General features: G+C 41.8%; 6 protein-coding genes and 2 long non-coding RNA genes across 14 annotated transcripts; 4 read left to right on the top strand and 4 right to left on the bottom strand.

Moving 5' to 3' along the window:
• The first annotated feature begins 88498 nt into the window (after window positions 1-88498).
• On the top strand, window positions 88499-104575 carry BRD7 (bromodomain containing 7). Of its 2 annotated transcripts, none has more exons than XM_007423563.4 (17): window positions 88499-88635; window positions 90260-90433; window positions 91084-91213; window positions 92449-92506; window positions 93790-93934; window positions 95575-95685; window positions 96237-96418; window positions 96940-97063; window positions 97290-97365; window positions 98430-98537; window positions 99800-99932; window positions 100999-101110; window positions 101569-101631; window positions 102819-102930; window positions 103015-103158; window positions 103598-103741; window positions 104386-104575. In XM_007423563.4, exons 2-17 carry the CDS (start codon window positions 90305-90307, stop codon window positions 104448-104450), a joined length of 1836 nt encoding a protein of 611 aa, XP_007423625.1. In that variant the 5' UTR covers window positions 88499-88635; window positions 90260-90304; the 3' UTR covers window positions 104451-104575. The 2 variants fall into 2 exon arrangements, with proteins under 2 accessions (XP_007423625.1, XP_007423624.1); XM_007423562.4 differs by having other exon boundaries at window positions 90260-90468.
• Window positions 104576-106032: 1457 nt separating this feature from the next.
• ADCY7 (adenylate cyclase 7) lies at window positions 106033-170760 on the bottom strand. 3 transcript variants are annotated; one of them, XM_088136119.1, is made up of 28 exons: window positions 170484-170760; window positions 146168-146733; window positions 144882-145085; window positions 144168-144329; window positions 139274-139423; window positions 138449-138594; window positions 138178-138289; window positions 136855-136982; window positions 134991-135149; window positions 131100-131232; window positions 128801-128986; window positions 128288-128331; window positions 125419-125472; window positions 124728-124808; window positions 123769-123850; window positions 123250-123347; window positions 120808-120892; window positions 119530-119667; window positions 117703-117738; window positions 116773-116832; window positions 115388-115548; window positions 114779-114860; window positions 113422-113577; window positions 112486-112632; window positions 111057-111164; window positions 109725-109839; window positions 109449-109573; window positions 106033-108470 (listed from the first exon to the last, which is right to left on the bottom strand). In XM_088136119.1, the coding sequence occupies exons 2-28, from the start codon at window positions 146336-146338 to the stop codon at window positions 108333-108335; spliced, it is 3261 nt and encodes a 1086-aa protein (XP_087992245.1). In that variant the 5' UTR covers window positions 146339-146733; window positions 170484-170760; the 3' UTR covers window positions 106033-108332. The 3 variants fall into 3 exon arrangements, with proteins under 3 accessions (XP_087992245.1, XP_087992246.1, XP_087992247.1); XM_088136120.1 differs by lacking the exon at window positions 117703-117738; XM_088136121.1 differs by lacking the exon at window positions 125419-125472 and having other exon boundaries at window positions 170484-170759.
• Window positions 170761-175973: 5213 nt separating this feature from the next.
• TENT4B (terminal nucleotidyltransferase 4B) lies at window positions 175974-208974 on the bottom strand. Of its 2 annotated transcripts, XM_088136116.1 has the most exons (12): window positions 207905-208808; window positions 192484-192607; window positions 190632-190678; window positions 189850-189970; window positions 188373-188480; window positions 185179-185307; window positions 183921-184134; window positions 182576-182702; window positions 182372-182475; window positions 180565-180752; window positions 180042-180206; window positions 175974-179083 (listed from the first exon to the last, which is right to left on the bottom strand). In XM_088136116.1, the coding sequence occupies exons 1-12, from the start codon at window positions 208666-208668 to the stop codon at window positions 178904-178906; spliced, it is 2271 nt and encodes a 756-aa protein (XP_087992242.1). In that variant the 5' UTR covers window positions 208669-208808; the 3' UTR covers window positions 175974-178903. The 2 variants fall into 2 exon arrangements, with proteins under 2 accessions (XP_087992242.1, XP_087992243.1); XM_088136117.1 differs by lacking the exon at window positions 180042-180206 and having other exon boundaries at window positions 207905-208974.
• Window positions 208975-209161: 187 nt separating this feature from the next.
• Window positions 209162-213745, top strand: LOC112541848 (uncharacterized). 2 transcript variants are annotated; one of them, XR_003085777.2, is made up of 4 exons: window positions 209162-209928; window positions 210989-211071; window positions 212140-212210; window positions 213195-213745. It is a non-coding gene; the product is annotated as an uncharacterized LOC112541848 (long non-coding RNA). The 2 variants fall into 2 exon arrangements; XR_003085776.2 differs by having other exon boundaries at window positions 209162-211071.
• A 3034-nt stretch (window positions 213746-216779) lies between these two features.
• On the bottom strand, window positions 216780-230753 carry HEATR3 (HEAT repeat containing 3). Its single transcript, XM_088136118.1, has 15 exons — window positions 230212-230753; window positions 228552-228724; window positions 227602-227689; window positions 226369-226481; window positions 225557-225666; window positions 224892-225032; window positions 223767-224035; window positions 223221-223311; window positions 222492-222646; window positions 221411-221493; window positions 221107-221243; window positions 219701-219789; window positions 218696-218839; window positions 218409-218585; window positions 216780-217067 (listed from the first exon to the last, which is right to left on the bottom strand). The coding sequence occupies exons 1-15, from the start codon at window positions 230338-230340 to the stop codon at window positions 216942-216944; spliced, it is 2025 nt and encodes a 674-aa protein (XP_087992244.1). The 5' UTR covers window positions 230341-230753; the 3' UTR covers window positions 216780-216941.
• Window positions 230754-233975: 3222 nt separating this feature from the next.
• Window positions 233976-241108, bottom strand: CNEP1R1 (CTD nuclear envelope phosphatase 1 regulatory subunit 1). The gene is made up of 6 exons (XM_007437945.4): window positions 240983-241108; window positions 239695-239766; window positions 238310-238383; window positions 237697-237806; window positions 236981-237035; window positions 233976-236198 (listed from the first exon to the last, which is right to left on the bottom strand). Exons 1-6 carry the CDS (start codon window positions 241005-241007, stop codon window positions 236157-236159), a joined length of 378 nt encoding a protein of 125 aa, XP_007438007.1. The 5' UTR covers window positions 241008-241108; the 3' UTR covers window positions 233976-236156.
• Window positions 241109-242923: 1815 nt separating this feature from the next.
• On the top strand, window positions 242924-262665 carry LOC103066482 (uncharacterized). Its single transcript, XM_088136115.1, has 11 exons — window positions 242924-243077; window positions 245771-245837; window positions 250721-250753; window positions 251392-251472; window positions 252595-252677; window positions 253247-253373; window positions 256702-256901; window positions 257493-257768; window positions 258758-258976; window positions 260936-261076; window positions 262430-262665. Exons 2-11 carry the CDS (start codon window positions 245779-245781, stop codon window positions 262486-262488), a joined length of 1278 nt encoding a protein of 425 aa, XP_087992241.1. The 5' UTR covers window positions 242924-243077; window positions 245771-245778; the 3' UTR covers window positions 262489-262665.
• An 8089-nt stretch (window positions 262666-270754) lies between these two features.
• Window positions 270755-279014, top strand: LOC148216494 (uncharacterized). 2 transcript variants are annotated; one of them, XR_015795330.1, is made up of 3 exons: window positions 270755-271885; window positions 275457-275674; window positions 278484-279014. It is a non-coding gene; the product is annotated as an uncharacterized LOC148216494 (long non-coding RNA). The 2 variants fall into 2 exon arrangements; XR_015795331.1 differs by lacking the exon at window positions 278484-279014 and adding an exon at window positions 276670-278306.
• Window positions 279015-280357: the final 1343 nt, after the last annotated feature.

The raw sequence follows: 280357 nt of genomic DNA, 5'->3' as shown, positions 1-280357 counted from the left end.
GCAGGCAGCAGAACCCAGAGCCATGGAGGGAGGGAAGCAGGGAGGCGCGCCCGCCCGCCCGCCCGCGCTGGAGACGGCGGGGCTCCCTCCTCGCCGGCCCGCCCGGTCTGCTGCACGGACCCGGGGATCAGGCGGGAGCCCCCCGTGTGCTCTTTGGCCCAGCGCGCTGGCTTGAGACCCTGGAGCCGCGACTTGGCAAAGATGCCCTGCGCGTGGTCGTGCGAATGCGGCTTTGCCCGTGTCGCGCTTCTCTGGCAGGCTTGGGAGAAGGCTGTGCCCCGACGGGAAACTCCCGGGGCTTTTACCCGTGTGAAGCCATGGCTCCTTTAAGCACGCATAAAGCTTGTGACATAGCTTTATGCATGCTTTATGTGGTTATATGGTTTTTATATGGTTGTGTGTGTGTGTGGGGGGGGTATTTCTATAAGCTGCCCGAAGTCACCATGAGTAAGTTGGGCAGCCATATAAATTGCTTTAATATATATGTATTAAATCGCTTTATATGTGTGTGTGTATATGTATATAAATTGCTTTAATATGTGTGTGTGTGTACATTTATTTACAATTTATATACATACACACACACTCCTTATATCTGTCTATGGCTATATGGTTCCTTTAAGCATGCATAAAGCATTCTCTTCTAAGCATGCACAGCTTGTAGGGCAAAACCCCAGACTGGCTGGGTTCACAGAGGAGAGTTATAAATCATGACTTCTACCCTGTCCTGCACTTTATAAATCACAAGGGTTGGGTTTGCATGTAATGCTAAGGGATCAGTCCTAGCTTGTGAGTCACCTTGATTGGATTCAGACCTCATTGATGCCTAAACCATAGTTTACAACCTAGATTGGTTTCACACAACAAACTAAGCCATAATGAAACAAATTGTGTGGCAGCTTAATACAGCGTGCAAGACCACAAAACAGTAGGTCTAGCATCATGGTGGCCCATAATCCTAGATCAACTCAGTAATTAGATGGAATTACTTTGGAACAAATATGCCTTGAATTGTGAAGAGAGGTAGATATTCCTCTCTTCCATTTTCCTGACAGTTTGCTCAAGGCTGCTTAAAAAGCTTTGTCCCAGGACCACAAATACACAGATTTACACAAATGCAAATTACATCTTCCCTGATGTCACAAGCTCCAGTGGAATGACCTATTTATAATTATATCAATCCTTTGTCACAGTTTTGGTTCTCCTTTTCAGTACACAAATAATCTAGTAGAGTTGAAATAGAATTGTTCCCCAGAAAGCAGAATTCCTTGTTAAGGGGTGGACACATCCATCCATCCATCCATCCTGCTAAGCCTTAAGGTGGTTTGTAGAGGGTGGTGTGAATCTATTATGCTTGGCAAATCAAAGATTGTGACTCTCTCGCTGTCTCCAATTTTGACATCTTCCAGCCATGTGGACTTCCAAAGTCAGAAATTCCCAGCGTTGAATTCCTGGCTGGCTGATGTTTTTCTGTAAATCCTGCTAATCGAGGTTTATTCCATAAGTATGGTTCATCAGCTCGCCTGAATCCAGCCCATTTCGGTCCGTCTCTGGATGCCTGTGTGTGCGTACACAGGCACGTGCTTTTGTGACACCTTAAAGAGAATCAGTTTTATCACATTAGTTTTCATTGATCATGACGGGGACGTCATCCACTGAAGTTTGATGGTAATAAACTTTGCTAGTCTTTAAAGTGCCACAAAATTCTGCCCCCCCCCAAAACAATGACTAACATAGGTACCTTTTCCTGCAAATAGTGTATGCGTGTACAACCTGCAGGTTTATTAGAGATCAGTTTCAAAAACTGAGCCAGTCGCTCAGGACACAAGCGCGCGTGTGTGTAGATATATATCGCCCTCTCTTTCATCATCAGAGTGACTTGCCGAGTGATGCACAAAAATAACGGAGTTTAATCTGAGCACAAACTGGCAATTTTGGCTCACACCAACAGGAGCAAAATACTTGCTCTGTCAACATGCATTGAATAAATGCACAGTAGTGCTGCTGTGGGACATATATGGGAAGGAGGGAGCTATGCCCTGCCAAAACCTATCAGAAGAAACACAGTTCCCCAGACAGAATTAAGTCTTAGATCATCTTTTAACCTCAAAGCAGATGCTTTTAAACCCTTGAGTTGCTTTAACTCCCCTTTCAAATGCCGTGTTCACACAACACTGTTTCCCTTTCAGCCAGTGGCTATGTTCGCCTACCATGCTAACCACGATTTACTGAATGAATCCAGTTGCTTTGGTTCTTGCAGCTTGGGTCACCAACTAGCTACTCTCATTTTAACCTAGCATGCTGTGCAAACCTAGCCAAGGTCAGTACAAGCCATGATATGTCAAGGGATGGTACTTGTCCCTACCCTGTGGACACCTACAGCCAGAGTGCTAAAGTGGTTAGTATGGTGATGGGACAAGGGAAGTCCAGCTGCAAGTCCTCATTCACCCCTGGAGTTCAGTCAGTAATTCTGGTCTATCTTGGATTGGATTGACACAACACAGGACAACCACAAGCAAACTTATTTAGGGCAATGGGTGCAAGCCAGACACCATGGTTTGTAAATCCTGGCTTATAGTTTAGCACAGGGTTGGAATCCAGGCACAATCTGCCAGTCCATCTAACCTCACAAGGTCGTTGTTGTGAGGAAAACACAAGGGGAGATCTTGAGCAGCTATAGGAAAGACAGAACACACACGTAAGGATAAATATATACAAGAATTTATTCCTGTCCTACATAAATATAGAACAGCCCCACCATATATTTTCTCTCTTGTCATTTCATGGCTCTAAAATGTGTTGGCCTCCCACCCCATCGAGCATAGATTTCGTGAGCCAAACACATCTGTTGGGCACCCAGTACATGAGTGTACTTTAGGTTAAAAGAGTCATTTTGTCTCTTTGCACAAATACAGCGTGCTGAAGCAGAGTTTTCCATCTTTTTTATCTGTTAAACTAAAATGAAACATGGCCTTACAGATGGGCATTGCTTTCTTGTTGTATGAAAGTCATATTCTGGGAGGGGTGGGGAGCTAAAGGGGCAAAGGAGAGGGGCAAAGAGAGCTAAAGGAAAGGTGTGTGCGTGTGCACGCATGCGTGCTCAGTCTGTGTTGACTCCCGGCGACTGCCTGGACAAGTCCCTGCAGTTTTCTTGGCAAGATTTTTCAGAAGTGGTTGGCCCTTGCCTCCTTCCTAGGGCTGGGAGAGAGGGACTGGCCCAAGGTCACCCATCTGGCTTCGTGCCCAAGGCAGGACTAGAACTTCCCCACCTTCACCACTACCCCAGACTGGCTCTTTAAAGGGAAATTATAATGCAATATTTTTAATGTAAGAAGAGGAGTTTTGTATCTACCAAGCCTCCAAGTCACACATAGACACAGGCTCAGGCTGAACATTCCAAATTGTCCATTTCCCAATGCTATGGAAGTTGATCCAGAACACACCTGGAGCCAGAAAAGAGATCATGGGATCATTGACAACCAATTGCTCCCATTTTTAAGAGCCTCTTGCAGCCCGCAGTTCCTTCCAAGCCAAGAAATACAACAGAGGTTCTTTTCCATCACAAGAAATCCTACAACTCTTTCCTTGGGATCTGGGATATTTGGCCTCTGGTCAATCTACCTCTCTTCCTTTCCCATCACAGTGAACAAAGCTAGGCATCTTCTCCATTGGGGTATCAGGAGGGAGCAGCAAAAGAAATATTTAGGTGGGGGGGCAGTGGAAAACCTGCAGAGGTCACTGAACCTCAACAGCCCTAGTCAAAATAGCCAGTGGTGAGGAATGCTGGGAATCAGTTCAGAACTCTCCAGGTTATAGGTTAATCATCGCTGGAGTAGGCAGTATTGATATAGAGCAGTGTTTCTCATGCTGGCTGAGGAATTCTGGGAGCTGAAGCCCACACATCTTAAAGCTGCCAAGTTTGAGAAACACTGGTATAGGGCAACTGGCAGTCCCAGAATCCCTTATGGTTCTTGAGTCATCTTTCTTCTAGCCATGGAACAGATGAAAACTATAGTGATCATCAGAATTAAAAAAAAAATCCTGAACAAACCCATTTACCAACATGCATAATGTGGCCATCCCCAATAAATGTTCCCCATTAAATACATCTCTTAGCCACCCAAAAGTTGCCTATCACTGAGCTAGAAAGATCAATTATCTTGCTATAAAGACTCGTTTGAGTCCAGCTGCTCCTGATGACTTTGTGGACACACCCATGAAGTTTTCTTGAAGGGTATAGTTTGCCATTTGCTTTCTGCCAGGTGTGTTTTGCTTATAGTTCTGAGATTCCATGGGGGTCTTCCATCCAAGCACAACTAGACCCAGCCCTTCTTAGCTTCCAAGCCCAGTCAAAGTTGGCCAACTATTTTCTCCTGCTGAGAGAACCTATTACAAGACAGCTTGTATTCCAAGGAGATCAGAGGCTTTGCCTTTCTTGGATATTTAGTATTTCAAAAGTTTCCAAGGAATGTCATAGGACTCCAAGTTGGTTGGGTCCTCAGAGTATTTTTCAGAAACCTCTATGGCAGCCCAACCAGGGAGATGATGCAATTCCATAAATACATACAGACAGTCTATGGACAGAAACCAGCTATGGTCTGGGATTTCGATTTACATTGGGGAGAGGGTTAGAGTTGTCTTTCTACTTGCTGTGACCAAGTAGAAAGACTACTGTAGTTTCCTGGTTTCTATGGTGCCCAATTCAATCTTCCCAAGAAGCCCATTTCCAGTGGAGTTCCCCAGCAGGTAGAATTTAGCAAGATGTAGTATCAGTATAGCCCCACCCCAATCTAATCTAAAGGCATATTCACAGTCATTGACATCACATTCACACAGCCTCTGACCACACTTCCAAAAATCAGCCAGGTGACATTGTATGCCACAGCATCATCTCCTAGGAAGCATCTAAGACACCTTTGGTCAGCTGACAAAACAACGCCTGAGGTTCCCTCAAATCCAAAGACTTTTGCTCCATTTTACCAAGGTATTTTCACACACTGAGGAAATCTGGACCACAAGATGTTTTTAAAAAAGCAAGCGATTGTGAGGATTTGAGGAGGGGGTGGGAGAGGCGTGCATAGTATAATTACAATGAGGTTTTAACCACAGAGTCTTTCAGATACACAAAGTCTTTTGTCTCTCCCCCCACCCCCCTTTTCTTTCCTTCAATGGAGCATGTTAAGAAGTGAAATATTAGAGTAAGGGACACCATTCATAAAACTGTAATAATGATTAAGGGGGCCTCTCATTTAACCCTGTGACCGCAGTGGAATTTTTTGAAGGGTTTGAGATCTCTGATGCAGACGGTGGGGTAGCTGTTGAATTCTCCCCCGTTTGGCTTTCATTAGAACCAAGCAGGCTAAAACTTGTGCAGAGAACTGACACAGAAAGAAACTTTTGAACCTTAGATGTGATAGAAACCTGTTCTCAGCCCATGATCTGAAATTAAACATTAAACCAACATTAAAACAATGCATTCCCCCATTCCAAAATCACACTTCAAAGTTTTACACGCCCATTAAAATGGGAGCCATTACTTGTGGCTGAAAAAGCTTGCACAAAATTGAAAGAGGCAAGGAATGACTTCCTTCTTCCTGTAAAAGGGGAAGAGAAGGGGGGAGGCTATACCACACCAAATTAATAAAAATAGGCAGCGTGAGCTTGATTATCACCATGTTAAGGAAATGAGGATCCTGGATTTGTTTACTTGGAGCTGTCTCCTGGTTAAGAAAATCATCATAGATCAATTGTGTCAGTTATAGCTTGTTAATTGCTGAACCAGTCAAAGTTGCACAAGCTGGCACATAAGTAAAGCAATAATTCTGGAACAAACATTCAGATTTTCTTTCTTTTTTTTAAGTTGATACCCATGTCCTTTACAGCAGGTGTCTCAGAAAGATATTTCATTTTTGTCCAAGAGATAAATAGATGGGGAGATAGATAAAGTTTCACTCTAGACATAGACATAACACACAGCAGGAAGAAAACATCTGAGGTCCCATGTGTTAAGATGGGGAAACCTGTGGCTTTCCTGATGCTGCAGAATTAGACCACAAGTATTGAAGGATACTGAGAGTTGTAGGTTACCACATCTGGAAGACCACAGCTGCCACTCCATCATCTTACAAACTGATGAGTTGCAGTCCTCTCTTCTCTCCAGTATCTTGATGGTGTTGCAGGCTAGCAAGCTTCAGAGTAATGGTGTCCTGTAAGCCAGGGATGAGAAGCTTCTAGAATCCGAACCCAGAGCCTCCCAAAGTGGGAAGGGCCACTTTGGACCTTGGGGTTGGGGTTTGTCTTTTTAGTTTCTGAATTCTTTGGATTTTTGATGAGTATATGTACCTAGGCTGCCTTTTAGGGAACCTGTTGAAGGACAAGTAAGTGAGCAGACCTTCTCAGGCACTAAAACTCTTAGCATGAACTCACCCACCCAGAATGGCCAGTGGACCTCCTTGGACCAGTGTTTCTCAACCTTAGCAACTTAAAGATGTGTGGACTTCAACTCCCAGAATTCCTCAGCCAGCATGCATGTGCCCAAATCTTGCATGTGCCTTCTAAACCCCTTCCCAAACTATATTGGTTGCTATCAAAGTAAACCTTTATTGTGATAGATGGGGGGATTATAAAATAATAGTAAGTTTTATTCGTTTGATTTTAATTTTAATGAAATGAAGAGTAGTTTTCATTCTGGTTTCTCATAGTTCATTGTCCTCTCTCAACTTGTTGGAATGTAATCACCATCCTCTAAAATGTTCTACACCGTTGCTCTAACCCGTTCTACTGTGAACTCAAAAAAAGTTAATTGCATATCATAAGTTGGCTGGACCTTAATGGTGGCTGGCTTTCCATAGACCACATATATAGTAACCACTTCCCCCACATGGGACAAGTTAGAAAATTTGTTATTATCCCACTATCCAGCCATTATCAAACCAGATTTCAGTGCAACAAACACTGTTACTAGACTGTAAGCCCAACATTACAACCACACAAAGAAAATAAATCCCATTCCATGTTCAGCTGAACCCCGAGGAAAGAGCTGGGGAACATCAAAAGCTATCGAGTACATGCAGCCCACAGGCCACTGATTGTGGACAGTTGTTCTCCAACAATCTATTAACATTGTCAGCAAATACATGAGGAAGATGGTTGCCTACCTTCCTAATTCAGTCAAGATGCAGCAACATACTTTCATAGGTAAGGCTATCATATGATTAACAAACCTTTATTAGTTCCTTGAATAAGTTGAGGATGAATTTCAGTTTCAATTAAATTAACTCCCAGCATTTGATGTGATAACTTTTAAAGATGATAAACCTGTGGTTACTTAAGAACTTCCAAAAGGGTATACCATGAAAGATCCATTAGCGAGACAAGTATAAGAGCCAACATCCTGGCCACAAATCAATTTGGACATTGTTAACCTAATAAAAACTATCTGATGCTTTAATCCTCTGCTGTGGCCATCCCAGAAGTATCCATCAAACTATTACTGGAAACGGGTTATGGATTAGATGAACTCTCAATCTGATCTAACAGGGTTCTTCTTATGTGGTTTAATTCCAATTAAGTCAGCAACAGAGTCAATGAACCACCCTCTAGTGTCACAAAGTCCAACTGTAAGTGCTGGATTAGTTTCTTGGAACTCCAAGATCCATAACTCCTTGTCCAGAGCATTATATTGGTAACTGAGTTGACCCATCACAAAGCACAGGAGTTCAAATTAAGTTTTTCATAACAACAGATTCCACTTTGTCACAGATGAAATTAAACAATTTAATAATACCACACATAACAACGAACAACAGCCGCAATTAAACGTCATAGTGAAAAGGCCCAGCAAAGTAGGAAAACCTGACTGAAGCATCTGAGGGAGGGGTAATTTGATTAATTATAATCTAGAGCAGAGGTATGCAATATTTTGAGACATACTTGATCTTTGAGGGACGTCAACGTCAGTAAGGCAAAGACAAAAATTACAAGCCGTGCACATAAAAAACAGATAAAGCTTCAATCCACACCATCATGGCCACCATCTTGACATTTTTTATCATACCTTGTGGACATCCCAGGGATCACCAAACAGCCATTACATGTGGCCTCACACGAAGTACATCAGAACAGATTCTGTCCAGCTAAGACCTTACTTAAAAAGAAATTATGGAAATCTGTGGTAAATACACTCTGTATAGTGAAGGACCAGTTATCAGTCCTCTGTACAGACTTAATATTTTGCATAACATGTATAACTGAAGTATTTTTAGGGAGACCAAATGGCAGAGTTTAATCTGGTTTTTATTGTGATGAAAGCTATTTACACTCATTCATTTTTAATTGAAACCTACAATCAGGCCCATTCACCATTTTTCCCGGTTGCTGTTTCTTGGCGTTGTATTTCCCCTGCTGCTCTGTTTTCCTCTCTCCCTTATGGATAATCTCTTCCAATTGGGGCTAAGTATAGTTCTAAGTGATGATGTCATGATATTATGTGGTCACATTTGGCAACATGACACCATCACTTAAGGAGAAATAAGGGCAATTGAGAGTGATGTAAACATATGCTTGTAAATAGTCCAAAATAGCATTAGGGAGAAAAAGATGGGAGGAACAAAGCATTACTGAAAGTGTCTTAAAAAATGTAAGGTGGGGGGTAGGTTGTTCTTCGGTGATCATGTATAAGAAGGACAAAGGAGGTTCCCCTAAATCAGTGTTCCTTGGCCACTTGAAGATGGGTGGACTTCAACTCTTAGAATTCCCCAGCCAGCCATGGGAGTTGAAGTCCACCCATCTTCAGGCGGCCAAGATTGAGGAACACTGCCCTCAATCACACAAAGCATTGCATTGACCCTTCTAGGCCAGGGTGCCCCAAAGTTTGGAGCATTGTTTTTTTCTTTTCAAAAGTGTTCTCCTCCAAGCTTCACCTCTCTGTCTTCCAGCGAGCCTTTAGGTGAAATGAAGTTTCATCCCCTAAACTTACAGATATTTGCTGAGAAAGTAGAAAAACATTCACCGGTAATCATGCATGGTGTTTATTCCAATAACACAAGAAGGTAAGGGGGCGAGGGGTGGTGGTGGAAATCAGCAGTTTCTGGACTTCAATAGTCCTCTAGCATCTAGAGAAATGACAAGGGAGAAGTTTTAATATAGATGGGGGTGTTATTTGCATTTCTTAACAATAAGAGTGGTTTATACTTCACCTGGTGCCTTTTCTCACATCACCTTTTATGAGTTTCTCTTTGTGAGAAGTATCTTTGTACAAAGGGTTTCCTTCCCCCACCTCCTCCTCCCATTCTAACTTTCTACCAGGCTTCAATATACAAGCACAATGGAAGCATTGAACAGAGAACAGTGGGACACCACCTTTGATCTTATGTTCTAATAACTTGTGTATGTTTATGTCCAAAAACAATGCTCGGAGGGTGTTTTCTTCCTCTTCTCTCATGAACTGTTTCCTGTTGCCTTCACTCAGTGGAAAGCAGTTTTCATAACAGGGTTAGCATTAAACTTTATTTTATTGGATTTCAATGTTTTTATTTCATTCAGGGGTCAAGAAAAAAGGGTACACATATGTGCTTGTGCATAAGAGACAGGTAATCCAGATACCGTAATTGCTAGTAATTGCTTTGATGGCATTCAGCAGAGACAGGATCGGTCCATACGTGCATTTATAAAACCTTCAATAGGAGGACACAGAAAAACCAGTTCTCACCATCCTTGCGGCCAACCTAGATATCCAGTGACTTAATATAGCACAGATCTCTCTAGACCTAAGTGGTTCTGAATATTCCTAAAACACAAATAGGCAAATGAGGTGAGAATTAACCTCATTTAATTATTCAACATCTATTTTGAAGAGTTGTGTGAGAATTAGCATCCCTCAACTGGTATTTTGCATCATGTAGACAAGGTCCCATAACACCAGCCAGTAACCCTGACTCGGCTTGTTTCTTCTTATTTTGTAAGCACAAAACAATAAAAACCCCAAAAAACTCACATCACCCTCTTTCAAAAACGATGTTTTTATTCATCAAGGAATAACACAGGACAAAGGACAAACAAAAAGAACATTATTTTTGTCTGCTTTCTTTGGAAATAATAATAATTTCTCCTCCTCTCCACTATTACTAGAACCAACCACTCTGAATTCTGCATACTTTTCAAACCTAAGATAAATACATGGCTCCCCCCCGTCCCCATTAAAAAAAACATTAAAAAAAAAACCAGTGTGAAGTTTAGAATATACCAAAGAGATGGACTGTCCAGTTGTCTGGATTCTCAGGGATCCAGTGCGGTCAAAGATAAATGTATGATTTCTTTGCAGAAATAAATGGAATGTTCCTTTCCCCATCAGCCTCAACATAGACATGGATGCTCACAAATTAAGACTTTTCAGCCCTTTCTGCAGGAACACACTTGCAGGGTTTTAGAAAGCAGGAATGTTGTACTTTCAGAATTACGTAGGAAATTATAAAGGAATTATAAATTGGAGGGAGGGAGGGAGGAAGGAAGGAAGGAAGGAAGGAAGGAAGGAAGGAAGGAAGGAAGGAAGGAAGGAAGGAAGGAAGGAAGGAAGGAAGGAAGGAAGGAAGGAAGGAAGGAAGGAAGGAAGGAAGGAAGATCCAGAAAAGATTGCTACACAATGTCCTTAAATGGAATGTACATGGAATATTTTTCTTTTATTCTCAACACTGTGCAGAATACAAAATTCATTCCCAGGCTCTCAAAAGGACAACTAAAAGCTACGACAAAGAATGAAGGTTAGGAAAAGAGAAGCAGGGTGTGCCAAATAAAGGAGGCACCCTATCACATATCCAGGATGCTGGTTTTTGTTTGTTTTCCCCGAGGTCTGCAAGGGCTCGGGCTGTGTATCGAATCAGGGGACCTGTGACTTACACCACGTCTTGTCTCAGCACCAACCACACCAAGCACAAACACAATTAGAGCATTCAGGAGAAGCCACTAGGAGATTCCCTTTGATGTCGGGATAAATTGAGAACCGGCATGGTTTTGTCTGAGATGACAACCGTCCCAGGTTTTCTAATGGGTATCCAATGGTAAAATATAATTTTATGATGCTCATTAATTACCAAACTGTCATGTGCTCCTGGCAGAAAGAGTAATCCTCTTCCTCAGATTTAGACAGCCATCACAAAGGACTTCAAAGAACTTAGATTCCCCTCCCCTGAGAACTGCCTTGCGTAATGAAAAGCAGGGAAATGCTTGACAAACACTTCCTGCTACACGAGCAGCCTATTTCAACAGGCAGCTGAGATATTATTCCATAGCCAGTTAACAAATGTGTGGGTGCGTATGAGTGTATGTACACAAGGGAGAGGCATAAAACTTTTGAGAGGCATCCGGGATGTTCCAAAACACATCCTGGGTTTTACAAGCTGCTCTCACAGTGCATAGCTTCTCATGCTACGCAAGGGGATCGCTTGCATCTTCATCTTGCAGATTGGGATGGTCCCCGTGAAAGTGGGGTTGACTAGTGATCATACCCAGCCAGTTAACGTCCAGCATTTTGATGGTACAAGGCTGAAATTTCCATCCTTGCCATAGTTAACAGACTGTTGGGGCCTGTCCTGCTGAGTTTATGGGGTGCCTGGCGTAAGCCAGGAAAATAGGAATGCATAGATTCTAGCATGAAAAATCGATCACCTTTTTTGATGGGTAACTCACCCACAACTATGTCTATGTTGTGAAATGGAGTATGTCATTCATCCCAAACCTGACCTTCTCCAGAGATGCTGGATTATAATTCTCACAATTAACAACCAACCTGAACAGTGGATAGGAGTCTATCCTGGAAACGTAGAGCAGGAAACTATCTTAGAAGTCATTTCTCTACAACCCCTATAAGGGCAGGATTCACTAGAGCATTTGTGACAGATGACCGTCCACCCTCTAAATCAGTGTTTTTCAATCTTGGCACCTTCAAGATGTGTGGACTTCAACTCCCAGAATTCCTCAGCAAGTCCACTTCTGGGAGTTGGCCCACACATCTTAAAGTTGCCAAGAATGAGAAGCCCTGCTCTAAATGAAGATCTCAAGTGAAGGAAAACTCACCACTTTGTTGATAATGCATGCATGAAGAAGAAGTTATCTTTCTGCCTATGCATGTCCCCTCTGAAACAGTGTGATTCTGAGAACTAACATATATATACACATACTCACGTACACACCCCTGGGTAAAAACACCTAAACACATGTACAAAGCAAGATAGATTCGGACTGAGAGAAGCCTTCTCCTACAACATTGGCCAAAAGTGTTTTCAGGCTTGGCAGCTTTCAGGTTGCCCACAACATTGCAGAAATTTCCCCGTCTGGAAAAACTGCATGCCTGATCCAGGCTGAGCGTTTTGGAGTTGAAAAGATTGCATTGTACATTACAATCAACCCTTGTTTATAAAACATTATTTATTAATGAGCATTTTGCCTTCTTTTTAAAGTTACATTCCGAGAAGGCTACAACAGCTCCCTTCTTTTCCTAATTTTCTGAAGTCTAATTGTAAGATCGCTGAAGCAGTGGTGATAAAAATAAATGTTGTTACCTTTTACCATTTGAGATGTTCCTTGGGAAAGCTCATGTGAGCCTCTTCACATGACATTCGTTTTAAAAATCATTGCGATCTATTCACTGTTGGCAGCCATATTGCCAGGGCAAAACCCAACATTTTGATGCCCTATTACACTAAAAATTACAACACTCCGGAGAGTGATTATCTTTCACCAACTCTGAAATAGCTCAACCACTTCCCAGTTTATTACTGGCCCAACCCAGGAGGTCTCTCCCCGACCTTTAATTCAGGAAGCTTGAGAATTACGGTACTATATTGAAGAGGTCCTGAATGAAGTGATCCAGTCTGCAACTCTTGGGTTGGGGATCAGCTATCTGCTGAATTCCACGCTGCTCCAAACGTTGCAGCACAATTTTTTCATCTTCTAAGAAAAAATATGCATGCACACCACAAATGGTAAGAAATTAATTTTTAATAATTAAATGATTCTTTTGGGAATTAAATAGAATTAAAAATACATCCATATGACCAGTAAAAGGAAGACTAAAATGCCAAATGCTCAGATAAAGTACAATTAAATCTGTAGTTCTCTTCAAACTATCGATAATACTGATGATATCCTGTCCATAACTTCTGTTTTTTAATGAAGTGTTTAATAATCAAAGAACCACATATTTCCTATATTACCCAAAATAAATTTCAAAAGAATTTATAACCCAGAATAGGTTCTTGTTCAGCTGGTCCATCTCAAATGCAAGAGACATGGAGAAAGTGGGTCTTGATCTCAACCCGCTCAGTGGTGAAACAGAGCAGTGTTGTGCTGGACAGCTTGAATGCCCTTCTAACCACCTTTGCCTGGTTGGTTCAGAATCCTCTACAAGACCCTTTCAAACACAGTCATATCCTAATGTTGATGCCATGGCATATGATTCATATCAAACCTTTGGCACTGGAACTTCTAAGGAGATATCTAGGACAAATGGAGAGATGTGATAGCATAAGTGGATCCGTTGGGTGACTTGTGCATCAGACAAGGGGCCTGCAGAGAACAGAACCTGAAAACCCACCTTCTTCAACTGGAGGCATGAATTTGGCTTCAGCTTGCTGTAAAGACTGAATTAAAACCATGGCTCAACAGAAATGAATGGGCATCTTGATGAGAATGGTGATGAAAAGCTACCTACCCAAGCCAAGACTGACTTCATATTATAGTGTTTACCGAGAGCCAGTTTGGTGTAGTTGTGAAGGCATCAGGCTAAAAACTGGGAGATTGTGAGTTCTAGTCCCACCTAGGCACAAAGCCAACTGAGTGACCTTAGGCCCTAGGAAGGAGGCAATGGCAAACCACTTCTGAAAAACCTTGCCAAGAAAACTGCAGAGACTTGTCCAGGCAGTCTCCAAGAATCGGACACGATTGAATGGATTAAAAAAAAGAGAGAGACAAAGTTATATTTAGCTTAAGCAATATCTAACCCATTGGGTCTGACCACGTATTCCAATAAGCTGTGGATGACCAAATTATATGAAGATAACTATATGAGAAAACCAGAAGACAAGTATAAAGTTTAAAGCAACAAGAACACAGCCAAAATAAATGCTCTGTGCTCTATTGAGAATGTAATTGTCTACTCGATAAGGTACGAAGCTGAGTTCAAAATGAATAAAGGTGAGCAAAGAAATGACACAGTTAAATAAGCAAAGTATTAAGATAATTATATCTCATCAGCACTTGGAATGTTTTCCTATTATGAAAACTGTTGCAGGGTTTTGTTCTGATTTTTCCCCCCTTCTTCCACTCTTAAATACTGTACATTTTGAGACATCAAGGGTGTTTGTATACCAGAAATAATCCTAATATTAACATAAGATGCAAAGTAGAGTTCCTTCATCTTTTAAAAACAAATCAGCATAATAGCTGTTAAGAAGATCTATCATTCTAATGATTGGCTTGAGGGCCAAAACAGCTAATCTCTTCTTAGGACTATAAAGATAATATTAACACAGGGAGAAGAATCTACAGGCAGCAAACAAAATCTCTTAGGAAATCAAAAGATCCTCATATTAAATGATCTTCAGACTGTGTTTTATTCTGCCTGTATCACACGCTATGGGTCATCTGGATCCTGCTCCAGAATTTGGAGGACTTCAGAAACTTACAATGGCAGAAGGAACCTGGAAATGTGCTGTCAATGCCTACTGAAAGGCTCCAGTGTCAGTAGGAAGCTCCCAAGAATTCAGGGTTGCTCTTCTACTTGGGTTCTTCAGCATCTGATATCCAGAATCACATTGCCTCTGACAGGGGAGGTAATTTGTGGTTGTCACGGCAAGTAAACAGTCCCTTTTCTACAGTTCTCCTTTAAAGCCAGACAAAAAGTACAACCGTCACTACATCTTGGAGTACCAAATCCCACTATTTGAATATGCAATGTTGAATGGACTTCTTTTCTTCTATCCTGGGTTTCCCACCATTTCACTAAGTTGGACGATCACAGGCCATAACACTGTCTAAAAAATAGAAAAATCTCTCTCCACATTTTTCACACCTAGTGGAATGTTATGCAGCTCCATCAGACCTCTTCTGACCTCATTTGAGTTTCAATCTCAGTTAAATCCCAAATATAACCTACTTTATACACCTAACCTTCTGACCCCAGCCTTCTATTCATGTCTTGCCCTTTCACCTAAAAAGTATATTGGTCCTCTGCAATTGAAATATACCCGTAGTACAGCAGTTGCATATGGGAAATTCTCAACTGCAATTATTTTAATAAGAACTAGCTAAGAACTCTTGAGGTTATAATTCCAATACCCCTAAAATAAGCCAGGTTAATGAAAGTTGGTATATAATATGTGCGGCTTTACTGTGGAAGCTTTAGTCTTTCCTTGCTGGGTTCTTTTAAGGTAAGCCATTTTGCCCTTCCATTGTATATCTCTTCCTCTATCTGTATTTTAATAGTGGCATTACTTTACAACCAAGCCACAGAATGAAATAACAACAAACAAATAGCCCCGACTTGGGGTTCCAAATGTGTGCAGGGACCCGTTTCTTGGTTGTGCCAATGATTTGGATTTGATGTTTCTCGACTACTTTGCATTTTAATGTTTGTAATGCTTGTAATTGTTCTTATTTTATTTTAGTTCTGTTCACCGCCCAGAGTCGCTTGTTGAGAAGGGCGGCTATATAAATTGAATGAATGAATGAATGAATGAATGAATGAATGAATGAATGAATGAACACATACATACATACATACATACATACATACATACATACATACATACAATAGATAACATGGTTTTCAGAGAATATCTAACAGCTATTGGTTGATTCTTGGAAGTATGGCTGGTTGACACAACAGTTTAAACAAATCTCTCCAAAGGGAACTGTGAGAGTTTGGCGATACGTTCTGTAGTCACAAAATTAATAAAAGGGCACCATTGGTTATAAAAGTAATCTGCTGCATTTATTTTGTAATCTTTCTGCTCTTAACTACTTAGTCAATAAAGCTCAGTCAATAAAGCAATCGTCCAAATGTTCAGATATCCTATAGGTCCACTGTAAGATTTGATGCTGATTTCCAGATCTACATTTTCATTTGTCTTGCATGGCTACCAAGATACAAGAAGTGTACAATTCATTATGCATTTGACTTTCTGCAACAGCTGAAAAGGCAGATAATACAGGTAATCCTTGCTTAGCGACCACAATTGGGACCAGCAACACGCGGCTAAGCACCATGGTTGCTAAGTGGAAAATCACCTGACCACAATGGCTTACACCCTCACTTCTGTTTGGTCATTAAGCAAAGCACCATGGTCATTAAGCAAGACATCATATGACCACAACTTGCAATTTTACTTCTGCGTTGTCCATTAAATCTGCTTGTCGCATACTGGTTGGGAAGCACACGAATGGCAATCATGTGACCACGGGATGCTACAACGGTCGTAAATGCAAGGACTGGTCACAAAGCTTTCATTTTTTAACCATCATAACTAAGAATGGTCACTAAACAAGGCAGTCAGTAAGCAAGGACTACCTGCAGTGCTCTTTTATACCTGATAGGCTACTCATTGGATTTTAACTTTACTACACTTGGAAAATACATTTTCCCAGTCAGTTTGAACATAGCAGTTTTGACCAAACTATGAGGCAGGGGAGGTAAAAGGTAAACCTCTTTTTAAACCAAATCAAAGGAGCTACATTCGCCACAAATGGTTTCTGCAGACATTCATCTATCTCTGGCTTTGGAAACAAATGGAATTCTAGACCAGCTTTGGACCTGAATTGGTCATGTGGTCTTGCTATGCATGATAGAAAGTACGTACCCCCAAAGCATTTTATCACTGTAAGTATAGGTCTGAGAAACAGCCTTTAGGTTCTTACTAAGTGCTGACCATGGTGACCTGAACAAGATGGATATATATGATTACCCAGTGGCCAAACTCCAGTCCTTTCGTTAGCAAGCAAGACTGAATTCTGCTGCATCAGATTTCAAAAGGGGAGAAAATAGAAAGGGGGGAAAGGTAGAAATTCTAGAGTTCTCTGGCAACAAGATCAGAAAAAAGGAGGAGGAAAACTTACAGCTTGGTCTTTTTACCAATATTACGGTGGAGTGCTTAGAAAAGAGCTACATGCACAAAGGTTTATCAAAGGATGGAAATGCCAGACCTCCCTTAGCACCAGGAATGAACACTAGACAACCATGTCATCTCAAAGATTAGCCATTTGTTTAGGCCAAGGGCACCAAAGGCCAAACTCAGTCTTTGAGTGGTATGCCAGAACCACACTGCAGAAAGTGGGCAGGGCTAGCACAAAACCTAAGGTGATTTAAATTAATTTAAATGCAGTTTATATATTTAGGCAAAGCCTCCCTCCAGTTGACTTTAGCTCCTAGTTTTTGGGGCAACAGTACAACTGTTTGCCTCACCTATGGATTAATCCACCTTAGCTGTTTGAGATCAGCCAGATGTCTATTCTCCAAAACTGAATATATATTTTTTCCATTCTGTTACTATAACACATGGCAGCAGCTTTTGGAAAGGTTGAGGAGACCACCCCAAATTTTGGGGGACTATGTATGATCAGGCAAAATCAGGTAGAGAGACATTTTTATATCTCTATCCACGTCTAGGCTTTACCACGGAGGACTGAGAGACTTTGGATACTTCTGCCTGCTTCAACCAATCTCAGCCCCACCACTTTTTAGAACTATTCAACTTCCCAAATTCGAAAGCCATAGAAACAGAGGCCAACAGAGGATGAAGGAGTTAGGGTATGGGCTGACAGGGACTCAAAGAAGTAGTTTCTGACCGACGATCCTGGCAAAATGATGTCCATCATGACAAAAAGATTTGGAAGCCAATGAACGACTCAACAACAACAGCAACAACCTTCCCAGTCTCAAAGACAGGCAGCTTCTAAGGCTAAGGAGTAACCAGAAGAGTTATTCTAATATCCCTCTCCATGGTCAATATATTTTTCCCAACCCTGGGGAAGGAAATTCAACATCACTTGCAGCTTAAATGACATCAATGTTTAACTCAGGAGAATATTATGTACGTTGTTGTTTAATTTTTACAGCCAGACTTTGCATACATTCCCATTTACCCATATAAGGGAATGCCTCTAATATATTCCCATACTGCCTCTTTTTTAAGACCAACAGCCACAATGATTTGAAGGGATCTTTATATTGGGCGGTGTTATCTTCTCCACCCACTCCCCACTCTTTCTGCTTTACTGGCACTTGGCACAGCCCCAACCCCACATAAGCAATTTTTAACCCCCAAATTAAATCCCCATGATTCCGTTGGCAGAAGTAAGGCCAGACCATACAGAGAAGAAGCACATGAGCCCCACTGAGATATTTGACTCAGCTGGAAGATTAGGAGGGGTGGCAGAACTAGTGACCATCTCCCTGCATGAACTGCTACTGCCATATTGACTGAGGGAGCAGAAGAAGCACAAGTCCTGCCATCTGCTGCTCCTCCTGTGATTCATATTATTAATGGCACCAGGATATCATATTTTTTTCAATCAGAACCAATGTAGAAAATCTGCTTTCCCTTCTGCCGCAGAAAGTCCTTGGGATTTTCACTTAGATGAATCATGACAACATCTTTATTATGTGCTGTGGAAGGGTTTTCCAGTCGTGATGTGGTCCCCAAGAGAAGGCATGCATCAATTTGTTAGGAAGGATTCATGTACAACTAGCTTGGTTAGCGAGTTCTCAAGATATTTGTTCATCTTGTTTTCATATGCTTGGACTAGTTATGGGACCATTCAAGACCATCATCCTATTATCTGAAATCTGCCAGCTTGTCCATGGCCTCAAAAACATTTTTTCCATCCAAACAAATTCAACATAATTTATTAATGTTGTGGGAGAAACCACTAACCGAGCCCTATCAACACAATCTGAATGGCAACTCCTTAGCCACTCAGGGTTTCTAATTGCTACTTTATGAGACTAATTGTAAACTTAGCCCAGAAAATATAATGTCTCCTTTTTCCAACTCTCATTGATCAAATTCCATTCACAAACACTTTTCTTCTCTGTGTTTGGCATTTTCATCTTTCTTCTTCTCCCCCTTCTCTTTTTAAAGGCATCCTATCCTGTTCTCTTGACTCCCATTATGGCATATGATTCCGTTTCATTTTCCTTGTTTGCCTGGATATGATTTCTCTTTGGCTGAGATTCAGAACAGAACGAGAATGTTTTGCATTATTATTTGAGCATGAGCAATATTCTGTGTGCCAGGCAAAACACAAATGGAGACAGAAGGGTCTATTTGGAATGTGCTGTACCCTGATTTTACATTGGCACTTGACCTTTGTAAAGAGTTATACTGGCTTTCATTAGACACAAGTACTGGCCTGGAAAATAAGAAAGTGATAGCATGCAGATGGCGGAGATGTCCAAAAGGAGATGCTGATAAAGAAAACAAAAACACACACAGGGAATCCCAACCCATCTGATGCAGTGTGGGAAAATACCAAGTTTGAATGCCTCTTCTATTCTAAGTTAAGCAGGATCTTGAAGGTAACTTTGCTAAAGCCCCCCCCAAATCCTGGAGCAAATACTGTTCATGTGGCTTCTTTGGTATATCTCAGTCATTACTAATTCAATCAGGAGCTGCCAGACCAAGACTCATGAATGTACAATGGTCTACAAACAGGTGATAACTTACTACAGTAAGTGGAATGTAAAGGAATTTGCAAGTTGGACCACTGGTTGGCCTCACAAAGTTAGTGAGTTGCATTGGATTCATCTAGGCTGATACTGTGTACTCTGACTGGCAGCAGTTCTCCAGGAGATTTTGCCAACTTGAAGACAAACAGGATTGAACCTGAGACTTTCATCTCATTTCAAGATGGCCAGAATAGGCCATGCTCTTATCCACTGGTTCCTAGGCAAGAAAAAGTTGGAACATCTCCTAGGGTAATCAAACTTTCTTTGTATTGGATACCTCCACCACTTAAACTGACCATCAGCTATTTTCAAAAGGAAAACTTCCTGAGAAGACATTGTCTAGAACCCTTATTTCCCTTGCTTCTGTCTTTTTTAGCCTTCTGGCCCAATGTCTTAGGTTTGATTCCTAGTTTGATCTCTCAGAATGACCTGTTTGAGGCAGCTACTGAGCGAGACAACTTTTAGAGCTCATACAACATTCGGAAACCAGAGCTAGGCAGTTGGAAACAATTGTGCCAGTCTTTCTTGCCACCTGATCCATTGCCCTTGATCCAGGAAGAGTAACAGTGGGGTAGAGAATATCTGTGCTGCTACGTCGCTCTTTCTGCAGTAGAGCATGGTGAAAAACAACGATGGAGAAGTGGCCGTGGTGGTGATCCACGAAGGGGCCCTTCTTTGCAAGCTCAGAATACCAGTGTGCTTTTTAGTGTAGCTTTATATAGTCTGATCTCCGAGGTTGGGACTAATTCTGAAGTGTTTGTCTGGGCAGAACTTCCATCACTTGCTTTTGGAGTTATGCCTGAATCAGAAATACATAAAGATGCTAAGGTCTGGCATGCTGTCAAGTCCGCAAACAGCGAGCAATAGATGATGCCAAAAGCATGTTCTGGGAAGGAAATGGCTTGGCTGGATGTTCATAGAAAAATATTCTACATTGAGGATTAAACTCCTTATGAAGGGAAGAATACAAAGCACATTGGCCTTTGAACATGGAATACGGGAGGGAAAAGGTAAATGTTCCACACAGCTCTCATCCCATCTTGTTGTCTTCAACTGCATGTTTTCCTATGCATTTTCAGAAGGATGCAATCCAAAATAAAACCTGAACATTGGCTATGTTTTTTGTATCCTTGCAGCAAGAGAAACAAATTAATGTGGCTCCCATCCCACTGTTTTAGACCACACTTGATTATTCTAGAGGAACATTTATAGCATTTTTCTGGCTGTTCTTTAAATAAATTGCAGGGCAGGGGGAACAGGGTTGCACATCCCTGTGCAATATTTATTTCTTTGTTTGTTTTCATTGCTGCATCCATTCCTTGATATTCATTTATTTATCGTATTTTTATACCATCCATTACACCAGTGAGTACATTCTGAGTGTGCACAAAAACGTAACAATAGCCCTCCCCCAATAAAAATTAAACTAATCCCTCCAATATAAAAGTATATAAAAGAGGAAACAGAAGCAGCTTGGTCAAATGAAGCATACAAAGCCTGCCTACATAAAATCATTTTCCAAACCATTTTCCAGTATCGAGAGCACCTGGCACAGCTCTGAGATAAGGTGTTCCAAAATATTGGGGCTTCCACAGGCAAAGTAAATATTCAGAATATATACAAGGTATACAGATAAGATGAGAATAGCTTCAATTTATCTCATCAAGATCTCTCTCTGCATAGATGGAAGGAGCATATTTCTGTCCCACATGGATTCTGATGACCCTGGATGGGCAGGAAGATCCCAAGTAATGCTTGCGGATATGTGCACTCCTACATCTGCACTGGACTTGCGTTCCTGGAAATGATGAGTTTAGAAGGGCTTCAACCTTGCAAAGACATTTTTAATTCATCAATCCATTACTTAACTTGAAATAATCCATCTTGTATCGATGGAGCTAACGGTAGGATATATTGAAAAAAAGCAAACCAGTGACAGTAATAAAGCAATACCAATTACAACAATGCACACATGACTTTTGACCTTTCACAGGACCTTCATGTCCTATTCCAGCTCCAATCTCTGCTGCGAACAGCTCCTGAAAGTAAAATAGGTACCTCTGCCTTCATAGGTTCACAGAGTGTTAATTTTGGGCTTTGGCTTAGATGTTACATGATCTCCTGCAACTATGAGATAGCAAGATACTATAACTATGAAATGGGTTCCTAGACTTTGAGCCAGTTTGGTGTAGTAGTTAATGTGCAGCACTAGAAATTGGAAGACCGTGAGTTCTCATTCTCCCTTAGGCATGGAAGCCAGCTAGATAACATTGAGCCAGTCCCACTTTCTCAGACCAACTCACCCCACAGGGCTGTTGTCATGGGGAAAAACGGGAGAAGAGAGCTTTATGCACACTACATAAGTTGTAAAGAAATGAAGGTGGAATATAAATCAAATAATTAAGTCCATTGGTCTGCCATAACCTTTTGAGGGCATCTATAACTTATCAATCTCAGCCTGTTAAGTGAACATCTCAGTTCACATGTGTTGTCCTGTTTAACAGATGAAAATCAGTCTTTCAAAGACTACCTAGAGACAGATCAAGGCAAATTAAGTTAAATGAATTAAAAACTGTTTTCTTAACTGTAATCCATAAATAAGGGCAGGTATAATATCTCAATAATATAACCAAATAAACTGAACATGAATCTAACTTTCAACTGTACGCTTGGTTCCTTGTGGTGGGCTCCGGTGCCAATGTTAGACTTTGGTGAGGACTTAAGTCAAGATGGCCTCTATTTACAGCATCTTCCTCTCCACTGTTACTGCCATCCCTGTTGTTACACAGATCAACAATAAAATACCTTGCTCGTTCAGCATTTGACTTTCATCCTATTGAAAATTAAGTAGTTCGCACATCCCACAAAGCTACGCTCTGCTCAACCATGTTATTGAATGAGCCAGCTTCACACAATACATTACATTAACTTGCAACCACCGAAGCTGGTTCACATGACATGTTAAGCCAAAAGACATTAAGACTTAATGTTGCAAGAGTCAAGTTTTTGTCTCCTACCTCTGGTCCTTGCTGGGTCTTTTCTTGAGCAAGAATATGATCACCAGGGTATTCAGAAACACTTTCTAGTCTTTGAAACACATGCTCATCACTTCCACATGGATCAAGCCTAGAGATTTGAAGGCTCTGTAGAAAAAAATATGGAAAATAAGTTTCACAACAGGACAATGCCTGGTCCAGTTGACCACGGCATGTTTCTGTAATATCCCAAATCATTCTATTCATGTGCCCATCACCCTGGGCAATGGAAAAGCCACCACAATATCAGCTGGTTGCCAGCATTGGTGTTCTCCAGATGTTGGAGCACACTGGCTGGAAATGTTGTGAGCTCAAGCCCCAGTGTATCTCAACAGTACCAGACTGAGGAAGAATATAAGTAAATTGGGGGAATGGGGGAGATACACAGTATATTCTTTCAATAGTTTTTATGACACCCCACTGATGCTGATGAGGCATACTAGCATTGGATACAGCCTACTCTTGTCTTTCGTCTGGAATTGCTTTGATGCCATCTACAACTGTGTGAGCTGATCTACAGTATCATTCAGCCTTTGGTGTCTAAGCTAATCAAGGTTTTGAGGCTCCTGCAGTATCCAGATACACAGCAGGAAAGACAGGTTCATAGTTAAACTCAGAATTCACTTATTTTCATTCTTTGATGTTATTTTAATCTAGTTTTTATGGGACTTCTCTATCATGCACTGCCCAGCAACTATTTTATAAAATGAAGTGCTCCCTCCACCCCAGCCAATCTGGTGTTATGAGCAGGACAATCACTTGCTCAGAATGATATACACATTTCAGATCTTAAGGCTTCTCCCTACTTGTACCTAATCAGAATACAATCCCACCCTGGCACCATGTTCTGCCATGTTACTTTCATCTTATTTCCCAAACCATGAGTAAAATAGGCTTAAAGTACCCTGAGCCATAAGAATGTTGCAGTAATATTTTCTCCCACATTCCTATACCATCTGAAGGCAGTCTCAAGGTGTACAAAATGTGTTAGGCTTTGTCACACAATACCTTGGAGGAGAATCAGGGGACTGCCAGTGACTAGGAACAGAAGTAATAGAGGCAGAATAGGGAGCAGCAATAGGGGCGCCAAATGCCATGCTGATACAGATTTCAATAGACTCATGGATGATGGAAAGTACTTCATATTCACCATAGGAGAAGGCCACTCACATATCCAATTGAACAAACAATTGGTTTGGGGTGAGGGGTATTGGCTAAGGTTATTTTCTGCCTTAGCAAATTCCTGTTCTGCTAAAATGATGAACAACCTCCATCTGGTCTTATTATCCTGGTTAAACATATGTCTTCTGATCTGGACCATGCCTCCAGAGTTTAGACAGATGATGTACTGATGGAAGGACGGAATGCCTGGACTGAAAATCAGGTGTCAACAGATGTATTTGGGATTTGATTTAGATTTAGGTTTAGTATAATCATTAAGGGTAACTATTTAGTCTGTCTGTCTGTCTGTCTGTCTAGCTAGCTAACTATCTATCTATCATTTATCTATATACCTACTACAGTATTTAGTATTTAACATTTAGATTTAGTGTTTAGGTTTGGTATTAGTACCCACTTAATTATGATCTTTAATATTTAGATTTAGTGTTTAGCATTAGTATTTAGATGTCTTTAGATGTCATAAGGCAGGGCAAGGAGCAAGCCCAAAGCCAAAACTGAAGATCAGCCGAGCAAGCTGGAATAAACTAGTTTCAAAAACTTATAATTGCTCAAATAAGAACCAACTTAACCAGGATTTTTTTTTCTCCTTCTTATCCAGAAAGAACTGAGTGTCATAAGTCAAAGGTCAAAGGTTGCTTTCTGGGAAAATGCAACAACAAGAGTGCCTACCCTTTTGGGGAGACCACACATGAGTCTTGTGGAAAGCACTGGAATAAGCATGTGAGTGGGACAAGGAGGAAGTGGGCATATTCAGATCAAAAGCACATTTTTCTTAACCCCCACCCATCATTAAATTTTACCTTCTCCTCCCAACTTCCCTCTTCCCTCTTTTCCAGTCGTAGAATCACTCCCTTTAATTTTAACTGTCTGAAAATTCATGAAAGCTGGGAAAGGGGATGGGGGGGCCTCACAAAAGAGCCTTGGGGACAGCATATGGCCTCCACATGCATGCTGTGCTACAACATTGATGTGGAGGTTCCACCCACAAGTTCCAAGTCCCAAATGTTCCAAGTTGGAATCCCAGTGGCTCCCTCTCTGTAGTGAATGTCCACCTATAAAATACCTTTCATAAAGGTACTAATTTTTAGGTACCAGTTTGATTTTTAATTGTATTTTATTTTTCTGAACTTTTAAGAAATGATGTGTTCCACTAACCATAGGCACCTTCCAGAACTTCCTGTTCAACGCAGAATGGTTGAGGTGCGACTCAAAAATAATTCTCATCATCTTCTTTGCACAATTAGTCTAACGATGTTTGTACTGATGTACTTATTTCACACTTGTCTGTAGCCTGGTTGTATAGAAGTGGAACATTCAAATATCAAGAGTTCTCCCATCTCAGATAGTTATTAGGCAGATAACTAACAGATAAAGCTCCTTGACGGTTCTATAATCTTCTTTACTAATAAAGGGTTTTTTTCCCACTATGCAAATACAAATCCCAATTGTTTTAATGATCTCAAGATTGCCAAAAAGACACAAAACGTAATGTCCCAGCATTGAAATATGGGTACGTTTAGTCAAAAATAATTTTTTAAAAAAGGATAAGCAATGATTACTTGTTATTCAATAAATAAATAAGATCCAGAGAGAGGAACTCAAAAGATCAAGGCATGCCACAGGAATGCTTGGGCTCGTCAGAATAATACACTGACATTAATCACAGTCTGATAGGACTGCTGCTAGCAGTGCACACAAAGTTCTCATTATATGTTAACATAAAACAAAACAAAGAGAAAGAGATCTTCTCCTTCCAAGTCTTGAAATATATAGCATTCTGAGCTGAAAACAAAAATCTGATATAAATTGCTCTTCCTTGAAGAGGGCAGAATGAGCACCAGAAAACTGTCAGTTTGCGGGTTGGCTTCCCCACAAAGTTTAGCGCGAATGGAAGAAGCCTTCTACAGTAATGGGGGTAAAATCAGAGACAGAACGTTCATGTGGAAGGATGGATCGTAGAGTTGGAAGAGACCAAGAAGGCATCTAGTAAAATCCCCTACTTATTACAGGATCCACCAGAGCATCTCTGACAGATGACCATGTTTGAAGACCTTAGCAAAGGAGAAGTCACCATATCAAGTGTCTGTCTTTTTCACTGGCTGACAGTTTGTACACTCAACAGGTTCCTGCTGATATCTAGAGTGAACTTCCTCCTGTAAAGACTTAATCCATTAGTTCTGGTCCTGCCCTCTGCAGCGATACATCCACTCCCTCTTCAGCATGACAGTCCTTCAGGTATGTGAAGACGTTCATCACACCTCCCCTTAATTAGCTTTCTGATTCGTGATGCTGTAGAGGAAGAGGCAATAGCTGTGTTCACATAATACTCTTAACTTGGTTACTGACATGATCCATTTTCTGGATTGGCATAATACAGTGTATTATAAATTAACCAAAATCAGCCAGGTACACACAACAAACTAAGCCAGAAGAAAAATAGTCAAGGTTAAAATTAACTAAGATTTGCACATTGTGCAAATGCAGTGCAAAATCTTCCACTGATTAGGCCAAGCACAGCACGCAGATACAACATCTTGATTGAGTTGGTCATGCTAAGCCAATAATTAGCCTACCCCAAATTAGCTAAATTCACATTACATGCTAAACTGTAAACTATGACTAACAAAACACAATGCCTGGGTTCATGCAACATTCTAACGCAAACAACATTGTACGTATAAAAGCATCATGAAGGATATGACATTCATACTTCCTGATACCCAGATGTCACTCTCCATCTCTGATAATTTCTCCAAAATGTTCTTCTTCTTTGAAAGATTTCTTAAATGGCATTTCTAAAAATGGAATTCTTTTTTCATCAATCTGGATGAGGATGGGTAGGAAAAATGCAGGACATTTTCTTTGTCAGGCACTACTATACAACCACAAGAAGTACCAAACTCACACAAAAAGATGAGGACAGCTGAGACCTTTACAGCAATTGCTGAGTGCCCAGATTTATATTTATGAATAGGAAATTTGGGTACTTCCCCTGTTTTATTCCCCTTCAGCAGGCATTTTTCTCACCTTCCTTACATCATCTTACAAATCAACTGATTACCGAGCAAAAAGCCTACCAAGCTCTCGGAGGCAAGGAAAGGGCCTTGTAGAGACTCTTGTTTAAGGAAGGGGATGTTTATTCAACTCACAGAAAAAGAGATTGCAGCTATTAAGGGCTGCAGCTGTTCCGCATACTCTGCATCAGAAGCATTCCTGAGAGATTTAGGGGCTCTGGAAAGAACCTCTCAATATTTCTGTTACTCACAGGTGTGTGAGAAGAAAGTCATCTTCTTTTGGAGCTTAGGAACCTGGAGTTGGGCACCTTTCTTTCCCTCTTCTGCAAAAGCAAAACAAAAAGCAAATATGCCTTTGGTTGAAAGATTTCAGTTAGCGTGCTGATGAAAAGTTTGCCTGCTTTTTCCTTACCAATTCTCGTTTATTCTAAAAGAATTGACTCTGGACTTTTCTCTCCAAGGAGAAAAGAATTTGGGGGAAAGAGTGTCATGTAGGCCCTAGAAGCAGGAGATAAGACAGGGTAGGAGAGTGGCATTGTGCTGTGTAGCAGATCAGCCTTCTGTTTTAATTTTATATCATAAAAAATGTTTTACAAGGTGCCAAGGTAGATATCTGTAGGCATACTGGTGCTCATGGACATAATTTTCAGCTTCTGAGATCTAGAGGAAAAGGCTGTTCAGAAGAAGTGTCTAGTCATGAATAGAAGCCTTTGCATAACCCTATCTGAAATACAACCTCACACCATATGTTCAGATACAGCTTTTATCTTGCTGCTGTGCTAGATAAAATATCGCCTCTCCATTCCACAAGTGGGAACTCTTGAGAGTTTGTAGTACAATAAGCACAGTAAATGTTGCTTAAAACATCAACACCAAGACTCATAAACTTGCTTATAGATGTTCCTGGAATGGTTCTCCTACTTCCACATAAGTGGTGAGTCCCACCATAGATCTGAAAGATTATATCTGCAGCTTGTTGACAGCTGCTTAGTGACATGCATGCATTCCTCTGGGCATTGCAAGAGGCAGTTGATTATCAGGGTTATGGTTTTTTCACAACACTAGGGCTCCAGATTCTCTCAATATCTTGGACTGATTAATGGGTCAAAAGAATCCTAACCTGAAAAATCCATTGAAGGGACATCAAGTATGGTTGGTGCTGCAAAGCAGTTGATAAATGAGATGACATCATGTTTCTATGTATGTAGGATCCTATTTAACAAAAGCAGTGAGAAATATATCCCTTCGCTCATAAGTATTGCTGGAAAATAATGTAAGGCCTGTCTGAGGATCAGGTCAGCAAGTCATAGCCTTCTGGAAATTAATCACAAGAACTTTCAAAGAGATAAACAGGGAAAATTACATATCTGTGCACCATCCGTAAAATAAAACCATTAATTTGTAGCACTTCTTTTGATTTAGTTATATATTTGGTGGAAAAAAATGATTACCAGGAATTTATGAAGTGAGTATGAAGTGAGGAATTTATGAAGTGAGTATATTCCCCAAAGGGAAGTGGTGTGGTCTACTTCCTAGAAAAGGGCTGCTTTTTTTCCATCAAGGCGTTTTGAAGGAGTCTTTCAGCTGAAATCATGGAGCTCTGATTAGCACTAAAATCTATCAATGATAGTTATCTATGAAATACATTGAAAAACTTAGTCAAAATCACTTACTACTAAAAACTCTAAATAAATAGGCAATCTGTACCAGGGCCAAGCAGAAGTTCCTTTGTTCTGTATTGATAAAGCTGAATTAAACCATATGGACAACACCACCAAGAGGTACCAAGTATTGTATAAAAAGGCACAGAGTTTTGCTGGAGACCCTGCCAACTGCTGTGGACAATACTGGGGTAAAAAAACAAATCAATACTTTGTTTCTCTGGACCATCTTCAACTTTGTCAGAGTAAAGCAGCTGTGCTTTCCTGGATGTTCAGATCTGATGGGTGGGTTGGTGGGAGCAACCACCTTCATGGTCCATAAAGCCTTTAAAACGATGGGCCAATCTATCAATTTCAGTTTCTTAGATTTGTGAAAAATTCAAATTAAGTTTCTTCAATTTCTCATTTTTTCCTAATATGCCAAGTACAGTTCATTGAACTTTATTTTTTTTGGGGGGGGGGCATGAACAGATGTACTAAATGCATATTATTTTGGTGCACACTGCTCCAGATATATGCTGTTTGTTTCCATTTTGCCTTGGGAACTGGGCAGGCTGTACATTTCAATAAATACATGAATAATGTATGCAGGTTTTGCAAATGAATTTCCTCTATTTTAAAACTTGGTTTTCATGAATAGATGCTTTCCTGGGGAGACTTTCTCTTAATATCTTTCTCATGATAATGTAACAATAGTTGGTCAACTGCACAGTGACATTGGGAGAAGTGCCAATTTTGGACCATAACTAAATTTTGTGTGGTTTGAAAATGTGCAATTGGACAGATTTGCCTCCCCCATCCCTAGCCTCTGTCAGCCACAAGGAGTAAATTAAAACAATCACTCTGAGAATTCATATAACGAAGATAGGGAACCTGGTTTCAAGAACAGGCATTAGTAGTAAACTTAGAAGGCTGAGGCATCTGGTGAAACTCCAAGGATATCCCATGTTGATGGCAACTCTTATTTGACTCTTAACTATGTTTGTATAATGTACTTTATCTGTTCAAGGGGAGGTTGGTGTGTTATGTGAACAGGAGATCTAAGTCAACTGACCCAGTGAATCACTTTTTAGGGGATTAGATTTAGCCCCCCAAACTCCAGAGCTGTCTGGAGCTAAAGCAGCTTCCTTGCCCCCAGTCAGTCATATCACCCAAATGAGGAGTTAACTGACTCTTCTGCCCTCCGTGACCAAAAACCAGTTCTGCACAAATTGAGCCTATTTATATGTTTTGTGCTGTGGCCATTTTGATTCTCTGTCCCATGGCCATACAAGTGGGTGGAAAAAAGCAGAAAGGGATGAGGACCCCACTAATTCTGTCTTTAGAGACACTGATCCTGAAGGTTCCACCACAAACGGTCTCTCTCTTTTTTTCTTTATTCCAAAAGAAAGAGGGGAAATGGGAAAGGGAATAGAAGCCTACCAACCAATATTGTGAACTAAAAAAATGGTCAGACAACTGACCTGGTTATCTAGGCTCATGGTCTGGGGTAGCGGGATTTCTGAATCAGCCATGTCCCTCAAACTTAACGAAAAGCATTTTCATACATTCACAATGTGCAGCAGTTGAGGTTCAACCCACACACCACAATTACCACATCATTCCATTAGCCCCGAGTCGAGCTGATCGGCCTCTTTCCATTCATTGCTTTTTCATAACATGTGGAACCCAGTACATTTACTAGAAAGACAAAAATCAAACACTTTTTATTGTCTTAGAAGGCAATCAATAACCTCATGCCTTGGGAAACAGTTCCTTGGATCGCTGCTGCAAGAGAATATTTGTGGGAGGAGTGGAAAGCTCTACCTACACCAGAGTTTTAAAGAGTTTGAAAAGTATTTTCTTTTCCTCTGGGGTCCCAGGAAACTGTAGCTGTGTGGTGCGGAAGGCAGAAGGTAGAAGATTTTCCTCTAATTATTCTTAATATATCACCTAATTATCATTTCCAAGTCTCATTGGAGAGATGTGTGCAGGGGGAGCTAGGATTATGAAAATAATAGAAAACTGATACATGTTTGTCTCAAGCAACAAACAACTCCCCCACCTCTTTTTAAGAAGCAAAGCTTCTCTGATCCTTCTCTTCTTTCCAAAAGTCCCAGTTCTGCTGTTCCCTCTTCCCTTCACCAACTACAAAGGAAGAAAAAGCTGTTTTAAACAAGCAACAGATGTAAGCAAAGCACCCTAGATGCTAAGGGCATATTAAAGGCGGCTGTCTCCTACCTTCCCCTATAAACTTTCTTCTACTGGGGTGAGAATTTTGTCCATGAGACCTTTCCGCTAATACAGAAAAAGGGGGTTATATGCATTTTTGTAGCTTATACAGGCACAAAAGCACACCAGCATTTCTACCTTGCTTGCAGTGCCAACATGCTTTTTCTTACCCTCATATATTTACTAGGGAAAGGCAGATTTATAGCTTTTGCTTACGCCTGCCATTATCCCAAGTTTCTCATTTTTCCATTCATTAAGTTCAGCTTATTTCATTCTTGTCTCAGTTCTGAGTTTTGTTTTGTACAGTAAAATTTAAACCTCTTATTTTTGTCCACATTTCTCAAACTTGGCAACTTTAAGATGTGTGGACTTCAATTCCCAGAATTCCCCAGCCAGCATGTCTGCACATCTTAAAGTTGCATGGCTGGGGAATTCTGGGAGTTGAAGTCCACACAACTTAAAGTTGCCAAGGATGAGAAACACTGGTCTAAGATACGTAGTTTTTACAAGTGATTTTCCCTAGTATCCTGTTCCCCATATTATTTTCATCAATACACAGCCTTCAGTTACATGATCTTCATGAATAAGCTAAGTTTTTATTGTTGCTGGCAACAACACTGCAAAAATGGAGTGACATACATTTTACAATTCCGGTCGTGCATTGAACTGCAAATATAAGTTTCCGTCAAAGTGCTACATTACAAGGTTATAAAAGGGGTGACAAGTGGACTTAAGAGCCCAAACGAAATGGCAGATGGGCTTTGTAGGATAAATGTGGATTCCCTGGTGGAACCAACACTTCCCTTGCTTTCAAAGAATTTACCCTGGACTTAAATGTGCTGCTAATTTTCACTCAGCGAGGGAGGCTTTGTTGCTCTGAGAAAGTGGTGATGTCATCATCCTTTATAACTGCTTTTCTTTTTCCTACTCCTCGATGGGAACATTTTTCCCAGCTAAAAGTAGCACTTTGTTCATCAAAATTAAATAATTCCACATGAAGCATTCCTTCGGGCCATTGCTTACGCCTCTACAGAAGAATTAATGGTTAAAGGGAAGTGCGTAAAATATTGTGGGCCTCAGAACGGTTTTGCGCTCTTCAGAATAACATCTCTAGTTCCATTCTAAACAAATGCCCTTATTTGGGATGGAAAACAACCACAAAAATGTTGCAGATTGGATTTTTTAAGAACCGTGCCTATGAAATCTTGACGGTCCCATTTTGTTTGTACAGCCAATTTAGATCAAAATGCAATTTCAAGTCGGAGTAGACTTATTCACATCCAAAGAATAACAGGGTTAAGAAAGTTGGCAGAAAACACCATCACGACCTGGATTCTTGTTCTACTTTGACTGGAAAGCATTTTGCATAGAAATGCCTTTTTAAGATCAATCTTCTTCCTTGCGCTCCTGTGGGAGCTCAGCTGGAAGAAATCTGGTGCAAGGAGGAAGTGAAGGGGAAATAAGTCCGTGGGATAGCATCACCTTGTTTAAAAGCATGGGTTCACAATTTCCCCAGGCTGCAGGATTCGCTTGAGCTTTGAAGTTAGAAGCATGTTACAAAAATGTAGTGGGCAGAACCAAATCTAAATTCAATTTCATTTAAATTTAATTAACTTTAAACATAATCATTGTGAGTACTGCCCAATGATGAATTTAACAATTGTAATTTCCCCAGATCCATTCCCCGAATTCCTCAGTTTCAACACATGATTACAAAGCGGAATGTTATGAGTCTGCCATAGTGATGACATCTACATGTTTAGCTGAACCTGTAAGATCTTATTCATCTACTGTCTTTATGTGCTATAAAATTAACCATGTAGCTACCCTTCTTTCATAGAATGTCTCTTAGACAACATGGCCCCACAAACCTTCTCAAGATGTAATGATGGTGGCAAGTCCTTTGCTTGGAAATATGCTTGGCTACCTAAATAGGAAAAAAAAAACCCTAAAACGTCTCAGTGATAGCAGCAAAAATTCAAAGGTTGCTCGCTGTTTCTGATATTTTGTAATGTTCAACTATGATTTTTCTCCCACTCCTTAGCTGTAGATTGACACAGGAGCTGTCTTTCTTCCTTCTTCTGCTGTTAAATTTTTACACCCTTTCCTTAATCCAAGCCTGAAGTAAGAATCCTCACTTTACACGGAGAGAAAAATATGCCCTTTGAATACCTGATACAAATGTTTTGAAACTCGAAGCTCACAACATCATTAGCACATAAAGTGTGCTACTCAGTCAAGGATGGACGATTAGAGGTGAAGGTAAGCAGATGTATTCTCCTTCATGGACTCTTTCTCCCCAGTCCCAATTTGGTAAAAAGGGGAAGCCTTGGTTTCCCAAATAGCTGTAAACATCATTTATGGTTTATTTTTCCATGCTTTCTTTATCTATTTCCTTGAAAATTATCCTATCCAAAGTATTTATTATTATGTTCAAACATTTGTAGATCTCATCTCAAGCATATCATAACCTTGAGAGCTAAACAAACTCCAAGGCTACTTAGTGAAATCTGTCCCTTGTTATTTTTCTCACATTAGACTTTAACTAGGATTAACAAACTTAGTTCTGCTTTTAGTCATGGCTTTGGTTGCCATGAAGGAAGATGGGTACCAGGATGGTCTGAATGGACAACAGCTATTCCTCAACCGCTTCGACAGTCAAGAAATTGGCAATTTCATTTCAGCTACATTTTGGTGGGAAGGGAATCAGAATGGTAGCCATTTTGTTCTTTCCAAGAGGTTTGTTAAAAATTGAAAATAGGCAATACCCAATAATTATAATGGGAGAAATATGGTCATTTTTTGTGAAATGGCTATACAGAATAATCATTTGTCCAATTTCACTCCCATCCAGTATAATAAATCTGCAGATCACTTTCTCAATATATTTATCTGTTCAAAAAGGCAAGGTAGGAAGACTAGATACACCAGGAATTCAGATGTCCTATCTGAGGTTCCTACCCCCCACCCCAAAGACCCACAACACATAAGAAAGATGAGAAAAATGTGTTGACATTTCCCCAAACTTCCTTACTAGGACAATTTATTCTCCAATTCCTGAAAAATTCTATTATGGACTATGAGAAGGATCTTCTCCTTCCTACACTCTGTCCTCACATCAAGCCTACAAGGTGGATAGAGCTAAGCCCAAACCATCTACATCTCCTTGTTCTTTTTGCAACACCATGTCAATTGCACATGCTGGTTTTACTTGAAGGAAAACTCCTAATGAGCGTATTTGCATGTTTGGCCGTTTAAGTCTAGGGGTAGACCGAGGAGAAGAAGAAACTCTGCAACAGACAAGCTACCAGCTTAAGCATTCAAGCCAAACGAAAAACGTGTCCCTCTATTTGCCACAACAAGATTCATCCCAGATTCTAAGAATACCAAAGGGAGAAGTTGATCATACATTTTTCCCACTATGCCAAACAAGATTGTACGTGCAAATTTTGGCAAGAAATATCCGGGTATGCGGGATACATCCCATCATCCTAAGGGCTTGGAAACAGCAGTCTCAAAACTAGCATGTCATGGAAATCTAAGATGAGTTCACCTGTTCCAAAGACAGTATGCACCTATATATTCAGTAGCGCAATGCATGTTAATACAGGCTGCAGCATTTTCCAATCACCTTTAATACGATGCTTCCAGGCACAGTTTAAAGTGACACTTTTTAATCTCCAAAAGAGAGTACTCAATAAGCACTAAAAGTGGTCTTGATTAGTCTTTTAGGCAAATGCCAAATTGTCAGCCCATGTTCATCAAGCATTCTTATCAAATTCACATAAGAGAAATATAAATCCTTGTTACCTTAAACGGAGGGCCAGTTTCCATAATGCCTTCCAAAAGATTCACATACAGTGGTACCTCGGGTTATGAACGCCTCTACTAACGAACATTTCGGGTTATGACCTGCTTCGGCAGGAAAAATTTACCTTGGGTTACAAACTTGCCTCGACTTATGAACCGGATCCGCGGCCATTTTCCCTGCTGCCACGTGGTCGCGGCTTCCTGTGGGTGAGGTCACGGTAGCAAGGAGACGTTCGGTGAGGCTTGTGGTGTGTTTTGTGGTGTTTTGCAAAGGTTTTTGGTGTGCGTGTTAGCATGGCTCCAAAGAAAATGCAGAGCAGGCTTGGCAGGAGTAAGGCTCTGAAGAGAAAATTGCCTCGGGTTGCGACCAAATTCGGGCGGAGGGTGGAACGGATTAACCGGATTTACATTGAACCCTATGGGGAAATTTGCCTCGGGTTGCGACCAAATTCGGAGGGCGGAACGGATTAACCAGATTTACATTGAACCTTATGGGAAACTTTACCTCGACTTGAGACCAACTCGAGTTGCAACCAGAGTCACGGAACGGATTAAGTTTGTATCCCGAGGTACCACTGTACTTAGAAATGCATGTACTTTTTTAAAAAGATTTTTTATCCCTCCTTTATTATTTTTATAAATAACTCAAGGTGGCGAACATACCCAGTACTCCTTCCTCCTCCTATTTTCCCCACCACAACCGCCCTGTGAGGTGAGTTGGGCTGAGGGAGAGGGACTGGCCCAAGGTCACCCAGCCGGCTTTCATGCCTAAGGCGGGACTCGAACTCACCATCTCCTGCTTTCTAGCCCGGTGCCTTCACCACTAGACCAGTGTTTCTCAAAAAACTAAGAATTCTGGGAGCTGCAGTCCACCCATCATAAAGTTCCCAAGGTTGAGAAACGCTGCACTAGACCAAACTGGCTCTCTAACTTAATTAGTGAATAGGGTTGTCATACACCATTTAATTTCACTGCACGATTTCAGTAAACACAAAATTTTGCAAAATGTACACGGCACTACTCAGGGGAGGGAAGAAAAGGAACAGCTTGACAAGTTGTCAAATCAACATTAAAGCATGGAGGGGAACTAATTAACAAGCACGCTGTGCTTACACAAGTGTCGCAAAGATGCTGCATGGGGAATGCATTCAGCCAAGCCCCCCCAGAAGTGAGACTGCGAAAGCGCAGGGTTTGGGTCTTTGGTTGGTGTTTTCCACGAAGTGGACGAATAGGTCTTGTGTTCGTTTGGTTTCAGAAGGATACAGGGAGAGAAGAAGAGGCAAATATCCTTCTATGCACAAATATGCAGGTAGAGCAGCTTTTCCAACTGGAGTTCACTGGCTGAGAACTCTGGGAAATCTAGTCATGGTTGACCTGAAGACTGAGTTGAAAAAGGCCAAACTAGACATACCATTTGGGTGGAGGTCCAGCTGCATGCATCCTGCTGTTTTACTACCTGAGATAAAACACAGCCATGTTGTTTTCACGTGAGCTGGGCTGGCACTCTGAGGTAAACCACGTACAACTTATGTTTGCTCAATAAACTGCATTCAACCCTAGTTTATTGAATAAACCATCACGGGGTTTGCTTCAAGCTCAGGCTGTAAACATGCTTAACTAACAGCTGGGTTCAGAAAATATCCAGCTAAACCACATTCGGGCTTAGTCAACTATGGGAACCTAGATTTAGGAGATAGAAATGACGCAGGAGGAAAAGAGATGGCTCCCTTGTAGCCCCAGCCAGGGCCCAAAATCATCCCAGAATGCTTCCGAATGAATTCACCCATCTGACTAAGCCAAGTTATCGATTACATGCATTTCTTGCTAGCTCTCTGCAGTATCCAGGATACTGGGCAGAATTTTTAACAAGGGGAAGAAAAGCTCAGCAATTCAATGGCTTGCAGTTAGGGTTGTTGTCGCTTAAGGGAGAGCGAAGCCAGCAAGCATCTGAAAAAGCAAGGTGATTGTGATGACACCAAGACAATTAATCACTGCCAGAGCGTTGGGGTCACCCAACAAGGCATGCTGGGAAGAGCAGCAGGAATTCTCAGATGCTGAATGGCAGAGGAGAATAAACAAGCTGCTATGTCCACAAAGGAATAAGAGGGTTAGGGGTCTTGTCGTTTCAACTTGCAAGCATGCCAATAATAATCCAGTCTAAACATCTGGCTGACTGTGCAACCAATGATGATGATGTTGATGATGATGATGATGATGATAATTTGAACGTGCATTTGGGATATGGGAGGATTGGCTTGATGGCTTAATAATCCTTATCTGTCAAAAGCCCTGAACTGAACTTCCACATTCCAACTTCATTCTTGTTTTTCTGCCTGCTTCTTCTTTCCATAATGAACAACTCGGGAATCCAGCTGGACGAATAAATCACTTGCGGACTGATCAGAACAACTGGGAGAATGTGACGAGGGTTGGACTACACATAAATCCACACTCATCTTTTCCAGACTGGTGACATCAAGATGTATTGGGAGGGCAAGCCCCAAAGTTCCCAGTTACAGTGCTAGAATTTGGGATTCAAATATATTTGGAAGGCACCACCAACAGGGAGGCTGGGCTACATTATCTTAATTAATATCAATATATATGTAGATGTATTTTACATTGCTTACTGCAATGAAACCTTAATACTAATATACTAAGTTGAAATCTCTCATACTAATGTACCCTGAAGCCTTGTTTTGCAACGGGGCAGACAAGCCAGTGCATAGCAACCTTCTAATCAATTGTAAGTGTAGTCAGGAAGCCAAGATCAGACACTTTTAAAACATAGCAAGCCTACAAAGTCACAATGCAGGGACGATCCAGAGGTCAACTTTCCGAGATCTGGGATAAGTATTTCAGTTGTTCAAAAGCTAGTTCATATATTGTTCCAGTACCGGTTGATGGAACCTGTGAGTTTTTAAGAAAAAGGTTCTAAGAGTGTACTATTTGTAAGTAGTTTTCTACTAAAGATTTCTTCTTTTTTTTACTCATGAGGAGGCCTGCTTCTCCTCTGAACCTGACCCTTCTCAACTGCGTGTCAACCTTCAGCCACTTCCACTCTTTGGGATTAGATTTCTCCCCTCCAAAATAGCTGTGGGATTTGGAGTCAAGTGGGGACTTAGATCCAGATTAATATCTTTAGAGCCCCAGATTCCCTGGCTCCAGACTGGGGCTTCTTGAAGCAGTTGCTCTTCTGGGGCATCCATGTCTCTAAGGGTCTGATTCAGCTTCTAACTTTTCCAGCAGAAGAGACTGGTCAGTCCCTATGACTAGCCCTTATGGTTATTTTATGGTTCACTGTGTCATGGAACCCAGAACACTGGGTGAATTAAATAAATGATGGTTCAATGAACCATTGGGAAGCATGTGATACAAATGCAGTCAAAAGCTGTTATGGAATCTATGTATGTTTTTAAACAGAAACATGAGAAATACTCAAGAGGAGATGGGACAGAGCCTGGCAAAAGATCCTCTTCAGCTGTATACCTTTGGCCTCCCTGCGAGATGGAGGCAGAAGATAAAGAAAATGGCAGAATAGTCCCAGGGTAGGCAGTCAACATCAAGTTCTTCCTTGACTGAAGAAGGGATGAGTTTTGACTTGCCTCCTGTTTCCTTCCAAAGACATCAACTACAAATTTCCTCCCCGTTCCTTGATCTTCTCTCACCTCTTGTGTTTTGTGCATTGATAGCAGAAGGAGAAAGAGAATCACTGATTATGATGCTTTGTAATCATTGTTTCCAGGTGGACGGGTCCAGCTCATGTCACAGAACTTGGAGAAAGCTTGAAGGTGCTCTGAAGCAGGCTGTGCTTTGATGCAACACTCCCTCCCCAAAGACTGAAGCCAAGTGCCCTTTACAGAATAATTTAAAAAAAAACAACATACTAGAAGCACAAGACATCTTCTTTTTGTTGGCACAAGTCACAAGTAAAGACGCTGGGCAGTGAATTAAGGGCAATGTAGGTCAGCAAAGCATGTTTATGAAGAAGTCCTCCAAAACGTGGCTGAAACTAAGGTTCATCCAGTGCTGTAGGCCCAAGAAAATAGGCTAGGATTGGCAAAACATAAGACTGATAGAAAAAGGGACATCATTTCAATCTGGTTCCAGCAAAGATTTTAAGGATTTTACTGTCCTATTTCTTAAGTTTAAGCATTATGCAACAATTGAGAAAGAACTAGGAAGAATGCCATCTTCTTTTCAGATTAATCAAGAGTAATACCAATTTTTTAGGGTGAGTTCAAGCCTTACTCAAGTTCTTAGGATTTGACTTATAGCCGTGGCTGGACTCAGGCACTGTGGTTTAATCAGTAAGCCATGGGTTAAGGAAAACGTGGTTTTACATGGTTATACTCATAGATATTCTTGACTCTTGCTGAGCCATTCTTTTATTTTTTTTTCTCCTTCCACATTAGAGGTGCTGAAAGTACTATTCCCTTCTGAGACAATGACAGCATAAAAGCATCTAATCCCAGAAGTGGCAATGACAAATAATTGCACACATACCTCCCTGCAAATATACATGTCATTTTTTTCAATCCAGTTTTGCAAAAAGGGAGAAATGCATTCCGCCGCCCCCCTTTTTTAAAGGGCTTTGAATTTCCAATTTGGATGAGTATTTATGTGGTTTTTTTTTACAAGACCCGGACTTCCTTTTAAACCCATCCAGCTAAGTTTCTCACTCTCTGCCTGCCGCCAGCTTCAGCATTTCAAGAAAGCGAAACACATGTGGACAATTAAGTCTGTTTGAGAACGCATGAATCACTTTGGCCAGCCCTTCAGTGTTTCCCATTACACGAGCCCTTCTAAAGGGTCTGGTGGCAAAGTGAGTCAGGATGTTGGAGGGCTTTCAATTCTCAAGATAGCTCTGGGTGCCATCTGTCCAAGAACACAAACAAATGGGCAAGGAGGCGCACCTTTCTTCAAGCAGGCTGCTTTTTATGGTTGTTGGGTTCACACACCTCACAAAGCCATCAACCTGGAGAGGCCAACCTTGGGGGGATGTGGACATACTTCATTGGGGGGGTGGGGTTAAGGATTCCTAAGGGGGTATGGTAAAGATGCAAAATGCATGGATCACATACTTAGATGGGCAGAATTCCCCCTCCCCTCACACACACACATACAATTTTTTTGAGAGAATATTGAGCCTGTTCTAGGACTTTCATGGCAGCAGTTGTCTCAACATGATGGGTAACCACTTTTAACTATTTTCTGCACTCACTGGCAGGACCTCTAAGGGCTGCCTCCCCCCAAAAGCTAACCCCTGCCATAGACAATGCTTCACCAACCACAAAGGGTGGATTTACACAACATGTCAACAGCAGGGCTTTGAAAGGTATGGAAGCTATTAACAGGACTGTTTAAATATTCCCCTTTTTTCACCTGCAAAAAAATCCCCTTCCATGGCTAAAGCAACTGCCGGTTTAATAGTCAAGTGTTTTTTTCCCTGGGAGCATCCACCTGGGGGGAATTGGGGAGGGCATTTAAAAAGTCAAGAGGGTGGCAATAACCATGTGACCAAAGCCCTCCCCCTTTTTAATGAGTGGCAATCATGCAATGCATATTTAAAGGGTGGGGCTTTGATCAGTCATTGGCACCATCTTGACTTTCTTGACTTTACCCCCGTGGACACCACTGCTCTTTCCATCTAATATAATAAAATGGGTGCAATGTAATGGGCATGGTTTGGTCACAGCCAGGTTAGAGGAAAATTATACCTGTTGTTCTTTACCTTCCACCTCTGCCTTGCTCCATGATTTTATTTCTAGCATCTCCATGAATTTAGGCAGCTTCATACTTTTGAACTCTTCTGTTTTTCACAAAGCCATTTCACAAATTTAAGGTGGCTTCTGAGTTTTGAGTTTTTCTGTGGAAAGGATCTCTCCAGTGCAACTGAGTGGGACAGTCTTTTTGTTCTTAGCACTAAACTGAAATCCAGATCCAGCTTCCTTCTCAGGGACCAATCAGTGTAAAAAATGCCGTGTTATAATGTTGTTCCTCTCTGAGTTTGACCATCAAAAACCCATCAATTCAATGCAGTTGTTTCACTTTCTTTCCCAATGCCACCTGGTGGTGAAATTTCACAGCATTCCCCTTGGCTTTGACAAGAATTGTGTTAAAAGAACAGGGCGATAGGTCACAGTTGACTTTTTGTAACTTGACTGGAAAATACAAACCTTGGCCCAGTCTCAGCCTAGATTCGGCTCTCAAAATTGATACAGATAAACATCTATTCTTGCAACCAGATAGGGGTTTATTATATAAATAGGAATAATTCAGCAGGTGGCAGCACTGGTAGATCTAGAAAGCCAAGAGGGTCGGACCTGGTTAGTACTTGGATGGGAGATCACCTTGGAAAATCAGTACTATTGGCTACCCTGGAGGAAGAGGAAGAGAAAGAAGAGGAGGAGGAGGAGGAGGAGAAAAACCACCTTCATGTTGCCATCAGGAAAACTGCATGGATATGTCCAAGTAGTCACTAAGAGTTGAGCTTGACTCAAGGGAAACTTAGTTTTGTAGATGACGGAGTTCCAAAAGCAGGAGGGCCAGAAGTGAAATATTCAGGCTTCTGGGTAGACATCCCTTTGGAGAAGAAAGAGAGACGGGAAGGGAAGGGAAGGGAAGGGAAGGGAAGGGAAGGGAAGGGAAGGGAAGGGAAGGGAAGGGAAGGAAAGGAAAGGAAAGGAAAGGAAAGGAAAGGAAAGGAAAGGAAAGGAAAGGAAAGGAAAGGAAAGGAAAGGAAAGGAAAGGAAAGGAAAGGGCAGGGCAATATAGAGAAGAAAAAGAATGGTGGTTCACCCATTCTGGATCTGATTTAACCTATCCTCGTACTGCTAATGTACCCCATAACAGGCAAACAGTAATACTACCCCATTCAATGGTAACTGAATTGACAATATATGGACATCCTGAATCTACATCCATTTTGAAATGTCTGTCTTTCACTAAGAACACACCAGTGCCAGGTATAAGAAAAATTCAGCCAGCCAAGCCCCAAAACATTTCCCAATGTCTGTGGCCCCTCTTAACTTGATACTGCTCGGCTATTTCCTTCCCATGGCTAATCCCTGTGGCTCACTAACCACCACCATCTCCTTTTAGAAGCTCCTGGCCCATCAATTCCAGGTTTTGCCCTCCCACTAGATCACTTCCTTGGCAACGTCCTTGTGATTGTGCCACTCCTACGTCAGCATGTGCACCAGTCCTAGTGGTGGGACATCGGAGATCACCTAGCTGCCACATTCACCGAGAGGAGATATCCAGTACAACATGAACCTGGTTTGCGTGGCATTATCAAAGATGGATATTTCCTGCTCTTCATATGGGTGTGATTTGAGGTGTATGTCTTTTTTGTCCAGTTAGCAGAATTCATTCAACTTTCCAGCTGCCAGTAAAAATTGATGCACTATGTTCTGGGTGGTCCCAATATTGGGGAAACACACACCAAAGAAAATTGATGCCAAGATATATTCACTCTTGAAGCTGTTGATTACTTGCACAGAATTCCTTGGCTGGATATCCCGAATCTTGAGTCAGCATTTATTCTTACACACAAAACCCATTTTCATGTGAAATGATGAGTTATGCCAAGCGTTGCAAACTGCCACCTGCTCTTAACAGCCTTAGAAGGCCCCAAAGCACCACCCCTAGCTAGCATTTCTTCAATAATAGCCAACATGCTTCAGCCCCATAAAGCATCATAATGGGAAGCAAAAGGAAGAGGGCTGAATGCGGCCCTTTTTTAAAAAAAAAGATCTACTTAATGAGATTTCACTGACCATGTGAGCAGTGATACAGAGGGGCCTTGGGGCAGAATGGACATTTAACACTACCTCCCCACACACTTCTTCTTCCTGCACCCTATAGCAATGTCTTCCCCCACCCCTTGACGTTTTTCCACTAACTTCAGTAGACAGATCATTGGGACCGTGAGCCTAAAATCTGAAAGACTGAACTAACTCTGGTATCACGTTTTAAGCGATCGCTCTGTCGTCTTGAATGAAACATCTTGATCCACCCAATCGTTACAAATACTGGATTTATGGTGAATAGAGGCCACTGCCTGGGGGAGGGGGGGCCAGGACCATCACCCCCAATTCCCCCAAACCCTGGGTCCTGCTCTTGGTTTCTGAAATTCGTTCAAGGCTGGAACTCTTCGCTTGGGTAACTGTCTGGTTCTGTAAATTCAGCTGTATATTATCAGAAGAAATCACCGAGACGTTATAACATCTATAAGATGTTCGTAAGTGAAGTTTCTGGAATATAGACAAATGCAAATTAGGTACCAAAAAAAACCCCTGACAAGCTTCCATTTAGGGAGCACGCAATGTGACATGTTCTCCTTAGGAAACGAAAACACCAGTCTGTTTCTATTGCTTTTTTAGCCTGGCAATGGCAGGAAATGCTTTCTAGGAAATAGGAAGATTCATTTTGGGGGGTTCCACCGCACCCCAACCCCAGATCCTCTGGAGCTCCCCCGGTTGATTCCTTGGCTGGTGTCACAGGAGGGCCAGACTGAGAAACCTTCTGAATTTGCTTCCATCTTGTTCTCCTTCGCTTGGATGAAAGAGAAGGTGATTTAGAAATCCTGTCAAGGGAAGGGTCTGGCCATGGAGGGGTGGTCTTACAATGGCCGCGTTGAGCTGATGTCGGATGAATTCTGCCACCGATCATGATTTTCTGTTTTAAATGGATTAGGGAAGTTTTTCATTTGTCTGCATACCAGTTTTTAACTTTTTATTGGATCGTTTTTACCTGTTGGGAGCCGCGCAGCGTCGCTTAGATGAGATGGGCGGCCATAGAAATCGAATGATAAATAATAGTGGTGAAGGTCTTGGCCTAGAAAGTAGGGGGCGGTGAGTTCGAGTCCCACCTTAGGCATGAAAGCCGGCTGGGCGACCTTGGGCCAGTCCCTCTCTCTCAGCCCAGCCCACCTCACAGGGTGGTTGTGGTGGGGAAAATAGGAGGAGGAAGGAGTATTAGTATGTTCGCCACCTTGAGTTGTTTATGAAAAAAAGGCGGGATAAAAACCCAATAAATAACTGAGAGAACATCAGAGAAATTCTCAGGAGCGAAGCAGGTGCTGGCCACCTTTTCAGATGAATACATTCTATTACCGTATATACTCGTGGATAAGCCCATCCTTGAATTTTTAACCCAAATACCATGAAAAATCTCAAAATGTTTGTATGTTCTTTTCAATGTATTCTGAAGCACTTCATTTGTTTTCATATGTTGTATCAATGAACGTTGTATTCCAGAAGAGATTCCTTTTTAAATGTTCACAATTGGTTTATCTGAGGTAGTGCATTTTTCATGGTATTTGGGTTAAAAATTTGATGGTTAGCTTATCTGCGAATGGGCTTATCCACAAGTATATACGGGTACTTTAAAAAAGGACAGGTAGTCCTCACTTACCAACCGCAATGGGGATGAACAACTCCGTTGCTAAGCGGCACTGTCGTAAAGTGAAACATGTGACCACGCCTGACTTGCGATGTCAGTTCCAGATGTGGTCATTAAGCGTCACATCACGTGACTATGACTTGCAACTTCCTGCTGGCTTCCCCGCTGACTTTGCTTGTCAGAAGCCAGCAGAGAAGGTTGCAAATGGCAAGCACGTGACGCGGGACACTGCGACTGTTGTAAATGGAGGCAATTGCCAAGTGCCCAAATCTCAATCACACGACCATGGGGCACTGCGACGGCTGCAGCTTTGAGGACTGGTCGTCTCTTTTTTCAGCACCGTCATAACTTCAGTCGCTGAATGAGTGGTCGCTAAGTGAGGACTACCTGTATGACCATATATACTCAGGGATGAGCCTGTCGGTGGATAAGTTGAATCCAATTTTGGGGGTGCAGTTTGGAACCTAAAATTCCCAGCTTATCCATGAGTATATATGGTAAAAGGCATAAGCTTTTGCGGGTTACTGCTCACTTCATCTGAAGCGTGTATCTGAGGAAGTGAGCTGTAGCTCATGAAAGCTTATGCCTTTTAATAAAACATGTTTGTCCAAAAAGGTGCTATCGGACTCCTCCTGATTTTGGGGCCTGGCGCGTGTTTGATTCCACCAGGTGCGCCCAAACACGTAAAAGCAAAACCAGCATACCTGACTTGACCAGTTTCGTAAATCAATCCCTCCCTGACATCTGAACTTTGAAGCCAACAGATGGGGCCTAATAGAAACAATCTTCTTCTCTCTTGACTCCACACCTGGGCAAATCTCTCCTTTCCAGATGAATTTTGCAGAAGACAGATAAGCTGGAATTACCCGACAGTTAGCCGGCTCACTTCAAAGACTCGGTTTCAGAAGACGTAATCAGATTCTGATGCAAGAGCGGGCAGGAGGGTGAGGGGGGACAGTTGCCAACTGTTCATTTGATCAGAACTCAGGAACGATTTTAGCATGGAAAGATACCTAATCAATTACAGAACAGACATCTGCTCCAACTGACATTGCTAAAGACTCCGAGGAATGAATGCATATTACAAAATGTAGGTCCAGAGGGAAAACAGCAGGTAGCTGGGCTGGCAGAGAAAGTGGGAATTACCGTATGAGTGGAACTGAGAATCATTACTAAAAGGGGCTTGTTATTCCCTGTCCAACACAAGAAGTATGTCCTGATAGGTTCAGCTGGGCAGGGACTGAAATCTTCATCAGATCAAACATCTGATGATTTTACAGGTACGCTCCTGTACAAAAGGATGTGTGCGGGTAAAAGGGGGGACATCCCAGTAAGGCAGGGCTACTGTATATGGCTTGCAACCATCCAAATGACCTCTAGAGGACAAGAAAACAAATGCAGAAAACCTAAGCCCTTGTAGCGTCCATCTGAATTTTTGTAGCCCACATGTGGTACCCCTAAGCACAGCTCACTTTTGCACAGGTACTTGTGGTAGAAGGAGTATTCTCTCTCTCTCTCTCTCTCTCTCTCGTTTTAGACGTTCTCTCGTTGGAGAAGTTGAAAGGAAGAATCATACTGCTAATATGTCACTCCATGTCAGCAGCATGATCTCAGAAGACTCTTAGGTATGTAGAAATGAAGCTTAGACGGGGGCATACAGGGGTCTCTGTAGGGCATGGCCCCAAAAGTCAAAGTGACAGCCACAATTACTGCAGGGCACAAAAAACAGGCAGAGCTTCATTCACATCATTGCAGCCTCCATTTGATGTTTTGGATCATACCCTGCGGAGACCCCTGAGGACATCTCTGACCTAGAAGCTGTCAACTCCACTGTACGTAGACCAGTGCTTCTCAACCTTAGCAATTTTAAGATGTGTGGACTTCAACTCCAGAATTCACTGATGTTACCTGGTTGGGTAATGAAACATCTGCAAGCAAACCACCAAGCTCAGAGAGCACCAAGGACTCCACAGGTCAACCCTGAGCTAGAGAGATTCTCCTCTCTGATGTATTTTCTTCTATTGGAATTCTCTGGTTGTGTAGAAAGCAGTCAAGATTTCACTGGGAGTAGCCTCTTCATGTTTGCTCTACAACAGTAGCACTTTCCTTGCTCTTCTGGGTTGTGTTCTCCAAAGCAAAAGGTCTTCTCTGAGCAAGTTCCCTATATGTTTTTTGGTTTTGTTTTGGGTTTTTTTGCACTCACGGAAAAAAGCACAAACGTATAATCCAACCCTGGAATATCACACGTACGTGCCCACCCATCCACCCACACCGAGACCAAGTCATTTGCATTTACAGGGTGCCTTTGCCACACCAAAAGAGGGAGAAGTTAAAAGTGCTGCTTGTACGTGGAATGAATGGCGAAAGGCTTGTTTTCATCTCACCTTTATTGAGAAGATTCCTGCCGTTTACTCTCTCTCTCTCTTTCCTTTTTTTTTTAGTGTCCACTCGCATCTTTGGATCAGCTGACAAAGAAATTCTTTTTAGACACAGCATGTGGTCAAATGGAGATCCAGTTCAAAGCGACATGAAATCAGAAATATTGGCTATATAACAGGTATTGTCTTCTTCTTTTCCACCCCCCCTCCACGCCTCTGTTCCTCATTGTCAGTAGTCACCAGAACCAGAGAGGAATGCTTACAAAGAAGTAAAGAATGTTCAAAGTGGGCAACAGATGCTTTATTAGAAGGCAAACCTTGCTCTTTTTTTTCCTATTCATTTCATCCTAACACAGGCAGGTTTCCAAGGGGGAAGAAAGCAGCTTTGAAGTTCGGCTTCTCTCTCTTTTTCTCACTCTCTCTTTTGAAGGGGCTTTAAAAATGGAATCCTAATTTCAGATTGCCAGCAAAGCTTCCTTAATGATCTTAGCCTGCAAAATATTGTAATTCCCCCTTTTTATTTAGCACCTTGTCTAATTACTTAATTAGAAAGAGAGTTCTAGCCAGTTCTTCCCGCATTTGTTTCTCACGAAAGAGTTCCAACACTCCACGTGATCTTGGCACATATAGTTTGCAGCCTGACTTTTGACTCCAGTATTCTGACAATTGTTAATCAATTTAAAAAAAAAAAAATCCCATGAACATTAGCCCTCATAAATGTAGTGACTCCCATATTATTATGTCTCTAGTTGACCAACCCCTTTTTAGGTGGACTATTCGTGAATTGGAATACTTGAGAAGTCAGGGGTTTAGAAAAAAAAATAAAGTACCCACCTCAGAGCCATTAATTGTGCTTGTCAAATGCAGTTGGCCAAACCAGAATTTTTTTTTTTTTAATCCAACATTGTAAGCCACAAGGGGGCTTATTCGGTTTTGCCTTAACATAATGTTAGAATCCAGTCAAGGGTGGCTTATTCAGGAACCAAGTTATGATTTTGTGCATGTGTGAAACTGGTCACCCTCTTCTGCTGTATGAGCATCGGCTTAGGTTTTTGAACGAAAGACCTATTAGAGTGAGATAATACTGCCTCTCCAGCTAAGAAGAGACATTGCTAAAACACACAGACCAGTTTTGTAGTTGGGATAGACTAAGGAAGAGAGAAGAGACTTCAAGTTGGCTGGACTGGACTGGACTATAAGACTGTCTCTTATAGAAATCCCTGTTCACCTTCATTTCCCCCAAACTGGTATTCTCCAGATGTGTTCAAATGCTTGACCTTGAATGTATAAAGCAGGGTTGCTCAACCTTAGGAACTTGAAGACGTGTGGACTTCAACTCCCAGAATGCCCCAGCCAGTCCACACGTCTTGGACGAGTTGAAGTCCACACGTCTTCAAGTTCCTAAGGTTGAGAAATCCTGGTACAGAGTCCATAGTCCAATACATATGATGGATCCTGATAAATTTTATGCTTGTAGAACAAAGAATAACCCATCTCCATTTCTTCATTCTCATGCACGGCATTGGCGCCCATCCAAGACTCGCCACATACCGCTGGGCTCCCAGATTGTCATTCCCCTTGGTCAGGGCAGCCAATTTTCTTCCAACTTTTCACACTTGCTCTGGGTTTGACCGCAGACTGTTTTGCCATCGGCTGGAAGTCTTGCTTCATCTTGGCTCCTGCTCCCTGAACTAGGGCATTTACAGTTTATCAGCAAACTTGATCTTAATCCTTCTAGTCAGTTTCTCGCCCGTTTCACAATCCCTGCGAAAAGGTCCTGATTTGATTTCCTCTACTCACATAAGCAGCGTGCACTGAAGTCTTGCCTTGGAGCTCAAGTTAAGGTCCCCCTCCCCAAATAATTAACAAAGGTTAAAAACTAACTTAGCTTATTTCTGAAAATGCAACTGCTAGATTTGTAACTGACCTGGGTAAATCTGTTTTTTGGCACAGCCATAGGCTGCAACCTGTAATGATCACTTCAGCCATGGGGAACAACATCTCGCTGCAAATCTTAGCTTTCTGTTACTCCAGGTCCTGCTGTAGATCAGAAAGTAGAGCATGGACTGAATGACATTTTTGTGCTCTTCTTCAGTTCTTTGCTCCCGTTTCTTCTATTCTGGAGGCGGCAGGAATAGAGGTGATTTACACAGTTGCCCTCAAAATAGTTTGGAGAGATTGAGGCATGGAAACCATGCTGGACAGAAGTGCCCAAATGAAGTTGGAGCTGTTACCACTGTCGCCAGAACTCCTGCAATTGAGGGAAATGACAAGTACGTGAACATACGATGCAGAGATGGGGTTTTATGGATTCTGCAACTTATTTTAAGCATCTCTGTATCATTTTGTGTTTTTTTTTCAATTTGAGAAAAGGAACCTGTGGGAATGGAAAGAACATATCAACTTAAAGCCAAAATAAAGATATTTGCCCCCACTACATAATACATTCTTAGGCATTAATGATTTCCCATAGCTCAAGTGTATTGCTTTGCTTTCTTTTTGAAAAGTCACACCATTTGTATAATCTTATAGTAATTACATTTCAAAGCTGCACTTTGTTTATTCATTAATAATCCTAGTTCCGCGCACACTTATCTTATTACCAGCTATTCCGTGTATTTGCCTAGAAGAAAACAACCCCCAGTGAGGTGCTACCAAAGGAGGTGGGGGGAGAAATAAAGCTATACTTAAAACCTGGAGAACCCATTCAGTGTTACTTGTTAGTGTTGTTGTTGTTGTTGTTGTTTAGTCGTTAAGTCGTGTCCGACTCTTCGTGACCCCGTGAACCATATTGCGCCAGGCCTTCCTGTCCTTCACCGCCTCCCTGAGTTTGCTCAGTTTCATGTTCATTGTTTCAGTGATGCTCTCTAACCATCTCATCCTCTGCCGTCCTCCTCTTTTGCCTTCAATCTTTCCCAGCATCAGGGTCTTCTCCAAAGAGATCTCTCTTCGCATTAGGTGACCAAAGTATCTGAGCTTGAGCTTCATTATCGATCCTTCCAATGAGCAGTCAGGGTTGATTTCCTTTAAGATTGACTGGTTTGACCTCCTAGCAGTCCAGGGGACTCTCAAGAGTTAGTTACTTGTTAGTCACTTGTTAGTGACATTACCTCAAATACCAAACCACCCCTTTCAAAAAGATGCAAATCCTTTTTATTGTTATCAACAACAGCCACGTTCTATTGTTATCCCCCCTTTTGTGAAGAATTCAAATGTCAGAGTGCATTGTTACGTCTTCATATTTTATGGATTATGCCTTTCTCTGTGTGGGTGTGAAAAAATGTTTTGGAGGCCATACCACAAAAAGAACGCTTCACCGAGGGCGGAAAGAGGAAGTGAATTATTAAACGTGCCAAGGCGACCAACTTCATTATTGCAAACACAAATGCATTGAAAGATGCTTTTCAATAGAAAGGGATTCAATCATGCAGAATCCGAAAAGCAGAAAGCCTATAAAGAAACAAAGGGAAGGATCTTAGCAGGTACCAAATGTCTAATTGTATTTTATTTATTATTTATTTATTAAATTTCTCCCCCACCCATCTCCCCCCGATGGGGGGGAACTGGGCAACTCACATAGAACATTAAAACCATAAATACATAGAAATACGTAAAACATCCGTTTAAAAACATTACTCAAAATATTGTATAAAATATAAAAAATATGTATATCAAACTACACATTTCCTAGATGGAAGCGGACCCCTTATCACCTCATTTTTATAAGATAATTAGTAGTCACCCATTAGCGGGCATCTTTGATTTAAAAAAGTGATGATGTCCAATGACATTAATAACATAACATACTTATAAAAATGACAGGATGCTGTGGGGGCATCTCCGGGGAGGGGGGAAGATGTCATGTACATCATGGCATCATCGCACAGTTGACTTGAATTCATGTAAGTGACAAAATTCATCTGACTTGCACAATGATATTGCGATGGTATGCCATCACTGTGGCTTGCTATTTATGCTTATGGGTGGCTAGCAAAATCTTACACCACCTTTCCCCAACCATCTGCCCTCCAGATGTGCTGCGATGGCCATTCCCAAAAGGCTGAGATTTTCCTTCCCTTGTCTTTCTCTTTTGTTTCTCTCCACAAGGCAGTTGAAATTTGAGGTAGGAAAACCCCGGCCAAGCTGAAGAGGCCTGTAAAAGTAATGTTGTCCCAAAACTGACTTTGCAATTTCTCAAAGCTTTCTTCCCCTGCAAAGGGTTCCTTCTGCTTTTCTACCTGATTCTCAAGTTGCTTGAGAATTGCTTTTGAATTTCTGTTAGTTGTGGTTTGGATCATTCAAGGTGCTGAGCTGGGTTCACTCAACCCACTGAACTACAAGCTAGCCAAGCACATTTTAACCTAATGGCTCCATGAGATTGGAGCAGGATCTAAGTCCACTAAATAAATAAATATTTCTTTGAGATTTGCCGCTGAAAGAAATTCCAAATAGTACTTTCATTGGCCTTGTTCCCACGTCTAAAAGCCACAAGAACATCTGGAACAATTGTACTGTTCCATGTGGCATTCCTCAACTGAAAGATTTTACACTGTTATTTTCCTTGAGGCAGGAATGTTGCATTCATTCTGCTGCCTATTTATACTATTCTATAAATAATGATTTTTCCATTAATTATCCTGCCCCCCAATTCCTTAAGTGAACACAGTCACTTGCAAGAATTTAAATACAAAATTTTTGCCCCAAGTGGCTCATAAGGTATGGAGATTGCCAACATGCTAAGATCTGAGGAATGTGGGTTTCTTACAGGAGACACACAATAAAACTAAGATGTGAGCATTACTGAACATCTGGGCAAGAGATTAAAAAAATGAGGTTCCGTGGTCAAGTATTTCACCCAGCTTTGAGGAATAAATGTGGAGGTAGCTGTAACAATCTTCTCCAACTGGAAGGTATCCCAGAATGACAATAGGCCATTGCTCTGGAATTAATCTACTATACCACAGATTCAGGAGGTGTGGATCTTCTGCAGCAAAAACAACAATTGCACAATCCACTGAACCAGGTTGGTTACAAAGCTGAAGCTGCCTTTCTTTTATTGACTTATTTACTACATAGCCTTCTATGACACCCAGGTCACCCTAGATTCTGGGCAGCTTACCATCGACAGAATAAAATACCAATCAAAAACACCAGGAGCCAAGTCGGGTGAGTTGTAACCTTGGCTGTTTGGGTTTTTGTTCTTTTTGCGGTGAAGCATCTCACACAGATCCTGGGGTTGGCGGATGATTCGCTGCATTGAGTTAATTCAGTAACCGAGCTTTGAAGGCAATTTAAAAAAGAAACCTTTTGGAACATCACCAGCCTTGCCTGATCACCATCCACTTTGTCCGATTACGGAGATATAATTTCAGGATTGTGGAATGTGCCCAGTTAGTGGGAAGCGGGAAAGAGAGAGGAGAGGAGAGGTGTGAAGAAATGAAAGGTGAGAGAAAGAAGTGTGTGGCAAGGGGACTGACTCTCACACACCTGCACTGAGTAGCAAATTAAACTCAGCCTTTGTTTAATCGATGAGAAATTAGGTTAAATCCTTTAACTGATTCCAGATCTCTTGTTTCATGATGTGGTTGGCCTTTGTTATTCCTATTCTCAGAGCCTCTGAGAATAGAGACTGTGGTCCATGAAACCTTAGTCCTCAACATGAAGCCCACCAACATATTCTTGGTCCCCATCAAGCTCCCTACTGTAAGATTTTTAACTTAAAAAAGGGGGGGAGGGGATGGGATATTAGCATTTAGCAAAGCCACAAATGAAGCATCGCCTGTATTTCCAGCAGTGCCTTTGACCCAAAATGGAACCCAGAGGCATTGCTGGAAAATAAAATAGTGAATGGATGCAACCCAACGCGTTGCCTGTCTTCTAGTATGTGGGTGTATTCTGTTTACTCACACATTCAGTAGGAACCACCTTGTGTGCACGGCCATATGGGCCTGAAATTCCAAATAAGCCCAGTGCCCCAAGGAGAAGAGAACCATTGGTTAGTTCAGTGTTTCTCAACCTTGACCACTTGAAGATGTGTGGACTTCAACTCCCAGAATTCCCCAGCCAGCATGGCTGGCTGGGGAATTCTGGGAGTTGAAGTCCACACATCTTCAAGTGGCCAAGGTTGAGAAACACTGGGTTAGGTGATAGCAAATTTGTTGATTTTTAACATGCTATTAGACTCTGGATTGTAGCAGTCTGAAAAGGACATTTTATGCAAGCAGAAGGCATCTCCGAAAGACCGAGATGTGCTCCTCCAATATTTTCTTTGGCTCCAGCCCCCACGACAGTCCCTGAAGAAAGTAGCAGGGAAGGGGCTGCATCTGCTGGACTTACTTGCTTGAGTGCTGTGACCCTGCCTGAGTTTGGTTCCTAGACTGATGAAGGTTCTGGAGAACATTGTGTAAACCACCAGCTATCAGCTTCCCATCATCAGTGAAGAGATCCATCTCCTTGCTGGATCATAGGGAAGCTGTTAGAAAGAAAATCAGAAAGTCTCCACCCTACTGTGCATGGGGATATACTGGTTCTTAACAGGAAATAGTGCAGTTGCTGGGATCCTTGTAACCTCTCCCACTCTTCTCAGTAAGTCCTACTCAAGAGAATCCCATGGGAACCTCACTTGGAAAAGAATCAGTTTTGGTCTTGGGTGGCTGCTGAGGGCTTGATGTGTGTCTTCCTAGCATGTTCTCCTTTGATCTCCCCATGATCACACTATTATATGTGGCTAACACCTTGTGTCATGCCAGTTGCAGTCTCTAAAAGAGGAAGCTTGCAAGAACAACCAGTTATGACTTTGCTGGTTAGTTGGGCACATCGCCATCCTTGCAGGCAAGCCCAACGGTAGAGTTAATGCTTAAAAGCAGAGTTTCTCATGAGTAATTTTGCTAGATCAGATGGAATTGGGTAGTTCCACATCTTGAGAAGTGAATTTCCATGCTGCCCTCCAGAGCGTTGCATCCAGCACACTCCCAGTCAATCCTTCTATCCAGATCAGAGTGTGACACACACCACTCAGTTCAGCTAGCATATCTATATATGTAGATATTTATTAAACATCAGAAAGTATCAGAACATTCGCCACATGGGACAAAAGGCAGGCCAACACAGGGGAAAAGATAAACATGAACAAGAGGCAAGAGATAAAAGGACAGAAGGTTTAATATCAACAAATTATATTAGTGGTATCTATCTATATCAATAAGCGTAGAACTGTCCTAAACCACAGGAAACAATTCTGTGGTTAATTAGGATAGACAGTCCCAAAGAACATGGCCTTCAATTATTCCAGCTTTAACCCTCTGAAGCACCTAACAGCATCAGAATAGAGATGGAAAGTAGGCTACCAGGTGATCCCAGTTTTAATGGGGTAGTTCTATATCAAACTTTTAACTCCCCTTATAGAGACCTCGTACTAAAATAAGTTTTTGGTATCCATCAGTCCATATTTAAAAAGGGGGGGGGGATGAAAAAAGAGAGAAAGATTTGGCATATAAATCCACTCAGAAGAATGGACCTGTCAAGATTAAAGGCTATAAATAAAAATGAATAAAGTATACGTGTGTGGAGAGCAAAGCTGTACAAAAGTTTTATTCTTGGGGCATTTTCAACTGTAGAGTTTTCAGAATCCTCTTTCATCACTGTCCTCTGATTTAATTCCAAAACTCCACAAACAAAGGGAAATCTATAACTAAAACCTTCCACTCGTTCTTGAAGCACTGCTGTGTCTGGCCAACCATGTCAGAAGTGCCTTTTTAAAAAAAGAAATGATCTGAAACAGTTATTTTTTTATGATCCAACATTCCTCTACCAAAAAGAAAAAAAAAAACTCTTTATTTAGACTCTTCCAGTTCTTGCAGTTTAAGAAGTTGGGTACTATCATAACATTGGAAAAGTCACAAAGTTCCAATCTGACAGATGGGGGAGAAAATTCTCTAACCAAATGGTAGGTGAATAACCTCCCACATATTATTTCCTTTAAACTGGATCAGTTGCTTCTTTTTATTTTCGGAGCCTGGGCTTCTAGCTATGACCAGCAACTATTTCTTCCCACTTCTTCATGCCGTATTTAACAGTGGCCTCCTGCTCTCACTCACCTCAGTTGGGTGAAAGAACTAACTAACTAACTAACTAACTAACTAACTAACTAACGACCAGGGTGGACAATCTTTTGGACACACATTTGGATGCTGGGAGCAGATAGTAAGTGCTCTCACAAAGTGGCTGCCATGGAAAGGAGCATGTCCTTTTCTCCCAAGCGGTTAACTTGGCTAGTCACAGAGCACGCAGTCCATCAGAAAGATTTTGAAGGGTGGGCTAAGAATGTGAAAAATCAGCCTTCTGAAGTATTCAGAGCAGAAAGCAAGCCGCGTTCGAAAGCTATTCCCTTCTTAGAGAAGCAAATGTCTCTGGAGGCCCACCAAGAGAATTACATGGGGGGTGCCTGGTTCCCTGGTCTTACCTTTGACCGATATTACCTGGTCACAGGCTGAAATAATATCACCATCGCTTGGATTTTATTATATTTAATAATTGTATCTTATACTGTATTATTTATGTTTTTATTGATTTTAAATTGTTTGGTTGTGAACCGCCCAGAGTCCCTCCTTGTGGGGGAGTTGGGCAATGATATAAATTTGATAGATAGATAGATAGATAGATAGATAGATAGATAGATAGATAGACAGATAGACAGATAGACAGATAGACAGATAGACAGATAGACAGACAGATAGACAGATAGACAGATAGACAGATAGACAGATAGACAGATAAATAAAATAAAATAAAATAAAATAAAATAAATTACATTCCTGACCGTATATAGCTTTAAGGATAAAAATCGCTAGTACTCTTCCCATTTAGACCCACAGACTGTTCACTTGGGGGCATTCTTTGCTCACCCTAGGTGACACGTGTCCAAAACAAACTGTGCCCCCGTCCTCCAGCCGCTGGGCCTTACTTGGAATTGCTTCCCATTCTCCAAGTCAGGAAAAAAAAAACCATCTTAAGAAGTTCCTTTCAAAAACTCAGCTTTAAAGGAACGAAATCTTTGTCTCTGTCTCCCTCTTTTAATGAAGGCCCAAACAAGAGATCAGAATAAACACACTTATAATATAGTTTGTTTGGAGATGGGACTGCCTTTTAAATTAGCTTGCCTTTCAAACATTTCTTGTTTAAAAAAAAAATGTAGTCAAAATGCAAATAGGGCATAAATGGCACTTTAATAAATGCTCATTCAACACCCATTCTTTCTCAAATCATCGTTTTAAAGCGCTTTCATGGAAATGTTGAGAAGATGTGACATTAGAAAAATTGCTTTGACATGCTAAGGGCTTTTCAAGATTAACAAAAAGAGAATGAACAAGATAAAGCTTTCAAAAGACCTATTTCAGAGGAATTATTACTTCCTTTGAAAGTCTTCCAAGGTTGCAGTACATTTAAGCTTGTTGGCATACATGTAAATGAAGAACTACAAAAGTATTCTTCTGCCTTCAACTTGAATTAAACCTTCGGGGTAATGTTCAAGAATCACAATAACGGCTAAATCTTTGGCTGCAAAAAGGAATACCTAAAAATTTGCCCTTAGATATAATTTTCTTACTTAAAAAACAAAACTAAACAAAACACCAGAATATCTATAGTTAAAATTATTGTTTTAATTCCTTTTATGATACTGCTCAGATAGTTGGGCCAGATCTGATTTAATAAGAGAACATCTGAGGAATATTTTATCATACAAAAACATTAGCATGCAAGGAATGTTGTATGAGAAAATGGCTAGGGCTACTTGGTTATCTTTAAGTTGAACATAAGCATTGTGTAGGAACATGGAGAAGGAGGGAGGGAGGAAGGAAAGAAACATTGCCAGAGTTCATCTATAAGGTAACCAGCCAAGGGTGGTACCTACTGACAAATCCTCAATTTGTTGGTAGAAAAAGAACATTAATCATCTGGTTGCCATTCATCCAGGTTTTCCTGAACATGCCTTCATTTTTTGGCTCTTTAAATCTCCATCTGGCCAATTTTTAAAATTCTGTCCAGCAGCTTCACTCCACCTGGAGGGAAGGCAGGATGATGGACCAAACACTTTGGTGCAGGATGTGCTGTATCCTGGATGCGTATTGGGATCAGCTTACAGTATGTCCGAGGACATTAGAAGTGCGCTAAATCCTTGGCTAATGGTGAAGCGCCCAGGAAAATGGAGCTCATTTTCCTGGGCACTTCACCTAGGAAAGGAAGTGGAGCAGTAGCACCAAGCCACTTTACACACAAACGCACAGGCGGGATCCATGCCCACCCAGCTAAGGTGCTCAGGGCTTGCTGGCACACAAGGAAAGGACTGGAATGGAAGCCACCTGGACACAACCTTCATGTGCATACCAGCCTAGAAGAACTGGTCCAGAGTAAATAGAGAAGCTTATTTTGGTCTTTAAGTATGGTATTTGGTGTCATGCATTTAATCTGTCTCACTCTGGTTTGCAGGAACGACAATCATGCTATGAACAGAAGATCTTTTTCCCACACCACCTATACTCCCAGAGAAGGCAAACTTCTAGGGACATACACAGTATGTTTTGCTAAAAGGCAGCTTTATCAATGGAACAAGAGGACTGGACATGTTCATACCCAACATTTTCTCTTCTTTTTTACGGACTCTGAGTCACCTGCAATTCTGCCCCAGAAACTTGAGGACTTTTGGGAGCAGATATTGAGAAGGGAGTGTCAATGGAAGTTCTATTAGCAGAGGAATACAGGTTGGATACCAGTCAGTATTATAATTTAAACAACAGCCAAGTATTTCATTCATAGTGTTTTCATTATGCATAAATTATGGGTAAACATAAGACTATTAACTCACCAAAATTTCAGAAAATGCACTGCTTTTGCCCCAGTTTCTAGTATTCAGTAGCTCACAATAGATGATATACTAACATACATACATACATATATGTAATGGTGATATAGTTATTACTTATTAATAGAGATACCCTCCCATCTTAGTTGATTCAGAAGGAATTCCTTATTGTAAGTGGGGTTCTACTTCTGAATAAGTCCTTACCCAGGAAAAAAATAAGCCCTTAAACAGTAAAAACACTCTCATATGAGAAGCTTTTTGTTCTGCAGCAAATTGACCTGGACTTGGGTTCATATTCAGTTCACAGCTACCTCTTCTTCAGATGACAATTTTTTAGAGAAGATATGACCATTATGGATTAAGTAGCTAGCCCCATAACATAGCATTTCCCAACTTCTACAGTATTTTAACTAGGAGTCCTAACAGCTCCTGACACATTCTCCTATGTTCCTTTAAAGTTTGCTCCATATGGGGCTTCTGGTGTGAGTCATGGCTGACTGAAGACATCTCTGTGAAAAAGCAGAGACAACAACCACTGTGAAGAATGAAAGACCGGCAAATAAACCAGTCCTTCGAATCTCTCTGGAGAAGGAGAGATGAGGAGATCACCCACGAGTGCTCTGAATAGCAGCTCCTTGCAAGGAGACTGTAAAACAGCGGTCTCCTATGGGTTTGAGTGCCAGTTGCCAAGGGAAATGACATCTTTGTTGTCAGCAGCAGCAGCGCCTTAAAAAAGGACACTAAGCCAGTTGAACTCATTTTCTAATCACATTCAGAAATGTTTAATTTAACCACTTTTGGGATATTAGAGACTTTCAAAACAGTGAACTTAATTTGACCCCTGGTGAGTTTTACCTTCTTCAGATTTAAGAAATTTTAAACAGAAACTTAAAAATTTTAAATAATATACAATTGGCAAAAAGCAAAAAAAAATATATATAATATATTTTTTTTAATTTAAGAAAGTTTTAAACGGATTGGGAAACCGGAGAGATTTGGAATATTGGTTATTTTTGCTGTAAGATTTGAAAAACAAGTATATAATTAAATAATATACTCACAGGAAACAACTGAAACAGAACTAAACCCATATTAGGGACTGAGGCTTGATGAAGGTTGCAAATGGACACTAGAGGGAACCAAAGGACCAGGCAGAAAAAAGTTAAAATGATGAAGTTGGATATAACTTTTTCTTATCTTAAAGGGTTTTTTTTTAAAGAAACTTTATTAATTTGCAATAAAGAATAAAATATAAGGAAACAGAAAAAACAAAGAGAAAGTTCAGAAAAAAAGAAATAAAGTTAAAAGTGCAGAAAAAGAAAATAAAAAGGAGAGAGAGAAAGAATAGGTGACTTCCGACTTTCTCTGTTGCAGATACAAATATAGAATACATACATCTTTTACTCTAAAAATATAATACAAAATACTTCTCCAATCCTAAAATCTAATAATTATCAAAACCCCAAGTCAGCCCTAACTCTTAAAGGGTTTTTTGAAACATGGACTGAAATATTAATAACTAAGGTCTCAGAAAGGGATTTCAATGGATACACTTTTAGAAGATAAGAAAAACTTTAAAAAAACTTTTACCTGATATAGGCGTTATAGATTTTGAAGGCATGGAAGAAAACAAAATTGAGATGACAGAAACAGGAATACAAAAGACCAATCAAGAAAAGGATCTGGACATGGAACAGCTGTGACGAGAAATCCCAGATGATATCTCTTCATGGGATTTACAAAGTAGGCTGGTGAAAGCTTTGAAGACTCCTTTTAAATGCCAAAGAGTGATGAAAGATCAAAGCCCGTGATGCCATTGGAATGATTTAAAGGTCAAGATTGAGCAGAGCAAAAAGAAGGAACATAAAGTTGGACTATTTGACCAGGGATAAACTATTTGTTTGATATTTCTGGTAACTCCTAATGGACTCTTTGCTGAACTAGGATTGAAAAGATGACCATTTCTCGATTGCATATAAATAAAAGTTAGGCTATGGGGAGGGTTTTTTTATTTGTAACTTTAAAAGAGGGTGAAAAGTTTGTATATTAACTTATGCGTGGTGTAATGAAGATTGGAAGCTACTACTTTATTATTGTCTTCATTGCTTTTTTCTTTTTCTTTTCTCTTCTTTTTTCTTTTTTCTGCACCTTCTGTACTTGTCTTTTCTTTTTCTTTTTTCTTCTAGTTTAGTTTGTATTAGCTTTTACTATGTTTATTAAAAACTTTAATAAAACTATTAATGAAGTTTGCTCCACATGAGCTTCTTAATTATGCTCAGTTATGCGGTCTAATGATGAAGATCTCAATCTGTTTTGCGAGCAGTTCCCACTTTGGCTCCCACATAAGCTACTTTGGGCTCTGATTTTCCCCACTTTTGATGCTGATCAGGTGCTGATCTACAGATCCAGAAATATTTCAGATGAGACAATGTGGATCTGGGCAAAGGTCCTTGCTATATCATAGAGATGGGCAAGTGCTGGTCAAGAGGACTTCTGTTGTGGAACCCTACACATCTCGTAAGTTTGGTTTTCCATAATGCACCTGAGACCAGGTCTGTAACACATTTATGCATCTATGGCAGCAGAGTTCCAGGGTAGCAAAGTAGGAACTAAACTAAATGTGCTACACACTTGAAGAACATTTTCAGTTTGTCCCAGGAGTGAGAGAAAAAATATGTATTAGTAGTAAATCCAGCAAGGATGCTTTAAAGCAATGGTCCCACTTCTCTCCAACTTTAATATCTGTCCTCCTACAAAGGCAGTCCCATTACATGAGTTCCAACATTTGCAGAATAGGGAAGGCCACAGCGTCGCTTGTGCTTAGCTCTAGAATTGTCAGAAGGATGCTGAATGGTGGTTCTGAGCAGATCCTCAGGAAGAATAAGCTACTCACGTCAGCATGGAATTATACTTGCAGATAGCGTTTCAGTAGGGGAAAGTGTCTCCGATCTCCTTTGGCAGCAGCTGCTGATCTGTATCTCTTTTAGGCTAATTAAAATGCCAAACACATAATGACTCTGCACTGTAAATGGGAACCATCAAAAGCTACAATTCCTGTCCTCTTCTAGGCAGAATGTAGAAGGTATTTCTACTGACAAGGGACACATGTGTGAGCTGGTAGATGGGTAGGGCACTGATGTGGCTCCAGGTGCCACCATGATCTGATCATTGGAAAAATCACATTCAACCTAGAACCACCTATAAAATACAGTGGAAAAGACTCTCCCTCACTGCCTCAAGTCAAAGCAGGTTAATTTGATCCAGCTGGCTGCTTCATTCCACCAAAACTGGGCCTCTGCACATGAACAGAAGCTCCTTTTAGTACCTGAACTGAAGATCCCAGACAGGTGCTCTAATCTAGTTCTTTGGGGGGAAAGCACCATTTTGATTCTGTGCTTCCTTACAAACCAAGGCTTCCATCAAAGTTCTGTTGAATCAAAGGGTTCCTTCAAAGATTTGCACTGCCCATGTCTGTGTAGCTATAACAGGAACCAAGCACTTTCTTTCTTCTTTCAGCTCTCCTTCTACCTGATGAGAAGAAAGTGTCCTCTGATGCAAAGGAAACCAACTTCAGGAAGTGTTTCTGCTAGAAATAAGGAAGTCCCAACAATAGCATTCTTTGTTGTCAGATATTACTCTCTGCATCGTACCAGCCACATTATTTATGAGGCTAAACAAACATTGCAATCCAGCAAAGCTATCTGATTTGAGCTACACGAAACCAGTAGACCAAATCAAACTGATCATTTTCTAGCCTGGGTTCCTGTTATTACACAGGCTTTGACTAAAAGCTTCTCTAGCTCCTAATTGCTTAATTAGTACCCTAGCTGTGTGGGCTTCCTCATAAGAGGACTGTCATGCTCCGTTCCCATCAATGGCTGCTTTTTGAGCTGCGCATAATGTCGCATTTAGATACACCTCCTTTCAGTCACAAGGGTGCTGCCAGGCTTAATGATCAAAACTTGGCAAAGTCATCCAAAGCCTCAGATGTGGGAGAACCAAATGGACTTGCTATCCCTGCTCAAAACACTTCCAGCCAAGCCGACGGCAGACACCACACTGTGGCCTTCAGGATGATGCTACGAATCGTTCCTGATGGCATATGCATGTCAACCTCTTGAATATTTTTAGAGCAGAATTCAGAGGGGTTGTTTCAGCTCTCCCCTTTCTTCTAGTTCCAGCTGAGAGGAGGGAGAAAACATGGTTGAAAAAAAGGCAGAAGAGCAGAGATGTTTAAAGAAAAGAGATGTAGGAAGCTGGATTATTAATGCTAACAGAAAATCCAGAGGTTGTGATGGGACGGAGGGCTTCAACATGCTTGCAATTAGCAGCAATGAACATCTGAACCCTGGGCATGGAAGTGTCTATATTTCATGTATTTATTTGCACAGGTGTCAACGGATTCAGGGGACTCACATCTAGATATAAGAAAAACCATACAGTTGTTAAATAATTGTAGCTAGGCGACTGCTAATTCTTGCCAGCGACAAGCTCAACATTTAATGCACCACAAGGGTAGCAACTGGTCTGTTCCAAATGATTGTTGGGCATCCTCTATTCCATTTTTTTCTTGCTATCATCTTCCCTGAAACAACACACAGACTATGGTTGACACCAACAGGATGATCTGCGCAGATGTAGTTGGATTAACTTAATCTTAGGATTCCACCCCAAAACATTTCACTTAGCCTGAACAAGCCTTCAAGAAAATAAAATGGGCCAAAGCACTCTGAGCTTTTTGGGTTCCATGTGTTTTATTATCTAACTAGATATCATCAGTATGAGCAAATATGGGGTTTGATGATGTTCCCTAGTTGGATAATGAAACATCTGCAAGCAAACCACCAAGCTCAGAGAACACCAAGGACTCCACAGTTCAACCCTGAGCTATATATATTCTCTTCTATTGGCCCAAAGCAGCTGCTAAGTCTTTCTTGCAGTAAGAAATCCTTGGGAGAGATTAAGAACTTGAGATCATCCAGGGCAGATTTTTTAAAATGGGAGTTGCATTTTTATATGGTACTATGGAGATTCGGGAGGTCTTACTGATTGCAAGTCCTGCTGGTCTACTGTCATTGTCCCAATAGTGAGGAAGCTGGAGAAAATGGGCTACTGGCCACAAATATCTTCCAAAATTCTGTGTTGTTATCATTATTAGAGGAAATACTCTTGGGTTTTGCAAAAGCCTGGAAAACCAAGAAGGCTGCAGATGCTGAAGAGGGTACAGAGAAAAAGAAAATTCATGCACATTTCTTGCCTGTTTTGTCACCATCTAAATGCACCACACACCACACGGGAGATGTTCCCTGAAATTCTCTTCTCTTTCCTCAAATTTAGGAACCATTTTTAATCTAGGAGTATTGCTTTGCTCATATGTGTAGGTGGGTGGATATGTCTGTTGGGATGGGGACAGTGTATAATGTATGTGCCATATTCTTCCACCTGCCAAGATCTAATTGAGAACTATTCTTTTCTTTTTCTTTTTTCCAGACATTTATACCCTGCCGCTCAGCCTCAAGGGACCCACAAGGTTTTAGTGTTATTCAAGAGATAATTGTGATGATGTATATAGAGTTTAAGGACATTGTTTTGCAAAACCTGTGAAGGATACAACAGACCTCTAGCAAAAACAGAATTATCTTTGATGTAAACTGTGGAAATCAATTGTTGGGCATGAAGGAAACTGCTTTTCTTCTCTGGGAAGAGACGCCCATCCATCTGAACAGGGGCTTGGTTTAATAACACAGAAAATTGAATAGTAGGACAGACATTGTTAAAAGAACTACTTGATAAATCTAATCTTTTAATCCCGTCTTTTCCATGCCATTTGTGTATGGAATAAAAGAACGGAACAATAAGCCATTAAAAATGTATATGTTGCTCAGCAGGGCTTCCATTCTGGAACATCTAATATCCTGTGGAAATTTGATTTTTCTCCTTTTAATGGAATACTTCCCTTCTTTTGAACAAATACAAGAAATTATTCTTACACTGATTACTAAGCTGTTAAGAAATGGAGCAGTTGACTGTCAGAGAGAACAGGGTAAAAAAGAAAGTTAGTGAGCTGTTGGTTCTCTATTTCTCCACAGATTTAGAAGAACTGATTCCCATGGTCTCTCATCCCTCCAAACAATTAGACATATAGACTCTAAAGCAAGAGCAGTTTGATACCAGAAATACTGCTATGGCATCGTTCCAAGTAAGAGTGGACAAATTTCAAAAGTTTGAGGTTAATTTTCAAATGATAGGGAACAGAAAGTGTGTGTCTCTGTGTGTGTGTGTGTACAGAGAAAAAGAGAGAGTAAGAGGCATATTTTTATCTGTGCAAAATGATGGAAACTTGTCACCCAAATGGGCAGAGAAACTGGGTGGACAATTTTTCCAAATTTCTTCAGAGGTAGGAGAAACCCTCCAACTATTTCTCACTGCACTGGCATGCATCCTATCCCCCATGAAGAATTATAAATCTGCTCCCCGGCTGTGCCAGTTACTTGCAGGACTTTTTACCATCTCTCCTTCTATTTGCAAACTAATGTTTATTTACAGAGACAGCCTCCAATGAGTAGACAGATATTATTTCAGTTCAGCATTGGAGTGCCAGGGTGCAAGCATTTGACTAAGAGAGAAGTTATTCCCTGCTACTTGGTGTTGAAAGGAGAACCAATTAAACCTCAGACCATGTGAGAGAAGAGGAAGAGACCAGATTAATTTCCATAATGCAAGCAGGAATAGAAAAACGGCCTGCAGATGCAAAGAGAGAGAAAGAGATTCCTAGTAACCAAAGGACATCTTATGTTTTGGTGACAAACGTACTGTATCAAAACAGAAGTCCAATCTAGTGGTATGCAGGTAATTTTCCTCCATTCCCAATACAAACCTGCAACTGAAGATGGAAGAAGGATGTGGTACTTCAAAGGACCTATTTCTTTGGTAGAAACCATACTGTAGTCTTCAATTCAGCCCTAGACTCCCCTGCTAAAGTCATGGAGGTAGCAGACAATGGGAAGGAATTCTGGCTAGAAATTGGTGAACTGGGACCCTATAGAGTGGAGGCATCTTCGATGGTCAGGCCCACACTTCACAATAATAACAAAAAATTGGGTAGTAGGAAGAGCCATGACACAATGACTTCATACAAGGAGGTGAAGCCTGGATTTTAACTGAATGTTTATTATTTTGTTAAGGTGCATTAAGCCTACCCAGTATCTTACAAGCCCTTTTTCCTTACAAGCCCTTTTTCTCCTTGGGGTTTCTTCTGACAGTCTGGCCAAACAAGATGCTATATAAATGGAGCACCATGCGGCCTTCTTGGTTTATTTTCTTTGCTGGATGGATACCTTGTCTTGATCCACACTAAGACCACTTTATGAAGAAAGGGGAAACTGAATCCTTCCTTACATCCCACGCTCCTTTTCTTTTGAAAAAGTCAATTTCCCCTCTGGGGCCCTACTTAGCGGGCTGGGTTTTTTTAACCCTCCATTGGTATCCATGGAGATTTAAGGGTAAATGTTATTTGCCTGCAAATAAGAGATGTACCATTAAAAAAAAATGGAGCTAGGAAGAAGATTTAGCTCTTTCTTCTAACCCATCTGTGGTAGTCTTGACCCAGAACAGGCCAACATGCACTAAAGTCAGATAAATTAAACCAAGAAAGAAGAAAGTCTTATGCATATCATACATACTTCTGATAAAACATATTACATATGTATGTACTGCATATAAAGAACAATCTACAGACTACTGATCATGTAGCCAAGCTCTGAAGCCCTGAGCTATCTCATTCTGCATAGCAGCAGGATTGTTTCTTAATAAGCAGAAATGCTAATATGGGAAGAAGCTATCTCCTAGATCAGTATTTCTCAACCTTGGCAGCTTGAAGATGTGTGGACTTCAACTCCCAGAATTCCCCAGCCAGCATGGCTGGCTGGGGAATTCTGGGAGTTGAAGTCCTCACATCTTCAAGTTGCTAAGGTTGAGAAACACTGTCCTAAGTATTCTAATCCCAAACTTCTCCGAGTGTTAAAAGTCCACCATCTAGACCCTATCAGTGGAACAGGTGACATTTTTTGACGGGGAGATCTTTCGAAAAGGCCCTCTGCTTCCCAATACCAAGTTTTCCACAAAGAAGTCAATGACCTCTCTCATCCTCCTTTCAGCTTCAGCACACAGCTAGTCTGAATTTCGAGCCACCCCACCCGCCCTCATCTTCCGCACCCAGCACAAAGGCCTGTTTCTCAGAGGTTAAATTTAACTCGTAAGAAAATTTATTCCATACAGTGAGTATGCTGTTCTAAAACAGCTTTTCAAAAGCTTCACAGCCCAGGGTAAAGTGAAGAAATTTGACAATATTAGTGTCCTCTCTCACTCTATTCTCTCCCTCTCTTGTGGCCTGGTTGTTAACTGTGGCATTAACAGCAACCATGTATTTTCTATGGAATTAAAGACTGCCAAGAATAGATTTGCCTGATATGCAAAACCCAAACGAAAAAGCAGCCTGTTTTTTCTTGGGACCCCTTTTTTAACAAAGACTAGGTTCTCTTGTTACTTTGATCCAGAATCGATTTGAAGTTGGTTTCTACAGATAAAAATATTATTATTTTCTATTATGTTGATCCTACTATGATTGACCAACTGAATGCTTCATAAACCTGAATCTCATATAATTAAACATACATGCACACACACTGACCGACACATAGTCTACAACTCATGATACCCAATTTTCTCATGGACTTAAAAGTCCTACAAGAAAAGGTAGAACCTTCAGTTTTACATTTCAGAGTTCTACATATTTCCCTTCAGAGAAATGATAACATAATTTGTTACATAACTAGAAAGGGTAGAAATATAGTCTTGACTCAATTTTACTGAATTAATTTGTCACAGGGCAATGGAGTACCCATAAAGAAACCTGGACTTCAGGTTGTTGGGCCAATTATTGATCTTTTAACCTCCCTAAATTGCCACTCTGCCAGGTGGACTGATGGTACCCAATGGGGTAGCCATTTTGCAAAGAGAATCTCTTCCCAATTTTGCAATGGTGCCTATGATACTTTCTCAAATTCTAAGTGTGCCCTCCCGCAGCCCTCAGGATGACTTTGGTCTGTCTTGCTCTTGGGCTGAAGACAAGATGAAGGCAACATCATGGGGACGTTGCAGAAAAATGATATTTCTAGGACATATTTCTGCCATAGTTAGGGCCACATAGAAGAAGGCTCCATATATAGAAAAAACAGTGATGGGGAATTAAAAGCATGTTGTTAAATGGTAGACTTCCTGTCTCCTCCAATAAAGACTTTGTTTCCCTTCATGGTAATGCAAACCATTTTCCTAGAAGAGAAGGGTGATATTTCAATACATAAAGAAAACCATTTGGGTGACATTTAACAAGCCTCAAACCTGTGGCTTCCAAGTTAACCTAGTTCCGCCTTAAGGCTTTTGACAATAAAAGAAGCCTTCTCTTCCACCAAGCTTCAAAAAAAAATCCATGAACGTCCTTTCTCCCCCACCTCAACCTAAACCCAAAAAAAACTATGGGAGTCTGCTACTATGCCAGAAATGCAAAATCAAAATATTATGAATGCAAAAAAAAAAAAAAAGAAGTAGGAAAAGCAAAAAGAAACAAGGAACATTGCTAATGTGTAGACTTGGACATTAAAAATGTTTGTAATGTAGTCTTTGAACTGTTAGCAAAAAAAGGGGGGGTTAAACAGAGAGAGATAGCAAAGGACCTTGTGTTTGTCCTCCTTCATAGGCTATTAGGCAGAAAAAAGAAAAAGAAAAAGAAAAAGGAATTTGGTTATGCTTGCTTATCGCCTAACCTTATAAATTTGGGATTAAGAGATCAAAGGTGGATTTGGTTCAATTGATGGAAAATGCGAGTTCTTTTATAGCTCTTACAGCCTGCTTGTCTCTGCTAATCAAATGAGCTCAAACAAATAGAAACTGATATTTTTAAAAACAGACCTGTTTTGTTTCCATGCAGTTGACTGCTTCCCATTACACATTTGTGTGCAAAATTTAATCAGCCACATGCACAAAAGGGGATTTTTAACAACGGGAAAGCCGTGATGTTTGCGATCTGAAGAAAATTCAAGACTCCTAAGTGATAGGAATCTATTTCATTGCCATCGCGATCTTACAATCTTTGGTGCATTGCTACCAAACTCACAGCTCTTTCAGGCGTCCCAGAGGTATTGTCAACGCCTGACATACCAGAAACTTGCTTGTCACTAACAATTCCACATGTTTTGAAAGGGCTGCGTTTTGTGTGGCAAAAACAACAGGAATAGGAAATAGAGCAGTGTTTCTCAACCTTGGCAACTTGAAGATGTGTGGACTTCAACTCCCAGAAGTCCACGCAACTCCAAGTTGCCAAGGTTGAGAAACGCTGAACTAGAGGCTGGTTGGCTGGACTGCTCTAAATACACTAGGTCTGGGCAGATTTTGAAGAGTGCTTTACTTCAACGGAAGTCCAAGTAAGGCGCCTCTTCAGAGTGTCCCCACAAAGCAGAAGAGGTGATCGATGTGCACCTCTCATCATCTTGACACCCCTAAAACTAGAAAACATGGAGAAGTTCATAGTTGGCCTCCACTTGCAGTTACAGTACAAATATTCCAGAAAGCTCACGTATCTGTGACCGTGGCTGATCATTTTGGATAATAACAACTATTTAGATAAGTAGTTACTGATATACCTACAACTCACAAGTGTCTCTAATCCCTTTTCATAATGCTGACTTTAGTTGCTCTCGGGAGCTTCAGGTCTGTCCTGTTTAGTGGTCGGATGGGACCTACCTAGCAATTCCAAAGCTGTTGATTAGGCCAAGAGCTCAAGCTAGAAGAAGGCAGGGGTAAACCACGTCTGCAACACTGCCAAGAAAACCGCACGGGTGATCGATACCTGGAGTTGAGATGGGCCTGAAGACATTTTTTCTGCTGTTCTCTTTCTGCATTCATATTACCATAAAAGGAAGTCCGTATGACTCTTGCAGTTCTCAAATGAGACCAATACATAAATAAATGTGTCTCACCCACATAACCTCAAGACAATTTTCTACAGCTTCTGTGAACTCCCCTACGGCTGAGAAATTAAAGAATCCATCCTTAATCTGCATGCAAGCAGAGACTGGAACTACTAGAGCATCCCAACATCACATAACTTGCCCAGATCGTAGGAACGGAGTTTCTGGGAAGATCTTCCTATTCTAATACTCTGGTCTAGCAAGAAATGCTGCCTAAGGTATCCAGGTCCCAAAGTGGTCTATGATTTGAACACCATTACGAATAGCATAACTCGCATTTCTCATCATCCTGCTTTCTCCTTCAGTTGGGGAGTTAAGAATCAAGGATGGGACTATCCTTTCAGAGTCAAAGTGACTCTCTGTCCGGGGAAGGATGAAACATCTCATTTGGTTTTTTTTATTAAAAACACACATACACACACACACACAATTGTGCTGGATGATGGAAGACTGCAAATAATAAAAGGCAGCTCCCACGTTTTTGATAGCGACAGCCCTGGCAGGCAACTGAGCTTGGATAAACTACAGGAGGATTAAATTTCGTCCTCTGAATGGCATCATTCAAAGAAAAGGCACGAGGTGAAAGGTTTGAAATCAAAAGAATAGTCGGCTTTCATAAGCGGCTTGCGGCTTTGCTTAGCCCAACACAGGCTCATTTAGCCTCCCAGACGCTTCTGCAGCATCTCTGCGTTCAGATGGATTAGGAGGTTTCCATTGTGTCCCTAAAGCAAACAGTCGCATCGGGCGTTTCAAGCAATGCAGAGTGAGGTCCTTTCTTCTCAATGTAGCCCCAGAAGAAACCACGTAAAGGATGGATATATCTGACGCAAGGGGAATGCAGGGGTGTCCACAGGGTGGGCATCACGCATGAAAAAGAGGCAGAGTTTCGATCACATCGTTACAGCTGACGTTTTGACTTTTTGACCACACTCTGTGGCCCCTCCTGGACTTTGCAAAGAAAATCAGGATGGCTGTCTTTGGTCAGCCTAGAGAGTGTCTCGTTTAGCACGATGCGCAGACTCTTCTATATTGCAGAGCCCAGGAAATGGGGTGATTGAGTAACCCAGTAAAAGGTGTTGTGCAAACACCACCATTGCCATTATCTGGATGTGAGAAACCAACACACCCAAGCAAAGAGAAGACCTGGCAACATCTATAAAGATCAAGACAAGTTCAATGCGCCTCCTTGGCTTCCCATGGATCGCTATACCCCTACTCCAAATATTGTTCTTGGTTCAGGTTTTTAATGTTGGAGAAAACTTGACTTCCGTGTGGAACGATTCAAAAAATTCACTGAGAAAGATGACGTCTTTCATCTCCCCCCCCCCCACAAAAAAAGGGAATGAAGATTATGCTAGAGTGAGCTACTTAATGATGTGCTTTTCAACTTTCATCACAAGCAAAAAGCAACAATCAACGGTGGTAATCAACAGCACAAGCTCCTTGTATTTACTTTTACTTTTTTTTTGCTCGAATGCCATTGCCAAAAATAAGCAGAGACCAGTTTTCATTCGTGTGTGTGTGTGTGTGTGTGTATCCTTCGGTTAATTTTTCTTTAGAAGTATTAGAAGCTGTTTTCCTTGGCAAATGCAACAAGACGTCCCTCCAACACTCAGGTAACTGGAGATGGTATTAGTCAGCATAATTTGCTGAACACAAGGAACACTTCACGGTGCTTCTGGGTTCTGCTAATAAATAATGTAGCTTGAGACCTTCTGGACTTTTTCGCTGCGTGTTTGTGGACATATATGTGCAGGAGTTGCTGGTGTTGTATTTTAATACTTCACGTTCTGTAAAAAGCCTTCAGGTTAGAGCATTTGTTCCTCCACTCCCCCCAAGCCAAGAAAAACAGGTTACTGAGGACTATTTTTTTCTTCTTTGTATTTTTCTCCCTAGTCTTCTCTATGAAGTGATTTAAGAAGCATGAATGTTTCTGAAAAGTAATGACATTCCATTACTAGCAAACAAAAAAACAGAGAGAAAGGAAAGTTACAGCAGGCAGAAGCTTTCCTTGTCAGAGATGAGGACTTCACTGCTTAGGGAACACAAACCAGCTGGGGAAATGTTGTGGACTTGCATTCCAGGGCCCTTTTCTGCTGGAGGAGCCACCAGAAATGAGAACACGTAGACCGATATCCACAAACGCCATGTCAAACGAGTTGGTCTTTAAGCTAGCAGAAGATTTTGCTGCTTCTCTTACTGTGGCAAAATAAGATAGCTTCTAAAAGATGTCACGGGGTAGGCCAGAAAGCCAAATCTAGACCTGAAACAACCCATCATGTCTGTCAAGCCAACTCATTTAGCCAACAATCTCCCTTGGCTAAATGGCCTTGTTGGTTTATTCTGGGGTGTTTGTGGAAGGTTGCAGGGGAGCAGATCATTCAAACAATCCCCACTGTTGTAGATTTATAGGATCTTAGAGACAGATGGGGGGCATTTAGGTCATCAAGACCAGCCCTCTGCTCTTCGCAGGAATCCAGTTGATAGCATCATAGAAACCACTTTATTCTTCTTACAGTCCCAACCTGCTTAACTACAAAGATGCACCCCTAGTTTCATCCTTATATAAAATGGCAGTTCCCAAGAAGCACACATCCAGCTTCTCATATATAAAAGTGCTTTGAAAACAAAAAATCTCTGTCATTGCACTGATCCATTGGTCTACTCTGGACTGCAAAGTCCAAGATAAATATTAACAAGTCATAGGCTTTCCTACTGATGAAGTGGGTGAGGATGGGGTCAAGGGGATTACAACTAGGTGCCCATTTACAGTCCCTTCCACAGTCCCCACTTGTCTTCTATTTTTGGCAGTGGGTGGCTTACATTTCACAGCAAACTCTGCTCCTACAGAAACAACAACGACAACAACAAAATAACTCTATCGTTTACAAGATATTTTGGCCTAGACCAGTGTTTCTCAACCGTGGGAACTTGAAGAAGTGCTGGCTAGGGAATTCTGGGAGTTGAAGTCTATACATCTTTAAGTGGTCATGGTTGAGAAACATTGGTATGCACAGTTCTCGCTCTGAGATCCAATTCCAAATGCTAGGCTTAGGCTCAAGATAATCTCTTTTGGAGGGCCCTCATATGTTAGATATGTACTGTGCTCCATGACGGCTGGCAGAGCAATAGCAACATTCAACTGGCAGATTGAAGCCACTGCATCTTATCAAGATAGCATCACTCTGGGAAGTTTACACTGTTAAATTTCTAAGGCAGGTATCATAATTTCACCTAATGATTTGAAACCAAGCGAGCATTATGAGAGGAGCCCTGTAAAAAGTATAAGTAGGAGCTCCAAGTTGGCTGGAACTTACCAAAGAGCCAGGAAAGGCAGATGGACTGAGAGAACCACCACCATTAGAACCACTGGAATTTACAAACAAGAGACCCGCTTGTTGAGGCCGATCCTCACAATTGATGAAAACTCACTGGTCAGGACAGAGCTTAACATTATGGCCCGTCTGAATACATTCAACGCAAAGGAATTATTTGGAAAGAATAGCTACAAGTGACAATGCAGCTAGGGTTGGGTGTCAGGACTAGGAAGATTCCTCCCATAACCCAAAAGCTGCAGATAAAGCCACCACTCTCATTGGGCCACCATATTTCAATGGCTGAAACTCAGGAGTTCCTTCACTAAGACGTGGACTGAATATCCTAACATAGATTTAACATTCTTTTAAAAAAATCTTCCCAACCCAATGGGGGAAAAAAAACAAAACAAAACCAAAGAATCTTGGCCCCATCTACTGTGGTTCTTGGGCTTCCCCACTCCCAAAACAAAAAAAATGTGGTGCTCCAGATACCAATGCCCCTCCTTGTCTTGAAGAAACATCTCTTATCATATCAAAATCTAGCTTGGCCTTGACAACCAGCAATAATATGGGATCTTGCTGATAATAAGAGACTGACATTTGTAATGGTAACACCAACAATTTGATAAGCCATTAATAGAAGAGCAAATGAGTCAACTCTAGACTCGCATTCCTTCCCAAACCTCTCATCCTCCTATGTTCAGGAATAATTACCGAATTTTTAAGTAGACTTATTGGCAGACATAAACTTTACAACTGGTTCGGAGGGGAAAAAAACTGCCTTGGACATCTCTACGTTTCTCCAAGCAGCCTAATCCTTAGGCTGCAATCAAAGGAGGATAGAAATTTTGAAATGAGCAGGGAACTATAAAATGCCCAAGACCATTCTAATATAAAATAATATAATAGTAATTATAAGTAATTATCAAAAAGACCTCCCAGGTGAATTAATTCAAGCTTCATTCTATGTGAACAGTCTGTTATCTGAAAATCTGCAGTAGTTCCTCACTATTCCGTCCTTGCACATATGTACGCATGCACACATGTGCGCACACACACACACACAGAGCAGCTGACATCACGGGACCCCAAAAAAGTCTAAGATTCTAAAGACCATGAATGAATGGACGTGTTTGAAGAAATACAGTGTTTCCACAGATCTTGACGCTCTCTGACTTGTTGTTTCTTCTGTTGTTCTATTGTTCAGTTAGGCGTCGTTTGAGGGAGAAAAAGAGAAAAGGGGAAAAAATGTGTTGTGATGACAAAGACACAGAAAATAGCTCCTTCTCTGCTTTCAAAGGGGCAAGTTGTTTTCATTTCTTCTGATGAAGCTCATTACAACATGACGGGTGAAATGTCAGGAGTAATTAAGTGCAAAAAATAGTAGACGAAAAAAGATGGAGGGGAAAACTATTAGAAATCAGTGCTTCTTTTGTATATCCATCAACTGACAGAAGTGTATTAATTTTTTAGGAAAAGACAGGTAACTTAGGAAATATATTGTTACCATTTCCTTTCCTTCAACAGCTGTGACCATGAAGAAACTTAAAACCAACCAGATATTAGAAGAGACATTGCTTTAAATATATATATATATATATATATATATATATATATATATATATATATATATATATATATATATATAATTTATTTCTGGCACACGTATCAAATTGTTTGTGCCCCACAGGCAGAGAAAAGCTATCCATGATGCTCAAAAGTCATTGGACTTCCTTCTTTATAGACGTAGGGGGTCATGTCTCCTGCTGACCAACAGGTCAAAATGGCAAACATGAGCCCCTGATGATAAGAAGGCCCAAACAGATGATATTAATTACCTGTTCTTTCAAGTGATCCCTGTCTCACATCTGGTTTCCTTTTTGGAACATTATGCAGTCCAATTAAAATGAACAAGGGCATCAGCTGGGCTATTCTGGCATACAGAGATCACACACCTTTTCCATTGTGCATGACGAAAGAGAAGAATCTAATGAAGGGTTGGTCCTACTAGAATTGACCCTAAATGAGTCCTCATTGTGGTTTGGAAATGAGCTTTCTGGATTGAAATCTTCCACAGAAAAGGACTCAACCTGAGCCCTAATCTTCTGTCTATGACACACAGTTCTGGATCTGGACCTTTTTGCAGCTGAGGGTTGCATAATTCAAGAATTCCCAGAAACTGAAGCCGAATTCGGATCACTGTTCAGTCCCAAGAAACATGCATATTCAAGGATCAGGCCCAATGGAATCATCTACAGTAAGAAGCAAACCTCTTCATAAGTAAAATCTTGGGATTGTATTAATGAGGAGGGATTCCATCTAGATGGTCTGATCATTTAACCATGATTTGTTGAAAAACAACAATGGCTAGGTTCACACAAACTATTAAATGAGGGATGGATGACCTCTGGCATTCTAGAAATTGCAGAACTGTGACTCCCAGCAGCTCTATGGACCATGACATGCAGTACAGCAACATCTGAAGAGTTCCAGGTTATCTAACCATGTGCTAAACCATAAACCAAACAAACCATGATAGGTTGGCTTAGTATGAGGTCCCTGGACTTATAGGTAGTGAGTCTGGCTGAAGCTGACACATCAATTTCAAAGAATCAACCTTTGTCCACCAAGAATTTGATGACAAATGTCCAGCTAGATTAGACCAAAGCATTTCCCACCATCACCAATCTCCTCAAAGGTTTGTAGCAGGGGAATTCAATTTATGCCAGGCCCCGATTTCCTAAAAGAAAAAAGAAGTGCAAAAAGTTAAGCCAGTGGATTAACATTTAAAGGAATGTGTTTCTCTCCAGGACTTTGGCTCTCACAATCTGGTCTCTGTGTATTTATAATGACAGGTGCAGTTTAGCTCTTTATCTACAACAAATCAACCAAGGAAATAAATTACTGCCATCTATAGTACAACTTTTAAAGGCTAGATAGCAAATGTCAAAAACTGTTTGATCTGGTTTTAGAAATCAACTTTCAAGATTTCTGTAAGATTTCTTGTGTTACACACACACAAACTTTGAAAAGATTTTAAAGACTTTTTTTTCTTTTTTAAGAGCAAACTTTTATGTAGAATTGTGGAGTAGTGAAGAAGCACGCTCAGAGTCTTTGAGTGAAGAATAAGAAAAGGAAAACTCTGTGCATTGCATCATAAATCTATCCAATTGTCTGCTAGCAGCTGGATCTTTTATGTGTGACATCTGCTCTTGAGGCTTAAGACCAACTGATAGAAACAGATTTATTGAGCAACCTAATTCCCATTCTGCCTGGTCCAAAGTCCAGAAGTACTTGATAGCATACAAATCCTCTGAAACCAAGAGCTGTTTACTTGAAATATCAAAATATCAGATACCATGATGCCGACGGAGCTGACCAAATCAGGACTGCACAGGCCAAGTTCTTGGAAGGAGGACAACCATAAATTTGGCACGGGAAACCCTGGAAAACCAGTTAAGGAGTGCCATTCCTTCATCCCTCAATTCTTGCGTTTAAGAACTTGTAAACTTATTCCCCAAGGGGACAATGTGCTGCTAGGTTTCAGGAACCCTTGGGCGAGACGGTCTTTGGGGTTCACGTGAAGGATGAGAGATGATTTGTGGAAAGGCATGCATAGATGTAGAGGCCCAGGGCCCAAAAAGGCAACTCACTCATGATATCACGAGCCACTTATCTGCAGCAAATGTATCAAACAATAGGAAAGACTGAGAGATGCAAACATAGAAGGATAGAGACCATCACCTTTTATACCCGGTAAGCCTCCTTTCCTTTGTTCTACAAAACTTCTAGATGGCCAAGGTAGTTCTCTTTCAACAGTTCATTGACAACGAAGCATTGCCTTGTTGGATTTGGACAAGGCAAATGACAGCTCCACTGTCAGGATGGTGAGATCTCTCATCGATGGCAGCTTTTGACAGGAACGCTTTCATACAAAGCTGGAGATGCGCTATTATTTTGGAAGACGCAAGGGTGGCCTGATTATTTATTAAATAATGACCTAGTAAATGTGAAATACCTCTTTAAATATATATCGTAATTATTGAGTTTTGCTGTCTCAAATGAAAAGTATCAGATGATCTGGAATATTGAACCATCCTTTGGATGAGGCCCATTTTATGTCTAAAACCTAAGGCAACTGCCTGCATTGTTCCCCTAAATGGCCATTCTGAATATTTTAATTGAGTAAAATATGGTGCAATCACTGACTTATCTGAAGCCCCTCAACTGAATATCTGGGGCCAGGTTGTACTGTTATTCATCCATGTTTCCAGATGCAGTTTTAAGATGTTTCTCTGACCTGTGCAGGTGTCAATTTCTGGAATATTCCCCTCAAATAGTCAAGCTGGGGGATCAGGAAATGGAGACCAGGAGTGAAAAGGAATAGGAGGAACAAAGTCAGGATATGCCTGGTAACAGTGGCCAGGCCTAACAGAAGCTTCTAGATATGTCAGGTACTATAAAACAAACTCCATGTGGCAAGGTTTTTTTGCCAGTCTGAGTGATTTTCCTGTGGTTCAGGAATGCACTTTTTTTTTCCTGGCCATGAGCCACTTTTGGCTGCCTGAATGGCATGCAGGAGGCCACACTCTAAAAAATAACGATTAGGGCAAAACGCTACAGCTACGTCTAATTGCAGAACATTCTCTACAACGTGAGGGAAATGAAAAGTCATGAAAATGCATCAAACAATTTCCTCTTCTCCCCCATGAAAGGGTAAGCCGATAACAACTTCTGCAGGTCATCGAACACCATATCAACCACAGGAGCTCCAGCCTGGGGACCTCTGCGGTCGTTCTTCCTTCTGCTGAAGCTGAGCAATGAAACTCAAAGAAAAGTGATAGTGTCCATGAAGCCTGACACCTCCCAATCCTGTATTCCAGACCTATTGCCTGGTCCTTGTTCAAATCCGACGTGCTATTCTTTTGAAAGACTAAGTTTTACATTCTGCTTTCCTGTTGAGATTTCTAAAGTGGTTTTGGATGAAACAGATATGCAGTACGTACTGTTTGTAGAGCAACTGTAGAAGAGGACAACTGTGCAGATTGTGGTCAGTCCACCCAAACAAGATGCTTCACATCCTGGAGGCAGATCTGCCTTGACCACCCATATCACTAGCATTCCTAGTTTACAATAATACCAGATTCAAAGTTAAGGGGAATTTTCTTGTAGATACACAACATAAAATCAAACAATGAGGCCGTACAAAAATAAGATCCCATCGGATTTAGGAGACAGGAAGCCCGCTGGATCTCCACATTCCTTCCTTTTAGTCAGAGTAAAACTACTGAAAAAGCTCCAGATACTTTTGGTGGGATTTTGTTCTTTTGTTCTTTTGAACTCATGGGCAATGCTAAATAGTCCAAAAACAAACTTTTTTGCCTTATCATTCCTACTTATGCCCATTAATTTGTTTTGTTTTTTTTTCCCGGGGAGGGAGGACCTGTTTTATCTTGTTTACTCCCATAAATGCCTTACAAATGTTCTCTGCGTACAAAATTATATTGGGATCAGATTAATTAAACTCCCCATAGGTTCTAGTTGATATTTTATAAATGGCTGTTTATCTAGGTTCTCTTTCTTCTTTATTTCCAGTTCTACAAATAAATCTAAACTTTCTTCTCTTTTCCCCAGGGCTGTGGTGGTGGGGACACCCTATGTGAACCTTCGAAATAGCTTTGTCTTTCGAATTGGTGGGAGTTTCAGCTGTTTGGGTTCTGAGGGTTTCCAACTTTATCATGTTAGAACAGAGCAAGCACATCAACAACCCCCCTAAACCACCCCAAACTCAGCAGGATGTGTTACTTTTTTTATTAGAATCTTTGAGGCTGAGATCAGACACCGGGAAAGATTAAAACAAATATGAATTTAATCAAGGGATTCTACTTTCCCGGTGTGGGAACAGGAACACGCTGACATAAATAGAGGACCAAGCACCAGGGCATCTAAACCATATCAAAGGTAGCTTGCTTACCACTAACTGCTCAGATGATCCATATCATAACAACAAAAAAGAAAAACAATTATTTATTCTTTTTGATGTTTGTGGCTCAGAAGTGACTTCTTTTTTTTGAAGAGTGCAAGGTCAATGCCAAGTTATTGTGTGTTTCTTAGCCTGTTACCCCCCACCCCTTCCTTTCACTTGAAATTTTGTCAGCGAGGGACTGAAAATTATTACATATGACCTACATTTGGGATCTACGCATGGACGCAAATATTCTGTTTCTTTTGTAGGTAATAACCTGGGGATGAGATGGAGGAAATACAAATTACAAACATCGTGACTACAAAATGCATCCATATGAAAGGAATGGATTATTCAGAAGACAGCAAGGGGAAAGTATGGAAACTGAAATGCAGGGCCATTGTTTGAACGTGGTTTTCCCATTTTGTTCTACAGCAAGCTAAACTTTGCCTGATTCTGATGTAAGAGCAGGCTATCATTATCAAATCAAACCAGTTTATTACAGTCACAAGGCCAAACATAATAAAATATCTAATAGTAGAACTGTTACATACTTCTATTTACATATAACAATGAAACAATAATTGGATCTAAAAATAATTAAGAACAGATATAATAAAATAAAGCAGAATAAAAATAGTTATTATAAGAAGCTCCAAACCTAATTAATGGTACAGGGCATTGTACAGATAGTAGCATAAAACGGCAACTTGGGAAGATATTTTTGAGTCCTTGTCCAAAAGAAGCAACGTTAAGTAGAAATTACACCCCCTGCCCAGAAATTTCTTCAAGATCAGATAAACGAAGGTCTGTCTAGAGTCTTTATATGGGGAACAGCATCATAGCATATGGCTTAGAGCAGTGTTGTCCAAACTTCGCCACTTTAAGATGAGTGGACTTCAACTCCCATGGCTGGCTGGGGAATTCTGGGAGTTGAAGTCCACTCATCTTAAAGTGGCCAAGTTTGGACAACACTGGCTTAGAGTTTCTATTGAACCAACACCACATGGAGAGAACTGAAGATACATAAGACTACCCCTAAAACACCCAAAAAGAGGACTGCTGAGGACAATGCAACCAGCCTGCCTAAAGTGAAGAACTTACAAAATAGATGATAAATAGGAGGCTGGAGCAAACCCTTTTGGAAGAATATGATAAATATTAGGGTGTGACATCTTGCTTAAATTTGTCTGGAGATCTCTATCCCAACTTCGTTGTTTGAGGGCAGTTCTAGCATGATCAAAACCTACTGAGCACAAACTTTCCATAGAGAAGCCCAGCAAATGAATTTTATCTTGGGCTTTTTTAAGCCATGATGATTTAAAGTGATCTCTAAGTACTAATGGGACCAAACCTATAGAAGTAGGATTAACTTTAGCCAAAAGGTAATAAGAAGAAACTATGCTATAGCGTCTAATGAAACTATATCTGTCTCTACACATAAGATGGCATTTTTAATACTTTTTGGAACCATTGGTCTGGCTCTAATAAACTTATTTTGAATAGTTTCAAGAAGGTTAAGCTTTGCAAAGGAACACATTTGGGAGCCATAAAGAAGCTGGGGGACTACCTTAGCTTGGAAAACCTTGCAAGCTGCAGGGATATAATGAGCTTCTTTTGAGTGGTAAAAGCTTACAATAGCGGACTATAGTTTGTTATGAATCAGATCAGAAAGAACCCTCTGAGACAGAGGAACAGCAAGCCCCCAAACCTGATACTGGGGGTCTAACGGTCAAATCGATGCAATCATTACATCCCAACTGGATTCATATTTACACTGTAAACCTTATTCATTGAGGACTTCTGTTTTCCTTAGATATTATGCCTTCAATCCAGTCTCAACCCAGACTTTTGCCTATAGGTAAAGTTTTCTTTGCATTGAGCTCAACTCCAGATACAACTTATGTTGTTTTCTTGGCAACAGGATGGAAACTGTTTATCATTGCATTTTTTCAGGCTGTTGTTTCAACTTCCTAATTTTCTAACACAGCTAAATATTTTTCTGGTTCTCAGCTGGTCCTGTCCGCACAGCTAATCATTGGGACTGGTCTGGGTCTAAGTGCTGCCTGCACAGCAAAATTTCCTTGGGTCTGATGTGCCCATGTGCATTTTTGGGGAATCTGACCTCTAAGTTAGTTTCTTAGCTCTCTGACTCCGATTCTGTTTAGCCAATGTTCCAGCCACTCGGGGAGCAAGCTTAGGATGGGAGCAATGGATTCCCCATAGATGAGTGACTTTGCAAACATGGAAAAGCAAGGTAGATGAAGTTGAGTACAGGGACAATGGATGTACCATGGAAGGTCTAAAGGTCTAGGTTGGGGACAGATCCTCCTGGAGAAAATCTATCTATGTGGTTGCGAAGAGTCCATGCTGATTGGATGGCACATAGTTGATACATCCATATGTTCACAGGAGATGACATGTTAAGGAAATAGCAACAGCCAGTCCTTTCTTGTTAGGAAAAAAAGGTGTTCTTCTTCAGACAGAGTGCACATCTAACAATTCTTCAGAGACATCTAATGGTGCTCTGTCTGAAGAATTGTCATGAAATGTCAGCAACATCTGAAGACAACATTACTTAGTGTGGCAATGCAGACAGATTAAGAGACTTAAAAAAAAAATTATTTAACACCTCCTAAAATCAAAACGGAGACCTCATCAACACTGTTACTGGCAAGAAAAATGGGACCTACCTTCCTTCCTTCCTTCCTTCCTTCCTTCCTTCCTTCCTTCCTTCCTTCCTTCCTTCCTTCCTTCCTTCCTTCCTTCCTTCCCCATATTGATAATTACGGAAGAACCACTTTCTTAAGATATTCTTTTCTTTAAAAAAAAATGAAGGGAGGTTATTGTTTTTAACTTGACTTGCTTTATTCAAGGTTAAAGGTTCTCCAGGTCAAAATATTTTGCCTCAGCATCCCTCAAGAGGAGAAGAGGAAGGGGGAGAAACACCCAGAGCCATAATTTGTCTTAGAATTCCTTTTGAAACGCTACAAGAAAGACTAACTACTGCTCTTTTCCCTCTGTTTCTTATTCCAGCAATCCCTTTATCTGGCTTTCATTTCCAGCCCCGCTTGGCCTCTTTTGTAGCAAAGACTTCAGGGAGCCGAAGTCACTTTTGCAGCCCTTGTGATGTTCGGGAAGATTAAAAAACAGCTTTGAAGCTTTAACAGTGCTCTGTAAACCCCGTTGGTACAGGACCTCAGAAAGACCGAAACCATCTGGCAAACTGACATAAAGACAACGGCAAAGTGATTGAAACAGTTTCTTCAAAGCAACAATGGCTGGCTGGCAGGTTTGTTGAGTTGGGGCTTTGTCTTTCATGTGTCACCCTCCCAAAAGTCACAAGAACACCTAGGCAATCGCAGGGAGGGGAAGGAGGGGGTGAAGGACCTCTGATGGGAGCAAGCTGCTCCAAGTTCCCAGCAGAAGGAGGAGGAGAAGACTCTTCAAATCCAAGTGGATTTTTTGGTAATTATATAATGAAGCACTTGATCTGGAATCTTTATAGTCTTTGCAAAGAGGAAGAGCTCTTCAGATAGATAGATAGATAGATAGATAGATAGATAGATAGATAGATAGATAGATAGATAGATCATAAGGAATATGTCCAGGGAGCAAATAGCATCAGGGAGGAAAATGATTTCATGCAAGGAGCAAAATAATGTTGAAAATAACCCATGGCCACATGCTTAATTGCAATGGTCTTGTTTTAAAAACTAGCTATACACATCTTCTGAACTGGAACTGTTCTTCCCAACATTCAAAGTTTGATGCATTAAAAGGAAACAGAAGAAAGAAATCACAGAAGAAAAGGATGCTGTGATCTCTGACTACATCAAATGTGTTTGTTACATTTCCCTGGGTGATCTTGAATATTTCCAGGAGAGGGGAGATATTAGAAAGGCGGATTTACATATTACAGATACTGTCAGTTTTCACTACCAGTTTGGGCTAGCAGTGAAAAGTAAGACCCATAAAGGAAGTTATGGGAGTGCTACCAAAGAGTGGCATGAGTGCATAGCTGAACATGGTGGAACTGATGTTTGAGTAAACATGCTGATTCATAGATTTTGACTTGACGTTCCCTAAATTTTGCTATGCAAAAAGTTATCAAAATCCAGGGTCAGGAAACAGTTACCAACCCATTTTTCTTGTTATTACTAGGTAACTCTGATAAATCTTGGGTTCCACAAAAGCTGCTATTGCAATGACTGGGTTGACACATCACCCTAAATTATGGCTTGTTGATTAAACCCCAACTGACCGAGGTTAGAAACTGTGTGAAACTATGAATCAATGACTTCATTATACAACACACTAACCAAAATTATAATTATGTCTTGGACTGGTGTGTAAACTAGATTTTAATCATTTGACCCCAGGGGTATATCCTTATCTACTAGATGGCATAACATCTCATCATTACAAGAAGCTTAACAATGGAAATAACTGCTATGAAAAGTGGTGGATTCCACTGGATGTGTTCAAACAGAAGTTGGCAGCCATCTATCAGGGATGTTTCAATACAGATTCTTACACTTTTTAATTTTTGTGTTTTTTAAAAAAATATTTTTAAAATGGTTTAAAAAAATCTGAATCACCAAAAAAGAAAGGATGAATTGTGATGATGCTGTGAAGAAAAAAAAATTGTAGTAATTCAAAGAAACTAAATGTGATTAAAAAAAAAACCCTAATGAAAAGGAAATAAAGATCTATGTAATAATTATAAGAACCTACATAAAATTAATTCACTTGTTAAGTTTATGAGACCATATTGCTTCATCTTCTCATTTGTAGAACACAGAGAATTTAACAAACCCACATCCTGGATCTATTTCTTAAGATCAGGAGAAGAACTTTCTTTCCAATTATGAAAAATTATCTCCTTTTTTGCTGTGCTTTAGGCTCAACACAGCCAAGGCTCTTCATGAGATGACAATTTCCATGACTGAAGACTATAATTCAACATCACATTGAAATCCTTAATTATAATCTGGATCCCTGCGCTGAGTAGCAGGTTGGCCTTGAAGAACTTCATAGTCCCTTCAATACAGTATAACATTTCTACAAAGATTCTGAATAAGCCATTCCTGCTTTTGGCTTTGAGCTGGTACTGTTTCTAAATGCCTAATTAGGGCCATAGCTTGATAGAAATTCTACAGTCCTGAGACATGGGTCATTCCAAGCACGCAGTTAGCTCTCTATGGTGGCTTCTTTGACCAGGAGTTTTCCAGATGGGTTGGGACAACCTGCTATCTGGGGATGCTGGGAGAAGGTCATTCCATAATGAAAGCCTTCCATCGGATTCATTAAGCGGAACTTAAGTGGTATATTATCACTGGATTTATGCATCCCATTTCTTTAACTTGTCTGAGTTCACCACAATTAGCTGGCTTGCAGAACAACAACAACAAACCACTAAGTCATAATGCATCAACCAAAGTTTACAAATTGCCATGGCTGGGTTCACACATCGTGTTAAATTAACAGTAAACGAACCATTAGTTGGCTTAATGCAATGTTTGCATCTAGCCCACAGGGATCCTATGGCAAAAATGCAATAAAGGCTGCTGTTCTGGCATAATGGTGACCATAAATTACTTACCTGTGGGTTTATAATTTGAACCTTTTTTCTTTAATCATGGAAAAGAAGGACTCCCAGACTCAGTTATTAGGACAAAGTGCTGGAGAGATTTCCTGTCCCATTTTCCCTGCTCAACGTCTTTCATTTCTTGCATTCTTCTCATCTTGGTTACTATGAAGCTACTCCATTTCTCTTTTTGCAATCCCATCTTGATTACTATGAAGCTACTCCACCTCTCTTTTTGCAACCCCTTGGCCCTCTAGTCCAATAAATCAACACAGCTCATCTCAGAAAGGTCAAACAGTCCCTTGCAGGAAGCTCAACCCTCTGTTTGTGTGTCCTAACACCGGGAGCTAAACATAGAGGCAAGAGTAGTGGAGAAGCAAAGTAGAAATGGAGGAGAGCTTCTAAACTTACACCCCCTCTCCCTCTTGTTTGTAAAATAGCTGCAGCACAGGGAATGTGTGCACCACACACAAAATCATGGTTCCCTAAAGCAAGATTTCTTGGGCGTACGCTATAAATTAAGCCACAGGTAAGCAAATTAGATTTGGCTTAGGGTGAAGGACGGACCCCGGATGGGTTCATACATTGCACGAAACTATTGATGAGTTCATACAACATACCAAGGTATAAACCATGGTTTATAAACTCCACTGGCTGGCTTCACATAATAGGGGAAGCCAAATCCAATAAACCACATTATGTGTGTTGGGCTTAAACACAATGAGTACATCAAGCCAGCTGCAACTTACTCAAGTAATAATGGGTTGGCAAGGATGTATGAACCAGATCAGTAAAAGTGAGCGCAGGGAAAGTCAGTGGAGGTTTAACTCCTCCAGCAAGTATTTATTATAGCTGAATGGAAGGTTAGACATGCTGGGATGAAAATATGTCCACCATTCCACTCCCAGGGAAGAGCTGAATCTCTGAATTCATTAATAATTGACATTATTTCAAAAATGTTTTCTGGGTCATGAGAACAACAAAGAGATGTTCCTGATAACGTAAATGCTTAAGCTACAAATGGGCTAAATATAATTTCTGAGTGTTTGAATAACAAGTAGGACCAGAGAAGGGGTGTCCATGGGAGAGGGTCAGGTCAAAGAAGTCAAGCTGGCCGTAGGACCTTCAGGAGGCATCTGAGATGGAACAATTTGGAAGGTGGTGAGATTCGCAAGTTCTTTTGTGAAATTTATACAGATCTGCCACCTGATTGGTGATAAAACTGGACACCCAACAGAACAATAAACTCAACCGGTTTATGACTCTGAGTGGACCCAGCCAATTGATTAAACAAAGCATGGCTTAATGCAATTGTGTTGAACCCCACTATCTTCCTGTTTGCCCTTTGTTTCTCCTGTCTCAAATTGGAGACTGTAAGCTCCATGGGTCTCTTGGCCCTTAAAAAAAAAAAGCAGCAAACTTGCTAATGAATGTTATATAAATAATAACACAACAAAGGAGCTCACACAAAATAGCATCTTCATGAATTTATGAAAATATCCACTTGGATAGACATATTAGCAGTTCTATAGGCTAATAGGCAACAGTTGAAGTACGTGAGAGTGTGTGTGTGAGAGAGTGAGTGTGTGTGTGTGTGTGTGTTCAGAGAGCTATTTCCAGTATCTGTAGCATCTGTTCTGATTAATCCTTTCAAAAAGCAACTGACGTTCAAAGGAATTCACACTGTGGGGAACCTTTTACATCTGTTACAGTGTCAACTACTAATTTCCAAAGCTTGGATTCTCTACAATTTCTAATATGTAATCTAATTCAGGCTTGCAGATTTGCTTCCATGCAAGCAAAATAACACCGTTCCTAGTAAATATGGGTTTAGATTTACCAAAGAGATGCCCAAATCACACTCACTTGTATGCAAACATTTTCCAAATCCCAAAGTCTACTCTAGATTTGCAGCCAAAATGAGGTTGGCCATTTCATGAATCAATGTGTCGAGCAACCCAGACAAAGTTCTTAATTTATGGTTTCAGGTTTTGTGCAAACCCTGTTGCTTGATTTAATTCAGTAAACTGTGGTTCAGTTAACCATAGGTTAGCATGTTATGAAACCCAGCCACACTATAACCAGGGATTGTTTGATTTCTTAAAATAGAATTTTTGATTTGGGTTTAGCGTACTTAAAAACATTCATTGAATAAATCTCAGTTGGCTGAGCTGCAAAACGTGGTTTTCAAATCTCAATTTTATGCTGCAAAACGTGGTTTACAAATCACAACACTTGAGTGTCTACAACATGAGTTCTGTTTTGACTTAATTGCAGCTCACTGATTAGGGAAGAACAATTACACAGGTAGACGTATTGTGGATTCCACTTGCCATGAACATCTCTGAGCTTAATTCTTGAATAAGGAGAGAAAATATTAAACAAAACAAACCAAACTTTTACCCTATCGTATGGAGACGTGTGTATTTCCCCACATTTTCCATGCAAATGTCTTGCTGCTCTGATACAATATTAGCCCAAGCAGTAACTTCTCACCGCACCAACTCAGAGCCAACAACTGAAGTTGCCCTAAAAGCCATTGTTTGAAATATTTCTTTCTACTTTATTCAGTAATCCAACAGCTAAGCTGATCTGTTAACAAGTTCCAGTGTTATTAAATAATCAAGCAAGTTGCCTTGCCTGAAGTAGAAATCCACATTTCATTAATGCAGAAATGCTGAATGACAACTCCATTTTCCTTGGCAAATTACACCCCCAAGTGGAGGTTTCCCACCAATCTCTAGAACAGCCTTCCCCAAGGAGATGCCCTCCAGAGATAGGCAACTGGGGGTCTTCCACAGATTTTGAACTACATCTCCCATGAACCCAATCATCGCAGTGAAAGGCAAGGATTTATGGGAACTGTAGTTCAAGAAAATCCAGAATACACCAGATTGTCTATCCCTGATTGCAATTCCCAGAATTCCCTAGTCCACATGCTAGCTGGGAATTCTGGAAGTTGTCAGGTCATTTGCTCCTCTTACAAATGCCTCTACAACAGCTGTTTGGTTGAAAGCTATCGTAGAGGCATTTGTAAGAGGAGCAAAATGCCTCTTTCCCCCAAGATCGACTTGAACAACATTCTGCACATAAGGTAGTGAAACAGAAACTTTTCCAGCAGGTTAAACAAACTTAAGATAATGTAGAGAGCCAGGGAGGTGGCCTTAAAGCAAATATTTAGAAACTATTATGTAAACAGAGGACAGAAGAATTACTCAAATGCCTTCATAGTGGGGTACGAGAAGGAGGGGAAGAGGAGCACAATCAGACTTGCAAGATTCTGTCACTACAGCCAATGTCCATAAAGTGTAGTTCTGATCTTCCGGTGGAGTAATTTTCCTGATCTGGTCTACCTTCTAAGGCTGAGAGATAAATTGCAATGCAGATGTTAACGTGGGTTTTCCAGAAACACACGAAACAGTGTTTAATCCCTAAAACAGCCTTAAACCACCTTTTTAAAAGGGCCGGGGATGTGATGGAATGGAATTATGAAGGCCAAGCTCAGGGAGATAAACATTTTCTTAGCTCACCAGAACCGTGTGAGAGGAACAAGAGGATGAGACTGGCACCTCCCTGAGGAATTCACACTGTTGTGGCTGGAGGACTTTGGGAGGATGTCAGGCCTAGTCCAAGGAAGTCCAAGAGACCATGCCGATTCAGTCCAGCTATGTTTATTAGCTACAACCTCTAGCAAGAATCTTCCCAGACTAAAACCCCAGTTCCCAAAGTCCTCCAGCCACAACAGTGTGAATTCCTCAGGGAGGTGCCAGTCTCATCGTCTTGTTCCTCCCACGCGGTTCTGGCGAGCTAAGAAAATGTTTATCTCCCTGAGCTTGGCCTTCATAATTCCATTCCATCACAGGGGAGAAAGAATGAAATCTCTCTCCACCCACCCCAGCCCCTTGGAAAATACAGGGGCAAATACCCAAGTCCACAAAAAGTCTACCTATGGTAGCCCCAATCTGTCCAAGAAAATATAAGTGTCCCCTTCAGTTACCCCAAGGTTGCTACCTGCAGGCAACCCCAAATCCCACTGCTGTATTCCAGTGGGCAGGATACACATCACCTACTGATGGTAGAAACTCTGAAAGCTGAGCAGAACATCTCTAATGCCATCAGCCCAACCATGGCAAGACAGCAATGTGAGTTCCGTCCCCCCAGGGCTAACGACGCTCCATTTGTTGGTTAGGGACATTGCAACCCAATGAGTTAATTTTTCCCCCCGTCTTCAAGTCAATCCTGACTCCCAGCAATTCCACAGACAAGTGCATGAAGTCTTCTTGGCAATGCCTCTCCCTAGCCTTCTTCCTAGGGCTGAGCAAACCCCAGCCTGCTTCTGTGCCCAAGGCAGGGCTACAACTCCCAGCCTCCAGGCTTCTAAGCTACTGCTGTGAGCCACTACACCAGGGATTCTCCACCTTGGCTACTTTCAGATGTGTGGACTTCAACTCCCTGGATTCCCCAGCTGGGGGATCCGGGGAGTTGAAGTCCACACATCTGAAAGTGGCCAAGGTGGAGAAACCCTGCAGGGCACCAAACGGGCACGGCTCGAGGCTTTATCAACGACCGGGCTGCCAGGTCTGGGCTGCAGAAAGCCGGAGCACCACTGGAGGGCAGCCAAGGTGAAGTGAGACACGCTGCAATGACACGAAGACAACGCTGGAGGGCGCCCCCCACGTCTCCTATTCCAAGCCAAGGCCAGTGAGCCTGAAGCGGTAATTGGGGGCACAGCCAGTCCCATAGACGTCAATGCTACTTTCTGCCCAACTTTATTTGGGGGGGGGCGTAAGTGAGCCTTGAAATGTACTGATCTTCCGCTGAATGAGTTTCCTCCGGGAAAGGACGGCTGGAAGGAGGTTTGCGGCGACCCCTTTCTGAGTGGACCCCCAGAAGGGGCTGCTCTCCCCGATTCTCCCCCTGAAACCCCCTGGGTGCAAGGCAGCGGCCGAGCCGGCGCTTCCACTGACCTGGTCAAGCCTCGTCGAGCTCGAGGGCAAAAGGGCCTCTTTTTTGGACAGATTTCCAACCACCCTCCCTGGAAGGAACCCTTTGCAAAAAAGAGAGAGAGAGAGAAATCAGCCTCCCTCGCAAAGCGGAAAAAAAGGCACGCGGAGCTGCCCGGCAAGGCCGCTCTCGCACGTGCACCGCCCGCACGCGGCACGCCTCGCCGCCCCTCCGCGCTGCAAAGCCTCAGGCAGCCACCAGAGGGCGCCAGGAGGGGCTCGAGCCGCAACTCGCCGCCGCCGCCTCGCGGCCGGCTCCCGGGCGGGGGAAGGGGGCGGGACCCGGGAGCTCCGCCTCGTGGGCTGCTCTCCGCAGCTCGCTCCGCCCGGCCCCGCCCCCTCGCCCCTCTCGCGAGAGCGAGGCAGCGCGACTGGGGGCGCGAGGCTGACGTCACCGCCGCCCGATGCGGGCCATGGGCAAGAAGCACAAGAAGCACAAGGGGGAGAAGTACCCGTATGAAGGTACTGTGGTGGGGGGAGAGGAGAGGAGGGCTGGGCCGAGGCGCCTTCCTCTCCGGCCTACTCGAAGCCAGGCCGCCTTCATGAGGGGAGCTGGTGGGACGCCCCCCAGATTCTTGACTCTTCAGCCTTTCGGAGGAACCAGGGCTCCCAGGATCCCCTGCCAGAGAGAACTGCAGCTCCCAGGATCCCCGGCCAGAGGGAAGGGGACTGCAGCTCCCAGGATCCCCTGCCAGAGGGAAGGGGTCTATAGCTCCCAGAATCCCCTGCCAGAGGGAAGAGGGCTGCAGCTCCCAGAATCCCTGGCCAGGTGTGAAACTGCAACCCCCGGGAAGGACTTTTTGTTCCCCGACGTTTAGACAGGGATCCTGGGGGTCGCATTTCCAGATTGGAAGAGCAAGCGCCAGCTGGGCGGGAGGAGCTGGCCTGCAGCTGTGTTTGAGGCGCAGCGTAAGAGGGGCTGCTGCTGACGCTGACCGTCCCGCTGAGGGGCTCCCATGGTGCCTTGACTACAGTTCCCAGCAGCCCCAGCCAGAAGGGGGGTACATCTGCAACCTCAGGAAAGCTGCAGCTTTCTCTGTATTTAAGACGCAGCCCAGTGCCTCTGCTCACCCAGAGGGATTGGACTGTAGCTCCATTGCCACCCCGCACTGGCTGGGGGATGATGAGGGGTGCAGTCCCTCTGTGCCTGGAAGGTGACATCTGCAGGGGGGCTGATCTGGATATAGATCCATACTGTTTTATTTATTTTCTGCACGTCTTCACGGCTGATCATGTAGTTTGTATGCTTACTGATAAAATGCGTATATCTCTCTCAAGATACGCAATCTATATCAGTGTACGTGCACGTTTGATTACAACACGTATGTCCCAATGTTTCTTTGATGTGTTTGCACATACATATGTCTATCTGCACATTGTTTTAGGTCATTGTGCCTCCATGCATATCCATCCATTTACCTGTCTTTGTTAACTTCTGTTAACAATGTATCACATACAAGTCTTCTCAGTCTCTGCATTCTTCATGCAGCTTTTCTATTCAGTGGCAAGGTTATCTGAAAAACTTCATTGTATTTCACTTTGGAGTGAAATTTAGTTTTTGGAATGAATCTCAAAGTTTTCTAGCTTCTTATCTATGAAAATAATTTAATTATGACATCTTACATTGAATTTTTCATTTTTCTCAAGATATTTGGAAGACAAAAAGCACAGAAATATTTGTTCTGCACCTCTGAGCTCAGGAGGGAATATCACACTAAGCCAGTGTGCTGTGGTTTAGAGCAATGTGTGAAAGTTACCTCTGTGTTATAATGATAACTTTGGCTAGTCACATTGCTTCTTGCACATTCAGATAATATAACTAAAATCTGTGTTAAGGTCAGTGGATGAATGTCGATTCTTGTATGACTGACTGAATTCTAATTTCTAGTAGTAATTTGAAACATCTAAACAAGTTTGAGGTCCGTCTTACAAGGTTTATGCATGTCTTAATCTGCTAATCTTTTCATCATTAAATAATGTAATTAATCTTAATAATTTTTGAACTCATAATTGAATTGATTAGATGTTATATTGCAGGATATTTAGAAAGCTTAACCAGGTGTCCTACTTTATATGTTTTTTCAAGAATATGTGGAGAAACCATTAAAACTTGTTTTGAAAGTGGGAGGAAATGAAGTCACAGAACTGTCTACTCGGAGCTCAGCGCCCGATCCTGCCTTGCACGGAGACAAGAGCGAACAGGAGAAACACAAAGACAAGAAAAGAAAGAAAAGGAAAAAAACAGAAAAACAAGTTCCCGGTGAGGAAAAGGAAAAAAGAAAGAGAAAAGTAAAGGTAACTCTTAGAACGGTTACTTGGTTTACTTTCAAATGCAAAAAAGTGTTTGCTTGTGCTAGATAGGTCTTTGAGATTATTAGGTGGGGCATGAAAATAATCCCTTAAAAACTTGAAAAGCCAGAAAGTCCCCCTTCTCAAGCATTGGTTAAATTTAAATTAAAAACAGGAGGGAGGGTACTGTGGAAAGTGCCTTTATTTCAGAGGAGGTTCATACGAAGAATTTGTGACCCTTTGATATTGCTGGACTGCAACTCCCATCGACTCTGGCCTTGTGGCACTGAGGCACAGCGTGCACTGGGATCCAGTATCTGCCGGCCGTGCATTATCCTTTTATGTAGGAAGCAGCGCAAATGTATCTTAGTAGTGGTAATTTACATGAGCAAATCTCCTGACCTGATATAACTCAGCTTCCTGTGAATTGAGATCCCTTAAACATTAAGGAATATTCTAATTAATGCCACTACAGTGATCTAGACCAAATGTTATAGATTTATGGTTCAGCAATGCAATTAACTGAAGTCTTGAGTAAAGAAACTGCAGTTAACATTTTGCAACCAGTTGTATTGATGTTTCACGTTCACCATGTTCAAGGTAATTTGTTTGTTTCTTCAGGAAGATAAAAAAAAGCGAGAGAGAGACCGGGGCGAAAGTGAAGGGGAAAGAGAACTTAAATGTCAGACTCCTTTAAGGCTGGAAGTGCCACCTGAAAAATCGCTAGCAAGCAGTTTAGCAAAACAGGAAGGTAAAAAAATGCTGTTTTTCCTTCAAATTGCTATTTTATTTGTTTGTTTGTTTTTTGTTGGATTTCTCCCCCGCCCATCTCCTCCCAATGGGGGACTCTGGGCGACTTACAAAAAACATTAAAACTATAAATATATATAAAATACATAATACATCTATAATTGTATTGCAGTCTTTTTGTTTTTTTTTAAGTCAAAAATCATTAATAAAGTAATGACCCTAAACCATAATTAGTTATGTAAAAAATTGGTAGCAAGATAAATCTTAAGCACTGCACCACCTGCACTTTGTCATTTTCTCCAGGATGTTTCTCCATCATTCTTACAGCCTAAAACACTGGCAAATTCCTCTTTCTAAAATTAAATCAGTGGATGTTCTGGATCATGTAATGAAAAGTCTTGAACTATAGCAGCAGCTGGTCTTAAAACGCTGTCCCTCTTTCAGGGCTTCCTGATCAAAACCACCCTGAGAATCTTTCTGCCAAGAAATGTGATATGTAAATACTGTAACAAACAAGGCACACATTCTCGGGCAGGGTTTCTCAGCCTTGGCCACTTTAAAACGTGTGGACTTCAATTCCCAGAATTCCCCAGCCAGCAATCTGCCCAGCCCTAGCATATTTAGAGCAGTCCAACCAACCAGCCTGTAGTTCAGTGCTTCTCAACCTTGGCAACTTGGAGATGCATGGATTTCAACTCCCAGAATTCCCCAGCCAGCCATATTCTAGAGAATGCATTGTGCTGCACTTCCTAGAGTTCATGGCTCGAGAGAGGGCACCATCTACTGCACTTTTTGGGCTTTTAATGATGAGGAAGTCACAGGAGCTAAGATGAATGAATCACTAGCTTTTGCTGTAGAGCCTTTTTACTGAGTAGATGTGGCTAGAGTTAAATGGGCTCGCTAATTTAACTAATTTGAAGCAGGTGGTGGGAATGCAGTCCCTGCTACAGTCAAACAGGGAGGATTGGAATAAGAGAATGGTACCTCTTCCCCTAGAGAAAGAACAAAACTTTTGCTAGTCTGCACAGCGTGTGGAAAGATCCAACTCAGAATACCTTTCCTGATGGGGAAACTTTGTTAAAATCATGAAGGATAAGCAGCTTCTTAAATGCATTTCATCGTCTTTGTGATACCACGTTGTCACTATTTAATACGAATCTCTTTCCATCAAACTACGGAGCGTTCTTTTAGTACATGTGAGTTCAGTTTTTTTTTCCTTTCCTCTTTTTATCCTAGAAGTGGAACAGACACCCCTTCAAGAAGCTTTGAACCAGCTTGTAAGACAACTGCAGAGGTGAGTTGTCACCAGGCTTTGCGTATTAATGCTGTTGCTTGTAGGAATTAGTAAAGAGGTGAATGCTTAAATAATCTCAATGGTCAAAAGCTGGATCGAAGTTGCGCACTTCGGGGATAATTGCACTACCTCTTATGTCACCTGAATTTAATATTCGCTTTCTCTCTTAAAAAAGAAAAAGGCTTATTGAAGTGGTTTGACTGGTAATTGTGCTAGGTTTACAAATTGCTTACTCTGAAGTAATCCAGAGAAATTATATAGATTTCATATAAGGCCACTGTGAGAGTGAGTGTTTTATGGTCTAAGTTTATCTTGTTCCAGAGGATATTAATCTCAAAATAATTCTACCAATTAACTTACTGAACTTTTCTACCCCCCCAAATATTCATATAAATCCAGAATACATAGAGGACCGCAGCAATTGGAACCAATTATTCTTCTTTGAAGAAGATATATAGCCCTTGAGTATGTATCAGGATAAGCATGGAAATATATAGTAGCTATGGAAAAAGGTACATATTTACTTTAACAGTTCCGAGGCTAATATTGTGTGGCCAGAAATCAGTATTACAGGTAGTCCTTGCTTAGTGACCACTCGCTCAGCAACCATTTGAAGTTACAAGGGCACTGAACAAGAAGATTTACAACCGGTCCTCGAAGTTGTGGCCATTGCAGCATCCCTGTGGTCACATGATTGCAATTTGGCCGCTTGGCGACTGGTGCGCATATACGACGTTGCAGCACCCCACAGTCATGTGATTGCCATTTGTGATCTTCACTGCCAGCTTCCCACAAGCAAAGTTGATGAGGAAACTGGCAGGAGGTCGCAAGTCACGGTCACGTGACATTGCACTTAACAACTGTGGGTGATTCACTTAACAACCACAACTGGAACTGCTGTAGTAAGTCTGGCACGGTCATGTGACATTTCACTTAGCAACTGTATCGCTTAGCTCTTCATGCCAGAATGCATTGTTGTATTTGAAGAGGTAGAAAATGCAAAACCTGTAGTTTGGTTTAGAAATCCCAACCACATTTTAGTAATATAATCTCAGTCTAAAAGGGGTGTGTGGGGATGGGGATAGAGATATTTCTAAATAAAATCCTTTTTTTAAAAAAAAAAAAATAATAAGGTTGGGATAAGGCCAGAATTGCTTCTAGTTTCACCTTAGTTTTCCACTTTCTTTTAAGCTGGAGTCGTGTCTCCTTTTTTAATAATAGTAAACTCTGTTCTTTGTTATAGAAATGAAACATAAAGAGCTGTTCTTTTCATTTCTTAACAGAAAGGATCCAAATGCTTTCTTTTCATTTCCTGTGACTGACTTCATCGCTCCTGGCTACTCCATGATCATTAAACGCCCAATGGATTTTAGTACTATGAAAGAGAAGATAAAGAATAATGGTTATCAATCCATAGAAGAGCTCAAGGTGCCTATAATTTATATTTTAACTGCAGAGAGAGGATTAAATGTCAACACTTGCTGGCAGTAGCAATTGTGATGTACAAAGTTTTTAAAAATATTTCTTTCACTCAGAGACTGAACTTTCATAGTTTATGAACATAGAATCAAAAATGGTTTTCAAAATTTGTCGTTCCCTTTGGTTAGAGAAAGGCTTTGTGGATTTTTTCAGTGGTACTTAAATAATTTGCAAGAGATTAGGATTGGTGTCGATTGTTGCAGAAAAAGAAAGATTAAAACCCAAAATACATTTTAGTAGAGCTTGAGATATTCTAAAGCAAGGTGGCTAGGGATTCACGTAAATTTATCAAAGATAAAAGTAGAATTTGTTTATATGTTTGTCAGAATAATCGTTCAATAATAATAATGAAATAATAATAACAATAGTGAAAGTTCAGTGACTGCTCCCAGTCACTCTTCTGCAATGTATTGAAAGGATTAAGCGGTAGAAATTCAAACAAAAAATAATTCAACATGAATAACAGGGAGAGTAGAAAATATTTGAATTTTGTCTTTTCTTAAGAGGAAAAGAAAGATAAAAAAAATCTTAGCACATAATCAACACTAAATGCCTTGTTCCTTTGCATTGTCATTGCTTTTAGAATAAATAATTGAGACAAATTGTGAAGGTGTGTATATGTGTGCATATGCATGCTCTAATACAGTGTTGTCCAAACTTGGCCACTTTAAGATGAGTGGACTTCAACTCCCAGAATTCCCCAGCCAGCATGGCTGGCTGGGGAATTCTGGGAGTTGAAGTCCACTCATCTTAAAGTGGCCAAGTTTGGACAACACTGCTCTAATATTAAACTTGGCTCCTTCCTGTTTCTGAGCGCTGCTGATTAAAATTCTCGTCTCCCCACAACCCTTCTATTGGTACACATTAAAGAGAACTGTAAGACTTTTGTGGTGATGCATTAATGTGTCCAGCCTGACAAAACAACTCTGTGATCTCTGAAGAGAACTGTCTCTGATGAACACCGCCTTTATCAGTGCATTAATACCAAAGTGTAAAATCAGAGGTTTGTCGGAAGCACTTCTGGCCTCATATCTGTCATCTCTGAAACTCAACAGCTGTTCACCCAATATTTTGCAAGCTGATGTCGAAAGAGAAGGGTCTTAAATCCGGCCTAAAGGTTTGGCCTGTCATTCTAGCTTGAAGGCAACACAGAGGTAACAGCTGCAGTGCTGCTTCTCGCACTAGACAAATGATCCCTTTTACACATTCTTGTGCCTGCAGTAACAAGTAGTTGAAAATGAAAAGATGGTGAGCAGTACTGTTGGAACAATAGTGTAAGAGCAAAGATGCTGCTGTTTGCTTTCATTTTCCTCTTTGCTGTTGAGTTGTTAAAGTAGCAGGCCACGTCTGAGTTGGAACTTGAGAACGAAGAAAATTTGCAAGGTCGCGTACCTATGCGATGGATCGGGTATCTGCGTGACGAATCTTTTAGCAAATACTCAGTACTGTCAGGAGACTTAGTTTGTCTAATCTGCCTGAACAATGCTCACTTTCTATCATTAATTCAGATTCCATAGCTTGACATGCATTTTCTAGGCAGTATTCCCAGAATTCTGTGGTCATGTGCCTTAATTTTTCTGTTTATACAGGACAATTTCAGACTGATGTGTACGAACGCTATGGTCTATAACAAACCAGAGACTATTTATTACAAGGCTGCAAAAAAGCTCCTCCATTCAGGAATGAAAATACTCAGTCAGGTAATTGATGGAAAGAAGAATTGAGTTTTTGAATAAGGCTTTTTATTGCTGTTTGGAGTACAGATTATTTATAATGCAAACAATAAGACTGTTGGCATGCTTTTTGAAATGGTGCATTGATACCTGGCTATATTACTGCAGCTGATTCCATCTTCAAGAATCATTACAATCCTAGGTAGGCTTTCAAAGAGTCAGTCCCGCTGATATAAATAGGTCATTTGAGTAAACTCATTTGAAATTGTATTGCAAAACATGCTTTACAGCATTGTTTCTCAAGCATGTCAGCTTTAAGGTATGTGACTTCAACCCCCAGAATTCCCCAGCCAGCATTCATGCCAAGGTTGAGAAACACAGCTTTATGGTATTTAATTCTTGGGATCATCTCTTTGGAGGAAAAAAATCATCAAGGCCTCTTCTAAAAGTCGCTAGCTGAATATGTACTTTTTAACGGCCGAAAATTAGGCACTTCATTCATTAAATTGCAGTCTGCCCAGATTTTCCAGCTGGTGGGAATAAAATGGCAAATTCAAGTATGTGTATTGTTTTCTTAGGAACGAATTCAGAGTTTGAAACAAAGTATTGACTTCATGGCAGATCTTCAGAAAAGCAGGAAACAGACAGATAAAACTGGTTTGCAGTCAGGGGGAGAAGAAGACGATGGTCTTGGAAAAGATGCAGACTCCACGGACACAGACCTCAGAGCCTTTAAAACTCCCAGCAAAGAATTCAAAAAGTGATTATTCCTTCAGAAGCTAAGTATTTTATTCCAGTAAAATCAGGAGCTGGTAGCTGTGCAGGATTGAGACCGTATAATGTAGTGGTGAAGGCACCAGGCTAGAAACCGGGAGACCGTGAGTTCTCTTCCTGCCTTGGGCACAAAGCCAGCTGAGTGACTTGGGCGAGTCACTCTCTCTCAGCCCTAGGAAGGAGGCAATATTCATTAAAAATATTCAAAAACGTTCTCTACTTAGGTTAGCAAACCCAGGGCTAATGACATGCTCGTATAATGAAGCCAGTTCCTGACGTGTGTCCACTTCACTGGCTGAATGCAGACTTTCACTATTTTAATTGATTAAGAACTTGGCAGTTACTGGTTACTCTTACCAGTTATTGGCATTTACCATTTCTAATATTCAAAGTCCAAAAGATTGTGAATTTTTTCTTATTAAATTGATTTTAAAAAATTTATGTACTGTGAAGGAACACAGTAATTCATATAGGTTTTTTATATATGCTTTAATGCCTTTTTTCCAGAAAAGAAAGAGATCTATTGGAAGAAAAAATTAGGAATAGTAATTTAGAGAGGGAGCAAGAACTGATCGAACGTATAATTAGAGATTCAGGAGGAAAGTTAACCAAACGTTCTGCAAACACTCAGGTAAGCAGACAAAAGTTACCAACATTTAGAAAACTTAGTTTAACTTCCAGTGTAAGTCTCTTTGGCTTGGCATAATGCTTTATATCCTTAAATATCAACATCTTCAGAATCTCCATTAATTGAAACAGTTAGCAAAAGAACCTACTAAGTAAAAAATGGCTCCTTATTGTACTAGCATTTTAATCCCTAGGCAGGAGATCTGCTCTAACAGCTTGATCTTTTTCAGTGTGAGTTTGAGAGGAGAAAACCTGATGGCACAACCACCCTGGGACTTCTTAATCCAGCAGAAAATATAGCAGGAGGTAATGCTCATTACAGCAATTTTAATGCTCTTCCTTCTTGAGGATGTTTATGAGCAGCAGGGTTCTTCATTTAGAAGCGGCACTGAGGACTGTGTCTACTGGTGTCTTAGAAAGCCCCAGGAGCAGATAACCCCTCTCTGATATTAGATGTACTTCAATCAGTTTGTCTTTCAGAGGAATGACATTTCATAGGGGAAATAGTGACCTAAGTTTCTGGGGAGCCGTCTTTATGAATGCCTTGCTAAATTGTAAAGTCTGATCCACGTGAATGTGCTTCCGTTCCGAAAGACAGCTTTTCAGTTCAATGAAATGGGATACACTTAACCGTTTCCATTATTTGAATGCATTATAATGCACTTTTAGCAGGGCTTTTCTTAATCTAGTACAGATCACAGACACAAAAACGGAATTTGTTTTTCCCCACAAAAACCTCTTATTATACAAAATTAAACTCCTGTTCCTTCCTTTTAAACTTCATGGTAATTCTGTGCTTATTTCTATTTTCCTAACCTACAGTCTTGGTCTTACTGTGAGTTTAGAACTATTTCTATCTTATTTCATCTATACGTTTCTGTCTTTATGATCTGGGTCTATATTCCTATCTCTATGTCGGTAGCACTGTCTTTTCCTATTTTAACTTCCTCCCCCCCCCTCCCCCCCAGTCTTCAGCTCCTGTAGCCAGTGAGTGGGGTTTCTCTCTCCCTGCAGCACTCACAGCCCTGTCTTTCTGGAGCTGCTTGGTGGCTGCACGCAGTGGGCTTGTTTGGGTTTGCAGACTCTGGTTGGGCTCTTTTCCTCCCCTCGTCTTTCAGCTCTGCATCTCAGTGGGTCTCGTAGCTCCAAGGCTTGCTGTTTTCTTTCGCTGCCTGGGGACTGCCACTCAGTGTTCCTAAGAAACTATTTCCCGCCACGGATTGTCAGAAAAGCGTGAGAAAAATCTAATACTCAGGAAGGACACGTTGCACACGTGGCATTAGTAGGATAGATTTATTTCTGTTTTTTATAAAGAACGTTCAAACTCACCTCTCGGATCCTTATTCCCCGGTCTTCCTTTTGGGTATTAGATATGGGTCACAGCTCTGTGAAGCTGGGAGTGACAGCGGGAAGACTCCAGTCAGGTGTCAACACTCTACAAGGGTTTAAGGAAGACAAAAGGAACAAAGTAACCCCAGGTAATCGCTATTCCTATATTAAAGCATCCCGGTTTCCCATAAAAAATGAGCGTGAGCAATAGGTAAGTTAAACGCGGCCAGGAGGGCTTTTGCACAGCTCCGGGTTGTGCGCCAGTTACGCCCCTTCCTGGATCGGGATGCCCTTTGAACGGTCACTCATGCCCTTGTTATCTCCCAGATAGTCTACTGTAATGCGCTCTACATGGGGCTACCCTTGAAGAGCATCCGGAAGCTTCAGCTGGTCCAGAATGCAGCTGCGCAAGCTATTTTTGGGGTCCAAAGAAGGACCCATATAACACCATTGCTCCATGAGCTGCATTGGGTACCGGTTTGCTTCCGGGTCCAATTCAAGGTGTTGGTTATCACCTTTAAAGCCCTACATGGCATGGGGCCAGGCTACCTGAGGGACCGCCTCTCCCCCACGATTTCAACCCATCCCACCCAATCACACAGAGAGGGCATGCTCCGGACCCCCTCGGCAAAAGAACTCCGACTAGCGGGGTCCGGAAGGCAGGCCTTCTCTGCTGTAGCCCCCGCCCTTTGGAACATCTTGCCCCCGGAGGTGAGACAGGCCCCCTCACTCCCGGCCTTTCGGAGGGACTTGAAGACCTGGCTCTGCCATCTGGCCTGGGGTGGGGAGGGAGGTCATCAGATGTGGGGTTGGCTAGCCCCCTAGAGGCCTGGGGTTGCTTCCATCGGCCTCCTGGATTTTTCCTGTTCCTTCTACTCTGTGTAAATGTGTTTTTTTATAAATTTTAATTATGCATTTATTCATTGTTTTAATCTGTTGTAAGCTGCCCAGAGTCCCCCATTGGGGGGAGATGGGCGGGGTTAAGTTTGATAGATAGATAGATAGATAGATAGATAGATAGATAGATAGATAGATAGATAGATAGATAGATAGATAGAGTAAGCTCCAGTCCTTTTGGAAGAAACTAAAGCAGCGCCTTTCTTCACGGGATTGTTTGTATCATCTCTCAAGTAAGAGCCAGAGTGTGCTGCCTCTTTTGCACATTTGGTGCACAAGTAGAACTGGCACTAGAGGCCCCAAAAGAGTTCTTTATCACAGCCAGAACGTAAACACAGCACACTCTTAATGCCCCTGGCTTAAATTGTGAGATTGGACTCCCTTTTCCAAAGAATAATGGATGCTTTTGAAGAAATGGTAGACTAATAAAAGCTTTCTATGTCATTGTCAGGTATTCAAGAAGGATACCCTTATCTGCAAGATAATTAATTCCTGCTCTCTCATTTTCCATTAGTGATGTACTTGAACTATGGGCCTTTTAGCTCTTATGCTCCAGCATACGATTCCACATTTGCAAATATTAGCAAGGACGACTCCGATTTAATCTATTCCACTTATGGAGAAGATTCTAATCCAGGAATTTTCAAGTGAGTGTTTCAGCAAGTGAGAAGTGAGAAGATTCCCCTTTGTTCTTACGTTTTGTTTGCTAGACACTTTTTTAGACACTTTTACATCAAATGTGCTTGTTTTCCCTTTTACTAAGAAGGGATACTGGACGCTTGACACCAAGAATGAGAGAATCTCTCACTTTCTCCCAAAACCCAATCTTTGTCCTATATTTCTCTTTCTAAAATACTATATAGTGCATTTAAAAGCGGTAGAAAAGAAAACTTACTTTAAAACAATCTAACTTGCTGTTGCACAATATAAAAACAAAACTGCGAAGGAGGGGAAATATTTAGATTTTTGTTGTTTTTGTTATTCCAATTTAATCAGTAGAACACCAAGGAGAAAATAAAGCCAAATAATTATTGTGGCTGTAGAAAAGTCTTTCATTGCTAGTTACTTTGTGATTCTAATCCCTGTCCTCCACATGGATGAGATATAACAGGAATTATGGTAGTCCGTACAGGAACATGAATGTAAGACTTTGTGCAGGCTGTACGTCTTTTTCTGCCCTTCATGTTAACTTTTGCTCAGATTTATTAGGCCAGAATGCATGAAATAGTCTCTGCCAGCATTAGGAAAGTGGCTTTTAATGTACCATTTAACTATAATGTTACGTAGTTCTGTAGCTCCATAAGCAGTTTCTATGAAGGTCATGGTTGCTTCATGTAACTCACCTCCTAGGTTTCTCTGTTATTTAGTATTTCATAAGGACAAATAAAGAACGTCCTGTGGGCACTGTTCATCTGTTCTTTGAGTTTTTTATCTTATTTTCCTTTACTATGTTTTGCTTTAGCAGCAACAGGATAGAGAGATAAGATCTTTGCTAAATAAAGCTGGCTGTTTTTATCACTGAGATTAGACTTGGTCCTTGATGAGTGTTCAATTAAAAAAGAGATATCCAAGTGTAATGATTTTTTTTTTTTTATTGCTACCTTGTAGCCTGGAAGTTAATTTCTGGCCCACAATAGTAACTAGATTATGTGAATGGCATGTTGGCCGTAAATAATTGTTTATTGTATAGTAATTGTGTTCCCTTGCTTTTAGCATCAATGAGTTTCTGGCAAAGTCTCACGATTACCCGGGTCTCATGGCTGATAGCTTGCTGGATGTCTTGACGCAAGGCGGGCATTCTCGCACGCTCAGAGAACTCGAGATGGTGAGAACATGTACATGTGAACGTCTATAAACAGCAGCTTAAATGTTGCAGCACTAAGGAGATTCACGCACAGCAGGAAAATGAAATCTTTCCTTATCATTTCTCGGTTAACAACATTAGGACTAGCCTATTAATATTCAACTAAATGATTGGGGAGGGTGGTGAGGAACTGTCTTTTCTCCACGTAGGAGGAACCAGGATGACTGCTCTTTGCTCCTGCGTGGGTTGTTCATATGGCAGTGGGAAAAGCCCTGGGGTGATATAGAAGGAAGTCCCTTATCAAGTGTTTGGCAACGTAACTCTAAAAATCTAGTATTACTGGGTGGTGTCCAAGGCAGTGTTCCTCAACCTTGGCAGCTTAAAGATGTGTAGACTTCAAGCTGCTAAGGTCGAGGAACACTGGCCCAAGGTATACTTTTTATTTTGCTATATCCTTACTTTACTTGATTCCTTTCTAGCTGCAGACCGCAGAGGAAACAGAACGCTTACATGAAAAGACGGATACAACAAAAGAGATAGAGGTGACATAGTTATAAATGTGGTTATAAACACTCTAGGATTGGTGGGGTTTTCAGCCAGCGGGCTCCTCATTTGCACAGTTCTCTGCTTCACCTCTTCAGTTGGCTCATGGATATAGTGACCATATATCCTTTATTATAAAAAACAGTCCTTTATTTCAAAGAGCTGTCCTTTGGATTTATTTATTGTTCACAAAGTCACTTTTGCCCTTGATTTTGGTCATTTAACTTTTACCGTACAAATGGTACCACTTAATGCCCCGTCTTTCACATTCATGTGAAAAATATGGCAGTGGAATTTTCGTTTTAAAATAAATTTACATCTACTGTTTGACTTCAGATATTTTTATTTGAACATGCATTTTTGTAAAGTTTCCTTGGTTTTGCTCTTGAATTTTCCTTTGTAAAGCAAGGTCATAAATATATACAACTTAAAAAAAATATCCTTATGAACCTCTTTCAGATTTGCTCCTTTTTCAGGTCTGTCCTTTATTTTTTCCAAGAAAATATGGTCACTGTACTCATATAGCACAGCTGAAAGGAAGTTGTTTCGCAGGCCTTAGCACTAAGGATGTCTCCTTCCACTTGTTTGGGGTCAAAAAAAAAAGGGAGTGTGGCCTGGGGAACAATCCCTCTGGATCGGCTTGATACCTCAGGCTACTGGGCTGGGTTTCACTGAGTTTTCACTGCCAATTTTTCTCAGAACTCCACCACGTAAGTCAAGGATCCAGCATTCCCCAGTACAAGCTTAAATACTTAAGTGTTTATAATACCTTCAAATGACCGTATTTTGAAATACCTTCAAAAGAGCACATTAATTGCTTTCAGACTTGTGGCAAGTAGGAAGGCAGACTTTTTCTGGTATGGATTCATCACTGAGGTAACTCGTTCATAGCCCATCATGCTCTCCTAGCAAAAAAATGGGACTTTGGAAGCTCTGAACATGTTTAGTGGTCAGCTCATAAAAAGTTGAGGACACACTATTCTATGATATCACAGCGGGCTGGCTAAGTCCGCAGTGTTTGGGTAGCACAAGGCCTGCACTGTCTTGAGAGGATGGAGAATTAACTTGGTTTCTTTAAACCATTCAGTTTATACATCCATGTTTTGAACTGATATTGGATGAAGTGTGTTGTATAAATTTATTTTTTCCCTGGATTGTAAGACCATATATTTGCTCGTATTTCTAGATTATAGAAACAGATCCAGCCAAGTTTGACGCTTGCCTAAGCAAGGAGAGGCTTACAGCACTGAGAGCAGTAACGAATTTTGGGGTGTCTGCTGAGGAATTTGATTCTGAAGGTGAGTTAGCATTACTTCGCAAGGCTTTGTGGCAAAACCCAGCTCAATTAATAGTGACCCGCTGCTTCATATTTGACTTCATAGAAGCAGAAATATTTCAGAGAAAACTTGATGAAACCACAAAATTGATTTGCGACCTTCAAGATGCTCAAAATGAACGGTTGAGTACAAGACCTCCACCTAATATGATTTGTCTTTTGGGCCCATCTTACAAGGAGATGCATTTGGGTAAGGATATTATGCTCTTAACACATAGTGTAAACTTTGAAAAGCTGCTAGCCGTTGATGCTCAATTTATATAGCCACTCGCATGCCAGGCGACTCTGATAATTGGAACTTGTATAGTTTTGTAAATGTTGAGTTCTATATAAAGCATTTTACCCTCAAATCTTCACATTGCACTACTTAGACTATTTATCATCAGAGCACAATTTGGGCATATTTATTTACTAATGAAATGCCATTTTGTAGCATGGTTTTCCATTGGCCACTTTGTGGAATCACCAGGTTGTGAAAATGTATCAAGGGGGAAAACGGTTCAGCGCATTTTGCTTTCATCTTTATTATGTCCCTATGCATCCCATTTTTTTTTTGTTGAAGATAAAGTTTTAAGTAGCCTTAAAGTTTTAAGTAGCCTTACATCAGTCTGTTTCTGTCACTTTTTCAGCGGAAAGGGTAACCAACAACCTGAAAGAGCTTGCGCAACAGGTGGCTCCAGGTGACATTGTGAGCACGTACGGAATCCGTAAAGCAATGGGGATTTCGCTCCCTTCATCAGAAAAGATGGGCGGCTTTGTGGATTTCACAGAGGGTGAGGAATCATGATGTTGACAACCATTGGCTGCTTATGAACGGCTTTACTATGGTAACCATATCTTGTGAAGTAGCATGTAAAGTTTACTCAACGCAGAAAAGAATCAGTCACAGCTTTAGAATATACCTCTCTGTTTGAATGGGGGTCAGGGGGTTGAATCAGAGTTTGGTGGCTTTTCTCCACACATTACTCATTAACTCCTTAGCACTTCTGAAAGTGGGCAATGTACCGTAAGTGTATGGAGCATGAAACCCTATGTCCACTTACTGTAAATCCCACAGAACTCAGAGGGGCTTATTTTTAAATAGATACATGCAAAGGTAACCATATCCTTGAGAAGAGTTAAGGCTCCTGGTGGTTCTGTCCACATACCTGAGCAGTTTTCTTGGCAACAGTGTAGAAATGGTTCATCATTATCTCCTTTCAGGATGTCTAGTGACCTCCCAGTTTATCCTAATTCAGCATTAACCCTGCCCAGCCCTGCTTAGCTTCTGAGCTCAGACAAGGTTAGACCCTAAGCAGGGTTGAGCTGGCCCGTACTTAGAATGGCTAATCCGTGCTAACAACTAGTTTGAAAATAATTTGACCAGCTTCCCAAACCAAGCAAGCAAGATCATCAGTGGCCTTTCATATTTTTCCAGATACCCAAGACTCTCCAAAGGCTGTCATTCTCATTGAAAATGAAGGTGAACCAGTTGCTGTATGAACCGTCGATATTAAACATTCCCTCTTCAGTGGCAGGGGGGTAAAATTTGCCCCATTGCACGCACAGGCTGTTTGTATACTTCTATCTGTTAAATATTTGAATTCCTAATAAAACTATTAAAACCATACTGGTCCTATTCTAATTACAGATCTAAGAGCTATGCTGTAAGTAAAATACAGGCATTGGATCATGGCAGGTGGGAGCAAAGAAGGTGACGGTTTGAAAGGTTTCTGAATATGCTGGGAACCTCCATGGCCCTTATTGCTTCTTCACTTAGGGTATGAATAAGCACACCCACACCTAAAGTTTCCCATATTATGTTCACATAAATCTTGTTCTGATTATCCAGGCCTTGCCAGGCTATGTAAGGCTGAAAAAGGAACTGGCAAAAAAATATTCAAACTTCCCTCAACATGCATGTCACCAGGATTTCACATCACTTTACGTATAATGCTTTGGCAATAGAATTTGTTCACAAATTCAGTTGCAAACCATCAAGTATTACACAGGAACATCCTTAGCAGTAGGCAGATAGCTGCGTCTAGAATACCATTTGTTTCGAACAATGGGGTGACGTTTGAATATTTACTACTATTACTAGTTGTTGCTATCATCATCATCATCATCTGGAGGCCACCTATTCCAGGTGACTAGGCAGCTTTACAAAATAAAAATAAAAAATGACTCCAGCGATAAGGACAGTGTTCATGGAGGCAGCAACACCTGCCCCCCTCCCCCCCATTCCAAATTCCTCACAGCTGTCAGAGCCCAACCATCCATCTAACTCAATGCCTGCAGGAAAATCCAGCTGTTTAAAGAGCGCTTGATAATGGGCAAGGCGGAAGCGATGCAGTTCTTTGGGGGAACATTGTTCCAAGGGACAGGTGCCACACAGAGAAGGTCCACTTCCTGGGTCTCGCTAGAAGACATTGGTCAGTTGGAGGGACTTGAAGGAAGCCGATGCTCTCGGAACACCCAGGACAGGCAGGCATTACAAGGGAGAGGCAGTCCCGAAAGGTAGGCCCCAGGTTGCATATAGGTGATAACCAGCCCCTTGAATTGCACCCATAAGCCAACTGGCAATCCATGCAGCTTGTGCAACAAAGGTGCTGCACGGGCATAGCAAAGCGTTCTGGGACAGCTGAAGTTCTTCAAGAGTGCACTGTAAGAATCCAACCATGAGGTAACCACGGTATGAGTAGCTATGAGAAAGGCCCCACCCATTGGAAGAGCAGATTTGAAAGGTTTTACTTGTGGTAGTAAAGTCGTCTCTCTGCCTTTTAATTCTGTCCCTATTCTCGATAGTTGTCGTATTGCAGGGATTAGGGGTATTTGCACGGTCTGATTCTTAAGTATATTTTTATATAGATTACAGAGAAAATAGCATCAAATAACATTAAACTTTTAATATGGAAAACTTAAAAGTTGAAGCAACATAGCTGAGACCAGTTGCCTTGGATCACAATATAATGCAAAATAGAAAATATGGATTTCACAAAAGTTTCTGTTGGGATACATCTGAGAGCAGGTACCAAACCTAATGATTGCAAATGTTAGACAGCAGGGAACTTTTGAGCCAAAACATTCTAAATTCTGCATTTTATTTTAAAAACCCAACATGTAATAAATGTACAATAAAAAAGAAATTAAAAGTAATAATTCACATTAACTTGCAGTTATTACAAAAAGACAGTTGCACAACCTTCTTTTTAATACTATCCAGGACCACCCTATCTTACTACTCTCTAATATGACCTACTCTAATCACCTAAGACTTTCTAAAAGTCCTATATCTATAGTAAGACCTCACTAGAAGTTTGTTCCCATCATGAAACATAGGTAATTCATCCTCCACGTGTTAATTACACAGTAATTATAATGAACACAATAAGGGTGCACACAGGGCTTAGCATGGTGAAAATATTTGCAGTCAATTGAACTGCACTCTGAAACTTGTTTTAAAATGGTAAGACCAGTTTTCATTAACAGATTCACTCTAGAGAACACTCCAAATTCTTCAAGTTCATATACCTTTACATCTAAAATGCCTTACACAAATGTATCTAGCAGAAATATAATTACACAGCAAAATACAGGCAGTTGTTAACAGTACTACCCAACGTAAGTGACTAATACTTTAGATATAATCTTAGATAAATGCTGTCGTTTGTTTCTGCATTTTCTAGAGCTTATGCACAAGCAGGTAATTTCCGTTCAATTGGCTGCCCTAATTTGGGGCAACATCAGAGGTGCCGAACCAAATGTTTTTTGCAGTTTTGTATCTAATTCCATAGTTCCATCTAAAAGAAACTGCAATTTGTAGATAACGTAGCATTGCTAGGGACTCTTTCAGACAATAATTTTATTTCATGACTAAGCATTCTTATTGTGCTATAAGAACATTTTCCAGACTGAATCCTAAAATGCATCACAGTTCTCTTAAATTTTGTTTGTGTTGCTACACACAGGGTCAATGCCTATCTTCAGCTGATGGTAAAGATTAGTAACACCTTAAAACAGCCTATTTAAAAATGTACAGGATCTTTCAGAATTCCTATTAGACACAAAAAGCAGAATCCTACTTTGAAGTAAGAATACAGATGAATAATAATAATTGGTATAGGAAGAGGCATAGACAAGGTTGGCACAGACACGGTAACTGGCCGACTTCTTGTTCATTGTTGTTGCAAACCTATTTAAGATAAAATTATATGGGCAGTTTTACTTACTGTGCAGTGTTTGAACAGAAGCTGCCAATGAGGTACGAACGTCATCCATAATGCTCTACACCACTCAAAACTTTGAGGGTGTTTCTGACAGAGGGACAAAGAAAAGAAGAAAAAGAAAAAAGAAAATGACTTGATAGCTTCTGTGCACCACAACCCATCATGCATCATCCTATGTTAGTAGTGGGGCTGTAGTAGAAACTGACCATGATTTATATAAGTAGGGTTGCTGAATAAGAAAGAACCTGAATTTTACACTGACAATGCAGGAATTTCCATATTACGATAGGCCGCACTGGCTGTGGAAATAAAACGGCACCTTGCGAAGACAAACAGAAGGGGGGGAAATGCTACTCAAGAGTCCTTCGACCCAAAGAACATTTAAGACCCTAAGCCGCAGAAGTTTGCTCTCAAGCCCAAGAAGTAAGTTCCAGAAAAATAAATCTGCATCAGCTGGGGAAGTCCCCCCTTATGCTATTCCTTCTAGAACAGAAATGAGGTAAATAGTGATGAAAGCAGGCGGGTCTAATTTATTCTGTGGGAGTATAGGATGACTGCAAGAAAAGTATTTTTTGTGTCTTGAGATTTTAGTTGAGGAGAAAACTGGAAGTGCAATTTTGTGGGACCCACAGCAGGTCTGAGGGTGGCCTGTGGCGTACGATGAAAGGAGGAGCCACCGTTTAATGGCAGAACGCATGCTTGATGGGCAGACAGCAGGTCCACATAAAAAGACCTCCCATGACCAGCCTCCAGTCTTGTCTATTGTAATCCACTTTTTGCTCAAGGCAGTGCTATAGCGCTCCTCAGATCTATCCACATGAAAAGGCAAGGATGAGACAGGAGCAGGGCATTGAACCAAGGAATCTGCTTAGCTGCGAGTCCACGAAAGGCATGCAGAAGAGGAATCCCGTGCCCTCTGTGGCAGGAAACAAATTGGCATCAGCTAGAGGGACAGACCCAACTGTAAACATCTTTCAAGAACTTCTTGCGCTCTTCTCTTGAGATGCAAAATGCCAGCACTGACAGCCATTTGGCATAAACTCCTTTACGGAAGGAGACAACATGTTCAGGCCTCACCGAAAGAAAGTTGCTTAAAATAAAAGCAAAGCCCAACAGGATATTTTGACCACAATTTCTCAGCATCTTCTTGTTCAAGTCAAAAAACTTGGGATTTGGCTGTATCGGTGCAGACAAAGTAAGTAACCAATTCTCCCTTTCCCTTGACATTAATCAGTCCTCGGCATTCGCAGGCATATCCCAAGCTCTCTAGTATTTTGCATGTCTCTTCTGTAACCTGTGCAGGAAACAAGCAAAAGTTGAGAGACCATTCAAAATCCCCAATGAACATCTGACTGGTTTTGGACCCTGCTTCTTTGCTGAAGCTTCCAGAACAATTTATAAAATTGCTACATTTACCAGCATGGTCAAAGCTAAATATTAGGCAGATCATAGAAACAAATGACAACAGCTATGGCAGAGGACAACAGTATCTTCCAGTAGGTAAGAGCAACGTGGCTTTGCTGAACTTATCTCTATCCTGAACAAAAAAGATTTGTGATTTTCCTGGGCAGAAGAATATTGGGACTCCTGCTACTGGTGATTTATTTGCCTTCCCTGTCTGCCCAGAAAGAGAGAATAAGATTTAGGCCACTGCATTTCATTCTTGATATTCTCTGCTTATGCATTTGGAGAGAGCAGGTGAAGACAAAGGACAGCAAGAAGAGCAAAGTAGGACAAGAGGTTCTGTAGATTATTCCTGGACACCTGATGAGGTGTGGATCCCTGAATAAGACCCAAGAGCAATGATATACTATATTAAGTGTCACAAATAAACAAAGCATTACAAACTATTTGTCTGGGGGAGAGGAGAAACTCTTACAGAATTATATTTCATTATTTTGTGTAAATCACCTGGTAAACCCTTCCAGATCAACCTAAACCAAATACATAAAAATGAAGAAAAGAACCTAGTTTATTTCCAGTATGATAAAATCACTCTTCTGAAACAGTTCCATTTTAATTAAAGTGCTAAGTAAACTGGTATTGGCTTCCATGGGAGAGGAGTTCAACAAAGAGAGCACCTTCTTAAAAGGCTAGCAATCTCGTAAAGTTCTCACTGAGTCTCAGGCAGCTGGGGAAGCCATCAAAGGACCTCATTCAAAGACCATTAAGTTGAAAGAGAGAACGGTGTTTCCCATCCATCCACAGAAAACAGTTACTGTGCAGGTTTCCTTCTAGCGAAGTTCATCCCAAACTTCCCTTCTTTCTTTACCTGGATTTTCCCAAGTTCTCCAGTAGTCTCCATCCTGCTGGCAACATTGACAGTGTTTCCCCAAATATCATACTGGGGCTTGCGAGCACCAATCACACCAGCTACTACCGGCCCATGATTTATGCCTGCATGAACAAGAAGGTGAAGGAGAAAATATTGATATAAAGCATACACAGGATGGATCCAAACTTGGAAGAAAAGTATCAGTGTAATGCTAGGAAAAAATAGTGTACCATTCTTGAGGTTTGGGAGAAGCCCACCTCTTCCCAAACTTACCAACACGGAGACGGAAATTGTTGAACGAATGGCGATTAATGCCATCTAGTTTTGTCATCAAGGCCATTGCAAATTCCACCATGATGCCAATTTGAGCGCACAATTTTTCTTGATCCTAAAGAAATGGTGGGAAGAGAGGCACGTGCAGTGGATCATTGCCCATAACAGCAAAACATCATGGTGGTCAACAACCAGAATTCCTCAGAGGCAACAAACACATACTAATATAAACAAAAATAAATGCAGGCACAGTTGTACTAACAAGATGATTAAATCACAGCATGCTCTACGAACAATAAATCAGAACTTTGCTACATTCCAAAAAAAAAATCCGACAACAACTGTATATAAAAAAATCTGAATGGCCTGGAAACTTTATTAACGTTTTACTAAAATATGAGTTATCAAATATAATGTCTTGGTAAAAGCAGCAATACAACAGAACGTGGGCTGTAGATTCAATGGTCCCTTCGCTTCAGAGTGGAATCTTAGTGCACACAAGCACTGTCACTGTCTACCTTCATCAAAAACGCATCCTAGGAAAACCCATGCGATTGCAACTTCTGTGGGAAAGATCATCTTCAAGATGATTCAGCATGATCAACAAAGGTCAAAACTCACATGGAAGAACAGTAACTTAGGCCAGCAAGAGAAAATACCTATCCATTCAGAGCTCTCTCCTTTGACTGGTCCAGCCTTCTAGCAGAGAACCCCCCTCAGGCACATATTGTGCCACTAGGATTATATTCCTTAAAAATTCTGACTGTATCTTCTCCAAGGAATTAAAAGAGCTCTACGTTACCAGCTGGACTCCTAATAAAAGCTGTGTGTCAAGTTTAGCTGAAAATATCTTTAGCATTCTGGTATAAATAATGCACTTCTGGATTGTATAGCTATTGCTGATTTTTAAGCACTTTGGACAATATAATCCAAGTGTATCCCGCATTTCCCAGAGGCATGAAATGCTATGCCAAAATATTTGAAAGTTTTAACTTGCTCTATTGAATGTCTATTCTACTACCAGGCATGAACTCTAGGACACTTGGTCATTGAACTTAAGCATCTTACAAGAACTTTCTGATATATCCTAGGGCCACAGGGGAAGTCGGCTGAAATCTAGGCAGGTCTTTTTTTCTTAAATATGAAAATACATAATGTTCTAAGGTTGTGTTTCTCAACCTTGGCAACTTTAAGATATGTGGACTTCATCTCCCAGAATTCCCCAGTCAGCATGCTGGCTGGGGAATTCTGGGAGTTGAAGTCTAGACATCTTAATGTTGTCAAGGTTAGAAACACTGTTTTAAGGAATTAACACTTCAAAAGGAGACCTACCAGATTATTCTCTTGACCTGGTACAACGCAGAGTCCAGATGCTGCCATGTAAGTGCTCCCAATAGTTTTGATTTTTTCAACTCCACTAAATTTAGGCTTTAGCAGCAGCTATTTGACAGGAAAAAAAAGAAAATGAACAGGGTTCATGACTTGTTGATCTTCTCTCACTGTACAGTTGTAGGAAAGGCTGGATTTTTCAGAAAAAGATCTGAAGATCTGAAGCACCAGCTACCATATTCTTCCAATCTGGAGATAATCAGGAATGGCTTCAGGACCATTCTCATGCAAAACTTATGTGGTACGAATGAGTCAGGGTCCTTCCCTCCACTATCCCCAACTGATTCCTTCTTTAAACTTTATCAGCATAAAAAATAATAATAATCACTTTCAATCAAACTGTCAAGTCCACAAAGTCCAAACCCCAATTCAGAAGAATTCTCATGAAACCAGGCCTGGTTCAGATAAATGCTCCTTTATTGGTTGGTACATGCAGCTTGAAGCAAAGCATTGCTAAAACTAAAGTCCGCGTAAATTTCCCTCTACTTTTCCCTTCTTGCCCCCCATTCTATTTTGGTGTCTGATTTCTTTCTCACCAGATTGCAGCCTTGTAAATTCCTCTCCTGGATAACACAGTTCTTCCTGGCCTTCAGGCTACCACCGGTTTTGTCTGCTTTCATGTCTTGTTACAAATTCCCATATCAAAGTAAGCAACTATCAATATCAAAGCAATACCCCAAACATACCTATTAGCTACTGTCTCCCCCCTTGTTACAAATGGCAGAATCAAAGCAAGCAAATTCCTATTGACTACTATAGCTATTAAGTCAGTCCTCTTGTGATTAACATTTGATTGATGCAGGTTCTGACACAAACTTGACCCCTGGTGACTTCTTTGACACACCCATGTACTTTTCTTGGCAACAATTCAGCAATGCCTTCTTCCCTCCAGATAGTTTTTCAACTTTCCAGTCCAACTGACAATTCTTGCATTTCCCTGGTAGCGTCCTATCCAATGAATAGCCAGGCCTGACAAGGTTAGCTCAGGGCTGCCACCTGCAGAGACGTACCCATCATTCACGAATCCTATATAGGAGTTGGATCTACCTTTCATTAACATCTGGTTCAGATGGTGTCTATTAAGACTGAGGCATCGATAAATCATACAATACTTTACCTATGCTAAATGTTTGAGAGGAAAGAATATTCATCTGCTTTCTCAAGTAGGGCAAATAAATTTATATACTGTACCTAAAGCAGTGTTTTCTCAACCTTGGCAACTTGAAGATGTGTGGACTTCATCCACGCTTCCTAAGTGCGGACCTTAGGGAGTTGAGGAATTCTGGGAGTTGAAGTCCACACATCTTAGGCTGCCAAGGTTGAGAAACAGCGATCTAGAGGATTGCAGAAGCCGAAGTAGATAATGAAATACCTCATCAAAATCAGCAATGATCTCATTCAGGAGCCGAAGACATTCCAGCCCTTCCTTGTTGACATCGCACTCTGTGTAGAATACCTTGAAGTCAGGGACCGAGGCAAACATGACACAGACGCAGTCATAAGACTGATGATACCAGTCCTGAGGGACATGCAGTAATAGGTTCATAGTATCATTAACTGAACTGCTTTCAACTTAATGCTCTACCCCCTTCCCTGTTAACTAAGGCAACAGTGATACACAACGTTCCTCTCTATTTAGTCCACTGAAATTGTACTAATCAAAAATTAGGTCCTGCACTGTGTTAGCTATACAAGGGAACTTGTCACACCAAGTTGCAGTAAGGGGTGTTACTCTTCCATTGTGTCAGACAGGCAGCCAATATTTCTTCCAATATTTCTTTCTTTTACCACTTCCCCAATCTTTTGTCACCCGAGTATATATAATACTCAATGAGCTTGATAATTAGCTCCCTAAAGGTTTATTATTATTAATATTATTCCTACAAACCTTGGAGTTCTCCATGGTGATGATGAATTTTATTTATGTACCATTTCTCTCAAAACAGCCCTAAATGGCTAAGGATCCACAGTGTGGATGGGATGAGACTTCAATAACTCTGTAGCGATCTACTCGGTTTTGGTTTAGCATGCTATGTGAATCCAGGCCCTGTGGCTTGTGAACCATGGCTTATGACTTACTGTAACGTGTCCACATATTCATGGTGACTTAATCAAGAAGCCAGGCTGAATGTGTTGTATGAACCAGCCACTGGGAGTGGGTTTTCTACTAATATCTAGGATTCTATCACTTTCTTCTTATACTGTTTGAGGATAACTTCAGTGAATGACTTCTTCAAGATCAATCAAGTGAACAAGCTACCTTCAACCAAACATCTGCTATGTAACATTATGGTTAACTCTTCTGTACCTCATTTAATTTGTCCCCAATAAAATGGGCAGCCACGTGAGCTGGGAGGACATTTTCAAGCAATAGCCTGTTTACATTCTCCATGGTTTCAAACGACTCATTTTCCTTTTTAAATTTGTTTTTCTGTAGGCAGTCCAGCCGACAATAATAGTCTACCTGCAAACAAACAAGGAGTCAAGTTATTATATTTTCTTAAAAAATAAAAACCCAAATTATTTATTTCCAGGATTTTTCTGCACTCAAGCCTACCTAAATCACTGTTTACTCTTTTTCCTGAATTTTTTGGTGTTGTAGATGGACCATTTGCATTATTTATTTTCATATAAAAGGCTCAAATCTGTATAGACACATCCCACGTATGGAGATTTGTGTTCAGATCACAGCAATCATAGCCACTTCACATGCACCCAGCTCAAACGAGTAAAACTATTAATAAGGATAATATCAAATGATTGCTAAATCAATATGGGGAGCCCAGAGCAATGCCTTGGGACAAACAGTTAAGAGCAGTTTAAAATAGAAATGTGCCTCTTAGGAGAAAATTAGACTATAATGAATGCTTCACCTGTGTACCAAAATGCTGGGATTTGTTCTGGTTTTGTGTACATCACTACACAAGGATAATATAGGATTTCCACAACTAGGGAGCGGATGTATCGAATGCACTAGTTACATCTCCCATCTGAAAGCAACGTTCTTGGGAGAAAGGAATCGGTTCATTCAATATCATCCATTCTCACACCCTCACGGTGCAAAGAGGTTTACTCTTGTCTTCTCCTGACATAGTTTTTGAGCATTAATGGTTGTGCATTAAGAAAATAATGACAAAAGTCAACTGCAGCATGTTCTATCAACAATGATTTGGAAGGGAGGTACGGTAACTTTCACTTCCAAGAGAGGACCTGCTCCTAGGTGGAAGGTGTATTTGAATCAACATCATATTTTGTTGAGTTGTCCATCACACCGTATGTGAATTAATATCACCACTCCTTAATATAGCTATTCTATGGAAGAAAATGCATTCTTATTAGCAGATTTCTGAGCATTTCAGAATGCTCAGAAAAGGCCACCAAATATTGTTCCATCACGATGGCTGTAAGAAAAGTTTGGAATATAAATAGATTATTTTCCATGTTATAAGGAAGCTTTTCATCTTTTGGTTTTTATTACATACATTGTTGTTGGATGTATTGTCTGAACATTTGTTCTATGAATAAATAATGACAGTGACAAATGTAAAGAATAACAACAACGACAACTGATAGGATGAATAGTTCTTGGTGTTGTGATCAACTTCCCCAGCTCCTGGGTTGGAAATCTGGGGAGACATCGAGACAACCCATACAGGGATCCATACCTGCTTGGACAACAGGACCAGAGTTATATAAAAGAGTGCCAGGTACAAATTGATCATCTCTCTGGGTTTGTTTATAAAAAGCCTGAAGCAGAAGATAAAAAATTAGAATAATTACATGAAATAAACATGTTTGTGCTTGAAAAGGTCCGAAGTTTCAAACTACAGAACGCATGAGAAACCAAAGTTGCTCATATATTGGCTGAAATGATCTTCCTCAGGAGAAACAGTGAAAGGACCTTCCAAATTCACCACTTATGGAGGAAGGAAGGGGCAAGAAATGTGAGTTCATCTCAAACTTGTTAGAACACACATTTCAGTGCTCCCCAGGGTGTTTGCAAAGCTCAAAATAAAGTGAGTAAATAGAAGAGAGACTAACGCCATTTACGACGGTGACATCACAGGAACAGTCCACTAAGCCTTGCAGCATTTTGGACCGCACATTCCAACAATATGCATCACTACAATATTTTCGGGGGGGAAATGGTATCTTAAAGTAGTCAGCATACTCCTGAATCAGCTGATCTTTTCCAGCATTATTTCATTATGTTTTTCACCCCATCCCACCCCAGCGCCTAGCAAAGGTACCATTGAAACACAAACCCTTTCTACCTGGTGGTAGAGTTGAAGTCGTAGTTCGGAGCCTGATTGCTGTTAAATATGATGAAATACCCCACGATGGCTCCCGAGAGCAGCATTAACTTGAGTTCAAAACTCATTCGAAGGAACACAGAGCATGCAATAAAACCCAGGAGACAGCAGTAGGCATAATACTGGTATAGAAGAAGAATTTAAGCAAGAGTTAGCAAATGCTTTTATATCAGACTGCTAGGAAATGGATTATTATTATTATTATTATTATTATTATTATTATTATTTTAAATATGGTGCATATAAATATATAAAAGCTTGGCTGCCTCATAACATAAAAACAATGATTTAGCATTGCATATTGAAATTGAACAATTTGAGCAAAGCAAAAGGCCGGCATAATTCCCCTGCACAATTGTGGAAAGAATTTAGTAGACACAAGCTTTACTCCTTGCAGAAACCGACGTTGTTGTTAGATAGCAAGAGAATGGTTTCAAGTGGGACTAGCTCAGATCCTAAACAAGGATGACTTGTTATTCCCTGACCTGCTGAAATTATACATTCATATATAATGCATACAAATAAGTAAATTAAACATGGGATCTAAAATATCACGGAGGTTACAGTTTTTCAATAAATCCTTAGTTACTACTAAAGTTATGACATTTGTTGCATCATTAAAGGAGAATCTAAAAGTCACCATTAAGCTATAAAGTAAAATACTGGGTTAACACAGTACAGGTAGTCCTCATTTAGCGACCACAATTGGGACTGGCAACTCACTCATTAAGCAAAGCAGTTGCTAAGTGGGAAATCATGTGACTGCAACTATGCTTACAATTTTACTTCAGCTTTCCTTTTTCCCCACTCCCCCACCCTTTGCAATGCTCACCCCGGCACTGGGATAATTAGCAAGAAGGGACTTGATGTTTGTATTACATTCATTGGAGAGGAAGGGATTACAAGAGAGGAAGCAGGCACACCATGGGGAATACACCAGCTGTTTGCCAAGTGCAGTGTTTGCCAAGTGCAGTCATGGCTGCTGGCGTCAGCGCATTCTTTTCAATGTGTATTCCCCTTGGGGTGCCTGCTTACTCTCTTATAATCCCTTCCTCTCCAATCTCTCTACTTTGCGAGGTGGGGAAGATAAAACGGGTCAGGCACAGGACAATGTGTACTGACTAATGGCGATCACGTGACTGAGGGATGCTGTGAAGATCATAAACATGCCCCTTGGTTGCAAAATTATTTTTTCAGCACCGTCGTAACTTCGAACAATCGCTCCATGAGGCAGTCTTACGAGTTCTACTTGTATAGACTTTATACATTCCCAACTGACTTTTGCCCATGTATACAGGGTTGGACCAAATCTTTATTTTTAAAATATTATATCCAACTTCACTCACCGGGTACATCATAGTCATACTAAGTGATCCATCTTCAACTCCTGAACTGTTTCCTGCCAGCTGTTTTTTGGGGGGTGGAGGGAGGACATAAACAATTATTTAGGTGATAAATTGGGCTTCACACGAGCAAAACCGTAGGGATAAACATTAACAGAAATATGCAAGAGGGCTGAAACATTCTTTAGTCCTGGGAAACAAAATAGTATTTGGGAGTGACTCAAGCAGACTCCTCCCTGATGTTCTGGGGTATAAGAAGGAGGGAGCCCAATCAGGCTTTCAAGATTCTATTATTATACCCTATTTCAATAAAGTATAGTTCTAGTCTTCCTGTGTAGTTGATTTTCTGGTCTGAACTACCCAGTGGGGCTGACAAAAAGAACTAAAGATGACCACCTAACCCAGTGTTTCTCAAGCTTGGCAACCTGAAGATGGGTGGACTTTGACTCCCAGAATTCCCCAGTCAGCCATGCTTGAAGTCCACCCATCTTCAAGTTGCCAAGCTTGAGAAAAACTGATTTAACTAAAAGCAATGCATATGTGACTAAGTTTTCAAAATAAGCATTTCAAAAGTGTTCAAAGTCACTTTAGTCATTTGTGTTCTAATTTTTAACCCACCTTTTAGCCAAGAGCTTTCACAGAATATAAATGCAACAAAACAAATGTCACATCCAAATAGAACAAGGTTCATTTGGAAATCTCCATCCTGTGATAAGCTTCTGTTTAAAAAAGGCCATTTGTGAGCAACAGCCACAAATCTATTCTAAAGAAAGGAGATGGAAAAGCTAGATAGCAGGGTAAAGTCAATGCAGCCTAGAATCAAAACATTATAGAATATTTTCACCCTGCGATAAGAAGCTATTGACAGCCAAGTCCCTTCTGCTATTAAGCCCAAGCAATTAATCTAGCCAATAAGATCAGCATTTTACTCACTGGGTTGTCATGTGGTCCACCTGGCGGGCTCACTGGCTAATTAAGACATTAAAAGCTGGTTAGGGAATGTGCTGGTGGAGATTCAAAACACATTCATTTATTACCAAAAGAGCAATGTGCAAGTTTTCAAAAAGAAGAGAGGGGGACTGAAGTGACAGAGAAATTCAATGAAATGGGAAAAAAGACTCCTTGATTAAGCAAGATTTAAAAACTGTTGTTTCAGACTGAAGTCCCAGCTTATCTGTGCCCAAATTACCATGCACCTGTCAGCCATATAAGGTAGAAGACTAAGACTAAGGCTAAGAAACAGACACCATGCAGACCAAAAACAACTTTTATTAGAATAGTTATACAATCTTGCAGGTCTGAATGTGCTTCCCTTCTTCCCTCTTTTAACTTCAGGAGAATGAAGAGGGGAACCTGTCTGAAGCTTTTTTGTGAATCACTTTCCTGGCCTGGGCTCAGGTTGCATTTGTCAGATTGTTGACTTGGTAGCAGATTTTCCTTCTCTCCTTCAAGGCCATTCTCTTTACTCACTACAGCATCACATCAGTCACTGCGCTTTGGTGAGCAGTGCTGAATATGTGTAGAGGGTAAAAAAGATGACCTTGATGGAGAGATGCAGGCTCTGTTGCCTAGGCAAAAGGGGCTGAAGCATTTTTTAAGTGCAGAACATCCGGATAACGTTCAGAAGCAGCTCAGACAGACACCTCCCTAATTCAGTGAACTATACGGAGAAGGAGGCGGCACAGCAGAATCAAACTTGCAAGATTCTGTTATTAGAGCCAATCCCCATAAAAGTAGTTTTAGCCTTCCTGTGAAGTTGATTTCCTGGTGTGGTCTACCTGATGGGGCTGACAAGATGTGCTCAGGGAAAGGTTTTGGCAAAGAGTGACTATGAGAGCAAAGGTGTTAGTCATCCTACAGAAGGAAAGCAATATTTAGGTCACTCCAACCATTTCTTGAAATCAAATCTCCTGCTGTAAAACAGCAGCCAACTTGATGCTTTTGAGAAGCCATCAGGATGTGGGAGCAAGGGCTCTCTTCTTTCAGCACTCAAGAATCTGGGCCTCAGATAAATACTTTTTCCAAATACCTGGGATCTATATATCTGTTATCTATTGGGCATTGCGCTCTCGGATCAGGTACAGTTGGTGCTGAGTCTTATAATCTCAAGATGTATCGTTCATCCAGGTTTGGGAGCTACTGATGCTGCTCCAAGGTTCTCAATGTTCTGTCCTGCCTTCCCAGGTCTATAGCTTTAATAATGCTTTTAAAGGTCCCATTGCACTGTTTCTTTTTAAAATTGAAACTATTTTTAAATTTGCTATTTTTAAGGATGTGCTTTTTAACCTTAATTGAACTATATCCCTGGTTTGGGGCAGTTAAGCTAATTAAAAAGTAGAAAATACATTTGATAAGTTAATACACTAAACAAAAAATCCAGAGGCTATTCCGACATCTATCCCAGAGATGGACAATCTGGGGTTGCATAAATGTTGCAACTTTTGGGGGTGCAATGAATGAAATCTTCAAAAATTGACGACACGTTTAAAATAGAAAAAACACATAATAATAATAACCTCATTCACTGTCAGATCCACCTTATCTCTTCAAAAGGAAAAAGTGCTTTCCTGGTCCCCAAGCCTGTCCGCCTTCACTGAAACTTTTCTTTTCCCAAAGACCTCTAAGTACTTTCCATATTGCAGCAACGGATTCCCCAAGTTAGGCACATGCTTCCTGCTTGATTGTATAAGGCCTTCCCATTGGCCATGATCACAGACACAACTGCCTGCTCCCCCACTAAGATTCAGCAGAAGGAATTACCAAGTTGAAAACAGCTAGGATCAGCAGAGAGCCAAGGCCAAGGATGGCCAGAGGGAGCCTGACGGATGGCATCGTCTCCACTTTCTCAGAAAGCGTGCAGAGGTAGCGTGTTAGTGGCCACCGCTTCGCGCAGCATCTCTGCCAACAAAGAACAAATGTTTCAAGATGGAAAATCCACCACCTGTAATAGAGTCGCTCGTGCAATGACATCACGGCATCATACATATTTGCAGTTCTTTAGATAATTAGAACCATTGGCACCGCACGGTTGAAATGAAGGGACTTGCACAAATCTTTTCTCCTATCATTGAAGGCAGTGGCCCAACAGGGCAGCAAACCGGCTACTTTCATGCTTTGCTTATTCGAAAAAGAGATTGTAGCAGTAACCACACAGGGTGGGTTTGAATAATGAAATGGGCTATGCACTGCTACCTATTCTGAAGACAAGCGAGAAGTCCAGGGCAGAACCCACAGACCACGTGAAGGAAATTCCACGTTGGTCCTTGGCATCTCCAGTTAAGAGCATCTTATCTCCCACAACTGAGGAGGAATCTTTCTGTTCCCAGCCATGCAGACAGCTGCTGCTATTCCTGTAGGCAACGGTAGGCTAAAAAGATCCAGGATCTAACTTGCAAGCTACATACTTCCATACTTTGTTTACGGGAAAAGAAGGTTGTAGCAGTAACCACATAGGGTGGGTTGGAATAATAGATGCATTGTCATCTAATCTGAAGGCAAGCGAGAAATGCAAAAGGCACCCAACACATCAATGGTCACCTAGGAAACAGCAATTCCCTCAGACTGCAGAAGGGACCAGGAATATTCCCACAGCTTTGTTTGGACGCCTCTTATCCCTCCTCTGTCACCTAATGAGCTTTGTGCTTCTATTCCAATTCCTACAATCCAGGACCACTGGCTTACTTTTTCTCCCTTCTCCCTCCCCTTCTTTCTTCCTTTTGGGAGGACCTTTTAGATTCCAAGCCAGAGAGACTCTCTTGTTTTATGAAGCCTGTCTGGGATCAAGACCAGTTTAAACCTAACAATAAAGAACCCACCCCCTTATAGCCATTACTTTACATATAAAAGATGACAAGAATTCTAGCCCCAGAACGAGACGACGAAGCACTTTGGGTTTGCACAAACGGGAGCCATACACGGTTCCATCTGCACATCTGAAAATCTCAGCTGAAAGTTCACCTTTCAATGATACACATCTTTTTAAAGACATTTTGTGGTCTTGAATGTTGGTTTCCCTTCTTTTTTTCCTTTGTTACTTACCCAACAATCATCTGCGAAACACACACCCAAAATCAGTCCCATGATGATAGCTACAACCCCAAATGAGATTCCTAATGTTTGTGACCTGAAAGAGAGAAAGGGGCGGGAAGGAGCAGGCAAAAGCAGATAAAGAATTCAGGAGTTGTAAATTCTCCAGAAAGGTCTGAATCTCTTCTACTGCAAGGCTACCTGTACAGTAGATGTGGAATTTGATTTTCAAAGTTAATTTAGGATCACATATTCCAAGTGCTTTTATTCTCTTAAGGGCTTATTAACTGTGCACGAAATATTAGATGCAATCACAGTCTTGGAGCAAAACAGATCTGTGGGAAATTCCCTTTGTTTCATATGTTTTTTACAGATAAATCCTCCTTTTTGAACTGAAACTCACCAGTGCCCAGCCTGAAAGCAGAATTCAGTTCACCTGGATTCTATCTTTAGGGAAAGAGCTCCATGGAAAAGAAGATATGCTTTTATGTCAAAGGTCTCAAGAAGATCCCTGACCAAGATCCCAAGAGAGAGCAGCTTGGCATATGACTTGCATGCAAAAAAGACCTCTGCTTGTAACTCCAGAGGAGAGGACACTACAATGACTATTAATCTGGTTGCAAAGATAGCTTTTCCCTTCTCACCATGAGCCACCTCATGGGTCCATCCGTGGTACAGCCATGCAGAGACTTGGACTCCAAGGGCCAAAGGTGATTTGGAGCATCTTTAGGCACTCCTGTCAGCTAGTACCGCCCGCCTTCCTTCCTGCCTTCCTGCCTTTCTGCCTTCCTGCCTTCCTGCCTTCCTCCCTCCCTCCCTCCCTCCCTCCCTCACGTCTTTCACCCTTCCTTCCTTGCTTCCTTGCTTCCTTGCTTCCTTGCTTCCTCCCTCCCTCCCTCCCTCACGTCTTTCACCCTTCCTTCCTTGCTTCCTTGCTTCCTTCCTTCCTTTCTTGGGATTATGTGACTGCCAAAGATGACTGAGCTTGGACTGATGAGTTGCCATCGGATGCCACCTGGGCTCCAAAGCACCTTTTGCCCTTGGAATCTAGACGGCCCTAATCTGCAGCAACTCTGGCTTTGCTACAAAAGGAAGCACCTGGCACAGGGCTTGGGACATTACCCCTGAGGCAAAGTAGGTGACCCAACAACTCCCTCCACTCTCCCCTAATTCTGTTGAATTTGGGTATGGATTTTGATTCCAGTTGTTTTTGGAAACCAGTCTGGACTGAGAAGCAGGGAGCAAAAAATTGAATTGGATCATTTTATTTTACTGAACTTGTAAGGCTGCCTAATCATCAAATGACTCAAGGCAGCATTCAGGACAAGTTAAAAACATAGCATAGCAGTAAAGGAAGAACCAAACAGCGAACAACTACGGTTGTTAATATTGCAAAGCAGTGATGTATGATCTCTAACAAATTGTATTATCCCAAAGTGCAGTACAAAAACAATTGTTTCAGGTTACAGGAAACTGTTTTTTTAATGGAGCATTAGCAAAAACTTCCCCAGGGTAAGAGGACTTCAACAGAGAAGCCAGTTTGGTGGGGTGTTTTTCTTCACTGGGTGTGTTCAAGCAAAAGCTTGGCTGTCATCTCTCATGGATGCTTTAATGCTCAAAGGTCCTTTCCAGCCAAAAAATTCTGTGATCAAGGTCAAATAAAACCTTTGTCAAAATTTTCTCAGGAAAGCAAGAAGACACACTTCTGTGTTCTTGCTCTGTGGGCTAATTTAAGCAATCAAGTACTAAAGCTTTTTCCAGGTGGTATAACGTCAGAGAAATGGCATCTCTTGGTACTTAGAGAGACAATACAGGTGGTCCTTGACTTATGACCATTCCTTTAGTGACTGTTCAAAGTTACAATGGTGCTGAAAAAAGTTACTTATGACTGGTCCTCACACTTACGAACATCACAGCATCCCCAGTCATGTGATCAAAATTCGGGCGCTTGGCAACTAGCATGTATTTATGATGGTTGCAAAGTCCCAGATCACATGATTGCCATTTGCAACCTTGCCAGCCGGCTTCCAACAAGTAAAATCAATGGGAAACTTTGTGATTCACTTAATGACTATGTGATTCGCTTAATGACTATGTGATTTACTTAACCACCACAAAAAGTCATAAAATCAGGTGCGATCATGTGATGCCTCACTTAATGACCGCATCACTTAAAGATGAATTTTCTGATCTCTATTGTGGTCATAAGTCGAGGACTACCTGTAAAGGTACATGGAAAACCAGCACATTAAGAAAGGTTTAGCCTGGCTTGCTGTTTTATTTTCTTGTTACTCTATTCCTTACTACGCTGCTCTGTAAAAAGAAATCTACCACTTTGCAAAGAAGCATTTGTACATGCAAAAATAGTACAGTTCACTGCAAGAAAGAAAGTTATTACCAGTTTAATTGATACAATGGGATGATTGCATAATAAAAATAAAGACACACACTTACCCTCGTGTAATGCATATCTGTACTAAAAACATGCATAGCAAAACAATGCTAGCACAGACAAAATAGCCTCTGAGTTTGGGAATAGGGATCGTGCGATACTGGAGAAAAGAGAAACAGAGGAGAAAAGATTTTGATAGATTCATAAAAGACAAGCTTTTGGAGTGACTTTGTCGTGGAGGAGAAAAATTATAAACAGAATGAGCCCTAGCCTATAGGTTCTTTGCCATATACACACAATCCTATCAACTAAAGAGGCAGCAGATTCCTTCAAAAAAGATAAATAACTAATATTCAGAGGAATACTGAAAATACCCTTTTCCAGGGGAACTGACTGAAGCTAAATGAATGGAAGATTTTGTCTCGACCTTAAAATTCTGTAAACAGGAAACCACAAGAGTACGTTTTGAATTCTGATTTGTTAAGGTTAGCTTCCTTTTCAAACAGTAAACCCAGAAAATAATGGTTTTTGAGCTCTGAAAGATTATACTCTCTTAAACATTCCTCCAATGTCTTACTAACCTCTTTTTCAAGTCCTGTTTCTACAAAACAGAGCAGAAACCCACACAGTCCACGGAAATCATCTTTTTGACCACACCATGGTCTGCATGAAGAAAAAGAAGGGGGAAAAAAAACTGTTGAAATCATGCCCAGGAAAGGGATATACAATTCTGTAAAAAGCACAAAGTATGAAATTCTAGTTATTCTAAGTAAAGGATTCGTTTGTCAGAAGATCAGACTATTAAAACAAGACAGAAGTATTGAAATTCAAATAAAACAAAGGAAAACAAAATGTAGAGCAATCAAAATGCAGGAAAGATATAAAACTATACTTTGTGTTTTACTACCGTCAATCAAAACTGGATAAAAGGTAGAATATAAGTGTCCTAAATGATTAAGTTAGTTCTGAATGAAGATTTCAGTGGTGGCTCATTACAGACATGAGATGTATTTCTTAGAATTATTTCGTCTCTATGGCTTCTCTCTGTTTGCTGCATTATTTCTGAAGATGAGACTTTATTTTGCTGTTAAGTGCTCTTAAAAGCCTGTAACACTAAACCTTCTAATTAACGTCTAGTGCAGAGAGAATCTTTGATGAAAAGTTGAAAGCAATTTAGAATTCCAGAAATGAACTGCAATATTAAGAGCAACAGGCTGTCCTTTAAACAGGGGTGGTTCACATCTCTGTTGTTTCGCAGCCATCTAAAATCTAAATCTAAAATCTAGAATCTAAAAGAATAAAAACTATGCTAAGCTACAGGGCGTCCAAGAATCCAGAATCAAGAAGTTCTTTGAGATGTTTCCTTTTGCAGAAACTGAAGATGTAGCAGAAAAACCAGCCACAGACAGCCCACACAAGCACAGGACATGAAGAGATGAAATTTCGGTGCAAGATCACACCCTCTTATTATAGAAAAGAAACAGAAAAGAAATCTCGTCTCCTGCTCCTTTCTGTAAGAAGACTGGTTCTGCTTTCTTACTTGGCTGAACTCAAGCCCTCAATGGTGGACATCATTTTATCATTGATATCTTCTTCCATTCTTCCTTTCTGAGAGGTATTTCTAAGAGAAAAAAGAAAAAGGTCACCATTAAAAAGGATCCCTTCCAAACATGCAGAGAAAGGACTAGGATGGGAGGTGAACATCCAACATAACTGGAGGCCCACCTCCCACACTGGAGAATGGAAATGTAAACCCTTGTGGGATTGGCCACAAGAATAATCAGAATGAGAAATTAGACAGAATTGTGAAGAGACGGAGATTTAGCCTGAATTGAATGGAAGATGCTCGTTCATGTTCCAAATATTATGCACGGCTGGAAATATTACTGAACAGATTTATCATAACATGCATTTCTGGGGGCTTTGAACTAGAGCAGGAAATTTCTCTGGCTGGATTTACACATATCCTAATTCATAATGCAGCTGGTTTGGTGATGGTTAAGCAGGACATGTGAGGTCAGTTACAGTAGTTCATAAACCATGGTGTATGGCTTAGCTTGCTGCATGTAAATCCAGCCACTGTTATCTTTTTTAGCTGCCAGAGGGATATCAGTTGGCTTTAGAGGGAGATGAAATGAGAAATTCATGAGAAATTCAGGAAAATTATCAGTGGTGCTAGGGTCCACAGGAAAAAAAAAATCACTGAAAGAACAAGGGGAAGAAGAACTCACTTATAGTTTAGAACAGAAGGAGGATATAACTGGTCTTGTCTAGATCCATCCAAACTAACACATACACAGAGAAAGAGAAAGAGAAAGAGAAAGAAAATTTTGATGGAACACAGTAGGTCCAGGCCAATAATTAACAAATCAAGTAAAACACAGCCCCCCCAAAATTATAGCCACAGCAATCCCCCTCGGATCGTTGCACCCTCCCAAGAGAGCCTGAAACTGTTTTGAAAAATAAGTTTTGTGTCACTTCTTTAAAAAAAGTCTGAGGGAGCCAATTTGAAAGTGTAAGAACCAATTCAAATATAACTAGCTTGGGCTGTTCAGAAGCAATAACCATGAGCCCGCAAAGGGTAACATTACCTGTCCATGTTTCAGTCTGACAACACCCAGTAGATAAAACTCTACATTTGGTATCAGCAGAAGTGCAATTTCTAGGCACAGCAAAAAAGAAATTCAACACTTCCTACCTTTGGGGCCCCATGAACAGGGCTAAAAGTCACTGGAGTTTACAAAATGGTAGCAATGTTGGGTGGAAGCAGAGCCCTGAATCATGATAACTGACAGAAATACAATTTGTAAGAAAAACAAAGATGAGCTTTGCTTGCAAAATTACCTTATTTGGGACCATTGGTACTCCATTAACAAGAAGTTCTGGTTTTGTTTTGTTTTTCATTGATTATGGACTTTTGGAACAAAAATGGCAAGATAGAATACAGCCGTACATTTTTGGTATGTTACAATTATTGATTAGGTTTTTATTATTTGTTTGTATTCTCTCCATAGATTTATTTTTATACACTTATGGTTTTTTTTTTTTTTTTTAAAAGGACTGTATGAGAAATACTGGGTTAGTCACATTCAATAATCCATGTTTTGTCTAATTCTGAAAGAAAGGGCAGAAGGTAGAGGGAAATTTCAGGGAGAAAATGTGTAATGCTGTGTTTCCTTATTATTCAACTTCCTCTCTGCAATCATGACATTATGCTTGTTTGTGGATGGAGGCGAGAGGAGGGGTGGGGATGAGAAATCAGCTTAAGTGCTGGGGGGCACACATCCAAACACAAAATTCCCAAGCCATAACTGCAAATTAAGGCTCTGTTTTCATCAAGTCAAGAATTTCCTTTCCAGCAATTAGCTGATTCTGTTTACTACAGTTAAAAACCACGTGGCCCAGGAATTTAAGGAGTCATAGTCCCAACATCTCTGAAAAACACCAGATTGGAGAAAGATGGTCTAATTGTGAGAAAAATGAATCTTTGGGTGAAAAAGACAAGTTTTTAGAGGCCTCAGATGAATGGGATCGCCTTAATAAGACTGAAACATAAAGGGATGCGGAAGCATCCTTGAAGCTGATGTGAACCAGGCCGGTTGTAAACTCCTTATCACAAACATCCCAATAGCAACCTGGGCATCTGCCCTGAGGGAGGATGCCTTCTTCCTGGCATTTGGCACCTTGAACTAATTTGTTTCTTCTTCTCTGTGACACTATTGTTTTACTAGCAGATAACAGAGGGGCAGAGAGTAACTTGAGAACTATTGCCTATTTAGGTATGCCTGCATCATCCTATGAATATGTATGCGTATACGTTCTTTTTCCCTTCCCCTTCTTGTAGAACTGTATAAATACCAGAACATCCGTTTTGCCTGTAGGGGAGAGCCTCCCACTAACTTCTGGTGGGGTCCCCCTCCAGCTCAATAAACACTGCAGTGAAGCCTCGATTATTCTGCATTTGTGTCCTGCGTTTTGATCCCACATAATGAATGATTGAAAAGTAGCACTCAAATGTCTGTCTGTGATATGGAAAATGGTAAACAAAGTGTTTCTGTAACAATGAGCTTCAGTTTCTTTATAAAACCCATATACAGAAAAAGTGAAAAATAGTGGTAGGGTTTCTTTGTATGTGAGCTTACTATGGTGTATTATGTATATTTGCCTACATATTTACAGTATTCATAATTTTATTACTTTTACATGATATACATGTTCTGGCTCATTGCTATTTATATTACATCTAATTATTAAGAAAAAGTTTTTAAAATGCATAGATGAATTTGTTTCTTCTCTTTGTAATTAAAATAACTGAGTTTTTTTCCACGTATGATTTGCCTGGAAATGTTCCTAAAATCCTATAAACAGACTTTTAGGCATAGAAAGCCAAGAGTCCATCAAAATGGCATTGCGTGCAACATGACACAAAATATATCTTTGCATCATGATGGAAACTGCATGCCTGTACCAACATCGTGGCACAAATATGATTTGCATTATTTGCATTATGACGCCATGAAGCAGTGACTGCCTCCACTTGCTCTCCACTGTGGGTTTCCATGCCTTTGGCTTTCATGATTTGATTGCCCGTGCAAGGCAGTAGCAAAATTGATTATCACCTCTTAGGTACCCCATTCTATTCATTAAGTCCTTAGAGCAGTGTTGTCCAAACTTGGCCACTTTAAGATGAGTGGACTTCAACTCCCAGAATTCCCCAGCCAGCAATGCTGGACCATGCTGGCTGGGGAATTCTGGGAGTTGAAGTCCATTCATCTTAAAGTGGCCAGGTTTGGACAACACTGCCTTGGAGGAACTGTTTGTTGAGTATCCGTGCTATGCCTGAGAGGGGCACCAGAGATGTAGAACATCTTTCCCTGGGAAGATGTCTGTAGCTTTGCTCTTCCTGATCTTTCAGGTGCCTGCTAAAGTTCTCGTCCAAGGAGTTTTTGGAATTTATTTAGCCTCTCTTCTAATTCTGTTGGGCATGCTGGTCTTTGATGTTTATAGCCATTTCTTGTAAACCACTTTGCAGACTGGAGGATTAAGAAAATATACTGAAACATGATCGGAACCCTGTAATAAGAAGGATATGCAACTTGCCTCTCTGAAGTTCTCTGACGACTCGCTAGTTGCAGTGCTATCTCCTAAGCAAGGGAAAAGCGCGGAGAGGAATGTTTTATTTTTTAAAGAAGTGAATAATGCATATCGATTTTATACGATAAATAACATAGATACATATAAATACAGGTGAACTGGACCCAATCCCCCACAAGATAAAAAGCTTCATCAACGGTTGGGAGTTGCTACAATGTCCTCTTCAGAAATAGGAGGAGGAGATCAACAACAAAAGCCTTGTGACATCTACAAAACTGCCAAATAGATGTTCTCTATCCTCAGCCTTTGGAGCATTTCCTCCTTTGCTTTGAAATTATGTATTTATCGCAAATGGGAAATGCAATAACAGACATAAAAAAGATTGTGTTTCTGTACAGACATTTTTCAACTCCTTGCCTTCCTATTCACGAGAAACCTCATGCTTGCTTCCGTAGCTCATCTAAGGGCCTCAGAATTGCCTTTGGATGATAATTTGGAAAAAGTACAGCAAAGATTCACCTTCCTACGTCTGCGGTTGGGTGCAGAAGTCTCGCTGCTCACACTCTCTCGGTGGTTGAGGTGAGAAAAGGGCCGTGCTGCCCCCCAAGATTCCAAGAATCGCGACATCCGGACAGAGGCCCTCATCTTCAAGCCATCCTGCACTCTGGTTTGAGGAAGATGATTGTTGGTGGCACGCTGTTTTGACTAATAAGAGAGAGAGAGAGAGAGAGAGAGACAGAATATAAGCTAATGCACTAAACTGGCCACATTATTTATTTTACATTCTACAGTCTTTCCTACTCCTCCAGTTGTTGGCTGACTTGCAGTACTTTACAATCCTACTATGGGTAAACAGGATTAAAACAACTAAAAAAAAACAGAAAACAATTAATAGCAAACATATTGTATTCACGAACTGAATACAATAATAGCAAAATGTTCCTATGCTAAAGAACCCTAAAAACTCATGCAGTCTTATAGCCTGACATGGGAGGAATCCCTTTCAATTCATCTCCCTCAAAGGTTAATTCATCACACTAAATCAAAAATTGGCTTCTTGACGTCTTCCCGATATTTTGCACTACAATTCCTATCTCCCTGATGATTAGCCATCATAGCTGGGGATATGGGAGCAGTAATCCAAATTTTCTAGAGGGCAAAGATTGGAGACCACAGTCTTCCAGGGTCCTCTACAAGAATGCAGCCTTCGTAGGGTTATTAATCTGGAACTGTGATCATTGACTGTCCGTTGTTGGCTCTATTCTGTAAGCTGGCATTAATATCCTTTATGAATGAGAATATCTAAGGCAAGAAAGTAAGGTTGCCACTGCCCTTGGGTTTCTGTCAGAGCCCTAGAAGTTGCTGGAAAACCGAGGAAAAAAACCCCAGCTTCTTTTATAAGCTGAGCAAAGCAAATCAGGAGTATTCACTGTGGAAGGGCTTTCAGAATGCTTGGTAGAACTGCACTTAAAACAAGCGTGGGCGTCAGAGAGCCTACTCTGTTTAATTACACACATTTAAAGAACAGCCTTTTCTGGATTCCTGAAGAGCTCCTTGGAGACCAACATTTAAAAGCCATTGTTTCATGGGTTCTGCCGTACATGGCAACTGAACGTTTCATCCTTTCTAACCTCCTTTTCCAAGGGCACACACTGAAATAAAACCTCCCAAGTTGCAGTCCCTAATTTAATTCAGTTTATTGCCTTTGATGCCGTACCTGCTCCTCAAACCTGGAACAATCCAAACATAACCAAGATCTCAAACACAAAGGAGGAAGCCAGCAAAAAGCTTTGCACAATAAAGTCATAGGCCACAGGATCAAAGCCAAGCTTGGTGTCCGCTAAAGAATGTATTTATTTTAGACAACAGAACACAACGGTGTTTTTAGATTAGGATTATTTAACTTGTCCCTGGATATTTCAGTTTCTTAGGGTTTGGGTTTTTTTTTCAGCTTTATATTTTGCATGGATACCCTACAGAGACTGAGAGGTGGCTAAGTAAAGGGAAATGCAGCCTTGCCTTTTTCATCCCTGGTCTGCAACCATCGATTTCAACTCCGGCTGGTCAATTCAGTTCTTTATTATAGTCACTGACCAATGTGACATTTAGATGGTCTTCTCCTTTCCTCTCTAAAGATTCCAGATCCTTTTCTCTCTCAGCTTTCCATGGGGGTTTCTCTAGATACCAACCATCATTCCTTTGACCAGCCCAGATTTCAGGCCTCGAGTCCTTTCCCTTCCATTTCCCAGCGATTATCTTCACTGTCTGCCCAACATCTTCATACCTTGCTTTCACAGCTCCTGTGTGACGTGCTTAATTAATCTGGGCCCTTCTCCACATAGCTCAGGTTACAGAACTGTCCTTGCTAGCAACTTTTTTCCTGAGCAATTTGTAGCTGGCCTAGTTCACACAACACTCAACACCAGTGATGGCGGACCTATGACACGTGACACACGATGACATTTTGGGTGACATACCAGTGTTCACCAATACCTGACAACAACTAGCACCACACATGATTGGACTGTATTTTTTAAAAATAAATGAATATATATAATGAATTGTTTCTCCTTTGTTCAGGGAGGGGGTGACACTCCAGCAGTCAAGTTAGGCATTTTCCGAATTTTTGACACGCCAAGCCCAAAAGGTTCACCATTGCTGCTCTACACCATCGTACTTTTAGTTTCCCATGTGTTCAAACTCAACCAATTGGTCTACCCAATAAATCATGTGAAACCATGACTCAGCATGACACGTGCTAAACAAGGAAGCCAGAAATGTGCGCACATTTTTTTTTTTTACATCAAAGGATACCTACCCTCGGGTCAATCACCAAATAAGTCTTGATATTCATGGCTTCCAGGTATGGATCCCTGAGGTGCCCATTTCCTTCTTCTACCTCATAAGCTTTCCCAAGATGATTTAGTGTTGCTTCTGTGATGTGTACTCGGCTGCAAAGAGGAGGAAGAAGTGCACAAAAGGCTGAGCCATTTGCAGAAAGGGCACTTAAAGGAATTCATTTCCATTACAATGCTTGCTGCTGATAACTCTGCTGCTCAACAGCTTCACATTTGGAAGCCAAAATCAAGATTCCTGGCAGAATTGCTCTTAAACAGCTTATCTGTATAACATGATAGAGCATTCGGTCATTCTCACAATGTTGTGCAGTGTTTACTCTTGTTTTCCTTTTCTAAAGAGAGAGAGAGACCCCAAAGATATTCTTCTTATAAATGAAATGTCAGTGTAGCTTGGTTCATACATCCCAAACCATAATGTGTTTTATTAATTTGGATTCACCTTGTTCTATAAGCTTACATGATTATGGTTTATTTCATAAGCCACACTTCAGCATATCACGCAAACCCAAAAAAGAGAGGAGAGGGGGAAAATGAGCAAATGAGGTGCAAGGAATAACACTGGGAACAAGGTCTGGGGAATGTGTCATAATCCTGGCCCTCCCTAGGGGACCTTGAGACAGTCACCATCTCTCAATGTAATCTTCTTGGGAAAGTGAAATTAGAAGCAGGGAAGAACAGACCATAAAAATGATTTGAGTTCCTTCAAGAGAGAAGAGAACACACATAAAGGAAGCCACAATTATCAGCAACAAGGATTTGGTAAAATACAGCAGCTAGAAAACTCCTTGTCATATAAGTCTTTTGTCTGAAGAACAGACCACACCAATTTGGAAGAGTACTATATTGCTAGGAAGTTCCTGGAGCAACAAAATAAAAGGTGCAAAAAAAAATTTAAAAAGAAAAAAGAAGACAAAAAGATAGTAAAGAAAAAAGAAAAGAGATATATAAAGAAATAACTTCCCCCTTCATCAACACAAGTACAAACTATTTCAGTAGCTTATCACCTCTTCTGATTTTACAACAAAAGATCTCTTCTTCCCATATCTCATCTCTTAAACAAATTCTTAGTCTCATCATTCAGTCCTAATCAGCAAAGATCCATGAAGAGTTACCAGAAATATCATATATATTTTAATCTTAATCAAAGGAACCGAATTTTTATTCCTTTCCTTTTTTTAACACCATAACTTATCACAGAGGTACACGTAGTCCCCAGTTTAAAAACGAGTTCCATTCCCAAAGTCTGTCTTAATTCGAATTTGTATGTAAATAGTATTGTGTAATTAACTTGAACCATTGTGTATTTAACTCGAATCATTGTGTATTTAACTTGAATTTTGCTCCAATAGCCTCCGTTCTTATCTATGGGTCGACCTTAAACTGGGCATTCTTTACCCGGGGGCTACCTGTATTCTCAAGATGGGGTAGCAATAGTCCAATGTGTTTTCAACAGCATCCTGCAAGGAGGCTGTCAACATTAATTTAATGTTAGACTGAAAACACTTTTCTCTCATCTCTTTCCCACTTATATAACTTCGGTACGTATCACCCTCTACACAGTTCTCTAAGAGTTTATTCAGCTGGCTTGCATCAGGGGGTTTCACAGGAAGCCTCACAACAGCCGTGCACTGAGCAGCACAACTTACTTGGCAATACACACCCACCCCAAAGCACTTTCCAAAGTTGCGAAAAGAAAAAGCAAACACCACTATGGGATTACTTCTACCTCTCTGTAAAATGAGGGATTCCCAGTATACTGTTGACCTCAGAGGAACCAATGGTGAATAAAAATAGATCTCAACCTCAACTGAGGGAATGGGGGAAGCAGGGTGCCAATACTGTTTGATCACACTGGGATCAAACGTTTCATGCAGTCATTTATTTGGTTTAAGTTTTTATCAGCTAGCTAGCTGAATCAATAGGACTTCTGGTCTTCAAAAGCTTCCGTCAAGTTCATTCACTTCATTCATTCATCCATTCCCTGAAACAGCACACAGAGCAATGGGGAACACTGCTTGGCGGTCTCTCACTGCTAAGACTAACCCCCAAGTACAGAAGGTATGAAGGGTGATACAAAGAGCTTTGAATTGCTCCTACGGTTATGATACTGTATATAAAGCCTCAGAGGTAGGATTTTGTTTTTTCTCTTTTGTGGGCAAACATTTCTGTTTTCAAAATATTCTCTGTCTTTTGTAAGCAGGGAAGTGTTTTTAAAGAGAAGAGTTTGCTCACTTAAAGGGCCATGTTTTGACTTCACCGTTCTCTGGTTTCATCCTGATCAAGCAAGATGTTGGCACATGTGGAATTATAACTCCAGGGAAAGCCTTGGAGTGAAACACTTTATTCTGCATTTATGTTCTGAAGCTAAAGTGCATTTCTTTCGGATAGCCCACACACTGAGCCACGGCAACTATAAAGCAAGTGTCCAGGTACACAAAAAGGATGATGTTGCACTCCCAGGACTATCAAGCAAACAGGTAAGCTCACGAACTGGAAAGAACAATCAACCCATCTGGTGCTATAAAAGTGACTAAAAATAAACTCCCTCGCTGCCTCTTTGAGAGGCTAAAATCCTGTCAACAAGGATGGAAATGGTTCTGCAGATCCAGGAAATTTTTTTAAAAAGCAGCTCCAGCAGTTACAGAGCTAGCGAGGTCTCTTCTTGCAGCTTTCCACACCCCGCATAGTAAACACACTCATCTTATTATCCAGAACCAAGATTAGCAATTTTGAGTACATTTTGGAGAGGATTGTGTTTTTTATCAGGTGATGAATGGCAGCAGCACATCTGGAAACCTAAGCTGAGAATTCACTAAGACAGAAGAGGGAGGGGAAGGGGAAGGGGAAGGGGAAGGGAAGGGGAAGGGGAAGGGGAAGGGGAAGGGAAGGGAAGGGAAGGGAAGGGAAGGGAAGGGAAGGGAAGGGAAGGGAAGGGAAGGGAAGGGAAGGGAAGGGAAGGGAAGGAATTTGAATGCAGTCAGGTGCCTTATAAATTGCTTACCATGTTTTGCAAACTCCACAATACACTAGGGTAGTGTTGTCCAAACTTGGCCACTTTAAGATGAGTGGACTTCAACTCCCAGAATTCCCCAGCCAGCCATGCTGGCTGGGGAATTCTGGGAGTTGAAGTCCACTCATCTTAAAGTGGCCAAGTTTGGACAACACTGCACTAGGGCATAAAAACCTGGTTTAGAAATCACATCCAGGAGTGGGGGTTCACCCAACAGACTCACCCAGGGTGGAGGGTCTACAGCCTGCTAAGGGCCTCCAACACTTCAAGATTGCACTGCTCAAAATGGCAGTTTGGCTCTTTCTCCCTAGTTTTCACACAAAATTATCGCTTTATGTGAGATGGGCAGCTGTATAAATGCGACTGATAATAGATAGATAGATAGATAGATAGATAGATAGATAGATAGATAGATAGATAGATAGATAGATAGATAGATAGAATTAAGGACTGAAATAAAAGCAGTTTACCTGCTAGAAGCCTCCTGACTCCATTCTCACACACAGAAACCAGGAAAAATGGCCAAACATCTAATGCTGGAATTTGGGCCTGAAGATTGATGGCAAATTTTGAGCTATTTTTGCACTAGGGGAAAGAGTTAAGGGTGCTTTGATTCCCAAACGTGAAAAAAGAACCACAAATGTCCAATCGTGACTCTTGCTCTAATGTCACTGCAGATTCTTGTGGCCAACTGAAAGGTCAGATTACCCCTCAAACATTCTGTATCCTTGGACTAAATCCAACTAAATAAACCTCGGCTGTGAAACAAGTCTACATTTCTACTCTCTGCCATCACAACAACACTGCTTGGAATTATTTCACGTGACCCTTAAGAACTTACCCAGGAATGCCTGCAGATTCCATTCGGTTGGCCAAGGAGACATCGTGAGACCAGACATCGTATTGCCATTTCCGAAGTCCAATCACACCACAAAGAACGTTTCCAGAATGAATGCCGACTCTCATGTTGATGTCCACTCCTGTGGCTTCCCTAACTTGTCTGCAAAATATATATTTTTATAAGGTCTCCAATTTGGAAGACAAAATGGAAAGACGCTTGATTTCTCCATCTCTATGTTTAATGGTCATACTGATATTTCAATTTTTTTTTCTCACTGTGAAAGAATGATGTGGTTGGGTTGGGAAAATGTGGGTTCAGGATCACCCATGAAGCCAGAGAGGCGAGCTTTCAGGAATGGGATTACGAGAGCACATTATAAGCACTTGCACAAAACAGGTGCCATTTCTGGAAGGCCTCCTGGAAGACATTGTTCCCCACCGCCACATTTCCCCTTGACTATTTTTCTCACTTCTGAATAAAGCACTGAGTTGCAACTATCCACCATTTTTATTTCTTAAGAATGATTATGGGAGCTAAGAGGCCTTTTTGGAAAGAAAGATTGTGTTAAATGTTTCATTATACAAGCATATCATTGGCCATTTTTTTCTTTCTAATTAAAGGAATCCTCTTACGTACCCTCTAAAAAAATCCCTGGTCCTGATCTAGAATCAGATGCAGGCAGAAAACTGGACAGAGAAGTGAGGGACCATAGCACTTTGGACCTTCAGGCACCACATAGCCTCTCTCTTAATTCTCAGCCCTTTAAGGTAAGCCAGCTCAGGAAACCAACAAGAACTACTGTAATTCTACTGTATTGTTGCAAGGTACAACAACAGAATCTTGAAAACCTGAGAGAAATTTTCTCTCTCCACCCTTGTATGCCAAAGAGATTCAAGGTGGGGCAATCTTGAGTTTCTTTCTCACCCCTTCCTCCCTTCCAGGACTAAGCTGGGGTTTACCTAACAGTGGTTGAATTCCTTCTTCAAGGCCATCTCTGTACTTCTCTACACTAAGTTATTAAGCACAATGGACATCCTGGGTCAACTATTAGGGTCAATTCTTCCTAAAATAAGAAACAGACTCTGGACTGCAACACTTCAGATTGTAGATGGAGTCTCACACAACTGAACGCTCCTCTGGATCTTATTGTTCTTGTTTTGGTGCCTTGGAGTCAGTGTTGACTCCTAGCGACTGCCTGGATTGGTCCCTGCCGTTTTCTTGGCAAGGTTTTTCAGAAGTGATTTGACCTTGCCTGCTTCCCAGGGCTGAGAGAGGGGGCCTGGGTCAATTACTATTAGGGACAATTAAACCAAGTTCTTAACCTACCCTGCTGATGGCTTAAGATTTTAGCAGATAAAGCTGAACACATCCAGGGAAATGCAAGCATAACACTGCCCAAATTCCAGGAGGTTGGCTATGCCAACTTGCTGGAGCAAAAACAATCTAGTACAGTGTTTCTCAACCTTGGCAACTTTCAGATGTGTGGATTTCAACCCCCAGAATTCCCCAGCCAGCCTTGCTGGCTGGGGAATTCTGGGAGTTGAAGTCCACACATCTGAAAGTTGAAGTCCACACATCTGAAAGATGCCAAGGTTGAGAAACACTGATCTAGTGGATCTAGTGGCATTGAAAATGAGACACACATATGCTTTAATCCATGAAAGTTTAAATCACCATAAACTAAATGCATGCCCCCATTTTTAATATGTAAATATTTAACATAGCAATAAATATAAAAGTGCAGTGGTACAGTGACAGGAATAAGACTTTTCAGAAGATTATGAGGCCACATTATCGTACTGCTATATTATACGTTCCGGCGCCACCACTCCTAACCTTTAAACTAAATTTTTAAAGTACATACTTTATTGCTTCGCACATGTCAAGCCCCATTTTTACACAATTTTTGGCATGTACTGGCAAGGACACGGGTAAGCCTGAGACACAGTAATAACAGTCTCCCAAAATTTTTATCCTCATACATTCATTTTCCTGCAAAACAAAAAAAAATAGCACGTGAGTCATCATGCATTGTAAATACAAATTAACTGGCATCTGTCTTAAGCAGTGCAATTATCGGCTTTTCTCTACAGAGAAAACAGATCAGTTGTCATCCCTTCATCTGAAGCAGCCATTTTCTGTATTCCAAAAAAATTGGGGGGCAGGGTGGTTCATTTGTAATTTATCTGGGGTTCAATCATGGCTATGTGTGGAATATTATACCTCATTAACCCAAGATATGAACAAGTTGGCAGCTGTCTAGCTCCGTTCATTTAATTACAGTTTCCCATTTTACCTCATGCCATAAAACTGTGGTTCTACAGCACTTAAACCAATCAAGATACTAAGCCAATGTAGCTGCTGACAAACTTTGGGTCCAAGTTCTCAGACTCATATTTTACTCGTCAACTAAAGACTCAGAACTAAATTTGGTGACAGATCTTCAGATATTAGCTAGGCCCAAAGGAAATGAACACATTCTGTATTCGTATTTCACAAATTTAAACCAATCATTTTTAGTAGAATGCAGCAAAATAGGATTTTGCACCCATTTTAGAGAATGGCAAGATTTTAGGAACCCCAAACATAGCTTTTCAAAACATAGAGTGATTTATGCAGATTTGAGTACCCTTTCCAAAATGTGTTTCTATTTCATTTTTACTTGTGGGAAACCCTGAAAAATCACATTAAGAATACTACACTCCTGTTAAGAAATGGAAATTCTAAAATATGGCTGGTTTGGTTTTCGTTTAATTTGTCATATGAGCCCAGCTATTTTTGGAAATCATGGTTTATGGCTTGGTATTCTCTGCAAAACCAGCCAGACATGGGGTATTCAGTAAATCATGGCTTAGAGCAAACCAGATCCATGTTTGGCATTTGACTTCATAGAAGTGCCTAAATGCTATAGTAGGAATCCCCACGACATTCCAACTTTTGAAGAACGTGTCTCAAGGCTCATTTTTATACAATTCTTGGCACATACTTGGATTTCTCTTTTAGATTTGGGTGTATACAACAAAACCAAAATTATGAAGCCAATCATGGGACAATATCAATCCTCAACATCTTTGTTATGTCTTACTACTTCAGAGAAGGATAGACGAATCAATCATTATTTAGATACATGTATTCAACTTCATACTTCAAAATGGCATACATTTTAACCCTGAAGGAGTTTACTCACTTTTGCAATTTGATCAAATTTTCCAAAGAGTTCATTTAGCATCACCACCAGCTCCTTGGGAGAACAGTCACTTGCCAGGCGAGTGAATCCTACGATGTCTGCGTACAGGATGCTAAAGAAAGGACAAAACATCATATGGCCTGGGGCTGCTCTAAGCTTGAGTCCAACGTGAAAAAGTTGTGATCTCTCAAGAGAAATATCAAGAACATGATGGCCTCTCTAAGATACTGACCCCATAGAGAAAGCGGTTCTAGGAAGTGCAAAGATTTACCTGACATTCTGGTGCCGTTTCACATACAGGCTGTGGAAATTATTATCATGTTTTTTCATATCATTGGTTTCTTTTAGACGCTCTATGATGGCAAGTTTCATTCCCATGGATATATGAGCTGGCAAGATCGACAGAAGCAAGCTTTCCTTGGAGAAAAGAGGAAGATTTGAATATGGGTAGTCCCCAGTTTAAGAACGAGTTCCATTCCCCAGATCTGTCCTTAAGTCGAATCTGTGTGTAAGCCGGAACAGTATTATTGTATAATACTGTATAAGTAGTGTTGGGTAATGAACTCGAACCATTGTGTATTTAACTTGAATCACTCTGTATTTAACTCGAATTTTGCTACAATAGGCTCCATTCTTAACTATGGGTCATCTGTATCCCAGGCATTCTTAAATGGGGGACTACCTGTAGTTCAAAGCAAGAGTTATATCACCAAGGTATTCAAATCAGCATAGGGAAGAGGAAGAAAAGATGATTGAACTAATAAGAGGAAATCGTTCTTCCACTGGCACTGCAGCTCGTTAACTGGGCCATGCAATGTTCATTCAACTTGAACTTTTGTAAATCTGTACAAAAAAAATACATTCATTTGCAAATGCTCTGCTTACGGTCTTTTTGCTCAGAGAGGTTCCTGGGTTACTCTGGAATTATTCTGGAATAATATTCACGGATATTTCTGGGTTTTCATTTTAATGGCTGCCAATAAAGCGGCAATACGGCTTACCTAACCTGGAGTGAGTTCTGCACTGCACTTTCTAAACTTAATAATTAGCTATATAAGGAAACACGTTTTATTATATTGTTTGATATCCCACTTACTTGTTGTCTCTTTTCAATTTTTAGTTTCATTTGCACTTGGATGCATTTTAACGTATAGCAATACAGGTCCCACGAGGCATCTTGCATCTGATGCTTGTGATACGCCCCCAGCAAATTGCCACAAAGGAAAATGAAAGCATTAGCAACCACCTGAGGAAAGGAAAGAAACCCTGCATTTGTGATCGGCTACTTTTGCAGTAGGCTACGTTCAGGAAGGATTCTTTGTAACCACATCTTACTGAATGTGCCATAAGAGTCCCCTCTGCACAGAATGCTATGCCAAGAGCAAATTGCATCATAAATAATAATTGGATGCAGCAAAACAAACCATCCTTTCTTATTCCAATGTTGCAACAGGAAATCTTATCTGACTTGTCCTTCCCCATCGATCCCCAACGGTTTTTCCGGAGAAGGTCTCCTAGCATCCCCTGTCCAATTGCTGTTTCAACTTGTTGAAAATGTTTCATTCATTTATTAAACTTATCCCACCAACTACCAGGGTCCATCAGTAGTCTACCATAAAAAATTCAAATGAAACTGATGACCTGAAATACTATAAATACTTAAGATCCACAAGAGCTAATTTTAAAAAGAGGGTCTTCCAACCCTTGAAAAACCCAAGAGAGAGAGTAGACCCTTCAACGCAGCCATGTGAAGCCTTGATTGGTTTCATCATCATTGATTGAATAAAATACAGCCTACATCCACAGGGTGCTTCACCTATATCAGCTGGGTGCTCTTCAGAGGAAATGAATGAATGAACGAAGACTTCACTTCCCAGAATTTCTTGAGCAGCCTGGCAATTGATGTTGTAATTCCCCACACACAACACTGGAGAGAGCCCAGATGGAGGACAACTGTGCTATGTCATAACCACTGCTTAGAAACCATAATGTCCAGGTTCACACAGTACAGTTAGCCCAAACTACCCAAACTGAATGGTGGATTAATGGAAGTTTGAACTCTGCCATATGATAACAGGTGCTAGGACATTTTATGCTTTTTTTTGGAAATTATGTATAATTCCCTGTATAGAAGAATATCAAGCTATGGGAGTATGCATCAATGTCAAAAATAACCCTGTACTTGAAAAGCAAGTCTGATACAGAATTTAATTCAATTTAGAAACCATTTATGGATTACAATTCTACATATAGATTTGCACTGTGTCTAAAGCTTGGCTTTCTCTTAACATAAGGCTTTAATCTGTTTTTTTGTCTGATGTGTTAAATAACAATAGAATTCTTAGATATAGACAGAACCCTTTGTTAATCCTTTATTCTGATCTATGATTCATATTGTACTGGCTATTGTTTTTAATGGTTGAATATCAACTTGATTTTTAATAATGTTCTTAAGCCTTAAAACAATGTAAGATAACTTAATACACAGCCCTAATCTAATGTTCTTTCAAAAGCTTTATTTAATCTTATATTGCTTGTAATGCTCTTTTCTATTTGCTGTTCTGACTTCTTTTCTGCTTGATTCTGTTCTTTAAAGTATCTACTAAAATAAATAAATGCTAAAAAAATGAACAGAGACTGTTTGTTCAGTTGAAGGTAATTGAGGGGAAAAAAGAATGAATGTATAAGCAAGGGATTTGTGTTCCAGTTAAGTGTCAGAAGACACAATCATTGCATTGAAAAAGGTATGATTTAATAATCAATATTAGCAAACTGAGGCAGCACCCGATCCTAAGGAAATGAATCCATCGAATGTGCGCTTTCTGATGAAGATCCAATTTGTACAATATGTTAAGATGGAAAAGGAAATTACCTGTTTTAATAACTCGAGACTGTTTTTCTTTCCTTTCATGAACTTGCTTTAAAGGGAGAATGAACCAATAAGGAAATAGAAGATGATAAATTTCCAATTCAGACAAAAAGCAGGAAAGCAGTTACTTGGGGGCACAACAGTTGCGCATGGATTAATAGCAAATTCTCTGTAAGAAGAGCACCCAGCTGATCCCCAGAACTCCCCTTGTTTTGAATGAAATGGCCTCAAAATGACCTTAGAGTGGCTAAGGAGAAGTGGGAAAGAGCCACCGCTCAGTTGCAGAGGACCTACTTTGCACACCGAGTTTCAAGCTGCCTGTCAATGTTGGCTATACTTGAGTAGACTGACCGTGTTCAGACTTAGGAGATCATAACAGCCAATGGAGTTGAAAAAAAAAACCCTGCCAACTAGTTAATTCCCTCTCAGTTTTGCCAGCACTTAACTGGCCTATTATAAGATTAGGAATTCATTTCCCTCCAGATTGTCTGGAGGTTGAGTCATGGCAACTGGACTTCTTTTCTTTTTTGGTAGAGATGTTTTGCTACTTGTTCAGAAGAAGAAGCTGCTTGGACAAGCAGTGAAACATCTCTACCAAAAAGGAAAAGAAGCCCAGTTGCCATGACTCAACCTCCAGGCAATTCCACCTGGATGACTGAGAATCTTCATAAACAGATTCCCTCCAGATTAGCTTGCAATTCCAAGGGATAGTGGGTTTAGAGTTGTAACAATTAGGTTTTGTGTCCTTTCTCCCTGATAGATGGGTTGATTCATCTTGAAATCACCTTCAGAAATTTGAAGCTCTTTACTTTGAACCTGCCCTTCCTTTTAGGGGAACAGATGATCTGGATTTTGTAGGAAGACTGGAAGAGGCACTAACTTAAACTCCATGCTTTTATTTTATTTGATCTTAACTTTTCTCTAAATCTCTGAATGACTGTACAATAGACTGGAGAAAAAAAAGGACACACTTTTACAAAGAAGTATTTGCATATAACATTTGAAAATGTATTTCTTTTTAAGAGAAAAAGGCACATTCCCCAAATTCTGAAACCTGCCAAAAGCAGAAGATTAACTTCAAGAGGTGTTTGCTTCTAACACCCTGACTGATATGTTGGCTCATGTTTGTTAATCCAGGTCATTTCACATAGTGACAAAGTTCACATTTTGTGCTACACCACAGTGATTTAATAAGCCAGAAATTGTTGGTTTCTACAACAGGCTAAGTCATAAATCATGGTCAACAAACCTCAGTGACTACGGCAACTAAATTTTAGTTTGGTTTCCTACATATATTTTCCCATGTAATGGAATACATATGGTACAAATTAACTACTTCTAAAAGAGCCAGGCATTCATTAGAGGTGAAAAAACCAAGCAGATTTCAAAGTCATATCTCAGCTTAACTCACTAATATAAAAATTAGCCTTTTCACCCTTGCATACAGCACAATTTCTCCACCTTTTGCTTCTAGCACACATACAGGTCATGAGGTAATTGTAGTTTGTTCTTTTGCCCAAACTAGGAAACCATAGTTACCACATTCAGAATAAGCCATGATCTTAAACTCTCATTTTAAACACCTGCTCTATTTGAGGAACCAAAGCAAACATACCCAGTTGCTACATTTAATTAAAAAAAAGTTTCAGGAGAGTCAATCCAAGATCTGCTGGACCTGCTTCTTTGCAGTCCAAATATTCTCTTAATTTCATCTCGTGACTTTTATCTTGCTGGAATTTCACAGTGCCCGCTCTCTAAATATCTTCATTCATACGGAGGTTATTGTTTGTTGGTTCGAAGTAGGAAAGGGAACCCACCTAAGGTTTGTTTTGCTTTGCTTTGCTTTCTGGCTAGGAATTAAACCAAACCCATTTCTTGACTGAAAGTAAGCGAGTGCTTCAAAAATGAGAAGAGGGCATGACAATGTACCACTCCTCAAAATTCAGTAGATTTGCCAAGAAGAGAACAAAGTGTTAAAAGTTTGCATTGCTCATGTCCAAAGCATTTAGTTGGGGGAAGGAAATGCATTACCTCACTCTCCAAGACATGACACACACCTCAACTGTGTGTATCCTTAATGGTGTGGCTGAGCTGTTTATCAGATTTGAAAAAGTGACTGTCTAGACAACCAAGGCCTGCCCATCAATTGCAAAAATTCATTGGCAGTTCACAGTGTCCACATTTACAAAAGCTAGAGTATTTCCTTTACCCCCCCTTCAAGTAATTTAGGAATATACCCACCCCTTTCACGAAAAATCAAATATTCCTTCTGGAATTTAGTGCAACCTTGTGAAAAATATCTGCAAAGAACTGTGTGGTTCACCTAACCGCTAGTATATTGTTTTGATGTGAATCAAAACTCCAGATGAATTCATCTTTCCCCTTAAATTAAACAGTCACTGCAACTCAACAAGCAAATGCTTCAACTTTCTACAGGCTGTGCCTAAATGCTAAAACCGTGCCTCCATTCCAGTGGAAACTAAACTTTTGTGACCCGATTTGGACCCATGGTTGTTTTATTGCTTCATAACTTTTTCTAAGATTCTTGTGAAAAAAGCGGGGGGGGGGAACACTACCAGGTTTACCAGACAAAGAGAGAACATCTAATGCCCAATTTGAAATACAACAAAGAACAGAAAATGTATATTTATACACATCCATACATATATCTTATGCATGCACACATATATAAAAGTTAAACATGCCTGAATATGTAAATAATGATCTGAAATCTGGACAAGTAGCCAATAAAATGAATATAGGACCAACAAGTTGGCTAATTTATAATACCTTTCTAGTAGAAGAATTCTTTCATTTCCTTTTCCTCCCACAGAAAGGAACGCTGTTTGTAAAATGATACTCACTGGGGGAACTATAACCCATGTGCAGGAGACCAACATTTTCTGATTTTTCTTAAACTGGTGAGGTCGGACAGATTTGCTTTGTTTTAAAGCTATCTGAAACCTCTTCAAGGATTCACACTTCATCTTTCTTACGTTTGCTGCCCCAAACTGGCAGGAAATCGTGCCTAATTTTTGGTCATTGTGATCAGAGGACCCTCCCAAAAATGTTCCAGGGAACACAGGTGGTCCTGAGCCTCAGTTTCCCCAAGCGGACTTACCTGGAGGAGTAGAGTACGGTGATCCTGCTTGGATTCTGCTGCCGCAACGCTGAGAACTACAATATGAGAGAGGGCAGAAATGGAGCTGATGATGACAGCATCTCTCATGGCCAAGGGCAACATGGTATATGTCGTGAAGATGATGAAGAGAAAAAATGGTACCTGGAAGAAGAACAAGGAGAAGGTTAACAGGGAAGAGTCTTGAGTGGCAGGAACCAGGAAGAAGAAAGATGGGCATATTCCCTGCTAAGATTTTTTTTTTTCACTCTTGAGTAACGTAGCCAACTTCTCTTTCTTTTACTCCAAGAAATGATATTCTAGGGTAGGGGTTCTCAACGTTGGCAGCTTTCAGACGGGTGGACTTCAATTCCCAGAATTGAAGAGGAGTTGAAGTCCACCCGTCTGAAAGCAACCAACATTGAGAAACACTGTTCTAGGGTATTCAAAGAGGAGTTAACTAGGTTAACTCACTGCCACCAGAATGAGCAGGGCAAAAGGGTTGGGGCAAAGGAATTGAGAGGCACAAGTGCCTCACTTCCCCCAGTTTTACCTTTTAAAGAAAGAGGAAAAATTATGTTGTCAAAAACGGGCATTTTTCCTGCTTCATACTGGCAATGCTATCGGGGGTACCGAATGAGGGTCATAAAAGGGGGGCTGGCCCAAGCCACGCCTTTCTGGCGGAAGGATGGCATCATAACTCCGTGACGGAAATACCTGTTCCCATCCAGCAGGTGTAGAGTTTCCTTTGTCGAAAATGGACACGTATCCTATGGCCAGCAAGCTGATCCAGATCACGACCGCAAAGAGCTTTAGCTGGCACCAAAAGTAATATTCAATATAAACTAAGACATACATGATGATGAAGATGATGAGAGCAATGCTCACTGTCACAACAAAGGCAAGGTGTTTATCTGGAGCCTGTTAAAAGTAAAGCAAAGTTAGTTAGCCCATCAGACACAGCACGTGTGCATTCCGATTTTAATTTCATGATATGATTTTGCTGCAGTCCGTACTTTTCATTAATACCACCTCAGAAGCCGGTGCATAATGGAACATAAGAAACTTGGCTTAGTCCAATCAGGTGTATGGGACTATTCAGACAAGCAACTGCTCTCTTAATCCCTTAGGAAAGTCTTGGGTTTGTTTTTTTTTCCTGGGAACAGCTGTTCTGGTAAATTTCAAGAAAAAATATCCTGGAAAAAGGAAACAATTTCTGGTGTCCCATCTCCAGAACTGTAAGCCTGGCAGATCCCTTATCTCTGGTCCTCAGCTTCTAGAAACAGAGTAGAGAAATAGAAATAGCAAAAAAATGCTATCCCACTTATTTCCTCCTTCTGATATCTGGCTGGGCAAGAAAATTTTAATCCAGGCAGTTAGCTTGTTCTTACAAGCCTAGAACTTTATGCATAAAAAATTGCATTTGACCTCAGTGCCAATGCCATCGTAACAGTAGAATTTCAAAAATTATCACATTAGATCTAAAGTGTTGTTTGAAGCAACCATAATCTGACATTAATGAGGCATTCCTATTACATTTAAGATTAAGTTCTAGAATTCCTTTAAGCCATAGAGCACTTGGTGAAGCATTTAACAGATCCTACATTTATTGCAATTTCTGTAGAAATATAAGCTGTTGTGAATGTGTACAGATATAAATTGTAGAAGAAAGCTTTCAACATTTTCTTGGAACTTGGGGGGGGGGTCTTTAAAGCTTGTGCTAAAATGTGTTTGCATTTTTTTCTAAACTTAAGCATTCTTATTTGCAATTTTGCCTCAAGTGCATACATTTTGCCGAGAGTTCCCCATAATATTATGCATGTCTCTAAACTATGTCCATCAACTTTTGCATTTTTTTAAACCAGCTTTTCCCTAACTTGCTGGAGATGGGGAGTGAACAGTTTTAAAAAATGCAAAGTGCTATGAATTTAAAAATGAGGGCCAAATTAGACCCTCCAGTCTTATTCAAAGTACAAATACTAAGAACAGTAGCATATACTCACATCACTAGAGACGAGGACTGTGATAAGTGTTGAGCAATACGCAACCACAATGAAGAGCAGGAAGAAGAGCAATGGGTGTTGTTGACTTGCATAAAGGTACTTCTCATATAAAGGATCTGTTAACTTGCAACCTTCACTTTCATTGAAAAAGTATTTGCCTTTAGCTGGCATTTTAATTCCAGACAGTTTCTACGTCTCTCTTCACACAAAAAGGAAAGGCTGATCTGTGTTGTTCCACGCAGCCAGTGCTATGGCTCCTCACACTCAAGTAGCTGTCAGTTCACGCTCAGTTGGGTAGGTCAGGAAACCTGAGTTCTGAGTTAGCATCTCTTCTTATAAGAGACCCTTCGGATCTCAGCACCGGTCTGGAACAATGGTCCCGCCTCCTCCTTCGCCTCCTCCACTCCAAAGCCATGTGCTACCCACCGAGAGATCGGTGCATGTTTTTCTAGACGCAACTGTCATTTGTGCAACTGAAGGCAGGCTCCTTCTACTTTGCCATGCTCATTTAAGCATCTTTCACAAGCTGTCAGCCATTTCCTGGGATGAGTGCTTTGAGGGGCAAACTGCAAGGAAAGAGAGACAGAGGGGGGTTTTGGGGGGGTTGTTTTTTTTTTGGTTTTAAGCAGGTGCATCTTTGCCTTAAAAAAAAAGGCACATGTTCTTTGGTGGAATGGTAATTATTTAACACCATGAGGGAAAAAAATCCATCTTTCCCCAAGTTTATATATTTATTATTTAAATGTATAAGTTCCCCCGGCTCAAAACCGACTCTGAATAAAACACAACGTATAGATATTCCATTTTATTTGTGGTTTTAAAAAATAGCCCAATAGTTGCGTGGTAAGCTATTTTGATAGTCTTAACTTTTTCTTTCCCTATGAAGAGGTTTTTTTAAAAAAAAACTCTTTTACAATTGCCGCTCAGTACGTTAAAAGGACTGTAGAAATCTTATAATAACCTTGCATTTACCAACCCACAATAAATACCCAGATGTTACCAATGGTGCCAAACAGATGTGAAGTTCCATCCAGAAAAGCGAGCAGGTTGATGGAGGAAGAAAATATTTCTCCACCTCTCCTTTGCCTATCCACTCTTCTGCACTAGCCATGGAGAAAGGAAAGACCCTATCAAGGGGCCAATCGGTTTGAGAAAAGAATTTAGTTTTGTTTTAACTTTTAGGAGATGAATAGCCTGCAATTCTCTTGCAATACACTATCAAGATACATTAGAATCAGCAGGATTTTCAAGACAATGCTTATGGCAATAATTAACATTACAGGAATGAGTTACTTCATTGTAGTTACAACCACTGATTTCCAGCAGTGATAAATATATCCAATATATTGGCAGGAGAGTTTTTTACGGAAGTCAATGAAGTGTGATAAAAAGTGACTACAGCATGACTTGGCTGAAGGCAGCGTCTGAGGCAGTGTTTTTCTCATGGCTGGCTGGGGAATTCTGGGAGTTGAAGTCCACACTTCTTAAAGTTGTCAAGGTTGAAAAACACTGTTCTGAGGGTTAGGAGTAAGTATCTATCCCCCTGGAATCTCTTGACTCAAATCCCAGCGAAAAGAGAGCATTATCAGAACAACTAGCAAGGACAACCAATAATAAAACAGTTATTTAAATTATAATGAGCCCAAGGCTGAACTGAATATTTAAGGTTTAAAATTAAACCAGTAACACAGAGGACTGCAAAGATCCAGAATTCTAATTTGCACCCAACAAGATTTGAAGAAATGCAGAGCAAAGTCTGTAATTCTTGTACAATTCTTTTGGATATCCAATCTCCATGCTCCCTAAGGAGCAGCCACTGAAGCCATCATGTAGCTTGTTTGAGCTTCTGTTGGGTGAACCCTACCAATCAGGATGGATTGAATAAACCCTAGTTAAAGGAACTACAGTTTAGCACCATGCGAAAACCCATCCCAAGATCACATTGTTTGATCAAAGACTCCAGACCTACTCCCATATAGGTAAGCGTGTGTGAATACTCACAGTACCCTGGGTGGGTCCTTGGCACTGATTTCAAAGAGGAGAGCCATTCCATACATACAAGGAGCCAATGCCAATAAAGGCTTCCTCCATTGAAACAAATGAGGAAGCTCTTCAGAACAGAAGCATTCTAGCTGGAAATAGCTTCTTGACCTCCCTGACTAACTACAGAAGCCCACACAGCTATTTATAGCCAAGACAGACCTCAGCATCCCGTACAGGGAGTAACCCAAGTTAGTGAAATGTTCTAACGTTTGATTAAAAGCAAAACCTTTCTGACCTTCAGCATTAAAAGCCTTGATCTTCATACAATATCTTGTTTTAGTTATCAACAGCTCATGGTCAGCATCAAATTGAGAAGATCAAAGGCAAAGACTTCTTGCATTTCTCCCTGGGGACTCCAGCACTTTAGCACAGTGATAAATAGTCCACTGACTGGTCTTATGCTTCATACATTGCTAAATTGTATTGCACCATTTGGAATGGGGCCGAAGGCCACACGTGGCTTTTAAAAGATGCACAGGGCAGGATAGGCAAGGATTAAATGTACATTTTGATTTATCTGAACTTAAATACAATTAAATTAAGGTGGCAATATCTAGCTCCTCTTGGATGATCTTCAAAGTTAAGCAAGGTCAGGCCTGGTTAGTATTTGGATAGAAAATTATAGGAAATTTAATGCTGTAGAAGAGAGAGAGGTCAAAATGACATCCCGGAAGGTAATGGCAAACTACTTCTGTACTGTTGCCAGAAGAGCACCATAGACATGTCCATATAGTCAGCAGAAGTTGAGCTTAGTTGAAGGGAAACTAACTTATGTTTAATATAGTATCTTCCCATTCTTTCAAGGGCATTTATTTGATCTTGGAGCCTCTGATTAAGCATCTGTGCACAAATCCCTGGTTTAACCATTATCCGTGGAACATTCCATAGCAGCTGGGTTCACAAACTTCACCAAACCAACCACGGCTTCCCAACTGAACCTGGCTGGGTGACACAGAGTGAGCCAAAATCAAACAAACCACAACGCACAAACCCTGCCTTCCTACCGAACCCTACATTTAAGCACACAGATTTTTCAATCCTCTTTTATAAATGCAGTTCTCACTTTCGTAATTTATGGAAGTTTTTTTCAAAAATATGTTTAACTCAGGGAAGCTCTATTGTATTTTAAATACAGCAGTGCCTGTTTTGTCACCTCAAAACAATGGAGAAAAATGGTGAAGGCTTGTCTGCAATTATTTTTAATGCACTACTTTTCTAAAACAGAGAGCAAATACAGGTCTAGCTCCTTACCTTTTTCATTCCAAACACTGAGCTATGCCTGTATGAGGTCTTACAGAAAAAAAAAAATACTTTTCTTTCATTGTAATACTCAGTGCTAGTTCACACAATGTACTAAACCTCAACCCTTGTTTAACAGAACGTGATTATAATGTTCACATAACATGGGATGTTAAAACAAATACATCACATAGAGGCTTCAAAATGTGCCCAGGTTTCCCTAACGTACTTGGAAAATGACCGAGTTCCCACAACACGCTGAATCCCAAACTATCCAACTCCAATTTATCATGCTGTGTGAACCAGTCAACAACTGCGATCTATACATTTTCTTGCAATTAATTGTTCAAAAATAATGAAGTCATAGGAAACAATCAATTTCCTGTCATCTTCTACTGTGACTGGGAATATAAACACAAAGTTCTCTTGTCTTGCAACACATATCCAACCCTGGGCAGCGTTACAGATGTCAAATAAAATAAAGCTCTCTACAGGTGTTTAGTTTAATCTCCACATATCACTCCATTTTTCACACCAAATATTTCCCATCCCCCAGCATAGATGACCAGCTTTGCCATGACTCATGCTGAATTTGACCCACGGTGATCTCTTTACATAACTCTCCCAATTTGCCTTCTTCATTGATCCCTTATTTACCACTGCAAGAACCAATATTTTCAAGACCAGGAGTGAATTTTGACAAGGTGTCAAATGCAAGAACACCTATCAGAACCTTGGACAGAGGCCTTGGGCCCCTGGAAATGCCAAGTGTGTCCTTTAGCACCTGTTTACATGCCCCATAAGGAAACAAATTAAAGTCCCAAATGATCTTACACCCTTAAGGAAGTTCTACATACAACATCAAGTTTTCACAGTCAGAACAGCTGAAAAGGGGAAGTGTGCAAAGGTGATTATGGGCTAGTCAGGACCCAAAAAAGAAAACAAAATTATCAAAATGTGGGTGGATGAATCAACACAATACAAAACCAAGAAAATAAAAAATAGGCTAGGTTTGCACAGCAGACTAAAGCAAAACACAAAGAATTCATAATATGGCTTTATTTGAAGTACAACCCTACAAGAAAACTGGTATCTTGTGGGGGGGGGGTTCCCTGAACCTTTGGCCTGGGAAAAGCTAAGGTTGTCAAGCAGCAAGACTGAGGAATGCAGAAATTCAAAATAACTGCAGTCGCACTTATAGGGATTCATTGTTCCTTAAGAATTTCCAAGGGACACTTCCTGCAGATTATGTATGTCACTTATTAAATCTAAATATTTCTAGGCAGCACCCATTTCAATGCCCTCCCCTCAGGAAATTTAGAAGGTGGATTATACCTGTGAAAAGTAGAGGCTGTGTGGATTGCACACATTTTCTTACCAAGTGTAGAAGAGACGAAGATATACGGCAGCCATCACTAAAGCACGAGCTTTGCTTGGGAAAACAGGAGAGTGTGAAAAAGGAACTCAAGATGACCCCACTTTGACTCTCTTCAGTATGAGGGGGAAGGAAGTGAAATGGTGTCAGGATTTCAAGATTGTTTTATAGATATAGGTGATAAGAACACAGAGTCCTAGGATTCCTTGTGGTGTCTTTCTCGACCTGGACTTCCTCAAAGGGCTGACGCTGTAAATTTTATTCTGATATTCTGACAAGATTAATTCAGCCTCTGTTAAAGAATTGGCCAAGGCACCTGGATGAGTCCCTAGAGTGATAAATATAGTGGCAAAATTTTATTATTCTACAATGAGGACCCACCAGAAACTTGAATCTTCATTAAGGATCAGGATGAACTATACGATAGGACTATCTTTCTTCGTTTTTATTGTCTGTATCTCTGGATGTTCTGCTCTAAGACAGTAAAGTGCATTTGATGTGTAACCCCACACAAAATGAGGATGCGTTACCAATCTTTTCTTAATGATTTCCAGTAGTTGCCTGGAAATTTCACAGAAGTTGCAGACATTCTTTTCACCACTCCACTGTAATTGCATGTGATCTGCATCTGCCAATGTGATCTCAGATCCCATCAACAAAATTAATTTAGGATGGTAAGCTCCAACACACATCATTACATATTTTCTTCCCCTTGGACCACATTCAACTCTTTAATGCCTTTCCCCAGTTTGAAGAGATCTTTGTGGAAATCTTTCCCCATTTTTTTTTTAATTCCTCCAAATAACTTGGCGTCCTTGGTGAACTTGGCCACCTCATACCTCATCTCTGATTTTTTAACAAAAAGAGTTGAACAGTAGAAACAATGAGCCATACTTGTTGCTATTCACAGACTACCTGGAAGTGTTCAAAGAACACATTCAACCAAGTTAGAGAAAAATGCTAGCAGTTACTATATTTGGTGAGTTTAGCATTGGGTTTTTTATAAATTGGTATGCTGTGGCAACCAAACCAGTTTGGTTAGTTTATGATTTTTAGATCTTGTGGATACACAAAAAATGGCTTCACTCAATAACCAAGTTAAATGTGTTCTGTGAACATAGCCAACAGGTTTCATATTTCCTAATCAGTCACCACTCAAGATGAGAGAGAGTGAGACCAAGGAATCTAGTGTTCTGTGTAGGGAAGTAAAAAGTGAAAGATGAGTAGAAGAAATCAAAGAGACTGAAGCCAAATCCATCTCAAGTTCAACCAGACCCAAAAAAGGCTCAGGAACTGTCTGGAATGACCTGAAAAGTTCTCCCTTGAAGACCAGCTGTTAAGGTGGTATCAATCTTTGCTGAGAAGCTTTCACACTTCAAAGGCCAAAGCGTTCAGCCTGCTAACTTCACAATTTGTTCCAGACAAGAACAAATTTCATAACACTGATTTTCATAAGAAGGTAGCTGCAGGGTGCAACGTGGGCTCTCACCACAGCGTGGGAGTTGGCTGGAATTGTGCTCAAGCTGTACGATTAGTTCATGATCACCAGGTTCTTCATTATGGCTCATGGATAGATTTTTTTCCCCCGAGCCACAGCTAACTTGCAACTGATCTTAACCACTGTACAAATCAATATCCCAATTATTCTTTTTTTAAGTTTCCAGTGACCTTTTTAAAACAGTACCTCTTTCCAAACACAATGTCCTTAACGGTAAGGTAGCTTTTCATTACAGAAATGATCTTCCGCCAATCCCACTAGGGTGCCCTTTGGAAGTACGGGACTACAATTCCCGTGATCACCAGATAGCTGGTCATGCTGGCTGGGGATAAGAGGGGCTAGAAGACTACAGATTGAGAAAGGTTTGTCCACAATATCAGAGTTTCCCCATCTGGGCCCTTCAGATGAGGAATAGCCATGTTGGCTGTGGATTTCTATTCTATCGATTCTATTCTATTCTCTTATACAGAATGCCCAGGTTGGATACAGCTATCTCACTGCATCCTGAAGAGATGAAATTAGTCTGGTGCCCTTGATTTGTGCTGGCTGGGAGTTGTAGTCCATCCACCAAAGCTGGATGGCTCCAGGCTAAGGAAACCAGAAGTACAACTACAGTTCCCAATTTTTTCCCCCAGGGAGCCTTCCTGAAAATAACTGGGCACCTGACAGATTTTATTTATTTTAGTTATGTATTTATATTTCAAATGTAGCCACCGCCCATCTCATGAGGAAGTCTTCAACTGGTACTTAAGATGTTCTTCTATTGCTAGTCCACATTCAGGTGGGCAACCCACAGCCTGCACACAAACCCAGAGCAGCCCAAGATCAGGATCAATATTACTTTTTCAATAGCATTATTTTTATTTTTCTTATATAAGCTTGGGAATGGAAACTGCCCCTCCTCCCCAAATTCACCACCCAATTTTGGCAGTCTGATGAAAGTCAGAGAGTTTGACAGGGATAGAAATGGGATCCTGCTCGCATTCCTGTCCTTAAGCCCCTCACAAAACACTAAAAAGTAGGCCTAACAATCAGTCCCACCCTTGATGTGACATCAGCTGCAGTCTTCCAGCGGGCCAGGGAAGCATTCAAGTCCTCGGAAAAATGGCCCACTCTTGTTTTATAGCAATGTTTCTCAATCTCGGCAACTTTAAGATGTATGGACTTTAACTCCCACAATTTCCCAGCCACTTAGAAGTCCATACATCTTAAAGCTGCTGAGATTGAGAAACACTGTTCTACATCAAGGTGTGTTCAGATGTAGAACCTGGACCTTGCTGAGCAATGGGACAGGTAGACCTGTTTTCCCAAAAGTTCTGTATAGTTAGGATGAAGTATTTGGTTTATTTCCCATCTTCCGGCTCAAAGGGGTGGGGGTACCACGCTGGCCAAATTTAGCAAGTTCAAGTACAAATATCTCAGCTACTCTGCCAGCTTCTCCCTGACCTCTGGAAAGTAGTTTGCTGAATCTTTTATGGTCTACACATTACTGTTTGAAAAACTCTGGCGTAAAATATGGGTTGCTTGCTACTTTCCCAACCTGGGCTCACAAATCATGCTCAGCCCTATGTAAACCCTGCCATGGTTTGTGTAACTTCAGTTTATTAGGTAAATCACAAATGACTGACTGTGTATATCATGCTAGGCCATAAATCATGATTTACAAACCATGGAGGTTGGATATGGCCATAGGCTAAGCCAAAATTACAATGATCCACTTAACAGTTGAGTGTTTTGCATAACAACACACAGACTTTTACCTGCCAGCCTCCAGATGTGCAGGGAATTCTGGAAGCTGTAAACCCAACATATCTGAAAGGATCTAGGTTAGAGAAGCCCTTCTTTTTAATCTTGTGGTGTATATTCAGGAGCAGCAAGATGACAATATTACAGTATATTAATCAAAATCTGCTAACCATATTGAGATGGGAAGAAACACGGCCTACCTCAGACATTAAAAATGGCCTCTGCTGATTTCTTCTCATTGCATTTTATCTATTTACTTGGTAAATGCCTGGTGATCTTCAATAAATACCAACAACTTTTTTTACATTTGACTTATTTGCTTTAAATCTCTGTCACCTTGGCTATTTAGAGCAAGTCAAACTGAATGAGGGCAACTGGAATAATAAATCTAATAATTCCCTTTACAGAACAGGAAGTTTAAAAAATCTCTTTCCTCCTTTCTGTAAAGCAAAAGATGTGAATGTTTGTGTGTGTGTGTGTGACATTAAATTTGTACACGCAGCAGGCCTGCTAATGTCTACTAGATCCCTCAACCTATAATTGTTTTTTTTTTATTGTACACAGGTTCCACAAAAGTATTCAATAAAACTGTCCTTCACTTCTACTCGTATCTACACTAACTGGCTTGCAAAACATATCAAACCACAGTTTGTTCAACCATGGCATTCTGAATAAATCCCAGTGGTTGGATTTGTACCCTGAGCTCAGCCAAAAGCAAGCAAACCACATTATGGCTTTATGGTGCTGTGTAATCCTCACTGCTGAATATTTTCACAACACGTTTCTGAGGCACCTCAACCTGAGATACTACAGTTGGTTTCACGGGTCATGCTAAAACATAATGCAGCTTGGCTTTGTGTGAATCCAGCCACAATACTTTATAAGTCATAATTTGTGGCTTCGTGTTAAACATACCACCATTTGTGCAATGAGGGAACCTGACCGGTGGATGGCCCAAGATAGTCAGCTTCAGAACATGGGTTGCCCCATTAGTCCAACCTTATCTACGATTACACCAGCTTTCCTCAAGCTGGTGCCCTCTAGCTGTTTTGGCCTCCACATCAGACCAGTATAGATAACTGTCAAGAGGGTTGTAGAAGTCAGCAGCCTAAATGGCCCTTCTAATCAATTACCTAATCACATCGGATGAACAGTTTATAGATCTTGATAAGACCTTACTTATCTTCCCCACCTAGCCCTTTGCATTGTACTAGGATGGCCTGTTCCAGAATTCCTGGCCACATCCAACTCAAAATGTACTAAACCCTCCACAACTTGAGATCCAAGGACTTCAGAGAGTTGTGCCCAACGTGTTTGTAACCCCATCTATAATGGGACTTCCACAATCCTCACTAGCTCTAATCTCTTGTTGTTGTTGTTGTTTAGTCGTTAAGTCGTGTCCGACTCTTTGTGACCCCATGAACCATATTGTGCCAGGCCTTCCTGTCCTTCACTGCCTCCCTGAGTTTGCTCAGTTTCATGCTCATTGCTTCAGTGATGCTCTCTAACCATCTCATCCTCTGCCGTCCCCTTCTCCTTTTGCCTTCCATCTTTCCCAGCATCAGGGTCTTCTCCAAAGAGATCTCTCTTCGCATTAGGTGACCAAAGTATCTGAGCTTGAGCTTCATTATCGATCCTTCCAATGAGCAATCAGGGTTGATTTCCTTTAAGATTGACTGGTTTGACCTCCTAGCAGTCCAGGGGACTCTCAAGAGTCTTCTCCAGCACCACAGTTCAAAGGCATCAATTCTTCGGCGCTCCGCCTTCTTTATGGTCCAGCTCTCACAGCCATACATTACTACTGGAAAAACCATAGCTTTGACTATGCGGATCTTTGTCGGCAAGGTGACGTCTCTGCTTTTTAATATCTCTAAACCACAACAAAAGCAAAACCTGCTTCTTCCTCTGGATTTTTGAGACGGAACCCAGTTCTGGAATGTTATCACTACCTAGATTCACACGGCATTTTTAAAAAAGCTATAGTTGAACCCTTTAAGAAACCATAATGTTCTGACAGACACATATTGCAGTCCCATCATTGGTGGGTTTACACATCTGTACTAAGCAGGAAATAAAAATATTTTGGTTTAGCGTGATGGGTAACCCAGGCCACTGAGAACTTAAGTTGGAGGCGTAACATGTTTCCTTTTTAGTTTAGTTTACGACAGGATATTTTAACTGTTTAAAGAAAGCAGCTGCTATGTTTGCTCTCCATGCACTCAAAAGCATGGAGAGCAATTTGGAGTCTGAATTCTGAAATATACAGCCCGGTTTATAAATACTGTAATGAAAATAAAGTAAAGAAACAATAGCAGTATGTAATTCTATCGGCCTCTGCCATTTCTTACAGCGCTCTAAGACAAGGTTCCCATTCCTTCATAATTTTATTTCTCCATGTTTAAAAGGGGGAAAGCAACAGTCTACTTTACCGGAGTGTCAAAAATGCTGAGTGCAGCAAAACGGAATTTGCAGCGTAAAATGGCCCAAACGGTGCAAACGAAGTAGCGGTGAGCAACAGCAGCGCACTTAGCAAAAGCAAGAATCCTTGCACCAAGACAACCTTTCTCACAATTTGCTGTGGCTCTTGCAATGAAGAGTGAGGGGGAGAAAAGAAGAATGCTCACAAAAGCCCCGCTATTTAAGCAGCTTTCCAGTTTGAAAAGCACACAGGCTCTTCCCTCGCACAGCGATAACCGCAGGCACCTAGTTCCGTAGCAACAGTTTGTAGGGCTGATTTCATTCTGCCTGAAGTACTTTTAATGCTCACATAACAAAGACTCAACTGTAACTGGAGAGGTTTTTTACACGCACGAAAACCATTTAGACAGAACTGGCAAAGGAGGGGGGCCATGCTCCTGAGTTAAATAATGACAACAGGATGTGTCTATACCAGTGTTTCTCAACCTTGGCAGCTTGAAGATGGGTGGACTTCAACTCCCAGAATTCCCCAGCCAGCCTTGCTGGCTGGGGAATTATGGGAGTTGAAGTCCACCCATCTTCAAGCTGCCAAGGTTGAGAAACACTGATATCAACTCTTGAGCACAATGCACCTTCATGATCATCAGTGCAGAAATCTTGCGTACATGTACTTGAGAATAAATTCTGCTAACCCTAAAGGAACTTTCGTTAAGCTAAACCTGGAAATATAAATTTGTTCCCTCGTGTCTGCTCTTCTAGACAGAGTGGCTGTATTCATGCAACCCATTGAGGCAGGGTTATTATGAAGCTAATGGCTACATTCACAGAAAATGCCAAACTTAGTCAGTTTTAACCCAAGTCAACTTTGTTGTGACTCATCTGCAAAACAACTTATGTGAATCCACACCAATGGGTTAGTTAATGATGGAGTATATTGAGCAAATTCAAAACCATGCTTTTAATTTGGTAACAAAGTTAAGTACATTGTGCAAACCATGACAGTATGATATCTCAGATGCAGGGAGCTTTGGATGAAACAGATTATCATCTACACCAGGGGCTACTTAAACCCTTGTGTTCAGTTCCCAAAACTGTTTAACCATTGTTTGCTGAATAAGTTACAACTGGCTGAGTTCACATGCCATACTAAGCTATAACTGATGCTTGACAAACCACCACAGCTGGCTGGGGAATCCTAGGAGGTGAAGTCCACACATCTGAAAGTTGCCAAGTTTGAAAAACACTAATCTAGGCCAATCTTCTCCAATGCACAGGAAGCTCAGTTAAACCATCTTTGAGAGGTGGCTATCATGCTACAAACCCAAATCAAACAAACTCTACTATCACTTAGCAGGGTAGACAACCCAGTTGAGAGTACATACCCAAGAGAACTGCTTTTGAGTCTAAGAATATTGGAGCTCTTTGGGGGGTGGAGTTGCATGTGGGCTTATGGTTGTTCTGAAAGTAGTTGATTTTGGTTTTAGCTGGACTAAGTTAAGTCCAAAGGTTCCTTTGGATTTGATGGAATGTCTAACAGAGTCTGGGAAAGCAGAGAAGGAAGAAGGCCACTACAATGAGACACCTCAGCGCTGGGGGAGGCAGACACATGAAAAAGAGACTCAGAAAGACTCCACCTTAATTATGCTAGGTATACATTGAGTAGGATAATTGCTTTGACTGGCCTTCTGTTAGATTAACCCACTAGCAATAAAGCTCCTTCCAGAAATCAAAGGGTTTGTTTCCAAGTTTGCCAATGTCATAGGAGGATGTTCTGTTGTGAGAAGGAACATCTGGATCCAACCTCTTGCCTTGTGTGGTGAAGGGAAAACACCAGCCTTCTGGTGAGTAAATCCCAGTTCCTGACTGTAAGTGCCTGCAGACTCAGTGCCTGCCAAGCATAAAGGCTGCTTTGAAGAAAGCGCAGGTGTTGGAGAAGAAGGTTGGGGGAGATGGCAGATGTCAACTCACTTTCATGGGGTAGGGAGGCACCAGCCATACTTGTTTCTTGATTGCTCTGATCACTTCATCTCCTGTCTGGAGTAAGCCACATGATGGAGGAAAATTCTAAAAGAACTACTAAGTAATTTTCTGCTAAGATCCCAGCTTATGCTCCTGTCTCTAGGCGATGTTCTTGTTCCCCAAAATGTACAGCAGGGGGTAACACCTGGAGGAATTGCTCAAGGACTACCTCATCCAAGGTATCATCAAAACCTTGCAAATAAATCCCAAGAAGGCAAAGAGAGAGAAACTAACCAACCAGAAAACTCTTTGGGCTTATCTGTTTCCCTATCATTCTAGCTTCTTTCACAAGGAGGTTCTGCAATAGTCATCCTCCGCTGATCTCAATAGTCATCCTTGGCTGATCTCAAAGGGTGTGATATGGCTAGGATTTGGATGGGAAATTTCACAGGCTAGGCTGGGAAGTTAAAAAAAAAAAAAAAGTATTGGAAGAAAGCAATGCTGGGAGTTGAAGTCCACCCATCTTCAAGTTGCCGAAGTTGAGAAACACTGGTATAGACCCAGGCTGTTTCCAGAAAAACTACCCAGACGCATCCATGACGTCAACAAGGGTTGAGTTTGACTCAAGTCTTTACCCTGAGTGCAACAGAAGGAAATGCAACAGCCTGGGGTCAGGATCGAATTGTGCATGCGGGGCCTTGAATAGACGCCAAGGGCTCACACGTACCATTTGCCCTTGAAAGGCCATATTTAACAATAATTTGAACACACAGAACTGTAGCTCTTCAGCGAGGTCAAACCTTGCCAGAGGTAGTCTAATTATTTGAACAGCATCTCATGCTGCTTAGTAACTTATTTTCCTTGGCTTGCCTTTGGCAGATTATGCTAATTAATCCGTGGACAAAACAATTATCCTTAAGACTATTGAAGTGGGAAGAAAGGGGGAAAAAATCTTAACAGAGGACACATTAGAGGAAGGGTTGGCTGGAATGCTGTTTTAAATAGATTATTTAAATAGATTATTTTCCAAAAAAAGGGCACAAAACTAAAATCTGTCTTATTCTTTTCCACACTCAGAGGATTCTTGTATTTTTACCTATATGACAACTGGGAGAAGTAGGTTTAAATCAGTGTTTCTCAACCTTGGCCGCTAGAAGATGGGTAGACCTGGTTTCCCACTTCCTTCTTTGAGGTTCTCTTTTCAACTTCCAAGTCTAAACTAGTTTTGGGATTTACTGATGACCTGCCATCCAAATGCTAACCACTTCCAGCCTTGCTTAGCTTTCTAGATCAGTTAAGTTTAGTTGGGCACTACTGTTGAAATATTTTAAAAAGGCAAAAACGTTACCTGTTCTACTTTCTGCATTTCACCAAGGCCTCTTCCAAAATGGAAACATAGAGGACCAGTAAGATGATAAAGTTATGGGTAATAAAGATACAGGTGGAGGAAGAAGAAAAAATACAAGCATAGATTAGCTTCTGCTAATCAAACCAACCATCAAATACATAATTTGGAGCCACCTGCATTCTATCAAACTTGTTTTGGGTAGCAGAAAGACATGTTTTGCAACAGAAAGTTTCAGTTCTGATATCTTGGCCCCCTCCCAAGGATCTGTGTCTTTTAAGAACAATTCTGTTCCAGAAGCAGGTTCTCACTCACTCGGTTAATAATGCCAGAGTCCACAGTAGCAATGCCAGATACTGACAAATGGATGTTGATTCTGTGATAAGGTAGGAAATTAAGAATCAGCTTTCCACGGAAAAGGCATACAGGGCAAGGAAACTCCCAGGGCCAATTTAACACCCAAGGCGTGATTTCCTCTGATTTAAGAGACCTCGACATTAAAATAAATAAAGTCAAACCCACACAGAAGCTTCCTAGAACTTCTTCCTACCTTGCTAAAAAGTACTTCTGCACAAAACCAGGATTGTTGCCTTGCAGAGAGGGCCCATCCACAGGGCAGCATCTGTACCAAACACAGCTTATGGGACAAAAACTGCCAGGCTGTTGCAGGAAACCAAACGCCAACAGCTAGGGCTGAGCAGATCTTCAAAGGCACACTTTGCTTTGATGAAAGCCTGGGGGAAGCATCTCCTGAAAGCTGCAAAGCAATACAGCCCCTTTGCTTTCCTTGCTCCTAAAAGCAAACCCACTGTATCATTCTGTTGCCACCACTTCTTCTGGCAATTCTGAGTGGCTGGAAGGCAGATTTTCATGGGTGCTGGGCTTTCAGAACTGCAAAAGAGGCTTGAAGCACAGACGAAATGCTTTGTAGGGGCTCTCAGAGGTATCTACAATCCACCTTCCTTTAAGCTTTCAGAGCAGAAATACAGATGTTACATTACATCAGGCCCCCACGCACAGGGTTTTACCTGAGTCTTGGAAGGAGAGTGGGTTTCTCAATTTTTACACACTGTACATCCTACGTGATGTTTCCAGTTGCACTGACCACCAGGAGGCACCGTGTTATGACTTCCATCCTTCGGGGGGATTGTCAGATGCAGATAGCCAGATGTTATTCTATGGGGTTCAAACCCGCTGCCAGGAAAACGACATCCACCCATCGCTCTAGGAAACTCTGCTGGTAATTTTCAGCAGCAATTGAGAGGGGGGTATCTGGCCTGGGGCTTCACATTTTTCATGCCTGTTAGTGAATCTTTCCTTGGGGAAATAAGAAATATCAATGGTGCTGAGATATTTTTAAAAGAGAGGTAAAAGGAAATGACAATGGGAGTTTGTATTTAGTTAGTTAGTTAGTTAGTTAGTTATTTGGTGTATTAGCTGCCCACCCCAATGGACTCAATACCATCTCTATATTTTCACTCACTCCTTCCCTGCTCCCCATAATTATTGAAGACCCATGGAGTATGAAGCATCCCCAAGGTCGTCTCCTCCTACTTTTCAGGGGAAAATCTTGAGTTCCCAAAAGAAAAATGGATTATACATGCAATAAATAAATAGCAATACACAGATCCAGACCAGGTCCTGATATAATACTTTTGCTAAGTTTCTATTAAGGCCCCTCCTTAAAACTAAGAGTATCTGCTATTTTATCTGTGGGTGAACACAGAGAAAAGTCATGCCAAGAAGAGAAACTAAACAGCTGCAGTTCTTGGCACAGCCCATCTACAGATTTTTCTTATCATTGGTCTAGGTCCAATGTGTTTCTACTCTACTTGACGAAACATTCAGAGTAGGTAGCATTTGCAGAAGGAAGTCCCATCTACTTCCTCCAGAATTTAATGTCCGGGGAGAAGTAGCAGACGTTGCTGCAGATGCAACCACTCACATTTATTGAACTCATTCTTTAAAACCAAGAATAACAATATTCTTAACCAGCTGCAGTATCCAAGACAGCTGCCGCACTTGGGGGGAAAAAGAAATGAATGGTTTTAGGATTTATTGCTCTCAAGGCAGTGAACATTTGTACAGTGCAGTGTCGGATATAAATGTAAGAATTTCATCACCGAATTTCTATTGCACCTTGTTGTGAATTAGTCTACAGGGGTAAATGCCTTTACACAATTGGGAATGTGGATATGCAACCAAGGGAAGATATTTAGAGCTGGTTTGGCTCCTTAGGGGCTTCTGACTCAGCAGGCCGTGGGCGGAGAACAACTTTATAAGCTCTTCCACATGAGGAACATTCAGGTAACCAGGTGGCTCATAGAAAGAAAGCAGAGGTGGTACAACCTCTATTTGAAGATGGCAGTTTGGATAACAGAAAATGATGACCAAAGCCAGTTCTAAACTCTACTAGACCATTGCTTTGCGCAGATCTCATGTGGAGACTGCAAGCTGTATGACGGTCATGGAATCTTTATTCTCCTTTCTTTACCTTTCTTTTCCCTCTTTCCCTCCCTCCCTCTCTCTCTCCCTCTGTTCTCCTTCCTTCCTTCCTGCCTTGGAAGTCAATGTGGTTTACAAACCAGGCTTTGTGTGTGACCCAAGCCAATTCTGACTTATCCAATTAACCAGTTATACAGCCCTTGGCACTGTACAAGATGAGATCCCTACGAACATGAGTAGGGATTTTAAGAAACCGCTGCCTTAGAAGAGATGAAAGGGTCACCGTTAACATTTTTGCAAAACTGGCTCTGACAGGATATTATCCAACAACACGCCATCAGGCCATACCACATCTCCATTCCAATAGTTTTTGAAACTATTCCCACTGCAGTTGGATCAACGCCTAGCTTCCATGCAGCCAGGGCATCTGTGTTACAGCTGGTAAGAGTTACTACCTTCAATTGATTGATTTTTTCCCTTCCTTCCCAAGTCATATCTTCCCTCTTTCAGACCGTGACTGTAGGTTATTTAAAATAATAAGATTTTTTTTCCCCATTAGCCAGAAAACAGTACAGAAAGGGGAGCTAGAAGGAAGATGGTCAAAAACTATCAAAAATAGAACCATAAATAACAGGAATAAATTTCAGCTACTGAGATTCCATTTAAATATAAGAAAAACTTCTTGACTATAAGATCAACAGTGGAACAGTCTACCGATGGAGGAAATGGATTCTCCATCTCTGGAGGTTTTTAAGAAGAGGCTGGATTAAATCAAGGGTGATTTAATTGGTTTTCTTGAACATTGTGGAGGGTTGGATGAGATAATCCTTGTGATCCCTTCCAACTTTAACACTGTAGGATTCTAAGTCAGAGAGAAATTCCCCCTCTCCCTCATCAAAAAGTTATTTTTAAAAATCATTTTTATAAGTGAATAAATGCATGCTGTCTGTAATTGCCAAAGATTAAAATCAGCTTATAAAATAGTTTGCCTAACTCAGGTGGTAAGATAGGATTAAGTCTCTGTTTCCAAGCAAATATTTGTGGCTAGTTGGACAAACTAGTTTAGCTGTAAAATGCCATTAGGTTTCATTTAATCTTCTCAGCTGCTTTGGCAAGGGAATTGTGGGACTTGGGCAGCATTTTATTTTATTTTTCTTCTTCTCCCTCAACCTCAAAAACACATATAAAGTGTTTGTTTTCATCCATCACACATAACATTAGCAAACCCAAACTCAGACTGCAGGGTCAGAGTACATAAACCTATCCAAATGGTTGACTCATCTTCCTCAAGATTCCTTGGCTACCAACACATCCATGGCCTTTCATGGACTTGGGAAGAACAGGCACTACCCATCATCCACTACCTGCACCAACATGCTCTCCACCAGGAAAAGATTTAAACCCCATTGCTTGAAAATGAGAGCTAGTTTGGTCTAGTGCAACAGTTTTCAACCTTGGCCACTTGAAGATGTGTGGACCTCATCTTCAAGTGGCCAAGGTTGAGAAATACTGATCTAGTGGCTAAGGAACCAGGCTAGAAACCAGGAGACCGTGAGTTCTAGTCCCACCTTAGGCATGAAAGCCAGCTTGGTGACTTTGGGCCAGTCCCTCTCTCTCAGCCCAACTCACCTCACAGGGCAGTTGTGGTGGGGAAAATAGGAGGAGGAAAGAGTATTAGTATGTTCACCGCCTTGAGTTATTTATAAAAATAATAAAGGGATTTTAAAAAATCTAAAAAACCCTTGTGCATTTTTCTTTCAAATACAGTATCCACCCATTAAATTTGGGCTCTATTCCTGTGTATATACTTCTGAGTAAGCCCCACTGAATTCCAAAGGAGTCACTAGTATTTCAGTGCCAGCTGAAATGAAAGATAAAAGCAAACCAGCTGGAGTCATTTATTTCGGCTTTCAATGGGCTTTTGAGAAATTCCGCACCATTAGCTGCTAGAGAAACCAAGGAATCAGCGAATGAGGTAAAAGCATTGTGAAAAAGAGTGAGAGAAAAAGAGGATTAAGCTGGGAACTCAGAAACAACAGCAAACGTTACCGTCACTGGTCTAAAGTTTCAAGATTTCCTATCGGAACCAAAGCAGATTAAAATGTCTGCGAGAGAGAGAGAGAGAGGAAGGAAGGAAGGAAGGAAGGGAGGGAGGGAGAAAAAAGAGAAAGAAAAGAAAAGAAAAGAAAAGAAAGAAAAAGAAAGAAAGAAAGAAAGAAAGAAAGAAAGAAAGAAAGAAAGAGAAAGAAAGGAAGAAAGGAAGAAAGAAAGAAAGAAAGAAAGAAAGAAAGTTCAGCTTGCGATTCTTGATGTAAAACCAACACATTATCATAAGTGTAGATTAGTGCAGATTTGGGATGGGAGCGCATAACATACTTGCCCTTGGTTGGAATAACCATGATTTATTTAGTTACCCCAGTTTGCTTGGTTCATGCTACTCCCTGACTCCTAAACTGATTCCCCAAGCAGATCCACTCAATGCACTGGGTTCAAACATGGTCAACATGTTGCGCTTCAGTGTGTTTTTGGAATGCATCACTTGGGTATAATAACCCCAACTGAGGGGCGTAATCTCCTCTGCCTTTTTCCCAAGAGGCTAAATTCTTTTCTTCATTGAGGAAAATAAATGGGAATTAAGGAAAAACTGTAGCAGTTCAACTTCAAGGCAACTCGCTTTCAGTTGGCCCTGGAATGCATTCAGCTTCCAGAAGATGTCATCGTCCAGGCCGGATGCAAAATGAAAGAGTAAACCAGTCTCCTTTGAGTTAAGCTGAGCTCTTAGTGATTTTTCCAGCCAACGGCCCTGGATTTCCTGAGAATTTCCCAGCTCTGCTTAGCTTTGGGGCTCAGACTAGCTAATTTATCACCAGCCATTTCTGTTCCAGCAACAGAAATGTTCATTGTATCATCAGTAGGAAAAAAGATGGAGGCCAAAGTGTCTAACAGATGAGAGCGAGAAGTTGATTCAGAAGGGAGACCTTATTCCAGTTTAAAGAGCCCATATTTTTTTTTCTGGTTGTTCAATTCAGAGCTTCTTTCCCAACCTGGTTCACAGCTATGGTAAACTGTAACGTGCTTGATTTTGGAACAGCACGGATTATCCTCTATTGTGGTTTATAACCCATAGCTTATAGTACAGTCTGCTTAATCACCACCCAACATCATCTCTGAATTCATGAGAACATCTGGAGATGATGTTCAACAAATGAGGTGATGCCACCAAAAAGATCCTTCTGGTGACTGGGCGCTTTATTACAGGGCATGTGGATACCTGAAGAACCGACTGCCGTAGTCATACAGTGTATAAAACCATAATGGGTTTGTAGCTTATGCAGTGAATCAGCACCGTGGTTTCTGAATCATGGTTTAGGATTTACAGTTATTGCAAACCTATGTATCGAATAGGTTTACCCATCACACAATGCTATGGTTCACCTCACCAAGCTTATTGCAGAAACCCCATTAGCTGGATTTTTATAACATGGTCAACTGTAAACCATGATTTACAAGCAACAATGGCCCTAACAAAACCCTAGGGCACGAAGAAGCAAGCCACATTTTGGCTTAATATCCTGTACAGATCAGGCCACAGTCGCTGATTCAATGCTATATTTAGTTGCTCACTTGACTCAGTAATCTGACTAAAAGCCACCTTCTCAGAACAGAAATAGCTTTACGATATGAACCAAAATGGGGAAAATATGTCTCATCATATTTCAGGGCTGATTTATATCCTACTGTTTTAAAAAAAATAGTTCTGGAATTTATCCCACAAATATGTGGCATACCACGTTAATGTAAAATCTCTTTATTTTCCATCCTACTCTGATTAGGGTCCTGCCATGGTGACATCACAGTCCAACTCTTTATTTTTTTAATACATATGAAACACTTTTCAGAAGTGATTACTTAAAGACACATCTTGCTGCGGTTTTCACAGAAGATTTTCTGATCATCTCAAGGACTCTGCCGCAGTTCTGAAACATGGGGGAAACTTACAGACTGAAGACAATGCACTGAAAAACAGAAAGAACGGGATGGTCTAGTTATCAAAAGGTGACAGATTCTAATGGAAAATGTAAGAAATAACTCCATGGTGGAATGATAAAGCTGCTGCCGCCGCTGTCCAGTCAGAAGAGAGGGACCAGAAGGGGTTATAATTTTTATCTCCCAATTATCATTTAACCTCAGATCTGTGCAGATGGTACAAGCAATTTCTAAACATTCACTCACTCACCTAATGATATTCACATACCAATAGCGATGGAAGAGATGGCAGAGGGGATAGCCAAGCAGAAGTCCTGGGCACACACACAGTTTGCCTATTATTTATTGAATAAACCATAAACTGGATGGATTTGCACAACATATTAAGCTATTAATCATGCTTTGTATGGCTCTGGCTTAGCACGAGGTATGCACCTACAGGTAGTCCTCAACTTACAGCCATTCATTTAACAACTGTTCAAAGTTACGACAGTGCTGAAAAAAATGACTTACAACCGGTCCTCATGCTTATGACTGTCTCAGCATCCCCGCGGTCACGTGATCAAAATTCAGGCACTTGGCAACTGGCATGTATTTACGACGGTTGCAGTGTCCCAGGTCACGTGATTGCCATTTGCAGCATTCCCAGGGGCTTCCAATAAGCAAAGTCAATGGGGGAAGCCAGATTCGCTTAACGACTGCAGGGATTCGCTTAACAACCGTGGTAAAAAAAAGGTGGTAAAATTGGGTGCAAGTCATTTAATGACCGCATCACTTAGCCACAGAAGTTCCAGTCCCAGTTGTGGTCATAAGTCGAGGACTGCCTGTATCAATAAATGAACTGCCACATGTCATTTAACTCAGACCTAAAGGGATGGAGTTACAACAGCTATGGTAGGAGAAATATGGCGCTTCTTGCAGATTACTGGAAGAAAGGAAAGCATTTTGGATCAGACTCATTCTGGCTCCCCAAAGCAAGCCCTTAATTTGTTTAGTACCCTGGTCATCTCTAGTTATTCTACATCTCCGTGCTATTAAGAGCTCCACCAACACCTTAAACTCGCACCGTCTGCACCACATTTTGTTTTCAGTCACAAACCACTGAACCAAGATTGGCTAAGATGAGGTCAATTCTTGCATTTGGAAACAGGCCCTGGCAAGTATGACATTTTCTCCACACTGTTTGCTCTGTTATTTGTCAATCCTCACACACAGTGGGAATAACTCACCATCCGTCCAACATAAAAAGGCAGCATTTCACACCCTAAGAATTCTTACAGAAAGAGAGCCAACCATTAAAGGATTGAAATAATTTGTTTCCTTACAAATCCTAATCTTGCAGGCTAGGGGGGACACAAAGCCACATGAAAGTCATGTCAGGCAGAAAGCTGAAATTGCAACGTCTGAGAGGCCACGTCCCATTCTGGACTTATGTACGAAAACCTGCGGAGCGCAACCTTCCTTGTGTGATTTGATCAGTGCTGACACTCAGCATGTAGATATTCAGAACAGGGAAGTGGATATGCAGAAAGACCTGCGGTGACATGAAAATAATGAAGAGAAGAGCAAGATGTTGTAATCTGGAAAAACAGTGCTCCAAAGTGTACACATAAATGTCGTCCAAAACAAAGCACATGCTTTTTCTTTAGACGCACTTTTCAAATTACAAATATATTCAAATCTGCTAACAGTATCCCCAACTAAAATTCATTTTACCGGGAAGCAAGTTTTATGAGACAGCCCTACTGTTGAAGATGTCTCCTTCCTGCAAACAGAATTATGCTTCCAACAATAAATATTCCCTCCAAAATGAAAAGATGGAAATTTATGTCCTCATAAGCAGCCGTTCCATGAAAAGCAATTCTTACCCGGAACAAAAACTTGCTGGGTTCCATTTGCCAACTCCCTGCCTCTCTGTAACAAAAACATTTCTGAAAAGTACATTTTCCCTTCTGTTGTTTTGAGATGTGCTACGTACGCACAGGCTTACAAAATGCAGAAGCTGCTCTGCCAAAAGGAAACGATCTTAAAAAGGGAAATGAACAGGGCGACACCGAGCAGATCATAGTACAGATTGGTTAACAGATGCAGCATGCTAAAATATTTGCTCCCTTGCACTCCAAGAGAAATGCATGTGAGCAGTGAGCAAGAGTGAGCGAGAAGATGCCTGAATTCTGCACGGTGCAATATGCTTTTCAATTGCTAATGAGAGTTCCCCCTTTTGCAAATGTACAAAGACGCCATGGTGCAGAGGGCTGGTTCCCAGGCGTGCATTGGAAATGGTAACGGGGTTGCTCTTCTGTTAACACCTCTCGCATTTTCAAAGCCTTGCTACACAATATCGGAGCGGATTTGGGGTATTTAGAAACATGAGAAACGGGCTGTGTTCATGCAACAGCTAATTCGGGGTGAACTCAACCATGGCTTACTGAGTTAACCCAACTTCCCAAGTTCATACGGTACTATGAATCATAAACGAACCACAGTCTAGGGAAGTACAACACACTAAGCCGCAGATGCGCTAATCACGTTAGCCTGTATACAATGGAGTAAAATTGCACACCTTTTGTCCTCATAACGTTTTTATGAGATCGCTGAGCCAAGACAGATTAAGCCATAACTTGGTTTAATTTGGGTTTAGCGTGCCACGTAAGACACCACACCAAGGTGAGCAACCTCATTTAATATAGTGAATGTTCCACGTTACGGTTGTGAAACACACATCAGCACAAAGAAGCCACTACCGTTCAAATGGCTAGAACAGTTGTGTCTTCTGCAAGGCTGATATACTACCCTGAAAACCATCCCCAGACATCTGTGCACGTGCACACAAATGACAGTTCCTCTTGGACTCCCAGTGAAGATAAGTGCTTACGCACACATGTGTGGGCAGAGAAAACCAGGAACAACTTTTGAATCAGACGTAAGCCTTGCAAGAGACACGTCCGCCTTAACCACCCAAAGAAAGATGTTTCGTCCATGCCAACCTGGACTGCAAAGCACCTCTCCTGAACGTTTTGCACAGCCCTATCCTGTATTAATTTGGTGACGCTTAACTTGGCTTGTTTGTATTCTGCAGCATGCATTGGCCCACGGTTACACACATGAAAGCTTATTTGGGTGTGATTTAGAGTGGTACGTGACCCCAGTGAACTATGGTTAATTTATCAAACCCTGGTTAAACAAATTATGCTTTAGCACAGCCATCTACTAAAATGGAATGTAATTCCAGGATTCAGAGTAGGCTTTTCACGCGCTCAAGCCAGGATTATCTCTTATCACCTTTCCAAAGTGACCAGGAGGTGCCTAGAAGGGAACCAGGAATACTCTGGCGCTCCACCCCGCCACCAGCCTGCCCAGGCTGCTGCCCTATTGGTCTTCAACCCCCCTAACCCCTCAGAGGGTTTGATGTCCACTCCAGGGACAGTCCTTCTTAAGCTACGATTTCTGGCCCTTCAAGGAACAGAAGGAAGGCGGAGCGGTTCTCCGAAGGGAAAGACCACCCTCGCGTTATCAGCCCTGTCAGGATGCCAGCCCTGCTCCTGGAGCCGAATTCTGGAACGGGGCCTTCTGACCTCAGCCCGCTTCCCGGGATTCAGCGGTGTCGAAAGCCAGGGCACCGCCGTCTGAGTTGAAACAACACACTTTTGTTTGCTTTAAGATTGGCATCGGCGAGAACTGCTTTGTTTGGGCAGGTACCCAAAGCGCGTCCCCAGACACGAAATCTGCCCGAAGAAAGGCGCCCGACCAAGGCACGACTTTCCCTTCCGTCCAAATCCGCCCGGCACCGCGGGGATCTCCCTGTCTTCAGCAAGCGCATCTCTTCCCAAGCTCGGTCGGTCGACGGGCTGCCCCGGACCCTCGATCGCTGCCCCCAGCTCAGCCCCCGCCGGACCGCCCGGCTGGGCAGGGGGCAGCGGCAGTTCCGGGCTGGGCAGGGCCGCCCCCTCCCCAGGGGACCGGGGCCCTCGCCCCAGCGCAGCCGGCAGGGCCACGTCTGGAAAGCCTCAAGTGCGGGAAGGAGGCGTGGCGAGTCCGGACCCGCGCTTTGCGCCTGTCCTGCCCCCGGGCACCGCAGCACGGAGCCCCCCCCAAAGCCGCCCCCCGCAAGCGGAGGGGACGCCGAAGCGGGGCGGGGAGGCGGGGGGCGCAGGGCGGGCGGACCCAGCCCGCCTCTCTCTCCGTGCCCGGGAGCGGCAGGGCTTGCCAGGCGCCCGGCGCCGTGCCCACCGCGCCCCGACCCGGCAGCCCAAAGCCTCACCTTGGCCGCCGCCGGTCCGGGGAGAGCAGCTGCGGGCGCTGCTCCTGCTCCTGCTCCTGCTCCTGCTCTGTCCCTCGGCTCGAGAGAAAGAGAAGCCCCGCCGCAGAGTGAGTCAAAGGCGGAAAGGCGCTGCCGCCCCGGCCGGGCGCGCCGGCCCTGCCCTCTAGCGGCGCGGACTCTCCGAGGGGAGCGCTGCGCTCCGCGCAAATCCTACCCAGGCGCAGCCGCCGGCTGGAGCGAGCGCTGCGCCCGCCAGCTGCCGGACAGGTGCGGCGGGGGCGGGGCCTCGGGAAGCTCCGCCTCCGCCCCCCCGTCTCCCCCCACCCGCCCCCCACGCGGGAAAGGCGCTTTCGGCGCCCCTCGCCCGGGGCGCGCGGCGTTCGGTCGCCCCGCAGTTGGGCTGCGCGGAGCGCGGAGCGCGGCGTCGGTTCCTTGCGCCGAAAACGCGCCCCCGTGTCCTCTCTTCGTTTTGGTCTTGTTCAGGCGCTCGGCGTTTGCCGTCCTGTCAGTACGAATTTGCCCGTTTTATTTTATTCACGTTAGCCTCACCGCTGAACTGCGTTTGCTCTCGCTGACCTTGCGTAAAAATAATAACTGATCAGCTGGATAGGCCGGGGAGGGACCAGTTAGATGCAAACTAGGATTGTTAGCGTGAGGTTAATCGGTTACAAAATACCTTTTGAAAGTGCCTTTGATGAATTGGGTGCAGGAGGAAGTCGATTATCTTATTGTTTTTACTCAGGATTTCTCTGCTGCTCCGCTCTCAGTGGCTCAGAAGACATCCGGTGATATGCAATTAGGAAGAAAAGGATGGCTCTTTTTCAGAGGATCTTCATCCCTGTGCGGAGTGGACAAAGTGTTGTCTGAGAGCATCTCTTTTGGGGGGGGGGGGATCACATCACCTGGTCAAGTAAACACCAATCTCAACATGAATCCCCGTGTTTCTTTAACGAGAGAGGGAGCTCCTTTATCGGGCCTGCTAACTCTATAAACATCATTTATTCTTGGCGATATCCTTTCATTTCCTCTGCAAATGCATTAAATTAGAAATGCCTGGCTACTGTCTCTTTGATTCTCCGACTAGCCCAGTTCCCTCTGTGTTTATTCAACAAAGACTCTTATTTGCTGACCTTTACTACCTGACCGGGTCCTGTTTCTGCAGCAGGTGCCAGTTCTCATGTCCCCTGCAGAATGGCCCATCTTCCATGTCCCTTTCATTAAGGCTGGCCGTTTCCTCGAGAGAGAACATCGGTCAGGGAGGGGTGCTGGATTTCCCTGTCTTCTCCCACGTTCAGCGTAGGAGAGGGGGATGAAGTTGGGGCTTGTCAGAAAGGATTCACCCTCCGCATTTGATTTAGCCACAACTGGGTTTACCTACAACCCAGGGCCATAAATTACAAGTGACAAGTCATCATGGCTAGGTTGACCACAGCACACACAGTCAGGGCTCCTCTGGTGCTCACCCCTTAAAGTGAGAAATGAATTTGTGTGACCCCCCCATGCATAGAAGAATTAATTTCAGTTAGGGTTGGGCAAGAAAGAAATACATCACTTTTCATAATTAATTTTTGATCCATAGATAGTGACCCTATGTCCTTTATTAATAAATGGTTGTACACAGCCACCCAGAGTCACTTCCTGTGAGATGGGCAGCCATATAAATTTACTAAATGAAAATAAATAAAGGACAGTCCTTTATTTCAGAAAGCTGTCCTTTAGATTTATTTAATTTAATTCTTTCTTTTCTTGGTTTGCTCTTGAATTTTCCTTCGTAAAGCAAAGTGATAAACAATTTTTTTTTTAATCCTTAGGAACCTCTTTCAGATTTGCTCCTTTTTCAGGTTGGTCCTTTTATTTTTTTTCCAAGAAAATAGGGTCCCAGCATCTGTTATAGATCACTGGGTTTCTTGAGTTTTGCAGTACTGGAACTGGAGCTTGGAGAATCAATTCAAGGAGCAAAACGCTGGGTATTGCTGCCACTTTGTGCAAGACTGACCTTTTTTTTTAAAGTGATTTCCACAAGTTTTGGGGTCCCAACCATCTGGGAAACCCAACATTAAGATAAATCAGCTACATGATGTGTAAATCTGACTATTACATAAAGATGTACTGGAAGGGGGGGGGGAGAGTGGCGAGGAATGCATTTTAAATCAGCAGCATGTTAATTTTATTTACCTGCATCACTAAATCTATTGCAATTGGTCCCCATCTGATGTCTTCCAGAGGGGTGGAACTACAACTCCCAGAATTCCTAGCAAACACGTCCATTACAAATCTACAAGAACAGGATGATTTAAGTGCAAAGTAGGGGTTGTTGATTCAGAAGAAACAAATGAAGGCTCCTTTCCGCCTGATCACATGAAATGAGAAAGAAATGGCAGAATGTCTAGGAGCCTGGGGTTCACCCGATTGGTTAATGCGTAAAATGGATTGGCTTGAGCTTCAATAAGAAGCAAAACCCTTTTTCACTGAAATAAATCATGCTTTCAGTTTTACTAAACTGCGCACACTTCACATGAAGTGGTTAGTTGCTACAAAGCCATATCTTTATGAGATAATGGGTCTGCCGTGGTTACCATGGGTAACAGTGCTGTGCAACCTTGGTATATTATTCTTAAATAAGTTGTCCTGAACATGGCCTATGTATTGCACTCTACGAGCATGTTACCAATGTATGGTTGATGCTCAACTCTTTTAGAGCAGTGTTTTTCAACCTTGAGAACTTTAAGACGTGTGGACTTCCACTCCCAGAATTCCCCAGCCAGCCACTCTATAAACATCATTTATTCTTGGCGATATCCTTTCATTTCCTCTGCAAATGCATTAAATTCCCCATGCTGGCTGGGGAATTCTGGGAGTGGAAGTCCACACGTCTTAAAGTTCTCAAGGTTGAGAAACACTGCTCTAAAAGAGTCCAGTTTGAATACTGATTGCAGAAGAAGAGGGGGGCAGTGGAAATTACAGTGAAAGTAACAGTGAAAGTATCAGTGAGTCTCCTGTTCTTATTATTCTGCGCAAATGGGGCATTCTGTGTAATGCCGGACTGGCTGCCAGATTTTTTTCAGAAAAATACATTTCTGGTGAACGGAAATCTAATTTGAAAGCAGAAATTTGCTCTAGTTCATGATCATAGTGGACCAGCACCGTCTGGTGGTCCGCCAAGAACACTGCATGCCTTTTAGTAAATCCAGTTCCACAGATTTCTCTTCAGGGTGCTTTAAAAATACAGTTTGATTCTGTTGCTCTCTTGCAAGGTGGATTTCTCTCCAAAAAGGGAAAGAAAACCTCCAGGCACCTGGCTCTATGCTATCAGGAGATCGCGGTGGTGTTGATGGCGATGGTAATGGTGGGTTGCCCAGCCAGCCAGATGTTTAGACGGGACTTGGCATATTTATCCACTTATCGAGTCCTTCCCAAGGACCTGGGATAGGCAGACGTTGTGATTTGATGGTGTGAAAGGTTTATCGTCGCAGGATGTACGCTGTTCCAAGTAAAGCTGGTGCTGCTGTTGTTATTATTAACTTTTTATTCACCAGAAGATTGTGGGAGCGCTCTCTCACACACAGGCTGAAGTTAGCGGGACATGAGGTGACCAGCGGTTGAGGGACAGACGACCAAGCAGCTGCGCATAAGGCAGGAAGCCAAGGATGTTGACCTGTGACCTTCTGGGACGGGAGGTTTTGAAACCCTTCGCCTTACAAGTCCAGATCTGCTGTTACACATCCCTTGTAGGTTTGCCCGACATACCGACCTGTAAGACAAAGATACTGGTTAGTTTGCCATTAATACCGCCACTGCATCACATTGGTTTATCACAAACGGCGCACACCACTCCATGAGGCCCTCCGGGGATCACGGACATCACACATGCATCCATTATCTTTTCAAGCAGAAGGATACACCCTGAGACCCCTATCAGAAAGCTACTTGATGTGACTCGTGCTACGTAAAGCAGCAGTTAGTGTCTGTTTCTATCTGCTTATTGCAGGGTTCCTCAACCTTGGCCACTTGAAGATGTGTGGACTTCAATTCCCAGAATTCCCCAGCCAGCAAGGCTGGCTGGGGAATTCTGGGAGTTGAAGTCCACTCATCTTCAAGTGGCCAAGGTTGAGGAACACTGGCTTGTTGGTTCTGCAAGCAGCCCCACAATCACAGGGTTCCTGGAGACCATGTTCAGCACAGAACACCTCTGTGGGGTGAGAAATTTACCCTTGACTTCAATGGAAGGATCAGCTCCATGCATTCCTCTGCTCAAACGCCGGGGCTCTTTCTTCCTGTTGCAGGCAGAAAAAAAGCAAAAGGAGTGGAGTTTTGCAAATACATTAGCAATAAAAACCCAGACTAGAGACAAGCACAACCTGCTTTCCCTTGCAGACTAGCACAGCCGGTTTAAAAGCTGGTAAAAAAAATTGAGCCACCCGGCTATTGGATTAGACCAGCATGTCTCAACCTTGGCCGTTTTAAGACGTGTGGACTTCAGCTCCCAGAATTCCTCAGCCAGTATGGCTGGCTGGGGAATTCTGGGAGTTGAAGTCCACACATCTTAAAGTGGCCAAGGTTGAGAAACGCGATTCAGACTCAAGGCAAATGAATTTCTGCACTATATCCCTTTTCTGCCACGATGGCCCACCCAAGTTGGGTTGCCATAAAACGGACATCTTTTACAGCAGAGGCTGCACAACTTCCAGAAATTGCTAACCAACTTTTAAAGTTTTCATAGGACAGAATAAAGTCATGTGTGACTGGAATATAATCAGATCATCCATATTTAATTTTAGTTATACATACAATAAAATCAAACTTGGTTTCGTCTTGACCCCAGCATTCTGGGAGCGGGGCTGTCAGGAAAAGGTCGGGCAGAGCACCCACACTTTGTAGGAAATCAGTAGAAAATATAATGCACGACAATCTGGTTAGCAAACCAGTTAGTAAACGCGTGCTGGGAAGGAGACAGGACTGTACGACGTCTTGTTGGAGTTAAATCTAAGTTGGCAAACACAAGACATTTCAAGCGCAAAACAACTTTACAAAGCCAGAGGGATTTTACCAAGTGTTCCTGTTGTGGAAAAAGAGCTCAAAGGAACATTTCGAGTGTTGTGAGAATTCCGTCACAAGGTTGGAACAGAACACTTGCATTGTCGGATTCGGACACAACGCAGACATTCCAGTGGAGTTTTGAGGGTGCGCTCTTGTTCCAAACTTGGAGCAGACCACGCTTCCCATTTCCTTTCCACCTTCCAGCAGATTTAAGACAACACACACTGCAGCACACAAGGGGCACACCCCCTTTGGATTTTCACTTATGGCATCTTTGCCCAGCGGATCGATCAACTGTTCCTCGTCGACAGGTTCTGGAGATATGACATCTGCTCTTCCACGTCGTAACCTCAGGTCTACTAAATGGTAACTTGGCCATTTTGAGAGTTTGTTGGTAAAATAAAAGTGGTGGGGAAAAAAATCACATGCCTTAAAAAGAAAATAGATGCCATGAATGATAAAACGTTGTTGAAACATTTATTTTTATATATATTTCACAAAATTTTCACAAAAAAGTATTGAAACTCAAAAAAGGAATTAGATTTGAGTTGAATACAGAGATGAAGTGTACAAGATAAATGAGCAGGCAAAACTTAAAAGATCTTGAAAGTGATTTTTTTTTTTAACTTCAGATTGAAAAAATGAACAGTTCAACTGTTCAGTTTAAATAAAGATTTGCTAGATATACACGTGTTTCATGAATACCAATGCTGGTTATTTGAGGCAAGTAAATTCCTCAATTTTTCCTTCATGCTTTTTCTTCTTCTTCTGTTAGAAAGATACTGTTTACAAAATGAAACTTGAGCAGTCCAGGAAAAGCTATTTTTCCATTAAAATTTATGAAAACCATAAATTGAGACAAACCTAAGATTCCCAATGGAATCAAGATTATCTTCCCGCTACCACCACATTAAAATAATCACATGCTTATTGGAACACCAATCTGTGCAACCTGACAGAACATTTGTTTCCAACAAAGAGGGTGATTCCTTGAAAAATTAAATAAAAACCTTCAGTGTGGTTAAGTAATACAGATTGGTGTATTACATTTGTAACAGCATTTTATAATGGCAGCTAATAATACTGGATTAATATAATTTAGAATTTGTTCCCAAAGCAGTAAGGGTAGGCCTACAGTTATAAAACATATTTTTAACTCCAAATAAATACTTTGATAATGCATAATGTGAATCCTTGTAACAAATTCTAGTTAACGAAAGGCATTTTGATTTTAAAAAAATGATTGGAACAAAACAGAACGAGTAACTCTACTGTCAAGCTAACGTTTCTTTTTTTTCAAATTAAAAAAAAATATATGCCTAGTGTTTTAAAGGATTACGGTGTTTGAATTTTTTGTCTTCCCCTTCCCCTTTTTGAAGTCAAAATGCTTTATCAGCTAGAGTTATTTTATTAATTTTCAGTCATGACAGTTTTGGTCGTGTTGCATTATTATTAATTATTATTATTATTATTAAAAATAATAAAAGCTTAAAAAGCTTTTGCACTCTATCAGTGGTAAGTTCAAGTTGGTCTGCAATTTATAAAAGAAACATCTCAAAGCCGATATCTGTCTCCAAAAGGAGGGTCATCTTCATTCTTCAGACCGCACGCACCCCACAGCCTCGCATCCCGAATACACGCACTCACCCACGCTTTCCTCTCGAAGGAAAATAAAAAGGTACAGTAAACGTCACTTTACATTCTATCAATTAAAGTGCTCCTTCTGCCTGCCTGTTTCTTTTCCTCGTTTCTTTTCCAGATAAAGCGAGCGACTACAAATTCAACCCCTTCCATCCTGCATTTGCAGCAGGGACTTCTGCCTTAAAACCCACGGCATGGCTGAGCTTAGGAAACCGTCTTGCGGGGCGGGAGGGTTTCAGAAAGGACAACGTAGGCAGGCTGGAAGAGGATTTGCCTCTTTAGACAGCACGGCAAAGATAGCCCCGTTGTGGAGGACTGTTTAATTCTCTTAAGGGTGGATTAAAAAGTCTCTGGAAGGGAATGAGGTAACATCGTTAAAAAAAAAAAAAAAAAAAGAACAATTCAATCCATTTGCATTAACCGTTCTCCTTACTTTTTTTAAAGGAAGAGCTATGAAGCTGCAAGAGAAGGGAAGAGGAGAGAAGGAAACCAGGATAAAAGCATGCAAAAAAACAGCATTGGAATTACACTACCCTTCCCCAACCTGGTGCCTTCCAAAAATGTTGACGGACAACTCGCATCGCTCTCAGCCAGCATAAGCAGGATGAAAATTGCAGCCCCAACACGTGTGGAAACGCGTCAGACGGATTGCGAGGAAGTTTGAAAACGCGGGTGTCGACAACACGTTTTTTTCCGTAATGCAGCAAGGCATACCCCTTCCTTTAATAAAGTAACTTGGTTTCCTACTTCAAAAAGAGGGGGGGAAAAATCTCCTATGAAAGCTAACCTGGAATATATCCCATCGCCTGAGATGATGGCACTTTAGAAATGGGTGAAAAGTTTGTTCTTCCTCACCAAGAGTGGAGTACAAGATCAGAGTTGACACAGAATGTATTTGTATATTTTATAAACAAGCATTTGCCCTGGTATCAATCTCCTTTTTCCTCCAGAGAACCAACTTGTGCCCACAGGTTAAATGTGCTATTAAATTATTTCAATGCTAAAAGGAAACGCATCACGACGCTGAGCTAGGCCGTTCGCTACATTCGTCCGAGGTTCAGATGACAATTCGGCTCTTGGTTTTTGTTCTCAATTAAACGAATCATCAGGGGAATGGAAAAGAAGTTTTTCTACAATTTAAACGGTAATGTTATGTAAAAAGTATTAACAAATCCACTATTACAAATGTCAAATTTCCTATATGGTCATCTATACATACACAATAAAATGGCAAATATTTGCAAAAATAATTTTAAAATTATCATGCGAGAATTTACTCTCCTTTGAACTTTGGGTTTCCCTCAAATTACTTTTTTTCCCCCCCGTATTTTTTTTTTTTTTAAATCCCTTGTTTTATTTCAGTTCATTACCAAACCCTTAAATACAATGTATTCTACCCCTAGAGGTCAGCACAGAAGCTGACGGGATATATTTATTTTACATTCAAGCTTTTATATCTAAACAACCCTGTTGTAGCATATGACTTATTGGATAAGCAGCCTCGTCGTCTTCCTCTTCCCTCCCCACCCCACCCCCTTTTTTGTTTTTTTGCAGTTATCAGTCTTCATGATCTGTTTCGTGGCGAGCTGGAAAAAAAAGGAAAAAACTAAAATGCATTGCTAATCAACGTTCCAACAGTCTCGAGACTCCAGACAAGGTCTCGGAAGTCCATCTGTCCAAGTTATTCTTGTAGCACGAGAGCATTGCACACAGAAGAACAGTCCCACCGTCCGATAGGAAAACTATCTACACAAGTCTGAAAGGGCAGCGTCTCTCTTGTGTTTCCTTTTCTTGCCGTGGTAAAATTGGTGTGGCTTACTGCCCTGGTACTGTTTGTTCGTCACCAAGGTGCCGTGGCTGGAATTCCCGGGACCTTGGAGGCTTTTGTTGGAAGAAGTGCGGAACAACCTCACGGATCCGTGCTGTGTGAGAGAAAGGACAGAGAAAGCGTGAAGACCGGCTAGCGTGCTTCTGTGCTGTAACGGGAGCGGGTAACTTCTCTGGGCAGCAGACGTTCTTGGATCTTTGAGGGGCGCTTCGGAAAGTAATGGGTAAGGCCAGGGTGAAAGCAAATTCAGGGTCTGCACCCATTCAAGGCAGGAGTTTGAAAAAGCAAAACAAAACACCCTTCTTGGTCTGGGGAACATTCAGAATTTGGAAAGCCTGTAGACAGCACACTCACAAAATGACTACTAGGGTAAACGCGGCAAGACAAATTTGCTCTGCAGGATGCTCCCTACTGCTTTTGGGGGCCCCAAAGAATTGCTGCAAATATATATGATGCTAACAGTGGGTCCTTGGCATCACGTCATTAACAAAAAATAAATAAATTAAAAGTCAATGGGGACAGGGAAACTAGTGGCATCTAGGGAAATGTCTGGGGATATGCTGATGCCTACGGCAAGTTACAGAAAAAACAGTACATTTTTCACTTTTCATTAAAGGAAAATAGGATATAGTGCTGGAAATGGGAACAGGAGAGCGGTCTGAAATCTACTTGTTAAAATCATCTGTGAAAAAGAGCGGTTGAGAGTCGGGCAGTGTAAAAAGTCAATAAATGATAACACTTTTTGTGTTCTACTTCACATACAGTTTAAAGGACCACCATTTGAGGGTGTTTGTCGCACCACTTCTCCAATTAAAATAAACCGAGTGGAATGACCAATGTCCAGTTCTGCCATTCTACTTGTTGGGAAGGAGATAACCATGATTCCCAGACTCCAGGCTTAAGGTACCCCAAGCTGGGTTTAAGCGCCATACGGTGGCGTCTCTGCAGCTCTTAAGACATATCCAGGGGTGGGGAAGAGAATCCCAGCCCTGGGAAGGCTTCAGATACTGAGAGGGGGAACCCCGATGATTTGGACCTAGGGCCATACCAACCTGGGACTTATTTGTCACGTTGGATGCATTCACGGTTTGGCTACTTGGCAATTTGCCACTCAGCTGAGAGGACCCTAGTGATATCTCCTGAGATGCCAATCGGTTGGCGGAAGTCTGGCAGGAGCCCAGCTGTTTAGAGGTTTTGCACGGCGTGCCATCAGACTCCTGTGGAGAAAGGAGCGTAAATATGACTATCTCAGTGTTCCTCAACCTTGGCAACTTGAAGATGGGTGGACACCCCTCACGGTAGCCCCGGACAAAAATTCAACTGTTGTGTTCAGAGCTAAATGAGGTTCTTGATTGTCCTTGGCAACTTGAAGATGGGTGGACCTTGGGTGAGCCTCTCTCAACCTTGACAACTTGAAGATGGGTGGACTTCAACTCCCAGAATTCCCCAACCACCTTGCTGAGAGTTCAAGTCCACGCATCTTCAAGTTGCTGAGGTTGAGAAACACTGTCCTAAGGCATTTAGAGGCAGCAGTGCAGTAATTCAATCTGAATTTGATCGGGGCATGATACTTACTACATCACTGGAGCTGGAGAGCGTGGATGATGATGATGACAAGGGACCTGATGAAGAATTTGATGAATGTTTGCTTGGTGTCTCTGAAGTTTTATTTCTAGGTTTTCCTAGTGACTGGTTCTCTTCAGAAAGGTTATTGTTATATTTGTCCAGCTGTTGATTATCCACTATTAATGTCACTCCGTTACCTAGTATCAAAGATGAATGGAGAATAAACACTATTTCACAATAGGGGAGCATGGTCACAATTATAAATGACTTGGGAAATGAGGTATTTGTGCGCGCGCACACGCACACACACACCGTCCCCAAATATTGTTGGACTGTAACTACTGCTATTTCCTTGGATGTGATCTAGAGCTGAATTAAATAAATATTTCTCAAAGAATCACAGGAAGTTACCCAGATACTAGATTGAGATTACCTCCATTCATTTTAACATTCCCCCTACCCACCCATTTTGCTGTATTAATTACCCACCAAGGCTCGGCATCATTGAAAAGTACTACGGAAAGCTAACAGAAAGGTTTAAAACACTGGAAAAATTGGAAAGCAGGCAAGGTTTAAGGTTTTAGAGAAGTGATTCAGAATACGTTAATTGGAAGAAAAAAAAAAGCAAATAAGAATTGAAAACTGAAGTATAAAAATGACCAGCTAAAATAGTTGCCAGAGAAAGACAAGAGCCCTATTTCAAAGCAAAACTTTTCAGTATCCAAGGAATTTTCAGAATTTTCTGTTCAGCATCATTTAAGGAATTCCTTGTAGGCAAGTGGAACAGAAATGAAGTTTTTAAAAAATGCATATGAATTTGCACACTCAATGTAAAGAGGATGTTTCGGGATGTCAGTTTAAAGGGGATGTTTTATAATACAGTCTGAGAATGGCCAGACTCTCCCTAGTGCTAAGAGTTATTTGTCTTGACATTGCAGCTCTTCTCCATAAATAATCAACTATGCAGAAAGGTATCTTTGTACCTCAGTTACTGGGGAATATCATTAAACCTGCATTCCTCTTTCCTCCTCCAGAAGGAACCTCTAATCAAACCTATAAACCAGCTTGAAAACATCTGTCCTGTGTTCATTTGGGTATGTTGGTGTACTCTGTTCATGCAGAAGTCAGTTCTGTCACATTTAAATGGGTCTCATAAATCATTTAGAATTGTGATTTTCTGGTTCCATGAATTCTGTGGAGTAGGCATCAAACTTCTACCCTTCCATCCACATATCCAACATAACAGAATGGGGTGGAGTAGTATTTTTTAAATTTCTTCCTTTGAAGGGAAACAATGCTATAGCTTAATAAAGGAAGAATTTTCTACAATTAACTTTCATGCTTACAGTGAAGCATTGCATCAGGAGCTTGTATAGTGATGAATGGAGCTATTTCCAAATAAGTACATAAACTCAACTTTACTGCTTTTCTGTTTGAGCCGTTTGGGATCCAGCTGTTTTCTCAATCCACTGCTCTCTGCATGTCCAATCCATCTGAATGCTGGTCAGAATATTTGGAATAACTTAGCAATTGGCCAAATGCCTTTTGATTCCTCTTATATCATTACGCAATTATTTTACTATTTGTCAGCATAAGGCTACTACCAGGCAAACCTTTTGCAGGTTTAGTGATTTTAATTCCATGCTTCTTTTTGTAATGTATGCAGATTAGTAGCTTGTTTTAAAATCAAAACAGTACGTCTTTTAATTGCAGGCTCAGAGTGATACCTGTAATTCTATTTTCCAGATTTTATTACCTGGTTCCAAAGACCAGCACCAATGAAATCTTGGTTGCAAGGACTTTTAAAATATCTTACCATTGCATGAAGTCTCTGCATTATTCTGTATTCCCCACTGTTTTGATATCCACTCTCTGTAGGTCACAACTTCTTGCGTAACTCGGATGATTCTGCCTAATATACTGCAACATTTTAAGATGAAAAAAACAGATTACTGGATTGGAAAATGGGGGAAAAAGAGTAACATCAGCAAGGGCTCTGACTGAAACACCAAATGTTTACCTTTCGCTTTCATTGTTGGGGTAACATTTAGCTATTGGTGAGACTGCATGGCTCAGAACAACATATGCATAATCGAAGGCCTGCTTTACTTGCATGGCACCATAAGAACTTCTTCCAACATCATTACCTTCAAAAAACAAAAAGCAACAGTTAGGAAAAAATCCTATTACAACCATCCTAAGTATGGTTATTTCTCAGCCTTGTTCAAGTCCAGAAAGCTTTATGACTTTTTTTTGAACCGAATGCCTGCCGATCTTCCAAATACAAAGCTATTAATGTGGCTACAGTTATACAACTAAACAAAATACAGACTAAGATTATGAAAAAATACATCATCTTAATTTATGTTACACGTTTTCAGGGATTTTATCAGGATACTAAGGGAAGGAAGATAGATGGGCCAGATTAGGCGTTCTTTGACTGACAGAGTGTAGCTTAAAAAGAATAGTATCTTAATCTAAAACAGGAGCGTCTCTCTCAGCCTAACTTGCCTCTAGAACAGTGTTTTTCAAACTTAGCAGCTTTAAGATGAGTGGACTTCAACAGCTGGGGAATTCTGGGAGCTGAAGTGCTCATATTAAAGTTGCCAAGTTTGAAAACACTCCCCTAGAAGTTGCTGACAGCAACTCCCAACAACCTCGACCACAGGTGATATTGGCTGGGAGCACAAGTTGGGATCCAACTGGGAAGAGCTGGATTAAACATGTAATTCACACCCAGTGGTGCCAGAGATCCAACTTTCTAAAAGAAAAGCGCATAACTACAAAATGCAGATGTCTTGGTAACAGCACATTTGGAGTACTTCAGTGTGCTCTACAGGAGACCGTTGGAAATTTCAATTATTCTAGAATGTTATAGCCAGATTATTCATTGGGCCTGGCTTTGGAATCAGGAGATTCTCCCATGGAGCCAGCTCTATGGCTTCCAATTAGTTATTAGGCTCTGGAATTCCAAGTGCTGGCAAAAAGGTTTAAAATCCACCCAAGTTCAGAAGCCAGATCTCTAGAGGATCATCTTTTTCCAGATAAGCTTTCTCTTTAAAGTAGGGCTATCAGACCTGGGTTGCAAAGCTCCAGGCAATGACTAGACAGCAGTGCAGAGATACAGGAATAGAGACACAGGCTGTTCCCTTCATCTAATCCCCCTTAAGCCTATTAATATACTGCCGTTTAAGACAAATCTGGCAGTATGTTCAAAATTCTGCCATTATATTAGTCAATCATGAATTAAGTCAGTTCATGAGTAAAGCATCAGGGAAAGAGAATGAAGGAGGGGTGAAATATTTTCACTTGCTTCTACTCTGTATGTTAAAAACCCTCCTATGCCCAATGCAAAGCCCCAATACCTGGTTGTAGTGGATCTTCAATATATAGCATTGATGGTCTATAACCATCTAGCATATTCTTCTGCACTTCATCCTTGGCCACATAGGAACCCCCATCCTTGATCCGGATTCCCGTTTTCAGGTAGTTGAAATGACGGCCATATAACTCAAAAAATTCTATTAAAAGGACGCCGTAATTGGCACTGGGGGTGCAGGCATCCCCCCTGGGATGTAGCTGTGGAAACAAACAAAAACGGTTGAGAAGCCCATCTTCAATTTTCTTGACCGTCCGTTCAAAAACTGAACAAGATCAATGAAAGCACACCTGATGAAGAAGAAGGAGAACCCTACACCATAAAAAGCATTGTCCAACATCCTATGTAGAGCCTCCCACCCTTAATACAGCAGGCACCAGTATCTTCAAATGTTTCCAGCCTATCTCTGCAAAACTCCAGGTGGAACATCTGTTCATGCTCAGTTGGTACCCGCATTTCTACCTAATTCCATCCAACTAATTCTGCAACTCTGTGATGGGCCTTACACATCACGCTGAGTTACAATTTAGTTTGCTGATGTGTGGCTTAATGCAAGATATGAACCCGGCTACTGAGGTAGGTAGGTTTTTGTGAACTTTGATTCAAGCCCATAGTTTAGTACAGCTCCCATCATCATCTGTCAAGAAGAAACAATGGTTGGTCTTCACTGGATGCTAACAATTATGTTACCCAAAAAAGTATACTTGTGCACATATACACATGTGTAAAGACCAATGCATGTTGCTGCTGCTTCAAGAAGAGGGTGAAAACGGCACATCGAAGACCAACCTGAAGCTGAATGCAGGACAACGCAAATTCAAATATTTGGTCCAGCTAGATAAATAAGTCTTAGCCCTAGCTATTCATCTGTAAGGTGAGCTTATTCCTTATGAGCACTTTTGTGACATTAGTTACTTCATAATAAAATAAACAAATGCCTAATCAAATTGATGTAAAAAATTCACTGTTGAAACTGCACACTGAAGCATCTTTATTTTCTTTAAGCCTATTCTATTTCAAGTAGTGATATTTAAAACATCGCATCTTCTGCCCCATAAACTTTATTGCAAAGTTAACAAGCGTACAATCTAAGTTTTATCTTGTGCACTTTTTATAGTGATTGCTTAATTATAAACCAGCTGATTTTTTTTTTGAAACTGAACTCTGTACCATTCCAAGCAATAAGGGGTACGCAACGTTTAGGATGTGTATTCATGAACCATCAGGAAGGAATTTTAACTTACTTGGAGGAAGCTGACAGCCATTAAAAAAAGACTATAAGATCCAATTCCACCTGTGAATACTTCATTGAGGTCCCTCTGCAATAAGAACTGTTTCAATACTAAAACTAAATATGGCAATACAGGATATTTCTGCAGAAGAAAGAGAAGACGGAAATTAGACTTCAGTTAGAAGCAGCAGAGTAACTACTGCTTATATGAAAGATTAGCTTGTCCAACAGCTTGAACCCTTCTTAGATAAGACTTTTGGTTTTAGGTTAGTTTGGCTGCCACATACTATACTCTGGGGGAGATGGGCGGCATATAAATTTAATAAATAAATAAATAAATAAACACACACACACACAAATATTTATCTAGCTATATACCTCCATACTTTACTCTGCAATGATAGAAAATTATCTAAAACCGTTAATATGCATGTTATTTTGATTAACTCTTTGTACTTTAGTGCTGTTGTAGACTGTAGATATAACATTTGATTGTTAATTGTTTTAGTCAGGGACTAGTTGACCCCACAGGCAATCTATTTCTGCTGTTGAAATGGAGAAAAGCAAGAAATAGGGACCGAAATACCCATCAGAGGACATCCAAATGAGACGTTATTCACCTCTGCAAGATTCAAAACTTACTGGTGTTCATTCTTGAGGTAAGTTTTAAATATCAAAATAATCGGCGTTACTTGGGGGCACACCTCATATTTGAAAGAGTTTCTCTCTCCTTAGTTTCAGGTACAGTAGCAGAAGCACATCAGCCAGAGTGATCTTTCCACACACCTGTATCCTGAGATCATCAACCGAGCCTTAACATTTCAACATTTATATTTTAAATTCTTTTCCTACTCTACCAAGTTCACAGAGAGAAGTATGTGCCCAAGCCCTTGAGAAAATATTTCCCATGTTAAACTGATTGGGTAAGACATGCTAATTTCATGACAAAGTTTTTCCTTTGGCACATTGTTGGCAGGTTGAATGATAAAATGTTATCCGCCCACTTACAACAAAATTCTTCTGATAATTCACCTGCGCTAAAGGCCAAACTTTGTTTGCCTCTAATTCTGAAACAGAGTTTTGACATGGAAATACAATCTTGGGGGAGGAGGGGGGGAAAGACCCAAAAAATCTCATTTAAAACGGTTGTGTTCTGATGCCCTCTAGTGGAAGCCATGAAAAATGACAAGCATTGCTTAGGGCATTGCTTTGAATTTTCTTCCCCCCCCTGAAATTCTCACTCTGCCCTTTTGCATTAACACATGCAAACACCATGAATGCCTTTCTTTTCCTCTATGCACAGCATGGGAACCAGGTTCAACCTGCTGGTGTTCCCAAAGGTGAGCCTCGGCCCACTATCTCCACCATTCCTGAATTTCTCAAAGGTGCTGCTCTGAGATGATTCTTAGTTAAGGACTCTTCCCGGGAGGGGGCAGGACACTCTGATCCTCCTCTTAGGAGGAAGGAAGGATGCAGCATGCAGTAACACTGTGCCTGCAAACTGGATGATATTATTATTATTGTTGCTGGTCACACAGTCAGCCAGATGCTTAGACCAGATTTGGCATTTTTATCCACCGATCGAGTCCTTCCCAAGGACCTGGGATAGGCAGATGTGGTTGTCTGATGGTGTGAAAGGTTTACTGTCGCAGGATATAAGCTGTCCCAAGGAAAGTTCCCTTTTGCAATGGACTGATGGTGATTTTGTCAATGCCGATGGTCTTCAAGTGGTGCTCCAGATGTTTTGGGATTGCACCCAAGGCGTCTGTGACTATTAGGACTACCTTTGCTTTCTTTTACCACAGTCCTTCTATTTCTATTTGCAGGTCTTTATATTTTGTGATTTTCTCCAGTTCTTTCTCTTCTCTTCTGCTGCCTCCAGGTATTGCAATGCCCACTATCCAGACTTTTTTGTCTTTCTTATCAACACTTGCTAAGTCTGGGGTGTTCTGTGGCAGGTGCTTGTCTGTTCGAATTCTCAAGTCCCAGAGCCCTTTAGCTTCTTCATTTTCTATTACTTTGTTGTTGCTGTTGTTAATATTATTATTTTGACACTGCCTACTTTTCAGAGCTTGCAAACTAGGGAAATGTAATCTGAAAAATCAGATACTAGCCTTGACACACGATTATTTAGATACAACAGGAGCTGCCTCCATTTATAGAGTGGTTCTTCACCTCACATTTCAAACAGAGTAAAAGTACGTGTGCTTTATTACTGTGTTTCTTTTCTGCCTCATTAAAGAATAGAGAAAACAGATACTCAAGCAGTTATCAACAAGAAGTATAAACCAACTTCTACCCTTTTCTTCCAGAGTTTTTCCCTCATTTTTCCCCTCAGGTTTTAAATGAGAAGGCTGTCTGTCTGTCTGAGTTTTATTTAATTTTTTACTTGGTTTTATGTATTATACTCTAGTTGCCATACATCCTCTAGAATAATTACTTAAGAGTTGTTGAATGGAATTGCCCAGAAGTTGGCTTTGCTGGGAGCATGCAGTATATAAATATGTTAAAAAATGAATAAGTAAGCTACTAACCCTACAGGACTTCAAAGACAACGGCCATTAACTTGGTTAACGATTTAGTGACTGTGTTCGTATATATGGTAATGCTCAGCCCAAGAGTATCATGATTTGTACAAATCACAAGAAGCCTGTGCAAAGTGCCAGGTTCAAGCTTCTTCCAGCCCAGCCCACCCCAAAGTCCTGTTCTACACGGAGAAATACAGGAGGATTAACTTACGAATTAGCAGTTACCTTATGAACTTAACTAGGCGCTGTGGCTTGAAATAAACTCTAGGTTGTCACTGTGAGAGCAAAACAAACCCGGGTTGGTAGTGGCTTCTTTACAAAGTGATTGAACAAGTCAGATGTCTTTAGCAGACTCGCGAATGACTGGATGACCCCTATTTTACACTTTTTCCCAACTCCTGGGGGGGCTCAGGGCAGAGAGAGGGAGAATTTAAGGTTTTGCTTGGATTACATTCTGCTCACCCAGGTAAGCACAAATCTACAATTTAGCGTTCCTTGTGGACTTTCCCAATCATAAATACAAACCCACTTAAATAAAAGAAAGTGAGAATCAGAGGAGGAGCAGGAATTCTCAAAAACACGTTCACATCTGTTGCTACCTTCACCACGTTATCTGCAAATTACACTGTGAGCATTTTATATAAAGGGAAGACAAAGTTTACATTCACCATCATCTGACCTTGATAAAATCTCTGATGAGATAGGCAGCTTTTACCCCATTTTGTACATTAAAGCTGATATCAACTTTTACTTCAGTAAAGGAGTCAGTCAGTTTAATGATAGGTACCTGAGGAAAGAGAAAAACAGCATGTTTGTCTTTAAAAAAAGCTTTTCCAGCTATAGTTTTAGTCTTAGTTCAGCACAGAACACATTTAAAATTGAACCAATCAGAATTTAGGGGATTCAACCTTTTGCTGCCAAGACTGATAAAGTGTCGATTCAAAGCTTTGATTGGAGGACAATTTGACTGAATCAGCTCTTCTAACTGAACTGCCAACTCAATTCAAGATACTGAATAGAATCTTGCACTGTGAGTCAACCTGAAAATTCAGCTGACTTTTATGTACACACATACATCCTTCTGTACAACTAACTCTTTGAACTGAATTTCAACTTCAAATTGAATACCTTATCTGTTGCATAAAGAAATAATTTATAAAAAGCTGAGAGATGAGATACAATCCCAAACTCAAAACATCTGCTGTTAAACGTGAACAGACAGGGGAAAAGAAAACATTACAGAACCTAACTATTCTTCATGCAAATGCCATTAATGAAAGATGTGCGACGTTTCAAAAAAACAAGGAGTTAAAACCTTAATTTAACAGAGGGAATGGGTGCCTGTTAAATCTACATTTACTGATGTAATTTGCATCATTGAACTAATTATGCAGCTTCCCTCTTAACATCATTTGCATCAGCTCAAGTCAAATGACAAATTGAGACAAATGATGTAAAACCATCAACTACATAATTACACACATGACATAACTTGATGCAAATTATGTCTATTGTCAGGACAGATTCTGAAACAACAGACCTGTCCATTATTTCAAGGTTAAAGCATGAATGCAGATTTGAACTGTAGCATTGGAAGTCTGTTAAATGGGGGTCTGTTAAACTGAGGTTTCACCGTAACATGGCAGAGATGTTTCACAGGTCACTTTTTGGGGGGGAAAAGGACTGTCTTGAATTAAGGCCACATGTAAGAAACAGTGGAAATATAACCACTTTAATAATGATAAGAAAAAACATAAATTCATAGCATTTGAAGTTTTTATTCTAGCTTCAGCTTCAAGCTCAACCTATCTCACAGGGTTGCTGTTTTGGGGGAAAAATGGAGGAAGGAATAACGTCTACACCACCTTGAGCTCCTGAATGAAAGGCAGGATAGAAATCTAATGAATGAATACATAACGCTCTAACAGTTTCAGATGATCCTGCTTGCTCTGTCAGACAGAACATAACAGCTACATGAGAAACACCAACACAAAGACATTTTTAACATTATTTCCATTATACTGAGCACATGAGTGTGTGTGTCAGTTCATCTGCATGGTAGAAGATCCACGGTAATTGACCGATATGACTTGAACTGCTCATACGCTAAAGGCATGAAAGGAACAAGAAGAAAAAAAGAAGAAAAAAAGACTTACAGTTGCTTTATCTAAAACCTTTACTGAACCTTTATCTGCCACATTGTGCTTCCGGAGTGCCTCTTCCAGGGTCCACAGTGGCAAGGTCTCCCATTTTCCAAACACAACTAAGTCAATATCGCTGGAACGAGAAGGCAGCAGATTTAACACATCACCCTCTAGAGAAAATGCCTTTCAGAATCAGAATGGATAGATTTCTGCAGCAGAACCAGGATATCATCTCATACAGAAGACCTCGTCAGGGACACATGCTTCAGATAGCATTCAGCACTTAATGAATGCTATTTGCTGGTCACCGAGTTACCGAAATGTTAGTGCGTCATCCCATCTTAAATGTGTAACTCTGGCAGATGACAATCTCAGGCTTCGTAAGCCAATGGCTTTTCCCAACCCACAAATACTCATTTCCACTTTATTCCAGTCAAACTTTCTCAGAATGAATTAACCTGGAGGATAAAATGGGAATGGGGGGAAGGCAGATAGGGGGGCAAGTAGAGGTAGTGCTCCTTTAGCGACCACAATTGGGACTGGCAACTTGGTCATTAAGCCAAGTGGTCATTAAGTGAAACCTTGTCTGTGCTTATGATCTGACTTCAGTGTTCCTTTGCTTTATAGACCTGCAAAGGTCATAAATGTGAGGATTGGTCATAAAGTTACTTTTTCATCACTGTTGTCACTGTGAACAGTTGCTAAATGAGGCAGTCGCTAAATGAGGACGACCTGTATGCTGAACTGCTTGGAGGAAAGATAACATATAAACACAATAAATAAAAATTACTAACCTAGTAGGTAAATATAAACCAGTTTTAAAACTTCCAAATATCTGCACCTGGGGGAGAAGAAAAGCCAAACACACAAATTAAAATCCTTCATCGTAAGTGTAAGGAATAAGCAATAATGCAGACCGTTGCTGCCCTCAACTGGCACATTTTTGGAGATTATCCAGAAAATAGAATTAATCCTTAGATCAAGCTAAGCCATAAGCAAGCAGACATTTAATATGATGTCTGAATGTGGCTTTCTGGCTTTTATCTCACAAGAGGAAGAAACCAAAGAATGAAGCCATTATTTAATGTACTTGTTGCAGGAGAGCAAACCCAGAATCCTGAATCCAGACATTCTGCACAGCCTTCTTACTGCATCCATTCACGGATATGTTTGCTACTAAGCCAGCTTTGTACTAACGTTAGCGGAGAGCTTTCCAACCGCTGCCGACCACCTTTAGAGTCACAGGAGCTTTCACAAATCTTAGCAAAATCTCCGGCTACCGCTTGTCTGAAGCTCCTTAATCTCTTGCCTTATGATGGACCTGGGACAGAATCACCAGGACAAGCACCCTCCAGAGGATGCTAAAGAATCATTTTCAGATGCACGTATCCCACCCAGGTGATATTCGCAGCGAAGACCTATTCAAGGAAGTTTCACACTAACAGGAACTACATGCTGTTCATTCTTTCTAACAAGGCTTACTTTCTTTTTCAATCGCAACCTAAGTTGCTTCCTTTGCTCGGCAGCTGTGCTATCCCAACTCCAAGATAATTAAAGCCTCTCACAGTCACCCTAATGGTGAAGCCTGGTCGATGCCAAGAACAGCTCTCACTTACTAGGAATTTATGTGTCTAAGCACATTCCCTGGAGCAACAGAGCAAATGACACAATTGCTGGCTTCTATAAATAGTTTAAGAAAAGCGTGCTGAATGCCAATTCTTCTTCATCGCTTCCTTCGTAACGCTCAGCGTCTACACGTTCTTACAGGATCCTTTTTTTTAAGCACCCTAATTTTTCACATGAATCGCAATGAGCCTGCCCAATGGACGTTTTTCTACAGAATGTAAACCGACGACAATGTTTTTGCTTTCGGATTAAGATCCACGCCACAAAGGTAGCTGGAGGGAATGGAAAGGATAGCTTATCGGTGCCAGTGTTCTTCCCACTGTTTAGGAGATTTGATTCGTTAGACCCTTGTTGAGTTTTTCAGAAGCGTTCAACCTATGCAGGTTTTAACTTAATGAAAAGAAGTACTTCACAATCTCTGAACTTTGCTTACATGGTTTGCACGTTGCCCTTTCGCAAATTATTTCAGTCACTGATCGGACTCCAAAACTCGCCAGAGCCAAAAACGTCAGCAATGTGTTTGCTTTAACGTTGTGTTGGGGGACTTCCAATTCCCTTCACTTTATTTCCTTTGGTGTCCCTCCCATGCACTTAATAGTTGAGGGGAAGGACCAGTCAGAAATGCCACTACCCACAAGCCAGGAAATGGAATCTGAAAGTTAAAACAGACCAGCCAATCTAGATCATGCAACAGTTTGCAGATTAATTGGACAAGGAAACCTGGAGATTCCATTATCAATGGCATTTGTTCCTCTCAAGTTCTTGCTGGTTCCTTTGGCCAGGGTGACTGAGATGAGAATGCAAAGATGCTGAAACGCAAACCATACCCAACTGAAGCCATGAGAATATACAACAGGACTGCTTCGTTTTAGTGCAAGATTTCCTTTTCCTAACTGCAGAATTGTGGAGTTCCTGTCTTTAATACTGTTGAACGTGCATCTAGATTCTACAGGCAGGCAGTCATTGGGCAAGAAACACCAGCAGCCTCAGCTGCTAAATAGGAAAGTTTGCTAAACTTACATCTGCATTGGGCCAGAGTTCCTTTATCACGCTTTCTATCCTATTCACCACCTCCATCCGCATTCTTTCTTCTTCGGGTCTAGGAGACATGTACTTGTAGAAGTCATTGATTTCTTCATGAAGGCTGAAAAAGAACAATGATGAGTTAGCAAAGTTATATAATATGCAAACGCGGGGGGGGAAGGCTTAAAGCTTTAACTGTGGCTTTATGCATGCTTACTCAGAAATCATTTTAATCAAGTTAGATAGGAGACCAGACTGCTGCACACAGGACTTTTTAAGCCCTGCCCTATGAAAATGCACCTAAGGGCCCAGAAGAAAATCTCATGCCAGCATTAGCCTCATGATACATCAGCAAGAGAGAAACAACCGGCTGCAGGAGACGCTGTTTAATACTTTTGCCACCCCCAAGTTCTCTTTGGCAATCTGTTCTGCTGCACAGAAAGGGGTCCAAGAGAAGAAGAATTGGGGCGTGGGGCTGAAAGGCAGCCTGGAGGTATTGCGGAGCAGTGCGGAGACGGCCCTGAAGAAAATTAAGTTGCCCAGGAAAAAAGGAAAAGGTGAGAAAGAAACTCAAGATTGCCCCATCCTGACTCTCTTTGGTGTCAGAGGAAGGGAAGGGGAAATGCTCTCAGGCTTTCAGGACTACTATTTCTTGCAGGGCCTGTTTCCTGACCTGGTCTACCTCGAAGGGCTGACAGATTTAGTTACAAACAACCGATGGTGAAAAAGCAAGTGGGAGGACACGGAGTACCCTTCGGAAGACCGCCTTGTTGATTATGATGGACTAGCAGATTATACAGAGCAGTTAAGCGTGGCCCCAACCCGCTCCAGGCTGCAGAAGAGAGCAGCCAACGCTCTGAAGTGACAGACGGGCAGCCAACACCTCCGCTGAAGGAGGACATCTAAAGGAACTGCCTGAACATCAGCAAAACACAGCCCCTCTCCCCTAAAAGCCCCAGAACATCAACCGCACACCATGTTGACATTAATAGTTAATATTAACCGCTCCGGTAAATGTAGTCAATATACAAGAGGCCAACCTGCCCTCGGTTACATTTACGATGTGTTTTGAGATACATTACACGGTTACATAATTAGAAGTGTTTGTCTGGAAACTGCTTGTTGGTGGGGAAAAGGAAGAGAGGCATCTGTCTCTTTGCTCTCTCATGATGTATAGCGGCCTAGTGTTTCTCAACCTTGGCAACTTTAAGACGGGTGGACTTCAACTCCCAGAATTCCCCAGCCAGCAACTCTGGGAGTTGAAGTCCACCCGTCTTAAAGTTGCCAAGGTTGAGAAACACTGCCTTAGACAAACAGCAAAACTGTATTTAGACCAGATGCTTTTCAAACTTAGCAACTTTAAGATGTATGGACTTCAACTCCCAGAATTCCCAAGCCAGCATGCTGGCTTGGGAATTCTGGGAGTTGAAGTCCACCCATCTTAAAGTTGTCAAGGTTGAGAAACACTGATTTAGACATTTGTATAATTCTGCTAAGCAGCACCCATCCTCAGCATGGGCTGAGTCAGTCTTGGATTTATATTCTGGGAGGAAAGCATTCCAGATGTCTAAAAATGCGATGGTGACTCTCCATAAATCTGTTCCTACCTACACATACAAAACTCGTAAGAGTACTCAATGGTTTCTAGCTCTGCCAGATGAACTGCTTCGACGAAAAGTGCCAGTTTAAGTAATACCGTGCTATGGATGGTGGGTTAAAGTGGGCAGGCCTCTTTTCCCCCCTATCAACTCAAGTTTAAACCGACTTCAGCTTCACAGAGCATGTGAAAGCTTCATTATGCTCCCCTCTCCTCATCTGGAGGTGGATCCCATCCTTTCACTCATTTATGAGACAGCAAGCCAAGAGTTTTAATTAATTAATTAATTAAAAGTTTAATCGGGGACTGGTTTATAGGCTAGAAGCCTATTTCTCCCAGTGCCCAACAGATCATATTTTGCACCCTGCCACAAACTTTTCAGACTCCCTGGCTGGCCAGATAAATTGAATGAATGAATGAATGAACAAACAAACAAACAAATGCCATAGACCCACACATTTCAAAGGCAAACTTCCTGGTCCTAAGACATTTACTTTTACACTTAACATCCTTCTTTTCTTCTTACACAAAGATCTTGCTTCATTTTATCCCAACAACAATCCTGTGAGGTAGAACAGGCTAAGGGAGAGGAACTGGCTCAAAGTAATTTTTCATGGAAGGGCTAGAACCAGCCTGAAGTCCTACACAGACACTCCCCGAGTTAAGAACACTTGGCTTATGGACGACCCATAGTTAAGAATGGAGCCTACGGTAGCAAAATTCAAGTTAAATACACAATGATTCAAGTTCATTACCCAACACCACTTATACAGTATTATACAATAATACTATTCCGGCTTATGTACACATTCAACTTCAGGACAGACCCTGGGAACTAAACTCGTTCTTAAACTGGGGACTACCTGTATTACACTGGCCCCCAATGGAATTTCAGAAGCATGTCACATGTACCCCACAGTATGACTGACAGCATAGTTGGGTCCAGTCACAAACTACTCATTTATCTTCATTCAGGCAGATGAAGTTGCTCTCTCCCTCCCACTCTTTCTAGGCCCCCTTCCAGTGCTTCTAACCCTCCCACTTTTCTTTCCTACAGAAAGGGCACAATTCCAGAGGAGGCCCTGCATGCAGCTGCTCCTCCATTTTTCTTTCCTAAGAATGCTTTGGGGGCCTATGCAAGACCCAAGTATGTACTTAGGGACAGAGATGAGAGCACAGAGTGATGTTCTGCAACATGCCAGCTTCTCATTCATTCATTGATCAAAAACATAAAAATATATGGTCTTGGAAGAGGAAGACAGCCCGGTGGGCCCACATGAAATGCCTGCAGGAATATCCTGGTGCCTGTTTCCTTTTCCTGCAACATACCATCTGTGCAGTCTTCTCCACCCTCACCTGATGGAGCGGTGTCCACCACTACGGGCTGGGTAGGCATTATTTTTATTCTGCCCTTCTTCCCAGAGCAGCCTGGGCGGCATTACTGCGTCTATGTGTGTCTTAAGCAGAACCAAATAGGAAAACAAAACAAGCAACAGTAGTCAGATCCTAGATTAGTGGCTACTATATAAACAGCTGGGTGAACAGACATAGCCTCCGCTGTTATCTAACAGAAAACAGGGAAGAGGCCAGTTAAATGACTCTTGGGAGAGTGTTTCATAATCGGGGTGGCGTCCCTAAAAAGGCCCTGCTTTGGAGACTGCCCTGTTGAGAATGAAATACCTGAGGACCTCAACACCAGCAGCTCCCAGAAAGCCATTCTACTGCTTTTAGGACTAGCGTTGTGTCTCCCTCTTTAACTGCCCACTTAACAATCGGCCAGCTGTGCTGTGCATCAGTTATAGTGTCAGGACCATGTTCCCACAGAGTGCTTTGCAGTAATTTGAGAGGCTGTAACAGCCTAGATCCTGAGCCTGGGCTATCTTGGTCCAGGTAATGTAATAGCTGGCATAGCCGCCAAAGAGGAACATTCATGCTCACTGCCCAAGGCCAGTTGTGCCGTTGGTTAGAAGGAGCACTCTCAAGCTATGCACCTGTTTCTCTGAAGTGCTACCTCACCCAAGCAGGCCTCTTCCTACATCTCAGTATAATACCCATCTATCTGCAATAGCTCCGTCTTATCTGGATTCAGATTCAGCTTCTTGACTATCATCCAGTCCATCCTGTATTTCAAGCAACTGCCCTGCTTCAGATGAAAAGGAGAGAGTGAACTTTTGAAAGCCAAATCTCCAGGTGACTGTCCTCAGCAGCTTCAGGTAGATACCGAACAGCAAGGATGAAAGAACAGACCCTTGTGAAATCTCACACCTCCTGCAGCTAGAATGGAGCCACCGTGACACAATTCCTACCATTCCTAACCTACACAACTGCTTCATATCATATCCCCTGATCAATGATATCAAAGGCTGCCAAGAGACCTAACAGAAATCAACACAGGCGTGTCTCTCTGCATCAATCATGACAACTAAGGCTACCTGTATATGGCAGCCAGACTGTTTACTCCTGCCCTCACCTGCATTTCCTTAAGAAGCACCCACCAATTGCCTAAAGTCAACATGAAGGATGAAAAAATTAGGAAACAACGTGAGTCTGATTCTCATGTCTACTGGGAATGTATCCAAAAGCCACCAATCTTTGCTAACATTTTTGGTAAAGGAAGTCATTTTCTGGGACATTCTTACATCCAATGTTGAGCAGGATAATGCTTATTCTAACCCAGATCATATTGGGGCAAGTGTGTTTAAAAATAAAGTTATGAAATATGATCAACTGGATGTCATTCAGCATACTACACAACTAACTTTGCTGAAGGGGGAAGAGGGTCACTTGTTCGAAGTCTGAACCTCATGTTTTCCTCACTTCATTATTATTTTTTAAATTTAGCAAATGGGCTATTAAAAATATGTGAACGGATCAAAGCTTGAATCCACAGAACTGTTACTTATAATTCAGGAAAAAATTAAGCTACAAATGTGCCTAACCTAGTAATTCCAAGTACAAACTAAGTTTTTACAACTTTAGCTGTTTTGATATTCCTTGTGGTAGCTGGATGACATCAATTTGTTGAACTGCCCATTTTGATTAAATTCACACCAAGTTTCTAAATTGTGTGAAGAAATGGGGAAGAAGCAAGATGGGATAATGTCTTAAGTAAGCAACATTTTGCTTTAGCATGTTGTGTGAACAGTCCACAACCAGGTGCACATTGTCTCAATGCCTTCCTAGGCCAACAAAACTAAAAGAATTCAAGAAAACTAGATAAAGTTATTTCTAAAAATTTCACATGATCACTCTGACTCGACTGATTTTAGAAACTCAAACACAAGAATTCTAAAATACTTTGGTATTGTTTTGTATAAGCTCTTGATAAAACACTGTAGAACTAGTTTTTAACATTTTCTCAGAGCATAATGGATTATTTTTAAAAAGTTTATAACTTAAGCACCTCAGTACATCTCAAATACAAAACACTGTGTGTTACAAAAAATTAAGATTGTGACTGAACTTACACATTTCCCTAAACCATAAGTTTTAGTAGATTTAGCTTAGCATGCTGAGAGAATCTAGCCACTTGAGCTTACAAACCATAGTTTAAAGACTTAGTGTACTGTGTCACAGTTTATAAAACTATATATTGCTTAAGCCACAATTGGCTAGACTCACACAACACAGCAAATATATCAAAACTAAATATATCAACCCCAATGGCTAGATTCAAACAACATGCTAAACCACAACCAAACTATATTATCACCTGGTACAATGTGTCAACGTAAGCCTAATTTCACTGTGCCCTATCTCTTAAAGTGTTTTTCTCTCTGCCCAAAATCGAGTTTGAGGAAAAATGAACTTGATTCAGTACAAAAAGGCAGGAGATTCATCTGTTTCTCCAATACTGTGTTTTACAAGAAAAATAGTCACACACACTCATTTGTTTTATATGTGAACTGGCAGACACACAGATGCAATGTATAAGGCTACTTCACCATTTTTAGTTTGGCCCTAAATCATAACTAATGTCACTAGATCAGAATCAAGTATTTTCTGGTTCAGCAGAGAAGGACCAGGCCTTTCACCTACGTAGAGCCCCAAAGAGCTCAGACAGACAATCGAAGACTAAATCCCAATTCTTCTATCACTTCAGTTAATCTACACAGCACAAATCATCAACGTGTTCTTCAACCAATTTCTAGAGTTTTGGTAATAGCCCCTTCAACTCAAACCTAGTTGCTAACTGAGAAAATTCTTACACTCAATTCACTTCAAGACAAGGATTTACTTTAAAAACAAACCTTAAACACAAATAGAAGCTTATCCCCCATATATTCTATAGTAGGTTAACTGCCCTAATTTTAATCAGACAATCTATCTGCAAATATAAGTAGATCAAAAATCTGTTCTAGTAATAACTGATGATTTTATAAAAACAAAGTCCTGTCCAAACAGTTATATCATCACTAATGCTGTATGCAACAGTGGCAATAGAATATATACCATATATCAAAACTTATCAATAGCACTACATTTGCAAAGTTGGAGAAAAACCAGGCTACTGGTTATACAGGTGCTAAAAATGTGATACCAGTGTTGATAACCAGTTCTTGTTATCTAAATATTTTATGAAGGTATAAAAGAATGTGGAATTCCTAAGAGTCTCAGACAGTAATGTTATAATTCAGTTTTAGATATAAGAATATATGTATCGACTTCAGGATCTAAAATTAACTGTGACATATCAACATTTTATTTTACGTCCAACAGAATATATAAATTCCAACATATACTTCTAAAAGTTTATGAAAAATTATGATATTCAACTCTGTATGTTAACCTAATGGCTCTTCAACTTCACTATTTCATTACCAAAGACAAGGACAAGATTGTTTCACACAATGGTTCAGCACCTTGCATTTGAGAGTAATTCCTCCAATGATCTGGAATACCTTTGATAGTTAAATATTCCAACAAGCCCTATAATATTTTTGCAGACTTTCAGATCAGTAGCTATTTTTCTTTCAAAGACCTGACAAGGTAATTTAGCAAGAGCATTTTCCATCCCCCGGGGATGCACGGATGAGAAAACAACGCAACTTGGAGTTTGACATTCTTACCAGGCCGAGTTCTTTGGGAAGAGAGAGAAATAAGACAAATGTTTAATCTGAGGAAACATCCTGAAACCTGAACATGGCCAAGTGTTGCTGAAAACACCAAGGCAATGAATGACCATAGAATTCATTTGTGAGTTGTCACCCAAAGCTGTGCAAAAGTGCATGGATGGGTGGAAATCTGGATGGATGAGCTGATGTGCTGTCTGCATTTCTTTTTCCCTTGGGACATTATTAAACCCAGGAATATCGGAAGTGCCACAACCATGTCTTAATTCCTTAAAAAAGTTTAAAGAGACATAAAGAGAAACCGATGGGAATTATTTTCAGTGTCATTCAAACCTGCCACAGTAACTTCCAAAAGATAATTACAGTAACAGTCATGACAAAAGGGTAAGAAATCGCCCCTGTAGAGTTAAGTAATCTTACACAATAAGGTCAAAGGCTGAGTAGAGACCAGGAGTCAATGCAACTGAACGGAGAGGGTGTGTGAACTTCAATCTGGGAGGGCCGAGGCTGAATCCTGTCTTTGCCATGGATGTGCTGCTAACCATTAACACCAGTTTGCCATTTACACCACAGGAGCAATCAGTGTTTTACTTGCATAGTGAAGGTGCAAGGGTTAAAAAGGACTTACAAAGGGTTCTGAAACGAAGACAAGGGTAGCATCTTAGGACAGCAGAGGAACTGGGGAACAAAGCAGCTATTCTGCTTCCTTGGCTAATGGCCCTGCCCTTTCAACCCTCTCAAAGTTAGAGTTACAGATTCACAGACTGAAGTGAGAAAAAAAGTTTTATATTGCCTCTCTTTTATAGCACTCCCAAGAACAAGCGTGGGGCTATCTTTCGGGGACTCCCTAGGCATAAATGGAGCTATGTCCGAAAGAGAAAAGGCAACCATCACAGATAAACAGCAGGGCCAGCATCCTCTCTCCTGACCAGAGAGGATGATGTTCATCCAGAAAGCAAGAAATACATAATCTGTAGGCTGGCAATGGAAAACCTGCACCCTGCACCAGGCTGACCAATTCCACCTCTAATAGTCCCAGTGGAGGTGCCAATGGTGAGGTGAGCCTGGGAGTTGCAGTTCACAGCAACGCCTGGCGGATCACAGATCCCAAACCCTGGTCTAGACGACGTATCTGCTCCACAATAATAAGTGAACTTTGAAGACTAGGCATGACAATACAGAATGGGTATCTTCTGGTTTGCAGGATGTATTTTAATTTTGGCTACAAGCTGCAGATCCACCAGCTGGAGCTAAGAGGCATACTCTCAGAAGTACAGCATAGTCAGCCCAGGGTTCTTTAAAAAAGGGAAAAACAGAATTTACTTCTGACTACCAGATTCATTCATCTCAGTGATGTGATTTAGGAAGGGAGAGGTAGAAGATTTATGTGTATCTCATTTTGCTGCTGCTATTCTTAAGCGGCTGGGGTCAGTTATCCTTGCCAATTTACTGCAAATCATCCAGAGATCAGCCAATAAATCCAGATCTAACTTTTACTCTCCCCTTTAGTGGTAGACAGAAGATTCCTCAAAAATATATAAAAAAGATTGGGGCACCTGACCTTAGCACCCTACTTTCAGATTCTGAGGACTAGAATTCAGGTACATTTTTGAGGATTTAATACAGCATGACAACCATCCATCGCTCATCTCCCCACTAGTGTGACTGCAAATTTCTATTCATATTGTTTCATACAGGAACATTAACAAATTACCAGTCATCCTTATTTTCTGTGTACACGTAGTCTCCAGTTTAAGAATCAGTTCTGTTCCCAAGGTCTGTCCTTAAGTCAAATTTGTATGTAAGACGGAACAGTATTATTGTATAATAGTATATAAATAGCATTGTGTAATGAACTCAAACCATTGTGTATTTAACTTGAATTTTGCTCCATCCTTAACTATGGGTTGTCCTTAAACCGGGCGTTCTTAAACTGGGGACTAACTGTACTATACTGCTTGAAGCAGCAACTAAGAAAATCTAGTATAACTACAGTGGTACCTCTACTTATGAACTTAATCCGTTCCGTGACTCTGATCGCAAGTCGAGTTGGTCGCAAGTCGAAGTAAATTTTCCCATAAGGTTCAATGTAATTACCGTTAATCCGTTCCGGCGTCCGCGGACCACGCGTCAGGGGCGGAAAAACAGCCGCTGACCATGCGGCAGGGCAGAAAAATGGCCACGGACCACGTGGAACGGATGGAAAATGGCTGCAGACCACGTGGAACGGGCAGGAAAATGGCCGTGGAACAGGCGGAAAAATGGCCGTGGACCACGTGGAACGGGCGGAAAATGGCCGTGGACCATGTGGAACGGGCAGAAAATGGCCGTGGACCATGTGGCACGGGTGGGAAAATGGCCGCGGACCACGTGGCACGGGTGGAAAATGGCCACGGACCACGTGGCACGGGTGGAAAAATGGCTGCAGACCACGTGGAATGGGCGGAAAATGGCTGTGGACCATGTGGAACGGGCGGAAAATGGCTGCGGATCCGGTTCGTAAGTCGAGGTGAGTTCGTAAGTAGAGGTAAATTTTGGGGGCCGGAGCTGATCGTATCTCGAAATTTTTGTAAGTAGGGGCATTCGTAAGTAGAGGTACCACTGTACATGCCTGTTTGCCTTGATCTGAAATGGGGTAAGTTCATCATCATGTTTATGATGGATTCCATATTTATTTTAATATACAGGTAGAAGTAAGAGACACATTGGAAGAGAGAACACAGATGCAAGAGCCAGTTTTCCAGACAGTCACAAGCAAAAACCTAACACCAAATGAATCTGATACCAAAACAAGAAGCGGGTAGAAAGGGTCATTTCTGCCCAAAGAGACTGGTTTCTAGCCCTTTGCATCATACAGGTGGGAGAAACATTCCAATAAATTCTTGTTCACGGCAACAGTTCTTGTTCATGCAGATTCACAGCGCTCACTGGAGTTCTTTCATAATGGCTTCTTTAGGTTTTCTACATTAAACCAACTAATCAGAGCTTGGGTGCTTAGAAATCTCTTCTTGCCATTTCTTGCTTAGCTAACAGAGATGTCTGACAAATAGAAGGGAAGCATTTGATTTTATTTCAGGCTCTGTTCAAAATTGGGACCACAAAAGATTCCAGGTAAGACAGGTTAAATTCTGTAGCTTACCTGTTATCACTCTGACTAGAGAGGCCAAACATAATAGAATCATTATTTAGGAATCCCACTGCCTTTGGGTCAATACGAACAAGGGATTCATATGGCTGAATGTTTTGAATATCAAATTTATCTGTTTGTTTATTTGTTTATTTATCAAATTTGTCACCGCCCATCTCGTTAAACGACAATTCCACCTTAGCTCCTTTCACTGTGGGAAATATAGGTTGCCAACAAGCCAAATTTCTCTGTACTAAGTTATGTTCATCAAGTTATTTTAAAAATCAAACCAATAACAAACTGGAAATATAGAGAGAGGAAAAACAACACCTCAAAACTCTGCAATGCTTTTAGGGACTTTAATTCTGAAACCACCTCTCAGTTATGCTAAAGACAGACCATTCATGGAATAAAGAACTGAATACAAGATTATTCAGTGGATAAAGAACCGGATACAGGAACAAAGTGAAATACCATCTTCCAATTTATAGCAAGAACAGGGGAATCTAAGACGATACAGGTCAGATGCAATTGTTCAGTGGAAATGTCATGAAAAGGATTCAGTGAGACAAATTTTAAACTAAGCTTACAGATTACTATCCAGAACAAGATTCAGGTATTAACTTTGCACTTCCCTGTATGCCCACAAGAGCCAAGGTTATGATAAATATTCCCTTATCAGCAAAACAACATTGTTAAATGAGGACTGACACAGTATTAAATCCCAAGTTCTCTGAAACACACCTAGTGGAACATTAATAGTACATAATTTCACTTCCTTGGCATTGCAATATTCTCTTGAAACACGATGTGAAAGAATAATTCACACCATCTGTTGAGATATCCATGTGGGAGTGGCCATCTTTTTTCTTCTTTTTAGCATGCTTCCTGCTTAAAAATAAAGCAAAGTTTACAAAGTTGGCACTGGATCTGTGACACCATTTTATTTTGGGAATCACCAAATAATAAAGAAAGTTGCATTAGAGAAAAGGTGTGATACCACCATTTCTTCACAGCAGAACTGGGCCTTCTATCATTGAGTTCACATATTGGGTTAAGGCATGGCTTGCTAAAGCCGCAAGAGGCTAGGTTTGCGGAGCACGTGAAGCCTTCACACTGGTGCAAACCCCGTATATAAATGGAACCACGGTATACTTAATGATCCATAACTGTGCTACGCAGGCATTATTCTCCACGGTGGAATACTATCCCATCATCAAGGCAAAGCTGATAAAAACTAAGCCACAGAAAATAAAATATCATTCCATTCATTCAAATGCAGTCACGAAGCTTTCATCTGGTTATCCAGGGAAGCAGAACTAGACCTTTTGGCCAGGAATCCATCTTCTTTTAGAAGAAAGCTATGGCCAGGATGCAGCATGGTGGTACAACAGTGTTGCTTAATACAAGGACATCTTGTAACTGGACTTATTGCTTTTAAGTAAGATGGGCTCAAACCCATGTGATTCCAGATGTGGCTTCCCTTGGCTTCTGGAGCATATGGAGGTGCACACTTTGTTTCAACTGCCATTTCCATTTTCAAGATTTTTATTCCTCTGCTGCTTTGGTGCCAAAAACTAAAATACAAGTTCTAAGGCAAGAAATGGTCCACCGGCTGCAACGTGGATACACACTCTCTAATACTGGACTTATTGCATGCATCTAAAGAGAGCCATAACAATGGCAGAAATCATCCGGGAAGTTGCACATACATAAATAACCTGAAGGTTTTTTTTTTTTTAAAGGTTATTATTTCTATATTGATTGGAGATTCTCTTAAATAATTAACTATTGTAAAGTGAAATCTTTATTAATTTCTTCACTGAACTGTATAAAATGTAAGTGCTGTTAACCAAGTCCTCTATTTATAATTAATTTTTACAAGTTTCTGCATGTGTTAAGTCAATTAACACTGCTCTCCCCCCCCCCGCACATTTAATCTATAACACCTCGGAACATAAAACTGAGATTAGACAATTATGCAAGAATCAAATGGAAGAACCATGAACACTGAACACTGTTGAAAAGCCTTTGTAGTTCTGGGGGAAAAAAACCAGACATCACTTTGTTTACAGTAATACTCACTGCATGTAAGTGCTTTATAACGGATACAAACAGATATGAGCTTTTAACATTAAACATGATAGCGCAGGACCCTAACAACTGTATTCTTTTTAGCTGTATGAAGAAGATCTATTTTAACGGCTGTTTAGCTTCTTATCACACATCAAACTAAGCCATAATGTGGTCTCATTTAGGCTTAACCTGTTGTACAAACCCAGGCCCTTAAGGTCTATTCAATTAACTAAAGCTAAGCAAACCATAGCTTAATATGTTATAGAAACCAAGTCTCTTTTGACTGTAACTATGGGGAAAAAAATACACTTACTTGAGTTAACTAGAGAAATTGCAGTCTCAAAACAACACGAGAACTTTTGACAATTACTGATCAAGTTGAAATAATTATCATTAAGTAGGAAATCATTTTGATATATGATGTACATGCTATCAAAGCCTGTTTCTGGCACCTTGTTAAAACAAGATCGCAGGTAACAACACAAAATCTATGCTAAAAGTCTGGGAGACCTACTGTCAGTCAGTCAGTCCATACAAAAAGTATCACATAAGAAAGTGTAACTTAGTGTAAAGTGTCATGTGAACTCTGCTACTGTGGCTTATTCAGCAAACTGTGGCTTAATTCAATGTGTAAATCTAGCCTTGCATTTATTGCTTTTTTATGCTCAGAACTGTTTAAAGGGTGTGTTCCACAATTTTATTACATTATCCTGAAGGGTAACCCATTATTCAACAAAGTTTATTTTATTCCCAATCTCTATTGATTCAGGTTAGTTAAAAAACTCTCTAGCAAGCTTTCAGTTCATAATTTTACTGATCATTGTGTAATGTAAATGTCAACACAAGGCTTGCCAGAAAGAGAAATTATGTGAGTGGACCCACTTTCAGCCAAAAATAGTAATTTAGCAGAATTATTGTTACCATGATCTGCCGTCTTTCTAGCTACATCTGTATTCACAAGAGTTTAACTGACAAATAAACCTATCTTAGCTCCAAGTTACTTCCCTCATCAGCATCATATTCAGATGTAGCCTAACTACAGTATGAGTAAATTCCATCGTCCCTCTTTTCATCCCCTGAAGTTGCAAGGTTTCACCTTACCAGTTATGTACAAACCCAGACATCTATTGCATTCACAAATCATGCTAAGCCAGAAAGATTTAACCACTGTTAAATGAACAAACCATAGTAGCCAGGTTCTCACACCTGTGAAGTCATAATGGCTGGGTTCCTATATTGTGTTAAGCCAAAAATAAACAAGCACATTATGGCTCAGTTTAGCATGTCACCAGGCTGCTATGGGATTAAAAAAAAAAATGGACCACACTAAAAGAAAAGGGTACTTTGAAACCCATTTAAACAGCATCTAATAACAAAACATCCCAGGAAAATTATGGTTTTCTCTGCTTTTATTTGAATAGTTATATGGACAAGAGAAAAATCTAAGGACAAGATGCCATCAAGATGTCCTGATGACAATACAGAGAAATAGTCTACTGGTTGGAGACTGGATGGGTAAATGCGCTGTTTATAAACTAAGGGAAAATCTCAGGATGAACCCTGCAGAAATGTTCAGATATGTCTTTAAAAACTGAAAATAAAATACATAAATTACACAAAAAGTATAAGCTGCCTTGAAACTCTCCAATCATCACCACTGAATAGAGTATGGACCAACTTTAAATATCATTATGAAACCACTCCCAACATTTTCTCTCAACATAAAATAACATTTTGGTGCTGTTAAAATTCTCCCAACAGACAACACACAAGTAGCATGATTTCTTTCTAGAGGAATTTAAATTTAACAGACTAAAAAAAAAAAAAAAACCCTCACGTAATTTGCTGAAGAACAAGAACACAGCAAGGAAATGATGATATACATCTAGGACATTGTAAGACATCCTTAAATATCCTTAACCTTTGTTAAATTAAGTGCAACATGCCATGGAAGAGTTGTGCCTCAGCTGTTCAGAAGACTTTCTTCCACACCCTGCAAAGGTACATTTGTATTCAGAAAGATGCCTCTGCCCTGGGATCCTGCATAATGTAACACTAACAGTGACAAAGATTCTTATTAGGAAACATGGAACGGCGTATAAAAATTCACCTTTGTAACGCCAACTGAGAAGGTCATTTCTGCACAAGAATCTCACGTCCACCGAATGCACAGGCCGCGTGTCTCAAGCTATGTTCTTTATCAGGTATAATCTGGATGCAATATGCCTCCTTCACCAACACACTCCCATGCCCTGAAACACATGCTGCGACAGCAGTGGGAGGTGCGCACAGTCGTAAGATCAGAAGGCTTAGTCCTGACTGTGCCCTTCTATAGAGTATGTGGGCCTGTCCCCATGTTATTTCAGAATACACCCAGGAGGTATGCACTGGTTCTCCCCTTCCCACGAAAAGCACGAACACGCTTAAGCTTCCAGTGATCCCTGCTCCTTTCTTCTCTGTGCAGAGAGACAAAGTAGTGACAATAGTGTGACCCAGGAAATACCTACGTAATACCACTATATGAATGCAAACTCTGTATAAAAGTAAAAGCACTTCTTTGCACAGGCAACATTAAGGGAGGGGGGAGGTGGCATAGCATTTCCATCATGACAGGTAGAGGACGGCCTTTCCTCCCAGACCATGTGCTTCTGGACCAGGACTGCCAGGCCCTGTTAGCCTATCCCCGATCAAGCGCTTCACCGTACTGCAGAATGAAACAAAAAGGTCACCGTATTCAGCAACTAGATCCACGCCACAAGGCTTGCTTCTTAAAGCAACGTGCCGCCACCTGAGTCACCTGGGATTATCGCTTGGTGCCTGTTCCAAATAACCCCACAGCGACTCACTGAACTTGCTACCGCAAATTCTGCCCAAATTCCTCCTAACCAATAAGCAATTCTCGCCAACGTCCCCCAAAAGCCTTTGCCGACTGACAGGCCGTTCTAGAACTCCCCAAAGGCAACCAAACCCTACTGCTTTGAACTGCAATCCATGCATGCAAAGGGGGCAAATTCCCGCACCCCCCCACCAGGAAACCTCCCCCCGGGCCACTCCACAGGGAATTAGCCCCTGCTGCCCCACTGGGGCTCCTTCTTCAGTCCAGCTGCGAGACTGTCCTTTTTCCAATCTTGAAAGAAACCTCCAAGCAAGGCAGAACAATGTCCACGGAAGGCCAAGGGGTCACTCTGGGGCCCGAGGGGTAGGGCGGCAGCGAGGGAGAGGGCCAGAACACACCCCTGCCGCCCCATGCACCCCCTGGCTGTCAGGCGCAGATGCCAGGCAGTCCCCTTTGCCAGAGGACATGAACCTCCCGCAGGGCACTCGCTGCCATCCCTGAAGGCATTAAGCACCCACCTTTCTGGGACAAGGTGCAATAACCTTGGCTCCCCCCCCCCCCATATTAGCCTAGTTTCGCAGGCTAAAATGCAATCTTTCCAATACGTCTCATTTTGCCGATTTTTCCTTTTGGAGGCAGGGGGTGGCCACCCCCCGCTCCCTCCCCCCGCCCTAACCCGAAAACCGCGGCCCCTCCGCTCCGCTCCTCACCCCACCACGCCGGGGCTGTAATTCGTCTTCTTCCAGGGGGTGCCGGTGTAGGCCGGCTCCTCCGGCCCGGCCTGCGGCCTCCCCAGGGGCCCGTCCCCCGGCGCCGGCCCGGCGCTTTCCCCGGCGGGGCCCAGCAGCAGCGTGCAGTTGAAGCCGAAGGTGCTGGCCTTGTTGTCGCGCTTCCTCTTGTTGCTGGCGGCCGAGGCGGCGGCGGCGGCGGCGGCCGAGGCGGCGGGGGAAGCCGCGCGGGGGGCCGAGGCCGCGGCGGCCGGAGAGGGGCCCGCGGCGGCGGCCGGAGACGACGAGGAGGAGGCGGCGGCGGCCGCGCCCGGCGGCGCGGGGGGCGCCTGGGCGCCGGGCCGGCCTACCCAGGCGGGCGGCTGCGGAGAGGCCTGCCGCCGCGGTGCGGGGTGGCGGTGCGGCGGGGGCAGGCCGGCGCTCTCCAGCGGCAGGAAGTCAGGCTGCGGGTCGCCGCCACGCGGGGCGCGGGCCATGCCGGGCGGCGGCGGCGGCGAGGCGGCGGCGGCGGCCACGGGGGTCGACGGGGAGCTGCTGCTGCTGCTGCTGCAGGACGAGGCGGCGGAGGAGGACGCGGAGGCGGCGGCCGGGGCGGCGGGTGGCGGCGGCGGCGGCGGCGGCGGTGGCTGCTGCTGCTGCTGGAAGTAGAGGTTGCGGACCCCCTGCGTGGTCTCCCAGATCTGCATCCACAGGCGGTTCGAGGGGCCGAGCTGCTCTGGCTGGAACCAGGCGATCCGGGGATCCATCAAACGGCGAGCCGGCCCAGGAGCGACGGGGCGGCGGCGGCGGCTCCTCCTCCTCCTCCACCTCCTGCCCGCCGCCGCCGCCGCCGCCGGGCCAGGCAGGCCCAGCCCCGCCGGCCGAGAGCCCGGCGCCCCGCGGGGACAGGCGAGGAGGCGGCGGCCGCCGGCGGAGCGAGCGGGCGGGCGGGCGAGCCCGGGGCTGCGGAGGACGCGCGCGGCCGGGCACCTCCTCGGGACGGGACGGGAGGGAAGGCTGGCGGCGGGTCCCTCGGCCGCGGACTGGCTGCTCCGCTGCTGCCGCCGCTGCTGCTGCTGCCGCTTCGCCGCCCCTCCCGGCGAGCGAGCGAGCGAGGCGGGGCCCTGCCGAAGAGGCGGCCGCCGCCGCCGCCGCCCGGGCCGCGCGTAATAAAGGCGTGGGAGGGAGAAGGCGAAGGCCGGCTGGCGGCGGCGGCGGCGGCTCGCCCACGCGGCGGAGGGCTCGGCCGGCCCTACGCGCCGGGCCGCCGGGATGGAGACGGATCCTGCGCGCCCGAGCCGCCCGGCCGCGAGAGGGAGCGCGGCGCAGCCCTCGCGGGAGGGCGCGGCGGCGGCGGCGGCGGCGGCGGCGGGTGGGGGGGCCTTGAGGCGTCCGGCAGCGCCCGGCCGAGCCGTGGGGGAGACCCCGACCCCCTGCCCCCTCCCCGTATATTGGGGGGCAGCAGGGGCTCCGTTGACCCCTCGCGACTCCGTCCTGGGCTGAGGCCGTCTGAACCTGAGGGGCTCGTCGGCCTGTGACCTTCATGGGCCTGCTGGCCGCTCTGGGCGGTTTTAGAAAGTGTTAGAAAAACAAGGCAAGGCCCCCCAAAAAGGACCAAGAGATACCCGACCTCCGGGGAAAGGGGGTCAGGATATTTATTTATTTATTAAATTTACACGCCTCCCGGTGACTCTGGGCGGTGTTCAAATGGTTAGAAAATATGGAAACTAGGAAACCCCACCCCAAAAGATCAGCAAGGTGGCAGAGGCACTGAAGCTTCAGAGGAAGGGGATAGGAGGGTGGGTGGGCTTATTTTATATGCCCCCCGACTCCTGGCAACTCTGAGCATGCTCACCAATGGTTAGAAAAACACGAAAACAACGCAGAAGAGAACCGAGATGGCAGAGATACTTCGGAGAAAGGGGGTTAATTTTTTAAATTTATATGCCACCTGACTCCTGGTGGTTTAGAAAAACATGAAAACACAACACGAGAGAGCGCACAGATGGAAAGGGTAACAAACCCAGGTGAGAACAAAGAAAAAGGGGGCATGGATTCCTTTAGTGAATTAACGCCTGTACTGGGTTTCCTTGGCACGGGGATTTGTGACTGAACAAGGAACAGACCTTAGTTTGCAGGGCTAGTGCGACACCCCAAGCCACTTCAGCCAATCCTCCCCAATTACATTTACTTACTGTAGGTATGGACATATATATAAGGAGATAGAGTCCGTTCTCGTTATTTATAGCAGTTGTGTTCTGTAAAGTCACCACGAACATTGAATTAGCGAATACTAAACCTCAGCAGAGAACATGCACATCGAGCGACTCCACTTTCTTCACTGCTTTGCACAATGTCTGGGAATGACTTCAGAAACACCACGAGTACCGGTTTTGGGGTTACAAATAAATTTTAGCAAGTAGGTGAATTTGCAAATACAGAATCTGCGAATAATGAGGCTCGACTGAATATGTTTGTAAATGTAATTGGGGAGGGTTGGCTGAACTAATACAGAACCATGTAGTTTTGGGGTCTCACCACACACACTGAGCCACAAGCGACCCACCTGTGTTTCAGGCCAGGGTGATGCGGGAACACAAGCTTTGATGGATGGATAACTTTACAGCTCTTGCTTTCTCGTCAGTAGGGTCATCAACTTAACCATGCTTCTCCAGCAGTCACAATTCTCCAAGGGAGGGCATTCTTGCTAAATTCTGGGAACAGGATCCAAGAGCAGGAACTTGAGGTCTTGCAGTCAAAGCTGAGCTGGCCTTGGGAGTTCCCTAACGTAACCGGAGATTTGCTTTAAACCAGCTCAGATTCTGCACTAGGGATAAGAAACCCAGAGATGCCCCAATCTGGGATATCTCCCCAAGGTTCCAGAAAGTATGAGTAGCAACGGATTGTGGAAGCTGTAGGTGAAAAGCACTGGAGATCTTTTTGGTTGTCTACTTAAGCCATGCCATCTCCAGTGAAAAGCATGGTGATATTCTAATATAGCATTTGCAAAAAAAAAAAAAAAAAAGAGGCAAAATCATATCAAAAGAATAGTGGGGAAAAGGCTCAAATTCTTTATCTTTTAAACAGGGGAAGGAGATCCTATTGCCAAGTGCTGGAGTTGGCCAGAAGGAATACCAGCATGGTCACAACAGCAGAAAGCAAACAAATAGGTAAAAGGCAATATTTATTCAAGTCTACTTTGTCCAGTGGATATATCTGACTTTTTAAGAGGATGTTCAAAATGGCGGGCAGGGTGGGGACAAAAAAGTCTATTCTTAAAATAGCTGTCACAGAGAGTGGCCAGCCATAAAACACCTATAGATAATCCTCATTTTGCAACTGTTCACAGTTAAAACAGTGATGAAGAAGTAACTTTGCAACCAATCCTCGCATTTACAACCTTCACAGGTCTGTAAAGCAAAGGAAAGCTGAAGGAAAATCATAAGCACACTCACGGTTTCACTTAGCAACCGCCTTGCTTAATGACCAAGCTGCCGGTCCCTGTTGTGGTCACTAAATTTGGGCTACCTGTATTTATCAAAAACCAACATGTTGAGAATGCTTCCTGCTATCTTTCTCCATTTCTTCTGAGGACATGAGCATATCTGCCCAAAAAAGCCCAGGGTTCCAGCCATTCATCCCATTTACGTTCTCAAATGCTTCAGGAGGCCATCTGCAATTCAAGACCATTCTTAGAAATCAACAAGACTCTGAAAGTTGATGCTTAGCTTTGCATCCCGCAAGCTTCTTTTCAATTTTGTTTAAAACTAATCTGGGGGAGGGGGGAGAAAAGTGCAACAGAGGGCCTTTGTAAGCACTAAAGGAGATATCCTCCAGGCATTTTGGTGGATCCCAATAGGATCCCACATCTGTGGCTTGTCCAAATTGAATGCAGTAGCTCAAACTATTCACTCAGCAAAAAGTATCTTCTTGGTCCGAGTTAAAGGCCGAACGTTTAGATAAAGATCTTTTTTCTCTCTCAAGTCCCCTGCCGCCTTTCTCTTGCACGTACATGCATGCATATTAAATAAAAGCAAATATGAAAACATTTGGAGAATCTCAACAGATCTAAGCCAATAATTGCCTCAGACCACTGCCAAAATTCCAGGGATGATCAAAGCCACCACAAAGTAAACCATCCCTATATTCAAAAATCATGTTAATGGTATCTCCTAATCCAGAGTATCAAAGCCTGATGTCAGATTTATTTAATGTAGCTTTTTCTTCCCATTCTATAGTGCATTTGTGGTTCATCACTGTGAGGGAAGATCTCCATTTACAAATCATTTCTTGGACAGTATCTCACAAGGTATGGAGAGTTCTCCGAAATCAAAAAAGATCACAGGAACAACTATTAAGTACACATTTAGGCTTTTCCAACTTTTCTCCAATTAAGAGTTCAGATGTATGTGTGTGTACAGTCATGTACATATGTACATACATGCCAGTTTTCGTGTGTGAAAAAGGAATTTTGCAATCACGGATGTATTTCAGCGTCTTTACAATATGTAATACATTAGATTAAAGATGGTAGTACTCGGTACAGTGTCCATGAAAAGGAAGCAATAAAATTTTAGCAATGAATTTCAGATTCCCATCTGAATCAATCCAAATCTAAATTAATTGGGGATGGGAGTTATGTGGTTTTTCTTAGCCTCTTTGTTCCAATCCTGATTTCAACCCCCCCAACTCCTTTTCCTAAGGTATAATTACAATTGCTTTGAACAGCTGGAAAACAAATGTTGGCAAAGCAAATGTGTAACTTCAACAACGAAGCTCTGTCCGTGTCCCAGGAGATTATTCCAAAGCAACCATTTATTCCATGTTTGTATTCTACAACATGGATGCAATCAAATGTTTAGTGTTACTTGAAAAAAGTTAGAGGAGCCTTGAGTCAGATGACACCTGGGGACTACATGGAAATAAATGCCCATATGGTTCTCTAGGCAGCGTTTTTAGAAGTCGCTGGCCCTTGCCTTCTTCCTAGGGCTAAGAGAGGACGACTGGCCCCAGGGCACCTGGCTGGTTTTCATGGCTCAGGAAGGAGCAGGACTCAGCTTTCCCCACTCCTAGTCCAACAGCTTAGCCAACAGACCGGACTGGCTTGTGCCATATCATCTCTTCCCAGAACAAGATGATAATATTCAATTTTTTATGATCTGTTCAATTCATCAAATTTTCTAGATTAGGCAAAAATGACTGCAACTCTTATCTCAGGCTGTAACTTATAATGTGAGTCACACTGCTTACAGTTGTTGTTTAGTAACCCAGTTCTGATACTGACTTACTCTAGTACCACCTCATACCTGCTATAACCCTTCCTGAGAGCCATCGTAATGGTCACCTGAGAAGCTTTGTTACGCTGAATCAGACCATCTGGCTGGCAAGAGCTCCCCAGGTTTTAACAGAGGAGTTTATTCAACCCTTTTGGAAATTCTAGGATTAGACCATCACCATCTGGCTGCCAAATATGTATTGTACCCTTGGGCTACGGCTCACGTGAGAGTTCTCACACAGTCAGTGAAAGCAATATGACAGCAAATCCAACTTGCAGAAACAAGAGGCAGAAACCCTACCAAATGGGGTGGGGCAGCCCGCTGTGGACAGCGAACAAGGGATAGAGGCACCAACATTGATTATACAGAGACCTCATCAGTCGCTGGGACTCGTTCATTACGGCTTCCTTATCAGAGGTTTTTTTTATTAGCTTGCCTCGGTTCGTTCCTGCCTGTTGGATGAAGCCCAGCAGTGCATCGACTCCAAACACAACACATAGACTCCTTTTGGTAGAAAATGTAGTTATTCTGCATTTTAACAGCTTTTGGCTAAAGGATTTCAAATACAAGATGAATAAATATACTTTGGTATACTATGTATTGCACATCGCTTCTGTTCATTTTACACACCGCTTTCCCAAACCCTAATTTTGCTGCTTCTCCTATATACAGATAGTTCGAAACGGGTTTCCATTTTTTCTCTCTCAAGAATTATACTGTAGTGCAAAGATAGCATGTCACATAACTGCTTGGATGTCACTGCGTTTTCTTTTTTACTTTAAGAAAACGAGAAAGCAATTCTTTTTTCATTTACCTCATTTGTAAAAAAAAGACAAAGGAATAAAAAAAGATGCTTTGGGATATTAAGCTAGTATACTGGCTTCCAAGCAATACAAAAGTATCCAAGTGATACAGGTAACACAACTTATACCAAGAATTATTCTGCCTTTTTGCATAGGCAAACATCTGGGCACTGCCCTCTTTTTGAAGAGTAAAGCTACAGATGCCCCTTGTTATTTGCAGGATTCTATTCCAGCCAAATAACTGCAGATAATAAGGCCTAGAAAAGGTACTTTACACATGCACCAAAACCCATCCATCATATTATGTGTATACATGAACTGCAGAGATATGAAACCTTTTAACCCTGATAAGGAGGTCTGTGCTATATTTTCCAACTGCAGATGTGCAAAACCACAAATGTGTGAGATCGCAGGTCAAAAGGGCCACTGTGCAATCTTTAGCACTCTGAGTCCAATTGTGATTTCTGCCCCGCCATGTACACAGACACGGCCACCCAAAAAACAGCCAATGGATGCAGCAAACCACAACTGATGGTTTGATGAGCAAGCCATACAATTCACACATTATGTAAAGCCATAAGCCACCATTTACAAACCATAATGCCTGGCTCTACCCTAGTTCTAAGTCAAACCCTGAGAAACCGCATTATGGGTAAAACCAGGACAACTGGTGTGGCCGAGCACCGTAGTAAAAGCAGCTGTTGTGAAGCTGGCACCCAACGAGTTACGTGGGGCAGAAAGAAGGCTGATCCAGCATCCTACAAGAAAGTCAGTTCCTAAAATATTTACAAAGCCATTTGCTCAAAGGGACCCATCAAGGCTATCCATATAAATCTGGGGTGGGGTGTTGGGGGGACAATAGAACAATCCCAGGACCTCAACATAGCAGACACTATTCCAGATCCTCCACAAATCCTTTAAAAATGCATCAACTTCTAACAGGGCCAAGTGTCTTGCATCTATTGGAACAAAAGCCAAAAAAAAGTCTCGTGGCACCTTATAAATCAAGGGCACGGAATCTGATACTCCAGGGCAGCATTGTGCCTGAATGGGAAGTTTTAATGAAAGGGGATGTTCATCCCCCATATTGGATCCTCTTTAACAATGAAATTAAATTAGAATCTCTTTTGCCTGGGCCCCTGCTGAGGTACCAGCAGGCATGCATCTCAAAAGCTAAGGGCAGCCCTCAGCCTGAGAAAAGCCACGCATCAGGGGTAGGCTTCGTCCAGCCTTCCCAATCTAGTTCCTTCCATCTGTACGGCATCGCAATTCTCAGCCTTCTCCTCCTCGCCAGGAATTCTGGAAAAGGCAGTTCTAGCTCAGCTTGGCAGGAGTCCGATTAGAGAAGGTTGAACTAAACCATTAACAGAATGAACTTCTACGGTCAAAACGGCAAGAAGCGATTCCTTGCTTAGAAAAGCCGTAACATTAGCGCCAGCAGGTGTTTGTCTAATCTAAAAAGGTACCATGGGGTTTTGTTATGGGTATCTTTTTGGCTTCTGCATGTTGACTCAAGGTGAAAAGCTTTAGTACCGTCTAGATTTTTCCAGTTGTTGAACAAACACGTTTCAAGGTGACAGGTGTGGGCAACTTTGCAAAGCAGAGGTGTCTATACCTGTTGCTACTGCTCCACAGAATCTATGGAAAGCTAAAATTTATATAACGGAGGCTGGAAAAAGCAAGGTTGGGACACTGCCTAGAAAAGGAATGATCAGGCACGGTGAAGCCTGAAAACATTTTTGCAATCCTATGGAGGGTGGCATCTGAAATATCAGTGCTGGCACTGAAGAACTGAGATGCCCCAGCCCCAGCCCCGCTTCTCCTTGCTTGCAATTTAGCATGGATTTCAAAACTGCTAAATCAATGCAGTGTGGTTAGCCAATACAGTTGGCCTAAAGTCAGCCCCAAACCCACCTTGGGGCAAATCCACAGTAAATAACTCATCAAAGGACAAAATGTGATTTGTCTGGTTTTGGCACTCTTGTGAACCCAGCCAAGCTGTGGTCTATAAGCCACGATTTATGGTGGCATGCAGCCAATTGCAGCTTAGTCTGCAAACCCAAGCTGGTCAATTCTCAGCTTAGGGCAAACTCAGCCGACAATTTCTTAGCTTAATAATGCAAACGTGGAACCCAGAGAAGCATCTGAGATCTTCTACATCGCTTCATCTTAGTTAAGACTTTATGAACATCACACCAAACCATTACTTGTTTAATAAGCCATCATGGGTTGCATTCAAACAGCACACTAAGCTACAAACCCAATGGCTGGGATTGCAGAAAATCTCAGTCAAAAATCAAACGTGCCATATTAAGGCTTAATGTGATGTGTGAACTTGGCCATCTGTAATACATTTTTAAAAAGCAGAAGTAGAAAAAATCCACCCATCTGGGCACTGAGAAATGAAACCATCAGGAATCTTCTCTTTTTTACCCCTTTTTTAATATATTGTTCTTATTCTAAAAAAAAAGAGAGAGACAGAGAGAAAATCCTGAAGTCTGTCATCTAGGAACTATTTCTCCACATTAAAAAAATGGGGGCCACCATCAGGGAGACCAATTCTTTATTTTGGATTTTTTTGCTCATTCTTTTTCTAAATGAAACCACCCTGACCTAGAGCATCCAGGAACTCAAAATATTCCTTAACATTAAGGACACATTTTGACACTTTCTGGGGCTAAATCCATTTCAGTGCTTTTTTCTGCCCCTCCGTTTTTCCCTTCAATATAACAAATATAATATGAAAAGCAGACCATCACCCTTCTTTCCTAATAGCTGTTACTGCAAGTTCTTATAGAATTCATGATTAAAATATTTAATAAACCATATTAAAAATAGAACTTTCCATCCTGTTTCTATTCCAAAACATTTTTTTCCCCCTAGAAAAGAATGTATGTAGCTCCGGGTTGAACTGTAGAGTCCTTGGGGTTCTCCGAGCTTGGCTGTTTTCTCGCAGTTTTGTTACCCGACTTTTTTCTTTCCGTCCAACGTCTCTTGATAGGCAATAAATCTTCTTAAATTCAGCTTCACGTTGTCTAGAACGCACAGCTGCTCGGTGTTGTACTGTCCTCTGCCCTCCTTTCGCATCTGCAGTTTTAAAAAAAATGGCCCGTGTCAGCCCCACTATCTAGACCAGCGTTGTCCAAACTTGGCCACTTTAAGATGAGTGGACTTCAACTCCCAGAATTCCCCAGCCAGCATGGTCAAGTGGCCAAGTTTGGACAACACTGGTCTAGACCAAACCAAAGGACAACTTATTTCAGTATCGGCTACAGTAACAGAATCTTGCTAGTCTGATTATGCTTGAACTGCACTCCACCCCACCCCTTGTACTCATGCGAATTAGAGAACTTTCTGCTTGCTTTGCACTTCAGCTGTGTCTTTCCGCTAGTCACTTTGGTAATGCATCTGGCCTATCTCTGTCGAGGTCATCTTCCTGACTCTCTGCACCCTGTTTGACGTTATCCATCCAGAGTCAGCATCTAAGCCATGAAGTAAAAAGCAGCAGGGCCGGCAATCGGAGAAGTGCCCCAAACCACAAGCAGATGCAGCCAAATGGGTGAACTGCTACTACTGAGAAACAAGCGAGATTCCTTTAATGTCAGGTGACGTAAACTCTCCCCTCCAATGTCTCTTTCAGTCATGCCAAAGCTGTAAGGGTCTGGTTGTTCTGGGATGAATGCACCCATATTAACTTACCGTCTTGGTTTTCTGTTCCCTTTGGCCAGGTATGTGCATTTTTCAAATGGGGGGAGCACCTTTTTTTCCCCCCCCCCCAAAACTGGCCTCTCAAGGGGGACAGAAGGCTTGGGATGTGAATGGCACAAAGCTCCAAGCCTCAGCCAACATTTTCTTTATCTGAACCACCCTCATTGGGCAAAGCCCACAAGAGGGAATATGAGGGACATGGTTTCTCACCATTTTGACATGGGAAACGTACAAAACCTTCACAGAGGCTCTGAAATGGGCTTAACTCTAGTTAATCATTCATAGATAGATGAGAGAGAGAGAGAGAGAGAGAGAGAGGGGCAGGCAGGCAGGCAGGCGATGGATGGATGGATGGATGGATGGATGGATGGATGGATGGATGGATGGATAATCCAAACTCCCCCATCCCAGGAAATAAAATGAAACAGAAACAAAACCTGCCTGCTTCCACATCATTGTAGCCCTCCTGTACTAAAAAAAGTTAAACAGAGCTGCCAGTTACAAAGAGGCTACCCATCTCATTTCAAAATGCATTGCTGAAACCATGAGGACTAGTAACGAGGGGATTTTAAAATAAACCAGATGTTGGGATTTTTAGGAAATCCACGAATGAATGCCACTGGGCAAGAAAGTTAACTGTTCAGATTTGCAACGTGAATGCTTTCCTAAACCACATTAGCGTTTCCTCCTCTACATCTTCCTAGGAAACAGTATGCTTACCCGTGACTTGAAAACGGGCTGGAATTCCTTAAGCGCATAAAGCAATTTTATTTCCTCTGCTGCACTTTCCGCTTCTTTGCCATCAGCAAAAACGTCAAAGAGGGCGTCCAGCGCTTCTCCGACCACCACGAGGGAAGGATCTTTTGTCGCAACGTTGAGCAGGAACTTCCCAATATTCTGCAACAGGGAAGCGTACAACCGAAAGGAAAAAAAAAGAAGGACTAACCATCTTCCAAGCAGTTAACATTCCCATTAAAAGCGAGATGGCAACGAGCAACTGACTTTACCTTTAGCGTTTCGGTGGTATTTTCCACTTTTGCAAGCACGCTCCCAGCGATTCCTAAAATGCTAACGACGTTGACTCGGACACTGACATTTTTGCTCTGGATACCGGTGTCACACAGAGTCATCAACTGCTCCGGAGTCATGCACTGTTTAAACGAAGAGGAAGAAAAAATCCTCTTCTCAGCCTCCAAGTCAAACATCCAACCTGGAGCTGTCCAGATGTGCTGGGACTGCAACTCCCAACAGCCACATGGGCTGAGAATTCTTGGAACTACAACCCCAATGTACCTAGAAAGGTGTTTTTTAGAAACATTTTTCTTTCAAGTGCAAAAGAAAAGGGCAGCAGCGTAGGCGTGTGGACAAACCATCCCGGGGGCCTTCAGAGGCCATTCCACCAGCATGAGCAGGAATAGAGAGGGAAAAATACTCTGCATATGCTCAGAGGTACTCTTTCCCAGCTCTACTTCAGTTTCAGCACTATACACATACGTCTAGGGTAAATAGTCTAAAATGTGTGAAACTAGCCCTCAGGGCTGAAGGCTATGGTCAAATCAGGACGCTATGGTTTGTGCAAGAAACCATGGCTTAAAAATGTTGCTTTAGTGTGAAACATGAATCCATGCTGGCTGGGGAGTTCTGGGAGTTGAGGCCCACACATCTTAAAGTTGACAAGGTTGAGAAACACTGGTTTAGATGATGGCCTTATGTGCTGGATTCAGACAACATGAACTTATTCAATAATTAGGGAAGCCAAGTTTGAAGCCAGACATCATTAGGGTTTATTGTTACTTGCAAACAGATCCTGTCTCAGCATGACGAAGTCATACTGACTTCCTGAATTCCTTCAAGACAAGTGGGGCTGACCCCCTTCCCCATTCCTGTTCAATTCAAAAGATCTTCAAGAAACTACATGCGTGCATAACTTAACTACTTCATATCATATGGATGTTTTATAATCAGATTGTGGAAACTCTAATATTAGAGGCCAACGTGTCCAAAAAACTCACTTGAGGTATATTATTTGATGCCAACATTTGCAGAAGAGCTCGCAACGCACTGGTGACAGCTTCCAGAAACTCTACTTCTTTTGAAAATTCTGTCCAAAAGGAAAAAGCACATTTTGTTTGTGCTCAAAACACAAGAAGTTACGTACATTTTTTGAGAGTAAATATGTTCTATTAATATTTGTACATGGCCTGGAAAATACAGTCCACGTTGACTTTGTGGCTCTCGTGTTTCTTTGGAGATGTTTTAGGCAAAGTCCCAAATTCTCTAAGATTAAATGGAACCTTTCTCAGGGACGTTCTTAATTCTCTTGCCAGTCACCCTGAATTATTTTTATGTCAAAAGTGGAATAACCTTTCTAAAATCAGCATTTAGCAACCTGCTAGTAGCCACCAAAGTCTCACAAATTTGTGCCTCTGAAATGTGGCTACAGATCACCATTCTTTGGCAGTACGGGAGGGTTTTTTGCTGTTTATTTACAGCTTCAAAAAAATAAAATAAAATCCAAAAACAGATGACTTAATACTAGGAGCACGCAAAGCATGTTGAATCAGACCCGCTTCAAGTTGACAACAAGCTTAGCATTCAAGCTCAAAACGGGTTCTGTTTTGGGTTTCGGGGCACGTCAGACCAGACATAGCCATCCTGGAAAGGCTGAAACAGAGATTTGGAACTTATCTCCTTTCTTCAGGTTGAACTTTTCAAGCCTGAAACTTTAAATCTGAAATAAACTGCATATCATCATTTAATTACCGTTTGGGAAAAAAAAATATCCCAATTTTCTAAACACACACGTATGCATGAGCCCGTTTGATGTAGTGGTTGAAGGCAGTGTTTCTCAACCTCGGCAACTTTAAGATGTATGGACTTGGCTGGCTGGGGAATTCTGGGAGTTGAGAATTCCCCAGCCAGCCATGCTGGGTGGGGAATTCTGGGAGTTGAAGTCCATACATCTTAAAGTTGCCGAGGTTGAGAAACACTGGTTTAAGGGACCAGGCTAGAAACTGGGGGACCACAAATTCTAGTCCTGAATACCAGCTGGGTGACTTTGGGCCGGTCCCTCTTTCTCAGCCCGACGAAGGTGGCAAGGGCCAACCATTTCTGAAAATGCTGCCTAAAGAACTGCTCAGACTTGTCCCGGTATCATTGGGAGTCAATGCTGATTCAAAGGCCTCTGGCAATGGTATTCCATGCCACGCTGCCAAGCAAGTGCTCACTTGCTCATGCATATCTTAAATAAATAAGCCTACTGTCACAGTGTGCACAGAGACAAAACCGCAGGAAGCCCAGTCGTTAAAATGGAATGCAATTAGCAGAGCGATTGGGAAGGAAGAGGAACAACGGCAGCGGGGAAGAACTCGAGTCCTACCAAGCTAGAAAGAGCCTAAAATCAAAGCCTCAAGCAAACCTGGCTGAGAAAAAATTAACTGCGACAAGTGCTGTGACAGGGACTGAAGCACCAAAGGTCCCCCGAGGCTATCCACGTCCGACACCAGCAAGATGCTGTGAAGACAGGTCAGTGCTCTGTACTGGATCATGTTCAACCTGAAAGAGAACAGAACAGAGTCAAGAGCGACGTTGAGGCCTCCAATGCCAGGAACCAGCCGTCAGCATGTAGCCTGAAGTCAACACCCTTATTCTGCTTATTTGCTAACAAAACTAAGTTCTCTTAAGAAGGTGACAGGGAAACTGGATGAAAACAAGTCACCTACTTTTTAATCAGAGGCTTCCAAGATGGGTGCTGCACACAGACGTCAACAGTAGCCCTGCTAGGAAAAGCAGTTTTGTCCAGGATCTGCAGAAAGGAAAGAACAGCTATGGTCCATCATCGATGTTCTGCAAAAGGCCCCAATTCTTAGAAGAGCCCAATATCCCCACAGAACGTGGAAGTGACCACACGTTCCTGAGACCATCGCAATTTCCTTTATTTATTTTAAAGATTATGATCTTTTATTGTTCAATGGCAAAGCTATGTTCAGAATCCTTTGGCCAGGATCGTTTTCAAATGCTCCCGGATGACCCATTCCTTCATGCTACGGCTAACAAAACTTCAACAAATCACACACTGAGTCAAGAAGGCAGGAGGCCAAATATGCAGAATTATGCAGGCATTCAACCGCTACTTCCAAGCTGCAGAACACGAATTCCTGTTCTGACAATTCTCCAAGCAATGGTATTAACGTATACTCCTTCCATTCTGTGAAGAAGGGAACTATATCACACTCATGACCCCTTCTTGGATACTCCTCTCACCATCCTTGTTCTCAGGGTTATTTCCCTTCCAACCACCAGATTTCTGACGTACGTAATGTTTATTATGGCCAAAAAACCCAAATGGCTTTCTTAGGTGCAGGATCAAGAGAACCCCTTTAGAAAAAACCCAATGCTTTATGTATGATCTGGCAGAGAAACCTTTTCCAACAATACTTTTCCCACCTCCCACCCAAAATACAACAAGTACCTTTTTGTGAGGCCCTGGGAGACTATGACCCAATTCACCCATCATCCCAAGCCTTAGTGTGGCTGGTTTGATTCTGGCTTAGTATCCTGCCACCTGCCCATCAGATCTGGAGGGCACCAGGCTGGAGAAGAGAAGGAAGGCTACTGTACTGTGGGAACTCCACCATACCCCTGTAATCCACGGTTTAAGGCTTAGGATGTGGCGTGAACTCAGCCAACTGTGGATTATTCAGTGAACCGATAATGAAGTAAATTCAATCCCAGGCTCTGGAAATGGAAGCCGCATTTGGAAACACAAAGATCGTAGTGCGAAGTCAAAGAAGAGGTGGTGACCTTCTTTGGGATTAAGTGGTGGACAAGGGCGGTGTGAATTTCAGCTGAAAGGCACAGTGGAGAAAGCAGCTTTCCATCTTCCTCATAACTGTTGTCGAGAAAGGCATCGCTTTCATCGCTACTCGACAACTCTTCCCACTCTTCATCCGAGGCGTCTGGAAACGGAAGCCACACACGTCAACATCCCAAAGGAATTGCTACAGCTTTATTTGTAGTCTGCCACCTTGAATTCCCCAGATGCCAACTTCTCAACCAAATGCCAATTTTTCTGTTTCCGCGCTTCAGAGATTATACATGCAACCGTTATTATACCACATTCTTTTTGGACAAACTGCTTGCGGTAAGCATGAAGGTGCAAGCTGAGACATCTAGGGCAGCATTTGCACAAGCTACCCAACAGACTGGGTTCACACAACATGCAAAGACGCAAGAGCTTCACCACAATTGAAACTGAACAAGCTTTACAGGTTGTGTGAATAAACTTAGTAGGTCTTCAACTATTCCACACGCCTTTAACCAAGATCAAAAGTTTCTGGTGGCCATCTGTGGCATTCCTATACATAGTATGCCTTACTCCGTATGGTAACTCTGTTATACCCTGCCCAGTCTGTGGATTGGGGTGGGGGACAAAAACTGTGGCCCAGAGTAAATACCCTCATTAGGCATCACGTATTAAGACAGCCACCAAGTTGGGGAAAACTACATATAAGAGGAGAGCCACGGATATACCTTCATTGCAGCACATATTGACAATGATTTCCAGGGTGGTTTGCTGAGCCAGAAGTAATGCGCTCACTTGCTTCAGCTCCTGCTGGCTGCACTACGAAGCAAAGAACACGGGGCGTTGTCTTTATACGAAGTCAGATAGTTGGGCTGGCCCTCCTATCCAGCTAAATCATGGCTTATTTAAATTCTGTTTCTCAAATTCCAGTAAAATAAATGCTGCTATCTCCCCCCTCTAAATCAGTGTTAGGATTGCCCCTTCCTAGATGGTGATGATGATGATGATGATGATGATGATGATAGAGAACTAGGGAGAAGTAGTGAAAAGAGAAAGCTAGGATGGAGAGAAAGAGAGAAAAAACTGGGAGTAGGCAAAGAACAGTTCAGAAGACGCTATGGACAGCAGAGCAAGAATTTCATTTTGGGATGCTATGCATGAGGCTTTTTTCAGCCAGCAAATAAGAAAGAAAATAAAAGGTGTTTTTTTTTGGTCTTATCCTTATAAAGGAGTCCCTGGTGTGCCACCTCTAGAGACCAGAATCAGCCACTTACTGGGAGTAGATCCAACATGTCCTTTTCCCCTTGGGTGATTCCTCCAGTTTCCTCTTCCATGCCATCATCTTCTACCCGTACTGAGTTACCTCCATCAACCCCGTTTCCTTCAGCAGACGTTTTCAACCTTTCTGTTTCAGCTTCCTTCATCTGAATGACTGTCTCACCAGCGTCTACCTCTAAACAGTCAGAGAAAATCTTCAGGATGGCATTGATGGTTCCCGCCTGGCTACTGGAAGGCACGGTGCTCTTTACATTCCATATTACCCCTGAGGCAAGGAAAAGGTTAAGGTAGATATCAGCCAGCCAAATCTGGTCACAGGAGCATCTCTTCTGCAAGAGAAAAGGGACAACCCCAAACTGCAACCACAAGAGAGTCTTTCACTCTCTTACGTTCCGGAAAGTTGTACCACAACTAGTACAAAGCGTGCTGCCTTTAGAATCAGGAACAGTGCCTTCAATTTTCTGGCTCTACAAGGTCTACTAGCCAACTTACAACACCTGAAATAAGTAACTGGCAGTTCTTTTACTCCAATCAGACTCATTAGGCACCTTCTAGCAAAGCCTTCCCCAACCCAGAATCTTTCAGATCTACTGGAATTGTTAACGTCCACAATTTGCAAGCAGCACTCTACTAGCTCAACATTGGCTAGATTCACAAACTGCACTCAGCCGATTTGTCTACAATGGTTTGCTGAACAAGCCATAATGGCCACAAATGAGATAAAGTCAAAAATAAAACATGTTCTATACAGGCCATTCTCTACTTTTAGATGGACTAACCATCTAAAATGGAGAGTAACTATGGAGTAAGATGGAGTAACCATTTTCTCAATAAGAGTTTGTTGATTAAGCTGTAATGGTTTGGTTCACACATAATGGTTAGTTACTACAGGTAAGTTCCAATAACTCACTAAGCCAGAAATGAAGACATCACAACATGGTTTCCTGAGATACCCACACCCAGCCTTTGACTGGGAGCTTCAGATAGGATCTTTCCCCAAAGCTACCTGAAGATGCCAGAGATTGATGCGAGGAATTCCCATGTGCAAACCACGGAGTTGTGACTTTTCCCCCTACACTCTGGCACACCATTGCCACAGTGAGCACCCAGTCAAAACATACCTGCCACCAGTGTCCGTAAAAGGATGTGCTCCATGTCTTTGTCCGATGATAACATGACCATTTCCAGTGCCTGATGCGCAGATGCATCGAAAGACCAAAGCAGATCCGGGTTATCTTCCGTCACCGTCTGCAAACAGGATGCTGTGAAGGCAGAGAAGGACATCAGTGTTTAAATCTGAGACACAAATCCAAGTCAGAAACTCATAAATCAATCTTCCTAACCGTGTTCTTTGTGTTTCAGAAAAATAGGATTAACTACTTGATACTGTTCTTAGTTTATTTCTACTAATGCTCACTTTCATCTTTATCTGATGCTATCTTTTAAGTTTTTTTTAACCATGAAAGGTTTCTTTTATTTTTATTTATTTATTAAATTTATATGCCTCCCCATCTCCCCCAGAGGGGGACTCTGGGCGGCATATAAATTTTAAATTATTATCCTTTTGCCATCTGCCCCTTAAATGTTTCCTAGAAAAAAAGGTTAAAAGCAGGATACAAGTTAATGAAAAACAAAAATAAACAAAAATTAGAAGGCAACACATTTCACCCACTCCTGCTCCAAACTACCAATAGTCCCTTCACTTGGTAAATTATACAGACAGCTTCATACCAGCAGGAATTGCTAAAGCACATCCAGTAAAAAGGAAGGTATCTCCTTCTCTTACCCACAGCGATAGCCAGGTCTACATTCGTAGGAAATCTCTTCAGATATTGGAGAATAACATCTAAGCATCCTTCTTTGTTGAATACCGTTACTGCCGTACTGTTGCATTCACTAGTAGAGACATTAAAGAAGGTTTAGCCAGTCGTCCAATAATCCCTAAGGGTCTACTGATTTATAAGCAAACATTGCAAACTTATAACTCTGCATGGTTCAAAAATGATTTGAAAGAACTGTTTTGGAACTCATACGAGCATAGGACCTCTTTGCTATGCATTAAGGCAGGCATGGTGTTTGTCCCCCCCCCCCCCGGTGTCTGTACAAGCCTGAAAAAAAGATGCAGCTGCTTTAATGAGGTCATGTCGCTGGCACAACATTTTGCCCCAGAAGGCTGGGGGGGAAAAAAAGTCACACTTGCTTTAATGAATAGCAGAGAGCTTCTTGCTCACACAACTTCTAACATCCTTCTTTCAAACAACATTTGAAGTGTCCACAGCCCCTAGCATTGATTGGTTTCTAACTAAAACCTAAATGATTTACCCAATAACAACAGAAGATAAAGATGTTACCTTCTACCAACTGAGATCCACATGCTTTTACTCCCATCCTTCCTCAACACACACAGACACTGACACGTGCAACGTTAATTAAATCATTGTATTTATAATATATTTCGACTTTCTCAAAAGAGGGCTGAGCTCACACATCATGCCCAAGTCCACAAGAGTCTGGAGAGGAGGACACAGTCAATGGATTCCCTCTTCCCCAAATACCCTCAGCTGGTCCTGAAGCCAAGAACTTCCCAATGGAGCTCACCAGACATTCCACAGCAGGTTCACTGCTTCATTAGCAATGTCCTCGGTATGGTTCTTCTCTGCTTGCTTGTCTTCCTTCAGGGAAACATCGTTTTCGGTAAGTCCTGCCCGGCACTGTTTGATCGAAGTAGGCCAAAAAAGAACAAAAATTAGAATAAGTACATGCTGACATGGTCCTGATGAGAAGAGTGCAAGACACCCTTGCCTCCAGGGGTCTCCTCCAAGCTCCTTCATTCTTCAAAAGATTTTTTGGATACCCATTTCTGCAGGCTGGTTCACCCGTCACCTTAAACCAAACGGGAGTTGTTTCATTCTGGCCCAGTCTGCTGAATGAACCTAACTATTCTGGCTTGTCAGCCGTGGTTGATGGTTTAGCAGAACTGGTGAACCCAGCCAACTGTGGCTATGGTTTATTATAGCTTAGTAGTCAGATAACAAAACCTAATCAGCTGTATATGATCTTGAAAAGGAAAGCAGGAACAAACCTAGTTCTGGATGTTAGGCTACCAGGAAAGCTGTTAGTAAGTTTAGGTGGAGTGGAAAGTAGAAAAAACATCTCCAAAGAAGGCACTGAGAAATCATTTCCATGTCATTGACAAGAAAGCTACAGATACCTCCATGGAGTCATCAAGAGTCAACCTTAACTTGAACAAGGGTTTACATTTGCCTTGTACTGTGCGAGCCCATCTTGATTTGGATCAGATGATTCAGGGAAAGACCAAGCCCAAGAATGCCCTGGTTTGCAAATTGTATTAACCCATGGTTTGTTCAATTGTAATTTATTGAATAAATGATCTGTGGTTTACAGCCTGAGTTAAGTCAAGGCCAAACAAATTACTGAACAACCTAGCCCAATTATCTGAGTACAATCAATGAAATGCCTCCCTATAGCCAATCAGCAAATTCAGAGCAAAAGTAAGATTAGAATGGCCATTATCTACCATATTACTGATCTGTGCATGCTTTGAAAAACGTCGTATAATGTATGGGTGCATGAGCACAGCATCTCTTTAAAGCAGTCATTTCTTTTTTCAGGCTTCAGTTCAAGCCTGGAAAAGACGAAGCTGCTTTAATGAGCTGGTTCTTTAAAGCCACCATGCTTACTATGATTCAGAAAGACTCTAAGTGACACAAAAAGATATGGTTCTTTAAAGAGATGCTGTGTTCATGCTCCCGCATATTCCAAAGCACCTCTGCAGAATTATTTCAAAGCACTCACATTCTTATTACATACCTCCTTCAATAAAGCTACAAGAGGAGTCATGATGTCTTTAGTGACCATATCATTGCAAACTTCAAATCCTCCACAGGCACTGAGATTTCTGTAACAAAGCCAAAGTCCACATTAGTTTGCCAATTTGTTTTTTAATCAGCCATTTATAAAGGTTTCTCAAGATAAGGATCAGGAACAACACAGCGATGAGGAAGATTCATAAACTAAACCAAAAAAAAATTGAAAACTTTTGAGAAACTTTTTGCCTCTGGGTGGGAAAAAACATCTTATTGGGAAGAACTCCCTAGGAAGCAGGATGAGAAACATGGATTTGATCTTGCTAACCTGTGTAGGTCAGAAAGTTTTGAATCAAGAGAAACATAGAGAGAGAAGGGGCAGACATTGTAATGGTATGTGGGAATGACCTTGGGAGACAGTTGAAAGAGCAGATGACTAGACAACGGTCTGATAAGCGAAATCTGAGTCTGCAGAAGGAATGGGGACATAGCAAATGTCTTGGAAGCGACGCTCCCTAGGTTCTTGGACTGTAAAGATGAGAAGGAGAGAGATGTACTGTACTTTCTGACTTCCAAGATTCAGTTAACATAACCTTACAATAAAGTAGAGCTATTACTTCTGGGTGTGCTTGTTTGGACTACCTCGCAAGGCTTACAGAAACTGAGTAGAAATTGCAAGCATAAGGCTTGTTCACACAAAGCCCATCTGAGCAGACTCTATGGCTTCTAGGAACAGAACGACAACTCAATAACGACAATTCAGACAAATTTCTGAAAGGTGTAGCAAAACTGTACTGAACCTAACCATGACTAGGTCTTTTGACAGTATGGTAACCCCAGGTTTACTGAACTGACCCCCTTATTTCATTTGCACAAAAGACCCCGGATAGCCGGTCCACATTCTAGCCTAAACCATGCTTTGCCCCGGCCTCCTCTTCATCGTCCATCACTCACCGAAGAGCTCCCGCCGCCGTCTCCCGAACCACAAGGCTTGGATCAAGCAGCAGCGGACCCAGTCGCCGAACCACGTCTCTTTGCACAAAAGCCGGGATTGTTTGTTGTTGTTGCAACATCTTGGAAATGTTGGCGCAAGCAAATTCACGCACGTCAGCATTGGGGTGCTGCAGCTAGAAAGGCAAAGAGAGGGGAAGGGGGGCAGAGAGAGATGAAGCTTACATCAGTTGGTCATAAAGGAATCTCATGGATCCCTTTTCTGATTACTCTTGCTGGGTCTAAGTCTAGTCAACGGCTTTACTAGGACAAAAGTTTACTCTGAATGCTTGAACAGGACTCCAGTATAACACAAGTCATGACAACACTGGCTTGGCTCACACATCAGGCTAAGCCAGACTTTCCCACCTGAGCAACTTCCAAGTGTGTGGACTTCAACTCCCAGAATTCTGCACAATGGCCATGACCACTAGGGAATTCTGGGAGATCGTCTACACTTCTGCAACTTGCCCAGGCTGGAAAACACTGCATTAAGGTTTAGGTTAACGCACGTTGTATGAAGCCAGTTACTTAATTTGTAAGATTTCTATGCCACCTTTTTGTTCAGAAAGAGTACTCAGGGCAGCATATAATTGGTGAGATTCATAGACTATAGTTGACAGATTGACATTATTGCTCAGTTTGCAATAATGTTCTGCCGCGGTTTACTTCTTTAAAAATAATTATCTTCCAATGATAAAGCATAGCTCTTCCACGCCAAAGACTTGTAAGGTATTATTATGCCATAGTTGGCTTCACTGCAGTTGACTGGTTTGACTTGCACAGCACACGAAGCCAAAAGTAAACTAACCATTCATAGCTTAGCGTGATGAGAGAAGCCAGTCTATGGCTTTTTAAAGCAAACAGTGGCTCAGCACAATGTCTGAACCCGTCCCCATATCTGTCTTAAACTCTGGCCTTCAACTTTGATCACAGGAAGTTAGAACCACCGAGAGTGAAGACATTTGCTGGAGCATTTAAATAAGATCAGCAAATCCATTTTGAAGATTCCTGGAGGGCCCTACAACTGGATTTAAACCTATGCACACTCCTGGGCATGAGCAGAGCGCATTTTCTCCACCTCAGATCCTAACACACACAAGTCAACGATCTTTCAGATGGCTGGCTGCAGCCCTGAATTTTCCCAGTCCCATTTGGGACAACCTTAAAATGAATATATTATTGGTTTTAAGCGTCTTACTTGCAGGGATACACCTTGCCCGTCCAACAAACGCACTCTGCCCTTCGGGGCGCACCCCCCGTCCCGCTGCAAATTCTGGGGCTGGTACTAATGGTTTAGCAATCTCATTAGAGGATGCACAGAAGCACGCCAGGGCCAATTTTCCGGGTGCGTTAGCAACTCCACTTGCAATTTCCAGCAGGCCAGGGGAACACACCCCAAGGACCCCTATTTCCTCTCCCGGTCAGCTGCTGCCCCCCTTTGCCCTCTCTTCGGCATGCGCGGAAGCAGCCCCGGTCCTCTCCACCCCACGAGCGGCCGACTCTATTCCCACCCCTTGCAGCCTGCACAGCAGCAGCCAGCTCTCCCCTCCTCGCCAGTAAGTTGGCAACCCCCTTAACAGCGCGGGTTGCCCGGGGCGGGAGGCGAGTTCCCCTCCCTCACCTTCTCCAGCAGCTCGGCGGCCGGAGAGTCTCCGTCCTCCTCCGCGTCGGCCTCCCCAGCTTGCTCGATCAGGCTCCCCGCGGGCGCAAAGGGCGGCGGGCGAAACCGCCGGGCCTTGGTCTTGCCCATAACCGCGCCGCCGCCGCCGCCGCCCGTTCCCACGGAAGGGACCCGGGAAGAGCTGGCCGGCCTTTCCCACGTGTGCGGCTGGAGCGCAGGCGCCGCTCTCCGCCCCGGATGCAGGCGCCATAGGGGCTGGGCTGGGCTGGGCTGGGCTGCAGCGACCGAGCGGCGGGATCGGTTGGGGGGGCGTCCCTTGGGTCCCGCTTGGCGCTGCCCCCCGCCTCCCCGCGCCTGCGGCCGGAGCGCCCCCGGATTCCAGCCGGGCAAAGACCCGGCCGCGGGTGGCGCAGCGCGCCCCGCTCGCCCTCCGGCGCGTCCTTGTGGGCGTGCGGGCTCTGCACGGTTTGGCCCGCGTTTTATCCGCTTCTACACGGCGCTCCGGGTTTTTGCCAGCTTCTTCCCGGCGGCCAGCCGCCCCCCGTCCCAGCCGGGGGATGCCGGCGGCGCGAGTTGAAAGAAGCAACGCGGAAGCCGTGCGTAAAGCTCAGCCCTGGGGCGGCGAGCCGCGGAGAGGGCCGGCGGCTCCAGCCAAGGGTCGCCTCCTGCGCTCCGGAGGCCGGGCGGAGAGAAGGCCGTCCTCCTTTGCCTGCTGCGGGGGCTGACCCGCGGCAGCGGCGAAGGGGCCGGGGACGAGCGGGGAGGCGCCGCTTCCCGGGCCCGGCGCGCGCTCAGCGCGGCTCCCTGGCAGGGCGGCTGTGCGGGGAGCCCGATGCCCGCCGCCCCGAGGTCCTGGTACAAAAGGCGGGTTACAAATCCGATAGCATAGGAATACTAAAGGGCTTGGGGAGGTGGGGACCCTCCGGAGCCTCGACTCGCTGCTCCGCTCTTCCCTCCCTTCCTTCCCTTTGGGAACGTGGGAATAAGTGATCCACGCGCCCCCGTGGCCGGGCTGCTCTTTCCGAGTAAGGCTCCGTTCTTTCAAGCGCCATCAACTCTCCCTCCCCCGTTTCCCAGCAAATATTTCGGCAGAGGCTGGGACTTCTCTTCGTTTTTATGAAGGCGATGGTGTCTGCCCCAACTTTCAAACTATTTCAGAATTGTAAATGGAGGACGGGAAGATCTGCGTTAGCTGCTAAACCGCCGTGCTCGCTCAGTTGCTCGAGTTATCCAGTGGGATGTTGAGAAGAATCAAGTTCCATTCCAGTTGTTGGCGACTGATAACGCGAGTTATAAATCCTGCTTTGGTTTTTTCGACTCACAGATTAGCTGTCATCAAAGGCTGGCCGGGTTTTGACAATTAAGATAGTTACACAATCTTTAAGCCATGTTTTAAATGCAGTTTTCTCCTTAATTTTAAGTCAGTGGCAAGAGAGCAGCATTTCTGAAATCGTGAAGTCAGCTATGAACATTTTTTTTTCAACTCATTTTCTTAAAGATGACAAATAGAAAAGATAAAAATGAGTACAGACCACAAAAAACAAGAATAAAAAAGAAAAAACTGCTTATCTCTTTTTTAATTGTTTTGGGTAGTCTGTATTAGTTTTTATCTTTTCTATTTGTAATTTTTAACAAAGCTATGAACATTTTTTATAATCATTTCTACATTGTTGGACCCAAAACAGGGTTCTTGCCTGGAGACGACTGCCGATAACTTCACTGGACGCGAGAAACCTTTAGATGTTTCCTTCATTGTTGCGCAGCAGTAAAGGGGCTACCTCTGTCAAAAGAGGCACCCAAACACAAAGAAATTGGGTTTTTTATACATTAAGTTCAAGAAAACAGAGCCGAAAGGAAGAATAATGATTGGTTAGGAGCCTCTGTATGACCTTGCACGTCATACCGGTGCAAACCTAGGGTATTATGATGAATGACTGTTGGGTGACATCTGGTTATCAGAAAGAGGCAATACACCTATAAGGGACAGTATACAATACTAGGAAGTCTGGTATCAGAAAGAAATAATATCCAGGGAAGGGTCCCTAATCTATCTCTGCCATAAGGAAGGGGCACCAAAAGGAAGGGGAAATTACAGGCTAATTCTTCTGTGCCTCGAGAGGTTTCAGACATGGGTTATTACATCCTTATCCTAAAGATGGTCACTAAGGTTAAAAGACCCATTATAAGTAAAGGCTGGGAGGGATCAACTACAGATTCTTGCTTTCCCGCAGGAATCACACGCAGAGTATTTTTCCATTTCGTGCCCCTCATCAAGGCTCTCTTTCTAGAAACCCTACCAAATTATTCTGCCTAATTGGAAGGTCTTATTTTTAGCCTGCTAAGTATTATTTTGAAATCTCCACATTTCAATGACTTACTTTTTTTTTTTTTTTAAAAGAAAGGTTAAAGATCCACCTATTCAACCGTATCAGTATCAGGAAAACATGCCCAGGATCCCACCGTACATTTCTATTGTTACATTTAACACTTGGATAATAAATGCAAGCTATTTTTTGCAAGAAGGAAAAAATGTCTTTTTACCGGAGTGTTGTGAACAGTCCATCTCTGAGGATGATGAAATAGCAAAGACATTTCTCCATTATGCAGATGGGTACCCCCCAAATGATCTTCCAGGTTGTCCAGGATCTTGTCTTGATCAAGTTTCATCTCCCATAAAATCCATATAGTTACTATTAAAATCCTCCTAGTCAATGTATTTTCTCAGTTCAGAGTGCAAAACTGCACTGGTGTCTGAAGTAGTGGGTTTAATGGAAAGGATGCTTTTCCTCTAAAGCTAAGTAGGTTCAGACAGGCCCAGACTAGTCCAGGAGACCTGGGGGCAGGAGGGGGGGGCACTTCAGCTGTTGACCTTTATTGGAAGTTCAACAGCCGGATATTCGTCCTATACATATTAGTGTGTAACAATAGATTGCTAATTTGCATTCTTCCCCCAACAAACTTTGCCTTAGTAGATAAGCCATAACGATTCCTTAGATTTTAAGAGACATCTCCAAGGGAAGAAAAAATCCAAGAATTGGAAAGAGCTGTTGTAACAGATTTTCCTAACGTCAAATGCTCTAATTCAGTGTTTTTTACAAATTTGGCAACTTAAAATGTGTGGACTTCAACTCCCAGAATTCCCCAGCCAGCATGCTCTAATCAGTTGGAAAAGAGGTTGTGGAGATGTTCAGAATTGGATCTGTGGCAAGATGGACTCAAAATGTAATAATGCTGAAATTTATCATTCCAATGGAAAAAGATGGGGCATGTTGTAATTTTGGGGAAATTATGGATGAGGGCTGGGTACGGTACATCTGAGTCCCAGCTCCGTTCTCTTGTACTTTGCAAATGATTTTAAAAACTGTTCAGTATTAAAATGTACAAGAATTAGCTATTTAGGTTATTTCCAAAGTCATACTAAGATACTAGATGTATTTGGGCAAATTATGGGCCGTCTTTCAACTTCTACAGAACTTGTTTTATCAGCCAAGAGAATAAATTTTTAAAAAAGGGTGGAATGGGGCCCCAATAGATAATCAAATCTGTAATTAGTCTTCAGGTTGTTATTGTGGGAAGAGATCTGTGTTAATCTACGGCAGTGTTTCTCAACCTTGGCAACTTTAAGCTGTGTGGACTTCAACACGGCTGGCTGGGGAATTCTGGGTGTTGAAATCCACACAGCTTAAAGTTGCCAAGGTTGAGAAACACTGATCTATGGTGACAAAGATCAGGAGTCTGATATCACTTTTAATAAAATTTGTTGGTTGGAAAAGGTACTACCATGTTCCTCCTAATCATAAGACAATCATTTTACACCAAATAGGAAAATGTATAAATCATTATGTTCTACTGTTAGATTTCTTGCTATAAATTCATATGACTCTTTGTAGAATTATTATGGAGACCCAAGAACTGGTTGGTTTCGTGCATTTCTGTGTTGCAGAAACCAACTAATTCTGCATATTGCATTTTTTCAACCAATGGAACTTTCTGAAGTTAGCGATTTCAGCAGTTGTACCTCCAACGAATACACTCCTGCGTTTTTTAAAAGATCAAACAATAAAATATTTATTTAATATGCATTTCTTACAAAAATGTACAGCTGCTTAAAAGCCAAGGTGATGTAAGGAATACAGAAGATATTTCAAGAGCAAAGGAAGAAAAATCAAACGTTGATGTACATGTTTTTACTATTGACTAAATCCAAAAGATTGACTTCCTATAATTCTTGCAGGGCGATGTTCCCTTTGGTCTCAGTTGCATCTCTAAGTGTGATGCTCTTATTAAAATAGCTTGAATGTGTTTTTTTTTAAAAGGCACAAGGATTTAAAATTTAATTGCTGGGTCAATATTTCAAAAGTCTCACTGTGGATAACAGCCATGTTTTTTGTTTTTAACACTTCTGTGTAACAAGGGTTGATTAAAATAGCTGGGAGGTGTTTTGCTTCTGCAAATAGCGTTTCTTTCAGACATTCCCCCATATGGAGAACACCAAAGTCACTGAACAATCTAGAATCTGACCTCGTGGCTATATTCCCAAGGCAGGTATTTTTGGTCTGTGAAAAATACAGCCAAAAACCAAATTTCCCACACCAGAGGAAAAGCTGCATGCTCCCAGTGCTTGTTTCCTTAAACCATGGTCTACAACTGGCTGTATGGTTTCAGAGCATCTCATATGGTTTCCATGAGGCTGATGTTTCGGCCTAACCTCTCCAGTGTCGAGTCACTTTTGCAGTCCTTGCTAGGACAGGTTCTGCAAACTGCTACTGCAAATCTAGAAAAACCTAGCTGCCCCCCCAACTTGGTTTGGATGTAGGCGTACAGTACAAGGCTACACGCATACTCCCAATTCTTCAATTGTGTTAAATCGGTTGATGGCCTCCTTGCTTGCACTGGGCGAAAGTGAAACCCACAGCATAGCAAGATGGTTTTGTTACATTTCTGGCACTTCCTTTCATCAAGTAGTATGAAGTTAAGCAATACTAATTTCATGGCAAAACTATCACAGTGTAAATTTCAGATTCAATACATGGTTCTTACGCAGAGCAAAAGCAAAACAGAGGAGGAAGAGCTAAAAACAGCAAGCTAAGGATCATGCAGCAGACTAAAGGTTGCACAAAGTGAAAAGCTAGGACGAAAAAATTTAGCTTATCAATCCGGATCAAATGTTTGTGTGTGTTGCTCAATCATTGTCCTCTGGTTCTTCCAACTTGTAGAGGCCAATAATTGATATTCCATTAGCAAGAAAAAGCAAAATGTGTCCCTCAAGCCTCACTCCCACGTTCTGGCTCCAAACAATGGCCACGGATGGAGCCAGCTTTGCACCATGCCTTCAGACTTGTAGGAAGCAACTCACCCAAAATCGAGACTTGGATGCTACGCTAAATAGTCTCCTGCTGATAAGTTCCAGTGATTGATGCTGTTGCCACCAGAAGGAAGAGCTAAATTGAAACAATTAGGCCACACGTCAACCCGCTCATTCATGACTAAGCCAGAAAGAATAATTCTTTCACCAAGTGATTTCTCCTTTGGAGCAAGCACGACCTCTGGATGTGACGTGTCAACAAATCAGGGTTGCAGACATGGAAGAAGGCAAACAGTCGTGATCGACAAATACATGCACTGATAAAAAACGCTATGGCAAATTGAAGTACAAATACTGTAACCATTTTCTATTTACAATTATTTGAGCGTTATAAAAGCAGGCGAGTGTCGTGGGCTGCATCGGCACCACCTTGCTGTTAGAGATGATGAAACAGTAATACTGTCAGAGAAGAAACTGATAACACAGAGCACAGGCACAAAAGATTGGGAGGCACCAGATGTTTCACCCGTCTTCCATCAACGGTTGAAGACCAACCTGTTTTGCAGGCCTGTTTGGCCTTGCTGTACTGAAGAAGAAAAAATGGACGTGTATTTCCATGATGACATACAAAAGCAATGGGTTATTGGACGTGGAGCCGAGGTTTCAATATTAATTTTCCAGTCTGTGGGGAAAAAGAAATGGCCGTCACTTCACAACAGATCCTGTGATAGTATTTTGATGAGGAGAAACCTGGCAGGGCAGGATGCTATCATTCTCTGTCTCTATCTCTCTCTGATACATGAAAACTAATTCTAATTTCCTTGCCCCCAGATGATGAAAACAAGGGTTTTGCCAAAGTATGTGCCCAGGAGTTCAGATTTAGCTTAGAAACTTCAAATTGTCTGCCCCAGGTATTTTCCCCATCCATCATAATTTCACAGGCTCTTTAAAGATCATTGCAGGCCAGAGACTCATACAGAGGCACTGAAGCCTTTTTCTGCAGAGGAACTGTTAAAGTACAGCAGAAAGCCCTTCCTGGTTTTCTGCAGTGGACACTCTCAATCCTTTTCTGCCCACACAAGTTGGATTATCCCACTCCAGCGACGGAAGGAACCAAGAACATATAGTACAAAACGGCAAAGGAACGTAGCCAAAGGCCAAGACATCTCCAGTCTGCTGGCCTCCAGATGTACTTGACTACATCTCTTATCACCTTGCTCACGGGGCCATTCTAGCTGAATACGAGACTGAGACAATCCATGGAAGCTAGGTCAAGAGACAGATTGAAGAGGAAATAGATACAAGCAGAGAGAAGTCCCCAGCTGTTTGGGCCAGTAGGCCCATCTGAAATGTTGGGAGCCCAGCTGTATATGGTAAAATAAACCAACAGCCCTCTCCCACCAGTGGTTCTGTTTCCAATGTCAAAGCTCAACATGGTCATCCAGGGAAACCAGAGTTACTTACATCATCACATGACATATTGTATTCTGCCAAGACAGTTCGACATCGAGCGGCTATGCTGCACCGAAGGTCAAAGAAACATCCATCCTCTGTAGTTAATGGGCCTGCTTTCATATTCATCTAGCAAACTGATATAAGTATTTCTGAAAGTCTCACCAAATATTTAATTTTCCTTCCACTTGTTCAAAAATTTTTTTACAATGGCTCATAAACAACCCGTTTTAAAAGCCAGTCTCCTGGCTAGGTTAGCATGGCCTCATCTACTGAACTAACCTATTTTTCTGATAAGTGATGATATGGACTGGATTTGTACAACATGCTAAGCCAAAAACGGACTTTGTGTTCAGTGTGCTATGCAAATATGGCCACTGAGAAAGTCTGGAGTGTAACAACGCAGAGAACTTTTTTCCATATTTCTGATAACTATTTCAAGTTGTACTGTTGTATCAGTATAAGAAAAGCAAGATAAAAATTATGAAAAAAAAAATCAAATGTAATTCAACTGCCTTTCTATGGCCAGAAAGAGACACAGAGCTAAATGTCCTTGTATGTATAAAATGCAGTAATTGCGGGTTAGTTTTCAGAAGGGAAAAGGATTTTAGTCTGGGGCAAAACCTATGCTATGCTTAAAAGTTTCTTACACTTAAATTACTGTCTTCTAAATAGCAGAAGCTGTGTAATACATTTGGCATCTGCATGAAACCATTGGAAAAGGATACATTGAGGGCGCCACTACTCTTTTATGTATTCCAGCAAAAAATAAACCAATCAATGTAATACAGCTAATGGTGAAGAATGGATGATTCCATAGAGATGTGAAAAAAGATACCTAGAAGAGAATCAAACAACTTTTTTTAAAAAATGCACTCTTACATCAGACGGGTAAACAGAAAACTGAACAACAGAACACAAGAAACTGTAAGGAAGTGAGCATTCCTACTTTCAATTTCCTTCTAAATTCTTAGCAAAAAGCAATAAACCTGATTTCTAATTTTTCTATGCTACCACGAGGACTAGCAATTTGATTTTTTTTAAAGGCAGACAGGCCTAATGTTAAAGAGATTCTAGTTACTAGATTCCGAAATCTAAAAGACCCCAAATTATGATGCAATCAGAAGTGGACAATTCTCCCATGATGACCTAGACCTGCTTCTGGAATGTATTGAAGCTCTATTTTGACCAATGCAGTCCTACATTGCCAGTAATGACACCACTGAGATACTGTTAGAGGAGAAAAATAAGAGTTTTCCAGAACCCACAGCACTTGCTAAAATATCCTGAATATCTTCCATGAATCTATATTGCAAATTAAAAGGGTAGGGCTTAACGTACCTTCTGTGTTTCAGGATCTATTAGCCAATTCCAAGCACCAGTGGCTGTACAGACCGAGACTACTATAAGAATTACTGGGGGGAAATTGAAATGACAAAAGTGATATAGTTATGTGCAATACATTGGGAACCAACTGTAACAACCCAAAACCCAAATGTTCTCGGCTCTTTCTCCTGCACACTCAGGATGAGAACGTGGGAAACTTACTTTCAGTTTATATTTTCTCATTTCACGCACATCTGCTGTGGTTTCAACTCTTGTTACACGTGACTGGCAGTTTTAAAACCAATCAAATTCAAATCACGTTAGGGAACTAGCTTGCTTATGTGAGAAAAATATATCTTTGGGCGAATCTTTGGGTGAAAAAGACAAGTTTTTAGAGGCCTCAGATGAATGGGATCGCCTTGATAAGATTGAAACATAAAGGAATGCGGAAGCATCCTTGAAGCTGATGTGAACCAGGCCGGTTGTAAACTCCTTATCACAAACATCCCCACAGCAACCTGGGCATCTGCCCTGAGGGAGGATGCCTTCTTCCTGGCATTTGGCACCTTGAACTAATTTGTTTCTTCTTCTCTGTGACACTATTGTTTTACTAGCAGATAACAGAGGGGCAGAGAGTAACTTGAGAACTATTGCCTATTTAGGTATGCCTGCATCATCCTATGAATACGTATGCGTATACGTTCTTTTTCCCTTCCCCTTCTTGTAGAACTGTATAAATATCAGAGCATCCGTTTTGCCTGTAGGGGAGAGCCTCCCACTAACTTCTGGTGGGGTCCCCCTCCAGCTCAATAAACACTGCAGTGAAGCCTCGATTATTCTGCATTTGTGTCCTGCGTTTTGATTCCACAGAAACTGGTGTCAGAAGTGGGATTCACAGTTTTCGAGCTGCGACTGGAGACGACAGCAGGGCGCCCTTCAGGGTGAGTGTTGTTGCGAGCCTGATCCCATGTCTCTTTCCCGCTGCCAGATAAGGGCACCGTTTAGGTGTGTGTGTAAGGCAACTGTCTGTGTCTAAAGGTCTATTTTGGCTAGGGAGGTTTGTTGGGAAATTTGGGCCAACTACATCATCTACAGTTAGTACAGGCCTGGGTTTCCACTTTGGAAAAAACAAACACAAAAAGTGGAAGGAAAGGCTACTGAAGTCCTCTTCGCAGGCATCCAAAGAGAAGAGATGGCCTACATGACCTTGATGCTTTTTTTTAATCAGAAAAAAACACACCCTTATTGTAAACTGCACGCATAGTCATTATATACCATACATATACCATTCTGCTGGACGCAGAAGATGTCCAGCGCATAACTTCTCAAAATGAACTTCTTGAAGACCCAGAGGAACAATTTGATCCCCCATTTAATCGGGAGGCAGGCCTGCAACTTACTTCTCCAGCGTCCAGTAGCCGGTTGTAAACAAGCTATGTATTCAGTAAGCCTTCTTTCAAAAGCCTTGAGATCTAAAAGGGAGAGGGAATAACCGGGTTAGCCAAGGGCTGTTTTAGAAAGTAGATTTACCCGCGGAAACCACAGAGACTCCTTTGCAACACGATGGCCACAAAGGAACTGAACAGACAAGACAACAGAGCAGTCGTAACCTGTTCCCAGGAAGAGGCAATTTGCACATCTGGAGGTTCTCACTTACTCTGTGGAAAAGTATCAACTGGTTGGAACAGTGTTTCTCAACTTTGGCAACTTTAAGACATGTGGACTTCAACTCCCAGAATTCTGTGCTGGCTGGGGAATTCTGGGAGTTGAAGTCCACATGTCTTAAAGTTGCCAAAGTTGAGAAACATAGTGGTAGAGACTCAGCTGCAGGATCAATGACTGCCCACCCCCATCCTCATTTTTTCCCCCTTTTTTGTGTGGCTTCGAGTCAGTGTTGACTCCTGGCCGTGCCTGGACAAGCCTGCGTTTTTTTTTCCCACTCACCCTGCCTGTTGTACCAATAAAGACCTTTTGTCTGTTGTCTTTGGTACCAATAAAGTCAAGCAGTTTGGAGATTTTGCAAAATCAGACGACAGCACAGGCGCGTAAGACAACGCCATCCAATACAGGTAGTCCTCGTTGAGCGACCACAACTGGGGCCGGCCCCTCGGTCGTTAAGTGAAGTGGCCGCTAAGTGAAGCCGCAACTGTGCTCACGATCTCAGCTTTCCTTTGCTTTACAGACCTGCGAAGGTCGTCAAGGCAAGGATCGGTCGCAAAGTTATTTTTTCATCCCCGTCACTGCAGACGGTCGCTAAACGAGGCAGTCGTTCAGCGAGGACTGCCTGTATTGAACGGGATTGTATTACGCGGCCTCGTTTGGAGTGCCGACCCTGCTCTTTCATACGTGGGAATCAGAGCGACTCTTGAAGGCACCCCTAGGAATCCTGGCCATTCTGGGAGGAATCCGGGGGGCTCCAGTCAATGGTCCAAATGTTTGCCCATTCGCCTCTCCGTCCTCCCTGCAGGCTCAGAAACTCACCGAGTTGGCGGGATGAACTAGACCTGATGAACTCCGGCCAACACAGAGCCTGCAGAGGCGAGGAATTGGGGGACGAAAGTCCAGCAGATCCGGGGGGCGCCAGGTTGGGGAAGGCTGGGGAGCCTCGGGGGGGCAGGGCGCGGGGTCACGCGATAGGCTAGCCCTGGAGCGAAGCGAGGATGCTCGGACCCATCCTCCCCGCCTTACCTTCCGCCTGTTCCAGGGAATTCATCGCGCCGGACGGAGGGAAATGAGAGCGCTCCGAGCCGCGCCGCCCGCTGCCTCGCAAAGCCGGGAGCTTCCCTCCTCCGGCGCTCCATCCCGCGACGTAAGCTCTCGAACGTCCTTCACCGCCCTAGCATCATCGACGCTTCCCATTGGGCAGGCTTCCTCAAGCCCCGCCCGTCGCCCAACAAGCCTCGTCGTCATTGGGTCCACCCCCTTGTGGGCAAGAAGCTGGAGGCGGCTGGTTCGCGGCTGGAAGGACGGGCAAAGAGGAATGCGCACGCGCAACTTCCACGCTTTTTTTCTTTTTAACCCCTTCCTCCCCTCCTGGCGCCGGCTTTCCTTCTCCAAGTTTTTAGGGAGGTTGGGAGAGGTTTAAACAAGCTTGTGCTCCCGGGAAGCTGTGCAGTTTTGCTCTTCCTGCTGTGCAGAAGTTGGACTGCCGTGAATTTATTAAATTATCCGGTTGATACATGAGTGAAGGAGGGATGAACATATACCCCCAAAGGCTTCCAGGGTAGTTAACACTTCGAAGCAGTGTTTTTTAAGAGACTTTTACAGCAGTAAAAAATGGTGTAGATTGAGAAAACCACTTTTAAGATGGGTGGACTTCAACTCCCAGAATTCCCCAGCATGCTGGATGGGGAATTCTGGGAGTGGAAGTCCACCCATCTTAAAGTCGCCAAGTTTGAAAAACACTGCTTCAAAGCAAGCTGCAAAATAATGAATGATATCGCCAACAACCTCTTAAGAGTCATTGCAAAGAATCTTATGAAATCTCCGCCAAGTTATTCTTGCATAAACTTCTTAGCTAGTTCTGCTTTGGTAAAAAGGCAGCAGGAATGTAAGGCTCTTGGATTTATTTACTTACTTACCCAAAGTGAGTGATTCAATTGATAAACTGCCTCAATCGCTGAAGCAACTCTACACGACACACAATGAATTACAAAAGAAATGATAATCCGAAACAAATCCAGGTTATATTACCATACCTGGGAAGGAAATTGCAATTTACTTACACTGGGATTTTTAAAAATCACCTTTCTAGGGGCTTACACTTATTTCTTAGTGTTAAAATTCCAAGCCCCCAGAAATAGGAACGGGTAGATCTTCCAAATCGGTCCATTATTCCTAATAAACTTAGGAAAGGTGATGCTTTGAAGTAATACCGTTATGCGCAACGGCGCCCAGCTACAATCTGCACCATTTTTTACTGCTGTAAAAGTCTCTTTTCTCCTGCCAAGCCCTGCAACTTCAACCCTCCCCAGCTTGGGTCTTCCAAAACTAAATGTGGAAGCCAGGATTTCTGCAGCCCAGACCCGCGAGCCCTCATACACATCCCCACGACCCCAGGGAAGCCTAATTTCCACGGGATACGGGTCTACACCGTTCCACTTCCAGGGAACCCTCCAGGTGGAGGAAGCCTGGCGGTTCAACTACAACTCCCGGCATTCTCATCGCCGCCCACTGGCTAAGCCTGTTGGGAAATAGAGTCCAATCCTTTCGGAATGGCGGCAGGTATCCCTCCTTTCCTTCGAGTCTAGCAGGAGGATCGACTTGGCGGCACCGTTCGCACCTCAAGTAGCTAATTAATCCACGGCCGGTCCAATTATCCCCTGGCCCGGTTTCGTCCAACCTGCTGGGCCGCCAACCGGCCAACCCCCTTTTAGCTTCCCTGATTCGGTCGCAGCGTGTCACGGACCAAACCAGGGCTGGGCGAACCACCCCTCTGGACGCCCCGAGATCGCGATCCCCCCCCCGCGTTTCAGCGGCCCAGCGCGGCCTCCCCCGCCCCGTGAGGCCCGCCGCCTCGGGCGCCTCGTAGGCCTCGGCGCCGCCGTTGCCTTGGAAATCGCACCGGCCTGCTAGGCCCCGCCAGGCCGCTGGGGGCGCTGGGGGCGAGACTCGGCCGTTCCCGGAAGAGGAGGAGCCGGGAGCGGCGGGAGCGGCTGCCTCTTCCTGCCCTGCCGCCGCCACGCTCCGCCCTGCGCCCGCCCCTCCTCCGGCTCGCCGCCGCTCCGCGGGGAGAGCGAGGACCGGCCTCTCGGGGCGAAGGGGCGCCTTGGGGCCCGAGCGGGTGAGCAGCTGGGAGGGCGGCCGGGGCGAGGGGTCCGCGCAGGCGCGCGCGGGTGGGTGAGGGTGAGGGTGAGAAGGGGCCGCGTGTGGGTGGGCGGTTGGCGGGAGCCGGCCGCGGATGGACGGAGAAGGGAGGAGGCCTCTCCGTGGCTATATTTATTGACCGTGTGTATGTGTGTGTGTGTGTATATGTATATATGTATGTATGTGTGTGTACATATATATTATTTTCATATTATATATATATATATATATATGGTAAGGGCTACCTATAAATGCAAAAAACGACAGAGAGGCCTTTTTTTTTGTTTTAATTCCTCGATGAAGATCTCGAACTTTAGTCTTTCCGCTATAGACCGACAGGTCTAAACGGTAAAGATTTAACTTCCTATTTATTTACTTCATTTATCTTTGCATTTATTTAGTCAGTTTATCTTTGCATTGGTTGGCTTAATTTGCCTTTGTGTTCCTTTCCTTAATTTATTTTCGTAGTGTACACATTTCCTTAATTTATTCTTGTATGTGTTTACTTCACTTATCTTTGTGTTTGCTTCGCTTATTTTTGTATTTGTTTGCTTCGTTTTTCCTTGTGTTTATTTCCTTGATTAATCTTTGTATGGATTTCCTTGATTTATCTTTGTTTGGATTTCCTTCATGTATCCTGGTATGTGTTTACTTAATTTGTCTTTGTATGGGTTTACTTATTTTTATTTATTTACTCTGCATCAGTAAGTAGACATCACAAATATGCAAGGTAGATTGATGGAAGCGATTTCAATTTATTCCAGCTGATAGCCGGGCATAGATGGAAGTAAACAGCAGAGTTACGGCTTTATTTCTGTAAACACAGGCAGAGCGCAGAGGTGCTCGTACATGCGATCCATAGCGATGCAGCAGTAGCACGTGCTGTGTTTATTATTGTTATCATTATCCAGTATCTTTCCCGCCCTTCCTTCCAAAGTTGCAAAAGATGGCATAGGTGGTTTCATTACCTCATCCCCCACCCCCAGGCCCTGCCTTGTCCTCACAACAACCCGGTAGGCATTTAAAGCTTAAATGAAAGCTGATTCCCCACAGCTTTCCGCCACAGTCCAGGGCAAAATGGCTGAGTCTGCACCCCACTGAACCACAAGCTACTCACCCCTGTTTTAGCCTAGTGTCTTCTGCAAGCTTAGTCTGCGCTACATGGTACCATGTGCTCTATGAACACAGAAAACTGGGATCATTCAGTAAGCCATGACTTAAGTTAAACATAGGTAACTGTGTTGTGTGAACAGAGCCTAGGAATTGCTATTTTTTCTACTAAGCGGACCAAGTTTAGCTGTGCAATGCTAACATTTGACACAGGAGAAGAATGGCATTACATCTTTCCTGGGCTTTCATTTGTGGATGCGTTTCCTCCCAACCCCAGATGATCCTGAATTTGTCTTTGGCTTTGTTACCAAGTGAAACAACTGTAATTCTCTGCATTCTTGATATCTCTTGTTACCTACAGCCAAGGGATCTCTGTACCTTACATAAGATAGACACTTTGGATATTTTTTCATCCCCAGAAATGAGGAATTTACAGTCATTGGTTAGTTCTTTCCCAGAAAACGTTGGGAGAGATTTAGAACAGCTGTATTTTGTTCCCAGTAAGTTGTAATCTGCATGTCTGGAGGTTCTCACATGCTCACATGGAAAAGTATAAATTGGTAAAGACTCAGCTTGAGGATCAGTGATTCCCACTCCCATCCCCCGATTTTCATCCTAGTCTGCCTTTATTGATTTATTTGATGGGATTGTATTACGCGCCTGTGCCTCATCTGATTTTGCAAAACCTCCAAAATATTCTCACTGTGATCATCTTTATTTGTACTTCATTGTATTTTCCACTAGTATATATAATGATGTTGAACAGATAGTCTATAATTACATATATTGTTGAGGCAGAATTCTCCAGAGAAACAGAATGAGTTTGTAATGTTTCTATTGTGATGGAAACTGTAGGGTGTCATTCTTTATCTGAGCTCTACAAAAAGAAACTTAAGTTTGTTGCACGTTCTCCTATTTTGGAGTCTACTGTAACCTACAGGAGATCATGTGATGCTTTTGAGCAGAGCAAACAACCTTTCCAAATAAATCAAGCTAGTGATACACCAAAGGGAAATACAAAAATATATTAGCCTGTCACATCAGCCTTGTAATTATGTTCTCAAAAATTAATAACCTGATACAAAAACAAAAAATGGCAGAACAGGAATGGAGAATTCTACCTGATGTCCCCCAGATGTTTTAGACTTTATGGCCCAGACAAAGAAATGGAGAAATGGTAGTGTAAAATATCTGGAAGACACCATATTTCTTATATCTCCTGTGGGAAATTTTTTCTTGTAAAAAATGTTAATTGTGGACAAGTCCATTTAACCCCGTACTCTGTTGCTATTTTGGCATTCTACCATAACAACATAAGGGCAATTATGGGAAAGTGTTTAAGTATATGTAGCCAATGAACATGTTAATTTCATGAAGCAAAGCAAAATTTTTAAGGGACTCTTGAACATTTCTACTTTTTTCTTTTTCATAATGCAGTAATAATTTGGAAAAAAACAACTTAAGTGGCTTATCATTGTGAAAGTTGTCAGATGTAAATTTTGTTCTGGAAATATTTTGTAAGCGATTGTTTTTCATAACAAGACTTCTCTTTTAATTTAGAGGCTAAAATGTCCTCATGGGTCAAAGCAACCACAGATCAAGCACAAACACCTGATCCTGAAAAAAGGTAAAAATAGAATGATCTGTGTTCTTTTTCTTATAGTCTTTTTTTAAATGTTACAATCTCAGATCCACATTTTTGTAGTGGAAAGATTTTAATGCATTGTAATACTTTTTTTTTTTTTTAACATTCAGTTTAGAGGCTTAATTATCTTTTCATTTAAAAATATTGTAACCTATGCTTGTTGGATACTGTTGAACTAAATACATTGACCTTTGCATTTAATAATATAAGATATAATCTCACTAAATCATTAAGAATTATGTGTGAAATGTAGCATTTTAAATTTGCATTATATCCTGGTTTCCTTCTTTGTTATGGTCGGTGGTTACATTTGCTGCTAATGGCTTGTTCATATTCACAGCTAATCCCACTTAGCATAAACTATCTGTGTGCCTATGTGTGGTGTATTTGTTCCTTGTTTGTTTTTCTGTTCATGTGAATAAATGCCTAAGACAGGAAATTGTGCGTCCCCTCTAAGCCAGCATCCTAGTTTGTTTGCTTATTTATTTATTCAATTTGTATGGTTGCCCGTCTCAGCAAATGATTCTGGGCTTCTTGTCCCCAAGTGAGCTCGTATTTCCAATATAGCACCAACGCTTAGCTTACATTTCTGTTTTTCAACCCGGACTCCAGTTCAGCTGTAAAATGGGGATACTTGGGTTATACCTTTCCCATTTGTGGAAGCACAGAAACAGTGAAGCAGGCACAGCACGTGCTCTGGATTAATGCTGTTTTCAGTATACCAAGATTATCCAGGAATTCTGGTTTGCCAATATGTACATGCCCAGCCATTTGTTTTTTCTTACGTTTATAGAGAGGAAATTATTACTAACCCAAGTGTGACTGGGGTGTGTGTTCTGTTCATTACCCACAACAAAACCTTAGCCGCAGAACATTGCAGAACTGACAGAACTCACTGAGTATTTTAAGCCAGTGACTCTCAAATTCAAGAGTTCTCAAAGAATTGTTTTTGAGATAAAGTTAGAAGAGACTCTCTGTGAGCTGCCTTGAGCTTCTGTAGAACAGGTGAGATGTAAATGCAATAAATAATACCATCAAAATGTTAGGCAGAGAAACCATTTCAAAGCAATATTGCCACCTAGGCAATTAATCCGGCTGCCTCATTAAATCAGATCGTTGTTTATGCTGATGGGCAGCAGCTGTTTAGTTTTCAGACTAGTGTCTTTTTCCCAGACTTTCTGGAAATGGCAAAGATTGAACCTGAAACATTTGCATGCCAAGCTTCCCGGCTTCACAGAAATGACCGGGGGTCTATGATGACTGCCTGCCTGCCTGCCTGCCTGCCTGCCTGCCTGCCTGCCTGCCTGCCTGCCTGCCTGCCTGCCTATCTATCTATCTATCTATCTATCTATCTATCTATCTATCTATCTATCTATCTATCGATCGTTAAATTTGTATGCCGCCCATCTCCCCCCAACAGGTGACTCTGGGCGGCTCACAATTAAAATCAGAAACCCCATCAATTAAAAATACCCCCGTAAATAGTTAAATAAATAATCCATTAAAAATCAAATCTAAACAACAAACCCTGTACATAAATACTAAAAACATTCAAGATGACGGGGGGGGCGGCAAGGTCAATCACCCCATAAGCCACCTCCACTGGTGAGGGCCCTCATCCTGCCCCCAGGCCTTCTGGCACAGCCAGGATTTCACCCCTTTCCTGAAGGCCATGAGAGTGGGGGCACACTGAACCTCGGGAGGCAGATTGTTCCATAGGGTGGGGGCCACAGCAGAAAAGACCCTCTGCCTAGATCCCACCAGTCGAAATTCCTTGACCAGTGGGGTCTGCAACATGCCCCACTGAAATTTTCATACCATAATTTTGAAAAATAGATGTTACATGCTAAGGGGGTCTGAGTAGGATTTGTTTCTTGATGTGGTTTAAGTCACAATTGATTAGTTTCATGCACTGCATGAAAAGTGTACGCCAACCCTACATGTTGCTTTAATTCAAACCCACTTAGTTGCGGTGATGATCCGTGTTGGTATTAAACAGGAACTTTGCACAGAGTTCTGTTTCTTGCAGTGCTGTAATTCAAGTGGGATGAGTAGGGCAAGCAAACTTTTAAAGAGGAGATTCCTCCCCTAGCAAGAAACATATGAGGCAGAGGGAACAAACTTGTGATGATGAGGAAAAGTACTCACTGTACTGTATAGGATTTGCTGAGAGCCACGAACAACATTCTTATTTTAAGGAGCTAAGCGTCACTTGCATGGCTAGCTGATAGCAACTGGCGGGTCAAAGATGCACTGTATCTTAGTAGATGAGGGAGTTCTTTATAAAGAGTCCCTTAAATAGACAGTTTTTCTGGAAGAGCAGCTATCTATCGATGCTTCGCCTTGATCTTTCGCAAGTGATGGTTGTCCTCGTGGGATATTCCTCAGCCAAACTGGTTATTAGAGATGGGAATTTTCCCACCTTATCTTCTGGTTGCTTGAGTATGCTGCTAGTTCATCCCAGTTCACATAGGATGTCTGGTCTAGGATGTTTCCACACCAATGATAACAGAAATGAATTTTTTTGAGGGGAAGAAATTGAAACTGATTGCTGTACTTAGTGCCACGACAGAGTGTCAGACTATAATGAGCCCAATCTTTTCGGCTCCTTGGGCTTCATGCTTGCATATTCGTAGGCACTCCGCACTTCAGATCTTGCTAAAGGGTTTAATGTGCTGCATCTCGTATTCATAGTTAATCGGTGTAACTGAATTCAGTTTTATCTGCGCCTAAGAAATAGTTAACAGTAAATGAGGCAAGACCAGGCAGCTGTTGTCCTTATGCTGCCTTTGCTCCTTGACAGATCTTTCCAGACGGTACATCTGCCAGCTGGTTTGGGTTTTTTTGATTGGCTTCTCTCTCTGTATCTCGGTGGGTCCAAAGCCAGCAGCTTAAGCAAAATGTTTAGAATAATTAGATTCTTTAGCTCATCTGAAAGAAGGGAAAGCTTGGCAGAGCAGAATCTTCCCTATCTATTCCACGACTTCTAGATTTTAAAAATACTACTCAGCATTTGGTTTAAGGGAATTAAATTACAATTAATTAACATTAATTGCATCCTGCAATTTTCATCATAGCACTCCAGCTTTTTCTTTTTCTTTTAATGCATGCAGCATGGTTTAAAAAGAGGCCCTTTCTTAAGCCTTTGCAAGTCTAGTATCTTACTTATTTTGATTTGATTTGAGGCCACCGGACTCCAAATGAGTTTGGGTGGCTCACCATACACCAAAGCAATATAAAAACAATTAGCAAAAGCAAACAACAACAAAATCAGACGCAAAGAAAAGGAAGAAGAGCAAATGGCGAAGCCAGCAAACCCCAAAACATCTCACCAGCAACTGACCTCCAACAAAGGGGCACCAACCACCTTAGCCTAAGTCCTGGGAGAATAGCCAGGTCTTCATGGCTCTTTGGAACACCAAAGGGAGGGAGCCGTCCGGATCTCGGGGAACCTCGTTCCAGAGGGCTGGCACTGTGACAGAGAAGACAGCAGAGAATTTATAATAATTGTAGCATTTCTTCTGTCTTGTGTTCACCTACATGTGAAAAACATGGGGTTTTTAGTATTTTTTCCACTCAGTATTGCAAAAGGCATTTCTGAAGTTCCTTTGTTTCTTAAAGGGCTTCTGAACTTTCATATATTAAAAGATTTTCATTTTTTAATTGATGTGACCGTATTATAAAGAGAATGGATCTAAGGATTTCTTTACTAAAGAGATCAGCTTTTAGTTTGTTAAACTTGGAACCTTTGGGAAAGTTCCTTGAGGCCCCTATAGCTTTATCTACTATATATGGATCCCTTTCGGTCAGGTTTCAGAGCCAGGTATAGTACTGAGATTGCATTGATAGTGCTTGCGGGTGATCTCTGGCAGGACCAGCATGGCCCTCCTTGATCTCTCAGCAGCTTGTAGTACAACTGATCATGGTATCCTTTTGGACTCGGTCATAGGGTTAGCAGTGGTACTCCTCTCGGAGTTGGTTCTGTTCAGTGTTGGTGGGGGGGAAGAAGTCTAGCTCTAAACCCCTGCTCTAACGCAGTGTTTTTCAACCTTGGCATCTTGAAGACATGTGGACTTCAACTCCCAGAATTCCCCAGCCAGCCAGGGAATTCTGAGAGTTGAAGTCCACAGGTCTTTAAGTTGCCAGGGTTGAGAAACACTGCTCTCTAACCTCTCCCCATTTCTGTTTAACATCTACATAAAACCACTGGGTGAGGTCATCCAATGGCACAGGGTCAGGTATTAGTATGCTGATGATACTCAGCTTCATATCTCAATCCTTGGCTAACCTTCAAAGTTCCTTCTCAGTGTCTGGAGGCTGTGGTGGCCTGGATGGGGAAATACAGGCTTAGGCTCAACCCTAGCAAGATCAAGTATCTGTAGATTTTAGGACTCCCAGATTTGGAGATTTTTCCATCATTGGCTCTGGATGGGGTTGCACTGCCTCAGATGGAACTGGTGCACAATTTGGGGGTCTTCCATGTCTCCTGGCTCCCACTTGAAGAGCAGGTGACAGCTGTTGCTAGAATAGGCCTTTGCATAGTTACACCTTGGGCACCAACTGTGCCCATTTCTTGATCAGGAGGCCCTGCTGATGGTCACTCATGCCTTGGTCACCTTCCATTTAGATTATTGCAGTGTGACCTACAAGGGTCTGCCCAAAAAGACCCTCAGAAATGGCAGCTAGCCATCAAGTGACAGCATGAATACTTATGGATTCATCTCAGTATGCCCAAGTATATTCTGCCTTAAAACCTTTTGAGATATGTTCTACGTTTGGAGAAAATCAGTACTTTTAACAGCATTTACTGCTTTTAACTTCAGTATGAATTAATTGACTTTTTCTCCTCTTCTTTTTGGGTCCAGGCAGAGACCAGGATGGATTCCTCGACTTCTGGAGTACGTAATTATGTTATGTTTTCGTACCTGCTCTTGATTAAAAGCCGGATCTGCCCATAACAGCATGATATTTCTTGCGAAGGCTGTGATATATATTCCTTGTAATATGTGTCACTTCATGTCATGCCCTTGTTCCCCTGATACCCCATTTGTCATATTCCTTCTGATAGGATTGCCTGTAATGACAGACAGATCTTCCAGGCAGCGTTGTTGCATGCTCTCATGTTGTCCCAACTCTGTAGGACAGTGTTTCTCAACCTGGGCAGCTTGAAGATGTGTGGACTTCAACTCCCAGAATTCTGGGAGTTGAAGTCCACACATCTTCAAGCTGCCCAGGCTGAGGAACACTGCTCTAGGGACTTGCTGAAATTGGAATGGGGAAAAAAGAAAGGAAGTCTTCTTTTCATTGCTGGGATCTTTGTTAACACTGAATTGACAAAAAGAGCTGTTTCTGATGTCTCCCATCAGTGTCGTGCTAGATAGCAGATGTTTCGGATCTTATTCTGCAAAGTCTAGAATCAGATTCCAAATTCCCTGAGAAGAATTTGCCATTGTCACCTTGTCTCTGTATTGTTTAAAAGTTTATTACACTCAAATTCTTTTGGCAATCCTTAACATGCATTTTTTGCTCCTTCTAGCATAAATCCATATAAATCCATTCAGAAGAGCTCTTACTCTCCCCCGGACGGTTATTCAAAGGACTATGAAGATGGCAACAGGTGAGAAGGTTCTTATTCCCTTCAATACTTACTTCAGTTATAACCTGAAGTAACAGCGCAAGTCAGATAATAACAGATCGAACCGAATGATCATTACCAAATGATAATTTATCCTGTATGCCTGAAACAATGCAGTCTTATGCCTTCTTTGACATAAAGCCAGTTCTCGTCACTTGTGCAGCTAAAGATGTTTTTTCCCTCTTGTGCCAGTTTCAATAAAAGTAAGGTCCTGTATATGTGGTGCCCAGTGTTAAATATACAAGATGGTTTCTTATGTCCTTTACTTAGATTTGCAACAGCTTTGAACTGCAGAGAGCAGAGTTCAAGACAAAGCACATACATTGCAGGCAGAGGATCAGTACAGATAGACTTCACTTAATGACTGCCCTGTTTAGTGACTGTTTGAAATTATGACGGCGTTGAAAAAGTAAATTTATGACCAGTCTTCACATTTACAACTGTTGCAACATCCCCACAGTCATGTGATTGACATTTGAGCACTTCGCAACCAGCGGACGTTTAAGACCCTCACAGCATTCCACAGTCACGTGATCGCCATTTGCACAATTCGCAACTGGCTTCCAACAAGCAGAGTCAGTGGAGAAGCTGACAGTAGAATCAGAAGTCACAGTCACATGATGTCTTGCTTAATGACCTGCAGTAATTCACTTAACAAGCGCAGCAGAAGTGACATAAGTCCTGTGCGGTCATGTGATGTTTCACTTAATCATATCACTTAGTGACGGAGTTGCAGGTCCCAACTGTGGTTATTAAGCGAGGACTATCTGTAATTCAGTTTTTAACATTTATAGTTAAAAAGGGTCAGATATTTGATGTCATATCATTCTGCTTTACACACTAGTACATTTCCAATTGGAAACACACACCCTTGCAATTTTCAGCTTAGGCGGTAGGGTTCAAGGTTTACTCTAGTTCAGATTTCAAACTATTATAATTTCTGTAATAACAGTCAGCTACTCACCTTGCCGTACCCTTGTCTGCCAAGTTCCATTTTCCCTAAATGGCTCATAACTTGCATGGGAAGAATGAGGGCTGCGGTATTTTGTTGAAGTTTTGTTTAAGCAGGAGATAAATTTGTTCTTGTGTGTTTTTGGTTTGAAGCTTTGAAGAGCTCTTTGGGCAGCAGTATCATCCATCAACAGAGAGTGAAGATAATTATGAGAGATATCAATACTCCCAGAAAGGTAAGAGTTACTTGAAATAAAGCTGCAGTAGGAATCCCCTCACTCCCAGAAATGCCTTTCACTTCAGTTTTGCATTTCAGTCCAGCTGGCAGCTGAAGAAATACCAGAAATATTTATTTCCAAGCAAAAATCACAACAGCGTTTTCTTTAGTAAGATTTATTGAAACGAAAGGGGTAGAGCTACAAAAATTTCAGCAACTGAACTATTTCCATTTAGAACCAATTTATCCCTAATACAGCCTTCCAACAGGGAGATTAGTCTTTTCACGGATGACAAGGAAGCTTAAAGCTGGCTGTTAACTGTCTTTGTCAACATGGGAACCTGCCGCTGAAGTTGTTCAGCCAAGACACCTGTAATCCAGTCCTGAATTCTGCCCATATGCTGAATTTGCCATATCTAACTGAAGAAGGAGCCTTTGCCTTAAGCTTCACTGCTGCTTTGACACTAGCATTTTTTATTTTATTTTATTTTATTTTATTTTATTTTATTTTATTTTATTTTATTTTATTTTATTTTATTTTATTTTATTTTATTTTATTTCCCTCAACATATCTCATTATATCTTTAGAGGACGGCTACACCAAGGATGTTCATCGCGATAAGTTGTACTTGCAGTTTTACCAGCAGATAGAGAAGGAATATAACAGAGACAGACCTTCAGACTGCGTCATCGTTTCCATCAGCAAGGATCAAGCGTAGGTCTTTCTTTTTTTTTTTTTAAGATGCGCTTACTGATGCTTACCGAACCTTGAACGAATGGTTCCATGTTTAATTTCACTTTTAGCAGACGGTTAGCTCTTTTTAGAGATCTCACTTTCTGATTTTGTTCCTGAAGTGATAGAAAACAGCAATGGTGCTACGTGTCTGCACTGCATGACTGAGCAGCAGAACTGCATGTCTAAATGTAGCACCATCATTTGCATGGAGAAAAGGACAGAATGATAGGAAAGGGACAGAGTGCATTCTGCCCCCCCCGGCCACATTTTTCTCATAAACAGATTCATGGTATTAGAACCGTCCCAGAATAAGTCTCTTGAGAGTGGAATAAAAATTAAAATAGCAGGAAAAGGGGCTCAGTACCCGCTACTCACACCCGCTTCAGACCCTTTATACTCCATCTTTGGCTCCTGCTTCCCATGAATGGGACTAATCTGCAATAAAATATTTTGGTTTCCCCCTGTCCCTTGTAGCTTGGTCCTCGTTCCTGTTGCATTTGGTAGGACTACGACTTAACTAGTGTAGTTGTAGCTCTTGCAGTATTGTAACAAGTTTAATACTGACTCCTATATGTACGTTTTACTTAATAGGGAGATCTCTTTAAAAGGGACATGGTAAATATTTATGATAGTAGCTTCAGATTTTACCACTCAACTGCAGTTCTCATGCACATCTACGTCCATTTAAAGTAAGATTCGTCTCTCCTTTTTGCCTATGAAATATTATAGATGCCTGTATGGATGGGTGATCATTTGACATTTTTAAAAACCGTATTTAATGTGGCCCCTTATCCTTCGTTGCCCAAATATAACTTAAATATCAACGTAATGTAGTGTGGGTAAGCTTTTTTTTAGGTGAGAATTTGTGTTAAGCTCTGTCACTAAATGAAGCCAGCTGAAAAAGCGTCATCTAGATTTCAGGCTATGGATATCTGTAATAATTAGCAATTTGGGGGTTCTGAGATTTTTCCATCCATGAGGTGTCATCACTTCCACATTCCTCTCAGTCAACTTTGAATGCCATAAATTTCACTGCAGGTCATAAATTCCACATTTCGTCTTGCTGCTTAAAATAACGTTTATTTCTCTTATGCAATTCCTGAAACAAATCCATCTTTGCAGATTTTCACACAAAACGCTTAGCGTCTTTAATGGGATTTTCCTCTGAGGAATTTCTTTTTCCTTGAAGATTTTCTAATTTAAAAACACTTGTCAGCTCTACCTTGGCTTAGCTTGGAACTTTTGAGAGTTCCACATGCTTTGATTAGGTTTTTCTCACCTGGTCATTCCCCTCTGATTCTTGTAGTATCACTGTTAACCAGGACGTCTGTCTTTATTCCCTTTAAATATTCCCTTTAAAAGGTATTCTCCGGTCCTCCCCGTAACACCAAGCACATTATCAGCAATAAAAACAGTTACAGTCTCTATTCAAGTATCGTTGTTGTACGTCTTTGCTAAATTAATTGTCACTGTAATTTTGATGGATCATTCTCATCGAGTGTAGCGTACTGTGGCTTAGTGATGGGACTGCTTACATTTTACCTTGATACCACATTGCTAAAATGATATCTGGAGCCTGATTTATTTTTTTTTTTAGTGAAATATTTCCGTTATCTCTTCCAGTTTCCCATCCAGTCAAGGTGGGAAGGTCAGGTATATTTCTGCCTTTCATCTGTTTGCCCTTGTCATAAGCAACCTGCTAGATAAACTGGAGGCGTTGATCATTCATCTCATGCTAGACGTTTTCGTGCAGTCTTCAGAGCCCTGAACCTTTGGCCACCTTTCTTTCTGGTTCTGTGACCACCACCCCTAAATATTTGTCCATAATATTAGTCTCATGGGTTCATATCTTTAGAGGCAGATGAGATTTTAATGCAAATCTTTAAAATATTCTTATATTCTAGAATAAATTTTGAGAATAAATCTTTGGGTTTGGTAAAAGACTTCAACTTATTGAACACAATGTGGAGTACTTTGTATATTGCAGTAATTACGTCATTATTATTCCTGAAGGGCCTATTAAAACATGGCATACAAAATTGCTATGAAACCTAGCCTAACCATGGTAAAATTGCCAATTCCTTGAGGTTGTTGACTGCCGTTCCATGTCATCTAATTAGATAATTTGGGGCATCCATGCCCATATAATTTTCTATAAAGTAAAATTGCAGCCTCAGAATCGAGTTCCTGTCCAGAAATAGCATGGAATGACCCATAATAGAAGCCTAGTTGAATTACGCAATTCTGTAAAAGTGCCAGTACGTTAAAAATAATATGTAAAATCATAATAAGGTGTTCATTTTTAAAAATTGCTTTGCAGTGTAATATTTTCTGCTTCATATCTGTTTACTTTTAAACAAATCTGTTTTAAATCTGAAGAAAAAAGACTTGTATTTGGCTATTCCTTGAGAGTCCTAATTGCCATTATTAAATAACTTTCCACATGCGCAATTCTAGAGATCACGTTACATGCAACAGTCTCACTTAAGTATGTTAACCAAATATTCACAAGCGCTAAACTGTTTCTCGCTGATACACACCTGAGGGTCCCTTGCAATTATCATTGAAATGGAAGCAACTCAAAATATTCTATATCTTTATGCAATTCAATTACTGCAAAGTGCTTGCAAGGCTAAGTCCATGTAGCCCCAGTCCAGAATCCCACAGAGCTTGACTTATGTGGAGCATTTATATAAACACGGACTTCACCAGTCAGTTTGGCATTGTGGAAAAATCTGTGTTTCCCACTAAGGAAGCTCAGCCAAAAACCCCTTACCCCACAATAAGTAAATATAGATGTATAGGCCTGCTTTTCTCAATCTGCCACTCTCCAGATCTATTGAAGTCACAGCCACTAGAATCCCCAATCAGCATGGCCAGTGATCAGCTCTGAGAGTCATATCTGGAGGTTACCAGATTGATGAACATCACTGTATGCAGAAGTCAAAACCTAAAATTATAAAAACTACAACGCTGTATGACCCAACCAACCCTCCTCTTTTGCTAAAAATTTAACCTTCCCTTTTCTGTAAGCCCTACAGTTGGGAAATGTCTGGCTCGCATTGAGCTTCTTCTCTGTATACTTGGATGGTCTATGACTGCTTAAACCTACATTTCATAAAACAAGACCCCTTTTCAGGTGGCTCAGCGGAATTCCAAAGGCACACTGTTAATATATCTCATTGAGTATTTTTGAGTTTTCTTCTTGCACACAAAATGACCGTGACTAGGACACCGGCACTAATATATATTTTTTGAATTACTTGTAAAATAACCTGCTTCTTTGTTTTTTGTTTTTTCCTTCAAGGGAATATTCAACAGCCATAGGCCATCGGTTGCAGGATCATGGCCTTGTGGTGGAAATGATATACCTTACTTCTGAATCAGGTCTTACACGTGCCCTCCAAGAAGTTAAAAATGATGGTTCCCCATTTTGTGTTCTTGTTGAACCATCTAATGTAGCACTTTCCTCATGCACCGTAATCATGCTTCATCAGACTATCAAAAGTAAGTTTAGCTTCATTAAGAACTGATCCCCATTCAGAAAATGCTCTTTAGATCCATTCCTCAACATGCATCATATTAAAACGCATCAAAGCTAACCTCTTCAAGACATGGCTGAATATGCCGAATGAAGAGAAGTAAAATATATTTACATTTATTAAGAACTCATAGTTGTAAATCACTTCCACACCTAGCAAAATGTATTTCATCCAAAATTGATCTTCTCTGAACCAATAAAACAGACTGTGGTAGTAGGTATTTTTCCTGGATTTAAAAAGAACATTACAATTTCAGTCATTTCTTAACTCTGTTCCTCTTTTCAGATGTGGCTTTATAAAACTATTCCCAATATGAAATTAATTCAACACACAAAGAGGCACATTACTGAAACACCCATTACACTTAATAGAAATGAACATGTTGGTGTTGAATCATGGGCGTACAACATTCAATTAAAAGTTCAAAGAAATTGATACTGAGTCAAAAGTTAGCTTTTGGCTTCCCAATCAGAATGGTACAAGGACACAGCAGTTTTGTGTTTGGTTTTGTCTGGATGTAACTTTTTAAAAAGCAAGGTGTCTCTCTTCTCCGTAGTACACCGTAATATGCCCATGGAGGATGCCCTGGCTCTGATAGCTAAAGAGTTTGAGAAAATTTTTGCTGAGCATGAACAACAGCAGCGCACAGAGATTTCCCACAGAGCAGCTGATCTGGCGGATGACTACCTAGAGCGACAGCTCTATGAGAGTTACCATGTGCCTCTAGGCATTAGACACCTCCTCTTTCTGTTAAGTGAGGGAAAACATTTATATGTGGAAGAATTGAACTCAATAAGTGACTACCTGAAGACCAGGAGAAATAAGCTTGAAGGTATTCATGTTTTCCCCATCTCTTCCTCAACATAGCTTCTAAATGCCACCCACAAGTTCAAAACAACCTCTTGGGTACATTCGGTGTAAAAATCAGAAAATACCCAGTGTGAAAGTTAATGCACCGCCCTCCCCCAGACCTGAAAAATCACACTTCATGCATGAATGCAGACGTTTCTTAAAATGAGACTTCATTGAGAAGGGCTGTTCCGTGCGCTTCCAGCTTTGTAACCCACTATCTGTGGGTAATGCTTCTTCCTCTAGGACATGGGGTGGTGATGTCAGATGGATCTACAGGGGTGTCTGTATTTCACTCTAGATATATGTACACAGCTCATCCTTATCCCAAATTCCTTATTATTTGTCTTTTCTTTACCTTTTCAAATCATTTTCTTCCTTGTGAGGAGGGAGCCTGTCATCCCTGTGCATAGGGCAGAGGGGAGAAATGCCATTATTGCATGGGATATAATGCTCTTCATGATAAAAGGGCAAAAATATTGTCCGCCAGCGGTGGCTCTGGGAAGGAAAGCCTCTTCCCACTTTGGGGGACCACGAAGCACCCTGTTGACAAGCCCCACTCGCGGCCCCAAATGTTGCTTTTGTCCTGCTGTCATAATAAAGAGTAACCACTCCCCTTGTTCACTGTACTGTCATCTGATAACAGTCGCATTTCGCATGGCAAAAGCCCATTACGATGTATAATTAGGAGAAGTGAAAATTTTAACGCTCGCGAAAAAGCAGGCCCCCAACCACTTTATATTATAAAAACCCAAAACCTGCCAACTTACGACTTCAAATCCATTCTCTGACCGCTATAAATGACTTTCCCACATCCTTAAAATTTCCTAAATATTTCCCTGCACAAACGAACAGGCAGAGGAAGAAAGGGTGTTACGAGAAGCAGCGAGGCTGCCTTCTTTGCTGTCAGTACGTTGAGTGTTTTGCTAATCGGTTCTGTTTCCTTGCTAACTTTGGGTTCTGCTCATCCAGGCTTTGTTGCAGAAACCAATGCTTTAGCGGCTGCGGGTGAAGATGCTGTGTATCCAAGCGTCAGGCCAAGTAGTAGCACTCTCCCCCAGACGCTGAGCAAACCACCACCACTCCTACCGACCCCTGGCCGAACTCCCGTATTAGGCCAGTCTGCTGTACCTTCACCTAAACCAGCTTTGTTGGGTGAAAGACCGTTGGGGGCCCTTCTTCCCACTCCAGGTTGGTAAAGGTTATTTTGATTGATATCAAAGCAGGGGAAAGTACACATGTGAATAGTTAATCAGAAGTCAAGAAGAGACCAAAGCTTTGGACCAGCCATACATGTCTCTATACATTAGGGCCTGAGTTAAGAATCCCCGGGTTACAGACCCATAGTTAAGAATGGAGCCCGTTGTAGCAAAATCCGAGTTAAATACCCAATGGTTCAAGTTCATTACACAATACTACTTGTACAGTATTCTATAATAATGCTGTTCCAGCTTACATACAAATTCGACTGAAGGACAGACCTTGGGAACGGAACTCATTCTTAAACTGGGTGCTACCTGTAGTCGCAAAGTGAAATGACATACTTAATATTTAAGGTAAGGTCCACGCTGGAAGATTGTTTACTTTTATTGATATATTCTAGTTTATTCTTGTCTAGATATTTAGATAACCTGTTCCAGGCTAACTAAATCAAAGAGTGTAGTCAAACAGGCCAAGGTCAGGAATATATTGAGATATTTACGATAGAAGGAATACTGTCAAGATCAAGTTCAGAGTTCAAAATAGGATTTAATTTGCTGTTAAATTCAGAGGATTTAGTTTTAGCACGTAGTCAAAAGACCAGCCAAAGTTTAGAAGTCCAGTTGAATGAGGTGAGTCAGAGTCCTTAGCACAGAGGGGCAAAGTTAGAACAGGCATTTTTCCACCCTTGGGTAGATTGAACTGGGAGCTTTTACACTAGAGGTCTTGATTCTTCAACCTAGCTAGCATGGGTTAGTCAATCAAAATACAGGGCTACCCCAGGTAATAGCAGTTGTGATCTCAGAAGGTGGTTCATGGGAAGTCTTGTTTGATGCCACAGCTGTAATATCCTTAAGGATTTCACTTATCCAACGTGGTTTAACATATTTATGAAATCGCTAGGAGAGGTCTTCTAGAGCTTCAGTGTTGCCAGTATCTTGATAGCATTCAGCTAAACACAAGGATTCCCAATCAGTAATGGGTTGGTTGAGAACAAACCAATTGAAATTTGATCTCGGCAGATGTATTCCTAGTCAATCAAATGACTGATTAAGAAATAGAGATTTTACTTGTACTGGATGGAGTTACAGTGGTCTTAAGACTCAGGTCTCGGGGCGTGTTCTCGATTCCACTTGGATGTGTATAGATTTCAAATGACCAGAACTGCACTTAATTATGTAAAGTTAACATGGAAGTATTATGCAACCAAAGGACACACCTTTGTTTATTTGGGTCAGAGCCCTTAACCAGCTCTAAATGGGGCTGAAGTACTCTGGCCACTTCTGTTGATGTGGAATGCTTCAGCCAAACTACTGTCTGCAGCTGCTTGTAAGGAGTGTGTGAGTCCTGCATTACAGTGGTTTCACACAAGGGGTCTTAGAATCCAGAAGAAGGGAAGTAGGTTAGCGCCATCTTTGATGTCCTTCTCCCTTTAAGGTGACTTGGTGGTTTCTTTTATATATATTTTATTGAACATTACAATTAAAAAAATAAGGACCAATACAAACTAAAACAAATAAAAGAATAAAAAGAAAAAATAGAAAGTGCAGAAAAGAAGAAATAAGAATATAGGAAAGGAAAGGAAAAAAGATATAAAAAGAAATGACGTCTCCCTTCATAACAAGTAGAAACAATTTTAGTAACTTATCACCATCTCTTAAAGTACAACAAAGGATCTCTTCTTCCCATAGCTCATCTCTTGTCAGTAAACAAATCTCTGAAGCCTGGTTTTTCAGACCTGGTCAGCAAAAGTCCATTATCAGGGTTATCAGAGATAACAACAAGGTGACTTGGTGGCTTCATAAAACATGTTGTAACAGGTGGATGCTGCTGTTCTGTTTGGAAAGTGTGTTTTCCCTACCTTTTGGGTATAACTTTGCATTGCATCTTGTATGTTGATACTGCCAGCTATCATATACCCAAAACTCTGTTTCTGTTCTCTCTTTACAGCATCGTTGGCTGGCCCAAAGGGCAAGCCTCCGCCCCTTCTTATAAAGACTGTCAAAAGACCAATCCACCTAGCTCCGTCTCCACATCTGCCCGCAAAGCGGCCGTTGCTTGGGGGCAGACCTGGCCTGCTGCCTACACCAGGTGAGAGATGAGCACCTCTGGGTGGTGCTTCATGCCTAAGTCTGAAGGCAGTTGGTTTTGTTCTTTTAATGGCCGTTTCACCAATTTGTTTCAGTCTGGGGCTGTGCAGTAACACGGACAGCAGGCCGGGCCTGGATTCAAATGTCCATCACTTGACTAGGAAGGATTTTGAACGCCAACTGGTTTTGAACTAATCATAACATAGCGTAAAAAAATAAACCCCCTTCCCTAAAAACAGTCTACAAAACCTTTATCCTCCAAATGTTTTTGAATGCATCGTAGCCCAACTCATGGTAGTTTTTGCCTCCTTTTCTCTCCCCCCTCCCCCCCAAAATAAACACTGATCTTGGTCTCCTCTGCTCTGTGACATGTCTCTGGAGATATCCCCACTGTTTTCTTTTCTTTGCAAAGCCTCTATCAAACATCATTTAAAGTTTGCTGTATCTATGATGTTTTGGCCCTGACCTGATGCACATTATTCAGTCTTCAGGGGCTTCTGTGTTTCTGAACTTTCTCTCAAGTCATTGCAAGGTTCTGAACTTCAGACCTTTCTTTGTAACAACTAACTAAGGGAAGCTTCAGTTACAAGCCAGACTAGAGTGCTTTTCTGATACCTATACCAAGAGATAACAGATATATAGATGTTTTTTAGCAGCTCCTGTTTCAGACGAAGTAATACAGGAGAGAATTGTGGATGTTGGTCAGGGTTCTATGTTGACGTGTTACCAAGAGCTTGGCAGTATATCTGAAAAGGTTTAAAAGCAGGGAATTTGTTCAGGTGTAACGTGGTAGCAAATGTGTTGATTTTAAGCCTTCCTTATCAGACTTCCCAGGTGTGACTGTCTTCAACTCTGTGGCTGGATTCACACCTCACATTCAGTCATGGTTGGTTGAATAAGCCTTCATGGCTGGGTTCACCATCATGCTGAGCAATAAGCTCGGCTGGATTCAAACAGTAGATCCCCTTGTGGCTTAGCTAGTACGTGAGCCTAGTTAGCACATATACTTTTCCCATCTTTGTATCTTGCCAGTTGAAATGAGACTGGAAGAAAGCCCACTGGGTTCCCAGCCCTCATACCCCACCCAAGAGGAAAGGAAGACGTATGGGCTATAAGAAAAGCATGGATGTAGAAAGGGAAGAGCTGTTTTATCCTAGCTACAATGTTCTGGACTGCAGTAGTTAGCTGAAAAATGTTTTTTTTCCCCCTCATCTCTTGATGAGTGTTGGTCCTTTCAAAGTAACTTAACAGCACCATCCCCTAAAGCCAGCCAGTTCCCATTTGGAGGACCTCGTGAGTTAAAAAATGGGGAAAGGTAGCCATCTTGCTTCACTTCCTGTTCTTCTTTTCACAGCTGCTCAGTCAAGATCCGCCCAGCATCACTGGGTTCCTAAACCGAAGTTCCTGACTTGAGAGAACGCCTGAACTAATAATGAAATAAATAAATAGTTGTCCTAGATGGCTGCAGTTCTCTTCTAAGATAAGCAGAGTTTGACAAATGTATGTTACCACTCCTGGCAACTTTAAATGCGTACCATTTTCTGTTGTACACATTCCTGAGAACAACTTTTTTTTTTTTTTTTTTTTTTACTTAAACACAACATAGATGTTTGTAGAGGATGGATATTGTAGATTCCCTATATTAACTTGTTTTAAAATCAATATTGTCCAAAATAAATGACTTATTTCCACAGGTTCCCATTTGATTTCTTTGTGATTCACACTCCACTTAAGTAATGATTATTGTTTAACCCGTCCCTCTATTGTAATGTTGTTTATTGGATAAACCAGAGTTGCCCAAGGACCACATGATAGACAGCCAAAGACATGAAATTATAATCTGTAAGATGACAGATGGAAAAAAAATAAATACATGATTGCAGAATAACCATAGTTAAGTATAAACCACAATACACCCAAGGCCAACCTTACACATTAAGCACTAAATAAGCAAACCCTGTGCATAATGCTATGCTTTGACCCTGTTCCTTGATGCACATTGCTTCTCAATTCAGGCCTATATTCTTTTGAATACTTCACAACTCCCCCAAACTGAATAGTCCAGTAATCCATCTCTGGGATTTGTACAGGAGAAAGACAAAAACTAATTTTTGCATTTTCTGACATGCTTAAATAAGATGCAGAAAGATGGAATAGCTCCTATCCAGAATTACCTTTAGTGATGCACTTCCCAAAATAATTTTAAATTCTACGATATCTTTATAGTACAGATTTAGGGCATACATTTTTGTCCCTTCATCAGCCAAATGCAACCAAGTAAGTACCTGCAGTTTGATCTCAACGCAGGCAATTTTAATCATCCAAGGAACTCTTTTGGTTGTCTTATCTGAGGCGGCATTTAACAAAACTCTTAAAAGCGTGTCGTGAAATATATCTAGGTTGATTTTCCAATATTCGGAGTAGCCTCCTGTGTTAAAAAGTGGGGCGATCCAAGTAAGTCTATTCCAAAGCCCAGAAGCCATTAAAATATGAAAAAGAGCCTGTCCCTGTCACATAAAAGAAGGTATAAAAATTGCACGAAAGAACAGCAGAACCATGAATCAAGCCACAATTCCAGTACCTGTTCTGGGATTTTCTGCATGTGGCATAACATTAAAGCGGTCTGTCTGGCATGAAAGAGAGACTCGTGCAATTGCTAATACCTGGAAGGAGTCTTTAAATAACTGTCCAACACTCCTCCCTTGAAAATAAATTGGCCATTCTCCTAGTGGGTTAGATTATGCCAGTGTTTCTCAACCTTGGCCGCTTTCAGATGGGTGGACTTCAAGGCTGGCTGGGGAACTCTGGGAGTTGAAGTCCACCCATCTGAAAGCGGCCAAGGTTGAGAAACACTGGGTTATACCATTAAATGCACCAACAACAGAAGGGTCACATTTTTTTTCTCACTCATGACATTTCCATCAACAAAGCTTCCATCTTAATGTCAAAAATCTCACTGCATTCTTAACAGCTCCATTATATGTAATAAACTTTGGTCCCTTCATCAGCCAAACGCAACAAATAACGACCCGCAGATTGACCTCAGTGCAGGCAATTCCCGGTCTCCTGAATTTCCATTTGCTAGGAAGCTTGTTTTTCACCAGAAGAGGGCATCGCTTACCCGGGAAAAGTTCCTTTTCCCTGAATTTTCTGAAGAACTAAGAGTGGACAAAAAGGCTAACGCTTCATTGCTGGCAGTCACGGTACAATGATAGGTGAGCTTGTGTTTAAAGCAACAAAGAAGATACCTTATTTATTTATTTATGGCTTGCAGCCATCTTAAGTGGTTTTGCTATATTTTTAGTTCGAAGTGGCGTAAAACCGCAGAAAATTAATGCAGATGAAGTAACAAAAAAGTAAAAAAAAAAAAAAAAATACATGGAACTGGGAATCTTCCCTCATTTGCAGACCCTTGTCACAATAAGAATCCTTGCCTATTTGTGAAAGGATATTATCAAGGAAAAGATCCTCCGTCTTGGAGAAAATATTTTTTGACCCTGGAAATACTATAAAAGGTTTGGCTTTTTTTTTTTTTTTTAATGAGGAAGGGACCATTTGCTTCAGAGTAAATATCCCACAGCTCAAGTGTGGCCACGTGATGCCAAAATGCAGCAGCAAAACCACCTTTTCAGTAGCATAATTTTCTGCCCCTTGCCAAAATGATGCAAAATCTTTTGCACGCCACTCACTATCCCAACCAAAAAAAAAAGCCTGAAGTATCATCTCTGGGGACCCTCAGGGGCTGAAATAATGAACAACTGGTAGTCCCCAAGTAAAGTTGTCCTCCTGTGATTTGAAGATGTAACTAAACCTACGTGGAGGCGCTCCGAGGCTTCAGGTTTTGTCGTATCTCCAAAAGCAAAGGGAAGGAACAGAGACGCCCATCCTGTTTCATCCAAGCTGTCGTGGAAACTGATATTGGCATAAGAGGGAAGATCCAATGGGCCATAACAAACTGGGGATCTGCAGGAACCACCATCTGCCATGGCCCCAGACTTCACTGACCTAGATCAGTCTTGAAGCTGGCACAGATCAATTACCAGTTTTAATGGGATGGGACAATTAAAATAACAGTTTAGGAATGGGTGGGGAGAGGGATGGAAATTCTGTTCTTCTTCCTCCTGCTGAGTTAATGCCAGCAAACGTCAGGGATTTACCCAATCTCCAGAAGAAAAGCTCAGCTCTCTCATTACAGATGTTTCCAGCATCATTAAGATGCATGACAATTTAATATATGTTAAATAATTATCCTTTGGTCTAAGGAAAACCTGTGGGCCTGAGACTGTGTATGCCCCCCATCCCAAAGTATCTGTTTGGCCACCACTGGATCCTCTACAGTCCATGATTGCTAAAACCTGGTAACATAGTTTGCTGTCCTTTCAAGGTGGAAAAAACACAAAACGATGTAGTAAAAGCCCTAACATAGGGATGTTACAGTTTTAAAAAAAGGAAACCGAAGCCTACCAAATTCTCCCTGCCCACATATATGATGGAGATCTACCCTTTCTCAACCTTCAACCCCACCAAAAAGTCCAGAAAGCTCCTTTGACATCAACAGACTGCCCATTCCTAGCCTAAGCCCCATTTGTCCAGGCTCTACTTCCCACAAGGGCCAAGGGGCTGCTTAGGAACCGTCTGGTAGGATAACAATTCTTTCAGTCTGGAGGCTCTATATAATCTTAATTACTTAATTGCCATCAATAGTCATCTCTGTGGGTTTTTCTAATTCCTTTTAAAAGGCCTCACCACATTTTCTGGTAACAAATCCCATACATTAATTTTGTATGAAGAGGAACTTTCTTTAGTACTTCCTGTAGAGGTTTCTCATTCTCCCTCTCTCTCATTCTCTCTCTCTCCTTATATTTTTTGTAACGACAGAGCGGGAATGGGAGAAACCAAAGTAAATTATGAATGAGCAAGCATTAGGGATGGGGGAGGACCTTTAGCACAATCCCAGAACACATGCTTTGTCCCAGATTTCTATCTTGGCATCTGCATCTAACAGGGCTTAGGTTATCTGGACCATTGGTCTGAGTCAACCAAAGACAGTATCCAACAAAAATCTATCTATTTTCTTAAACTATCCCTCCTACCCATGAACTCTGTCGAAGTTGCCTGATAGCTTGAAAGCACTATCAGTCAGTGGTAACCCCTCTACTCTGTGCCTAGAAAGTCCCAGATTTACTGTTTGACATTTCCAATATGGAAAAGATCAGATAGAAATGGAGGGGAAGGAACTCTGCCCCAAATCCTGAAAAGCCATTGCTACTCAGAATTCACAGTCTGTCGTCCAACGGCTACGGCTGTTCATTCTTCCTCTCACTTGGCATTTCTTGACCCTCAACTACAGCTTAATGAAACACCCCCTGATCCTCATGCTGATTTCATGCAGGTTTAATCCTTGGCATTTTCAGAACTGAGGACCACCTAAACTTTGGATTCTGACTCAAATATGACATAAACCATATGTATAAGGTTCTTAAATATAGCTAAGGAATGCTTTCATAATCTCAACAATGGTCCCATTGAGACAGTATCTAATAATAGCCTCACTACTTCCACTTGCTTTGAACCAAATAGATTTTACTGTTACTAGATATGCAGTTCATTGACAAATACGTTCCATAGTTAGTGCAGCTTTTAGGAAAGTTATTGTTGCTCCCCTATCACTACTGCAGGGAAACTATAATATAATAAAGTCCCTTATTGTGGAGATATGAACCCCCTTGGTAGCAGTTCCTACCTGTTGAAACAATACTGATTGGATGATCTTATGGAGGCTTGCAAGTGATGCTCTGAATTCAGATGAAGGTTCCATCATGAAAGGCTTCAGCATTTCCAGTTGTTTTTGAATGGTCAGAATTAGATGTTGTGTTTCCTGTAACGACACTTCTTTACTTGCACTTGGGAAAACAGGATTCTTGAAAAAGCATCAGGAACAGTAGGTTTGTTAATAAATAGCCTTAGGCTGGGACAGGGTACCTGCAGCCTGAAGGCTGCATGTGACTCTAGGGTCAATTTTACACAGCCATCAACTTAATTTCAAAAGCTTTCTGCAAGAAATTAATCCAGACCCCCAGTAAGAGCTAGCTGTCTCTTCTTCACTGTCTGCTGCTTGAGAAGACAGGGGAGGGCAATGGAAAGAGAGAAAAAGAAGGCTCTACAGAGAAAAAAAACGAGGCTACCAGAGAGTTAAATTAGCATTCTGGACCAACTCACATTGGGTTTGACTCTACTGCCTTCCTTAGTTCCACCATGAGGAATGGGGTTCTTGAAAGAAAAATAAATGTTGTCTACCCATCTTGAGTAGATCTTATCAGGTATCCATGCCATGGCACTATCCACTGAAGAACTATTTGTTTTGTTTATGGTCCATAATTCTGGCTGATTTTCATAACGGAGCCCTCACACAGTGGCCTAGGTCACAGTAGTAAATTCAGAGACCTACATGTATATTATTTGCACAGTACAGCTGGATTTGCTGATGGGTATTAAGTTGCCAATTGGCAAGCCAGACCCCCAAACAATAAGGAAACTTTTCCTGTGTCTGCTCTTCTCTGAGTGTATATATGAAACTAAAAGAGGAAAGGGAGCAAAGGAGAAAAGGAAATATCAATTCTGAAATTTGAAAAGAGTGACCTTTCCAGGAGGGTATTTTGCAGCTGTTGTAACTAGAGCTTTCTTCCAAGAAGGTTGGCCATGGATGACATCTTCTGCCAAGATGACCCTGCAGGAGTGGGAAAGACTTCCATTAGCCCTCCCCTCCAGCACTCACAACTGTCTGAAACTTCTTCTGTATTCAGGAGGGATCACTTTTCCCTGAATACTGCTTCTCTCTAGAGCAATAACTCCTTCATTACAGCTTACTTGATCTCCTCTTAAGCTGCCCTTGGAAACCTCTCTCTTCTGCCAAGATCTAACTCAAATCACCTTCTGTTCCGCTTCAAAGCATCTGCCTGCCGGGGATGCCATCGCTTAGACAATTTGAGGCATCCAGAAGATGCACGAGATCTTATTTCAGCACAAGAGATGGCTTGGTACTCATGCCAAGTGTAACTTCCTTCCCCATTTGTAGCTGCACTTTGAGCAAAATGAAATCACTAACACCCAGGGAGATGAGCAGTCAGTGGTGATTCCCAAAGGGTAGGAAATGTGAAGCAAAGACATTGTGGAGCAACTGTTTGGGGGAACTATTTGCTACAGATGGAGTGGTTAGCACACCAATACTGTGACTAGTTAACCAGTCCAATATCCCAGTTAGATGTAGTGAGTGAAGGAGATAATACTTGATTCTAACAGCATCCAAATCAGTTCTTTTCTCAGTTCAGGAGAAGAAAAGAAACGCCCAACAATGACTGCAGCTCTTCAACTATGGTGGTGATGACATTGAATTGGAGGTTGACTGTGAGGGTGAAGTTGGCAAGGCTGGACATGAACAGCCTAATGTCAAGCAAGACCATTATCAAGACATGGTTAAGCTACTACCCTCCATGTCTTAAGACCAAGAACAGGACATCCATTACCACACAAGGCAGGAGAAAGAGACACAAGATTTAAGTCCTGGAGTTATAAATAGAGAGGTGGATTGCTTGATTCTGCAGTAGCTGATAGAGTCCTTATATCTGGACTAAAAGCAACTAATTCATAGAAGACAATATCTGTAGCTCATGGTTGAAATGTGGAGTCCTTGGGGTTCTCTGAGCTTGCTTGTTTTCTTGCAAATGTTTTGTTACCCGGCTAGCTAACATCGTCAATGCTAGGAACCCCATTCCATTCTAGCACTGAAGATGTTACCTAGCTGAGTAACGAAATGTTTGCAAGAAAACAACAACGCTCAGAGAACCCCAAGGACTCCACAACTAATCCATCTTTGTCCTTGACTCTTCACTCTTAGTTCCTAATGCACGTTTGTCCTCCCAGTTTATTACCAAGCTCGGGGCGAAGTTCTGAAAGCACCAGTGAGGTTCCATTAGTGCAAAGTTTCCCAACTTCGGCAACTTCCAGAGGTGTGGACTTCAACTCCCAGATTTCCCCAGCCAGCACTGCTGAGAATTCTGGGAGTTGAAGATCAAGAAGTTGCCAAGTTGGTAAAAACTGTAAGCTGAAGCTGACCTCATACTGCCATGTCGTACAGGTTACGCCACAGTGTCGCCGAGATGGGAATAATGATCCCCAGAGCTTGTGTGATAATACATGTGTTAGTCTTTGCTGGTTTTGCTGCAATAAACTACAGTTCCCCTTCTGAAAATAGTTCATGTGCGTGATGAAGAACAAGTATTGGGCAAGGGAGAAAACGTGCACCACAACACAAACTCTGCGCCTTACATACTGGTCTGATGCTGGAACATAAGTATGGAAGGTCAGGGTTTGCATTGTTACAACACGTGCACATTTCATCATTTTTCCGTTGTTGTAGCTGGTAACAGATGCCTATGGATATGTCCATATAGTGACCAGGAGTCATGTTTTCACAGGAGTTGCTTCGAAGAACAGAGGACAGCCCTTTTCCTACCCCTTTGCAGAAGCTGTGTACAATATAATTGTCATCCTCCCTCAAAGTCTAAAAGCGCTGGTGCTAAGTTAACAGACCAAAATAGCCCTATTACGTAGCAGCCCGAAATTTTGTATTAACTAGGCAACATGAGTTGCGGCCTCTTTAAGAACTGAATTTATGCAGCACCATTATACACTCCTAGGAAATAATCTGAAAATACTTGGTGTTTTAATCCTCCTGGAAATTAAACATATTAAACTCTAACATTATCCTGTTTTCCACTAGCCAAATGGACTGGGAATTTTAAGGTCATCCCCTGAACTTGGGTCTCTGAGCATAACTGTTCAATAAATGGTTATAGCTTAGCTGCACAAGCTAATTTTGCCTAATTGATTTTCTTGTTCCACTGAGTTTGTGCATAGAAGTAACGAAGCAACAACCAAAAGCACCGTTTATTAAATGCATTTTTCAAAAACAAAAAAAAAACACCAACAAAAAAAACCTTCTAAAATCCTTCGGTATCGTGCCAAAGGTTGTACCGCATGAAAAGCAACTGGGAGGTACTTTTGCTAAGTTTCTTGCATAGATGAAATCTAATGTTGCTTTTCATTCTGCTTCAAGAATTTCACCAGAACAGGAAGACCTGCTAAGGCAGGTTTGGGAGACCCGTGGCCCTCAGTAGATCCAGAGCCAAATCCATAAAAGAGATTGTTGATAGGAGACAATAGTAGCTAGGGTGAAAATAGCTTAAAGCTGCGAATTATGCTGGAAACTGTGTTAATGTGTCCCACTATTAAACCTTCCTCTGGATTGTTTAAGTTCCTTTGACCTCTCTCACTGTTCACCATGAAAGAATGGTGGAAGTGTTTGTGGAACTAAAGATGAACAGACACACCGTCCATATGTTGGGGGCAATTCAAAGAGTTTGGAAAAAGGCATTAACAGAGATGGACAGATTCAAATACATTTCCGTGTTTCCCATTTCCAGCTTCTTATTTTATGAGCATAATCATTCGCTACATTATGTAGATGCACAGCAATTCAGGAAGAAAACGAAAAGCGTGGGCTAATTTCCACTAATTGTCAACCCTACAAGTAGGATGCTGTAAAAGCATTTATAACCCACACTTTACCGAAAAGATCCCAATTTAACTGACTGATCAATAATCCCTGCCTTCAGGTTTATCATCTCCAGAGCCAACATATAGTAAGTAAAAGAAATGTGATGGGCAAAGGCAGGCAGGAAGACTCAGGAATCAATTCTTAACGTTATGAGGATCTTGGTTTCCCCCTCTGCTGCAGCTTGATGAAACAGCTTCTGGATAATTCCTGGGAAAGATATTATATGGAACCAGCCTGGGTCCTAGGTGGACACTGTAACAAACAACGTTTGGATTTAGTCTGTTTGATTTCAGTTTAATATGCCGCATGAATCAAGCAATTATGATCTGTAAACCATCATTTATAGCAGAGTGCAGTGAGTGATCCCCAGCTATTTCAGTTTATTCAACCAAGCATGGTTAATGCATCCCACTAAGCCGTAAACAAGCAAAACGCCTTATGATCCACCGCAGTAGGTGAACCCGGCCACAGAAAGTGAAAAACGACAAAGGAGGAAGAACTAGAAATTAAGGAAGTTTTTACTGCTTGGGAGGACACATCGACAGTTGCGTTCTTCCCCCCAACCTGGGGAGAGGGGTAATTTTGTCATGTGCTAAATGGCCTCCTTGGGTTTCAAGAAAAAAGAGTAATAGGATTCCTATTTAAAAAAAAAAAAGTAAATGGGAGCGAGCACAGCCAAAAAGAATGGCTTCTACCACCCTGATTTCTGAAGATCAAGGTGGTTTTGATCACTTCTCAAATAAAACAAAACAATGTACTTGTTATTTCGGAGAAAAGGTGCCGTTTTCAAGGGTTGGATGTAGTTAATTGCATGGGAACAGTTGTTTTTGTTCGGGGGTTTCGTTTTTTCCTTTTTAAAGGGGAGTCCTGACAGAAGCTATGACAAATAATGGTTTTGAGTTGCACATCTGTCAAATAACGCTTAACTAATAGTGAATTACTGTCAAACCTCCCAGGGAATTCACTTCAATTCTCAGCTGAATATCCAGAATGGGATGACAGTGAATTTGTAATAAATGTGCAGGGATTGGAGGTTTAGAGCATTGAACTTTTTGTTGTTGTTGTTCATTTTCTCTTTTTCTTCCTTTTTCTTCGGAAAGACGCTTTGCTTGAGTTGCTTAAGAACGTCCCCGTCTGTTCTGCTTCTGATTTGGATGGTGGGCTTCATATATGCTAGGAGATATCCAAGCTGCTGTAAGTAATGAACCAATAGATAAGATCAATTAATTTTAAGCTTTGTTATTCCCCTGACTTTCCCTGGGTAAATTGTTCAAGAAGCCATGCTTCTATGGGCATTCAAACTTGGCCCTAAACCAGTGTTTCTCAACCTCAGCAACTTTAAGGTGTGTGGACTTCAACTCCCAGAATTACCCAGCCAGCCATGCTGGCTGGGGAATTCTGGGAGTTGAAGTCCATGCACCTTAAAGTTGCTGAGGTTGAGAAATACTGCCCTAAACCAGTGCAATCCCAGCCTTGGCCAGTGATAAAAAGACATTCTTGGTTACTGACAGAGAAGTTTTATAAGCCATCTTCCAACTCCTACATTCTTTTATCTCTTCTTCCCTTTCCTTCCTATGGTTATTGACTTGGGAGTTGATCTGAAAAAGAACAGGAAGCACTTCGTCCCTTTTTGTTCCCTTTCTCCTCTTGTTTGGTTAACAGATAGACCAGGGCATCCTGGAAGGGGGTCAAAAAAGTCCAGATCCCAGCCACAAGCATGTCAACAAAGACCCAACTCTTCTTTTATGGGCCTCATGTGTGCAACACATGTTAAAAAAGGGTGGGCTTCAATCAGGACTATAGTCACCATTTTGACTTTTTTTTTTTTTAACCCTCCCTGGGCAGATGGTCCTGCAGCCATGTATCTTCTCTGGCCATTTCAGCCCCTTCCCTTTTAGAACTGCCAGCCGTGGAGGGACTTTGTTCAGGAGGGACAATATAGACACATATAGAATCATCTGAAAGAGGAGCAGGTGCAGCAGAAAACTGAGCCCCTGGAAGATGGATATAAGAAGATAAAAAGAGGGGTTATTCGATGTGCTTGTTTCCTCCTATTAGTAGTAGTGTATCCAGTGTAGTTTGTGTTCAGGCTCAGATGGCCAGAAGTTAGTGACCTTCCATTCCCAGTAGTGCAAAACATGACAGCCATCACGTAAAGGAAAAATAACAGATCAAGATAGAAGAAACCACAGGCTGTGAGAAAGAAAAAAGAACTCCTCTACATTCACCCAACTAGCCAAAGGTCTATCCTTGCTTGTAGAAAATAGGAGGGTGGGGGGAGAGAAATGACTTAATAATCTCAATACCTACCGGTTGACACATTGCATCTGTTTTCTCAGACATGACTGACCAGTGTGTCAGGCATGAAAGAGAATGGAAAGTTGCACATGTAATCTTGATGCAATTACCTTTAATTGTGTGACTTCCTTTGGCCTTCTTATTCTAAAAGATGAACGTTGGGAAGGGGAAAGACCAAGAATAAGCATTTCCAAGCCAGAGTAGACTTATTAATTTGGGTAAAGGTGGATAATGGCATCATATAGTTTAGTTACTAGAGGGCACTGAACATGATCTGAAGACAAGGGAATTGAGGGTTTTGTATTGCTATTTTGGTCTTGTTGAATGTCCTGATTGGTGTGTCCCTCATGCTAATATATTATTAGAGTCTACCTGCAATAAAAAGAAAATCTTTAGTCTACTCGCAATGAAAAGGAAATAAATCTTTGTCCAATCCATTATCAAGTTATTCTTGTAAAGAAAGTGCTCAGAATATCACTTCTCATCTTGATTTAGGACAGCAAAGAAGCCGAAGCCATTCAGAAATGTTACTGACCCATGCCATTAGAATTAAATGCCATAAAAGAGTTGTGGGCAACTTCAAGACAGATCTAACATGGAAAAAATATAATTTTCTACATCGGGTTCACACATCCCATTAAGCCTACTCCATCTGAGGGTTCATCATTTCAGAGGAAAAATAAATCTCTTTTCCCATCTGGTATTTTCCAGATTCCCACCTACCTACTTTTTTATTGTTCTGATAATAGATTGAATAAATTGTTGTTGTTGGGAGAACAATGCCTAGAATTCTTAGCCAATAAAGCCTTCTGGGGATTGTTGTCTAACCCAGAGAGCATCAGGTTGGAGAAGGCTGAAATAGAGTTAGATGATATTAAAACTGGTAGGTTATATTAAAACAACACTGGAACGTAGCCCAATTTGCTAAATGTTCAGAACATGTCTGGGCTGTGTAGGTATGCGTGTGTGTATACCGAAAAAAGAACCCCCTTCCTCTTGTGTAAAAGCTTCCACCGTTGACACTAAATTGTTGTTTTCCTGGCAACTGAAGGCTAAGCAGAGATGCTACTCTGTGCAAATGTTCCAGGAAAAAAAAGGAGCATGTGTGTTTCCCTCTGCTTGTTCTTCTGTAGGAGCCCCTTTGATGTCCTCCAATACATCAAACTGCATAATGTTCTCCCCTCTAATAGGAGCGCTGGGATTACATGGAGGAGATTTACAATATTTGTGCCCCTCCAGGAGGACTGAAGAGAAGGAAATGATGGGGGGGGGGGAGTGTTACGCCCTACCTCCTCACATCCCCCCTCCCCAGATCCACTGGGGAACCCTTCTTCTTCAGTCACAGCTTCAGGGTGAAATATAGTTTCTGAGTAAGTTTAAATTAGGTGGACCGAAACCTCCTGCGTGAGAGATCCCCAAAGCATTACATGCCTTCCCAGAGGATCTCCAGGAGCATGAAGATCGATTGTCTGATCTCTAGAAGATATCCGCTCGAGAGAAAGGTTGGTAATGGAGTTGGAAGGGTGCTGTAATCCATTCCAAGGAAACACAACTGTCAAGGTAGCTGGATTGTGGCTACAATGCGGTGCCAATCGTTCTAACGCACATGCGATGAATCATCTTTCCCCACGTTGTGAGTAATTAGATTTCTCCTCCCGACACCCTTTCGGAAACCGTCACAACGTTAATATGAAAGAGGCAGATCTTGGGCTAAGTTAGAGGTCACACCGTAATTCCTAGCCCATGAAGAGAGTTAATCAAAAGACGAGAGGAGCAGAACAAGGAGAGGGATAAAAATACCCTGTATATTATTTCTGATGGAATTTAATTAGAAAGGAGGTATTAATACTGCATGCGTTTCGGTGACTCAGGTTCTTCTTCTTTTAAGCGGTGCTTTTCCAGTAATGTTGCCATCATTCACATGTTTTGGAAACCCATTTTTCCTCCTTGCTTGTTATTTCAAAAAGAGAGAGAGAGAGAGAGAGAGAGAGAGAGAGAGAGAGAGAAAGGTATGCTTTTTGAGCAAAATAATATGAGGTCAGAGCGAAAACAGAAGCCCATAGCATCAGTCCCAGCAGAGAATCCAGTCACATCCAGTTTCTTCAATTTCTCATTGCAGCCAAGAACCTGACTGGGTTAAGTTACCTTGATTGCATCCGTGTATTGTGTTTAGCTGTGGTTTAGCTATGGTTATATTTGATCTATATCTCTATCTATCAGTGGCCACAGAACATATTACCATCCTAAAATTCTGGACCTTAAAAAAATGAAATTGAAACTCTGCGGGGGAATATCCATCTTTCTCCAAACAGCAAAACTACGCAATTGCAGTTAAAGCTACGGCTTGGTCCAAAACGTAACCCCAGATCCTGTGTAACCATCCATAATGCGGGCTGCTGCCTTACCCCAAGGAGAACTGCAAATTCAGCTGCTGCTGAGTCAAAGGACTGGATCTCTCTCCTTACAGAGGCTGCGGTGACCGTTGACTCGCCCGGCTTCCTTTCGCTTGCTGTTTGCGAAATTAGAACGGACTTAGGATGGCAAGCCATTATAGGCCTGGCTTTGGGATGGAAAGCCTCAAAGTGTTGCAGCCTCTACTTCTCCTAACTGCGATGTGGAAATAAAACAGATCCACCACTACGGGACCAAGGGGAAGGCTCTGCTTCTCGGGAGCGAGACGTACAGGTTAGTGGGGAGGAATACGGTGCCTCGTTTCAGGCCACGTCTGATCCAAAATGCATCAACGTTGGCAGCAATGCCAACGTGAGGTTTCGGGGCGAGCATTTAAGAACTGCTTTGCATCTTCTTCTTCTTCCTTCTCTTCTCCCCACCCCCTTTTTTTGGTGATATAATCTGCGTGCCATGGTATATGTTATAGCAATGTTTCTCAACCTCAGCAACTTTAAGATGTATGGACTTCAACTCCCAGAATTCCCTAGCCAGCCATGCTGGCTGGAGAATTCTGGGAGTTGAAGTCCATACATCTTAAAGTTGCTGAGGTTGAGAAACACTGCATTACAGGGTCCCGCTGCATTTTTGCAAGGAGTGGCTCCTTTTTTCTTTTCTTCTGTTTTGCTTCATTTGATGCTCCAGCACATGTAAACCCCTGTCTTAAGCAGCCCTTCAAAAATAACTCCTTTTCTGGGCTTGCCTGCACCACATTTAGCATTTGGCATTGCCTGAACATTGAATTTTGAATTTGGCGTCTTTCCTCTTTCCTGAACTGTTCTCCTTGGAAATATTATCTGATTTCTAAAATTCTCTCCTACCCAAAACTGCGCCAGAGATTCTGGATGGCAGACTCTGAGATGAACATCCCATAATGATTCATGCATTTTCTATATATGCTTTAGCCTTCTGCAAACAGCGTGGTGGAGGGTTTCATATCCTCACTGCAGCCCTGCAAGGGAGGTTAGGATGAGAGATCAAGAAAGAGGCTGGGGTACGCTTCCCTATGGTTTATTGAATAAACCACCATTAGCTGGGTTTGGGTGTTAAACCATAAATTGCAGTTTACAAATCGCAGGGGCTGGATCAACATGTGCTCAGCTTGTTGGACTTGAGCTTGCTGTACTGGGTAAACCTAGACAAGATAGTCTACATGGCCGCAAGTCATGTTTGCTCACATGAACTGGATCTGAACCAGCCTTTCCATAACTTCTGAATCCTCCTTGTTTCAGTTTCTACAGAGAGTGACTTTGGTGTCCCATCAACCCCGCCATCATGGTTAGTAAAGCATGGCTTTACATTGTAGTGTATTCAAGCAATGGCTTAAGATAATGTAGGACCTCAGCCGTTGGAAACTGAATGCTAGATGAGATCATCCTTGGTCTGGATCTGGAAAGCTCTTTGCAGTATGAACCAGGATCCTTCAGCATCCTCTTCTTAGCTTATGAACCTGCCTGGATTCTTAGTTTGTTGCTTGTGGTAGTTTCTTTCTCCAAACCTTTCAGCGTCCTAGCTGGGCTTCTTTCTTCTGCAAATCCGGATGGAGAAATGAACACCCAGAGAACTTGGTGGCTCCTTCAAGTTGCTTCTCCAAAGTCTGAAAAGAATTGAAAGGGATGACCCGACTTTTCTTCTTTCTCCTTTTCTGTTGTTGCATCGAAGGAACTTGTGTGGCCTTCAAAATACTGCAGCGCTGCTCCGCCCAGTTCTTCATTCTTGGCCTCCTGCAGACACTTGGGCTCCAATTATTCTTGTATCTTGCTCTCAGACAAATTAAAATTTCATAACCTTTCTGTCAGCCTTGGTGGGCGAAGTGCTGGACTAGACTAGGTCAAGTAACATTTTCTAACTACAGCACTTCTGTGGGAAGTTTTAAAACCCAGGAGGCATTTGCATCTCTGGGGAAGGCACACGCAAAAAAATAAAAATCTTTGAAACATCTCCCCCCATCACCAACACCTCCCTGCAGCACCAACTTTGAAACAAGTCTGGAGGGGAAGAAACATTAGTTTTTGAAATATGGGGTGCAGGTATGGCTAAAGAGAGCCTCAATTTCTTCTTCTGAGTGAATTTTAAAACTGGAATAAATTATACTCTGGCGTGTGTGTGTAATACTTCTAAAACTTTTTTTTTTTTTTTTTTTTGCTTCGTACAATTTATTTGGCCGAAGTTATGCTTTGACTGCACAAAATAGGGATATGGGATCGTATTAGGCAAATTAACTAAAATAGTTTTTGGCTAGTCCTTGAAACCTTTCCGTAGACATGTTGCAGACCCATGTGTCAGGGCCTTGGGCTCGCAGCAAAATCAGAAACTTACTGTTTGTTATTTTAACTCTTTAAGACTCTGGTCCTGTGGACTGCAAAGGAAGGACAATGTAGTCTAGCCAACTGGCTGGGAAAAGTGCTTTCAGTGAATAAAATAACTTTTTCTTGGGAAAGAAAAAGAAAGAATCTGGTTTTGTAAACAATATATACTAAGCCAGTAACAGTGGATTAGATAAAATTGAAATGTCAGCTGTTTAAGGCTGGAAATTAATTTAAGAGTCAAAGATGGTGTTCTAACAGTGTTATGGCCTGTAATAGACATACCACGGTTTGGTCATTTCAGGTTCCCCAAATAGTTTAGGGTTCAACCTGGGGTGTCTGCTCGATAACATATAAAACATGGGGTACTTGTGGCTGCCATCCTTTGTGACCCCCTGTGGACACTCTTGGCTTTAACCACAAACATCTGAATGCCACTGTCCTCTGCTGCAATGTGGTGGGTACTACTTTGGTTCAAGTGATAGTTCCTGACTCTGGAATGACTCCCATAGAAGGAAGGCTTGATGCCAACGTTGGTCCTGGACAAAACCCTTGTTACTCTCCGGGGGCATCCACAAGGCATGGCAAAAGAAATTTAATCAAGTAATGGGTTCCAAACAACTAATTTTAAACACAGATGTTGTTTAGAAACTTTTAAACTATTCTGGCCACGGCTGTTACTGTTTTGCCATTTTGGTGTTGGGTATTTTAATTGTCGTGTTCCTTTGTGCATATTACAGGTTGGCGATTTTAATGTGTTATAAGCCACCCTGGGAAAATCAGGTTTTGGGAAGAATAATGGAATTCCCACAGTGGAGGAATGGATTGTGAAAATGTCCGAATTTGCAGAAATGGCGAAACTGACCTGTTTGGTCAGAGAAGAAAGAACAAAAACTTTTTTGGAAGACTGGACAGCTTATATGGACTTTTTGCTGAAAGAAGAAAGAAATGAATGGTTGATGTATGGATTTGAAGACTAAGAAAAATGAGGACTAAATGAATGGGTGAAGGGACTTGTAAAATATTTAAGAAGGATGATGGACAATAAGATTGTAGTTATTGGTTGAAAAAAAGGTTGGAAGCCATCTATATGTTCCTTAGTTTTGGTTTTCTTTTTCTTTTCTGTTTTTCTTTTCTTTTTTCTTTTGGTTATTATTGTATGAAAATTTTCAATAAATAAAGTTTAAAAAAAAGGAAAATCAGGTTTTGAAGGATGGCATATGCATTTTCAAAAAGAAATGAAGATAAATAAAAACTCACTAGTCCCATCCCATCAGGGACTTGTAGTCAAAAACAGCCAGAGAGCATATGGTTGTCTAGAAAACGTTTCAAATACTCCTTCATTTGTCAAATCAAACTCATTTTGCAGGGGTTCCCCACTCTGCAACTCTGCAAAAACTTTTGGCACCTATTTGTCCCCATGATGATGGTGAGTTCCACCATCAGCGAGGATTCTCTCTAAAAAAAAAGTTTCTAAGGCTAAGGTACTGTGAATTCTACCCTGCCTTTATCTGAAACCTGTCTCTGAATCTAAGTCTAGATGCAGCAATAAAAAATAAATTTAACAAGAAGCTGCGGTGATGAGTGCACTGTCCCATTGATTTTTTTCCCCTTTCCTCCCCAAGGATCTGCATTGCACGGACATAAAAGACACATGGAAAGCACTATACAGCCAGTATTGTCCTAAGGACCGGAAGACAGACTATTATCATAATTGCTCTATGGCTACTGCCTGCTTTGATCCATTTGGTGAAGTCAGCTACTTCTGCTGGAAGAGTAATAACACACTTGGATGATGACATCCTCCACAATGAGCCTTTCCAGGACCAGTTGTTTCAGAGGCGCTCTGCCGGATAAGAGGCAAGTCCACTCAATGGATGGTACAGAATAGATGAAGGAAGAAGCGTCCTGGATTCTTTCTTCCTCTCTGGCATATTTATCTCAAACTGCATCTTCTCCCCACCACCTTCTGGATTCCCAATTCCCAAGATTAAACACAGTTGGGGCAAGGCAGCTGAGACCTCCTGTCCATTCACGTTGCATTGAAAATACCGCCTCTTATCAACATTTTACAGGGACCTGGCTGGATGCAGCCATCATGCAGAGCCATATGGTGGCTTGTGTATGGATTAATGGGAGGATGAATCAAGCCAACAATGGCTTAGTCAACCAACACAGCTTAGGATGATGTAGGAAGAGGCAATGGCCAACCTCTTCTGTTTGCTGTCAAGAATGCTACGTAGACATATCCATGTAGTCATCAGGAATTGGGTGGAATTCGAGGAAGTGTGTTTATCTGGCTGCAAAGAGCTTTCCCTAGTTCAGGAGGGTTGAAAACCATTGCACAGTCAGTTTCAAACCATTTCAAAGTGATTGGAAAGTTTTAACAAGGGCACGTAGAAGTGCCCAAATCCTTCTGGATTCACTGACTCAAAATGTTACCTTCAAATTTCAGGCCCACTCCAGTTGTGTGTGTGTCTTGCACCACGTGAAACAAACCTGGATTTTCCTATCAATATTTGTACCAGAACCAATGCCTGAATAGGGATGGATAAAAAGGAAGAAGTTAGCTAAGACAGATTCAAGTAGGAATCTGGGAAAAAAAAGTGGGATG

The sequence above is a fragment of the Python bivittatus genome, unplaced genomic scaffold (assembly GCF_059951505.1).
Source record: "Python bivittatus isolate LINGU-HERP-01145 unplaced genomic scaffold, Pbiv_v1 ctg000190_np1212, whole genome shotgun sequence".
Lineage (NCBI taxonomy): Eukaryota > Metazoa > Chordata > Lepidosauria > Squamata > Pythonidae > Python > Python bivittatus.
The sequence above is the reverse complement of the archived record's forward strand: the minus strand, read 5'-3'. Positions and strand labels throughout refer to the sequence as shown.

Bases quoted from the DNA above. Each gene is read 5' to 3' on its own strand.
- ADCY7 (XM_088136119.1), bottom strand. From the start codon at position 146,338: ATGCCAGCTAAAGGCAAATACTTTTTCAATGAAAGTGAAGGTTGCAAG. The intron at 136,983-138,177 runs GTGAGTAAACTC...TTTGTTTTGCAG, and splicing joins AATTTGATCAAATTGCAAAA to GAAAATGAATGTATGAGGAT. The intron at 128,332-128,800 runs GTGAATCTTTGC...TCCCTTGCTTAG, and splicing joins CCAACCGCAGACGTAGGAAG to GAGATAGCACTGCAACTAGC.
- LOC103066482 (XM_088136115.1), top strand. From the start codon at position 245,779: ATGTCCTCATGGGTCAAAGCAACCACAGATCAAGCACAAACACCTGAT. The intron at 251,473-252,594 runs GTGAGAAGGTTC...TTTGGTTTGAAG, and splicing joins GACTATGAAGATGGCAACAG to CTTTGAAGAGCTCTTTGGGC. The intron at 253,374-256,701 runs GTAGGTCTTTCT...TTTTCCTTCAAG, and splicing joins TCCATCAGCAAGGATCAAGC to GGAATATTCAACAGCCATAG.
- CNEP1R1 (XM_007437945.4), bottom strand. From the start codon at position 241,007: ATGAATTCCCTGGAACAGGCGGAAG. The intron at 237,807-238,309 runs GTACGTTAAGCC...ATTCTCTTCTAG, and splicing joins TAGATCCTGAAACACAGAAG to GTATCTTTTTTCACATCTCT. The intron at 237,036-237,696 runs GTATCCTTTTCC...CCTTCGGTGCAG, and splicing joins AGAGTAGTGGCGCCCTCAAT to CATAGCCGCTCGATGTCGAA.
- TENT4B (XM_088136116.1), bottom strand. From the start codon at position 208,668: ATGGATCCCCGGATCGCCTGGTTCCAGCCAGAGCAGCTCGGCCCCTCG. The intron at 188,481-189,849 runs GTAAGTCTTTTT...CTCTTTCCTCAG, and splicing joins AGGTTTTAGATAAAGCAACT to GTACCTATCATTAAACTGAC. The intron at 182,703-183,920 runs GTATTGGGGCTT...TGTTTTTTGAAG, and splicing joins TGAAGATCCACTACAACCAG to GTAATGATGTTGGAAGAAGT.
- BRD7 (XM_007423562.4), top strand. From the start codon at position 88,578: ATGCGGGCCATGGGCAAGAAGCACAAGAAGCACAAGGGGGAGAAGTAC. The intron at 97,064-97,289 runs GTAAGCAGACAA...GATCTTTTTCAG, and splicing joins AACGTTCTGCAAACACTCAG to TGTGAGTTTGAGAGGAGAAA. The intron at 102,931-103,014 runs GTGAGTTAGCAT...TTGACTTCATAG, and splicing joins TGAGGAATTTGATTCTGAAG to AAGCAGAAATATTTCAGAGA.
- HEATR3 (XM_088136118.1), bottom strand. From the start codon at position 230,340: ATGGGCAAGACCAAGGCCCGGCGGTTTCGCCCGCCGCCCTTTGCGCCC. The intron at 225,033-225,556 runs GTAAGAGAAGGA...CTGCCTTCACAG, and splicing joins AGACCTGGCTATCGCTGTGG to CATCCTGTTTGCAGACGGTG. The intron at 217,068-218,408 runs GTAAGCATACTG...TTAAAACTGCAG, and splicing joins AGCCCGTTTTCAAGTCACGG to ATGCGAAAGGAGGGCAGAGG.